The 288358-nt window shown below is 43.2% G+C and overlaps 2 protein-coding genes across 6 annotated transcripts; one reads left to right on the forward strand and one right to left on the reverse strand.

Annotated features, from left to right (window-relative positions):
• Nucleotides 1-25915: 25915 nt before the first annotated feature.
• ERICH6B (glutamate rich 6B) lies at nt 25916-235276 on the reverse strand. 3 transcript variants are annotated; one of them, XM_066582023.1, is made up of 15 exons: nt 235204-235276; nt 167052-167376; nt 146897-146942; nt 142806-142927; nt 121841-121948; nt 120446-120574; nt 111030-111106; nt 102093-102212; nt 93282-93439; nt 90899-90963; nt 86796-86944; nt 63223-63305; nt 55385-55540; nt 27511-27739; nt 25916-26490 (listed from the first exon to the last, which is right to left on the reverse strand). In XM_066582023.1, exons 2-15 carry the CDS (start codon nt 167326-167328, stop codon nt 26167-26169), a joined length of 2043 nt encoding a protein of 680 aa, XP_066438120.1. In that variant the 5' UTR covers nt 167329-167376; nt 235204-235276; the 3' UTR covers nt 25916-26166. The 3 variants fall into 3 exon arrangements, with proteins under 3 accessions (XP_066438120.1, XP_066438127.1, XP_066438132.1); XM_066582030.1 differs by lacking the exons at nt 25916-26490; nt 27511-27739; nt 55385-55540; ... (6 more) ...; nt 120446-120574; nt 121841-121948 and adding exons at nt 125602-126937; nt 127273-127417; XM_066582035.1 differs by lacking the exons at nt 25916-26490; nt 27511-27739; nt 55385-55540; ... (10 more) ...; nt 167052-167376; nt 235204-235276 and adding exons at nt 125602-126937; nt 127273-127417; nt 127938-128754.
• Nucleotides 191196-198963, forward strand: LOC136581017 (uncharacterized). 3 transcript variants are annotated; one of them, XR_010787041.1, is made up of 3 exons: nt 191196-191350; nt 191617-191878; nt 198327-198963. XR_010787041.1 is itself a non-coding variant. In XM_066582002.1 (2 exons), exons 1-2 carry the CDS (start codon nt 194439-194441, stop codon nt 198425-198427), a joined length of 1119 nt encoding a protein of 372 aa, XP_066438099.1. In that variant the 5' UTR covers nt 194096-194438; the 3' UTR covers nt 198428-198480. The 3 variants fall into 3 exon arrangements, 1 of the variants encoding a protein (XP_066438099.1); XM_066582002.1 differs by lacking the exons at nt 191196-191350; nt 191617-191878 and adding an exon at nt 194096-195456 and having other exon boundaries at nt 198327-198480; XR_010787042.1 differs by lacking the exons at nt 191196-191350; nt 191617-191878 and adding an exon at nt 197906-198060.
• Nucleotides 235277-288358: the final 53082 nt, after the last annotated feature.

Consider the following 288358-nt stretch of genomic DNA (forward strand, 5'->3'; position numbering starts at 1 on the left):
TAATCCCTCCCTAAAAAAAAAAAAAGCCCATGCCAGTTATTTGGTATTCCTCCAGCGTATGCTGTCATGATGTCGGAGGGAAAACGGGAATTTTTCTTACCGATAATTCCCTTTCTTGAAGGCATCATGACAGCATACGGGCTTTCCCCCCCCCCCCTACCAACACGGTTACCCTTGTTGGTTTAAACACATGAGGTAATGTGTATACTTATGATTTCTTTGTCTAAGGTGTGTGGTGCCAATAAAAACACACCTTCTGGTTAAGTATACTGTCACTGTGGTTATTTGGAACGCACTGGTGTTTGGTGGAGGTGCTTTTTATGTTCTGCCTCTTCCTGTCCCATCAGGTCAGCAGGTGAGCAACCTCCAGCGTATGCTGTCATGATGCCTTCAAGAAACGGAATTATCGGTAAGAAAAATTCCCGTTTTTTCCGCAACTAATCTGGATCAACTACTAAAAGCAGTTCTCATTTCCCGTAAACGCCACACTGAATTAATCCTGAATGAGTTGGATTGTGTAGATCAAGCTCCGCTAATTTCTAGAGAATTCAAGGAGCGTCTTTTATTTGCAGAAGATGAGGTGGCTATTCTTGATGAAACGACAAAAGTTGATGCAGCTATCTCCATGGTGTCTAAGAAATATGAGCTACCATTTGAAGATACGTCCCACTTAAAAGGACTCTATGGACAAAAAAGTGGACATGACCATGCATAAGGCCTGGTCCACGTCCAGTCTTATTATAAAATTTAACATTGCGGCCACTTCCGTGGCTCGCTCCATTGCGGTCTGGCTGGACCAGCTTGCATCCTTAATCGGCCGGAAAGCCTCCAGGGAAGAGATTGCGGGTGGCAGCCCTCTGCTCCAGATGGCAACGAGATTTCTGGCGGATGCCTCTATGGAGACGGTCCGCCCTACCCAACACGGCCAGAAGGGCAGTTTGGGTAAAAGAGTGGTCGGGAGACATAACCTCCAAAAACAAGCTGTGTACCCTACCCTTTTGGGGTGCACGCATCTTTGGACTGGACCTGGATCGCCTGCTGGAAAACGCAGCAGACAAAAACCAGGGACTGCCAGCCATCAGACCGCCCAAAAGACCCTTCACTCCATGTCCCTCGTCTACAACCTACGCTGGGAAGGAAAAGACCGGAAGTTGGTCTTATCCGAAGGGAGGAAGGGGTAGGAGTCTTATCCTTGTCCCTCAGCCTGCATCTTCGTGCCCGGTAAGCGGTCGACTGGCTCGTTTTTCTACTAGTGGGCGTAACATAATGGCTAATGAATGGGTTCTACACCTGGTGGCGGAGGGGTACAAGATCGAACTAGAATCTCGCCCCCCCCCCCCCCCCCCCCTGATAGATTTATTTTAACCTCAGTCCAGTCTCCAGCCCTACAGCAGGCTCTATTAAAGGTGTGCAGAACCTGCTGGATCTCGGCGCGGTATCTCGTCCCCAAAAGGGAACGGGGGGAAGGGGTTTCATTCCCCCCTTTTTCTGGTTCCCAAACCAGATGGCTCCCACCACACAATAATTATTCTCAAAGAATTGAATAAATTCATTGAGTATAAAAAATTTTAAATGGAGACTATCAGAACTGCAACTCCCCTAATTGCTAGGGATAATGTAATGGCTGCGATTGACTTAAAGGATGCTTATTTTCACACCCCAATTTACATCAACTCGCAAAGGTTCCTGAGATTTGCGCTGAGAATGTAAGGGGAAATTTGTCACTTTCAGTTTATTTGCCTCCCAATTGGAATCTCCTCTGCTCCACAGACTTTTTCCAAAGTGGTGATCGAAATGGTAGCCTTTTTCGGCAATCGCGGGATTATTATCGTTTCTGTTGGTTGCGGATTCCTCGACTATTCTGAGGTCACACTTGGGTTCCACGCTTCAGCTGTTTAAGGACCTGGGTTGGATCATTAATGATCTGAAATCCAACATGGAACTGGAAACCAGGAAAAAACTCCTGGGTGTCATTTTGGATTCTCGTCTCCAAAGTTCGTCCCTTCTTCCTCTAAGGAAATAGCTCATTTTAGAGGAATCTAGAGTAACAATAAGAGAGGCAATGAGGATCCTGGGGCTAATGACTTTGTGTATTGGTGTGGTTCCCTGGGCCCAGTTCCATAGCTGCGATCTCCAGGCACTTATCCTTCAGAATTGGGACAAGTTACAGTCCTCACTTGACCAGACAATTTCTATTTCTGCTAAAGCCAGATCTTCACTCTGCTGGTGGTTGTCATCGGACAACCTATTGAGGGCATCCAAATGGAACTTGGACCCTGCAATAATAATTACAATGGATGCCAGTGCCAAAGGGTGGGGGGCCCACTTTGAAGGGGGCCATATACAGGGTACATGGGACCCTCATGAGAGATCTGGTTCATCTAACTTTAGAGACTTTAATGCGGTGTGGAAATCACTACGCAACCGCTTTTAGGGATGAAGCATGTGAGGATCTTTTCCGATAATATGACGACAGTGTCACTCATTCGTCACCAGGGTACCACCAGGAATCCTCTACTGCAGCAGCTGGCGGGAAGGATCCTTCAGTGGGCAGAACTCACAACCAAGTCACTGTCGGCCTTCCACATAAAAGGAGCCGAGAATTCAGCTGCGGACTTTCTAAGCAGGAAGAAAGTGGACCCAAGAGAGTGGGAACTCCATCCCGAGGTGTTCAGCCTACTTGTGACAAAATGGGAGGGGGGAGGGGGGAGGGGGGGGGTGTACTCGAAATAGACCTATTTGCGTCAAGCACAAATACCAAGTGCCGGCTTTACTTTTCCAGAGGCGCGAAGAAACAAGCCTTAGGCACTCTCTCACCCCTGGGTTTGGGACTTAGCTTACGCTTTTCCCCCTTTACCATTGATTCCGCTCCCCCTAAGGAAATTATTGCGGTCAAGCCTGTCAGTAATTCTGGTAGCTCCCTATTGGCCCAAAAGTCCTTGGTTTCCTCTCCTGAGATCTCCTGTCAGTGGGAGAGCCTTTCCACCTTCCGCAAAGGCCGGACCTATTGCTACAGGGCCCTCTTCTTTACCTGGAGGTTCACAAGTTCAGGCTTACGGCCTGGATCTTGAATGGGTATAATTTTTAGGAAAGGGTCTTTCTCCTAATGTAATTTCCACTATTAGCGAGAGCCTTAAGCCCTCTACGAAAAAGATTTATTCCAAAGTCTGGAAAAAATTCTCAGAGTGGATGGGCCAGGACATCCAGCAGTTAGATCAGCCAGACATCCGTAAAGTTCTAGATTTTCTCCAGGTAGGCCTGGATAAAGGGTTGAATCCGAATACCCTCAAAGTCCAAGTGGCGGCTTTAGGGGCATTCTTTGATCTCGCGCTTGCTAAGCACAGGTGAATTAGGAGATTTCTTAGAGGGGCGAGTAGATTACATCCATTTACAAGGCTTACGGCACCACCCTGGGATCTGACCATAGTCCTTCGGGTCTTCAGCGATCCCCCGTTTAAACCTATTAGAGATCTATCCATCGCCTTGCTGACGTATAAGGTAGCCCTCCTTGTGAGGCGTGGGTGAAATCCAGGCCCTTTCACTAAGGGCCCCATATATGACTATTCACCCAGACAAAATTGTATTTTCTTTCGACCCCTCCTTCCAGCCTAAAGTCTTGTCAGATTTCCACAGAGGCCAACTAATAGTCATTCCAGCCTTTTGTCAAAATTTCAAAAACGAAAAGGAGCAGAGGCTCCATAATCTTGACGTCAAAAGAGCTGTACTAACGTACCTTGAGGCGATGGAACGTTTCAGAAAGACTGATAAGTTTTTCGTTCAATTTCAGGGGCAGGCCAAAGGAAGGGCCGTTTCTAAAGATGCGATCGCCCGGTGGCTCAGGAAAGCCATCCAGGAGGCTTACAAGGCCAAGGGCATCCCTCCTCCAGAAGGATTGAAGGCCCACTCTACGCGAGCAGTGGCATCTCACTGGGCAGAAAGTGCGGACGCCTCAATTGAGCAGATCTTTAACGCGGCCACGTGGACTTCTGGCCATACCTTTATTAAACACTATAGGCTGGACATTAAAATCTAGTGAGGATGCAACCTTCGGGAGGAAGGTGCTGCAAGCAGTAATCCCTCCCTAAAAAAGCCAATACCAGTTATTTGGTATTCCAAGCGTATGCTGTTGGAGGGAAAACTGGAATTTTTCTTACCGATAATTCCCTTTCTTGAAGGCATCATGACAGCATACGGGCTTCCCCCCCCCCCCCCCCCTACCGACATGGTTATCCTTGTTTTGCCTAACACATGAGGTAATGTGTATGCTTATGATTTCTTTGTCTGAGGTGTGTGATGCCAATAAAAACACACCTTCTGGTTAAGTATTCTGTCACTGTGGTTGTTTGGTGGAGGGGAGGTTCCTTTTATTCTCTGCCTTTTCCTGTCCCTTCAGGTCAATAGGTGAGCAACTTCCAAGTGTATGCTGTCATGATGCCTTCAAGAAAGGGAATTATCGGTAAGAAAAATTCCCCATTTTTTTTTGGTCACCTTGTCCCCAAGAAAAAATGCAATAAAAAGCAATCCAAAAACTTGTATGTATTCTAAAATTGAACCAACGCAAACTACAGGACGTCCCACACAAAATGAGCGCTTGTACAATTATGTTGCCGGAAAAATAAAAAAGCTCTTTTGCGCAAAAGATGGCGGCAGAAAAAAAAAAAAGAAATATCTTTGAAAAAAAAACACACATAGTACAGCAAGAAAAATACTGTTTGGTATTGTAGTAATCGTACTGACTCCTAGAATAAAGTTATGTCATGTTCATTGCCGTTTGTGCGTCGTAGAAACAAGACGCACCCAAAGATATCGGAATTTCATTTTTATTCCTTTTCTCTCCACTCAGAATTTTTTAAACGTTTTTCAGTTTTACATTATACGGTACATTTAAATACTACCATTGAAAAATACAACTCTTCCCTCAAAAAAATAAACCCTATAAGGCTACGTCAATAGATAAATAAAGGAGTTACAATTTTTTCAAGAGAAGGAAGGAAAAAACGAAAATAGGAAAAAACAAAAAAGCTCCATCACTAAGGGGTTAAGGAAGCCTTAAAAAAAAATTGAGACCACATAAGATCTTCAGCTTACTATATGGGATCATTTTACAGCTGCTGCCCATAAAAATCTATGGAGAAAGAATTGGCTGCAGGTTTCTCTGATCCTGGCCCTTGCAGCAGGAGTCTGGCTGTTAATCACATTGGGCACAGCTCCTGTATGTGATGGAGGCTTTATGTGAGGCAATCCATGATGTAGTCTCGCTGGTTGTGTGCAGTTTTAAACTTATTGAACTTTATTATACTGGCTCTTCGGCTATTTCTTACAACCTCCTCATATAGGCACATGTTTAAGTGTGTTCAATTGGGAGAAAGAAATAAGCAATCAAACATGCCCAATCCTATTACATAGTCAACAGTTTTTTGGCCAACTTTTATCTGTGTATGGACACCATTACATAGAGATGTAGAATTAAAATTAAAAAATGGCACAAATGGCCTGGACATCATTAAAAAAAAAATCTATTTTGCTATACTTTTGCTATATAAGTTCAACGGTACACTGGGCACTAAAATCACATACAGTTAGGGCCAGAAATATTTGGACAGTGACACAAGTTTTGTTATTTTAGCTGTTTACAAAAACATGTTCAGAAATACAATTTTATATATAATATGGGCTGAAAGTGCACACTCCCAGCTGCAATATGAGAGTTTCCACATCCAAATCGGAGAAAGGGTTTAGGAATCATACCTCTGTAATGCATAGCCTCCTCTTTTTCAAGGGACCAAAAGTAATTGGACAATGGAATCTAAGGGCTGCAATTAACTCAGAAGGCGTCTCCCTCGTTAACCTGTAATCAATTAAGTAGTTAAAAGGTCTGGGGTTGATTCCAGGCGTGTGGTTTTGGATTTGGAAGCTGTTGCTGTGACCAGACAACATGCGGTCAAAGGAACTCTCAATTGAGGTGAAGCAGAACATCCTGAGGCTGAAAAAAAAGAAAAAATCCATCAGAGAGATAGCAGACATGCTTGGAGTAGCAAAATCAACAGTCGGGTACATTCTGAGAAAAAAGGAATTCACTGGTGAGCTTGGGAACTCAAAAAGGCCTGGGCGTCCACGGAAGACAACGGTGGTGGATGATCGCCGCATACTTTCTTTGGTGAAGAAGAACCCGTTCACAACATCAACTGAAGTCCAGAACACACTCAGGGAAGTAGGTGTATCTGTCTCTAAGTCAACAGTAAAGAGAAGACTCCATGAAAGTAAATACAAAGGGTTCACATCTAGATGCAAACCATTCATCAATTCCAAAAATAGACAGGCCAGAGTTAAATTTGCCGAACAACACCTCAAGAAGCCAGCCCAGTTCTGGAAAAGTATTCTATGGACAGATGAGACAAAGATCAACCTGTACCAGAATGATGGGAAGAAAAAAGTTTGGAGAAGAAAGGGAACGGCACATGATCCAAGGCACACCACATCCTCTGTAAAACATGGTGGAGGCAACGTGATGGCATGGGCATGCATGGCTTTCAATGGCACTGGGTCACTTGTGTTTATTGATGACATAACAGCAGACAAGAGTAGCCGGATGAATTCTGAAGTGTACCGGGATATACTTTCAGCCCAGATTCAGCCAAATGCTGCAAAGTTGATCGGACGGCGCTTCACAGTACAGATGGACAATGACCCCCAAGCATACAGCCAAAGCTACCCAGGAGTTCATGAGTGCAAAAAAGTGAAACATTCTGCAATGGCCAAGTCAATCACCAGATCTTAACCCAATTGAGCATGCATTTCACTTGCTCAAATCCAGACTTCAGACGGAAAGACCCACAAACAAGCAAGACCTGAAGGCTGCGGCTGTAAAGGCCTGGCAAAGCATTAAGAAGGAGGAAACCCAGCGTTTGGTGATGTCCATGGGTTCCAGACTTAAGGCAGTGATTGCCTCCAAAGGATTCGCAACAAAATATTGAACCAAAAAATATTTTGTTTGGGTTATGTTTATTTGTCCAATTACTTTTGAGCTCCTTAAATGTGGAGTGTTTGTAAAGAAATGTGTACAATTCCTACATTTTCTATCAAATATTTTTGCTCAACCCTTTAAATTAAACGTTACAATCTGCACTTGAGTTCTGTTGTAGAGGTTTCATTTCAAATCCAATGCGGTGGCATGCAGAGCCCAACTCGCGAAAATTGTGTTACTGTCCAAATATTTCTGGCCCTAACTGTATTACATATGCAAGATCAATCATACGATCTCCTCCCTGACTTGAGTTTCACATGTGCTGCTTCTGAATCGTACTCTTAAATGGGCGATGGAAGACACAAGTCTGCTTGACAGTGTACAAGGGGGGTCAGTGAACTTATACAGCCTGATGTAAATGAATAGCTCTTGGCTGTTTTACACCACTTTCTCTTTACCCCTATGCAAGTTTAAGTTGTACTGGTGTTGTAGAAGTGTCTTGTAGTGATGACTCTTTTGTTTCTATTCTCCATATACCCGGGTTGTATTGTAGTCTCTGTTTTATTTTAGAAGAAAATGAGCAGTAGTTATTGAAGGTAGGTTGGATTCTACTGCCGAATGTCTAGAAGCCGAGGTGTTTGAGATAAATACATTTTTGTACGGTCGTTGCCATTTTTAATTAAGTATGTTTATCAGTCACTTGATAAATAATTCAGACATTTATTTACCTCAAAGTCCCCCACTACTTGCCATATTGCCAGCTGTGCGGTGTCTACCTCTCGTAGTTCTTGTATTTCTCTAGTATAATTGCTTTTTGTTTTTGCTGTCCAGATGTCTGAGCGCTGCATTTACATTTATATTAAGCAGTTTAGTAATGAGCCCAGACAAGCTTATTAAAAGCTTGCACTCATAAAGTGTGAAGGAGATTACAGGGAGTTTCTTGACAAAACGCGTGCCGTGAACTAGTCGTAGTTCATCAAGGAATTTCGTTTTATACCAAAAAAAATCTCATGTTTATTGTAAATGATGGGTCAATTTTCCTGTTATCTAGAGGAAAACATGGAGTATATTTAAGCTTGAAAAAAGACACACAGCCATGTTTAACCTATCTCAGATCAACTTGACTTAGATGGCATTAATGACCATAATTAAACATTCAACGTCTGCAGTAGTCCTATTAAATTCCGTCATTACGACCTCTTGGGTAGGGAATTCCATAGCTTGAATACTTTAACTGTAAAGAACTCTTTCCTATACTGATGTCTAAGGCTTTATTTGCACTAGTGTTCTTTTGTTTCCTTCTAGCTGTTCTATTGTAGGAGCAACTAAACAGACAAAATGATGATAAAAAAAACAAGCAAATCGATAACTTTCCAGTTGCTTCTGTTTTCCAGTGACAGCAATGTTAAGAAAGGAAAAATTAAATAAATGAATCTTATTTCTATAGCGCCAACTTATTCCGCAGTACTTTCAGGTGATTTTATTTATTACCCTTCACCAAGCTGGGTACTCCTTTTACCACCCTCGGAAGGATGGAAGGCTGAGCCAGCCTTGAGCCAGCTACATGAACCATGCAGCGACAGGGCCCACAACCTTCAGGTCGTGAGCGAGAGCATAGGAATGTATACTGCTGCCTTAACACTCTGCACCACGTGGGACTCATGCAATCCATTCTGGTTCCATTTTTTTCAACTGGGAACAAAAGCACAGCAGGCTCCACTTTTGGCTTCAGTTTAAAAAAACAGAATGGCGACTAAAAATTGACAAACCGTTTGACACTAAAGGTCTTCAGTTCCAATACTTGTCTATTGGCACAAAAAAATGAAGTGTTTTCTATTTAGCTGCTCCTACTACAGAATAGCTAGAGGGAATTAAACATGAGTGTGAACATATAAATCACATTTCCTCCACATCAATGTCCCGAGGTTCTTGGAATCCATAAATAAAGTTGTTTATATTGACCCCACTTGTATTTATACATGCAAATTAAAATCAGATTTAAAAGGAACAACATCTAAATTTTTTAACTAATTAAAAAGAAATTTAGAAGAAAAAAAAATCATTATCTGTTTCTATCTGATTTGTAGCCTTTTTTTTTTTTATTTTTTTTTTTTACTCTATTCTATTTTCTGCATTTAACTATGGGGCTGCCAGTTTGTCTACATTACTGTTAACATCTGATTTACAGCAGCTCCATGATCATAGGAACCTGTGGAAAAGAGCTGTTCTTTCATTTTTATGGGAGTGTGTTCTGAGCTGTGATCGTCACATCGTCAATGAAGGATCCTACTCTTTCTTTAAGTAGCTAATGAGGATAAAAGCACACCATTCTCCTGATACATGGCGTACCCAGAGATGGCTACAGTGGGCTAAAAGCAGTTCCTGTCCCTGTTTCTGAGCTATGTGCAACTCTTCTCTCTGACATGAAAGCTATATGTAAGCAGCCACACAGACAAGTTGATTGTGCATTCCTACATCTAAAATGTGTGGTTTTTTTTTTTTTATTTTTATTTTTTTTTTTTAAGTCAAGCTGAACAAACCTGAATTCTTTGTCTGTATCATTCAGGGACACAGAAGACCTTGGGTATAGCTGATGCCACTAGGAGGTGACACTATAAGCAAAGAAAAAGTTAGTCCCTCTTACCAGCTATACCCCTCCTGCAGGCACTGAGGTAACTCTGTTTTAGGCCTCATGTCCAAGGGGAAAATAAAATTTAAAATCCGCAGCGGATCACCTGCACGCCTTATCCATGCCCCATAGGGATACATTAGATACCTGCGGATGTCATTTTTCCCTGAGGCGCGGATTGCGTGTGCGGGAAAACACCTGCAGCATGCTCCATTTTAGTGCGGGTCTCCCGCAGGCTTCTATTGAAGCTTATGGAAGCTGTCCAGATCCGCGGCACACCCGCAGCTGAATTCCTTCTCTCTGGCGCGGGAGAACAGGAATTAAAAAAAAAAAAGAGTGCACGGCGCATGCGTGCGGCCTGCTGCCGGCGTGCCAAGCACATCCACCGGGCTGAAGAAAGAAGATCCGGTCGTGACGGAGGGCAGATCCGCAGCGTCTGGACAGGTAAGTAATTCTTCTTTTTAGGCCTCATGTCCGCGGGAAAGGAGGGACCCGCTGCGGTTTTCTGCATGAAGAATCCGCGCGCGGGCCTGATTTTCCCCGTGGACATGAGGCTTTTGCGTAGTGTTGGTAGGAGACAGACCTTCTGTCCTTTTTTAATTTTATTTTTTCTTCTTCCCTCTACCTGGGCATTGAGGATGTGCTAACTTCCCTGATGGGTCCCTAAGTGGGGAGGGCAGACAGTGCTTCACCTGACAAACTGTTACCCCCTCCTCTACGAAGACAAAGCAGAACAGAGCGGCACTAACCACTATGCTTACTGCTAGCTATGCGGTCACCTGAGGTTCCTGACGGCTTCCCCCATGATGTGGTCTCTACGGTTTCTTTAACACTTACATGGAAGGAATAACAGGGTTCCTGCTACAGTCTGCATAGCATACCTTCACAATCCCAGGAGTTGTCTCCTCACCTTCCATAAACCAGCGTTTATGGCGAAACATTCATAGCCTACCCCCAGATATCTTCATAACTATAGTGTTATGACTGGTCCTGGGCAACTTTTCTGCTCTCTGCCGAACAGGTTAGTTTATACCTGCTATACGCTGCAGGCTTCTCACAGTTAATCCACCCGACATCATCTGCCAGGACGGGGTATTTAGGTTATGATTTGTCAATACCTGCCTATTTGCTTTCCCAAGGTGGAGCATGTCTATATGCCATATTGCTGTTTCCTTTTCAGGCTGTTTTTCTTATATGATCAGTAGAAGTGCTGAGCAGTATCATATCACTCTATGCTAGATTCTAAATGTTGCAGCAACCTTTTGGGTCTTCTATCGATCCTTCATCAGGCTTAACTGAAACTGGTTTGAATGGGGCACATATATAATATACAAATGCAAAGAGGACACCCTTCTTGACTGAAATAGAAATGTTCACACACAGAGGTTTGAGACCGTTTTGCATTTTAAACTTAAAACAACAGATAAATTGAGCTGAGACATAAATACCTAATCAGTGCACTGAGCTCAGGAATGTGACCATTTTATGATGTGTCTTATCTCTCCTTCAACCTGCACATGGAAGGAGATGCAGCACCGTCTAATGGATGGCAACATTCTTACAAGTCCAGTTCTGAATTTTTATGAAGTTAAAAAAAAAAAAAAAAAAGAAATATATATATATATATATATATATATATATATATATATATATACATACACTACCGTTCAAAAGTTTGGGGTCACATTGAAATGTCCTTATTTTTGAAGGAAAAGCACTGTACTTTTCAATGAAGATAACTTTAAACTAGTCCTAACTTTAAACAAATGCACTCTATACATTGCTAATGTGGTAAATGACTATTGTAGCTGCAAATGCCTGGTTTTTTGTGCAATATCTACAAAGGTGAATAGAGGCCCATTTCCAGCAACTATCACTCCAGTGTTCTAATGGTACAATGTGTTTGCTCATTGGCTCAGAAGGCTAATTGATGATTAGAAAACCCTTGTGCAATCATGTTCACACATCTGAAAACAGTCTAGCTCATTACAGAAGCTACAAAACTGACCTTCCTGTGAGCAGATTGAGTTTCTGGAGCATCACATTTGTGGGGTCAATTAAACGCTCAAAATGGTCAGAAAAAGAGAACTTTCATCTGAAACTCGACAGTCTATTCTTGTTCTTAGAAATTAAGGCTATTCCATGCGAGAAATTGCTAAGAAATTGAAGATTTCCTACAACGGTGTGTACTACTCCCTTCAGAGGACAGCACAGACAGGCTCTAACCAGAGTAGAAAAAGAAGTGGGAGGCCGCGTTGCACAACTAAGCAAGAAGATAAGCACATTAGAGTCTCTAGTTTGAGAAACAGACGCCTCACAGGTACCCAACTGGCATCTTCATTAAATAGTACCCGCAAAACACCAGTGTCAACATCTACAGTGAAGAGGCGGCTGCGGGATTTTGGGCTTCAGGGCAGAGTGGCAAAGAAAAAGCCATATCTGAGACTGGCCAATAAAAGAAAAAGATTAAGATGGGCAAAAGAACACAGACATTGGACAGAGGAAGACTGGAAAAAAGTGTTGTGGACGGATGAATCCAAGTTTGAGGTGTTTGGATCACAAAGAAGAACGTTTGTGAGATGCAGAACAAATGAAAAGATGCTGGAAGAATGCCTGACGCCATCTGTTAAGCATGGTGGAGGTAATGTGATGGTCTGGGGTTGCTTTGGTGCTGGTAAGGTGGGAGATTTGTACAGGGTAAAAGGGATTCTGAATAAGGAAGGCTATCACTCCATTTTGCAACGCCATGCCATACCCAGTGGACAGCGCTTGATTGGAACCAATTTCATCCTACAACAGGACAATGACCCTAAACACACCTCCAAATTGTGCAAGAACTATTTACAGCAGAAGCAGGCAGCTGGTATTCTATCGGTAATGGAGTGGCCAGCGCAGTCACCAGATCTGAACCCCATTGAGCTGTTGTGGGAGCAGCTTGACCGTATGGTACGCCAGAAGTGCCCATCCAACCAATCCAACTTGTGGGAGATGCTTCTAGAAGCGTGGGGTGCAATTTCACAAGCTTATCTCAACAAATTAACAGCTAGAATGTCAAAGGTGTGCAATGCTGTAATTGCTGCAAAAGGAGGATTCTTTGACGAAAGCAAAGTTTGATGTAAAAACAATGTTATTTCAAATACAAATCATTATTTCTAACCTTGTCAATGTCTTGACTGTATTTTCTATTCATTTCACAACGCATGGTGGTGAATAAGTGTGACTTTTCATGGAAAACACAAAATTGTTTGGGTGACCCCAAACTTTTGAACGGTAGTGTGTGTGTGTGTGTGTATATATATATATATATATATATATATATATATATATATATATATATATATATATATATATATATATATATATTCATTCCATTCTTGAAGGTATCAAACATGGCCATAACTTTGCATTCCCAAATTCTTCTGTGGCGCTGTGATTTGAAATTGCCCTTCAGTATGATTACTCTCATCTGCTCTATGCCATGTACGTAACCACAAAAATGTTTTGCCACAGGTAATTTCATCTTTCCCTCTCTAATTGAGTGTCGAGATCTCATCCTAGCTCTCAGCTTTTGTCCTGTTTCCCCAATATAAAGCCAACAGGATGTTCACTGCACAGGATCAGGTACACAACATTGGACGTGGAACATGTAAATGTCCCAGGGATCTTATAGTCCTGCTGTGTGTTGGGGATCCGTATCCTGTCTGCAGTCAGTACATGTGAGCAGGTCTTGCAGCTCCTTACCTTAAAGCTTGCTTTAACATCATGTATTTTTGTTAGTCATTAAAAAAGGTATTATATCTACAAGATTACTAAAATATACCTAATGGAGGATATTAAGACACTGGTGAGCAATGAGGTCCACTCTGCCCTAAGCTCTCAAAGTGTAGCTTCCTCCTCTGCACCTACTACTCGGGCAGCTAAAAGACCTTGTAGCAGAGGGGTTCATTCTGACTCTTAGGAAGGTTTCAGGTTTTTAGAGGTTGAACAGGAGGGGGTGACCATGGATTCCTCAGAGGAAGAAGAATACAGGAGATTTCTATTTGGCCCAGAAGATATAGATGAGCTGATTATGGCTGTTAGAGGCACACTTGGTGTGGAAAAACCTAAAAAGCCCAGGTCCATTTAGGACAAGGTTTTTGGGGGCTTAGGGGAATGACAGAGATCCACCTTTCCTGTTCATGATAACATACAAAAGATGATCAGGAAGGAGTGGAATAGACCTGACATGTAGGCCAGCTACAGGGGAACTAAGAGACGCCATCCCTTTGCTGACAATATTTGTACGGTTTGGGATACCATGCCTAAAGTGAACGTGCAGGTTGCCAAGCTAGCTAAACATAAGTCCCTGCTGTTTTAGGATGCTACACACCTAAGAGATTCAATGGATTGTAAGGCTAAAAGGCTTCTTAAAAAACATGGGAGGCAGCCTCAGGTCTGCTTAGACTTGGTGTTACAGCCACGTGTGTAGCCAGAACCCTGCACATTTGGCTTGGTCAGTTGTAAATGTATGTCCAGAATAAGACGCCACATGAATAGATATTAGATTCATTGCCAATACTTAAAAAGGGTGACTAGTTTTCTAGCAGATTCTGCCGCTGAGACTGTGAAGCTGGCAGCGAGGTTAGCGGCCTTATCCAATTCTGCAAGAAGAGTGTTCGGGCTAGCAACATGGTCCGCTGATGCGATTTTTTTAAGGGCAACTTATGTCCTCTGCATTTTCATGAACAGTTTCTCTTTGGTCCTGATCTAGATAGAATTTGGAGAAGGCTTTGGATAAAAAAAAGGGGGATTTCCGGAGGGAAAACCGCAAAAGAAAAAAACTTTTTTCTTTGCCCAAAATAACAAGAGGCTTATAGGGTTAAAGGTAAAACAGGACCCTTCAGCTATCCGAACGGAGGTAAGGGGAAAAACTTTCCCTCTAATCCCAGCAAATATGAGGTTACAGGCATTTTTGGGAAGGTGGGCTATGCTTTGCAAGAATGCCTTGATCTCAAAAATTATAAAAGAAGGATACCACGTTGAGTGGCAACTATAGACCTGAAGGGCGCTTATTTTAAGATTCCCATTCACACTGAAGTGCAGAGATTTCTCAAGTTCGTGATTGTTATGGGAGGAACGTTAAGGCATTTCCAATACAGGTGCCTCCCTTTCTGGATATCTTCAGCTCCATGGATTTTTACAAAAGTGATGGCGGAGCTGGTAGCTATGCCAAGGGAAAGGTCAATTACAATTTTTCTGTATCTAGATGATATCCTAATAGTGGCCAATACCAGGGATCTTCTACTATCCCATGTCTCCATAACCATCCAGCGTCTGCAGCATCTGGGCTGGCTAATAAAGTAGAAGAAAAAAGATTCTTCACCCAAAATTTTCTGGGTGTCACGCTGGACTCTATACGTCAGCATTCATTCCTTCCCTTAGTGCGGATGTAGGACATTTCATAGTTCCTGAGTCGGAAAACCTTGTACCATCGAGGTGCCATGTCTCTGTTCAGAAAGCTAACTGCTTGTATTCCGGCTATTACCTGGGCCCAATACCATTCAAGAACATTCCAGGGGTTTGTTCTTGAGGGAAGGGATGGGAGCCAGACCTCTCTGGACAAAAAAGTGGTGATAGCAAGCACGGCAAAAAGGTCACTCCACTGGTGGCTATCAGGGGCCAACTTAGTGAGGAGCATAGATTAGTTCCCAAACCTAGTGGTATTGATCATGACAGATGCAAGTGCTCACGGATGGGTGGCTCAGGAAGATTTCCAGGGAATCTGGTTTTCAGAAGATCACGAGGCAATCATCAAACTTCAGGGAACTATATGCTATCTGGGAGACCCTTCAACAATCCCAGAATCTAACCAAGATCCGACATTTAAAAATTCTGTTGGACAATGTTACGGCTGTGGCGTATGTTCGACATCAAGGGGGGGCCAGGTATGCATCACTGCAAAGCATAGCTCGAAACATTTTCCACTGGGCAGAGCATCATGTTCGGTAAAGTTCTGTCCACGGTAGTCCCACCCTAGTTTTTTGCTGGCATGTCTCAGCTGGTGCTATCGTGGAGATGATAGGGAAAAGTTAGATTAGACTTACCGGTAATCCTTTTTGGGGGAAGTCTCCACAACAGCACCCATATATTCCCTCCCGTATTTCATTTTTTTGTTTTTCCATTGCTTCTTAAGGATAGTTATTTAGTTTCAAATTAAATTCTTACCTCCTACTGGTTCGTTAGAATTACTGGGGAAGGTGGTAAAGGGGGAAGAGTTTTAAACCTCTCGGTGTGTTCCTGTCCTATCAGGGGAAGATCATCTCAGCTAGTGCTGTCGTGAAGACTTCCCGAAAAAAAGATTAACCGTTAAATCTAATCTAACTTTCTCTTATTCAGGACATTAGTTTTCCTTCTCTTGACGGTAACGAACAAAGCACAGTACTCCCATCTTGATTTTAACTGCTCCAGAACGTCCGAAGGTCTTCTGTGTCCCCCAATGATACGGATAGGAAAACAGGATTTTTGCTACTTACCGTAAAATCCCTTTCTTTTCACATTCATTGGGGAACATGGCACCCACTCAGTTGTTTATTTTACTGGCGCTGACACTTTCTAAAGGTGTTTCTTAATCTGGCCTGACTTTTTTCCTAGAATTTTCCTATCATTCTACTTAGTCTCTATGGCTCGACTTAAGGTGTAAGGCTGGCGCCACACGGGCGACAAAATCATGCGATTTTTCACCTGCTGCGATAGTAAAAAAAAGCAGATTATGTAACCAATGATTTACAATGGTTTCATTCCCATCTGCAATGTTTTCAATGATGCGATGTTGAGGAAATAAAAAAATCGTGACATGCTGTATCTTTTTTTTATTTCCCATGTATTCCTATGGAGGATTCTTTTTATTGCATCGCAGTGCTACAAACGCGTCTCCCATCCATCTCTACGGGAGGTGTGCATGCCTAAGGAGTCAAGCTGTTGGCGTGTGCTGACTTCACAGGTGAACAGAGCTGGAATGGGGTGCCTGGTGAGTATAAAAGACACCTCCCTGAACTCCTTCTTTCCTCACCTTTGAGCTCTATAATTTAGTTTATGGGGCTCAAAAGTGATGACTATGTCCTTTTTAAAGGAAATTTATCACCAGACTGACTCTTTTTACTAAGAGCATACGTAGACTTCAGCCGTTAGCACACACATGGCTTCAGTTGTTAAAGGGGTTGTCCCGCGCCGAAGCAGGTTTTTTTTTTTCAATAACCCCCCGTTCGGCGCAAGACAAACCCGATGCAGGGATAAAAAAAAAAAAGGGTAGTACTTACCCGAACCCCCGCGCTCCGGTGACTTCTTACTTACCTTGTGAAGATGGCCGCCGGGATCTTCACCCTCGGTGGACCGCAGGTCTTCTGTGCGGTCCATTGCCGATTCCAGCCTCCTGATTGGCTGGAATTGGCACACGTGACGGGGCGGAGCTACGAGGAGCAGCTCTCTGGCACGAGCGGCCCCATTCAGAAGGGAGAAGACCGGACTGCGCAAGCGCGTCTAATTGGGCGATTAGACGCTGAAGATTAGACGGCACCATGGAGACGGTGACGCTAGCAACGGAACAGGTAAGTGAATAACTTCTGTATGGCTCATAATTAATGCACAATGTACATTACAAAGTGCATTAATATGGCCATACAGAAGTGTATAACCCCACTTTGTTTCGCGGGATAACCCCTTTAAGTGTGTGCTAAGGAGCACTTCCTAGCCTGATTGGCCAAGAGACACAAAGGCGTTGTCACTTAAATTTTTGACAATGTTCCAGTGTATACAGTTTGGCTTTTGTGGTATGCTGTGACTTGTAGTAGTTTTACAGGTTGCTGATATAAATAAATATATATAATATAAAATATGGTTGTTCAGTGTTGCCTTGCAGTGCTGAGTTCAAACCCCCCCAAGAACAATATCTGCATGGAGTGTGTATGTTCTCCCTGTGATTGCATGGGTTTCCCCTGAGTACTCTAGTTTCCCCTTACACTCTAAAAACATACCAATAAGTGAACTTAGACTGTCAGCCCCAATGGCGACATCAAGTGATATACAGCACTGTGGAAGAAGTAAAAAATTCCTTAACACTTAGTGATGTGCGGGCAAACAACTGACCGCTTCTTCCATCATGACAATGCACCTGCCCATACGGCACTGAGTCTTAACCAATTTTTGATGAAAAATGGTATGACATCCTTGCCTCATCCTTCATACTCACTCAAAAAACGGAACGAGATCAAAGCAGTGTAAAAGGAAACAAAATTTAATAGCTGCACATTGTTCGTATGAATCAACCATCACAAAATAAGAAGAAAGAAAAAACCAATTTGGGGTTAAAAAAAAATCACCGGAGGTGAATGCAATGTTCCACAACAAAATCTGCTAACATACCGCCTCAGAAAAGTTCTGCAGATCTTCATGTAGCAGCAAAAGTCTGTACTAGTAATGCACCTCTCACCAGAAGAAGATTCCCGTTTCTTTTGGGTACCCCTTGTACTTCTGCAGGAAAGTTGAAATGTAATGTAATCAAAGCTTGTCATGGGGCAAATAATTATGGAAAAAGGGCAACTGTGTTGCAATAACCAGATCTGTAATCCAAGGACAGGAGGTTATCAATATGGGCAGAAGATTTATGGTATAATTCCTTTATGCCAGTTACATCTTGGATTATTCTCGTATTAGCAAGTTTCCGAACATTGAAGGAGTAATACCATGCCTTTTGCCATCATCTTCTCTTTGCCCCTTAGGTAACAACTGTTAACACAATATTGTCCTTTTATTTATATATAATATATTTATATATGAAATGTGTTAGTATGATATTTTGTTACGAAGTTAAGCACTAAACATATATATCAAATGGACAGTTTGCCCAGTGGCTTATGTTTAGTGACTAAATGTCTTAATATTTTCCAGAGACACTAGCAAATTATATATCAAATCTATGTAGAGTAATACTGTGACATTACATCTGGCAGAATTAATCACTTAATATCAATGCTGTCTCCAGCCAACTCCATTTATAAGCATTCTGCTGAAATTGCCATTACAGCCATGACATCCAGGACACTCGGTCAATCAAATACTAACAATGGAAGTCACGAACAATGGAAATGCAGTACTGGAGGACCAGTGTTATGTTTGCTGCATACCTAGGACAATACAGATAATGACATGCAATCCTAGTTCTGCTAATCATATTTATTGGAATACTCTGCATTGGGTGGATGAGTTTAATTAGGTCTACAATATCATAAAACCGTGTATGAACTAATGAATAAGATTAATGAAGTAAGAAAATGTATTCCTGAATTAGCATTTTCATGGAGTACTGCTATACTGCGACTAGCTTGTTTCAATCAATGTATCTGTGTGTATTCACACAGGAAATAAAATCATGTCAGTTTTGTGCGTTGCGAGACACAAGAAAATGGAATCCATTATTTTCAATGGGTCTACTTATATGGGCGATTCTTCTCTCCCAGTACTGTTGCGAGATTGAAAAATAACAGCATGTTTTATTTTCATGTGAGCCTCGCACAAGGATGGAATGTGTAGATATGCGGTCTCCTCCACCTTGCACAGCACTCAGACTGAATGTCCGTGTCTAATGCGAGTATGACTCGCATAAGTGTGAATACACCATTAAAAAGAAGATTGGTGCTTTGTCTGATTTGCCCAGGACTTCTCAATCTTTTATTACTGGGGTCTCACCATTGCTAAAAAAAAAACTTGAAAGTAGTATGAGACAAAATTTACACACTATTCTGGGTTTAATATTAAAGGGGTTGTACACCAAGATTACAAGTTATTCCCTATCCACAAGATAGAGTATAACTCTCTGATTGGTCGGGGTCTCACCACTGAGACCACGCCGATCTCAAGAACAGGGGTTCCATGTTCCCCGTCCTCCTCACTGCAGAGTTACTGGACCCCTTGCAGTGGGGAATGAAGCGCTGATTGCGCAGGCCCGCTAATGCTACATTTACTTTCATTAGGACAGCAAAGATAGCAAAGCAACAAATGCTGGGGTATTTCTATCAGCCCCATTGAAATTATTGGAGCGCCAACCACGTGTGCTCGGACAGCTGTCCATTCATTCTAATGCCGTTCAGTGACCCCTACAATGACAAGCAGAGGGGAAAACAGGACACCTGTTTTCGAGAGTTATGGGGGTCTCAGTGGTGACTAGAGATGAGCGAGCGTACTCGCTAAGGCAAATTACTCGAGTGACTATTGCCTTTTGCGAGTACCTGCCCGCTCGTCTCAAAAGATTCGGGTGCTGACGGGGAGCAGCGGGGGAGAGCGGGGAGGAACGGGGGGGGGGGGGGGGGGAGATCTCTCTTCCTCTCTCTCTCTATCTCTCCCTCCCCCCCCTGCTCACTCCCACAACTCACCGCTCACCCCCACCGGCACCCGAATCTTTTGAGACGAGCGGGCAGGTACTCGCAAAAGGCAATACTCGCTCGAGTAATTTGCCTTAGCGAGTACGCTCGCTCATCTCTAGTGGTGACCAATCAGCAAGTTACCCCCCCATCCTATGGATAGGGTAAAGTCTTGGAACAACCCCTTCAATGAATCTGTCTATATGTTGTAAACCTCACATAGTTTTTTTTTCTGCCCTTTTCAAGACTGGTTCAGTGCAAAGAAAAGTTGCAACTTTTTGTGCAAAAATCGTGTGCACCATCATTTGCTATTTGTTTGAGACAGTTTACTGCCATAAAACGATTTATAAATCTGATCTGAGCCTAAGTGCTGTAATAATACGTCACAGTTCATGGGATGTAGGGGTGAACCATCGTACTATTACGGCACAGCTATGGTGCATTAATTTCAAATGTCGGTTGTGTTTTCCTGCTAGAACCCCCTTCTAATGGGCAGGATTGGAGAGCACTCCGATTCATTAAATTTAACCCTTTAAATGCCGCAGTTAGTAGCAAAGATGACTCCTAAGTGCTTCCCGCTTCTTCTATAAGCTCATCTTCATCCACTCAACACGTTTGTAGGTTGTGACAACAAGAGCTTAAAAATAGCTTTCACGTCTGTTAGGTAAGAAAGCCCAATAATCAGCCTGTTAGTGTAACACTGACAGGCATAATACATTACAACAGAGTATTGCAATGTATTATAGAAGCAAACAGGGGACTATATGTTCAAGTCCTATAGAGGGATTAAGAAAAGGTTTTTAAGAAATTCAATAGACTTTATAAAAATTATATATAAAAAAAAAATTCCCCTACAAAATTTATTATGGTTTATGGGTTGTTTGGTTAGTTTTTGAAAATTAAATATCAGGTACATTATGTGCTAAAAAAACAAATCAAGCGGCACGTACCCGTCCTCAGTCCTGACTATCAAGCTCCGCAGTCCAGCTACTTACTAGGTCTCCTTTGACTGTGGAAATCAGGTGACTGCTGCCTGCCAATCACAGGCCATCACATCACCACCCGTTCTGATTACAACACTCACATCTTGGGCACCATGATGCCAGGGGTTCTGAATAATGATGCTGCAGCCTCTGATGGGCAGGCAGCGGTTGCCTGACTACTGCTCTTAACAGAGGTTGAGGAAACAGTGGGGCTGCAGTGCTGGGTTGCTGAATATTAAGTACTGCTTGATTTATTTTAGCACATCTACACCTGACATTTAATTTTCAAAAACTAACCGAATAACACCTTTAAGGAAAAAGTAAAATTAAAATGTTATCCCACAACATGAGCGCCAGAAAACTGTAAAACACAGTGACAGAATTGCAGTATTTTTTGCTCATTTCTCCTTCCAAAAAAACAACAACGTAATCAAAAGGTCATATATAGCCTGAAGTGGTACCAATGAATACTACAACTCACATTGTAAAACATAAGCCCCTGTACAGCTTGTTTACATGGTAAATCAAATGTATGGCTTACAGATTGTAGTGACACAAAAACAAATCACCTCTCAAAAAAAGTGTGCACTGTATATTTTTATTGTGCAACAGTAGTAAAATAAAAAAACGATATAAATGTAACATTGGCCTATAATTGCAACCACATGAAAAATTAAGTCAACATGTCATATGTACTGAACTGTGACAAATTAATTAAGAGGCGCACTTCTCTTAACAATTCTACATTCAGGCTACTTCATGTGCCAGAATGTAGAACTTACAATGTTCTGGCATAAATAATAAATCCGATGGACCGTGGGAGGTCATGCCCTTTTTCTGAATCCCCCCCCCCTTTTTCAAGAAAAGTGAAGAGCATCATACAAAAAGGTCAGAAATTCGCTAGTTGACATGTACAAAAATGTGCGACTTCTCATTGTTAAATTTCTGGTGCAAATTGATAAATTTCCCATATATATATGGCAATTAAAAATACAACTCTTTCTAGAACAAACAAGCCCTCAAAACTATGTTGATAAAAAATTTTAAAAAAAGTTGAATTCCAGACTGTAGTGATGAAAAAAAACTAAGCAAAAAACTGTGTGTTCTTACCTGCACAGGGCAGGTAATTGATCATTATTGACCATCGTCTTATTATCAGGATAGCAGGCATACTAGTTGCTATGCCAAGCATCTAAGGGGACCCACCTCAGTGATCACTGCTAATGACGGAGGGGAAGAGAAAAATTGAAAAGGCAGGAGGAGGGGAGGGACAATGAATAATGAAATGTAGGGAAAAGAGAGGTCAAATATAGGAAAGGACTCATGAGATAGCATAAAGACTAGAGATGAGCGAACGTACTCGTTTCGAGTCATTACTCGACCGAGCACCGCGATTTTCGAGTACTTCAGTACTCGGGTGTAAAGAAAATTGGGGGGGCGCCGGGGGGCGGGGGGAGGCGTAGCGGCGCGGGGGGGAACAGAGGGGAGCCCTCTCTCTCTCCCTCTCCCCCCCCACTCCCCGCTGCAACCCCCCACTCACCCACGACGCCCCCCGAATCTTTTTGCCCAAGTACGGAAATACTCGAAAATCGCGGTACTCGGGCGAAAAAGGGGCATGGCCAAGTACGCTCGCTCATCTCTAATAAAGACCAAAAAACACCCCCAAACTATTTCCTGAATTCACTTGCTTCTAATTGTGGTCACAGTGGAATGGTGCCCTATGGACATTGTTATGCCCCTTTTTCCGGCAGCACAATCTGTAAATGTAACTAGCCCTTCTAGTGACATTTCTAATAGACATTGCTGGCCAATGCATGTCTTACTAGACCTTTGTACTTCTCCCCCTGCGAAAGGCATCCCGATGGAAATGAACATTAGGTCTTCATTGCACTTTTTAAGCCATTGTTTATTATGGATACAGAGGCATTTACAGCAGTTTTTCTATATATTTATTTAAAATCAGATCATTTTTATTTAAGTTGTATTTTAAGTACAATTACCCCGTAATTTGTATACATTTATACATGCATAGGAGAATAACATTACTCCACCCAAACAATATAATTAATCATAACTATATTTAAACAAATCATAATCTCCCCCCCCCCCAAAAAAAAAGTATTTATTTAGACACATACAAAAAGGAAAGAAAAAACACTAACTTCTCTCCCTCTTCTCACCTTTCTCCCTCACCCCCCCAAATCTCCTTAACCTTTCTATCGTACCTCAATGCAACCAGCACTCGATACTATCCATTATATATTAGACCATCTTCCCCTAATTTCTTCATGCTTAAACAGACTCTTTTTTTAATATATCCCCCTTTCCAAAGATATGACCTTTCTTATCTTTGCGACAAAATTTCCTACTGTAGGGGGGAAGAGAGGGGGAAAAGTAGGCAGCATCCAACGGGCAGTAATCGACTTCCAGGCCTGATACAATGCTCTCTGAATTCCCAAAAGAGTTTTCACATCAACAATACCCAATATACAAGTTCTGGGATGAAGACCAATATCAACATGATGTATATCTTTAATTATCTTTAGTACCCCATTCCAAAATGTACAGAATTGTACACAATCCCTGACCATATGTATTAAAGCTGCACCATCCATATAATGTTTTGGACATTCTGAGTTTAATCCCCATGTTAAACAACTTTAGAGGAGTGAGATTAACTTTGTGCACTAAATACAATTGTAATGCCCATTGACTTTCAGATATATAATTGGAATCATACGCAACACTACTGCCCATTTATCTTCGCAAATATGGTCTAAATCTTTTTCCCATTTTTTTACTAAAAGTAATCTATTTGAAAGTACCTTTGCCAAGATTTTAACATCAAACAGGGGTATCGAATGATAGCAATGGGGAAGAGACAAATTCTTTACCGGTTTAGGAATTAAAACAACCATAGTATCTTTCATTGATGTTCTGCATTTAAAGCTCGCTGCTGAAGGACCCTAAAGACATCCCGAGATTTAGACTTATGGATTCTAATCTTCTGTATATAATTAATGATCCTTTGTAAATTCTTTCATAACATCCCACACTACAGATATTGAGGAAGAGCCAATATTAATCTGGAAAAAATACAATAGAGCCTCTTCCATTCTAGCACTCATATCAAGCAGGTTCAACCAAAAGGAATTTAACCTCCAAACTCTATCCAAACCAAATCCCCCACTATTCATAACAACAAGTTAATTGGAGAGTGATCAGACACAAGTTGTGATAGATATTCTACACTATTAATATAAGGAAGCATAGATGGAATACCAATCGGGAGGCCTGTTCTAGAAAGCGTATTGTGTGAACTGGAATGATGACAGTATTGTGGAACCTTTTGGATTTCTCTACCTCTGCAGATCACATAAACCTAATTCTGTTGTTAAGTGTGTGAAAGTAGTTGGAAAAGGAGAAGCCACTTTAGGGCCCTTGATTAAATATTTTCAAACAGGGATCCAGATAATTAATTAAAATTGCCCACAATTAACATAAGAATGGCAGGGTTCACAAAATGAACCTACTGTACGCAATGTTTTTATAGCTGTAATACTGTTTTGACTTCTCTCTTTGCTCAGGTTGGTAGCCTGCAAGAAGGTGTTGGATTTAGAAGACATGATTTGCAGAAAGTTATTAAGAAAATGTCTAAAACAGAGACACACATTAATGAAGTGGAATTAAAAATCATTTCTATGCAGATACAATTAGTAATTGTGAGCAGTTTATCTGTACTTTGCAATATGATAAATGGACTAAGGAGAAATAATCTACGACTGTTTGCGGTTTCAGAAGAGGTGGAAGGATTGGATTCGAGAGAATTTTTGAGGGATGGCTGAAATCAAATATTGGGGAAGATACCGTGTCATCTTTCTTTGCTGTGGAAAGGGCTCATAAAGCTCCTGCTGAACCACCTGGTGCCACACTGAAAACTGTTTTGATATAGCTTATGAATTATAAAGATTAGGACATTATTTTAAAGAAAGCAAGAGAAATGAAAGAATTAATTATGGCGGTTGTCCTATAGCAGTTTTTCCAAATTATTCATGGAAAACATGCAAAAAGAAAAAAAATTGTGCAGTTTCAAAATATTAAGAGAAGGTTACAGGGTTTACAGCTATTTTGTATCCGGCATGGCTGAGAGATGTGATGCAGGGAAAGAACTTTTTCATCAATTCAAGAGGCTGGTGCCTCCTGGATCGATAAACATGAACAATAGTTATATAACAGCAATAATTCATCCTTTTATTAGTGGATTATTGGTAGAGTATTTAAGAATGCGAGGAAATCTCCAAAATGAGAATATTTGTTAGAAAGGTGGGAGATTCTTGTGTACTGCTCCTTAGGGTGCTTTTACACAGGAAGACCTTTCGGGCGCAAGATGTCTGACAGGTTGTTCCAATGATCGCTCCATTAGCTTTTACAAAACTAAAAGATATGCTGTTTTTTTTCATCTATTCGGCTATTTCAACCAGCTATTGTTTGTTTATTAGAAATACACTTAGCACAATTTTTGTACACTTGCTTGACCTTTGTTTTCATTCTCTGTACTCGAGTAGTTTGTGTGGAGTAAGTCTACTGGTTCATAAAAACATCTTTTAAGTATGTCATCTTTTATAGATTCTAGGGGCAGATTTGTTTCTTTTAAATGTATAATTGTATAAAAGAAATATTGTTTGGTGGCAATATACATCCCCACCTCCATATTCCTACAAATATATTAACCCTTTCCAATCCAATTTGTGCCCTGGTTTTCCTAGGGGCTTACTCTTTTTCTGCCATTATACAACAGAGCTATCTGCTGGCTAAAACCAGTACTGCATGAGGTGACACGTTGGATAGGCTCCAACAGCAGAGAGGCTGGCAATATACAGTAAGAGAACCCCGACGGATGTCTTTCAACATCAGAGCTGTACAGCCTTAAATCATAATGTCTTCAGAGGTCAGACAGTGGATTGGAAAGGGTTAAGAAGGTGAAGGAATTTGTGGTTATATTTCCTGCTGTTCCTATGTTAATTGGGGGTGATTTTACTGCAGTATTTCTGATCATTTTTGTACATCACATTCTGAATTCTTGCCTGAACAACGTGTACTTTTCACATATTTTATTTGTCTTTTGGATACCATTCTTAAATTGGCAGCTTTATTTTTGGCTTGTTACTACTGTTAGATGGCTCCCCCCCCACTGTTATGTTATTCAGCTTTAGAGGATAAGGTACTCCTGGGATGAGGTGAAGGTGTCTTATTCACACTGTCTTGTATTTCTTTTGTTTTGAGAACACTGGAAGTATTCTCCTGTTTGTCAGTGAGTTTAATAATGAGCTTGAAAGACTTCTGTAGCTGGTAAATGAAGTCTTGTATTATCTCTCTGTCCTTAGATATAGCTGCGACTCTCAATAGGCTGCGGATTTTATTTAAAAGACAGAAGATTTCAAGTTTTTTAGAAGAACAGTAGAACTTGATGTTGCCATTCATTACGTTCCATTTCACTTCGAAAGTTCTTTTAGGATCTTTCAACTGCAAAATCAAAATATATTACTAGTTAATATACATAGTGCTCTATTTTATACCACCACAGAAAGATTAGGCAGAGTAATAGCTAGTTTATTTCATACACGCCAAGTACATTTGACCCCTCCATTCAACATATGCAAAGTATTGTACTGAAAACAGAGTGTCTGATAACACTGTATATTATACGTACTGCATAATGAAGTTTATGTATGTTAGTGTGATGCCTATATTACAGTACTTGAGTATGGTGGATTTTGGGGAAGCAGCATTGTCTGCCATATTACAGACTTATTGACACATATAGTACCCATGGTTCTATATTAATATTTAGGCAATTGCCTGTGAATTGCTTCTGGAGCTATGAGATGTATTCTTATAAATCTACCAGGATGGTGAGAAGTCTGCAAGCCATATCCTATGAGGAACAGTTTAAGAATCATGGAATGTTTAGCTTGCAAAAAAGAAGGCTGAGAGGAGACTTAATTGCTGTCTGAAGGGCTGTCACAGTGCAGAGGGATCACCCCTATTCTCATTTGTACAAGGAAAGACTAGAAGCAATGGGAGGAAGCTGAAAGGGAGGAGACAGATTAGATATTAGAAAAAACTTTCTAACAGTGAGGGTGATCAGTGCGTGAAACAGGTTACCACGGGAGGTGGGGAGTTCTCCTTCAATGGAAGTGTTCAAACAAAGGCTGAACAGATATCTGTCTGGGATGATTTAGTGAATCCTGCACTGAGCAGGGGGTTGAACCCGATGACCCCTGGAGGTCCCTTCCAGCTCTACCATTCTAGGATTCTATGAAATCTATCAGGTATGTATTTATGATTTGCTAGTGAGGGGAGGAGAGTGTTTTATTTTAAAAGTTTGAAGTATAATAAAAGCAAATGGAATATAAAATACAAGCTTTTCAGCCCTATTGGGCCAGTTTTAATTTCTGTAACCACTCTAATATTTCTTCCAAAGTAGTAGATATCGTAAGAGACTTACTTAGGAAACACTGAGGAAAATGAGAAATGGCTTACCAGAAGTTTAGACCCAACATTGAAAGTAACTTTCTCTTTGTCTTTTGTGAAGGACAGATAGATTTGATCCTGTTTTAATATTGTAACTTCAATGTTGGAATTGAGGATAAATGTGATTGATTGGAAAGGAGGAGCATGAACGTGCTGGCTGAAATCCCACCAAGCCCAGTGTTTCTTCTGGACTCCCGTCTCATCAAGGTAAGAGCCACCCCATGGATCCAATACAGTCCTTTTTCAGAAATATCAAATGTGAATAAGAAATTAAGAAATTTAAGCACATTTTTTGTAATATTTCAATGCCTTTAGCTGATTGTTGTTGAAAAAAGGGTAAGTGTTACTGCTTTATTACATGGCTGCAGTGGTGATGTGCCTCTATACTTACATGACTGCAGCAGCCAATCAATGTTCTCAGTAGGGCATTGCATAACACTTCAGAGGCCAGTGATTGGCTGCTGTGGTCATGTGGATACATGGGCATGTCAGTGCTGCAGCCATGTAAAGAAAAAGCAAGCAGGGTGGCTGGGAACCGTGGTGATGGATGGCAATGAGATCAAACCGGTGAGTATACCCCTTTTTTATTTTATAACATTCCCTATGTTGAGAAAAAAAAATCTCAGACAATCCCTATAGATCAACTCCCCCTTAAAATGTGGACAGCAGCCACCACACTTATCAATGCCAAAAAGTGAGTCTAGTTAGGTAGCCAATCCGTTCACATAAGTAAACAATATTTTAAGAACTGAGTTGAGTGTTTAATTCACAATGTGTGATTTGTTGTATAGTTATTATATTCGTATATAGGAAGTACGAGTTAAAGTGTATCTAACTTTTCAGATAATTTTTCATGTGTATCTACATGAGAAATAAAACCAATAGATGACTTGTAGCTTGCATTTTTTCCCTCTGCAGGGTATATATCTAATTCTCAGGTCTCTCAGAACTGGTGAGAGGAGTCTCCTGTTATGCTGTCTTCTATATACTGTGCACATAGAACTATAGATTCTTCTTTCTAACTATCTAAAATCACAAACAGGCATAACCTCAACATGTAGAGCAGTGTACAGGAGTACTGAGAAGTGTAAATGTGAATAAATAGCAGTAAATAACTCACCATGAACTCTAGCAGCATGTCTGCGTGGGTCTTTGCTTCTGTCCATCCCCTACCCTCTACCCCTATGTCTTTGAAAAAGTACGAATCTTTACTCATCAGTCCACAGAATATTATCGCCAACGTCTTTGGTCATCTAGATTTGTTTTTTCTTTTTTGGTAAATGTGAGACTTGTATTCTTGTATGTGCAGGGCAGTATTATAGTAGTTATATGCTTGTACACAGGGGGTAGTATTATTGATGCTATAATAGCTAGGTTAGACTAGACTGTCAGCTGTATGAAGCCAAAAATAAGCAGTAAGAACAATTTTATTCAGCTCCTAACTAACTTTTTTAGTTTAGGAGCAAAAGACATCTAGATAATTTTTTTGTCCTGTAGCACTGTTTTGTAATGCCCATTGAAGCTGTTTTTGTAGCTACTCTCACTGGCTAATAGATAGTGTTCCAGTATAGGAGATCCACCTATAAATTAAAAATTCCCTGATAGGGTATATGAAGATGGGATTTCTGAATTGGGAAAGGAGATGTCTTAGATATCTAAAAGGAGTTGTTTAGTGAAGCAGAATCCATACCTAGACCTGCAGTGCTGGAACTTCCATTTCTGTCGCAGTTGTCGCAGAGACATGGGGTCTGGTGGTTTTTAATTATTTGTACCTATCACCTTCATTGCAGGGCGCTAGTTGTGTTGCTCATTTTAAGAAATAAGCCAGCCCCTTCTCTCTCACTTCTGAAGTAGAAATAGAAAAGGGGTTGGGTTAGTTATAAAGATGAGCCAAATCGCTAGCCTCCTCAGATGACATGATGACATTCCAGATAGAGTCCATATCACGTGACCCAGTGTCAAAAGCAGACTGGAAGTAGAGGTTCCAACACCAAAGATCCGGGTAAGGATTCTACCTCCCTAGAGGCCCCTTTAAATGATCACTAATTGATTGTAGACACTGCATGGCACGCAGTACGGACAGAATACTGCAACTGCCCATCTAAGAGAGAGGACAATGGTTCAATATCGCCAATACCTCTTATGATTTCACAGTCAAAATAATGACTGTGAGCACCAGAGCAGGCACAATCGCCATAAATCCTAGCAGAATGCAGAGAGACAGACGTAAATATGGAGGAGCTACTTTTTCTGTGCAGACTAATGTGCAGTCACTCAACCTAGCCAAGATTGGGGGAGGTGTGACTGCAATCTAACACAGTCTGCACATGTGAACTGATACCAAGGATGCCAGCCACAGATAGGTGCGCCACACCATACAGGCTTGCAACCCCTATTGGCAAAGCAGTGGATCGCCCTATATACAACAGTGGGTCACACTGGCTGCATATATGGAAAACATTGCTTTACCTCCAAAAAATGAAGCCTAAGTTTTCTAAGATTGTTTTGCACCCACTCAAAAGCCAAGTTCAAGCATCCATAGTGAGATATACAATGATAAATCCCACTCATTTGCAGCAGTAATGGGTTAATAGGAAACCCCCAGGTCTCATTAACATGCCATGATCAAACCATCACAGAAGAGTTTTTTTTTTTTTAAATGGAAGCAAAAGAGATTGCTTCCTTGTTATTATCAATGCAACGGTGACTTCCTTATCTAGTCAGGGTCAAGCTGAGATAAATATATTTTGTGGTTCCTATTCTTGGCAACATTTATGTAGTGATTTCTATCAGGAAAACAATTAAAAACGAACTTGGGGAATGGAAACCCCATATGGTTGGACTTTATATAAATAAATATAAGCAACCAATTTAGCAATGCAATTGGCTTCACTCGAAAGATTCAATTACTTTGACATTATTTTTCAATTGGATGAATAATTTAACTTCTCACACTAAAAACGCTCCTTTTTTGAGTTTTACTTACTGATGGATCTTAATTGTTTTACAAGCCTGATAAAGCCAAGTAGCGGTGTGTTTACAGATATGTATAGCTTTACAATGTTTCTGAGATTAGCAGAGCTCAACCGCAGCATTATGATGACAGATCAGTAGAAGATGCATATTGGGAGTTCATTAACTAAAGCAAATAATAGTGAAAACCACTGGATAGAGTGTGGAGCTCCAGGATGCACAGAGAATGTGTCCTTTCATTACGTAACTCGATTGTTGTAATTTCTAAAATTGAAAAACTGCTTCAATTAGCAATAAAGACTATCAGGATCTTGCACATGGGAGCCATTGTACAACATTAATGATCCGGTGAAGCGAACAGGTATTTGTTGTGTGCAGTTATGGATTATTTTCCATGAAGTAAAAAATAAAGGTTGTATGAGTCATGGATAATGTGGTGTAATGCAGTGAAATGGCACTCTTTATGACCGCATATAGTCTATGAATGGCATTTAGGTATTAGACTGTAGTAAACCAGTATATAGATGGTGATGAGTCTGTAAGGAATTTGAAATCTCCTACAGCCCTGCTTGGTATTGTCAGTAATTCCGATAAAAGTATTATACTGATATGAGGCTATAGACTAAATGCCCATTTACACTGAAAGATAAGTGCTCAAAAATCACTCAAACGACAGTTTGAAGGAGAGTGTTGAGCGATCATCTTTGCATAACTCTAAGTAGCAAATTAGCTGCTTAAGAGTTGATGCAGGCAGAGCGGGATACAGCTGCGATAGCTCCGAGAACAATGCAGCTGTTTTGTATATGCAAACAGTTGCATTGTTCTCAGAGCTTTCAGCTGGTGTGCCACTGAGAACTGCCAGCGGAATACCAGCTGAAAGAATACTATCATCCCCAACCACTGAGAAAATCAGCGTGCGGCGCTGATAAGTCATCAGTGATTTCTAGCTTGCTAGAAATCACAATGAATGAATAGTTCACGAACAGTGCATGATGGCTGCACGTTTAGACACAAGGATTATTGCTCACAAGATGGCTTTTAAACGAATTTTTCACAAGTGAGCCGCAGTTCACATGCAATAGAAAACTGTCAACATTTGCACTTATGGTAGAGATGCGGACTAAACCCCTAAGCCATGTTCTTCCTTATTACATGCAGTTGTGCCCCACTGACCGATTTTTAAAGAGGCTGTCCAAGTGCAAGACAACTTTTTAAAAATCGAACCAAATCTGTTAAAACAATAAAAGTAGTGTTACTTACCTGCCCTCTTTCCACGTGATACAGCGCTGCTGCCCTGCATTCCTCCCAGTCTTTGTTTAAAAACGGCTACAACCTGACTGCTGCAGCCAATCGGAGGCCGCAGCAGTCAGATGCCGTTCACCTGGCATCATTGTTCCCAGCATCTGAGCAATGATGTCAGGATAACGGCATGAGACCACTGCGATCTCTGACTGCAGCCGTCACGTGGTAAGCGTTCCTAAACAAAGACCGGGAGGAGTGTAGGGCAGCAGCGCTGTATCACAAGGGGAGGGGACACGTAAGTAACGCTATTTTTATTGCTTACAGATTTCGCTCAATTTTTAAAAAGTTGTCTCGCACTTAGACAGCCTCTTTTAAAAGGCTTGTCCAGTTGTAAACTACTGATGGCCTATCCTCTGTTCTTCTTCTTCTTCTTTTTTTTTTTTAAAAGATAACTTTTTTAACTTGACAATTTTTTTTCTCCCTCATAATATTTTCCCTAATATAATTGATTATAGTAATTTCAATAGGATGATAAGATAAGAGGCTACCATAAATCTCACGATTCTGGCATCTCAACAAGGCTCCTCAAGTGTCACATAACATTAAAGGTACTGCATCCCTTCTATGTAGCGGTTTAGTGTTTGCAGTGGTCTCTTGTATTGCTGTGTGCGCATGTTTAGGCTCTTGCTGCTTCAGGGTCTTAATTGTATTCTATTATATCAGAAGCATAAAATACACCACATACGTCTTTAGGATGCCCATAAAATATTATTTTTTGAATATTAGTAAACATGGATATCAAATGTAAAGAACATGTAGCGACATTTTGGACTGATTACCCTTCATCAGGCGTATGAATTAGGAAACCCATGGTTTCCTGGAACCTTCCTCCTTAATGTTGTGGTGGGTTTCTGGGAATATGGATTCCCTTCCATTATTACCCATCCTGGATAAAGGTTTCTATTATTTATCCTCTCTTATTTCCAAAGCCTGATGAAGAACAACCTAGTCTGAAACATCACTTCTAGAGATGAGCGAGCATACTCGCTAAGGACAATTACTCGATCGAGCATTGTCCTAAGCGAGTATGTCCCTGCTCAGAAGAAAAGGTTCGGCTGCCGGCGCGGGTGACAGGTGAGTTGCGGCAGTGAGCAGTGGGGAGCGGGTGGGAGAGAGGGAGAGAGAGATCTCCCCTCCATTCCTCCCCGCTCTCCCCAGCCGCTCCCCGCCCGCCGCCGGCAGCTGAATCTTTTCTTCCGAGCGGGCAGGTACTCGCTAAGGGCAATGCTTGCTCAAGTAATTGCCATTAGCGAGTATGCTCGCTAATCTCTAATCACTACATGTTGTTTACCTATGAAATCCATGTTTATAATAATAATAATCATCTTTATTTGTATAGCGCCAACTTATTGTTTTATGTGCATCCTGAAGAAGTCTGTGGTGGTCTTTCTGCTTATATAACAGAATGCTCCTATGTAGCTGAGGTGTTCTTTCAAGCAGAGCCCTTGTGTGACTTAAACATCTGCAACCCCTCTAGATGTTGGTGGACAGTAATACAGATTACATTAAGTTTTTGAACAAATGTTCATATTTTGCCTTTGGTTTTAATACACAAAAAGCCATTGTACACATGAAAGCAGTAGACCAGTAAAAACAGAAAATTTGGTATGTGTTTATGTAAAGCCAGGAAGCATGAAATGGACTTATATCCAGAAAGCTTGGCTTGCACAAGAAAGTAGCGCCCTGTCTACAAGTATGTGAGATGACTGAACACTGACAAGTGATTTTCAATGCACTAGTGAAGGTTAACCTTCCTGCAGACCTCAGTGTCTTATCTTAAATGAATTCGAACGTAAAGAAGTTATGGGCATTGATTTTTGAGTGTGCGCATTTCTGATAACATCACATGTATACAACATGATCACTGTTCATTTAGGAAAAAGAGACGCATATAAAATCTGACTTTAAAGTCTTATAAAAATAAAATAAAAACGTTTTCATAATTAAAGCCGTAAATATAGATAATAAAATATATTTGAAAACTACAGTTTTCAAAATTTTTGTAACATTCAGTTTTGCAACATGTAAACTTCTCCAGATCTGGACACACAAGTGAAGAAAGGACTACTGAAACATTATGTAATATTTTAGTAAATAAGGATGATTTTACTGATTTGCTTCTTTAACCAGGTAATAAGTGATATTGAAGAATTTCTTAATTTTTTTCTTTTAAAGAGATTTAAATATCATCATACATTTCTAAAAAAAAAACAGCAGTTTGAATACTATTTTTTATATTGTACATTTTTAAACAAATTGTATCCGTATTAGTATTGTGCTTTACGTTGCTGTAAGTGGAGGCAATTGTGTGCATTTTCCTTATAACACATCACTTGTCCTATCTGAAGAACCCCCTGTCCATATATCTCACTAAGGCACATGGACATCAGAAAAGTAGATTCCCCCACTCTGTGACCAAATAGGGATTATATCTATGTTTACAGACTGTGGGTGTCTGTGGAGCAATTCTGCTAGGCATGTGGGTTATATCTGAAAATTGTACCATGCTTTAAAATCTGGTCCATGTGTCCCCTAGAGTGGAGTAGAGGAACCATTCGGCCAGCTACATATACCAATAACTTTTATCTTATCTTTATGGCCAGATGAAAACTAAAGGGTTTTCCAGGATTGAACTATTGATGACCTATCCTCAAACACATTTGGTAATCTTTACAAATCTCCAGCATACAGTGACATTGAAGAGCACTGGAGATTGCAATGGAATGCACACTAATTGTAATGCTTGTCAAAGAATTGGATCATCATTAATATGTGAAATCTGCCGTGGCATTTTCTTATACTCAGCAGCAGGAGGAGAGAAAATGGAACATTTTGACAGTAGCAATTGGCAAATGTCTGGCATATCTCCCAACAATCCAATAAGCACTTATTGGATGTTATTTATTAATATTGGCATGTATTGCACCAGTTCTTTTTAGAACATGTTAGTCTTAAATTGTGCCAAAATTACAACAGCGGAGCACAAACTTGTAAATTTGGGACATTTAATGCCATGGCAAAATAGGAAAGATGCTCCAAAAATGTGCCAATTTATATTCCAAAATATAGTTTGCACCACAAATCAAATTCTGCTCTATGTACTAATCTAAAAAAATTAGTCAGCATTCCACGAAATGTGCCAATTCCCGCATGACACTTTTATGTGCACCTAAATTGCGCAAGTTTGAATTTAGAAATATGTTTCGTTCCAAAACTTTTATTCTGCACCTGCTAATGTAAAATAATGATGATAAAACAAAAACTGGGGGCAAAATGAAGAAAAAAAAATCTATCCATGTAGTGGGATTGGCACTAAAAATGTGCCAGAACGATCGTGCATCAAATGCCTCTTCATTTACACCAACTTTCATTAGGTTTTATCAGCGCCATTTTTGCTGAGACTTGCTTGTAATAACGCTTCATAAATATGTCGAAACATAGACAGAAGCTTGCCACCCTAACTTTCAGGAAAGAGAAAAAATGATGAGCTTGTCGGATCTCTTTCTGCTTCTTGGCGCAAGCTATTTGTAAATTTATCTAAAACTCTATGTGAGATGGATAGGGGGAGGTTGGTGCGATGAGGCCCCCAAAGGCATCTTCAAATATGTTTAACAAAAAACATACAGTGGACATAATGTGTCTGCACACCCCTGGTATAATGCCATGTTTTTATCATGCTAAAAAAATCCGACAAAGATGAATAATTTCAGATTTATTTTCACTTTCAGGGTGGCTTCACACGAGCGTGTGCGTGAGCGTACATAGGTGCGCACCCCTGTGCAGATGCCTCCTTCATCCCTGCAGGGAAAAATAATTCCCTGCTGCACCTGCCACATCTGTAACAGATGCAGCAAAGTAATTCTTCATCCCTGCAGGGAATAAAGAATTCCCTACCACAGCTGTCACAGATGACAGCTGCAGTAGGGGATCCAGTTGCTGGCCTCCTGTACTTGTTTTTCAGGGAAGGGCTTTAAATATAACCCCTCCCCTGAAAAACAAGGAGAAGTGCTGTTAAAAAAAAGAATCATACTAACTTTCCTTCAGCTGCCGGAGCTCAGCCGCGTCCTCTCAGCACTGTCCCTGCCTCTTCAAAGCAGTTCTTTCAGCAGGCGGGGATTGAAAATTGGCTGAGGCTGATTACAATTGGCTGAGGCTGTCATTTATTCAGCGAGAGCTGCCTGTGATTGGCTGAGGTGCTCAGCCAATCAGAAGCAGCTGTCTGGGAAAAAGCTCTTCCCTGAAAAACAACTACAGGGTACAAGCAGACCATTGTCTTCAATGGAGCCACTGGCAGCAGCCACAGTTCAATTGAAGACAATGCGTGCATTCCCATAGGGAATGCATTGGTTCTAATAGAAGCGTGTTTTTGTGCGTGCGTAAGCGTTTTTGCAAGGAAGAGTGGGTAAAGATTGCCAAGTCAAGATGTGCCATGCTGTTAGACACCTAACCAGAAAAACTAAAACCTGTCATGAAGTCTAAGGGTACAACAAAGTATTAGTTTTACAGTGTATATTTATACAACCACTTTAAAACCATTAAAAGGTTTCAGTTTTTTTCCCAATGGAATTGTACAGATAATGGGTCATATTGAAGGTGGAACTAAATCTGAAATGTTTCATATTTGTTGAATTTTTTAACATAAAAACATGGCATATCCACCCGGGATTGGCAGAAGGCTTGCTTGTTTACACATAAGCTGTCCATTGCAGGTGGTATAGATACCCGGCGCATTTGCATCTTATTTTCCCTTCGGTTTTGGACCCGTGTTGGTGCTGTGGGACTGACAGGGGCACAGTGATCCACCAAAACACCCCACAACTAGCATGACCCGGTATAACGGAGCTGTCTCTGCTGCAGTCACCTCTTCCAAGACCCCATCTTACCCAATTAACCACTGAAACTTTTTTCTTGGATTAAATTGGCCACAACAGTCATTTTTATTACAAACATATCAAAAATATAAACAACATTTTAACCCATTAGGAAACATGGAGAGAGATCCTTGGAGCCCCTAAAAATTCTGCCGCCTCGCCAACCAAGTATATAGTTGTAATTGCCTCCTGTTGCATACCAACCGACTTGGGAGACTCTATTTTCTGAACCAGGCCTTCTTCTTCCTGCTTCTTCCTCTCAGCTCCTGAACTGACTCCTCTTCTGGACTTTCGTGCTGATTTTCCTCCTAAACCTCCCTTCACCCCTCCTTCCCCCTCGTTACCCAGCATTCACCTAGTCAAGTTAACCCCTTCCCTCTGTTAACCCTGTCATGCCTGCCTTTACCTTATCACCCTGCGGGCTTCAGTTCCGGCATTCTTTTACTCTCTATCTTGCCAGGCTCGTAGCAGCTAAGAAAAGGGGACTGCTTAGATTTTGTCTGGCAGCTGCGAGAGTGGTGATCCTGCGACACAGGCAAACGGCCCACGTGCCTTCTATGAGTGAGTGGCAGTAGGAAATGGCACACCTATGCTGCATGGAAGAACTCTGTGCTGAACGTAATAGAGAAATTTCTAATAATATGGCAACCTTGGTTGGACTTTGTGTCCTTTGCGGAGTTTGAGATCCTGTTTTTTTATAAACTTTCATAAATTTTGATAGCCCAATATGAGGATAGTTAAGATCGAGGTAATTTATAATTCTGTAGACATGTTGGACTGACCATGGGGTGGTTATACTGTTTGTCCCTCTTCCTCCCCTCAACAACCCTTCTGTACCCTCCTAACCGTTACCAAACTGTCAAATTTCTCATGTATTCTATAATTTAATTTTATTCAAGACGTATTCTATTTTTTTTCTCCAATCTCGGATTTTGGTTCTTTATAGGTTATGCCTCTTTCATTTTTTACTTTTAGTTTTGGTTGCGGGTTGGGATTTTTTTTATGGGATATCTTATATGTTCCTACTCCCCCCACCCTGCCACCCCCATTTCCCCGTCCCTGCTTGCCTTTTTTCTTCCCCACCCGCTTTTTTTATTTTCCCTTTTTTCTTTCTTGTGCCTCCCACATTTCTTTTGGAGCTTAGACCAATACAATATATCTATGAAGTTACTCCTTGCTATAGGTTTTTGGTTTGTTTTTCTTACAGCGTTAATCATGCAACATAAATGACACAATATATTCTTTCTGCGGGCCGGTACAATTACAATGATACCAAAATTCATTTTTATTTTTTTTTTTAGGTTTTTCCACTTTTCTGCAATAAAACCCCTTTTTTGGAATATTTTTTTTTTCTAAATCGCTGCATTCAAAGTCCTGTATCTTTTCTGTTTTTCTATGGACAGAGCTCCGTGAGGGCTTATTTTTGTGAGACAAGCTGTAGTTTCTTTTGGTACCATTTTGGGGTATATACAGCTTTTTTTTTATCACTTTTATTGCGTTTTTTGGGAGGTAAAATGCTAAAAATTAGCATTTTGCCTCAGTTTTTTATCTTTTTTTTTTGCTTTTTGCTGTGCAGAATAAAAAGCATGTGCAGCTTATTGTACACATTGTTACGGACTCGACGATACCAAATATGTGGGATTTTATTTATTTTTTTACCTTTTTTTATGCCAATATGAGAAAAAGCACCTAAAGGTTTTTTTTTAACACTTTTTTTATTTTTTGTATATTATTTTTATCTTTTTTTTTACACCATTTGTGTCCCTCTGGGGGACTTTCACCATAGCACTGATGATTGCTGTGATAAGGCATTGCAGGACTTCTCACCTACAATGCCTTATCGCTTATTACAGCGATCACAGGCACTGGCAATACAGGACGCCGGTATCTGGCAACCATGGCCATGGCAACCAGCCGGGCTCTCTGCGATTATTTTGTGAGAGCCCGACGTCACAGAGGGAGTGCGCTCCCTCTGTGAACCCTTCCCATGCAGCGATTTACATCTCCGATGCACCCCGCTGTTGCAGTAAGAGGCCAGCTATCACTGACAGCCAGCTCCCGCTGCTGGATAGTGCGAGATCGCTTATGCTTTTGCGCTATCCCCATGACGTAAGTTTACACCCTGTTGTGGGAAGTATTTCGCTGCAAGGACATAAACTTATGCCCTGGAGCGGGAAGGGGTTAAATGCTGCCATCAATTCTGACAGCGGCATTTAAAGATTGCAGGTTGCCATGCGGTTGCCATAGCAGCTGAGGACCTTCTGATGCATTATTTACCCCGCACGAAGAATGTGATCAGAAAAAAAATGCCAGAATTGTGCTTTTTTTGGTCGCTCTGTCTCCAAGAAAAAATGTAATAAAAAGTGATCAAAAAATCATATGTACTCCAAGTTTACTAAACTACAGGACGTCCCACACAAAATGAGTCCTCGCACAACTATGTCGACAGAAAAATAAAAAGTTATAGATGTCAGAAGATGGCGCCAAAAAATAATCAAAGAAAATTAAATCTCTTTGGAAAAAATAAAAGTAGTACAGCAAAAAAAAAACTATATCAATTTTGTATCGTTGCAATTATACTGACCCATAGAATAACGTTATCATGTCATTTTTGTTGCAGTGTGTACACCATAGAAACAAGACGCACTCAAAGATGACGGAATTTTGTTTTTCTTCTATTTCATTCCACTTATTATGGACTGAAAAACGGACAAAAAAATTTTATGTTGCATTATATGTTACCATTGAAAAACACAACTTTGCCTGCAAAAAAACCCACCTCAGACATGTATGTTGATAGATAAAAAATGAGATTTATGATTTTTCAAGAGAGGGAAGGAAAAACCGAAAATGAAAAAAAAGGGCCACATCCTGAGAGGTTAATGTCCTGTAGCTTTTCACACCGACTACTAAGCTTAATAATAGTCTGATACTTCTTGTTCTGTAGAAAGAACTTTTCAGCAGTCATCTTATGACCACATGATTCAGTACAATGAAACGTAACACTTATATATAGATAACACACATTTCCAATAGGTAATGACCGCTTTCCCTTGGGGATCCGGCACACTGGCGAGAGTGATATTGGGATGTGATTGATACCCTGATATCACTATCGCAATCCCCTGGATGCGAGTTGTTTTTGCAGGGAAACAGCCTCTCATCCCAGCAAGGCTGAAGGAATCTCCTGCTGTGGCAATCACAGCCATGGCAGGAGATAGCGATCTTCTCCTATTGATTTCAATGGGGTCAGTGGCAGCAGCGCCAGCTCCATTGAAACCAATGGAACACGATCGCTTAAGGAATCCCCTGCTGCAGTTGTGCCTCTGCTGAGCGCTGCCTCTGATTGGTCACAGTGCTCAGCCAATCAGAAGCAGCACTTTCAGGAGGCATGGATTTTTCAATCCCCGGCTAGAAGAGAAGCTGAAGAAGAGTGCCAGGGACCTGCTAGAAGACGTGGCGGAGATGATGGCACTTCTAAGGTGATGTATTATTATTATTATTTTCTACAGTTAGGGATTATTTTTAGGGTAGGGCTTATATTTCAAGCCCCCCTAGAAAATCATTGCTGCGGGAAGTTCCCTGCCGCTGCTGTGATTTCAATGGGGCCAACACTGCTGCCGCCGGCCCCATTGGGAGCAATAGGCAAAATCGCAAAAAAAATGGACATACCGCAATGGGCCCCCCAGAGATGTAATACTTAAACTCCACTTTCACCGTACTAAGGAACAGTTGATGCACGCAGCTTGTTCATCCCACAAACTAACCTTCCAGGGTTTCGACTATCAACTATTTCCTGACCTGGCTCCATCAACCCTGTCAAAAAGAAAAGCACTAAAGCCATATCTGCAGATCTTGCAAAAAGAAAGGATCCAGTATAGATGGGGCTTCCCATTTAAATTGACTTTTTTTTACCAAGACAAAGTACACACGATTCTATCACCAGACGGAGCCCGACGATGCTTTAAGGAATTAAACATCCAGCAACCTCCACCACAACCGAACGCCACAGAATCACCACCTGTCTCTCCACCAACCTCAAGACCAACATCTGAAAATAGGAAAAAGAACACAACAGTCCCTTGAACACTAAACAGCTTCTTGAGGATGAAGCTTTGAAAGAAAGTTGAAGACATAAGAACCCCCCCCTTTCCCCCCCTTCCTATAATTTGCCCCCTAAACTCCTATTCCACTAACCTCCCAAGAGGTCCGCTTGAATTCTTTCTAACTATAAACACTCATGCCATAACCCACCTTATTCCAGGGCTAGTGTGGCGCCACCTCAGGAACCCACCTGGAAAACATGAGACTCTTTTGGCATACTGCCACCAAGGCAACTAAGCCTGCAGTTCTTAAAACTAAATCTAACAGCTGGCCACTACCTGTTTGTTCCTTCCCCCTCTCTCCCGCCCCCCCACCAACCTCCCCCCTCCCATGGGGTGGAGGATCTGAGACGGCTCTCTTTTCACATAAATTTCATCGCCCACCATGGACCTGAAAATAATATCCCATAATGTCCAAGGATTCAACTCCCCTCAGAAACGCTCAAAGGCATTTCGATATTACAAGAACAAATGGGCTGATATAATCTGCCTACAGGAAACCCACTTCTCCACAAATTCAACACCACGCTATCTATCCCCTCAATACCCTACATTTTATTCAGCAAATGCACCAACCAAAACTAAAGGAGTAACCATCTGCTTTAGCAGATCAGTCCCTTTCTCACTCTCCTCGACAATCGCAGATCCCGAAGGCCACTACCTAATAATAATGGGCACAATTCAAGATATCCGAACAACTATTGTTTCCTATTATGCCCCAAACTCGAGACAGATCCAATTTTTCACAAAACTATTTGAAATAGTTGAAAACAACAAAATAGGCACAGTAATTCTCTGCGGAGACTCAAACTACATTGTTGACCCGAGCCTGGACAGGAACTCCACCACCCTTCCAACTCATTCTCCGCTACCCCAACACTCCATCTCTCACAATTTTAAATCTCTTCTCCAACAAAACCACTTCGTAGACATCTGGCAGGAAATAAACCCAACTACAAAAGACTATACACATTTCTCAGCACCACACTCATTATATAGGAGAATAGGCCACATCCTAGTCCCCGACACCTTTGTGCCTCAAATACCGCAATCAAAAATACTATCAGTCCCATGGTCTGATCACAGCCCAATGTCCATTACTTGCAATTCCCTAATGTCCAAACCCACAAACACATCCTGGATTCTCAACGACTCCCTTATCTCAATACCCGAAGTAAAAGCCTTACTAGGACCACAAATGGAAGAATACTTCCAAATAAATAGCCCATCAGTATCCTCCCTCATTTTCCTCTGGGAAGCCCATAAAGTAGTTATCCGAGGCCACCTAATACAAATAGCAGCACGACGTAAACGAGAACGACTAGCACAACAACAAAAACTAGAACAACAAGTTACCCAATTAGAAGAAACTGCCAAAAAACACCCAACTAAAAAAACCTCCAAGCACTATCACACGCCAAAAACGAACTAGACCTTTGCCTCACCGATACAATAGAAAGAAAATTGGGCTGGTCCTGCCAACGGTTCTACGCCTTTCATAATAAACCTACTACGTCACTAGCACGTAGACTTCGTTCGCACCCAGACACAAACTCTTTCTACAAAATACGTACAAACCAAAACAGAATAACAGCTAATCCACTCACTATAACACGAGAATTTCAAAAGTTCCTAGCAAAACTATATTCCCAACAACATACCATCCCGAAAGAGGAAATTACTTCCTACCTACAAGAAATATCCCTCCCCAGATTAAAGCCAACAACCCTTGAATACCTCCGAAATCACCCAAGAAGAGGTGACAAATGCTATCAAAACACTTAAAAGCAACAAACGACCAGGCCCAGACGGCTTCTCGGCCCCTTATTATAAAAAAATTCTCCTCAATCCTCATCCCTCACCTAATAAATTACTTCAATGCAATAAAAGAAGGCAACCACATAGGCCAAACAGCACTACTGGCCTCGATAGCCATGATACCGAAGCCAGACAGAGATCCATTAGACATACAAAATTACCGCCCTATATCTTTAATAAATGTAGACGTAAAACTTCTAACCAAAATCCTTGCAACACGCTTAAACACAGCTCTCCCCTCATTAATAGGAGGAGACCAAGTAGGATTTGTCCCAGGTCGACAAGCTCCAAACAGTATCCGAAGGATAACCCACCTTACCCACCTTTGCAAGACCAGGAAAATCCCAGCAATGCTTCTATCTTTGGACATAAACAAAGCGTTTGATACCCTAAGCTGGGACTACCTATTTACAGCTCTTGACCAGTGGGGGCTCCCTGACGGGTTCCTTTCATGGATTCGGACATTATACACTAACCCTAAAGCTTCTGTACGATATCGAGGCTTCTGCTCTGACACATTCCCGGTCCGCAGGGGGACTCGTCAGGGTTGCCCATTGTCCCCGTTACTTTTCATCATGGCCATGGAACCCTTAGCCATTAAAATTCGTAACAACCCAAACATAAAAGGAGTCGAGATTGCCTCAGTCCACCACAAACTATCAATGTTCGCAGATGACCTGCTCATGCTCATAACCTCTCCTCACATCTCCTTACCCAACCTAATAGGGGAACTGTCCAGGTTCGGGTCAATATCAGGACTAACCATAAACCAAACAAAATCTAAAGCGTACAACCTTACACTACCACCTGAAACACAAAAAACACTTCAGGAAAACTTCCCCTTCCAATGGGCAACAGGCTCGCTGGGCTACCTGGGCATCCAATTAACAAACGACTATGCATCCCTATATAGCCAAAACTACTTCCCCCTCCTCCGCAAGATAAGAGTACTTCTGGAGAGCTGGAGTCGCTATCACAAATCCTGGATAGGGAGAATTAACGCACTAAAGATGACACTCCTCCCTAAACTACTATACTTTTTTCGAGCACTCCCGATCTGAGTACCTGGATAAAGACCCTCCAACAAATATCTCTCAGATTTGTGTGGAATGGAACGATCCCAAGAGTATCGAGATCCACACTATACAGACATAAACGGAGAGGGGGCTTGGGAGTTCCAAACTATCATAAATACTACCAGGCTACCCAGGTGGCTCAGCTGGCCCTCCTACATTCATCTTATAACACCCCACTCTGGGTTTCTCTAGAAGCCACCGAGGTACATCCTCTTAAGATAGATTCCTTACTATGGATCCTACCCAAACACAGACCCATAATTAATAACCCCATTATTAACCACTCTCTCCAAGTCTGGGGCTCCATAAAATACTCGGGGAAATTGATATCTCATCATCCCCCTGGCGCCACTACTGCACAACCCTATGTTTATACCAGGCAGAGAGTCGCCGCAATCATTCACAAATTGGACAAAGTCAGGTCTTACCAAATTATACCAATTATACTCAATAAATGGACCTATTTCCTTCCCCACACTACAAGAAACATTCAATCTGCCATCTTCAGAAATTTTTCAATACTTGCAAATAAAACATTTTATATCCACCCTCCTCAAAAATACGAACTCTCCGCTAACCCTTACACCATTTGAAAGACATTGCAACAAAAACCCACACGCAAGAGGCCTTATATCACAAATTTATTCAGACTTAGCACATTTCTCTTTCCGAACACAACTCCCATATGTGGAATGTTGGGAAAGAGATCTCGGTAAAACCCTCCCAGAGGAAGAATGGACCCAGATATGGGAGACTACTAACAGTAGCGCTAGAAATATATTAATGCTGGAGACATCCTTTAAGGTTCTGCTCCGCTGGTACCTAACCCCAGATTGCGTAGCTCATGCAGTCCCTGGACGATCTCCCAACTGTTTTTGCGGTTGTTCAGTCCCAGGAGACATGCTTCACATATGGTGGACATGCCCCCGGGTCAAGAGACTCTGGATTAGAATCTATTCTCTAATATATTCAGTCACAAACCACAATATCCGCAAGGACCCTTGTTAGGCTCTCCTAAATAAACATATAAACAATATCCCCCCTGACTCTAGAAAGCTGATATCTTTCTTCTTCCTAGGCACCAAGCAAGTAATCGCCAAATCGTGGCATAAAGCCTCACTAGACTTCACAGAAGTCAAACGTAGACTAGATCGGTACTTAGTAAACGAAAAACTAACCTCTATCCTAGCAGACAAACACGAAAAATTCCTAAAAATATGGTCTCCATGGCTGGACTATTCATACCCCTCACAAAACAACAGGTTCTTGACCTCTCTATAGGAGGTAGAGAAAAACACCAAACAAAAACTGCCCTACAGGAGATATGTAGGACGGAGCTGTCTCCGACGACATCCACCCCATGGGAAATCCTCAAGCTGTCTCGGACACACACCCCTCCACCCCCCCCACCTACACCCTCTATTCCTTTAATCCCCTCTACAAAACTAAATTAGGTCCTGGCCAGGCCGATTATATTGTACTCTGTTTCTTTTACCTAACAGTTTAAAGTTAAGACTGGATTGGGATACAACAAGAGAGAACCGTACAACAGGCTCCTAAGAAAGTATCCCCTTAGTCTATTTCACCTCTTTGTTGACAATGTTTATTGTACATTCATATAACAGTGCTACATTTCGGTAGAATGTTTACCATTTTATTGTAAAACCTGAAAACTTCAAATAAAATGTAAGTATTAAAAAAAAGAATGGACATACCACAATTTTGTTTTAACGCTGCATCGCAAGCATTAAATCATCGCACATTTGAATGGAGCCATTGGAAGCCATTGTCGTCATAATCTTGCGATTTCTCATAGCCTAGCAGCGCTGGGAAATCGTGAAATGTCATCGCCAGTGTAAAAGCACCCTTAGAGCGATTGTACAGGGTTGAAAACATGGCTGCTGTCTTCCAAAAATAAAGCCACACCTGTCCACAGGTTGTGAGCAGAGTTGCAGAACAACCCCATTTACTTAATTGGAGCTGAGCTGCAGTACTGGACACTACCTATGGACAGCTGTGATATTGTTTCTGAAAGAAGGCAGCAATGTTTTCCAAAGCCATTAGAACCTTTTAAATCCCTTAAGGACAGGCTGTTTTGTACCTTAAAGGGGTTGTCCCGCGAAAGCAAGTGGGGTTATACACTTCTGTATGGCCATATTAATGCACTTTGTAATGTACATCGTGCATTAATTATGAGCCATACAGAAGTTATTCACTTACCTGTTCCGTTGCTAGCGTCCTCGTCTCCATGGAGCCGTCTAATTTCAGCGTCTAATCGCCCGATTAGAATCGGCTGGAATCGGCAATGGAACGCACAGAGCCCACGGTGCACCATGGGAGAAGACCTGCGGTCTACCGTGGTTGAAGATCCTGGCGGCCATCTTCGCAAGGTAAGTAAGAAGTCACCGGAGCGCGGGGATTCGGGTATGTACTATCCGGTTTTTTTTTTTAAACCCCTGCATCGGGTTTGTCTCGCGCCGAACGGGGGGGCTATTGAAAAAAAACAAAACCCGTTTCGGCGCGGGACAACCCCTTTAAGGACCAGACACTTTTTAGGGATTTTACCCATGTGGTGGTTTTATTGCCCTATTTTGTATCCTTTAGCTACCAAAATTAGTGTATCCTTTAGCTACCAAAATTAGTTTTACTGCTTTTTTTTTCTGTGACATATAGGGCAATTTTATAAATATCTTTTTCATTGACTTTTTTTTTTTCGTTTTTTAGTTTTATTGGTGGTAAAATTCTAAAAAAAAGATTTTTTTAAATTATTTATAGTTAGTTTTTTAAATTTAGTATATTTACGCTAAAATAAAGTATGGGAACGGGTTCCTCTATTTGTTCCGGACGTTTTGATATATAATATGTATAATTTTGGTTTACAGGGCGCATACGGCGACGGTTTTGATTGGTGTCTGCTTTGGGTTACTTTCTTTCTTATGTATATATTGTTGTTTTATTCTGGAATTTTGTTTTACTGATGTAGGTAATTATGTTTCTTACTATCTATGTCCCCCAATGACGTCATATAAGACCTCTGGGGGACATTAATTTTTTTTTTAATTTGACACTTTCCCACTGTAGCTGGGGCATCCGTAGGGGAAAACAACTCCTGTAGTGACATTAGTCACTGGCAGAGCTGTCCAGGGTCTAGTAGACCCTCCAGCTCTGCTTTAGCAGGGAACCCCGGCGGTCACATGACCCCGCCCCTGACTCCCGCAGTGGAAAAAACCCTTTCACTTTCTAGTACACAGTGCCAATTGAACGCTGTGTACTCGGGGAAGGAAAAGGCAGAAAGGGTTAGAAAACCCTCCTGCCTTCTCCTCTGGGTTATCAGCTGTTACTAACAGCTGATAGCCCATCCTCCCTCTGATTGATTGCAGAGGCAGGAGGCTCAAAGTGCCACCATAATTTTACTATCGGTGGGGTTTCAACCCTTAATGGGTTAAACATCCATAACTGAATATAGACCAAAGGTCCTTTTACACATAATGAGTGTCAGGCAAACAAGAGAATTTCAAAAGGAGGACCAGCACACTGGATAACTTTACTTAGAAAATTCTTCTTTTATTCCCCAGTAAAAAAGCATAAAAAGACTGCGACGTTTCGACCTAGTATGTGAGCTCGAAACGTCGCAGTCTTTTTATGCTTTTTTACTGGGGAATAAAAGAAGAATTTTCTAAGTAAAGTTATCCAGTGTGCTGGTCCTCCTTTTGAAATTCTCCTGCTTGATCTGAGGATCTACGAGTCCGGATCCATTGTTGAGGAACGTGCACCAAGAGTATATCCACACTTCTTCACTAACAAGGTTGTGCTGCATTCCACTTTTTTCTGTTTGACTGTCAGGCAAACAAGGACCTTAAGGGACCTTACCATTGTGGGGACCCTTCATTTTATATTACCAGGCTCCAGATAGTCCAGGAAATCCCATCATCCAGCAGCTTTCCGATCTCACTTCAACCTACCACAATATATAAATAGCCCTTATCTCTATTTTATACTTATATTTAATTGCATTCAATACTTGATGCCACAGAGTACAGTATGGGCGAGTATTTGCCTTATGTTTCTGGCCAGTAATTCTTGCCACTGGTGTCCATTTTCCTAAATGACCAGAGAAAATCAGCTTAAAAAAACTAATAATGGATTATACAGGATTTGTTTGCGGTGTCTGAAATTGAATCTTTTTAATGATCAGACTTCACACATAGAGAATAATCAATGCATACAGGTAGTCTGAAAAGCGCTGCCAGTCATCTCCGGGTACTTTTATCTTCAAGCAGATTATTACTTTTCTTTTGCTATATAATGCAGCTCATTTTAGCTCACCTTTAATCTGTGCATCAAGCGTCAATCAAGTTTATTTTTAAAGGCATTGATGCACTGCACAACGCTCGGAGAACTGAGATATATTGGGACTTTTCTAATTGTATTCATTATTTAGAGTGTTCCTACACCGGCTCACCCAAGCAGAAATTGGCTCCAGAATCTAGCTAAGTCAAAACTAATTGAATTCTGGTTTATTTCATTAAAATGTCATTTGTAAGACACAGACGCACAGCACACAATTAGGTTATGCAGCATTGAAAATTGATGATATCTGTTTGTTTTCTCCATTTAAATATGGATATCGCTAGATTAACTTATTTTTGTTGCAAATTAATGGCGTAATGTGCGACTTGTTTTGTTGTTCAGGAACAGAATTTCACAAGAGATTCCTAATGTTTTCTGATAGCGGAAATACATTTGGCTTCTTTTCCTAAATCGCTCGACGAAGAGATATTTGTAAACACTCAAAAACGTGGATATAAACAACTCGATTCTCCAGGTATAACACGTTTGATATCCAAGATGCTTTAGTAACTGCAAATGTTCCTTTGTTGCATTTTTTATGGTACAAAATGGAACCGAAATTTAAGATGGATTTAAAGTGAATGTATCATCAGAAAATGGCCTATTGTATAAATCAGCTTTAATGTTCAGGTTATTTTAAGGGTTTTGTTGATATATATATTTTTTAAAATTTTCTATATCACAATCTGTATTGAAAATAAGTCTAAAATCCTGCCGTTTTCTCACTGACCACCGAATCTAATAATAGTCTGACACTTCTTTTTCTGTAGAGCAAACTTTTCAGCAGTCGTCTCACAGGCAGGATTACATTGAAAGGTGACACCTATATATCGATAATGCAGGATGCACCATTCACAATAGGAAATGGTCACTGATGATCTACTTCCCCTGCCTGCACAATGAGCTCTGCACAAGTCACAGAACATGTCTAGAACAGTATCCCATAGAAATCAATGAGTCCCCTCCTGTATGAATAAGCTATGAGTTCTGCAGTAAAGCATCTCTAAATGCTGTTAACTGCAACTCAGGAAAAATCTACAATCAAAAAAGAAAAATGGAAAATGTTTCACTATCTGGTTTTAATTAGGAAAAAATATATAGGCTATACATTCCCTTCAACCTCCTAACAGTCACATTAAAATTGCAAAAACCCTCCAGAAAATCTTACTTTTTTTTGTAGATTTTGAACTCATCTCATGTAAATATATTGGCTGCAGAATTTAGTTGTCTTAAGTGTATTTTTAACCCCTTAGTGCCATAACTTATTTTAGACTTGAAGGGCCTATGCAGAAAAAAAATCTGTGTACTTTTCAGAACTGAGACCACATTTCTGAGGAAAACAGGCCAGGCATTTCAGACAGAATTAACAACTAACCAAAGTTACACTAGCTCACTTATATATGGTGTAAGGATAGCTAAATAATGAATGACTAAAAAAAGAAGCAGTAAATCATATTCCCTTCTGTGTTCCAGCGGACATAAATTTCGTATTTTTTTACATCAACGTCACTTTGCAGGGTGAGTTTTATTTCTGATTGTGGATACATATAATGTGTTAAGCCTTTCCAATCCAATTTGTATCCTGGTTTTCCTAGGGGACTTACTCTTTTTCTGCCATTATACAATGGCGCTATATGCTGGCTAAAGCCAGTACTGCATGAGGTGACACATTGGATAGGCTCCAACAGCAGAGAGGCTGGCAATATACAGTAAGAGAACAGCCTTAAATCATAATTAGAGATGAGCGAGTATACTCGCTAAGGCACATTACTCGAGCGAGTAGTGCCTTAGCCGAGTATCTCACCGCTCGTCTCTAAAGATTCAGGGGGCCGGCGGGGAGGAACGGAGGGGTGATCTCTCTCTCCCTCTCTCCCCCCCGCAACTCATCTGTCACCCGTGCCGGTCCCCGAATCTTTAGAGACGAGCGGGGAGATACTCGGCTAAGGCACTACTCGCTCGAGTAATGTGCCTTAGCGAGTATACTCGCTCATCTCTAATCATAATGTCTTCAGACGTCAGACAGTGGATTGGAAAGGGTTAAATACCTCCTGCCATCATGACGACTAAGATGTGAGCACTGATGCCAGGAGTTCAGATGGTAGTTGCTAAAGCCTCTGATTGGCTGCAGCGGTCATCTGACTTTCGCTGGACATGCACATCGGCAGATGGATCTGAAACCACTCAGCTGTGTGCAGGGAGGGGGCTGAAACAGTTGAGCATGGGCTCTTTTATTTTAGGCCGTGCCCAGACGCTGAATCTTTTTCTTATAGTGGGAAAACCCCTTTGAATGTTTTCAATGCAGGTTTTAATCCATGCTTTTAAGACAAGTTTTTGGTACAAAAGAAAATGAAATACTTTTGTTCTTATTAGGATCAGCTCTTGGCATTGACTGAAGGATGATGGCAGACCTACTACCAGCACAGGAACATACAGAACATTCTAGGCGTATTTAGAAAATAAAGTGAGCAAAAAACCATTAAAGTGTCATGAACACTGCTGGTCTGTTCTCTGCTCAGCTACATCTCGGTCAATGAACAGTCAAGCTTTTTTATCTTGGACTCCACATATGACCAGCCTACACCTACATTAGGCCCCTATGGAAGGTGCCTAAAGGTGCTTTTACACCGAACGATTTATCATTTTTAATTAAGCGAACGATGTCAGAGTTCGCTTGTGGAACTTGTTTAGACAGGCAGATGCATCATTTGCTTGTTTACTTGCTAAATTGTTCATTCATTCACTTTCACTGTACAAGTGCATGAAAATGACTGAACGATAAGGGAATGAGCCAACACTGAAAATAAGCAAACAAATCGATCATCGTTCGATGGTTCGCTGTGGTTACACTGAACGATTATCGTTAATTTCTGCTCGTTTAAACAATTTTTTGAACAATAATCGTTCTATGTTAAAGGGTCTTTAGTATGTTGTATGTTCCTGGTTTTGACCCTTGCCTGTTCATTAGTTATTCTGACTTCTGTGATTCCTGACCTCGGTTCTGTATACTGGACTCTGCTTTTGTCTGCTGCCTGCCCTGACAGATGTAGTTGTGTCCGCAAAATATACGCGGACAATACACAGAGAATAGAATCCATTGATTTCAATGGGTTCGTTCTCATTTCCAGATTTTGCGCGCACATGCTCTATCTTTCTGCATACTTGTAGCAAAGGTCCTCATAGACGTTTATGGGAGGTGCATAAATGTGTGTGCAAATGCACAATACACTGTGCAGTTTCATCAAAGAGACAACACATCTGGATCTCATTAGGCGAAATAGCTTTTTAAATATGGGCGGTTGTTGCACACATATATGAACGGGCTCTGCATGTGCAAAACAGTACAGTACATTGCACAAACATGCACGCAAATCAACCTCATTCACTATGCAAATATGTTGCACTAAAACGTGCATAGTTGCACATACATCTGTCTGAAGCTGCCCTAACCCTGGACTTTGTTTTCACACCTGTGCCGCCAGTCCTGACCCATGCTTGTTCAGACCATCAGGTACCGTGTGTAACCATTTGGGGATCCCGCAACAAAGCTGGTATCCCATCTTGGAGGGGTTAAGTGTAGAAACCTAAGGGGTTCCCAAGGTGCTGCCACCTCAGGTAGCCCACAACAAAACTGGTGTGTGGCAATGGCGGATCCATATCCGTCTGCCTGCCTTAAAAGGGTTATCCCAGAATTGAATTTTAACACCTATGCACAAGCCAGGTATTAAAAGTCTGATTGGTAGGGTATAATGGGATAATGAAAATGGGGGTGCTCTGTTCCCCTTCTCCTCTTTTCTGTACCCTGCAGTAAGGAGCAGCTTGAATGGAGCCGCAGCTAATTATGTGCATTGCAGCACCATTTAACTCTAGGGGACAGTCCAGTCCCATTGAAATGAACTGAGTGGCAGTGTAAAAGCTCCAGTATGGACCAATGAGGTTCTATGGTTGCCATATTTGGAATCCACTGTTACTTTGTACATAGGACCTAAGTGGGCAGTATGTTAATTGTTATGTGAGCTAAAATATGATCTAGAAACTTGTCTACGTGTAATATGACGGCCCTTCGTCTGGCTGCACATTTGCTGGACTTTAGAGGCTCTACTATAAGCTGAATAAATGGAGTTTTCGCAGAAATCCATTTCACATCAAGAACTCCTGCTTGAAAGAATGAAGCACAACTTTGTGTGTTGTGTTAAATCTCTGATCAGCCGTACATCAAAAATACTTTTGTTGGTTTTCTAACAAGGTCTCTTTTGTTCTTTACCAACATAGTACTTACAAATCTCTAATTTGTATTCTCTTTCCATTGTGAATGAACACACAGGAATAGTATATGTCAGGTTAAATTTATTCTGCTAGTGCCATGTGGAATTCGATTAAGTGCAATTGGCACTTTGTGCCTTTGGGACAATTCTCAAGACATTGAGAAGCACTGCAGTTTTAGCTCAGAATGGCTTTCTATTCCAAGTTACTGATTCATATTTTCTTTATCTCATTTCACTTATTTGTTGTTATCCAGAAAACAATTCATATGCATTTGAAAGTCACAGATCATAAGAAGAAAAAGGGTTATGTTTATGACAACGCCTGCCTTGGTAGTACACCCAAGAGAGAATTAACCAGGCTTTGCAAAAATCCAATTTTCACATTGGCAATAAGTAGCACACAAGCATCCCAGCAATCCACATTGCAACATCTTCTAATCTCTTAGAATACTGTGAATGATTGAGATTATTTATGTGCTTTATCAGGTTGATGGGACTCCAGTCTAAGAATATTTCGTCATGCGTTTTTGCCTTTTTCACTATTAATGCAAGAGATCTACAATTAGGAAAGTATATTTCCCTGATTAATTCAACCATTGCATATCAGATAATAAACAGAGAAAGGCGCAGCTTTTGAGCATTAGCATCATATGTTCAGCTTTTTGGCTTCTTTTGTTCTTTGTCTCAGATATAGGCACAGCATAGGAGCTGTATATATACAGTGTGACTCCTGCATGGTGCTGCATTGCATCCATGTAAATGGAATCTGATTATGCAATAGATAACTGCAATTTGGTCTGTTAGGTTTCCTCTAATCAGTAACACTGTCAGCAGTCTTTAGGAATGTGATCCAATAGCAATGTTAGAATTATGCGGCACTTCTATTTCCAACAATGCTTTTCCTATGTGTTTTTCAACTTTGAAAAAGTCCAGCATGGCATGTATATAATGCATAGCGGCACAGTGGGCAGGCTTGTTTATCTCTACTAGCTGCAAGTAAACCCAAAAAGCCAGCCCATCAAGGCTTCTCTGGCGTAGATGACGTTGTAAGCATCATTCATAGATCCCTATAAAATCTTGCATTGCCATGATGTCGGATAGCGGTAAATGCACAGATAACCTCGGCAATTCTGCCCGCAAGCAGGATAGCACCTGTGCGTACACCAGTATCTGACATAACAGCGCACGTGAAATTTCAAAGCGATCCGTGGATAACGTTTACTATGCCATCCATGCCAGAGGAAGCTTGAGGGGCGGGCTATTAGCGATGGTCCGGTCTACCCACCGCAACGCTCTGCATCATTTACATGCTGCGTGGGACTTTTTCAAAGTTGAAATTCTCAGGTATGATTTCACACACGGATATAGGAAAAGCATTGTTGGAAAGAGAAATGCCACATAATTCTAATGTTGCAATTGGATCACTTTCCTAAAAACTGCTGACAAGTTCCCTTTTAAGAGTATAAAGTGCTATGTAATAAGACAGTGGTATTCCATAACATGAAAATAAAACCAACATTTTTTAAATCACTGGTTTTATGTGCAATACCATGACTACATTATATAGTTTAACTGTTTCCAATCCAATTTGTACCCTGGTTTTCCTAGGGGGCTTACTCTTTTTTTGCTGTTCTACAGCAGCGCTATCTGCTGGCTAAAGCCAGTACTGCATGAGGTGACACATTGGATAGGCTCCAACAGCAAGAGAGGGTGGCAATATACAGTAAGAGAACCCCGACGGACATCTTCAAACATTGGAGCTGTACAGCCTTAAATCATAATGTCTTTAGACGTCAGACAGTGGATTGGAAAGGGTTAATATTACCACTAAAGCTCCAATGCTGTTTTTTGAGCCAAAACCAAAAGTGGTTCCAGCAGGAAGGAGAAGAAAAAGTCCTTCCTTTACATTTCTAACTTTTGGCTTTGGCTGTATCAAAATGTGAAGGGGTGGCATTCTACAAAATGCTGTATGTGAAACCATCTTTACCGTGTTTTACATTCCTGGTGGTCTTGTGGCTTTTACATTTGTAACCTGCAACCCTGATGTAGTAGAGGCGTCACTCTAAACTTTTATCTTAAAGACTGCAGAAACCATATCTTTGAGCCAATGTTACCTTTGTTGAAATTATGTTATATATTCTATATATAATTTAATGTGTACATGGGCATACCAACTGGTTCCTGGCGGCAGATGATGGGCAAAAAAGATCTGAGCACACTGGATTTCAACATGCCCAATCTTTTTGCATGTCATTATTCCAGTTCCACTATTCTACTTTCATCTTTGTATTTCACGTCCCTTTAGAAGCTATCTTTATAACATTCTTGACTATGTGATATGCCTTCCATGCATTAATATATTCACAATCGGCCATAATTATTTCTTTTGTGGTCAAGCATTCTTTCCTTAATTTGTAGAGAATTTATACCTTTTCAAGGGGTCTTAGTCAGGGGTGAACTTATTGTCTCTGCTGCGTGAAGTGAACTATAGAAAAGCACCTCTGCACCATCCAGGGGCATATCTGCCAAAAGCTGAGTTGTGCCACTCACCTCAGGTGGCACCACCTGGCAGGAAGGGGGATGGCGAGGCAGCCAGAGCTTATATAAAGCAGGTGTCAGTGTCACTGTAAACTGTTGCTATGCAACTAATTAGTCACATCTACAGCATACTAAGCGCAGCATCTGGGTTGCAACAGTAGTCTTGGGCCTGTTGAAGGCACCAAAACTTGCCATGTATTTCATACTGCAATATTGTACAAGTGATCTGAATATTGCAAATTCAAGTCAACTATGTGGACTAATAAAAGTAAAAATAAGTTTCATAAAGTTTTAATAAGTATCAGAAAATATTAAAAGTAAAAAAAAAAATCACAGTATACGCATAAAAGAAACAAAACATAATTGGTTTCAATATCCCCTGCATTCATCTAGCTCCAGAAATATGATCAGCAAGTAACATTTCAGCACCTCCACTACACTAATACTGATTGCTGATACATGACAGTCTTTTAAAAAGTAACTCCAAGAATGATAGCGCAAAGATTTGCCAGTCAGTCCTGCTTGATATAAGACTCTGTGTTCTCTGGTGCCTTGCTTTAAATTGTCTTTTAATATAGCATTCAACTTACCAAAGCGTTCCGTTATGATGGTAGCAGGCTGCATGACCATTACTCATGAAAATGGCTTGAATCTGTGGTTTCTTTGCAGCATCCTCCAAGATGATAAAGATAAACTGGGTGGGTTTTGAGCATGCAATCAAGATACCAATATTTCCTGATGGATATCTGATGTGTAGTCAAGGAAGAAGGATGATATTAGCAACCCAAGAAAATAGTTTGTTGCTGGTAATCTAAAACACGAGGAATAGCAAGTATAATCTAAGGTATAGAAATAAATACAGCATATTAGTATTAAAAAGCTTAAACTTCACAAATATTGATATACCGTATATACTCGAGGATTAGCCGACCAGAGTATAAGCCGAGTTAATAAGTTTTACCACAAAAAACTGGTAAAACTTATTGACTCAAGTATAAGCCTAGCTATACTCGAGTATATACTAAGTAAAAAACAATGCAATACTCACCTCCCAGCCGGCATCTGTGTCCCCAGCGCGATGCTCACCCCGGCGGTGCAGAAAGCTGCTTGAGACTTCTCGCTGTCATCTCCCTGCTTGGCTTTCGAATTTTCTGCCATCAGCGCTGTGTAAGTAAGCGCTGTGATTGGATCGAGCGCCAGCCAATCACAGACGGTGCTCAATAAACAAATCACAGCCATTCAGTGATGTCATTCACTGAATAACTAATTATGATGTATCCAGCAGCACAAATCCCTTGATCCTAAATATGAGAGAGGTATAATATATGGAAGAAATGCCAAGCCAACCAGGGAGTTGTGAACCACCAACCCCAAAATGTAATAGAACGTAGAGAGAAGTGGCAGCATAAATGGTGTAGAGTTTCTTAAACAACAGAACTCTTTATTGTTCCATAATCAGACATATAGGCAACGTTTCGACCTATAAGGTCTTTTTCAAGCAACTATCTGATAGAACAGGAGAAGACCTCCATGTTCATCATGACAGTGGGGAGAAGTCTCAAGCAGCTTGCTGCACCACCAAGGAGACCATCGCGCCGGGGATACAGACGTCAGCAGGAAGGTGAGTATTGCGGTTTTTTTTTAACTTCACTCGAGTATAAGCCGATGGGGGCTTTTTCAGAACAAAAAAATGTCCTGAAAAACTCGGCATATACTTGAGTATATACGGTACTTAAAACAGTTCTGAAAAAAAACCAAAATAATGTGATACATAAAAGAATTATTATTATAATGGTGAATTCACATATGGGTAAAAATCTGCAACAAATTTGAATCAAAACCATATATCTTTTACTAGCTGATTTTGATACGAATTTGGATATGGATTTGCCATGAAAATACTGAAGATTCTATTCTTTGCAATGTAAAGGGCACAGCACTAGTAATAGCACATGCTTCAGATACCAACATTGACGTAAAGCTGGCTGAACAGAGAAATTGGATGGATCGGAGGCTTTCCTGAAGTGATTGGGTGGTTAAACGAACTTTCACTTGTGTTGAACTGAAAAACAATCTTAATTGTTTTTTGCAGGATCTTCTCACTGAAATTGCTAGTGTTTCTAAAATAGTTTCTCTGTAGTCCCCTAGTTTAATGAAAATGTCTCTTGTATCTGTTCACAACATATCACAGTTCTAAGGGACTCTTAAAGAGGATTTCCACACAAAATGCGGTGGAGGTGGGTGGTGATTATATTTCTCCTTGTTGAAAATGTCACAGAAGATAACACCATGACATTGTAGGGAGTCTTATAGGCCATGCAATGCTGCCTGGGAAAAAGCTATGCAAATCAGGGATGGAAAAACTCCTCCACGGTGCCACCTATTGGATAGTAGCTACCTTTTATTATTCTACTTTTTAAACAGGCATTGCAGCATGACTAGGTATGTAAGCCAAACCCCAATACTCATGTATATATAACTGTTTTAGGGTTCTTGCCACTCACCAGTGCATAGTTTTTTTTTTCCCAGGGAGCATTGTATTGCCCTCTATAAGATGCCCTTACATCCTCGTGGTGTTCTTCACAGGGATAAACATTATACTCCCAAACTCATGTTGATGGCCTCTTACCCAGCCAACCTGCACTCTCTACTGTATACTAGTAAGGGGTAAGATCCCTGAAACAGCTGTCTGTACATGAGTATTTTGGTTTGGCTTACATCTCTAGTCATGTTGCAAGGCCTGGTTAAAAAAAGTTAGATATTGACACATAGGGAAGCTACTATTCGAATAGGTATACTGTGGAGGATTATTCCTTCACTGATCTGCACTCAAAACTTAAAATTGGCCACCAGTATATTAGTAAGTCATAAGATAGAGCAGCAGCCAAAGTTTGGTAATTCTACTTTTTCTACTTAGAGATTATTTTTTATTACTTTTCTATTCTGTTGTTGAGGAAATTTTGCCAAAATTGACAATTAGAAGTGCAGCTAAATTGCTTGTCACCTTTCAATTAGTTTTGCCTCCAGTTTCTGAGAAGCTAATTGACAGCCAGTATGCAGGGATCTATTTAGAGTACCTGTACGCTAAGCATGTGTCGTTCAGATAGTCACTCAGAAAAGTCACTGAAGCGTATGAATGACAGTTGTTGGAAAGCTTTTACACAGAGCACTTATTGTTCATTAGTTGTTCGCCAGCATACCGTTCGTAGGGGGTATTTCCCTGCAAATTCTTTCACAAGTCAATCAAATACCAACAAGTGCGACTTTACACCAAACAACTTTTTATCAACCAGTGACTATTCTTTAAGTGAGTGGAAATGCAATACCTAGCAAACAGTGAGGGAGGTATCGCTTGACACCCTGTTGATGGTCATGTTTACAGAGAGCAACTATCATTTGAATTTGTTCTTTCAAGCGATAGTTGTCCCATATAAAGCCACTGGGTTCATGCTATCCCAGTAACCCCATGATGTTGTGGTGCAGCTAAAGGAAGCAGTACAACTGAACTTAAAGTAGAAGAGCTATATACATGTGATTTTGGTAAAATAACAGTGAAAGTTGCTTCGAAATTTATTTTTATGGAACGTAGCCTTTTCAGTTTTTATAGGCATTTTTAAGTAATGAGGAAACAAGTAATGGATAGGACATACTATTTTATTAAAAATCAACCTCAAACTGATTAAAAACGCGCACAATCTATTTGTAGAATATTTATGAGATTTCATCAAGTTCCTTTGACTTTCATATATACGCTAGTGTTTTCAGTCTTTTTGCCCTGCATAAAACTACACTGAAAAAAATGCAACAAAATGCCATTTGGGAATGCAGCCAGAAGCTTTTTGTTTTGTCTTAGCAGTTCGGCGCTTACTATATAATTTAACTTGCTATGGGGATACCAAATACGTTTATTTTTGGATGTTTTCTTTATTAAAACCCATTTTTAATTCAAAAACAATCCTGTATATTCTATTTGTTTTGCTTTGCAAGTTTATTTTAATATTAACAAGCCTGCAAGTCAATTAGGTGCACAAGAACCACAGCTATAGGCATAACAGTAGTGCCCCTTCACAGCAGCTGCTCTGCTTTGCAGAAAGTGAAGATATCTACCCACCACTAGCACTACTAGCATGTGTCAAGTCCCCCCAACCTTGTGATTAAGTTAAAAGGTCCCCATTCCCTTAAACCCCTCCTCAAGAAAGGTTCTTGGCTTGATTATCTCCTCCACAGTAAATAAAATGGGGAACTGGACAAGTGTCAGACACTTCATCACACTCAAATATCCCAAACTTATTTCAATACCCACCAACCCAACTAGTGAAATGCAAAGCTTCCAGGTGGCTGCTGTTTTGAACTCCCAATAAATCTGATGCTCCTGGGCTGGACTGACTCTTTTCAAACCACCCTTGAGTTATATCACAACATCCTGTGTTGGATGCTCTCAATCATCTCTCCCTCCATCAAACCCAAACCCAAAGCTCCAGGCTGTTGTTCATTCTCTCTGATCTTCTTCCCTGGAATCAAAGATCACTGGACTGCAAGAAGTGGCTTTTTTCCGGGCACCCTTTCCAAACTTGCCATACTTGTTCAGTATTTTTCAAACTGAACTGTCATTACCTTGACCATTTAATATGCTGAGGCCTTTAGAGTCTGAGATATAACTCTTGGGTTTTTACAGTTTGATTTTTGGGTGAACTCACTAGGATGCCCGCTCCTGAGAAGATTCTAATACACAATAAAGAGGTCAGCGGCACACCGTGTATCCCAACACAGTGAGGGAAGTAATATGACAACCTGTGCTAGCAGCCACTTGTGTCGAAATGTCGCATTTTTATGGAGTTACAATAAACCTGATGGATCTTCTTTTTCAAACTTAAAGTGGATTTGAGTTCCTGAGTGCCGCTCCTGTCTCTGTATATTAGTCTGTCACTGCTGGGAAGATTGTCAGCTGTCTTGAATGCTTTACACTTGAGAATAATCTTTCTCCTGTAGAAGAATTAACTAAATTATTTGGAAATGTCTTATAACCCTTTCTAGATTAATGGACAGCAACAGTTGCTCCTTTAAGATCATTGCTGATGTCTTTCCTAGTAGTTAGCATTGTGTTAACATACGCCTGAATGCTCCAGAATAGCAAATTGCCCAAACTTCTGCTATTATACAGGTGGTTACACTTGCTGATTATCAACTAATCAAGGGCATTTGATTAGCAGCAACTCCTTGCTACTTACTTTCCTAATTCCTATGGAATCAGTAAGGGTGTACCTGATTTTTCACACACTGTTTCTGCATTTTGGCTTAGTTTTTGTTAAATAATAATATGGTTTGATTGGTCATGTGTTGTTGCTCATCTGAGGTTGTATTTACCAACATTTTTAGACCTTCTAAGCACCAGATGTTTTTACTATTACGCCCTGATATGTAAAACCACAGAATTCAAGGAGGTTTTATTTAGTTTTTCTCATGACTGTATATATTTCAATTTCTCAGGAGCTGGTGGCCCTATTGTTCTGCCCTAGACATTGGGCCTCTGCTACCTAGTGTTGATTTCCTTTTGCAAAAGCGATCATTGCAACAGAAAGGAGAAATCAAAGCCTGGCACCCATCCTGCTCCTGTTCAATTACAGAAGCTAGAGCTTTAAACCCTTGTTGTACATTTAAGGTGGTGAGACTTTGAAGCCTAGAATGTGTGGCTCTTCATAGGTTAATGAAGATTTTATCTCTTTTCTTTTTAAATTGCCTTCCCATGTATGTGGCTATTTGTTATTCACTCTCCAGCAGCGAACAAATTAAGTCACAGGTCGAAAATCTTGCAGAACTCATTAATAGGATAAAACATAACTTTTATTCCATCTTGATAAAAAGCAACATGGTAAGGGGCAGAAGATAAAAACCAGAACGCTCTGGAAGACTTTCTACCTGTGACTTCAAATTTTAATTCTCCAACATAGAATACTACTAATGAGATGAAGAAAATGATCTGGCTTATATATGGTACATGTGGACAGTGTCTTTGTTAAGATGGTTTACAATTATCACCTATCAACAGGGAATCTTTTTTTTCCCATTAAAAAAGCATTTAAAACATGGATTTTAAACATGTACTTTCTATGCATTTTTTCCAATAACCAGCTGCAGCGTTTTAGCATGCAAATTAGGAAAAAAGATAATGCAAAATGTGATTTTTACAGTGAAAGTCCAACCCACAATCACTAGACCTGGGGTCCTCAGTCCCCAAACCTCCCCACGAACATATCTGTTGGGAAAAGGTTGTATGGAGAACTGGTCAAGGCCTTTGTACCTCCATGATATACGGATAGGTGATAACTGTCAATGACTAAAATACACTTAAGATTCTTGTATTTTACAGTTATACTGCTTAGAAGAATTCCTTTAATATGCTTGTCCATATTACAAGTTTTTTCTTCATTGAACAGAAGATTTAAGCATTGTTCCTCAAGTACTCCTAAGGGTCTTTTCACCCAGACAAAGTTGGTGGCGCAAAGCACCTCAAGCCACGGTAAGCTGTGACAGCTGCGGCAAATGATTGCTTCTTCCCCGAAGTGATGCAAGGCTGTTTTGCCATGAAAATGCTTTGCATACCTGGGGAATTCACATGGTGGGCAGTGCGATATATGGGTGGGATTCACAGCCCCATATCGTGCTCACCCGTGTGAAGTTAGCCTTAAGGTTCTTTCTGAGAACATGAGTTGCCACAAAAGTCAATGAACGGATTTGATCTTTCCTATTATATAACAATACTGTTATCTTGAAAGAGCTTCATTGAACTACTGTAATTATATTAAAAGCACAATAATAGGATTTCATTTCATTACATTTTTTACACCTTATGTCTCTACAAAAGAGGCGAGCATCTGTATATCAATGCACAATTCAAGTACTTTCTCATGAGGATATTTAAAATGCTTATACAGAAACCACTGATTGCAAAAAGAAAAGATGGACTTAAAAGGACATCAAAGACAAATGTCTGCACATGCGAAGGAAACGGGGTAAATATGTTTTTCTTTTCTAAAAATTTAGATAAAATGCAGAAAGTATTTTCCGGTTCTCCACAAGGCCGTTTTCACGCAAATAAATGGTTAATCCTCAGATATCAGTTATCTGTATAACATTTGAAAATGTAATATATAAAATCCACAGCTTCATTAGATAACCTGTTAGATTGATGCAGCAAGGCATGTGCAGGGATGCTTTAGGGGTGGCATGCAAAGTGCCTACAGCTATGCACTATAGAGCTGTAGGTATTGTATATCTCACTGTACACTCTTTGTATGAAACTATATTACTGAGGTATGCTTTTATAGGACAATTCCCCTGTAATGCCTCAATGGTATATGGAGGTATAGAAATCCCCACTAAACCTCTGAGCTCTATTTTGTGGCTACATACAATTTGGAAATTGTTTGCATTATCTCTAATGCTCATAACAATTTGCTGAATGGAAAAGGAGCACTGCAACCTGCTGCACCTTACTGCCTCATATCATAATGTATAGGGATAAAAAGACAGTTGCAATAAAGGGGGTGTCCCACTTCTAGCTGTTTTACTGCAGGAAGCAGACAGCTTCGTACATTGTGCAGTGGCCCAGGTTTGTACTGCAGGCTCAGAATGGGAAGTGAATTGGATTCAACCTGCAGTGCCAACCTGGGCCACTGTTAAATGGATGGAGCTGTCTGCTTTCTGCAGCAAAACAGCTAGAAGTGGGACACCCCTTTTAAATTGAAAATGATCACTTTATCAGTTATTCCCTTTCTAATAAACATAGTTATTACATAGTATTATATGGCAATTTGACAGCATCACAGCAACCAAGAAATTTGTAGATCTAAAGGATTATTTTATATCAAAGCTTTCCCTAGTAAACATGGATCATTATAATCCTAAATATCCTTCAGCATGTGGCTTGGGTGTTTCTTGTGACTGGGATCCTCATTAAAATGTGGCATGCTGAGTCAATTATATGTTCCTGTAGATGCTAAAGAGTAAAGATGTCATAAAAGAAAAAAAAATGCCTTTGCAGTTACCAAATCTATTAAATATAAAAACAAAAATAGTCTAAACTGTTTCTAAACCAACGGCCTGCTTTTGGAAAATAAGCATAAGACCAAAATGGGTCTTTCTGCAGTAATGCAATCTCGATTTTATTGCTCCTGTTGCGCAATGCTATTGCAGAAATAACACAGGTAATGAAATGGGGTCAGTGCCCTCTTGACTCCACCCTATGTTCCATTTTTGCTGAAACTGCTCCGATCTACAGAGTGGAGCATTAGAAGGAATGGGTTGTGTTTGGTTCTGTAGTCTTACACTATCGATGTCCTCCTAGAGAAGACAGAAGGGAAAGAATTCAGAGGGTTTTCTTTACTACACATTGCCTGTGAATATCACTTTATTTTTGTTAGTTGGATACAGAACTTGTCCTGTGCCATCTGGGAAGAGGGTGAGGAAATTCTGTCCAGACGTGTAACACTGCCTCACAGTCTCCGCAGGTTTCTGTGGATACAAAGACATGCAAAAACTATAATCTGCAACTGTTTTGGTTTTGTTGTATGTCTGTATACCAGACTGCAATACTTTAGAATTTTAACTGCAGTCCAATGGAAAACAAAAAAAAAATAGAATTAATACCAAATAATAAGCCTATTTTGCAAATAGCATATAAGTTCTAAAAAGGGGATTTTAACCACGGCAAAATGGGCCACCCAGTTCGCATGGAATCTTTTGTGGGTACTGTAGGACAGATTTACTTAGACTGGGCTTATCTACTCTGGTCTAAGTAAAGCTTGTGCTGGCGTGAAGTGTGCCAAATGTATTAAGAGGAACAAGCCTTTTAACAGTTGGCACATCTGCGGGCCATCCATATGCCAAATCTGAAATAAATGTTAGCTGTGAGCAGGCATAGATTTCAGGTATAATTTACGCCAGATTCTGGTATAAATTCTAGTAAATGTGATGGGTCACTAGTAGAGTTGAGCGAACATACTCTGCCGAGCTTGATGCTCGTTCGAGTATTAGTGTACTCGATGGTGCTTGTTACTCGAACGAGCATCATGCCGTGTTCGACCCCATCCCAGTTTTTGGCTCCTCCCCGCTGTGATGTGCCTGTTTTGGCCCCTCCCCACCACGACGCAGCGCGCGCCATTGGCAAATTTTTTGTCAGGCAGGGGAGAGAGCGAGAGAGAGAGAGCGAGAGAGAGACGAACCTAGAAAAAAAAAAAGCTCGGCACCCGGCGTCCCACATACAAAAATGCTCGAGTCTCCCATAGTAGTCAATGGGGTTCGTTACTCAAGTAGAGCTTTCGAATTTTACGAAAAGCTCGACTCGAATAACGCGGACTCAAGCATTTGGGTGCTCGCTCATCTTTAGTCACTAGCTGCCACATTCCTTAACACTAAACCCTGTATAAATCCTTAAAAAGTGGCTAGGCCAGTGTAAAATACCAAAAAGTCATACATTTTGAAACAAAAGATGCAACTTTTTTTACACTAGAAAACTGGTACAAAGAGTTCTGTAAATCCGCCCCTTTTTTCCTTAAATGTAAAATATGCTAACAGTACAAGGCTTTCTATGAAACAGACTGAAACATGCATGCCTGAGATAGAAAAAAGGGACTGTTCTCACCCCAGTAGTGATATCTACATATCTTGTCAAACGTCCACTTCCAACAAAGTGACAGGAACCCCACCCCTTTTATAGCTTAATAGCCTAACTCCGCCCCTTTTATAGTGTGATTGCCAGTCCCTTCCAGGACTACGTTTCACGCCCACATTAGCCTAGATGATTAATCCACCCACAACCGGACCGCCCCAAAATTAGCATAACTTAGTTCAGCTTTATAGCTCCTCTCTATGACATAATATGTCACTCCAGAGTTATCAAGCTCGCCCCACTTTTTCACCATGTTATGTGAGGTTATTTACCTCCAATGCTTATTATAGAGATTTACACATTAGACTAAGGCAAAGTTTAAAAAGGTTAATTGAACACATAGATGAATGCATAATATACATAGTAACATAGTGTGTTGGGCTAAATGAATCTAGCAAAATAAACGTATTGCAACAGTACTTCCAGAAGATCACCACTGTTATTGGGAGGCGTACATAATCATGCAAAGCTCATAGTCCAGACCTGTATAGTAGTCATAAATGCAGAATGATGAGCAGCATACCGAGTGTCTTCATAAAAGAAACTTGCATCTATGAAGATGCTTCTTTATTAAACTCTAAAAGATACATGCAGCAAGTTTCAACCCCAACCGGGGTCTTTGTCAAGCTTATAAGACCTGCAAAAACATCTTGGGGCTCATTCACAATAGTATTTTCCCTCCATTCACACTTTCCGTCTCTCTCTTGTGTTTTCAGAGCAGAAAAAAAATGAAAACAGAATTAAACGTTTCCCTTTTTTCCCCGTTGATTTCAATAGGGGTTTAAAACACAGAAAGCAAACGGAAAGCTTTGTGTTTGCTTCTATTCTGTTTGATTTACGCTTTTTAAACAAAACAAATAGTGACATTTACAAAAAAACTGGAAGATCTCCATTTTCCTTCAGTTTTTAAAACCCCATTGAAATTCTGGGGGGGAAAAATGAATCTGTTTAATTCTCTCTCCAAAAATGGAACAGAGACAGAAAGTGTGAATGGAGGGAAAAGGCTACTGTGAAACAAGCCCTTACATGTGGGACCACGGATGCTGTTTACTAGGGAAACAGTAAAATGTCATATATTTCACAGAACTACATGGGGTTCTGTTTTAACGTCTGGTTTTGCATCATGGTAAAGTTGCACGACAACTATAAGGGCCTCAACGACAGTCAGAATTCTTGCAAATCACTGTGATTTTTCTCTCCCCTAGGAAAAAAATCATGTGATGGCCACCATAAACCCATAATTTTACTGTGACATTTGCATGAACAAAAGGAGCTGTGGAGTTGTAGCGTTAAAGGAAATTCGTCACTAGGCTCATGCTGTCCGAACCACGAACGTGGGACAGGTGTGCCAATTGCCCCCGAGTATGTGGTGTTCTGAAATGCTTTGGCTTCTCAGTAAAAACATACATTGAAGTTTGACTCGCATCAGCTCTCTTCCAATGTACAAAAGGGGAGTCAGCTGTTACTCTACATCAAGGACTTGTTCACATCAGCATATTTGTGTAGCATATTACGTACACAATTTCTGTGAGTGCAATGAATATAACTAGAGTTGAGCGAACGTACTCTGCCGAGCTTGATGCTCGTTCGAGTATTAGTTACTTGAACGAGCATCACGCCATGTTCGACCCTGCCCCAGTTTTTGGCTCCTCCCCACTGTGACGTGCCTGTTTTGGCACTTGGGACTCGGCGTCCCACATACAAAAATGCTCGAGTCTCCCATTGTAGTCAATGGGGTTCGTTACTCGACTAGAGCTCTCGAATTTTACAAAAAGCTCGACTCGAATAACGTGGACCCAAACATTTGGGTGCTCGCTCATCTCTAAATATAACCCATTGATTTCAGTGGGTTTGTTTACATGAGTATATTTTTTTACGTGATGTGCAATCATGTGAAAAAATATGCGGCATGACCTATTTTGTATTATGCATCACAATAGGCCATTGAAGTGAATGGGTGAACCCAAATATAAGGAAACCTGCGTATTCACTGCGTATTTGCGCACCATTTCGCTGAGCCTGTGTGTGTTCTTGTTTATGTGTGTAAATATGCAGTGTATTTGTGCATATAACGCTCCGAGCACCCAAAAAATGTGGGCGTAAGCAATTCTTTTTCCTCATGCATATATGTAGCATATGTTTATGACTAAAATGTACTTATGCCCGTGTGAATGTGCTCTAATAGTGACCCCCATAGTGGCCACAGTAGTAATAGTGATCTCCACAGTGGCCGCAGTTGTATTCGTTCCCTCACAGTGACTCTAGTAGTGATAGTGACCCCCATAGTGGTCCCAGTAGTAATAGTGACCCCTATAGTGGCCACAGTAATAATAGTAACCCCATAGTAGTCCCAACAACACTCCTATTGGCTTCTGGCCAGGCAACATCCCTACAGACTTTATACTTACCCCGTCTGTAGTTCCAGCCCGGCGGATACAGCAGAGGAAGCCCTGTTGAGCCTGTGACCACTGACCTCTCACACTTGGGCAGACATCAGCAGAGAGAGGCCAGCGGTCACAGACTCTGCACTGCGCCACCAGACCAGAGCTACAGGCAGGGTGAGTAGATTTCCTTTAAAGGGGTTATCCCAGCAGAGACTGCTGGGATACACCAGGGTCAGAGTGAAAGTGCCGCTCTGACCCCTGTGTAGTGGCCAGTGCTTGTAATTGCAGGCGTAGCTCTTACTTAAATTAATGGGAGCTGCGCCTGCATTTACAAGCACAACTCCCATTTATTTCAATGAGACCTACGTCTGCAATTACAAGCGTGACCGCTACACAGGGGTTAGAGCAATACTTCTGCTTCAACCCTGGCAAGCGCTGCTTGGATAACCCCTTTAAGGTTAAATGTTCGACCGGATTCGGCCCATGGGCCTTGTGTTTGATATGTGTGTTCTAGATGATCTGATCAGGGACAGCTGGCACCGTGACTTGGAGCTCTGTTCCCGAGTAAAACTTCAAAGCATTCTTTTCCTAAAACACTGAAATTTTTTAGAGTAAAATAAATAAATATTGTTATTTGCATAGGGCCTACTTATTTTGCAGCGCTTTCAGGTAATTTTATTTATTACCCCCTACCAAGCTGGGTACTCATTTTACTGACCTCTGAAGAATGGAAGGCTGAGTCGACCTTGAGACGGCTACCTGAACCACACAGGGATTGAACTCACAACCTTCAAGTCGTGAGCGGGGGCAACAGACATTCACATTCTGGGTTCCTGCTGCCTATGGTTTGGGCAATAGGAAACTGGTGACAGATTCCTTTTTAAACTCTCAAAATCCCAGTAAAACACGTCAGGCATGTTGTTTCTGCTACTGGTTTCTATGTGTGCTAATAATAAGCTTCTCAACGATATGAATCTGACATTATAAAGGTATACACACGTTAGGACAGTGCTCCACTAGCCCTTAGGAATGATAATGCAGTGATAATAAATAAGGACTCACTCGGTGTCTAGTGGGGCTCCTGGGCGAAGCTCCACTAGCACCTCCACGTCCTAGTTCGCCTGTAGTAATCAATGTAGAGGTACTTCAGTCGTTCCTTAATCCCAAGAAACTCTCGGGAGCGCTGCTGGGCTGTTGTGTCTGACTCCTGGAAGGGCCCACAGTGCAAAATTGTCCAAAAAGAGAAAAAATGCCCCGCGCTCGCAAGGACAGACTCCAGCAGAAACCTCCGTAGTAAATAACTGTCTTTTTAATCTAGTGCAATGCGTTTCGTCGCAATAACACGACTTTATCAAGCATATACAAAACACGATAAACCACAATTTACATAATAAAATTACAAATGAACACTCACATCTCACGGGTACCATGTGTACCGCATCTTGCCCGGTACTCCTTCCGGGTTCGACGCTTTACCATGGGAACCCATTACGTCAGTACATTCTGAGTGGGTGATGTGTGTGCATCCTGATACAACCGTGGAACGTAGCGCACATGGTGATAACGGCGATGCGTTCTATGGAGACGCCCACACGTCATCTTGAAATCTCTCTATTCCACACAACTCAGGACATTCTTTTCTTTTATATAAAATAAAAAATGAACCTGTTTCTGATAGACATATGCATATATATTATATTAAAATGCTAAAAAATGTATTAATGTATATTAGATAAACGTATATGTATAAAATTATATAGCCTAATAAATATATATAAATAGATAAAAGTACCTCATATAATGCATGATAGGTTACATAAACACCAATAGACTATATTAAATAACAACACATACTTGAGTAAAAAAAACTCCACAATGGGTTGCATTAGATACATGATAAGAGACCAATAATACTATTATTAGAATTGCCTCCCCCAGGCCCCTGCTACCCCACAAAAATTGTATTTACAGATATATGTATATTCTATAATACAACTTTTATAACCTGGTGGGCTCAGATACAGCAGCTCAGTTCTAGTATATACGGGAATGTTCAGCTTGCAAAAAAGAAGGCTGAGAGGAAACTTAATAGCTGTCTACAAATATCTGAAGGGCTGTCACAGTGCAGAGGGATCAGCCCTATTCTCATTTGTACAAGGAAAGACTAGAAACAATGGGATGAAACTGAAAGGGAGGAGACACATTAGATATGAGAAAACTTTCTGACAGTGAGGGTGATCAATGAGTGGAACAGGTTACCATGGGAGGGTGTTAAATTTTCCTTTAATAGAGGTCTTCAAACATAGGCTGGACAGACATCTATCTGGGATGATTTCGTGAATTCTGCATTGAGCAGGAGGTTGGACCCGATGATGCTGGAGGTCCCTTCCAACTCTACCATTCACTGATTCTAAATAATGCAATCACTAATAGATACATGTTTTCATTGAGGGCAACTGCACTGTAACCACTTTCATTGTGTAGAACTAGTATCGTCTTCTCTGATTCTCTCTTGCCTGGGCACAGGCCATCTTTTATGCAGCATAAAAGATGAACAATGAAGCCCGTCGCTCTTCATTAAGTTTAAACAGCCGCCATTCCATAGCGAACGGCTGCTGTGTATCTCAATGGAGAGGGGCGGGGGAGCGAGAAGAGAGAAACCTCCTGCACTGCCCCGCTCCCCTGCTGGCCGCTCCGTGACCCAAACAGCTGTGCTAGCTCCTGTGCAGGAGCACGGGAGCGCAGAGACACAGGGACGAGTGTCAGGCATCGTTTACCCGACACTCGTCCAGTGTAAATGGGCCTTTCGGCTATACTGTGCATAGAACACAGGAAGATGACTAAGATGATCACTGCCACTGTTGAATGGAGACTGAAGTGGGGAGTGTAGGGAGATGGGGTATGACACACGCTTCCCAGAACAAAGGGGCATCCCCAAAATCCGTGACTGTCCAGCTGAATCCAGGGCAGTTTAAAGAAATTCAAGAGCTAGCATAATTTTAGAATAGATTTCCTTGTACTGAAGGTAACCCTGTCCATTTATCTAGATATTGGATATATTCCATCTAACTCTACAATAAGTTGCAATGAATAGTCTCTATGTTTTCGCTCAGCTTCAACAACACATGTAGTTTAGCAACGAAGGGAATGTGACAACAGCAAGTAGATGATGATTAGTGTAAATGATGAAATTGTGGGAACAGTTGATCCAGCTCTTAAATCTCAGAGACGTGACCTTGTGTCAGTTTCAATCATAAAACAAGATTGCTATCTTTTATCCAATTTCGCAGATCTTTTGTTCAAATGGAAAATGTGTGAATCTAATAATATGAGAAAAAGACCAGAGTTGGAAGGCCAGAATAGAGGCTGTTGGGAAAAAAAGATAATCTGTACCATCTTCACGAGAGGAATTATCACAAAGTGACACCTTAATGCACACAGCAACTGTGATGACATGGCCCTCTGTATGACTGTCTTTAATGTAAGAATTCAAATCTCTAAATAGGGTCAGCAGGTATTTTCTTATCTGTAAGGGGTTCAGGATCTAGCTCTATAATTGTATAGGTGCTATTAAGTAAAGGATCTGGAAATTGCTTATCCTTGCAAAATGCTTTCAAGATTATGTACTGGAAGCCCTGTGTCACCTCTCGCTGGGGAATGTAAGAGGTTTTAGCTGCAGTTCTTAAATGTATTAAACTGACACATTTCAGGAAATTCAGCTCCAAGTGCTACAGTGCCTGTATACTTTTATAGCATGAAGGGGTATTTACAACTTGACAACCTTGTGACCAATGTTAATGTTTATACCTTGTAAAGGATGGAAGACTCCATTAAACAGAATAGGAGGGACCATATTTCCGTGCAGTATAAAAAGTGCCGGTAATGTGAATTGATTACTACCAACGCTTTTACAATAAGAATTTTGTAGAGACTTGTGGCTGCCATTATACAGGGCTAAAGTCAGAATTCAAGTATTGATTCAGTTTCAATTTTGTTGTTCTAGGAGTGGTGAAAAGAGAAATGTTATCTTTAAAGGGGTTGTCCCGCGGCAGCAAGTGGGTCTATACACTTCTGTATGGCCATATTAATGCACTTTGTAATATACATTGTGCATTAATTATGAGCCATACAGAAGTTATAAAAAGTTTTATACTTACCTGCTCCGTTGCTGGCGTCCTCGTCTCCATGGTGCCGACTAATTTTCGGCCTCTGATGGCCAAATTAGCCGCGCTTGCGCAGTCCGGGTCTTCTGCTTTCTTCTATGGAGCCTCTCGTGCAGGATGCCGGCTCCGTGTAGCTCCGCCCTGTCACGTGCCGATTCCAGCCAATCAGGAGGCTGGAATCGGCAATGGACTGCACAGAAGAGCTGCGGTCCACGGAGGAAGAGGATCCCGGCGGCCATCTTCACCGGTAAGTATAGAAGTCACCGGAGCGCGGGGATTAAGGTAAGCGCTCCGGTAAGCTTTCTTTAGGTCCCTGCATCGGGGTTGTCTCGCGCCGAACGAGGGGGGGGGGGGGGGGGGTTTGAAAAAAAAAACAACCCGTTTCGGCGCGGGACAACCCCTTTAAGTCTCAGGTTTTCTTTAACTGGATACATTTCAGGAGTCTGTAGACACAGTTTGTACAGCACCTTAGACTCCATCCATAAAGTTGAAGTTGACAGTGAAAAAGCAGTACATTGCAATCTACGTCCCACAACATTAAGTACCCTATATAGCTTCACTTTGTTCCTTAGGGGTACTTTACATGGTATAACTATCAGGCAATTTTGTACCCAACAGTCCTCCCAACAACAGTCATTCCTGTGTTTTCAAACAAGAGCGAAAGTCGTTCAGTGTATGGAGGAGGAACGGGTTAGGGATCGTTCCAGCAAGTCCGCCTCCATTCATAGTAAACAGGCAGTCATTCATAGATGAATGACTGCCTGTTTACACAGGCCGATCTGTCATTCAGTTTTTCTGCATGCAGGAACTGAACCACAAATGAATTTATCATTCATCGTTCAGTCATGCATGCATCTAGACGGGATGATAATTATCAATTATAATTGATCGGATTCTTGCTGATCGTGGAAGTCTAAATGATTTGTCGGCCCATGTAAAAAGACCTTTACTGATGTTCTTTTCTAATTTCCATAGTACAGTGAATGCCTAATATCAATTTACTTTTCAGTGTAGTCATATGTAAAGTTTCTCTTTAGCAGGTTCCCTTCCCCTAGGACAATCTATAGGCACAGGTCTACTGTGCCCACAGATAAATCCAGCCCTGATAACCCATAGAAATACCATACTATAAAGCCAATTGTGCATATGCTTTGTGTAATTAATAAATTATGCCATTTGTATTAACTGTAATGTATGCGATTTGCATATTAATAGAATGTACGGGGTTACCTGAATGCTACATTCACATCCCCCACACTGTATTTGGATCTAATTGCAAATGTCATGTACAATGTGATCTGTGTCCATGAGTGATATAGCTTGGAAGAGATTACATGAAAATAAAGATGCTAAACACATGGCAGAAATTTATAATGCAAAGCCTCAAGGTTTATTCAGTTGACTACACCAGGGCTCAGTAAATCTGGGTCTGTTGAGTTGTAGTTTTAGATAAGACCCATCCTGGCTCAGTGACATAGAACTGAGCTTGACATCTTTTTATTACCATGTCAGGCCAGCCGTCCAAATCATTACTCAGCTCATTCATACAGATAAAACAGCCGTCATTTTACTCTCTGGAGGGATATATTATCTGGAAGCCATTGTTATTTTCAGTGCCAACACTGTCAATTAATTGTAAGGAAGGTGCTAAGGGTTACGAGACTAGTGTCACATGCTGAGCCCACATGAAGCCATAAGGTTTACAACCATATGGTCATTTAGTATTGTTGTGTTGGACGGATATCTAGATGAGAATTGAGCTTATTGAGAAACAAAGCTCACTTCAAGTCTTTGGGAAATACCGCACACGTTTGGACAAATCCTTACCGTTATTCATCAAGCATTTTGTTTATAGACGTATGTGTACTACATGTATTTTTTTGTACTATGCTACTAGTGAAATAATCAGTAAATAAGCATATGTGCACAAATGTTATGTCCTATCCTTTATAGAAAAAGTTATACACGTTACATGAGGATAGAACCTCTAGAACAGTAACATTTCACAGTCTTCATGAACGAATAGATGTGGCCTGGAAAATTGCCGTTTCTCCAAAAATAGTAAGTTTTTATTTTTTAAGAAGCAGAAATATGGTATAACCTAAACTGTCCATATGTTTTCTTCTTTTGACAAAGGCATGCAGTGTTACCGGAATGTCTTCAATCTAGGGAATTCTATACAGGAGGAAAGCAGCAAAAATGAGGCCTTTACAAACCTCCTCAGCCATCAAATGCAAGAAGTTGAGCCTGACTCTTGTTCACCCTTGTAGATGGTGGCATTGGGTTGTAGACAGAGGTGTAACTTGAAGCTCCTGGGCCCCAATGCAAAACCTGTTAGAGGGCCCCCAACTATAATGCTTTATTTATTGTACTGGGTTTCCTATATGGAGAAGAGAGGCCTTATGGGCTTCTTAAGGCTCCTGGGCCCGGGTGCAACCGCATCCCCTATAGTTACGCCAGTGGTTGTTGAGTTATCAGCTGCAATTGAGCAAAATTAAGGTGGTACAATAATTTTTAAATGTAGAAGGCAATCATGCAATAATAATTTCTTCTTCGAGGGAGGTCAAGCCCTGTACAAATTCATCTATAGGAGATCAGGGCCAACTTGAGTTGTTTGTTTTTGTTTGTTTGTTTATTTATTTATTTAATCTGTTGCCTTCATTGTTCAGCTCTGTAGAATGTTAGTTCTATATAAAGGATGGTAATAACATTTAAAGTTGCACTTTAACATTGTGGTATGTGGAAGAAGGGGAGCCATGTACGGATTCATATCACCCCTCAGTGAGTAGGATAAAGCCAACCTCCTTTTAGTCTTCCTTCCCTTAGGTACTAGGACAGCCAAGTGTGCTTAAATCACTGTCATGAACAGCTGTATTATAATTTAGCTTACTAATTCATACCCATTTTGTTGTGCATATTGGAAATACTGCAGGTCAACTTGGTCACTGTGTTCACCTGCATGAGATGGCAATGACAGGAACTTATACGGATTTGATTTATCTTATTATGGCACTGCTAAGTGAAACCCATCATTTATATGATTTCTAAAGGTAAATATAATAAATATTGTTAAACTTCTATTTTTTTAATTTCTGCCAAATGCAAATTTAATAGCTATTGCCAACTATAACATATATTCTAAAGGTGCGTGAATCCTTGAACTGCTATTTGAAGGTCATATTACGATATTGTTAACTTAGATAAGAGACCACAGGGAAATATGTCACGCCTGTGTTTTTAAGAGGTTTTATTGCCAAAATCCATGGAGGTTAAAGTATCAAATCTTTGCAAGGTCAACTACACTTTTAATCTTCTGCTGTGATATCTCTTTACAATTAAGCGATTAAAATTAAATGAATGTATTAATTATATCTGAAAGTGCTGGGAGATCTAAGTGCTCCAGCTATTAATATGAACGCCGTAGCTCGGTTAAATATGTAATCTATTTTTTTTATTCAAAGTAAATCTAAGTTTAAGAATGCCTGTTCCAATACAATGTTGCTAGAGGAAGATAATTTCCTATTGAATACATTAACAGAAAGGTCAAACCTATAAAAAAGGAGCCGTAGCATTAATTGTATTATTAATAATAATGTTGCACTTTTACAGTACTTTACACTAGAAGATTTCAAAGCAATTCAGAAACCAATTACATATGATTAAAATGACATGGTTTATGGAGTAAAAGGGCAAATGCAGAACACTGAAATTTTACAAATTATCTGAACACTTTCATAAACTAATCTAGTCAAAGGTTTGTTCCCTCTATAATGGAGGAAATTTATCAAACCTCGAACAAACAAAAAGTAGAAACTCAAATTTTTCTGGGGTTGTTTAAAATAAAAGCACTACCCTGATTGGTTGGAATTATCTATATTTGTTTTGCATTAGTTTTGATAAATCTCCCCCGATGTCTTTTGATAGGATAGGTTATACAACTTTGAGAAATGGAGGTTTGATCATTAGAATGCCTCTGAGTATGGATTAGTTTTAGTCATGTACGCTGAGGTAGAGCGTTCTTTCATATGATGATTTCAACAACTTCAATTCTAGCCTTAGTTTTATACTTTTTTTCCTAATGGTATTCCTAAGCCACTTAAGGCCTCCTGCACACTGCAGAGCTGGATTCCGCATGCGGAATTCCTCAGAGGAATCCAGCCCTGAGAGCAGCAGCGTCCGTGCATACCTGTAACTTTCATTTTTCATCTATACTGTAGATGGTCCGCATGGCGAGCTGTCAGACATGCGCGGTACAGATTTTTTAAAAACTCCTGCTTTTCCCGCGTCATTGCCTAGCGATGACACAGAATCGGCGACCTTTCCACAATGTGATTGCGGAAGGGTCTCGGATTGGATGGCTTCCATTGACTTCAATGGAAGCTATCAGTGTGGAATCTACACAAAAATGGAGCATGCTGTGATTTTTCCTCCACTTGCAGAAACTGCAATAGGTTTCCGCAAGTGTACAGTAAGGCCTCCTTCCCACGAGCGTGACGGGGTCCGCCGCGTAATATTACGCTGTGAAGCCCGTCACGGCGACCCCCAGAGCCCCTATACTTACCTGCGGGAGATAGCGTGAAATCGCTTCCCCGCCCACCGCCGCCGCGTCACCGCCCGTCACCGCCCACCGCCGCCGCGTCACCAGCCGTGTCACGTGCACGGCCGGCCGTGTCACGTGACGCGGCCGGCCGCGTCATATTGCGTCATATGACGCGCGGCGGTGGGCGGGAAAGCGTTTTTTCACGCTATCTCCCGCTGGTTACAGCGGGAGATAGCGTGAACGGACGGCTTCCATTGACTGCAATGGAAGCCGTCAGTGCGTACAGCCCGTCCTCACCCGCAGAAAATAGAGCATGCTGCGGGTGAGGACGGGAGAAATCGCGGTGCGTAATTCCGCGGTGGAATTACGCATCGTGAGCATTGTGCTATTAGGTTCAATAGAACCTAATAGCTGCGGGCAACGCAGCGGATTTTCGCCGTGAATTATGCGGCGGAAATCCGTTCGTGGGAAGGAGGCCTAAGAGTCAATTTTCTATAGCATGCTATGGGCGCTATTTGCTGCGGAATCTGCAACAAATATCCGTCCGTGGACAGGCGGACTGACAGAAGAAACTAACCATGCTACTTTAAGAGCCATGACATGAAATTCCTGGTTTGAAGAGGTGATCCCAGCAGGACACTTCTTTTCAGAGGCAACCTACCCCTGTGGTCAGCTCATCACTGCGAGTCTAGTTGCTAATACCCTCGGCAATGAGCTGACAATTAAGGGGAAGCTGTGAGTGGGTACAGCAAGGAAAATGTATTATATGGGGGTTGTACAAATACATGGTTGTGCAAAGTGCTCAAGGGAAGTTGCCATACTTTCCAGTATCTCTCAACCAAGGCAAATAGGAGCATATAGAAAGGAGATAGTGGTTGTCCATTGAAGAAATTTAAAGACAAGATGGTAAGAGTAGCCATGCATTACAGCGTGTGCAAGTGTATATTTACCATACAGACCGCTTATGAGACTGCTACGTGGTCCTTAAGAAGGGTTACCACTAGAGATGAGCGAGCATGCTCGGAAAAAGCAGTTACTCGAGTGAGCATCGCTCTTCTCGAGTAACTGCTTACTGGTCCAAGCAGGCTCGGGGGGGGGGGGGGGGGAAGAGATCTCTCTCTCTCTCCCTTCCCCCCCGCTGCACCCCGCCGCCCCCCCCCCCCCCCGAGCCTCCTTGGACCAGTAAGCAGTTACTCAAGAAGAACGATGCTCGCTCGAGTAACTGCTTTATCCGAGCGTGCTCGCTCATCTCTTGTTACCACCATGGTTTGACTTATCACTTTTTAACTTGTGCAAGGTTCCTACTACAGAAAAAGGGATTGTTAGTAAATAAAGAAGTGGTAAATTGTGCTAGTTCCCATGGAATGAGCATAGAGTGGGAAAGTAACACCATGCACATCTGTCCTGCTTGGCAAAACCTATAATAATGAGGGGTCCAATTTGATCTTTGCTATGTGGTTTTCTCTTTTATTTTCAGCTTTGAGTGTGTTTGTGTGTGAAATATTATCAGTGTGTTTGATAATTCGCTTTTAAATGTAATATCATTACTGGTAGCACAACCAGACACAATGCATTGGCACAAGGCTATGTACAACAATGGGATATAACATTGCGATGCAACATTATTGCATGACAAGTCATGTAGTTCTGGCTTCTTATCTCTCTAATAAATACCGAAGACTCCCATTGTAACCAGTGCACAGGAACGCTTTATAATAATCTTCAGTGTTAAATATTTTATATACTGCAGGAGCTCCTGGAAAGCCCTCTAGGAGAAAAGGATTAAGGAACGCTCATAAAATAAAGTGAATATACTATGCATTCATTCTTCAGAGCAGCAGAGAAGGAAATAGTACTAAAAATATTATTACCAAAGCATTTTATTTTCAGAAGCTCAGTGTGAGCCACACATTAAAAATGAAAAACTCTGGTCTAAAGGGAATGAACTAGTCTTAGTCTGTTATTTACTGCCTCCTGACCTCGGGGACATATAAAATGTGTCACTGTGACCCAATCTGTTTGATTTACTTTAAGTATGAAGGTTGTGAACAAGCAGAAGAATTCATATTTTATGTACTCAGTTAAAATATTCCTCTGCCCATAGTACAGAAATCTTTTTTATTGTCTCAATCTACAGTGATACTGACACAGGGGGCTATATGAAATATCATCAAATCAGGAAAGCGAGAAAAGAAGCACAGCCCCCAAAACAACTAGTACATCTTTCATATCTAAGTGTGGAGTGTGGCATTTGAAACAACCTTCTATAGCTCATAGAGACACTTTTTATGACATTGTGTAGAGAGCTCCACAGGTCTAAACCCATGAAGATTCTTTTCAGAAGACAGAATGCTGGGAAAGACATTTCTTCAAACCTATATCAATAGTCTACAGCAGTCACTGGTCACACCAGGCCTTATTTGAACTAGAAACTGTAGTTTCTCAGTAACTAGAAACTGGTGTGAAGTTAAGTTAGAATGATAATGTGTAAAGTTTTTACACACATTTTTTGTATATTTTTAATATAATTTAAGTAGCACCAAGACGGGCCAAAAATTTACTTCTGTGCCAATTGACTTGGATCTATTTTCTGCTATTTATGATATAAGCGATATATACATTTGGCACCCAATACTAGGCTCAGTGAATTCATATTTATACGGGTCACTTTACATGTTTACGTCTTAGGGCTCGGTTAGACGAGCATTTTTTTGCGAGCCTGTGTGCGCAAAAACTGTGTTCCACGGATGTGCAAAATGCGGGTGACCGAAGCTCTGTGCCACAAAGATCCCCTTATCATTGAACACTGTGACAGCACTGTCACAGTGGACAGTGATGATGGGGTTCCCCACCAGGAATGAAAGAATCCCCTTCCACAACTGTCATGGTTTTGGCTGAGTATCGCAATGCTATCCCATTGCTTTTAATGGGGCAGCGCTGCTGCCACCCCATTGAAAGCAATGGGATGAAGGCAACCGCTGCAGCAATGATTTTTGGGGGGTGGCTTGAAATATAAGCCCTACCCTGTAAATGTTCCCTAGCTGTTAAAAAACACCCAAAACATTTAATTGACCTAGAAGAGCGGTCTGGCTCTTCTCACCGCCCCCATCAGTCTTCATCAGTATTGTGGTGGCTGGGGATTGAAAAATCCCTGCCTCCAGAAAGTGCTGCCTCTGATTGGCTGGGAGCTGTGACTAATCAGAGACAGCGCTTGACCACTGAATGACAGCTGAGCGCTGTCTCTGATTGATCACAGTGCTCAGCCAATCAGAGGCAGCGCTTTCTGGACCGTGGCCACCAGAATACAGATGACGACTGCCGGGGATAGGGAGAAGAGCCAGACAGTGCTGAGTTAAATTTTTTATTTATTTTTTTTTCAACAGCAAGGGATGATTTTTGGGGTAGGGCTTATAACTCAAGCCACCCCCCGAAGATGATTGCTGCAGGGGTTGCCTTCATCCCATTGCTTTCAATGGGGCGGCAGCAGTGCAGGCCGAATTGAAAGCAATGGAATAACATTGAGGTCCTCTGCCACAGCTCTGACAGCTGTGGCAGGGGATTCTTCCGTGCCCGCTACAGACCCCTCACCACTGAACACTGTGAGAGTGCTGTCTCAGTGTTCATAATGTGGGGACTCCTATCATAAGATAACCAATTTGAAGGGATTGTCTGGTTTTATGTAAATGAAGTTTAACTCTTTAGCATCCACAATATCTATATATACGTCCTAATTGTATATGCACCGTGCAGCTAGGATGTATATATATATGTCCTTCACGTTACTGATAGAGCACTATACAATGAGATTTGCCACTAAATATTCGTTTGGCAAACTGAAATGACCAGTTCTTGGCTATGAAAAGTGATAAATATAGTGGTCAAATAAGTACTAGCTAATGATAGGAGATACTCAAAAATAGAAAAGGAGGATGAAATAGATTAGGGTGGTTTCACATCTGCATGGGAACTTCCTGTGTGCAGCCTTTTTCTTCTGTACAAAAGCCGGACAGTTGGGCGGAAAGGAGGCGGACCCCATTATAGTTAAGTTGCTCCCATGGAGCCAGCTGCTTAGAGTGAGGAGAATAGTTGATGAAGAGTTCGTGGACACTTGGTTAATTAAAATGAGAAGGAAATTCCTGGAGAGAGGCTATCCTAAAACCTTGATAGAGAACCTCAGTTTGAAGGCTCAGTCTAGTAGACGTAAACTTCTTCTGATTACTAAATCACAGAGGAAGGTGAATGTTCATCTCCCTTTTGTGACCACCTATTGGCCTGTCAGCGGTAAGGTTTTGCAAATTGTTAGAAAACATTGGCCCATCTTAACTCAGTGTCATCCAGAAATTGTAGAATTTAGGTAACCCCTGCTAATGGTGTACAGCAGAGTATACAATCTAAAGGACAGGGTGGTTTTCACATCCAGAAGATCCAAAGAGGGTGTTGGACAGTAGATATTCATCCCGGTTAAAGAAGGTTGTTACCTTTTGTATGGAATGTGCCTGTTGCCATAATTTACTTAAAGGCAATAGATTCACACATCCTAGATCTGGAAAAGTGTATCGTATCAAACAGAGATTTACTTGTCAGTCAACATACGTGGTCTACATGATTTGTTGCCCATGTGGACTGTTATATGTTGGCGAGACTATCACAGAGGTAAAAACTAGAATAACCAAACATAAAAGCACGATAAGGACCAAAAAAGTTGATGTTCCGGTTGCCAAACACTTTGTCGAAATGGGCCATACCGTGAGTCATGTACCAGTCGATATTAGGGGTGAAGGCAGAGAGAGAGAGAGAACTGAAATTGCTGGAGTTAAAGTGGATTTTCGAGCTTGATACTATGTACCCCAAGGGGCTTAATTTGGAGTATAACCCAGTGCCTTATCTCTGATTTGGATCTCTGTCTGATGTCCTCTTTTGCTACATAGGGTATCAAACAAGTTAATAAGCAAGTTTTCATAATGCTGATTTTACTCTTTGGTAATAATAATCTTTTGTTTTATTGTTGTTGTTTTATGTATAGCTCAAAAGGAGGATGGTCTATAGGTGTGGAATCTTGCCCAGAGTAACAATTTAGAAAGATAAGAATGTTTGAAGATGACGGATACAGCATATTTTGACTGATATCAATATTGATCTTGGTAGTTTTCCGACTGATACTCATGCACTCCCAGTCTCTACTGCTGGAATTTGATATGCTGTGCATGTTCTCTTGATCTTTGGTGAATTAGGCAAATTTGATACTGACGTGTAAGATTGGTGGTACCTTGGTTTATGCCTCCGTATAATAGTTAGGCATTACCTCAGCCAAGGGCTCTGGATCCTTTAGATAGGGCAATCCTGGTTATCTGCCGACCTTGGCTCATAGGATTGCATGGTTATTAACAAGCCAGGTATATGAGAATAGCCCCTTGGTTAACAGAGTTGGTTATGCTACATAGGAACCTTGAGGAAAATAACTATTGGAGCTACTATATGCATGATCTGCCTACATGAAGGCAGTACCTGACACATAGACACCGAATGATTGTGATGTTTTGAGACATTGAGCTTGGGTCTCCATGGTGACTGAACTCCACACGTATGCACCGGTGGGATGGTATTGACGGGCATTACACACTTACACGTGATTGGGAAATAGTCACCCTGAGTGAAGTTCATGTGCGTGATCAGGCAAAAACACACAATGTTTCATGAAATGCCAGCACATGGGCAGTGGATACACAGGACGAATGATAGATGATACCAAAGTCAATAAGAGTTGTAAATAATAGAGTCCACATGGACATTAGGGGCATTGCGATTCGCACACCTGAGACCACTCCTGAATGGCCTATTATGTACACGGTATGTGGGGGGGGGGGGGGGTGATTTCTGTCTATTTCTCATTGGTTACATAATGCTATGCAGTGTTTGCCCATGTAGTGTGCAATTGAGCTTGACAAAGACAATACAATATGGTCAAAAGTTTGTTTTTAGTGGACTGAATAAAGATGCATCTGAGGATGTGATTATATACTAAAGAAGATTCCTGCATGTGCTGCTTATAAAACGCCTGCTTTGATGAGTATTTGTGGATTCTTTGGTGTCACAGTCCGGGTGATGAGTATACACTCTTCTAGCTTCCCCATTTATTTTGGTTTAATGGTTGTGCTACTAAACACTACTGCAGTACCCTGCGGCATCCAAGGAGCAGGCACAGCCTAGGAGATGGCGGGGTCGAATTTGAGCCTTGCCCCACTGGCTCCACCGTCTCCTACCCGTAGGGTAACTTTGGCACATCCAAGGGCAGGTGGATAAAGCGGAGAACCCAATGCTGGATTACCTTCGTTCGATTTGTCACTCGTGATGCCATTGTTTCTTCTGCAGCGGAGGGAGGATTACGGGATGGTGGAGTAGACCCTCTCTCGTGCAGCCTCCGTGGGGGAATTCCCAGTTGTCAAAGTAAATTCACACACACACAGACGGGTACTGGTTAAGACACAGCCTCTGGAAACAGACGGACGACTGGTCGTTTAACTGAACTTCCAACAGAGTACAATTTAACAGCAGCTTTACCAAGTGATGTGGCAGGGAGACTTCACGGGGATGCAGGAGAAACCACAGTCTAAGTTATCTGCAGGTCCTAGCCTGGTTCCACTCTTCCTCAATACTCTCTCTTTCTCTACCGATCCACACTCACTGGTTATTTTATGCTGTATTCTCCGGAAAACATCATCTGCTCTCACAAGTGATAGGCCATCCTCTCAGCCTCCTCCATTCTGTATCTGTGGGTTGATGGTACCCACAGACAGCCGTCTTGGCCGTCTCTCGCTCACGGATGGACCAAAAACCAACAAGCCCCTCACAACTCCTCTCATACCAATAAAAAATACACGGTTACGTGACAGACAGAAGATACATTACCCATACACCAGACACTTAACCCATTCAGTGCTGCAAAGTAGGCAATACACTTTACTCACACAGCACAAAAGACACTGACAATATTATGTCGAGCATACACACTTTTTAGGAGGGGCCCCATTGTACTGGGCCACTACTGCTTGAACAGGTCTGTGCTCCTGAAGTCGTTTACCAGACTGTCGTCCCATGTAAAAGGGCCTTAACTCATATAGACATGCTCAGTCTGGGTGATATATGGTGGAACTATTTGATGTATGGCGAGCAATGCATAGCTCCAAGAAGGAATATTCCTGCTATTTATATGTTCACAACAGCTACTCGCATATCAACATGTATATAACTGATAGATTTTCTATTGCTGTCTCAGAAAGCGATATGTGAAAAAAGGAAGAGCAAAACTTTTAAATTAAATTAAAACCTTTGAAATGCAAAATAAGCAAACACAAACACCACAACAGGCAGGAACTCCGAAGCATTTTGCTCCAGAACTATGAATGGCAATTAAAAAGAGTTAAAGCCAATATTATTCGCAAAGCAATACAGATGGGAAATTGTTGGCCTCTCCCCTTAAAGCTCAACACCTTAAATTTTGGATTCCATATCTGATGCATCAGAATAATAAAGGGAAACTAATGAATCCTACAGATATAGCAAATAGCTTTAGGGACTATTACTTGGCCTTATATAATTTGAAGAAGATTCTCTTGCGTTCCCGCGTGCAGCATAGCATGTCCAAAGGTTTTTACAGAATATCCATCTACCACCCTCTCTAAGACCCGGAGAGGAACTCTTGACTCTTCGATTACAGTAGCAAAAGTGCTTGATCATATGAATTCCCTACCAGCTGGTAAATCACAAAGCCCAGATGGACTTACAAATGCTTATTGCAAAACCGTTTGGGAGATCTTATCCCCATATATTTGCAGAGCCTTCCAGTTAGTGGCCACAGAAGGCCACAGCAAGCTCTGGGAAAAAATCCAGATATTCCCCCAAAATGTTTGGCGTATTTCATTACTAAACACTAATATTAAAATTTATGCAAAAATGTTATCCTCTAGCCTGGCACCTTTACTGCCATCACTAATTAAAGAAAATCAAGTGGGATTTGTGAAAGGCTGACAGGCTCCAGATAATGCTAGAAGGATTTTACACATCACACATTTTATCGAATCTTGGAAAATGCCTGCAGTCCTGCTATCTTTAGATGCCGAAAAGGCGTTTAACTGCATAAATTGGTCATATGAATTTGCAGCCCTGGAGACAATGGGCTTTGGAGGGCTCTTCTTTCAAGGTATATCTGGTTTATATTCAAAGCCCTCGGCCTGAGTTTTTACAAATAGGACCCTGTCAGGAGAATTCAGCATCATGAAGGGCACTAGACAGGGATGTCCACTGTCTCCACTGATATTTATCTTATCTCTAGAACCCTCGGCCCAGACTATTAGAGAAAACCCTTCAATTCAAGAAGTTCAGATTGGAGACCACGCACTTTTAACCCTTTCCAATCCACTGTTTGCCGTCTAAAGACATTATGATTTAAGGCTGTACAGCTCCGATGTTGGAAGATGTCCGTCGGAGTTCTCTTACTGTATATTGCCAGCCTCTCTGCTGTCGCAGCCTGTCCAGCCTGTCACCTCATGCAGTACTGGCTTTAGCCAGCATATAGCGCCATTGTATAACAGCAGAAAAAGAGTAAGCCCCCTAGGAAAACCAGGATACAAATTGGATTGGAAAGGGTTAATATTAGAGATGAGCGAACGTGTTCGGCTCCGCCCCTTTTCACCCGAGCACCGAACTTTGCGAGCAATTCCGTGCTCGGGCGAAAAAAGTTCGGGGGTCGCCGTGGCAGCGCGGGGGGGTGCGGCGGGGAGTGGGGGGGAGAGGGAGAGAGAGAGGGCTCCCCCCTGTTCCCCGCTGCTGCCGCCCGCGCCGCCGCACCTCCCCCCGCCGCCCGGCGCCGGCCGAATACTTACGCGCGGACACTGAAGTCCTCGGATAAGCCGGTGTCTGGGTGCGTAAGTGTTCGTTAAGAACACGTTCGCTCATCTCTAGTTAATATCATAAGCGGACGATATTATCCTGACCTTCTCAGTCTATGAAAGTGGATTGCTTAACTGGTTGTATTGTGTTCTGAAATTGAAAACTTTAATAAGTACCATTGAAACAAATAAGTCCATAGATACTTAGTCACCCGATGGAGGTCAAAAGAGTGCCCTTTTAGTCTCTATCAGGCTGGTATATATCGGTATACTTTTTTCTGCTTATGGTCCTTATGGAATAGTGGAGACTACTTGAGGTATGCACTTAAAAATGTATACCACATGGTATAGTTGTTTAAGCTAGGAGTAATGTGACAGGGTGCTATGAAGACAGGCTCCCTGCACCATGGATGTGTTTTTCTAGAAAAATTGTAGTTGTATTGCCTCAATTTTGCAAACGCAACAGCAGAACAACCACCATAAGAGCAGGAGCATTGATGACATGATAGTCACATGACAAAGGAGGCTTTTGGGAAGCATTATTGGGCTGCTCTATGCAGGTTACATGAGCAGACGGAAGGCGAGGGGCTTCCACCTAATGCAGAACTATAAAAGTAAAAGTATTGGAGAGCAAATGGTAGAAGAAGATAATGAGCAGAGGGGGTCATGGGAAGCGGTCTGTTAAAGATTAGAGGGGAATGAGGAACAGTCTGAAAGGGGGAAGAGGGCGATGGGGAGTGGTCTATGAGATAGAAAGCCATGAGGAACAGTTTGTGTAAGAGGGGGTATAAGAAACTGCGAGAGAGAATAGGCATGATGAGCAATCTGCAAGGGACAGGGCGTATGGGAGCAATCTGCAAGGGACAGGGCGTATGGAAACAATCTGTGAGAGAAAAGGGGTGATAGAGAGCAGTCTGTGTGAGAGAGAGGGGGTCATATTAAGGGAACCATTTGGAACAGCCTGTAAGGACCCGAAGGTTATGGGAAGCAGTCTCAGCCATGATCTTCCATATCATGAGACCTGTGCTTCTAATAAGGAAAGACATTTGGCATATCTGGTGAACACTGGAACTTTCTTTTTTGTTGGATTACAGTTTTGATCTATGTTCTGTTTGGGCTGCTGCCAGAGATCTGGTGAGTGAAACCTTGGTGGTGTTTCGAGTTACTCTGATGGGACTTGCAGTCTAGATATATGTTTTTGGACACTGAATTTGTTTGCGTTGCTATAAATGCTGAAAATAGCTGCAGAAGTGAGGGGCGAAAGATATCTTGGCAGTAAACTCTGTAGTCATCAGAAGGTGTCATAGCAGCCTGGGCTGAATGAAGCAGAAAAAGGAAAGATAATGTCTACAATCAGAAAAGACTTCACATGTAGTCACTGGATTTAACTGTATTGTAATTATAGATGAGCGAGCACACTCGGTTAAGGCAGTTACTGGAGGGAGCATCGCTGGAGTAACTGCATACTGGTCCGAGCAGATTCGGGGGATGAGCGGCAGGGCGCCGGGGGGAGAGAGAGGAAGATCTCTCTCACTCTCCCCCCATTACCCCCGCCGCCCCGAATCTGCTCGAGTAACTGCCCTAACTGAGCGTGCTCGCTCATCTCTAATTGTAATAATATATACTGTCTGCAAAAAGCCTGTGTATAACTGGAATCAATCACTATATGGTTACTGCATGGTATTATGTACCATGTTTCCCCGATAATAAGACCTACCCCGATTTTTTCATTGACATCATTAAATGGCTGTGATTGGTTAATTGAGTGCCAGCTATCACTGGCTGACGCAGTGCTCGATTAACCAAATAGAGCATTAACTTCCTGGAGGCGGGGTATTCAAGCCCCAGTTCCAGGAAGAACTGATCTGTTTGCTTGAAGGAGGATGCGGCAGCCTGCAGTAACGATGGAGGCCATCATGAGGACCGGAATGCCGGCAGTAGGTTAGTATTATTAGACACCTCCCGAAAATAAGAGACTGTTTCTCTTTTGAGGCAAAAAGTAATATAAGACAGTGTCTTATTTTCAGGAAAACACAGTAGTACTTTACCACAGTTTCTATTTGCATAACTACAGTGTTTTTATTTTCATGGGCACCCTGTTAATTATAACACTAAATAGCTAACTCTGTCTCATAAGTCTGTTCTGCGCACACTGCTAACCCACAAATCCACTTCTAGTCCTACCTATGCTGTTAGCTGCACTGTCATTTTTTGAGGGTAGACTACATCCCTGATTGGAGCTTAGCTGTCAGAGGTATATGTTGGGAAATCCACTTGACATATACCTCCAATGAACACTACACACATAGTGTGAAAGCACCCTAACAGCTGATGTCAAGACAGTTTTAAAAATTTTACTTACTTGTATTAATTCATTGTCCATAATTGGGATAAAATAGTCATCAATATTGTGTGCTTTATCGGAAACTACATCACGTGATTGTGCATAGTTTGCAATGGTGTGATTAGCTGATGCCAGAGTAAAAGATATTTTTTCCATCAAAAACAGAGCTAAAATAAAAAATAATAAAATATATGAATTTTATGACATTTCATTTTCAGACATGAATCCTCTAGTTTGACACAGCATTGGGTAGAGAGGAAAGTATTTATACTCTAAAATGAACATTGCACTGATGCTCCTGAGCTTTCAGTTGCCTTAAGTTACAATATTTTCAACTTCCAGTCTTTCCTGGGCTCTTGTATGATAAAATCACATTGAAATGAAAATGCCACAGCCAATGCCAATGTACGGAGCATGGGATTTCCTAAAGATCCACTGAATCAGTGTGAATATTTCACTGAAAATGTATGTATGATTGGGCACAGTGCACAGGCAATTGTGTCCAATCAGCTGTATTACATGCACTAGTTAGTTCTTTCACAGCAGCTTTGTGCAGTGCTACAATGTACTGTATTACAAGCACCCTACTGCTGTCTGGCTACACTACATATATTGTACTTCTCAATACCTTAAAAGTGGTTGTCTGAGTTATTTAATTTTCACATAAATATGCTCCACGTGTAGAAACAACAGTGCCTATACTCGCTTCTCCTGGGTCCCTCGCTACTCCTGTGATGCAGCCGACGGTCTCCCTTGTGACTTATTCTTTCCAGGTTGCAGTCAGTGATCAAGTACCGCACTCTGTGATTGGCTGCAGCAGCCTGTGACTTCCCGTACGCATGCTGCCTGCAGCCTGTAAACAGTATGTCACGGGGGAGACCATTGGCTGTGGCACAGGAGTTGTTGAGCAGACAGAGGTGAATGTAGACTCTGTTATAACACATGGGAAACATAATTATTTATATAAAAATGTAATAACTTGGACAACCCCTTTAACTACACATACTGTACTTAACTGCTGTCTACCTGTACTACATGTACTGTACTGCGCTTTATCTGTATTACATGTTCTATATTGGCTGTTCTGTGTTATCCATGACTTCAGAAAAGAAGGATGTAGGGGTTCTGATTTCTGATAGCTTTAGAATCAGTTGATAGAATTATCAGGTAGCAAAGAAAGCAAGTAGGATGCTCAGCTGCAGAGCTAGAGGTATTACCAGTAGAAAGAGGGGGATTGTGATCCTGCTGTATATAGAGCTGTGGTGAGAGCACATCTGGAATACTGTGTTCAGTTCTGGAGACATCTTATGCAGAAACACATTGATAAAATAGAACAAGTTCAAAGATGGGCTACAAAATGGTGGAAGGTCTCAAGAACAAAACTTATCAGATAGGCTTATAAAATTTAATTTGTATAGCATGGAGGAAAAAAGGAAGGATGTGATCAAAACCTTTAAATATGTTAAAGGTATAAATATGGTTCAGGAGGGAAGTGTTTTTATTAAGAAGCTAGACACTAGAACAAGGGAGCACAATCTGAGATTAGTTGGGGGAAGATCAGAAGCAATATCAGAGAATAGAATTTCACAGATAGATCAGTGGATGTTTGAAAAAAACTTCAAGCAGATGTAGTTAGTAGATCAATAACAAATTAATTTAAGCATGCCTGGAATAAGCATAGATCTATTTTATGAAAGAAGCAAAAAAATAAACTATAAGGGCAGACTAAATGTACTTTGCATTAAAATATATTATACAGCTCTCTAACTATATGTCAAGTCCTAGAAAGCTCTTTATATGTAGTACATGTACTGTACTGTTCACTACAGATGTGTCTTTTCTTACCTTTCCTCTGGACTGGATAAACAAGGGACCATGAGATAACCAACTTTTAAAAACCACATGGTTTCACAATACTCTGTCGGGAGATCTCTATCCTATATGTGTCTATTTTGGACACCCAAAGGTTGTGTTGTGAATAAAAGAATTCAAGGGTTTTGCTAGCGTATTGTGATATTGTATTGAATTGGTTTCATGAAAAATTTCAGTCCATAACCAAGTAAGACTTAAAGTATGGGTGGACACATCTGTACTTGTACTACATATACAGTACTCTCTGTATGTGCAAGAGTGAGCAGCCCTTTTGAATACCAGGTTAGAGAGGCTTAATTTTCGTTGTTGCCTGTGGACTGTACAGGACTCTGAACACTATCTTGTTCTCTAAATGGTTAGTGATTTCCAGTTCCAGCAGTACTTTCTGACTTTCATACATAAGGACTTGCTTCATCTATACTGGATATGAACCCATTTTTCTTCAATCTTCATTTTCTCATCTTTTTGAGGATTTTGGAACCAATTACTGTTTTCCATAGTTGTGCTCCCTAGTTACAATATTTTCAAGTTACAATAGCTGTTTCAGAATAAATTAATATTGTAACTTAAAGGAAATTATTATTATTATTAAGCTAGTCAGCTTGAAAGATATTTTGAACTAACAATTTGATGCTCAAACCTACAGCACACTGATGAGGGGCAAACACCCTGAAACAGCTGTCTGTGTATGGTTTAATGGCTTAGTTTTCAATTTCCAATCATTGTTTTAAAGACTTGTTTAAAGTGTCTGACAATGATTTGAAGGAAAGCTACTATTCAATAGGTGGCGCTGAAGAGGTATCGCTCCATCTTCCTTATTTGCATATATTACCCAGAGGAGCATGCATGGCCTTATAAAAGTCTCCTTACTCACCTCCTAGGTGTCTCCACACACCTACTAGGTGCTCTCCGTAAGGAGAGATGATACCTCTCCCAATGCTCAAACTAACATGTATATTGAACCTAGAACCACTTGCACTGCATATTGAGAATATTAAAAGAATTCAACTAATTATGAGTGACAGCCCCCCCCCCACAGACACTGAATTGTCATCAGATTCTACCAACAGCAATATAATGGCTATGTGGACTGATTCAACAGATCTCATGTTTGTCAGAATAGCTTTTATTACAGTGCTATGGAAAACTATTTCATATCAAATTTCTCCTGTTACTGCATATTTGTCACAGTGAATGCTTTCTGAACAAAATGTAGTGGTAGACAAAAGGAAGCAATATAATCACATAAGGGTGGTTTCACATCTGCACTCGGGGTTCTGTTTTCCTGCTCCATTCAGGAAGCAGAAAAGGTGAATCCACAAGTCGAATGGCTTCATCTCAGGACGGAACTGAATAGTGCTGAACGAACTCCATTGAGTATAATGGGGTCCGTTCCGTTTCTGCTCAGCTGCCTGGCTTTTGAACAGAAGAAGGATCTGTGACAACCTCTGACCAGAGGTTCAAATATAGATGTGACACTGGCCTAACCCAGTTTTTAAATGATCTATGCATTAATAAAATTAATCAAGTAGCTTAAATACGGTATATATAACCCACTTGCTTGGAGTATTCACTGCAGAGTTTCTTAAAGAAAATTATGGTTTGCTGTGATAAATAAAAATTCCTTAGAGCATGGTATTTTTTATGCCACCTAAAGGTCTGTTTACATGCAAAGACAATCTTCCAAACAGTTGAAAGATTGACAGTTTTAGTGATCATTTTGCACAAAGTATTAATTGACACTATATCCATTAACACTATATTAGCTTCATTTGCGTGTAAAAGGGCCTCCAGGAGCTGTTTGCAGAGCCCAGCATGTGAGCAGGGCTCTGCACACCACTGCATTGTTCTCGCACAGGCTGATGGCAGAATACAGTGTAATGACCGGCACCCGCTGAGAACACAGCATGCGGTCTATGTTATCTCTCTCCAGCTGAACAATGTATTTTAAGCTCAAAAAGTGAACGATGGCCGCATTTACATGCAACGATTATCGCTCATATGCCATCGTTTGAACAAATTTTGAGCGCTAATCGTTGCGTGTAAATGGGCCTTAACAGATCTCCTGGCACACACAGAATGACCAGGGATAGCAAGTATGGATGCTGCTAAGAAAGTCAAAAGGTTAGAACAATGTATAAACCTAAAAATAAGGATAAGAACTATTTTTATATAATTGTCAGATCAATTGACAAAATTTGAGGTACTTGTGGTATTTTTATGTAGTCTACATTCAATATCATACTCACATCCATTTGTGCTCAGATGGTTTGCTAGGTAAGTAATGTACTCCTTAGTATCTATTTTCTGTATCCTGGACAAAACATTTAAAAAACTCGTATTATTAATATATTAAATACTGAAATGTGTAATCTTCATTATAATATTATTGAGGAATTGTGTATATTCTTTTTAATAGGCTAATATGCACAGTGGCATACAGCTATTTCATAGTAGCATCAATATTATTATATTGTGCATGACTATATTATTATTATTGCTATTATTATAAATACTTAATTATTGCATCTTTTTAATGGTGATCTATCTACATTAGAGAACAATTAACATGCTGTAAGAAAGACTGAATTATTACTAACATTCAGCATCTGCTATAGATAAATATTTAATCTTAACAAGTGTTGAGAAGGTTGTTTCTAATCATTTAATGCACTTCTAGTATCAAAAAAGTTTAAAGGTTTGTGTACACACTTGTATTGCAGCTCCATGAAACGTCTGAGCAGTGGTGGACCTCAGAAGTGTGTGGGGCCCTACTGCACATCTGTAAGCCTAAATTGTCATCTAGAGGCATAGTGATTTTTTTTTGTCAAAATCCATATAAACCCAATACTAAATAGACAAAAATGTTGGAATGTTCCATTGGATGTTATAATATAGGATGGTTGTTACCTAGGAACATTGGGTGGAGTTTATCATCATGGGAATTTTTGATGACATTTTTCTGGCAGTTCTCACCCACTCTCCTGATCCTGCACTGTCTGCTGGTGAAGTCCACATGCTACATAAAAATTTGATTTATTTCTCATTTCTCTGGATATGTTCTTCGATAGACCCCTATGGGAGATGTCTAGACGTTTATGGGAGAGTATGCGCAAAGCAATCTGAGAAGAGTCAGATTTTCGTGCTGCACGTGGACTTCACTGCGGCTTCAGGAGGGTGGGCAAGTATAAAAAACACATCCCCCGACTTCTCTCTAAGGCCTTAGTCAGACGGGCGTTTTTAGCCGCGATTTGCGCATGCGTCCGGCGATTTTATAAAACCATTGCTTTGCAATGGTATCGGACACATGAGCGCTTTTTATGCGCTCGTCCGATAAATTATAGAACAAAAAAAATCGCAGATCGCACCTATCTGCGATCTGCGATTCCTGTTCTCTTCTCTATATGCGCTCAATGGGGCCGGCGGCAGCAGCGCCGACCCCATTGAGAACATATAGAAGACAAATCATTCTTCTCTGCCACAGCTGTAACAGCTGTGACAGAGAAGAACGATGTTTGCCCATTGAATTCAATGGAGCCGGCAATACAGCCGCTCCATTGAAAGCAATGGGCTGCCGGCGTGCGCGGGGTGAATTGTCGGGAAGGGCTTAAATATATAAGCCCTTCCCTGCAATTCATCCTAAAATGTGTTAAAATAAAAAAAAATTGTACACTCACCTTTCCGCTGCAGCCGGAGTCCAGCCGCGGCCGCTGTCAGTTCTCCTGAACTGCTTCTAGGCACTATTCAGCCGGCGGGGCTTTAAAATCCCCGCCTGCTGAATGATCTGCCTCTGATTGGTCACAGCCCTGACCAATCAGAGGCAAGTTTCACTCACACACCCATTCATGAATTCATGAATGGGTGAGTGACTGCTGCCTCTCAGCGCTGAGCCAATCAGGGGCAGGTCTGACTCACATCCATTCATGAATTCATGAATGGGTGTGAGTGAGACATGCCTCTGATTGGCTCAGCGCTGAGCCAATCAGGGGGCAGGTCTGACTCACACCCCTTCACACCCACTGCAGGACGGCCGCGCGGAGCTCCGGCTGCCGGGAGAAGGTGAGTACATATATATTTTTTATTTTTACACATTTTAGGATGAATTGCAGGGAAGGGCTTATATATTTAAGCCCTTCCCGACAATTCATCCCGGGCTCGCCCGCAGCGCATTGCTTTCAATGGAAACGGCTGTATTGCCGTCTCCATTGAATGCAATGCGCTGGACAGCTCCGGCCCGTTTCTAATGAAACGCGGCTAGGAGCAGATTTTCGGGCGATTTGCGGGCGACTTGCGCGCACCGGTCACGCGATTTGCGGATGCGCATCCGTCATGCGATCCGCAAATCGCGCGAAAAAAAAGCCCGTCTGACTGAGGCCTAACTTCCAAAACAGCACCACAACTTAGTTTCCGGTGCTGTTTGTAGGTGACAGGTTCCCTTTAAGTCTTTTGCATTATAAGATATTATGTCTCATCTATACATATTTGCATTGTTTTTCAAATCAACCTAATAAATAAACAACAAAATATTCTCAGAGTCTCTGGAAATTCTCTAAGGATACAAATATACACATCAGGAGTCTAATTAGCAATTTTTTTCTAGATTATGTACAAGGTCCTAAATATAATACTTACTGTTCTCTGAGTTCACATAGAGCTTTCATCCCTTCAGAAATGTGAGCCGCTGTTTGTTCATCTTCAGTCTCTTCCTCCGTTTTCTCATGTGTATACGACTCGATAGTATCTATAATCATGTATTGAAAGAGTTCCTGGATTTTCACACAGCAGAATAGCTGGAGGCGAAGAAATACTAATGTTTACATTTGTAACAGCAACATATTAAAATTTACTTCATGGTAGCAAAAATATGTAATGTGTCCCATTGGGTAAAATACATTGGTGAGAACCGCACAAAAATAATTTTATCAACCCAAGTTCTCGCAAAATAAGTAATACAGACAGTCAGACGCAACTCTCAGGACAATAAAACAAGTAGTGGATGTAGATTCCTGTTCGTGAAAGATCTGCAGTGCGTTCTGTGAATTCCTTTGTGGAAGCAATAAGAAAATGCTAAATGATCCAACTAATTTAGAGCCCAGCATTTTAACAGCATGGATACAAATATATATAGATGAATCCAATAATATTGCCGGTTATATTTGTTAATTACCCTGCTTATGTCTTATTAAAATCAGTCTATGATATTCATGTATGAAAATGAATTTTGTAGCACAAATAAATAAAGAATTTAATTTATCATAATTTCCATAGTAATTTGCAGAAGAATCAAATAGTATTTGTTGCTACTTATTTTTCTACAATAACAATTATATAAACTGAAAATTATAATTAACCTAAAATCTCAGACTGTCCCTATTCAAAAGATTTATGGCATGGAGATTTTTTAAATGAGACCTAACTAGCAGTAATACTGTATATAAAATTCTTTCTAGTGTAAGCTAATATTTACCTAAGGATAATAAATAACAACATATGGGGCAAATTGCGCACCTGTCGGTATTTTGTATGTTGCCATACGATGTGTCTGTGAGGTACAGTATTTTCCAACAGAATTAAGATTACCTCCATAATGTGGTTTCTGATGGAAAATGTCACCTTTTTTTCTCACAGACTCCATATGATCGGTAATAAAATCAGGGGCACACAGAGCTTCATTGTGGGCCCTTTGTAGTCATATTAAGAAGCTGTATAACATGGTCCATTATATGGCAGTGTGTATAACATGTAGTCTCCTAGGGTATAATTTCTCCTTAAGGAGAGCACATAGAAGGTGTTTCAGGAGACTTATAAGGCCATTCATGCTCCTTATGTTCTATTTTTGTGCTTATTGCGCAAGAATATAGCACATATTAAACTAATTTAAATTAATTGCCCATTAAAATCATTGGAGCATGCTTGCGTGTTTTTTTGCGCTTGCAAATACACAACACCCATCGCACAAATACACGTGTAAATGTATTTTAAAGGGTTAACATAGTGGAGATCACTGGCAGACCTGGAGGCTATATTCAAGCCTCTGGGTGCCACGAAGACCCATCAGGACTCCCTGATCAGATTTCGGGGGGTCCGATGGTGACAGCCCTTTACATGCGGCGGTCGCACAGACTGTGGCATGTAAAGGGTTAAACAGCAGAGATCTGAGGTTTTCTCTATTCTTCGCTATAAGAGCTGGTGCCCGGCTATCATCTGACAGCCGATCACCAGCTCTCTCTGCCACAGGGACCATTGGACGGCTTCTGACAAGCCGATGGTCTCCGTGGCAATGTGTAAACAGTGCAGGAGTTCAAAAAAAGAAGCAAAAAGCTGCCGGCAGATCGGTTATATCTTCCCGCTTCTTTTTTTAAAGTCCTGCCCTGTTTCTCTGTGGGACTGTGCAGGCAGAACACAATGCCACAGTATATGGCATTGTATCCTGCATAGTCCCAAAGTGAAACATAGCCTAGAAATCTTCCAGACTATATCACTATGGGCAATGGAGCTAGTCCTGGAAAATTTCCAGGCCTGCCACTGAAGAGGTTAATAGAGCCACGTGGCGCTGCCGCCTGCAAGACATTTTGATTGCTATTTCGAGGGGTACTATGACATGTTTGTTCACTGCAAAGGGGAGGTAAGGTAACAGTATATAGGATGCTACTGGAGGCTACATTGGGATCGAGTAACAGAACATGCAAGTGAAGAAACTCACCTTTATAGTTAGTTCACTACTGTGAATATTCTCTCCAAGAAGTGGCCAGTACGTGCCGGCAACCGAATAAAGTAATCCTCATTATGATAAGCAGTATTCTTTGTAGTAAAAAGAAGCAGTAACATCACGTGGCACTCTACGGGCGATTGTAATGGCGAATGATGCCTCGAGGCTTTATGTAGTGCGGTGTACATCATGACATACTTCCTATCATTCGATACTTTAACAGCAACGTTTTACACATTTGGCAGCCATGGGCCGCATATGGGACCTGCATGCCCGCAAATCACACAATCATGGACATTTGCAGCGTGTTTTTCTTTTTCTGTCAGAGGGGGATATGTATGTAAATGCTGCCCATATACTATGTATTGTGTATAGGCAGCATATCATATGCAGCCCATAGAGGTGTATAGAGCTCACACTTCGTAGGAACGCAGGGAAATAGTGCATGCTGCAATTTATTTCTCTTGCATATTGATACACAGTGTCCACACGCCAGTGTGCATGAAAGTCCATTGATTTTCATTGACTCCATTCACTGCGTGTCATGCGTCCATGCAACGATTGAGTTTCATGGCAGAAAAACATGAAAGGTAGCTTGTTGTTTGGCAGTGTTAGTGCATGGGGCTTTTTGTATGGCTGACTTCAACTCCTTGGTCAGTTCTAGTAGACCATTATTATATCCTTCTGATAAGAAGTTATAAAGTACTAATGCATTCAGTATCTACTCTTATCAATTACCTACAAGGCCTAAGAAAGCCCTAAGCTACTTGGAACTAATGGGGCAAGGTACTGTCTGTAGGACCTGTATCCTTTCAGGTGTCTGATATTTAGATCCCTGACTTATACAGTGTCTTAGGAAAATCACACTGGGTCAAGCAACTGGAGTTTTTCCTTAGAGGCTTTACATCCCTTTCCTGCCAAAAACTTGAACTGAGAGACTGTCTCTTCTAGACATCACTGTGGGTGTCCAGCACAGAGGAGCAAGAACATAGTCTGATAGTTCTCCCCAACAGCAAAACCCAAACATATATATCGTGTAAATGAATGCAAATTAAATGTATTCACAATAGCATTCAGACATAACAAACACACATAATCATACTTTCCCTATCTTCACTAATCTATTCATTGAATAAGCTGGAAAGTTCCATAAAAAATAACCCTACTTTTATGAAACCACACACTTGTACTATACTCTGTTCTGTCACTGGTGTAGTGCAAAACTGTGAATGGAACTACAAACATTTAACATGTACAAAAACAATAAATGGACATTTCACAAACAAGGGCACTCCTATGACAAACTTTAAAAAACAATGTTTCTTTTTTAGATATGGGTTCTTCAGAAATCAAGAAGCACTGAAGAATGTAGGTTTCAGGCCTGAAAATGAATTTGTCTCGTATATGTGAAGGTCTCTGGCCTGAAGATGATTCTGTCTTGTCTACCACTTCTTGACACAGCTAAACAGGATTTTCTGGGCATACTGCTTGCAGTACAACTCAGCAAAATTTACTAATTGCATATCCTGTTTAGCTGGATTTATCATTGGAATGTGAAAACACAAATTACTGTTCAATCTAAGATAACGTCTCTAAGCAACAATGTATGTTTATGTGAAAACAAGTTTATCAGGCATAAAGCCCGCCCTGCGTCATATTACTATATAAGTTGTGACATATGTAATAAAGGTAGATTGCTTTGCACATAGACCAGTCTGTGTCACTGCTTTCTCACAGCGGCCGCCATAACCACCTCTGATTTGGAACCTCACAGCATATTGATGGAATGATTACATTTCCCTAACACCGTGGATTGATTTCAATGAGAGCCGTGCTTGCAGTTACAAGCGCCGGCCACTACACCGAGGTCGGCGTTGGAGGCTTCCACTCCGATCTCTGTTATTGCGGCACTGACAGCATCCGCCCGCACAGCTGATCGGTTGAAGTCCCGAGTGGCGAACCCTGGCCAATCAACTATCCTGAGGATAGGTCATCAATAGTATTTCCATGAAAAACCCCTTTAAGTAGTTGGGATCCAAATATTCAACAATAAAGCAAAGCTAATACTTTTTACTGTATGATAGTATTACATATGTTAATGAATGGCCATGTTCATCCTCTTTACTCGTACAAATAAAAAAGGTTGAAACAATAAAAAGAATAAAATGAAAATGACTCAGAAAAATACTATGTAGATTTACTTTGGCTATAAACCAATTTAAATTAGATAGCCATGACAACACATGTTGCTGCTGAAACAACATACAGTACCTAAAAAGAAACACAAACATAGTGGAACAACATACAATGGTAAACGCTTGAATTTTTACAGTTATTATTCATTTTGGGTTGAGTTACATGCTTTATATTTTATACAAAGCCACCCTGGCTGTTTTTAGGGTATTTGAGAGTTGGACTGAGGAATAGACAGTGATATACTCTTGGCCTGTTCTTTAAAGGGGTTAGTGGACGGCGAAGTGATAGACCTATTTAATAAATCACTGGTGACAGTCTAGGCATAGGTATAGTGTCAGACCCTGGACTTCCTGGGGCTGAGCTGTGCCTGGGTTCTCTGGTGCAGTGCCTGCACAAGAGTTAGAGATGGCCATTTAATCAATTCATAATGATCCTCCTTATTATCTGCAACACTTTGCAAGCTTGTTCGTGACCTTTAACCTCATTTGTTCTCCATTCACTTACCATTTTCTCTTATGAAGCCCTCCCATCACCATGTATCTTGTGCGCCTTCTATAGGCATCCTGCTCTTTTTAAACACTTTCTCCTTTGCCTTAAGAGCCCAGGCTCCTTCTTGTAAGCTAGCTAGATCCATAGCCATCTTGGTCTTCACTGACACCTTACTGCTCTTGGTTCTCCCTTACGACACCTACTTGTGTTGAGTTGAGTTTCAGATCCACCCCCATTCTGGCTATACCTGGGTTACCATTGTTTTCCCTTATTACACCTTCTTGTGTCAAGTTTTGGACTCACTCTAGGTAGTCAGCCTCTTAAGGTAATTTTATCTTTCAGAATTTTTAAACAGAGAGGATGAACAGTAGCACCGGTCTGATATTGAATCCAACTAGATTCCAGTCATTCCACTAACTTATAACCCTTGTCTATCACCTGATGTAGTTGATAAGTTTGGAGTGTTTTCTAGCAGCACCCCAAAATTCAGGCTATTAGAAGCACCCGACTCGTTCCTCCCACCAGGGTTCCCTTATCTGTATGGTCTAAAAGTTTACAAAAACATAAAGCCTAAATTAGATAGCAATATTGCTATAGTCGTGTTGTAATTACACCCCTATTGCTATACCTATGTTTCTGCTACATATGTTGCCAAGCCCTCCCTTTAGTTCTCTTCCTCAGAAATGCATGCTAATTACATTTCAAATAACTCTAGCCCTCTGTGGTGTTTCCTATTTTGAGTCTTTCCAATGCCACAAACTTTATCTGTGAACCCCAAAATCTACTGTTTACTATGTGGTGTCCCTAACAGTATGATAGAACACCACTACTTTGGACGTGACACAAAACAGTCCCTGTCCAGTGTTGCCTCATTTAGGTCAACAGCCAGAACTGTGGGGCCCTTTAACACAATCATGTGGACAGCTTTATAGATTGCCACTTCTCTCTGTCTCCTTGAGTGGCTACCTGATTAACCTTCCCTATCAGCATTGGGGCGCTCAGGCAATCAGTTGGACATGCCAGAAATCTGATCTCAGATTTACACTGACAAGTGAAGGATCATACCACTACCTCAATTTTGATTTCAATTATTCACTGATTCACATGCCTAAAGACTCAAGTACAAATATAGTAGCAAAGGTTGAGGACTCTGGGTTCTGGGTATCTCTGTTACTAACCTCCCAACGGAACAGGAAAGTTCTCCAGGAGCAGGGGAGAAAGAAGTAAGGCAATAGCTTACCATGCAATACAGTAAATTCTCTCCTTGCCCTTAAGATCCTCCTAGGCATCAGGCTGGTAGTTATTGAGGAACCAAGACGATCTGTTGGGAGTAGGGGTCACCCCAAACTAGAGATCTCAGGTTCCTTAGGTTAGGCATATGGCCTGAGAGCGAGGAAACACACAGCTACCTCTGTTTTCACACAAGACGGGGCTTATTTATTTATCCTATGTGAAACACAGAATGATCCGTGTTTAAACTGCCTGACAAGTGAACAAGCAGCACTGATTTTTATGCCGGCTGAAAATGAACGACAAACAAGAACCCCATGATTTTCGTTCATCGTTCAGTCATTGGCTTTTGTTTAAACTGTACGATTATCATGCGCAGTTACGTGCACAAAATACAGCATGTTGCATGTTTTTTTGTGCAAACAAAATGTGAGAGCAAAATATGCTTATATGAATGAACTAACTAAAATCAATGCGTTCTATTTTCTCCGTATTGAGTACGCAAATCTGTCCTTATGCTACTTCCTCTGAAGGTAGTTGCCATTAATATCACAATGCAGGAGCTCTGATTAGTTTATCTATAGGGACATTCCTTTGCAGGAAATAACATGGGGCATTTATGGTTAAGAGATCAGTGATGAGCAAATCAATTGTGGAAGCTCGCAAATTTTCCCCACAGATTTGATACATCTCCAACTTTGAATTCAATTAGCCATCTTTGACTTGAGGAAACTTTATAGAATACATTTGCCCATTTAATTAAAGTAACAGATTGTAACATTGATTTGCAAAGTGTAAGTCATAAAATTAAGAGAGATGATCGTGAAGAAGTAACCATAAATGTACTGTATAATAACAAATTGAATGTGAACTGTTGTACTTAATCTAATCCAGAAAGCTTGGAACATTGGTGCAAAAATCTTGACATGACCATAATAGTTGATGGTTCTAGTACTGCATAAACTAAAACTAAGCAGGTAATCTTATTACATATTATGCATTCAAGTGCTTTATTTTCATAGCAATTCAGTGGAGAGGAGCCCAATATAATTGGCAGGCTGCAAATGAACATTAATGATGAAGGTGAAAGAACCGATAAATGGTGTCTTGTATTCAGAGGAGTGAATATCTACATTTAAAAGGATGACTACTTTCGAGAAACAGTTTTACAGAAACTTAAAATGAATGACAGATTCTGAATAATCAATATATTGTTTTTATTATAGACTTCAGACGAACCTCAAGTGAATTCAGAGAAATAAAGAAAGTACGGTAAGAACTGGAGAAGGGACATGACTGGTGCCAGAATCCTGCCCCATCAGTATACTGTGCAGTGGGACATGTCAGACATGCGTAAAGCCGAAAAGGCATTGTAGCCAGCATTATCAACTATCTGGACAGTCACCAAAGAAGATAGTTGGGGAATATTCATAAAAATTGGCATAAAGGAAAGGATGTGCAGTTACCCACAGCAACCAATGAGGTTGCAGCTATCATTTTTCAAAGGGTCAGTTATAAATGAGAGCTGGAACTGATTGCTATGGGCATCTGCTCTACTTTTTACTGCAAAAATCTCCGAGTGACTATTATAGAGGTTGTTTGGGAGGGGACAACTGCTTCTCCTTGTGGAGATAAGGGAGATGGAACTATACCTTATTGTTGCAAGAATGCTGCCTTCCAATAGGTGGCCCTACAGAGGTATTGTTCCATCTTCCTTATCTGCATATTACTCAGAGGAGCATGAATGGCCTTATAAGTCAACTCACTCACCTTCTAGGTGTTCTCCCTAGGGAGAAAAGATAGCGTTCCTGATCCTTGTGGAGACTGATAGTTGGCAAAGGTATAGGCCAGGGGATGCTCCCTGGAAAACGGACATGCAAATGTCATCCTGGATGAGAACTATTTTGCATTTACTAGAGGTACACAGTATACACCCTGGATTGTTTGTAAGATGACTCAGCGAGCCTCAGAAGTTCTCACTGCCAGAATTACCAAGTCCACACAGTGGTAGAGACCTTTGCCAGTGATAAAGTATGTTAATATTTAGTGTTTTCATTTTCTAGTCGATTCTTCGGGCAGCTGAGCAGGAACTGAACAGACCCCACTATAGTCAACGGGGTCCATTCGGCACTATTCAGTTCCGTCCTGAGATGGAGCTATATGGCCATGGGGGTTCCTCTTTTCTGCTTCCCGAATGGTACAGGAAAGCAGAACTCTGGGCACAGGTGTGGAACCACCTTTAGCCAGTAATGTAATCTAAATATCGCTTCTCTGTTCTAGTATACTGTGCTGTCTCCAAGAACATGGCCTTGAGTCGGTTCATTATCAGTAGTAGCCATGCACAGTAGAGTATTCTAGCAGAAATACATATTTAACCCAGTTTGCGCATCATTCCTCTTTTTTTTACAATAACCTATGCCTACCTTACCTATCTATTATTTGTTACTTTATGTTATGATTGATGATCAACACCGGATTGTCGTTGAACGATTAGTGTTGCGTCAAATGATGCTTTAAAGTGCTCTCTCATTTTAAAAAACCATAAATAAAGGGGACTGGCCATCTCTGTTCAGACTCCACTGTGCCGATCTCTCTATATTGTGTACTCTACATTGGCCAATGTAGATATCCTGAACTCTGATCTTTTCAGTGACCTAATCTGAAGTCCGATTGAGGCTTCATGCAAAGGACTACTCCAGCACTATTTATTACAAAGGTACTGTGATGACTGCAACCTGTTACACAACAAAGAGTGAATCTAAAGGCCCATGTGGATTAAAATGCCTCATTGCCCAACCTCCGCCTACTGTTGTATTTACCATGCTGCCGGGTTCTGATGCAAGTTGTTCAACGGATGGAAGGCGTTTTTTTGGCAAGTGACAGAATTCACAAATTGAGGTGGAGGCTTCCATTTTTCCATTTTCACAACTCAGAGGATGCTAAAACAGAGGAAGTGTAGCACATAAGCATATGATAAAGAAAGATACTTAAAAATTCTTTGCATGCAATAATCTTTAAGTACATGACTTAGCTCCATTAATTCCTATAGCCATACTTGTACAGAATGATACTGATATATTGTTTTTGGGCGCTCTCTGCACATGGATAAGACTAGGGTTAAAACCGGCCATACATACAAAATAGGTAAGGGTACTTTTACATGATAACTCATTCGCCCGGGCGATCAGTTTAAACACAAAGATAAATAATTAAATTTTTTAACGGGATTGTTCAGTCGTTCAGTTCACTGTATAAGTAAATGAGAATGACTGAATGATCGGTGTTTAAACCAAACGATGAGCGAATGAGCCAACGATAACTTTAATGCTTGCATAAAATAAACAATCAATGAACAAATTGTTGTTCATCATTCGATCGGTGGCCGTGGTTACACTGAATAATTATCATTCAAATTCGAACAATCCAGTGAAATTTTTGACCGATAATCGTTTCGTGTAAAAGCACCTTAAGTGACAACTAACAATCTTGACCACCTTATGTTTATTTCAATGGGAAGTGGGAGATAAGAGGCTGTCAGATAACTTTCTTAATGCCCTAATTTCTGACTGAATTAAAGAATCGGATATAGTTGATCCTTGTTTTTTCAACATCTATGACATTGTGGGAAGCTTCCATGCATATTTGATTGTCAGCGAGTTTGTTGATTTCAACAGGATGTATTGTTATTAGAGGTGAGCGAGCATACTCGCTAAGGGCAATTACTCGATCGAGCATTGCCCTTAGCGAGTACCTGCCCGCTCGGAAGAAAAGGTTCGGCTGCTGGCAGCAGGCGGGGAGCGGCGGGGGAGAGCAGGGAGGGACGGAGGGGAGATGTCTCTCTCCCTCTCTTCCCCCTGCTCACTGCCGCAACTCACATTTCACCCGCGCCGGCAGCCAAACCTTTTCTTCCGAGCGGGCAGGTACTCGCTAAGGACAATGCTCATCTCTAATTGTTATTAATCTGATATTTAAGGGTAACTTAATGTGGAAGTTTCTCACTCTAAGTATATATTTGGGAGTCCTACTAATGGCTTCAGGCAGATATTCAGCATTAGATAGAGATGACCACTCTAGACTTGCAGGTAGATATGTAGGGCCTTCTTCTATCCTACAGAAAGTTTAATGGTGAAAGATTACAGATACCAAACTCCAGCACTGGAAAGGGAGTTTCATATACATTTCTTTAACTTTAATAACTCAACGATATATGTTTTTAGTAGAGGGGAGCGACAATTTGAGGTCTGGGTTCTGCAGGCTGCAATACTGGACCATTTCAGCATTGGAAACTTGACAGTGTCTGTACAGTATTTGCACATGGAAACTAAAAAGTAACACTGGCTATACACATAAGTTGTCAGAAGCAGATAACTTTAGCTTGACCAATCTTAAAGGGGTTGTCTCGCGAAAGCAAGTGGGGTTAAGCACTTCTGTATGGCCATATTAATGCACTTTGTAATATACATCATGCATTAAATATGAGCCATACAGAAGTTATTCACTTACCTTCCCTGCGCTGGCGTCCCCGTCTCCATGGCTCCGTCTAACTTCAGCATCTAATCGCCCGATTAGACGCGCTTGCACAGAAGGGTCTTCCGCCTTCGGCTCGGTCTGGCACGAGCGGCGTTCTGGCTCCGCCCCCTTCTACGCGTCATCGCGTAGCTCCGCCCCGTCACGCGTGCCGATTCCAGCCAATCAGGAGGCTGGAATCGGCACACGTGATGGGGCGGAGCTACGTGATGATGCGTAGAAGGGGGCGGAGCCAGAACACCGCTACTGACGGCGTTCTGTAGGAATCAAACAATATAAGTAAGACCTCATGTCCACAGCGGGTCGGATTCCGCATGCGGGAGCCTGCAGCGGAATCCGACCCTGTCCGCGGCTGGCGACCCTGCTTATCTGTCTGTGTCTTCTTTCTTCTGAACTGCAGATGTGTGCAGAAGTGCCGGCCAGCTCTCCTGCTCTTTCCGCGGAATCCAGGCCTCTGATCGGACGGCTTCCATTGACTTCAATAGAAGCCGTTCATGTGGGAACCACACTAAAATGAAGCGTGCTGCGATTTGTTTTCCGCATGCAGAATCCGGAAAACAAATCCGCATGCGGAAAACTGAAAATTGAAGTGCAGACGCCCATGCTTCCCTATGAGCAGCTTGAACTGCGGATCTCCCACAAATCCACCCATGGACATTGGTCCCTATGCAAAGTATTTACAAAAAAAAAATAAAGACTGTATATAAACCATTAAATGTTTTTTTCCTTTACAGGTTAACATATTATGGGGGTTTTCCCATGAAAATACTGTTTATACGTACAATTCCCAAAAAGTTGGAACGCTATGTAAAATGTAAATAAATGTGAGAAAAAGATCTTGAAGTCTCATATAATGTTATTCACAATAGAACATAGAGCACTTTGCCAGATTTTTCATTTCATAATGTACTAAATGTTTTCTCTTAATGAAGAGTCTGGACTGCAGGCAGGCCAATTTAGCACCCGGACTCTTCTGGGCAGCTATGCTGTTGTGATGGGTGCAGTATGTGGTTTAGCATTGTCTTGCTGAAATGTAGAAAGCCTTCACTGAAAGAAAGTTGTTGGGTTGGAAGCATATGTTGTTTTAAAAGCTCTATATATTGCTCAGCATTGAAAGTCCCTTCCAAGATATGTAAGCTGCCCATGCCATAGGCACTAATGCAACCCTATGCCATAAGAGATGTAGGCTTTTGAACTGTGCGCTAATAACAAACTGGATGGTCCCTCTCCTCTTGAGTATGCACAACACAGCATCTGTGGTTTCCAAAAATAATTTCAAATCTTGAAATTAGATCTTGATCTTGGTGAATCTCTGACCATCTTTGCTTCTGAGAGACTCTGACTCTCTAACATGCTCTTTTTATACACAGTTATGTGACTTAGTAAAAAAAGTTGACCCTCTAGCTGTTTAGTGTCACTTACTTTTACAGCCTTTTGTTAACCCTGTCCCAACCTTTTCTGTGATGTGTTGCTGCCATCAGTCTCTAAATGAGTTTTTTTTTTACTTATAACAAAATTAAAAAATGTCTCACTTTAAACTTCTGAAATGAATAAAACATGGTAATATAAGATTTCCAAATCATTTCATTTTTTTCCTAACATTTATTTACATTTTACACAGCATCCCAACATTTTTTGAATTGGGGTTGTAAGTTCAACCATAATTATAAATATTTTTGCATTTATTCTTATTAAAAAAATGTTTCTGTTCCCAGATATTCCAGGACTAATGTTAGAATAGCGCCCCCTGCTGTTTTTTTTGTGTCCTCAATAAATGTTTCAAGGTGGTCATAGGGTGGTCACAAAAAAAATCAATGTTCAATTGTTTTATGGGTGACCCTCCCAAAAGTTGCCATTTTGTAACAAAATTAGTTTCTGAAAGTTTCTGGTCAGTTGGATAACGTTAACACGTGCCTCATCAACCTTGAAGTTATGTTTTTAGAGAGATTTTGTTAAAAAAGTCACAGTTCTTCACCCATAAAATGAAAACTATTTGTCCTAGAAACCTGACCTCATTTTATTGAAAATGTTTTTGTCCACAAATATTACTTTAGCCCCTTCTTAGGTAGATGGATATTAATACATTTTCAGTGCTGGTCGTGTTCTGCATTCCCAAAATCGATATTTCCTGAAAACTTAAGTTCATGGCTACATGCCATTATCTCTGATTTTAATGTCCATGAATTTCTTTTATCATGTTTAGAATTGAAAAACAGTTAATGTAAGGCACTGTATCTGTTTTTCATTGACAATTTGGCAAACCCAAGATGAAAAAGGGTATTGTATGAGAAGAATAGAAATCTGAATAAATTACAAGAAATGTATTTCACACAAAAAAGACGATTTATTACAAGATAGAAGAATATGCATACAAAAAAGATTATTAAAGTGTATTGTACCAACTATAAAAACTAAAGAAATAATATTTACTTAAATTTTACATGATTTAAACATCAGGAAGAAGCTTATAGAGGGTGGCTTTTGCAGTATCAGGGTAAAGTTTCCTACATTCTGCTACAACTTGTAACAAGAACTGGTGAAATTTTACCTTTCAAGAAATCAGGGTTTTCAAATCAAACAACTGGATCACTTTCCAAAAATGAGGTTACAATTTTGAACCGTTTAAAAAAATCAAAAATTTGAGGAGGAATAAAAAAATCTATTTCCTTGATCAGCAGCGAATGTGCTTCAAGGCTGAATTGTGCTCTTACATTTCTGTCATCTAATTCATTTTCAACCTCCTGGTCTCGAAAAGATAATTTTAAAACCATTCTTTTCTAACCTCTTCCTTCAAAGTTGTATCAAAAAACCCAAATGCCACTTGTTCTGAATTTAGATACCACATGTGATTTATAAATTTGCCTACTGCTTTCTCTGATACCGCTTTATCATTTTTTTTTAGAATTTAAAAGCAATTTTAACAATTGCAAATCATGGTTGGGGGCCATAGCCGCCCTGGGGGATTAAACCAAGCTTTCACGTAAATATTAACAACAAACACATTGGGCCTATTCCATTCTTTTCCACATCATTCAAAGGAAACTGATCCCTAAAAAGATACATTTTTAGCAAATAAATGATTTTGGCCATCCACCTAGCACGATGAATGGCACCAGGTACCCTGGAGGAAATTTCTTCTTCAGTAGTACATCCCATAAAAAAATTAAACCTAATTTGAAAAGATCTTCATAGTCATCCCTGGGCTACTGCTGTTTTAGTTGTTCAAAAGAAAGCTTGAAATCTCTTCAGGATCATTTATTTTGTTTTTAATATATTTATCCTCAATACCCCTTTTGTATTTTCCCTTGTCTACTTTAGACCACTTAGCTTGAAACTTTTTAAAGAATATCTGGTTGAGGGCTAGTGGTAGAGCCAATTTTGCAATTGAACACTGCCTTTAACTAGACTTCTAAAATGTGGTGACAACATGCGAGGTATAAAAGATTTTTCCCAAACACTTGTTCTAACAGAACACATGTTCCTCCGATACAATCTGTGTTTACAGCAGTGATATCAAAACACCTTGCTTCGATTTTTACAACAGCCTCCCACTCTTCTACTTCAGAGAATGCAGCTTTTGCTTGAGTGATCCGCATACTATTTTCAAGCTGAGGTACTCCTATCAATTGATCTTCTTCCCCACAGCTAATAAGAATAGCTAGCCTCTCTACACTTTCTCTATTCAAAATATCTGGAAGCAATTTTCCATCCAAGTGTAAAACAACAGCCGCTAAATCCGAATTTTTAAACCTACTTTTAATTAGCTGGGCCCTTTCCTGTCGAATATGTTGTCTACGAAGTTGCACTGTACTCCCACTTAAGGCTAAAATGGCTACATTTTCACCTAACGTCCCTGTCCAAAAAATTACACCTATCCAACAATGACAACTTTTTGGTAAAAATTTCTTTACTTCCTCAAGAGTACTTCATTTTCTTTGCACTTGGCTCCTCTTCCTGATGTGTTCCTGGGATGTCCTCAAATTCATCTTGTGTCGGCTCCTTGTTTTCTGATGAGCTGCATAGAAGAAAGTCTAAGTCTACTTCTTTGTTGCCTGAAAAATAAAAAACGCAAAATAACCTATTAGTATCTCTAATAAAACGACATTCAATAAAAAATATCTCAAATACGTGTTGTTAAAGTATAGATTTAAAAGGTGGAAAGGAAATATTAAAAAAGAGAGCAAATACACCTACTTTCCAATCTGTTTTCCAATCTTGCAATCTGAGCTGATTACCTCTCTTTGTTTTTCTGCTTGCACAAATTTCAAGTCAACTCCTCCCATGCAGCCAGAACGTCCCTTTTGTCTCTGGAGTAACAAAAATGCCCTGTCTACTTCAGTAGTATTGATAAGTGTATCCTGATGAATAATTTCAAAAAGGTCAAGGGTTGACTTGAAGGCTTCCACCTTTTCATTTTGAGCTGCACTTGAATTACTGCCAGCATTTCTTTCAGTTTTCTCCACTGTTCATAAAGTTTTTCAAGCTTCGCAACACGATCTTTTAAGTGTCTTGTTGGAATTGTAGATTTTTCCGAGAAACTTAATACTGCTTGCATAGTAGGTCTTGAAGCTTCTTTGATGCTCAGTTTGACTTGGTGCATATTATAAAACAAACTTTTCAACACTTGAAAATTCGATGGTAACTTACTACCAGTAATTCTGATGAGATGCGTACCTGATCAAAAAACTTTTGATTTTATGTCCTAAATAGAGATGAGCGAGCACCAAAATGCTCGAGTGCTCGTTACTCGAGTCGAACTTTCAGTGATGCTCGAGAGTTCGTTTCGAGTAACGAATCCCATTGAAGTCAATGGGCGACTCGAGCATTTTTGTATATGACTGGTGCTCCGCTAAGGTTTTCATTTGTGAAATTGATGAATTTTCGGGAAGGGCTTAAAAATATAAGCCCTTACCTGAAAATCATCCTAAAATGTGTGAAAATAAAAAAAAAATTATGTCAGCATTAAGATCGTTCTCCTCTGCCACAGCTGTAACAGCTGTGGCAGAGAAGAACGATGTTAGCCCATTGAATTCAATGGAGCCGGCAATACAGCCGGCTCCATTGAAAGCAATGGGCTGCCGGCGAGCGCGGGATGAATTTTCGGGAAGGGCTTAAAAATATAAGCCCTTACCTGAAAAAGAAAGATTTTAGTGTAAAAAAGAATAAAAATGCAGGCATTCTCTTCAATGGAGCCGCTGCTGCTGCCGGCGACTCCATTGAAGACAATGGTCCGCTGGCACACCTGAATTCTTTTTTCAGGGAAGGGCTTTACATATAAGCCATTCCCTGGAAATGAATTAAAAGGGATTTAAAAAACAAAAAAAATAGGTACTCACCTCCCTTCAGCTGCCAGGGCACAGCTGCGTCTTCTCCTGCTGTCCCCTGCACTGTGGTGCTGAACTGCTGTCATTCAGCTGAGAGCTGCGCTGAGCCAAATCAGAGGCAGCATTCACTCACCCATTCATGAATTCATGAATGGGTGTGAGTGAGATCTGCCTCTGATTGGTCAGGCTGTGACCAATCAGAGGCAGCTCATTCAGCAGGCGGGGATTTTAAATCCCCAGCTGCTGAATACTACAGAGAGCAGTTCAGGAGAACTGCCAGCTGGCCGCAGCTGAACTCCATCTGACGGTACCAGGTGAGTATATATATATATTTTTTATTTTTACACATTTCTGGATGAATTGCAGGGAAGGGCTTATATATTTAAGCCTTCCCGAAAATTAATTGTGCGATCGCCGGCAGCCCATTTCTTTCAATGGAGCCTGCTGTATTGCCGGCTCCATTGAATTCAATGGGCTAACATCGTTCTGCCGGGACAAGGTGAGTATATATTTTTTTTTACTTTTTACACATTTTAGGATGATTTTCAGGTAAGGGCTTATATTTTTAAGCCCTTCACGAAAATTCATCCCGCGCTAGCCGGCAGCCCATTGCTTTCAATGGAGCCGGCTGTATTGCTGGCTCCATTGAATTCAATGGTCAGTGCTCGTTTAATCGAGACGAGTACCGTGTGGTGCTCGTCCCGAGTAACAAGCATCTCGAGCACCCTAATACTTGAACGAGCATCAAGCTCAGATGAGTATGCTCACTCATCTCTAGTCCTAAACTCATGCTAGCTGCCACTTTGGAATATGAAGGTTCTGAATCCATTTTCACTCAAAGTTAGAACTGAAAAAAAAAACTATACAAATTTTACCACTTGAAATTTAAATATTGACTGCGCTTCCTGCCATTCGCCACACATGTCCTTACCCCAAGAGCCGAAGGGAAGATATCTGGTAGGGATGTTCCCTTTGTCCTTTTAGAAAGGGTCCCTTCCCTAAGAACAACAAGTAGTCTGTGACAAGGAAAGTAAGACCTCAACTCACATTCAACATACCATTCATTTGAAGACCTGGAACACGCAAGGCCCTGAAAATTGCCTAATATCTTCAAATCTATGAGTCACACACAAAAAGTAATATTTGTAAGTAAGAACATTATCAATAAAATGAGACCATGATCAGGTTTCTAGGACAAATAGTTTTCATTTTATAGAAGAACTGTGAGCCGCAGCCCAGCCAATTCATAAATCCTGCCTCCATCAAGCGATAGCTGTGATTGCTTGAGCAGCACTCAAAAAACAAATCAATGCAGCGTTTGAAGAGCCAATCACAGCCATCACTTAGTGGAGGCGGAATTTATTCCTGTAACCAGGAATTGATCCTGTGTGGATGGCCGAGGACTGCGGAAACTGCGTCGGGGTTCTGGAAACCAGCGGGAAGGACCTGGACCCAACCTGCTGGGTAAGTGACTCAGCTGACCTGCATGAAAAGCGCTGTAAAAATGCAGCAATTTTACATCCCCTGAAAATAAGCCCTAATGCATCCTTTGGGGCAGAAATTTATATAAGACCCTGTCTTATTTTCAGGGGGCTGTTAGTTCCATTTAAACACACCCAACGATTGAACAATGAATGAGATTTTGTTTGCTTCTCTTCCGTCGTTTATTTTATGCAGGCATAAAAATGATCGTTTATTTGTTCGCATGGTGTTGCATGTAAACAACGATAATTTAGTCGTTCGCATTCACTGCAGCAGTGAATGTGAACGACTGAATGATATGCAAACACAATTCTGAATGTAATTGCGAACGATTCATCTGCCTCTATGAACAGGCTGTATGAGTGAACGAGTGAACTCTATCATTGTAAAGGAGCCTAAGTCATATGTTGATGACTCACTTACCTGCCTATGTGTTTTAGCCCCATCAGGTTCTAATTCTGAAGTCCCACTTTCTGCTGTATTACCACTAGTGACAGAGCCTAAAGGGCATAAAAAATAAGACAGACATAGCAGATATATCATGAATTGTAAGTTTGTAAAGACATTTTGAATATGTGTACTGGCAGTGTATATATAAAATGTTACAAGATGCTGGATGGCTGTGATCTGAGAGATGACTGGAAGCACCGATCATTAGTGGTAAGTTTTTAAGTATGCTATGTGCCCACATTCACTTTTATAGGGTTTATCAGACTGCCGAGATGTTCTAAGGCTTCAATACTGGACCAAGAGCATTTGTGCGCAGAATTCTTAATAGCAAATTAAAAATGGACATCTTCCCTAGAACATCAATCTGTAAATGTTTCAATAATGTATGTGTAGTCAGAAGGCTCGGCTGGATAGCTGGTTGGCAGCTTGCCAGGGTCTATTATAATGAATGATTCACATGATGAAGGTCAACTCAAAACTATTTCAGATTAAATGAATAGCTGAAATCACAAGTGTGCCAAGCCATTCAGTTGCTTTACCCCGCACCTGAAATGACATCTCTCTTCCCTTATAAACACTTGTATTATACTCACTACAGCTGTACACATATTTTGTGCAGAATAACTATCAGGGATTCACTGGAAATCATCTGTAGAGAAAACAGAGATTGTAGAGAATGTACTCTAATTCTCAGTTTTTACTACTATCTAACAATTACGGAAAATGTTTATCACCAGATGTTGTGCATTGACCTTCTTCTGATGAGATGGTACATGTTTGTACCCTTTTCAGGGGTACTATGTAGTTAGTGGGGAAGGCTGATGACATGTGGAAGGATGCTGGGTGCCAGGCAAGGTTTCCTCTAAGACTTTGCATTCAGTGAACCGGTCAGTTAGGGACTTGGGCACTTTTCCTACTAAGGTTGCCTTTATATGGGACAACTATCATCCAAATAGTCGCTAAAAGCAGACGCTTAAGCAGGTTGTTATTATACGAACAATTTAATGATTGCTGAAGCACACACCTGCCTCCAAAATTATTGGCTAGTCATTGAAAGACAAATGATTGCCTGTTTACACCATACAATAATTAAGCAACCACGACTATTTTTAAGTGAGCTGAAACAAAGGGACTAGTGAATGAATTTTCACTCGTCACCCGATCGGTGGCCGTGTTTACAAAGAACAACTGTTGCTTACATTCCCTCTATTGAGTGACTATTCAGACGATTATTGTCCCATGTGAAGCCACCCTGAAGGCCTATTTACACACAATGATTATCATGCAAACTATGTTTTTGAGCAATACTCATTGCGTGTAAATGCTACCATCATCTACTTTTCGGCTGAACGATGATTTTTAGGTGAGCATAAAATCCATCTTTCGGGGGTGAGCTGATAGCAGGGACCGCACTCTGTGTTTCTCCATGGGAGCACCGAATACATTGGGTTCAGCTTGCAGCCTCAAAGCAGAACAAAAGGAGCTGTATGCAGAGAACAGACCACCTGCTGTTCTCTGCATACAGCTCAGAGAGGCTCATTTACATGCAAATAAAGGTAATAAGCTGCTAATGGACATTAGTGACCATTAGGAGCTTATGCAAAACAATCACTAAAACTGTCAATCTCCCTATCTTTTGAACGAATTTTGAGCAATCATCTTTGCGTGTAAATGTGCCTTTAGGGGTAGGTTCAAATTGTGTTTGAGCACTACTATATGTTTGAGGTATGCGTGGAAAAAGCTCCTGGTGTTTAATGTTTAACATATTAATGGAGCTCCAGTGAATCAGCATGTGCCAAAAGAGTGTCCTTTAGGTATGCCTGGGGTTGGCAGAGTGCACATGCATGCCATGTGAGTGCATTCCTTTTTTTAACTCAACCAATTGAATGGGCAATTCTGGTCCAAAAATTGCAGCAGATATAGAATAGGATATGCTATAATTTATATTACATGGATCATTGGACCATGAAAAAAAGAAAAATCACATATGAATACACACATTGACTTTAATGGGTCTGAGTTGTGTCCCATTAAAACTCGGACGTTAAAATTGCTCATCTGAATAAGCCCTAAGTAGTGATGTAGAAAGGCATCAAATAAAAATTAATGTACAGAGAAGTAATACTTAGCTGATCTAAGGCAATTAAGGGGTTAATGTTAATATATCAAGTGTTGTAAAACAGTGAAGAAGTTAATGCCAGAATCTCTAGTGTTCTAGGGCAGTAAAGTGATTAATGCTAGGATTTAAGGTAGTCTAAGACAGTGAAGGAGTTACAATCAGAATCCTTGGTGGTCCAAGATAGTTAAGGTGTAAATGTAAGTGGTGTTCTAACACAGTGAAGAGATTAACGTTGAAATCCCTGGTGGTCTAGGACAGTGAATGGTTTGATATCAGTATCCCCTGGTGCACTAGAAAGTCAAGTATGTAATGTAAGGATTCCTGGTGTTCTAGGGCAGGTAGCGGTTACTGTGAGAATCCCAGGTGGTAAAAGGCAGTTCAGGGGTTAATGTTTTGATTTGTGATAGACTAGAGCAGTCAAGGAATTTAAGATCCAACAAAGAGAGCAAGATGGGCACCACCAAAGAATGACCACGGTGCCGTCAGTTGGGTATAATATAAGATGGAACGCATGGAAGAAAAAAGGCAAAACCCAAACAAGAAAACCTTACTCCCAAATAACAAAAAGATAACTACTGCTTTATTGTAAAATTATACATGTAATAAACAAAAAAGACTGACACATTAAAAACACTTTAAAAACACAAAATAGTTACCAAAATACTGGTTGTGAAACACTCAAGAATCAGCCCTAATAAAGCTTTACTGAGTGATACTAAATGCAGAACATGTATAAAAAGCCTTTATGAAAGGGAAACAGTACACAAAGCTCATCTGGAGCAAACCATAGGGAACTTAGCCCAAACACTTAGACAGTAATGATAAGGCATAACCCATCTTTGAGCAGAGCCCCAAATTGTCTGGCATCAGACAGAAAGGCAGGTCTGGCCCATGTACCAAGGATCCTGGGGGAAATGAATTTTTGGGTTTTGCCTTTTTCGGTGTTAAGGATCCTTCGTGGAGGCCAGTGAATAGGTAATTTGTACTTACCGATTGTCCATTGGGTACCCGTTTCCCCAGGCTCCAATGTTACTCAGGCTGTTGCAGGAAGCTGAACACAGACCATTCAGCTGACTGTTTCCTCCCTGCACTGATCATAGAGATGAGTGAAGCAGGAAGGGAATAGTGAGGACAGAGCAACTATAAGTGTTCAGCTATATACAGCCCTCTTTGGTCAAGCAGAGCATTTCAGGAGTGCTCTGCCTGATCATTAAGGGGAGAACTCAGGAAGTGTGCATGGGATAGAAACTTTTCATGCATGGAAAGAGATTTTAAGATGTTCCAGGCAGATTAAAGGAAACACTGGTGTCAGGGTAAGATTCGACAAGCCAATTTCTTTGGCCAAGGTATTTAGATACAGGGCTTGGATAGCGAACGGCATTTTTTGAAGGAAAGCTTAGCGATGACTTTGACTTCTTGTATGCTCACGCAAGTATGATATATTCACTTAATAAAAGAAACTCCATAGAGTTTGTCTTCACTCTGTTTCCCCCCCCCCCTGTATTACAAGAGTGCACCTACTGTGATACTAACTTATTCAGGTACTTAGCGAAGGACTTTAGCAGTAAATGATATTCACTTACGTTCCATTGCTTTTGAAGTAGACTATTTTCTGTCTGTAGCCCAGAAATCCAAGCTAGCATGAACCATATTCGGTGTAAATTATATCTTCAAAATTCATGCAGTATCCACAATATTAATTTTCTTATATTACAGCGATATCCAGCTATCATTATTACCAAACCTAATTGTGGTTTTTAGATGAGTAAGATGTTTAAAGGTCACAAGGAGCATTATACTACATCAACCGGACCAGCAATGTCAGATCTCCTTACACAGCATAATCAAATATTAAGAAATATATGATGATCCTTGATAAATGGAACAATTTCCAAGAAAAAGAGGTTGGTGGTAGAGTTGAGCGAACGTACTTTGGCGAGCTTGATGCTCATTCGAATAGTAGCATACTCGATGGTGCTCGTTACTCGAATGAGCATCACGCCATGCTCGACCATGTCCCAGTTTTTGGCTCCTCCCCGCTGTGACGTGCCTGTTTCAGCCCCTCCCTGCCGCAGCCCGTGTCAGTGGCGTCCCACATACAAAAATGATCTAGTCTCCCATTGTAGTCAATGGGGTTTGTTACTCGAGTAGAGCTCTCGAATTTTATGAAAAGCTCGACTCGAATAACGAGGACCCGAGCATTTGGGTGCTCGCTCATCTCTAGTTGGTGGTATACAACAAGAATTAAAATTAGACACTTTGAGAAACTGATATGATGGTCGAGTGACACCTCCATTCAGAGTGAAATAGATTGCATATGGAAGAGTACAACACTTGAACATGTATGTTTGTTCTATATGCATTTTAAATTACAGTATTAGGGCTCAGTCACACGGGCGCCGATGAGCCCATGTTACTGCACAAAGAAGACGGCCACACTGCAGATATGGACGAAATACAGGTATCTTTATATGGGGTGATTATCGTCCGAATAATTTGATTTTAAAATAATTTTGATAACTATGATTTTCGGCAATAGTTGTACTGTGTGCACACAGACACCAACAAGGTATTGCGCAAGAAATCATTCAGTAGCCAATAGTTGTGTTGTTTTAGCTCACTAAAATGAAGCAACCAGCGAGCAACTTCTCACTCAGGTTTCGGTCAGACGGGCGGTTTTTCGCGCAATTTGCGGATCGCATGACGGATGCGCAAATTGCGTGACCGGAGCCGGAAAAAAAAAAAAAAAAAAAAAAAAAAAAAAAAAAAAAAAAAATCGCAGGAAAAATCTGCACCTAGTCGCGTTTATCGTCGCAGCAAACCGCCCGTGTGACCTGAGTAAAATCGCAGTGCGCATCAAAATGCGCATGAATCTTAGAATGGCCGGAACTTTGTCGTCACTTTTTCGCCGTGCACATCAAAATGCGCATGAATGTCAGACTGGCCAGACCTTTTTTTTTCTGAACTTTTTCGCACCTTTTTCACCGTGCAAGTAATCATGCTGCAGCCTACAACCAGGTGTTATAAATAGCTGCTAATGAGGCCTGTTCTTCATTCTGCTTCTGGTTCTTCCTGGGTGTGCGTGACATTACTGGAGTTGGAGAGATGTCTTCGCCAGATGATATTTTCTTTACCTGGTTGATGGTGCGTCTATCTAGGCTTTCTGCTGGTCTGCCAGAGGATGTGTCTAGCTACCTTGCTAGTGACCAACCTAGGGCTAGCTATAGTCCTGGGCCGGTCAGGAGGAGGAGGAGGAGGACTAGGAGGTACTGGGTGCATCCGCTGGTGGAGCTGCGGGATCGTATTGGGATGTATCACTCCCTGTACGTGGACCTGAGGCAGTACCCGGACCGGTTCACTGCCTTTTGTCGGTCAGCATGTTCAATGAACTTCTGGAGGTGGTGCGTGCCGGGATTACGCACAGAGATACCAACATGCATGACAGTATCTCTGCTGAGGAAAGACTCCTGGTCACTCTGCGGTAATTTCTCATCTGTCTCGAGGTCACATCATCTGTCGTTATCTTTCATCCCTTCCCCGTGTAGCCTTTGTACCTTTGTCTATACATGTTAGGGCTTATTCTGACAACCGTATATCGCCTCGTGTTTTAACGCTGAGCCGATATACGTTGTCCTTGTCTGCAGGTGGAGGATGATGGAAGAGGAATAGTGGACATGCCTGGAGCACTGAGCTCCTGCCCATTCAACGCCCCTCACCACTAATAGCAATGGGAATTGCGGGACGGGGGCAGAGCTAAGCAGTGGTACTTTGAGAGCAAATAGTGGGGAGGCGTGGGCAAGGGGCAGGAGCTCAGTTCCTCATCTTGGCTCTTTCATCCTCCTCCCCCTGCAGACAAGGCCAAGGTATATCGGCCGCACCCCTTCCTGATCCATTGTTGATTATTGCAGTCCTTTGTTTTCCTCATCTTGCTGAGGGGTGTTTGCCAGCACTTGATTAGTCTGTAGCAAGGGAGTGTTGATGCAGCAGAATAATTAGTCTCACCTGTGTTCCACGGTGAGCTTCTCACAAAGTGATGGTGGATCTATCACCATTCTTCAAATCTTAGTAGTGCTTTGACGGCTTAGAAATAATGGCACAATCTTCAAGCAGTAATACAGGCGTCTATTTTTTCCTTATTTGGCCATTTTTTTTACCAACCATTGTTCTGTAGCCTTTGTTTTGGTGTTGGGGGGGGGGGGGGAGCAAGCCTTCTTGTGTTGTGTAAATACTTGATGTAGCGCTTACGTAGTTAGCCCCGAGCATGAGTTTACATTTTGCGATGGTTACTATAGCAAACATGTTTTTGGCAACAGCCAAGAGCTAGACGAAAAGGCAGCGCGCCAATGTACCATGTTTGGTATTGGTCTGAGTATTAGGCTTCCTTCACACGGGCGACACTGCATGGCTGCGAGAAAATAGCTGCGATATTGCATCGCTGCACTGTATGATTTTTTTAAGTGCTAAAAATTCGCAACGGACCCTACAAAATCACGTGACTTTGTAGCATCTGGTACTGTCAAAGCTGCACCACATCGCATGCAAGCCACATTTTTGTGCGATGCGATGCAACAGAGGAAGGCTCCATAGAGAAACATGGGCTACCAAACCTAACGTGTCATGGGCAATTTCGCCGGACCTGCGAGGTTTGTGTGTCGTTTTGTAGTATGCTACAAAACATCTCGTGTGTAGGAACCCATAGCAAACCCTGGGCTTCTAATATATGCATTTTGTAGGATTGTAGCAATGCTCCAAAAGCACGCCACTTTTTCGCCCGTGTCAAGGAGCCCTTATGTTTGCAGTATTTTTGGTAAAATGATGCATTCTATATATAGAAAGTGCATGTCATGTAGCAAAGTTCTAACCTTTTTTTTCTCCCTCTTCTCCCACAGATTTCCGGCTACTGGGAATTCCTATGCTTCGCAGCATTCGCAGTTCTTGATTGGCCACTCTACCATTGGGGGAATCGTCAGGGAGACCTGTGACGTCCTTTGGCAGTGTCTTGTACCTTTGGTGATGGCTCCTCCCTCTCGTCAAGATTGGCTGGACGTCGCCGAGGGATTTATGAGCACTGCGCAGTTCCCAAACTGCATTGGGTCATTGGACGGGAAGCACATTCGTGTCCTGAAGCCACCTAACTCGAGGTCACTATATTTTAACTATCGGCAGTTCTTTTCGGTGGTCCTCCTTGCTGTCGCTGACAGTAACTATCGATTCCTGCTGCTTGATATTGGGGCCTTTGGAAGTGCTGGGGATGCACGCATTTTCTGCACGTCCAGAATGGGTAGGAGGATGAGGGAACAGCAGCTTTCTATTCCTGCGCCTCAGGCCCTTCCTGGGTCGTCAGGTACAGCAGCCCCATTTGTCTTTGTGGCGGATGAGGCATTTGGCCTGTCTAATAATGTCATGCGGCCCTTTGCTCGCAGAAACATTGACACCAGGAGGCAGGTCTTTAATTACCGCCTCACACGTGCCCAGCGTTAAGTGGAGTGTGCATTTGGTATTCTCGCTAATCGTTGGCGAGTCTTACTAAGTACCATTCAGCTGGCTTCTGAGAACGTGTCAGCGGTAATTAGGGCCTGTGTGGTTCTACATAATTTCTGCCGGCGACATGATACAGTTTTGAATGTTCCGCAGCCTTTACCCACAGCTTTTGGGGGCGAAGTTTTGGAGGAGGCTGTGCAGCATGGTAGGCCAGCACAATCTGCTGTCCTCGTCAGGGACCTCTTCACGGAGTATTTCCTATCTCCACAGGGAGCACTTCCGTGGCAGTTGGAACATGCTCGAGGAAGCCGATGAGCTGGTTTCTCAAGATCAAATTTTTTTTTTTAAGCTGTCTGTTCCCCCCCCCCCTTTTTTGGTAGGTGATTATTGGCACATTCTCTTAGTTAGGGACTCGCAAGTAACGAGCATCCTTGACGTGGATTGCGAGCTTGGACTAACTTGCCCACCTTCAGCTCCATATAGGAAAGGGCCTTTCAAAATGAGGCACTCTTTTAAAACAGTTAGCTGAAGTAGGGCAATGTAGTAAACTAATACCTCATTTGGGGCCCTTAGCTAAGGGAACCCGTAAATGGAATTTTGTATTTTCATTTGTTGAGTGTGGTGGTGGGGGGGGGGGGGGGGGGGGCGCTTAAGGCTGCAAATGTGTTCCTGTACAGATTAGAGACTACAAACACCTAAGGGCTCAGTCACAGGGGTGCATCGGGACCCGCACCCCGGCGCCAATGCGGCCGTGTGACTGAGAAGACTTACCTGAAGATGGCCTTCTCTCTCCAGCGCAGATGAAACACATGACCGGAAATTAAGCCGGTCACAGGTTCTTTCTCCTGGTGCTGCAGAGATAGGTCTGTGTTCAGGTACGGCCGTCTACTGGCTGCAGTAACACAGGCGCCGATGCACCCGTGTGACTGAGCCCGTTAACTGTGTGTTTTCTCTAACTATTGTTGCATGTCCCACTGTGTGAAATGTGTTAGAAATGAGTATTGAGGGTTGAAATGCTGTCCGTGACATGCAAGAAAAACCACTCAATGCAGCCTGTAACCATGGATCTCTGCTGGACCCTTTGTACCGTCCAAGAGTTCCAAGTTAGAGGCATGAGTTGCCTACGAGCATACTATGTGTGTTTACTAGTCTTAAATCTTGATTACCTTGTGCATGTGACAAATAAGATTTATTATTAAAGAAATCAAAACACATGGTTGTTTGTATTTTTTCTGGAAAACTTTTACTTTGTAAAAAATGGTTTTCAGCCAACATGGCTTAAATTTGTTGAAAAGTCTTGTGACTGAGCCAACATGGCTCAAAAAAGTCATTTCGGGGACGTCGCAAAAAACACGGCTGTAGAGGTGATGGACCAGCTGACAGGATGGGCAGCCACAGACCCTTCGGCACCCCCACAAACAGGTTCAGTTTTGGGAAAGGTCCAAGGGCGATGCTGTGGATTGGGACTGTGAGGAGCTTGCTTGCCAGGGGAGCGACCTCGTTTCCCTTGTCGGGAAGTGATGCACTCCCCACTCATGGAGGTTGGCCAGCCTTTCCCGGACTCTGTCTAAGCCACGCTGCAGAAAATCTATCTGCAGGTGGCATAGACGGATTTCCTGGAAGTACCAGGCCACCCTCTCATCAGGGGGGACATCTCTCCACACTGTGACAAAAGAGAAAGACAAGCGATCAGGCATGTGTAAATGTGTTGCTTTGTCTACTAGTCTGTGTTCACAGAAAAATGTGATCATGATGTTAGTGTGTGTAGGCCCACATGTGTCGTCCTTACCTGTCACAGGGCGGTCAGGGTCCATGCTGGGTCGCTCCACCTCCACCAGTGGCTGTGGGGACATCAGGGAAGGCAGGCTCCATGGGGATCCCTCTGCTGATGTTGTTGCAGATGCAGGGGGTTCTGGAGCTGACAATGAAAAAAAAAAAAAGGTTTTTATTAAATTTGGAGGGTACATCAAAGGGTGACTACCAATGACATTTTTTTCACTCACAGCAAAAGTAGCACAATTGTGTCATTGGCAGGGGGCTATGGGACTTGTAATGTTAAAATGGAGTTAGCGCAAATTCGCAATGTAGCGCGATCTTGAGATTTAGCGCCCTTGCCATTTTAATATGACAATTCCCATAGCCCCCGGCAGAAAAGAAACCAGTGAATTTTGCATTTTTTTAAAAAAAAGGAGTGGGTATTCACTCAAAATCAGAGTTAGGTGTCACATACACTTGCAATGTTTTTGTGGGCTAACCAGATTGACAATATGACTTTTCATGTTCCCAAAATGGAACGGATGCCACAGTGTTGTTGTTGCATTGCGTTGTAAACATTAGAAAGTCCCATTGATAATCGCGTGAGGGCTTGGTCACACTAGTGTTTTTGTGTCCGATCTGCACCAGCGCTGGCCATATGCAGATCTCTAGACCCAATGCATCCCAATGGGAGCTTGCACATGTCAGTTTTTTTGGCGGATGTGCGATAAATTAGAGGACACAACGATTTGCAGAATGCGCCTATCTGCGTTCGGCAAAGCCTTTTGTTCTATATATGCGCTCAATGTGGCCGGAGGCAGCAGCGCCAACCACATTAAGAACATATACTAAAGATCGTTCTACTCTGCCACAGCTGTAAGAGCTATGGCAGAGAAGAACAATGTTTGGCCTTTGAATTCTATGGAGCCGGCAATATAGCCGGCTCCATTGAAAGCAATGGGCTGCCGGCAAGCACATGATGAATTTTCGGGGAAGGGTGTTAAATAAAAGCCCTTCCCTGAAAATCATCTGGCAAATGTATTGAATTTTGGGGAAAAAAAAAAAAAGAAGGATACTCACCTTTTTCAGGCAGCCACAGTTCAGCCGCGTCTTGCCGGCAGCCCATTGCTTTCAATGGAGGCGACTCCATTGAATTCAATGGGTGAACGTCGTTCTTCTCTGCCACAGCTGTTACAGCAGTGGATAGTGGGAACCGCTCCGTTAATTGGGGCCCTTTTGCTGAAAACGCAGCTAGGTGCAGATATTTCAGCGAATCGGCGACCCCTCATGCGATTTGTGGATACGCATCCGTTATGCGAACAACAAATCGCATTAAAAACCCTTCACGCAATTGCAAGTGTGTGTGAGCCCTATTTTGGTGGTCAAGTGAGAGCTGATAAAAGTTGCACAGAAGATTTATTTCACTTACCGACTGCCTCCTCCTGACTGGCTTCTGGTGGAGGTGGAGGTGTAGCCTCGCGGGCTGGAGAGGGCTGTTGCTCCTCTCCCGAATCCGCCCTGTGACCTTGTGTTGCATCTGTGGGGACAGTAACACAAACACTTGTTAATGTTGGAAACAAGTTTTAACAACTCGTATACAAATTAAATCCTGAACATTTATATAACCTTTAAAGGCATTCTAGAGCTATAAGCAACACCTCCTTAACCCCTTTCCTGCCCATCACGTAACGGTACCTCCTGGTAGCGGGGTACTTTCCGCAACATGACGTACCGCTACGTCATTGGGATATTGCCAGATCATAACTGAACTAGCGCTATCCAGCATCGGGAGCCGGCTGTCAGTCACAGCCGGCGTCCCAATGCAACAGCGGGGGTGCATCTGAGATGTGCCCCACCAGTGTGAAATGCTTCACTGCCGCAATATTCGTAGATCATGGCAGGGAAACAGTTCACAGATGTCCAGTACTGCCAGAGCCTATGACCGCTATAGTAAGCGCTAAGGCATTGCAGGGCCTTAGCTCTGACATGCCTTATCACAGCGATAATAAGTGCTGTGCTGCAAGTCCCTCAGAGGGACACAAGTGGGTTTTTTTTAAAAAAACAAATAAGCTTATTTAAAATATTAGCATCACCAAATGCCAAAAAAAAAAAAAAAAAAAAAAAAAGAAGGTAGTGAGTCGTCACGTAACTACGTGCCGCAAACTTTTTTTTTTTTTTTTTAAACGCCTAGAAACGTTAAAATACCCATAAACTACCGAGGAACAATGCAAATTTTTGGCATTTTGCCTCCAAACTACAATTAAAAATAAAGTTCTCCAAGAAACCGTACATTCCACCAAATGGTCAAAAGTTTAACTACATCTTTTTGTGTTAAAAATGGCCTCATAGAGCTACGTACATTGAAAATGCTAAAAAGGTATGGCTTTTCAAACATGGAGATAGAAAAGAAAAAAAACTTTGCTTGCTCCTGTATGCCAAAATAGGCCATGTCATTTAAAGGGTTACAAACACTGCCAGGAGGTTAAATAGGTGACACGTTCTGAGCACAACCCCAGACAGTGTGCTTACCTCCTTCCCGACAACGGAGGCCGCGCCTGATGGCCTCAAGCCGCTCAGGGTCTTTCGACTTGAGGTCGCTCCACTGCTTCTGCAGTTGTATCCTGCTCCTCACAGTCCCAAACTGACGCCCCATCGCCCTTCGGACCTTGCGTATGATGATTCGTTTGCGCTGCTGGGGGTGCTGGTAGAGGCCATAGTGCCCATCATAATCATGCTGGTCCATCATCCGGACCAGCAGCTGTGTCTCGCGATGTCCCAGAGGCGAACATCTGCTAGCCATCTTTCCGGCTCAAACTGTGGCCACAAAATGGCGCCGCGCAGCGAGTGCCGTGGGTAACGCTCAGGTGCAGGGCGGGGCACGCACAGATGACGCCAGACACACACTTTCACCCGCCTTGACAATACTCGGGCGAATTTTCACACAAAAAAAAAAAAAATAAAAAAAAAAAAAATAAAAAAAAAAAGCGCCACTACATCATAACGTCGTTTGTTCGTCCGAGAGCGAACAAAAGGGGAACGGCAAATTCTAAAACAATTTACCACACACACACACGAGTATTTGGCCATGGCCAAACATACATAACTATTCAAAATGGCTGGGTGGTAGTATTCACGTGACCTATTGGTATTACACGATTACAGATAGTCCCCGACTTGCGAACAGGTTCCATTCCAGGAGCCTGTTCGCAAGTCGAACAAATGCTTGTATGGAGCGGGGTCGCGGGTGGATCCCGCTCTATACAACGTCGGGTACCGGCTGTTCTTACAGCGGGCACCCGGCGGCAGCAGTTCCGACGAGCGGCGCGTCAGAACTGTTAACACTTTAAATACCGCTCTGACAGCGGTATTTAAAGTGTTAACAGTTCTGACGAGCGGCGCGGCTCGTCGGAACTGCTGCCGCCGGGTGCCCGCTGTAAGAACAGCCTGCACCTGACATTCAGGGGGCCGGTACAGCGTCTCACGATGAGATCGCGGGACGCTGTGTGGTTGCTAGGCAGCTGGGGACCTCCTGAAAGGCCCCAGGGCTGCCTATGCAGAGTGCCCATCAAGCGCACGGCTTGATAGGCGCTCTGCATAGACAGTCCTAGGGCCATTCAGAAGGCCCCCGGCTGCCTAGCAACCGCAATCTGACCGAACAGGCTTCTAGCAGGCTTGATAGAAGCCTGCCCGGTCCCTGCACAGTATGATGTAATGCCATAGCATTACATCATACGGTGCAGGACAGATAGTTCGTAACTCGAATGTTCGCAAGTCAGGGACTATCTGTATGTCTGTATTAGTGCAGTTGCTTGTGATGGGCAACTTGTGGAAGGAGTTTATAAATAAACACCTTGTTTGAAGTCAGCCTTCATCACTTCTCAGCATTCTGGATGCATCTGCTACCAAATGCACTCAGACCTTTTGGAAAGCAAAGTTTACATAGCGTGGAGTATAGTCTGGAGCTACCAAGCGCTTTCAGAGTGTTGTAACATACATTTTCCAGCAGACCTGGTACCTCTTTATTGTACTATGCTTAAACTATGGATATTAATACAAGATGAGCGGACCTGAGGCTTCTTTAGAAATGTCTACAATATGAAACCCCCACCCCAAAAAAGGGACTCACTGAAAACAACCCTGCATTAAATATTATTTAAAGGGGGCGGAGACCGAAAAGGACCACAACAGCTCCACACAAATGCAGAGCCAAGTTCAGGACTATGGGCAGATGCCAGTTGAAAGATATTTGGGAAACAAAATGAAATAAGTGGCAGCAGAGGATGATGCAAGTGCCCAAAATCCTTTTAGTGAAAGGAACATTTGTCTAGTTTCATAGATAAAGGCAACATTTCCAGCTCAATGAGGTCTTTAGGAAGCTGTGGAACATGGACAGCACACCTTGTTTGGTCGGTTATTTGGCTTGAGAAAGACCTCATGGGAGGTACAAATCTTGCCTTTGTAAAACTGAAACCAGACAAATGTTCCTTTGAGTGAAGTTTGGTCACTTGCAGCATCCTATGCTGCCACTTTTTCCCTATTTTTTTACGCCCTAGAATTGCCTACAAACAGAGAGGTTGCGTGACAAGAGAACGGCCGTTTACCATTTTAACACTGGAGTTTGTGCCTCAGTTCAGTGTTTTAAGGCCTCCTTCACACGGGGGACAAACTCACGCGATTTTGTAACATTTGTACGATGCTAACAATCGCCTGTATGAGAAGCCCATGGTTTCCCATTGGTTCCTTCACACATGAGATGTTTTGTAGCATGCTACAAAATGACACACAAACCTCGCAGGTCTGGCAATATGCCTGCGACAGGCCCGTCTTGTAGGCCATGTTTCTCCTGTGAACTTTCCTCTCTGTGCCATTGCAGTGCACTAAAGCGTGGTTTGCATGCGATACAATGCAACTTTGACAGTAGCAGATACCAAAAAGGTTGCCTCATTTTGGAAAGTCACATGCAACTTTGTAGCACTCCTATGTCCCATTATTGCTGAGAGAAAATCGCTGCGAAATTTTACGGTGCAGCGCTGCGGTATTGCTGCGATTTTCTCTCAGCGATGCATTTTGCCACGTGTGAATCAAACCTTATATTAAAAAAAGGAGTGAAAAAACAAAGCAAAGGTTTTTAAATGTATTTTTTATGTAATTAAAAAAAAAAAAAAAAAAAAAGGGTTTCTTCACCCAAATTATAACAAACAAAACAACTTATTTAAAACAGCCTTTCTTCAGCCTGCCTTGGGAGGATGCCCTCCCAGACCGTGGAGGCCGTCCCCGCCGCCTGGGGGTCCCGGCTGAGGAAACTGGACGCTCCTCCTCGGAGGGGCTGGCTCTTGGACGCCTGCTGTGGCTTGTGGGGGGGGCAGGTGGCCCGACGTCCTCAGCTGGTGTGGCCAGATCCTCTGACGGTGTGGCCAGATCCTCATATGGTACGCCCAGATCCTCAGCCGCTGGCCACTGAAACTCAGCCGGTGGTGGGGACGGATTTGGCCGGGATGGGCCCTCACCAGGCGAGACATCATCCTCAGGGAGCCAAACAGGCTCTTGTAGGGGCAGAGAACACTGTGGCTGAGAGGCAGGATCAGCGGATGGGACTTCTGGGGGAGGCTGCAAATGTGGCCCTCCCATCCTTGCAGGCGAGGCCTGCTCAGGGGAACTGCCCCCCCTACTGTCTCCAACTGGTGGTGGCGTAAAATAGTCACCTTGCGCTGCCCGCAAAACACGCGACATGCCTCTGGTATGTTGAAGCCGATCCTCAAACACAGCACGTTCTGGGTGCCTCCCCCTACCATGGAGACGCCAGTGGTCCAAAAACCAAAAAACTTCCATATCTGGACTCTCCAAGAGAGCGGCCTCAAGCACCGTCTCCATGGCAGCCCTCACCATGCCCTGTAGCCGCGTGGGCACCTGGCGCAAGGGCCAGGCGATCGAACGACCAAATGCATCAGCCCAATCCTCATCTGCCCGGGATCTCAAATACTGCAATGCAGCACGCTCAATGTCACCGGGGAGAAAAGGAGAGGGCTGTTGCGATCGCCGATGCTCAGGGGTGGCCGGAGGGGGATTCCTTTGGCCCCTTCTAGGGGTCCGCCTAGGGGGATTCTGTCGTGAGCGACGACCAGAATCCCGATGCGGTGACCTAACAGTATCCCGACTTGAAGACCGGGATTGATGCCTAGGCGGAGCCGTAGGAGGACGGCCAGAGGAATCCCGAGGGGGAATCAAAACAGGAGACCTTAGGGGAAGTCTCCTGTTTGGACTCCTTTGGGGAGGCCGACGGGGCCTGTCAGAGTCATCCCCACGGGGAGGCGAAACAGAAACCCGCCGGGGAGTCCTGCTTCGTCTTGGTGGGGGATGCCTCCTGGGGCTCCGTCTTTGAGAATCGGATCCAAGACTACCGGGCGGCCGTTGAGTCTGTCTCTCAGACAAAGGGTCCTGCCGCGCCCTAGATGAGGATGATGTCTCGTCCGATGAGGCACTTACGAAATCATCCTCGGACGTCCATCCCCCCACATTGCTGGATCCCCTAAGGACAGAAGGAAGATACCATTTAGTATGAATCCAGCAGAAACAGTTGCCACAACAGCGAAGCTATCACATTTGGTTTAGCTAGTTAACAACAAATGCTACGTACTATGTGAAAGCTAAATTTCAAGGATTAATGATGCACCTACTAAATATAGCGCTATATGATATGATTTTTGTGGCGGCAGACAAGGCATGTAGGACAAACCAATAATTTAGAAGGGCCTTTATAAACACATCCAACCATAATGTTATGACGCTTCTAAATAAGCTTTTTATGCAGGCAACATCATAGATTGGGGGGGGGGGGGCGCGGGTGAATTCCACGTTACTTACCGGGGTAGCTGCATGGATGGCAGGAGGAATCTGAGCGCTGATGAATATTTGTATCCAGGTGCCCGGGAGCCCTCCTCCAAACTCCTTCGCAGGCTCCTCTGGTGTGCATCCCTTATCGACCGCCACTTGGTCATGACGGAGCGTACTGCAAACAGGAAATACAAGTCAAAATAACGTACAAGTTTATGGCACATTTACAATTCATTTGGCTATTGCATGCAAGTCATTCAGGCCACTAATTAACACTACACACATTTTAAAAGCCACACAAAAGGCCCCCAAACATTAACCCTTTCCTATCCTATTGGTATTCTGGTTTTTCCAGGGAGCTTACTCTTTCTGCTATTCTACAATGGCACAATATGCTGCCTAAATTCAGTACTGCATGAGGTGACACATTGGATAGGCAACGACAGCAGAGAGGCTGCCAATATACAGTAAGAGTACCCCGCTGGACATCTTCCAACATAGGAGATGTATAGCCTTAAATCTTAATGTCTTTAGACATCAGACAGTGGATTGGAAAGTGTTAAAGACACAGAATGCCCTAAAGCAACGACAAAGTAGTGTTGCGAATTTTTTTCATATACAAATTTGCGCCCCAAGCGACTGAGCCATACACAATTCGCATTGTATGATCATTTGAGAATCTCAAGTATACTCACTCTTAGTCTGTTTAGTTTCTTCGCTCCAAGCCCTCCAGCTGTGGCTAAAGGTTTCCCTGCTTACAGCACGCCATAGGAGATCCTTCCCTAAGCGCCGCCTGTAGGCGCTGCAGCGAGTATCCCAGAGCGCTGGGTATTGCCTCACAGCCTCGATCATTATTCTCTTGTCCATGGCGGAATAAATGTCAGCCGTACAACACCCACGGCAACAGCAGATTTATATAAGGGCTAGAGGCGGGGAACATTGAACTATAATTAATCGCAATTAGTTGAGGAAACTTTGAATGACAGATCTTTTGGCGAATGCTATCGGTTGCATTTACATAATCATGGTCAAAGGGGAACGTCTTCATCAGGTGTGAAACACCTGAATCCAGTTCCAACATCATTACAGACGACTGCAGCATTCAGCAGGCGATGAATAGTACAAATAGTGCAGAGGGGTGGAGAAGAGGCAGAGAGGGGGCGGGAGCTCAGTTCCTGCTCCTGGCTCTTCCATCCTCCCCCCCTGCACATGAGGACGACGTATATCGGCTCGGCGTGAAAACCGAGCCGATATACGTTCGTGTGAATGCACCCTTAAAACGTAAATGTGTGTTTTTCTGTGGGGTAAATGTGTTTGGGCTGTGGTAAAAGGGACTAAGTAGCATTTGCAATTCGCACACTAGCAACTTATTACACCGTGTAGTGCGCTGCAGCATTATTACATGCACGATGAGCATTATAACTACCAAGGTTTTAGCTCAAGTTCAGACAAAGCCACCTTTTAACCCCCCCCAACCAAAAACAAAAAAGGATTGCACAATAGTTATGTTCTATTGTGCGCTAAGGCTGCATTCCCACGAACGTATATCGGCTCGGTTTTCACGCCGAGCCGATATACGTTGTCCTTGTGTGCAGGGGGGGGGGGGGGGGAATGGAAGAGCGAGGAGCAGGAACTGAGCTCCCGCCCCCTCTCTGCCTCCTCTCCGCCCCTCTGCACTGTTTGCAATGGGGAGAGGTGGGGCAGGGGTGGGGCTAATTCGCGGAACTTAGCCCCGCTCCCGTCCCGCCTCCTTTCATTGCAAATAGTGCAGAGGGGCGGAGAGGAGGCAGAGAGGGGGCGGGAGCTCAGAGTACTGCTCTTGGCTCTTCCATCCTCCCCCCCCCCCCTGCACACAAGGACAATGTATATCGGCTCGGCGTGAAAACCGAGCCGATATACGTTTGTCTGAATGCAGCCTAAAGTAGCGGAGTGAAAATTTTGTTCTTTTATAAATTACACATTGCAAAGATTTGATAAGATAACCTGTTGCCTCCATATTACGACCACCTTGTTAGCCTTTGCCATTTCATTCAAGTTCTCACTTCCTAGAAGACTATGCACTCGGCAGATGATGGTAGTACAGTGCGGCGTGCTCGCTAGCGAAAAAACGCAGCTAGCTGCAGTAAATGATTTTGGTGCGCACATTAAACGCAGATAGGCGCGATCTGCGAATCGTCGTGTCCTATAATTTATCGCATATCCGCATAAAAAGCGGACATGTGACCGATACCATAGCAAACCATTGGTTCTATATATGTGCGAATCGCATGCGCAAATCATGCAAAAAAACGCCCGTCTGACCGAGGCTTCAGTGTGAAGAGGAGTTGTTCAATCTTTAAATGACTGCCTGTTCAATGTGAATAGAGGCTGGTGCTTGAAAGGGATATCTCTTGCATTCCACCTCCATTCACTAAATGACTATCGCTGTGAACACACAGGGCTGTTAGTCGTTGGGAAGACTGTACTTATACATCCGACAATTGCCCCATGTAAAGGTATCTTACCCTAGTACAGCACAAACACCTTTTGAGGAGCACCAAACAAATACCACAGTGCAGTTTAAAATAACCCCCCAGAAACACCATATATGTATAACAATATTTTGAGTGTTACTAAGTGTTTGGCACTATTTTGGGGGCATTGTCTGTGGCCACTATGGCACTACTGTATAAATATGAACAGTATATTATTACATTATGGACATCTGCAGCGGTGGTATGACAGACTATTAGGGGCAGCAAGCTGGGGAGTGTGTTGCTGAGATATGATGCAAAAGTGAAGAGTAAATAAATTCAAAAGTGTATATTTACCCTTTAAAGTTAGTGTGTGGTGAGAAACATCTGCAAATGTAACGGCCTTTAATATGAAAAGTCCATTTGCTCTTTAAAAATGGCACACCATCATGAGATTCTGGGACTTTGTTTGTTCTGGTCCTGTAACCGGGGGCACAGCTATAGGAGATGCAGAGTCACACCTGAGCCCTGGTGCCTAAGGGGCCCCAAAGGCCTTTTGCCACAAAAAAATACACCAATATGATAAACGGCACATGGAAGGTGGAGGTGTCTTGCTAAAGATTTTTCATTGGGGTCCAGAAGCTTCAAATTACAGCTCTCAAATGTTGGTAATGATTTTATAAGGTAGTATAAATGGATATCACCAGGGTAAAGGATGTCGGGCGCGTGCCAGGGCAGCAACATTGTTTCAATAACAATGGCAAATGCAGCTTTTTAAATGTTTTTTTTTTAAAGAGTATTAAAACGTGTGGTGCCATAAATCCTTTTAACATTAAGCCATGCCTTGATCTCCACCCAATCCCACCCACTCTCCTTTGTACCCCCACATAAGAATAGTGCTGCTGTATGGCACCTCCATCTCCAGAAACATAAATATAGTACCAGAACTAAGCTCAGTACATAAATACTGTACCAGAACAAAGCTAGTAAAATAAATACAACACCAAATGCAGAATCAGAACAAAGCTCAGCACTAGAGATGAGCGAGCGTACTCGTCCGAGCTTGATGCTCGTTCGAGTATTAGGGTACTCGAGATGCTCGTTACTCGAGGCGAGCACCACGCGGTGTTCGAGTCACTTCCATTTCCTTCCCTGGGAGTTTAGCACCATTTTCTGGCCAATAGAAATGCAGGGAAGGCATTACAACTTCCTCCTGTGACGTTCCAGCCCTATCCCACCCCCCTGCAGTGAGTGCCTGGCGAGATCAAGTGACCCCCGAGTATTTAAAGTGGGGCCGCCCGCGGCTCGCCACAGTCACACACTGGGAGAGATCAGGGACAGTGCTGGTGCTGCTATAGGGAAAGTGTTAGTGTAGGATCCTGTGTACAAGAACCCCAACGGTCCTTCTTAGGGCCACATCTGACCGTGTACATTACTGTTGTGGCTGCTGGTAGCAGTTTTGCAATTTTTTTTTTTTTGTATATCGTACCGCTATAGCGTTCTCAGGCTGCAGTCTGTACTACATAGTATAGGGACAGCATTGCTGAGATAGGGAGAGTGGTAGTGTAGGATCCTGTGTACAAGAACCCCAATGGTCCTTCTTAGGGCTACCTGTGACCGTGTGCATTTTACAGGGTGTCTGGTGGGAGTTGTAGTGCATCACTGTTACATAGCTAGGCCGGTTTGCAGCCTTCCATATAATTTTTTTCTGGCTGCAGTTAGCGTTACATAACCGCTGTCAGCCTCCAACTGTACGCTAATAATTCCAAAATTTTTTACACCGCTCTGTCTCTGCCGTCAACTTCACGCACAGCGTACGGCGACAGCCCCTGATAGAGGGAAAGTCATATACACACTATATAGTCGGTATTCTTTTTCAAAATTTTTTTAAAATAAAAGCTACTTCTTATGGCTACCTGTGAGCGTGTGCATTTTACAGGTTGTCTGATGGGAGTTGTAGTCCATCACTATTGCACTTAGGCCTGTTTGCGGCCTTCCTGACTATTTTTTTCTGCCTGGAGTTTGCCTTACTAGACTGCTCTCAGCAACAAAGTCTACGCACATAATTCCAAGATTATTTACACTGGGCTGTGTCTGCAGTGAATTAGGGACGCACAGCATACGGCCATAGCGACTGATAGAGGGAAAGTGATATACACACTATATAGCCTGTATTCTTTGACCAAAAAAAACAAAAAGCTCCTCAGTTGGGCTACCTTTCACTGTTTAAATTTCACTGGGTGTCTGATGGGAGATGTAGTCCATCACTATTGCACTTAGGCCTGTTTGTGGCCTTCCTGACTATTTTTTTTCTGCCTGGAGTTTGCCTTACTATAACGCTCTCAGCGACAAAGTCTACGCACATAATTCCAAGATTATTTACACCGTCCTGTGTCTGCAGTGAATTAGATACGCACAGCATACGGCCACAGCGACTGATAGAGGGAAAGTGATATACACACTATATAGCCTGTATTCTTTGACCAAAAAACCCCAAAAAGCTCCTTCTTAGGGCTACCGCTGACCGTTTAAATTTTACTGGCTGTCTGGTGGGAGTTTTAGTCCATCACTGTTGCACTTAGGCCTGTTTGCGGCCTTCCTAACTATTTTTTTCTGCCTGGAGTTTGCCTTACTATACTGCTCTCAGCGACAAAGTCTATGCACATAATTCCAAGATTATTTACACCCGGCTGTGTCTGCAGTGAATTAGAGACGCACAGCATATGGCCACAGTGACTGATAGAGGGAAAGTGATATACACAGTATATAGCCTGTATTCTTTTACCAAAAAAAAAAGGTCCCCAGTTGGGCTACCTTTGACTGTTTAAATTTCACTGGTTGTCGGATGGGAGTTTAAGTCCATCACTATTGCACTTAGGCCTGTTTGCGGCCTTCCTGACTATTTTTTTCTGCCTGGAGTTTGCCTTACTATAACGCTCTCAGTGAAAAAGTCTACGCACATAATTCCAAGATTATTTACACCGGCCTGTGTCTGCAGTGAATTAGAGACGCACAGCGTATGGCCACACAGCCACTTATAGAGGGAATGTGATTTACACACTATACAGCCTGTATTCTTTTTTTAAAAAAAAACAAAAAGCTCCCTGGTTGGGCTACCTTTGACCATTTAAATTTTACTGGGTGTCTGGTGGGAGTTTAAGTCCATCACTATTGCACAGTTAGGCCTGTTTGCGGCCTTCCAGACAATTTTTTTCTGCCTGGAGTTAGCCTTACTATAACGCTCTCAGCGACAAAGTCTACGCACATAATTCCAAGATTATTTACACCGGTCTGTGTCTGCAGTGAATTTTATGCCCAGCGTACGGCCAACACAGGTACTTATAGAGGGAAAGTGATATACACAGTATATCGCCTGTCTTCTTTTTTAAAAAACCACCAAAAAGCTCCTTTGTTGGGCTACCTCTGACCGTCTGCATTTTACTGGGTGCCTGGTGGGAGTTTTGGTGCATCACTATTGCATTGCTAGGCCTGTTTGCGGCCTTCCTTCCATTTTTTTCTGCCTGGAGTTAGCGTTACGATTCCGCTCTCTGCGTGAACGTGTACGCATATAATTGCATAATTATTTACAGCGGTCTGTGTCTGCTCTATTTGTAATCCACCATGCTGAAGGGTAGGGGTAGGGGTCGAGGATGTGGACACGGGCGAGGATGGGGAGTTCCAAGTGAGGGTGTGGACACAGGCCGAGTTCCTGGTCCAGGTGTATCCCAGCCGGCTGCTGCGGGATTAGGAGAGAGGCAAGTTTCTGGGGTCCCCAGCTTCATATCACAATTTATGGGTCCACGTGGTAGACCTTTATTGCAAACAGAGCAGTGTGAACAGGTCCTTTCGTGGATGGCAGAAAATGCATCCAGCAGTGTATCAGGCACCCAGTCTTCTACGCAGTCCACTATTGAAACTCTGAATCCTCTGGCTGCTGCTCCTCCATCCTCACAGCCTACACTGCTGCTACAAAAATGGTACATATGCTTCTGCTACATAAATGTTACAGGGGTCTGCTGATACTCCTACTACAGAAATGTTACAGGGGTCTGTTTATACTGCTGCTAGAGAAATGTTCCTGGGGTCTGCCTATACTTCCACTACAGAAATGGTACTGGGGTCTGCCTATACTGCAGCTACAAAAATGTTACAGGGGTCTGCCTATACTGCTGCTACAGAAAAATTCCTGGGGTCTGTCTATACCCTTGCTACAGGAATGTTACAGCAGTCTGTCTATACTATGGGTGCACTAAGTCTTCCCATCGCGGTGTTTTACCTATGTGGCACAAATAATACAGTGACTGACTAGGCCAGAATTGCTGGCCGAGGCCAAGTTGCTTGGTGGGGCGAAACTCTCCCATGGTTGGGCACTTCGATTTCTTCCTGTGTAATACCATCGTTGTGCACTTACAGCATAGGCTAGGCCAAGGAACTCAAAGACTGCCCCTTCCAGTGTTGAGCTATCTATGTTGCGACACATGGATTTCCCGTTGCTATGTAACTCAGGGCACCTTGGGTCACAAAGGTGGAGGCTTGGAACCGAGCCTGACCCTGGGCCCGCTAATGTGCTTCCCACACAGACTATAGCGGGTCCTGGTCATGGTGTCTTGGGCTTGTAATGCCACCTCCTCCTCCTGCTTGGGGTCAGGGGATCAGCACTGGGCATCATGTATTTTCTCCCGTGTTACCACAGTTATCTGAGATACTGGTTTGGGCCAAAGAAGAGGAGCGTTACTGCATTGATGAGATCTTCACAGCTGTACTAGCATCAGAGTCTGCTCTATGCCCACAATTGCTGAGGGTGTGTGCAGAGGCCTATGTACTCGGCACAGTGAAAGTCTGGCATGTTTGGGCACTATCATTTCTTCATGTTTATTACTGTCTTTGGGTTCCTTCGGCTTGCCTACGCTGTGGGTACACAAAGACTTCCCATAGCGGTGATTTACCTGTCCGGCACAAAGTCACTGACTGACTTGGATAGGGTGCATAGTGCAGATGCCTTTCCCCTTGCGGTGTCGCTAGAGCTATCCGACACCTAGACAGAATGAACACTGTGTGGGCACATGGACTGCCCATTGCTATGTCAGTCGCAGCACCTTGGGTCTCACAAGGTATTTGCTGGGACCAAGCCTGGCCAAGAGCCCGCTCACATCCTTTCAACACAGGCTACAGCGGGTCCTGGTTTCTTGGTCTTGTAAGGCCACCTCCTCCTCCTGCTTGGGGTCAGGTGATCAGCAATGTGCATCATGCATTTTCTCTCATGTTACCACAGTTATATGAGAAACTTGTTTGGGCCAAAGGAGAGGAGAGTAACTGCATTAATGATACAAGGGTCTGCCTATACTTCCGCTGCAAAAATGTTACAGGGGTCTGCCTATACTTCAGCTGCAGAAATGTTACCGGGGGCTGCCTATACTTCAGCTGCAGAAATGTTACTGGGGTCTGTCTATACTGTTACTACTGAAATGTTACTGGGGTCTCCCTAGACTTCTGCAACATAACTGTTACTTGGGTCAGTTTATACCTTTGCTATATGAATATTACAGGGGTCTGTGCATACTATGGGTGCACTAAGTTTTCCCATTGCAGTGTTCTACCTATCTGGCACTTAAAAAAAACAAAAAACAGACTGACTAGGGCATGGAGTGTGGGCCGAAGCCAACATGCCTTTTCTCTCACGTTACCACAGCTATCCGGGGCACTGCATTGGGACAAACAAGGGGAGCGATACAGCGCTAATGAGACGTTCACAGCTACGCTAGCATTGGAGTCCGCTGTAGACCCGCGATTGCTGAGGGTTTGTGCAGAGGCCCATGTCCTGGGTACAGTGAAAGTCTGCCATGTTTGGGCACTCTGATTTCTTTATGTGTACTGTCTTTAAGTTCCTTGGACCCACCCATGCTGTGGGTGCACACAGACTTCCCATAGAGGTGTTTTACCTGTCTGTCCTCAAAACACTGACAGACTCAGGTAGGGTGCAGAGTACAGATGGTTTACCCCTTGCGTTGTCGATGAGGTATCCGACACCCAAACAGAATAAGTAGTGTGTGAACACATAGATTCCCCATTGCTATGTCACTCGCAGCACCTTGAGCCACACAAGGTGTTTGCTGGGACCGAGCCTGGCCAAGGGCCCGCTCACATCCTTTCAGCACAGGCTACAGCGGGTCCTGGTCCTGGTTTCTTGGCCTTCTATGGCCACCTCCTCCTCCTGCTTGGGGTCAGGGGGTCAGCATTGCGCATCATGTATTTTCTCTCGTGTTGCCACAGTTATCTGAGAAACTCGTTTGGGCCACAGGAGAGGAGCATAACTGCATTAATGAGTCCTTCACAGGTGTACTAGCATTGAAGTCTGCTTCCTGCCTACGATTGCTGAAGCTGTTAGCCGAGGCCTATGTCCCGGGGGAACTGCAACGGCGCCAGGTTGGGCCTGTGGAACTTTTTCCTGGGTAATGCAGTCTTTGGAACGGTGAAAAAAAAGTAACAGATTTACTGAGACCTTCACAGGTGTACTAGCATCGAAGTCCGCTTCCTGCCTACGATTGCGGAAGCTGTTGGCCGAGGCCTATGTCCCGGGGGAACTGCAACGGCGCCAGGTTGGGCCTGTGGAACTTTTTCCTGGGTAATGCAGTCTTTGGAGCGGTGAAAGAAAACGTAACAGATTTACTGAGACCTTCACAGGTGTACTAGCATCGAAGTCCGCTTCCTGCCTACGATTGCTGAAGCTGTTGGCCGAGGCCTATGTCCCGGGGGAACTGCAACGGCGCCAGGTTGGGCCTGTGGAACTTTTTCCTGGGTAATGCAGTCTTTGGAGCGGTGAAAAAAAACGTAACGGATTTACTGAGACCTTCACAGGTGTACTAGCATCAAAGTCTGCTTCCTGCCTACGATTGCTGAAGCTGTTGGCCGAGGCCTATGTCCCGGGGGAACTGCAGGTGTACTAGCATCAAAGTCCGCTTCCAGCCTGAAGCTGTGGCCCGAGGCCTATGTCGTCAGCGCAGTGTAAGTCTGCCATGTTTGGCCACTCTGATTTCTTTATTGTTCATGTCTTGGGTTGCATTGGACCCACCTATGCTGTTGGTGCACACAGACTTCCCATTGCAGTGTTTGACCTGTCTGGCACAAAGACACTGACTGACTTGGGTAGTGGGCAGAGTGCAGATGGCTTTCCCCTTGCGGTGTCGATTGAGCTATTTCACACCTAGACAGAATGAATACTGTGTGGGCACATGGATTTACCATAGCTATGTAACTCATGCCTACATTTGCAGCTCCTGACGGAGGTTGGCATTTTATTGGAATGAAGATCGAACGTCAATTTCTCATTGATACTCAACTGCATTGTGGGCTATTGCCCCTCCCCTTTTAAAGAGGGTCGCTGCCTGGCCCTGCCAACCCTCTGCAGTGTGTGCCTCTTGTTCCTCCTCATCGCAGACGCACTTATAAATAGACATGAGGGTAGTGTGGCTATGAAGTGAGCGTGTGGCATGAGGGCAGCTGCGGACACAGGGTCGTGCGGGGGGGAGGGGGGGGGGGGTTGGGCAGCATGTAACCCAGGAGAAGAGGCAGCGGTGTGTCCCACAGGCAGTGATTGTGCTTGGTTGGAGGTAGTGTGGTGCTTAGCTAAGGTGTGCCTTGCTAATGAGGGTTTGTCCAAAGTAACAATTGTTAGAGGGGGGGGGCCCACTCTTGCCGCTATTGTGGCTTAATAGTGGGACCTGGGAACCTGAGATGCAGCCCAGCATGTAGCCCCTCACCTGCCCTATCCGTTTCTGTGTCCTTTCCATCGCTTTCTTGGGTTTTTCAGATTTTCACAAATGAAAACCTTAGCGGAGCATGGGTCATATACAAAAATGCTTGAGTCGCCCATTGACGAAACGAACTCTCGAGCATCACGAAAAGTTCGACTTGAGCAACGAGCACCCGAGCATTTTGGTGCTCGCTCATCTCTACTCAGCACGTAAATACAGCCCCAGAACCAAGATCTTAACATATGGCATGTATGACAGTTCTTTGGTGCAAATTAAGCCAGAATGCTGATGTAGTTAGTCTCTTCCAATATTTACATTTTCAAAATAGGACGTCTTTCTAGATTTTTAAGGGTTCAATTACATCAGTGTTCGAGGATCCATTCTGAAAATCCATAACTAACTTTTGGAAAACAGGACGAATTTAGTTTGTTAAATTCTGGCAAAATGCCAAACTGTTCGCTGGAAATTGAATAGGCCCCCATTAAAGTCAATGAGGGGGTCGTTCAGTTCCATCACAAGATGGAACCGTTTGGCTAGGGGGTGCCTGAAAGGAGCAGGAAAACGTAATCCCCTAAAAACTGATGTGAACGAGCCCTAAGTTTGCTTTCTTGCATGGAAAAGTAAAACCACAATAGCAAAAATGTATCCATGAAGGATTTCTAACTGCATAACGGTAACATATTTATTGTTGCACTTTTTGCTATTTTTTTTACATCGTTAGGTCAAGACGTTGGACACCTCTGCGAGCTGAGGAAAAATCTATAGCTATGAATTAAGATTTTGCATCCTTGGAGGGTTATTGGTTTTGTAAGCTTTAAGCATCAGGGATGTCATTTTCAAAAGAGGCAACCAGCAGCAGGGAAACATCCAGGCATAAAACTATAGATCAAGAAAATATCTTCAGGTTACTTAGGTCAGCTGAACAAGCTTTCCGAGAATAGTTTGACACACGGGAAGCCAAGCATAGGTTAAGCCGTGTAACAGTATTGGGATTCAGCAGCTTATCAGCATTCCTGCACTCAACTACTGAGGTCTTGGGAAACATTTCAGTTAGGTTTCTGCAGGCGGAATCCTATCATCTTAAAAAACAACTATCATTTTATGAGACATTGTAGAAAACTAGCTCTGTTTGCTATATTTGGAGATAAGATGAGAAAATACTTTGAAGAAGATCTACTCAGAAAAAAGCCGAGCCAGCACCAAATATAATTGCACAAATGCATTATTCACTATTGCATAATAAAATAAATAAGGCTTCTTTTAAGTCTGCCTCCCAAAGGGAGTTTTTATCTGGTTGTGGTTGATGAAAATTATCGGATCAGTAAAATAGAAAGTGCATTGATCAGGTTGAGCTATGCGTAATGGTAAGAGCGTATCAATGAGGTGAGGCTTCTCACTGGAGCTCCCAGGGGAGGTCTTCCTATCCCACAGCACAAATTGCACATGACAGAAGAGGTGGAGTGATGTGATAACTGCTGATAAATGCAAAATATTTGGTACTTGCATTTGCATACTGTACAGCGAGAAGCAGACAGTAATAAAACACATTCTGGGGCAATTTCTGTATGCAAGAGGAATAATGATGACTTTACTGTTTCCTATTGAGGGATTGACTAATAGGCTATTATTATTATGTGTAACTATGTAGATGTCTCTCCTCGGTCACGCTACGTTTCTGTTAACATCAAGTTGGAGGCTTTACATTTGGCATGAAGCGAGTTTTACTGAATGTATGCCTTAGATGTATGCAACTGTATGTGTTGTATATGTCTGCTTTTGCAGGGTCCCATTGTGTTGAAAACATACTGAATACAGTTAGGATATGTTCACGTGGGGCTGCATTTGATACTGTAAATCTGTAGGGAGTTTCGCACTATTTTATGTTCAACAGTATTTTATTTACTTTCACGTAGAAAATTACAATCCGAATTGAGATATAAAATATTGAATTAAACTGTAGGAACATTTTCACAGTTCTATTTAGGATTGCTGGAACTGATATCTTCTTCCATCGCAGTCAATTTTTCATTTTCCTGTATAACCATATGTTAACAAGAATAAACATTTCAATGCTATTCTGTGCTCCGTTCAATAAACACCTTTTCAGCTAGCCGCCTAGCTACTAGGCAGTGAAGACTCCCCCAAAGAGCGTCCATCAGACACAACATTACCCCCTTTAAATTGTTCATTCTATCCATAAACATACCAAAATGTATAGAAGTAGATAAGAAGCCAAAGAGAATGAAAGAAGAGAAAAAGAAGAGCGAAACAACAAAAAAAGGGAGGGGAAGAGAAGGATTTAGAGTGGGAAGGGTACCCTGGAATCATAGACCGTATTCAGTTATGGAGGTTTCTCCAACCCTCCGCACAGAGCCACTAGGATTATTTATCAAGAGACCAATCCACTCCTCAGCCAATATGCGAGAGAGGGGGCCCATGTGGAATAGAATTTTTAGCATTCTCAAGTAGTATAGTATTCTCAAGTTTTAGTATTGTCAAGATCGCTACATTTGAGTTCCTCCATGTATTTCAAGGAGTCCATTGCCTCCAACCACACTACTCTCGGGATTACGACACTCCGTCTCCAATATCTGGGAATGTTCTGTCTCAGGGCCATAATAAAGTGCCGGAGCAGGCCATGGTTGAGCTGAGAAAGTGGACCAGGAGGAATAGACGGGAGTACCAGCACCGGTGTTAAATGAAGCGAGGATTCACTTTATGTGGCACTCTCTTCTCTTTCTTCCAAGGCAATTTTTTAAAGGGACACAATCATCAGCTTTGAGCCCCATAAACTACATTATGGAGCTCTAAGGTGAGGGAACAGGAAATTTGGGGAGCTGTTTTTTATACTCAACGGGTTTTCCATTCCAGCACTATGTCCCCATGAAGTTGGCACACACTAGCAGCTTGACTGGCTAATAAGATCCCATAGGCAATTTGATGAAAGTACATTACAACTGTGATGTGAACAGTGGCAGAGATCTGAGGTAGCATGCAGCACTTAAACTCTTCTTTCCAAGAGATCCTAGACTTCTATGGAGAGCAGATATCTGAGATTTGATGCACCAGGTACACTGGACATCCTGAGCTCATGCTTTCCTTATGGCTCAGATGTATAGGATATTAGACTGTTGAGCTGCTATGAGAGTGGGCACTAGTAATGCCTTCTGGAATAAAAAGTAATAAAAGGTGAAATAATTAAGCTTGAAATAATCTACTCCAAACTTACACAACTATGTACATAACCCAGAAGAGTCATCATTTCATCCAAGCAATTGTTGTGCGTAAACAATGCAAAGTTATGTTAAGGCCTCTTGTCCACGGGGAAAATCAGGCCTGCCGTGGATTCTTCATGCAGAATCCCGCAGCGGGTCTCTCGTTTCCCACGGACATGAGGCCTAAAAAGAAGAATTATTTACCTGTCCGGACGCTGCGGATCTGCCCTCTATCGCGGACGGATCTTCTTTTTTCAGCTGGGTGGATGTGCTCTGCGCCGTGCACTCTTTTTATTTTTGAACTTCTGCTCTCCCGCACTGGAGAGCAGGAATTCAGCCATGGGTGTGCCGCGGATCCGGACGGCTTCCATAGGCTTCAATAGAAGCCTGTGGGAGCCGTCCGTGCGGGAGACCAGCACGAAATTGGAGCATGCTGCGGGTGTTTTCCTGCACACGCAATCCGCGCCTCAAGGGAAAATGACATCCTTATGGGGCATGGATCACGTGTGCGGGTGACCCGCTGCGGATCTGTCCCCATGGACATAAGGCCTAAATCTGTCAAAAAAATGAATAATACTTAGAGCATACCCAAACTTTCATATAAGTTTTCAGAATAAGCTGTCATGAGGAATAACATTATTTCTGGCCATTGTACCTGCATTTATCACTAGTTTTCCCCTTATTAATTCTTAGTTCCGCTCGAGTTGATGGGTGCAGACTTTCAGCAATGGTATCTCCATTGCAATGTGATGTTTTCCATTGAAATCAATAGAAAACACTTGCCAATCCTCCAACATGCGTGAGATGCCGGAGGATCGGAGTTTCGCAGAAGTGATGCAAGGCGTTTTTGCATGAAAAACGCTTCGCATCCGCGGGTAAGATGCACATTGACAAGCGCAATATTGTGCAGGGTTTCTTGGCCTGATATCGCGCTCGCCTGTCCGAAGGTAGCTTTAGATTTGAAAAACCACTAAACTGATCAGTCTAAGTGACAGGCCGCTGAAATCAGCTTGTCTGTCCTCAGGCATCTTTAAGGCACACGTGGATGCAATCTGTTTTCTATGAGCATTCATTCCTGCTTCCTTGGGTCGTATGTCATTACACAGTGTATTTCGATGACATCACTGATCTTACACGATTATTTAAATCCAGTTCACTAAGCGATGTCAGTATTGATGATATTCATTCTATAATTAACACTCATGAATATTCATAGCTCATGAATATTCAATAAGTCTTTAATACTCAACAAGTATAACATATAATTAGCTATATATTTTCCTGTAGAGAAGTCTGATTCTTTTGTCATGGGTTGAAGGGTAAAAACAAGTGTCAGACAAACTTGCGTTTCGCCTATGAATACACTGAATTCTGAGTTTCAACAATCCACATAAGTAATCCACTGCTGGGGGTCCTCCTGGTGCCGATTCCCCCATACACCCTGATATCTTGTAGCGGTATAGTATCCATGTGGCTATATGATCCCTTACTTGGAGAGGCAGAGATATTGGTATGTTTCCCCCCAATTCGGAAGCCAATTGTATCAACCTGAATGCCATATCTCTTGGCCAATGGGTTGTACACTCTTGTTGGTATAGGGGTTTGGATTTCCCAAAGGAAACCATTGAATAAATTACGAGGAACTGCTGGTGCATGACAACATGCTGGCACTGCCTAAACTGCTTTGAGTCTGTAGTACCGGGCACAGCCTTCCCTTCATTGTGCTGATTGGCACAATCAAAATTGATCAAACATTGAAGGTCTATCCTAAAGATAGGCCATTAATGTTAATGTTCAGAGAACCCAATTTAATCATGTGCTCCATTCTAGCAGGTCATTTCACAGGTTCTATGGTGATGCCATCTTGGTGCCTATTAGTAGCTGCAAAATAAAAGTTTTATCTGCCATAAATAGTCTCAACCAAACAGCTAGTAAATGGCGTACATGAAAATACACTTTTAAGTAACAATGTTATGTCAGACAACTTATTTTTAGCAAGTCCCACAACGCTGAATGTAAAGTAATAGCGCCAAAGTCAGAGTGGCGTTATTAGGTAACTCTTAGATCATCAGATTTATACATTTATTATAATATAATGAAAGAAGAATGAATGGAAATGATAATTACTAGGTTTTTCTACTCACCATTTTTGATAGTGGTCACTCCATAATGGTCATTACACTCTGTCTGGGTGTGAACATTTTTGCAAGGACCTTTTTGTTTGTTTGTCAATTGCCTTTTTTCCGATTTTGAAGCTGTTTCCTCTCTTAGAAACAATAACATAATTAATAAAGAACAGTTTCCACTTGAATCACCAATATATTATGATTTAGTGCAGATTCCTTGGAGTTGTTCTCTTTCATTGTTAGCGTGCTTTGAAGGAAGTGGAATATTTTCACAATCCGCACCTACAGACGCAGCTTATCTGCTGTGGATTTCCACTCTATAGCCCACATGTATGCATGCAGATTTTCATCTGAGTTTTCCGTGTTTTTAGGTGTGGATTGAGGAAACATTTCGCTCATGTGAAAGCACCATTTAAAAATCTGTTTATTTCTTAAGGCCCTATTTCCGGGGGGTTAAAAAATTGCTCAGATTCCCACGATCAGCGAGAAAAACTATGATTCAGTCTAAATGCATGACTGATAATCAACGATACATTTCTTTGCTGAATAGCTGAATGACGTATCTGCGTAAACAGTCAGTTGAATGTTCATCTATGAACTACGGCCTGCTTGCTGTGAACAGAGGCGGGTGAACCGGAACTATCTCCAGCCCGCTCTGCCTTCATTCACTAGCGATAATAATCGTGGAACAATCATCACTGGCCTGTCGGTCATCTGCGTTGGACTGGTTGTCCCTTGTGCATGAGTGTGAGTGCTGAGGTTTTGCGGAATGAACGATACTTTTTCTGAGCGCATTGGCATATTTTTCTGTACTTTTTGCCCCCACAAGACATGTTTATTTGCGTGTGGCAAACAATCGTACCAATTGAAATGGCTAATTAGTTTCAGATGTGTTCTTTTTCCCGCGCATTTGCACAGTGGTTCATGCATTTCTTCGCGCATTGCTAGCACATATCCACACCCCTTATTGACTATTGACCTTTGGTATGCAAACAACCAGAAAAATAGAACATGTTCCAAATTGCGTGCGCAAAATACAGAAATGAGGATGAACGCGTTGATATTGTTGGGTTTTATTCTCTGTGTATTGTGCGAGTAAATTTTTCGACAAATACAGTCGTCTTAAACTGCCCTTAGTCTGATATTGGGCTGGATTCATGCACAGATGTTAGATCAGCTGTTCATGGTGTTCTATCAGCGCTATTTGGCTGGAATCACACTTGTGGAAATTGATGAATTTTTTGTCGAGGCCAGGAGTGAATACAAAAATAATCTCTTGCATTGTACATATAGATGTAATTACAATACACATTCTTAGGGCACAAACACACAGGTGTATGTGCAACTAGAGCAGGAACCAGTCAAAATTCTTTTTTTTTTAGCGGCTCAAATTCCACGCTATTGCACGCGACAGTTAAAAAAAAAAAAAAAAAAAAGCAGGAAGGTAGGTTCTGCCCTATCCTGTCTTGTGCGTAGTATTAATGCTAGTCAAAACGGGACGAAGGCACGGCCATCTGAAGAAGCCCTTATGGTTGTTTGTTCTGAACAAGTACCTGTAAGGTTGGCTTCAGATGACCATATGCACAATTGTGCATACTTCATTGCAACGCATTAGCGCAGTGAGCAAGGTTGGATGAGGGCCAGTTCAGCCTCAAACGATAATATTTACACATTTTTTGTGTGCGCAAAATTTGCCCGCCCAATACGCAAAGAATAGAAGCCATTGATTTCAATGTGTTTATTCTTCTTTCCGCATTTCTCACGAGCTCAAAAAATAGGACCTCCTCTCCCCATAGAAGCCTTGGTGCAATTGCGCAATACGCTATGCGAAAACAGAACAAATCTGGACCTCATTAGGCTAAATAGCCTTTAATATCACGGCGGGGGAGGGATGTCGCATGTGCATGTGAACAGGTCCTGCGTGCGCAAAAAGTCTAGTAATACGCATCAGCCAATAGCTTAGCAGTAGCTGCTTTTGGCTGAGCCCTCAGCCAATCTGCACAGCTCTTTCAGGAGGCGGGGATTTTTAAATCCCGGACTGCTGAAAGAGCTTAATAGCAGTGTTGGGGAGCCAGCAGGAGGACGCGGCTGAACGCAGGAGAGGTGAGTAATAATTTTTTAAATTTTTTTACACACTTATTGATGATTATCAGGGAAGGGCTTATATTTCAAGCTCTTCCCTGATAATCATTCTGCGGGGCTTGGCAGAAAGCATTGATTTCAATGGGATCCCATTGAAAGCAATGGAATAGAATGCCGCGGACTTCTGCCACAGCTGTGACAGCTGTGGCAGAGGATTCCTTCATCCTTGCGGTCCCCGCGGGGATGAAGGAAACTCCTGCCACAGCTGTGACAGCTGTGGCAGAAGTCCGCGGCATTCTCTCTATGCTTTCAGTGGGGCTAGCTGCTGCTGTAGCTGGCCCCATTGAAACCACTTGCGATATGCTGGTTTTATACCAGCCTCTTTCTTGCGCTGCGAGGTGAGAGTTTTTTCGTGCTCTCGCAGCGCAAAAGAGAAAATATCGCAAGTGTGCATCCACCCTAAGACCTATGTTCCTGCTTTTTTTTCAAACTCGCATGCAATTGCGTAGAATTTTAATAGTACGAAAAAAATCCGGGTTTATGCGCAAATGCGCTCTGTACCGGCAAGCGTATTTGCGCATGGGCCATTCTGAATCTGCTCTGGTGATGAGTTTTCTTGAAAGCGCATCTACACTGCTGGTAATGTAAAGAGCTGCAGATTTTCTTGCAGGCCATTCCATTGTGGAAAAGCTACAGCGCATCTGCTACATGAGGACATTAAGTCGCTTCCAACAGGACATACTGGATTGTGGTCAGTATTTGCATCAGTTTTAGTAAACCAAAACCAAGACTGGGTCTGTAATATGGAAAGGGTGGGAATCTTTCCATGATGCTTCTTCTATGTTTATGTTTCACTCCTGATTGTGGCTTATAAATGATGCAAAACACTGACCAAAATCTGTCCATGTGAGAGCGGCTTATACATCTGCGCTCTTCAATCACTCGTCTTTGGATCAAAAACTGAAAAGCTACATAAAAAATGCATGTGTGAATCCAGGCTTTCAGTTCCCAACAATGTAGCATCCAAATGTTTGAAGAATATGATACGTTTTGTGGCATTTTTATCCTTTTTTCTTAAAATGTCTGTTTTTCCATAGAAATTCCACCAAGAACTTTCAACTCAATGTGTGACTGTTCTAAAGAATAAAACCTTACTGTATGTGAAGAAGCCAAATCAAGAATTCAGTTTGCTACCTTTTGCTGCATGTGTTACTTGTGTTGTAGCTGTGAGCCTCCAGAGCTGCCATCCCTATAGTTACACTACTAGTTTTTTGACACTATGAGGGTGGATTCAAAATCCCGTATGCGCAACTACTCACGACGCTAAGGAGGGTAGTTGCGTATGAACGTTTTTTTTTTCTTCTTTCCGACCGATCAAACTCCGTGCCATAGTGTAGGAGTTTGAAAAAAACTGTGAGGAAAATAAGTCCTGCCTTATCTTTCCCACGTGTATTATTAGAGTGAGTGAAAACGAAACCATTGAAGTCAATGGTTTCGTTTCATCCTGTTATGCGGCTGTGATTTTGAACCACGGCGTAGGATCGTAGAGTTTCTCAATGGTAGACCTCGTATTGCATCACGTGCACCTAGGAAAACATTGCTCTTGTGTATAACCTAATTCAAATGAATGGGGCTCTTATCTGTGTATCTCACAATGCACAAATCTTGCGTGATTTTCTTGCCCGTGTGAAGGCAGGCTAAGTCTCCTCCAATAGCAGATATTAGTGGAAGAACACATTGGATATCTTGTATTTCATGTGTTTCGCAGCTGGCTTTTCGCCATGCCTCACTGAGATAAGCACGCACACGGAGCCTAGTAGGTAACTATGTTTATGGTGGCGATCAAATGGAATGGCCATGAGCCGAATGGGAGTTTGATAGACAGCTATCTTGCGTATAAATCTGCTTGGAAGCAGAAGTCAGGAGACTTTTGATGAAAAGCAGAGTTGGAAAGACACAATTGATAATGCAATAGACTTGTAGTATGATTAGACCTGGAGTAAAATGCATTGCAGTCATATACATACCTACACTGTTTGGGCAGAGATTCTAATTCTGTTTCATTTCCATCACCTGTGCAAGAAATAGAGATAAATGTGGTCATTAAGTGGAAAACAGAAGGATGCTTTGACTTAGAAGCATTATCAGAAGAGAAAAGTACTTACAGATAGTGTTAATTAGACCTAACATTAGTCAGGTGCAGTTTTGTAAGCTAGTATCTGTTAATAGCCAGCAGCGCTTTTAAAAAATGATTAGAGCGTTGGGATTGTCACGAATACAAGCCAACCGTTAATCCAAAAGGAAACCCTTTTTGCTATATGCTTGGCTATTAAGCCTTGTTTATATATGGCAGGAATAGAAAGGATTTGTATTGTTCTGTACTGCAAAACTGCTGCAATTTATAGTAGAATACTTGTAGATGAGGGATTTAAAACCAGATGTAGAGAGAAAAAAAACTGTGGAAACGCTGCGGATCTTCCAGTAAGGCTGCATGCACATGAGCGGGTTCCCCATGCGGTAGCTCGCAGCAGGATCCAACCCTGCGCCCAGCCGGCATCAATGCGTACCTGTATTGTCTTCTTCTCTGTACGGCCGATGGTCCGCATGGCTTGCCGTCAGACATGTGCGGTACAGATTTTTTTTCAAACTCCTGTTTTTCCTGCAGAATCCATGCCCAGGCCGCAATGTCCAAAGGCTTCCACGATCAGAAACTGCAATTGGTTTCCACTCGTGCATGAAGAATCATTTTTATATTGCATGCTATGAGCAGTATTTGCTGCGGCTGAGTGTGAATATTCATCCACAACACACCCTTATATAACAGCCGGGGTAATACAATAGGAAAGACAAACTTCCACAAACACTAGGGTAAAATCAACATACGATACGACACAAGAGAATTAAATCTATGACAAGGGAGGGAATATCGGGAAACAACCCAAGTAATACATAAATAAATGACAATCCACATAAATATTAAGCTGTAGGACCGACTGGGGTAGTGCAGCCAGACCATCTACGTGTCGAGATCCCTGTGCCATGACCCCTTCGCAGACCATGGACTGTAACAGTTTTTCTATCCATTCATTTTGCAAATGTCTGGCAAGTTCTCTCAATACAGACGCTGTTCCTATTTCTTGACCTGATGTCCAGTCCATCCCAAAAATGTTCAGTAGGGTTCAGGTCGGGACTCTCTGCAGGCCAGTCCAATCATGGAACAACCATATCTTCAAACCAACATAAAACAAAGTTGGATTTGTGACAAGGCGCGTTGTCTTGTTGGAAGTATTGCTGACCATTCCCAGAGTATTACCACATTGTCGGAAGCATACTACTGTCCAGAATGTCAAGGTACACCTCCACTTTCATGGTTCTTGCCGCTACAACCAATGGACCGAGACTATAATGGAACCTTCACTGTACTTAAAGGGGTATTTTGGTAACTAAACCTTTTTTCAAGTTTTCACACATCCGCTGGATAGGTGAAAATTGCTGGGACCTCCACTGATTCTGAGAATATGGAGTTCCTGTATGCCCCACTTCCATACACTGGAGGACTGCAGCTCCTACTCGATCTGAATTCAAATGCCCACCAGAAGTAGGGCAAATGGGACCTCCACATTCTCAGGATTAGTGAAGGTCCCAGTGCAGCGACCAAGAGCCAGGCCTTCAGCCTGGGAGACAGCAGAGTACAAGATGGCAATGTTTCACGGGGGCACTACCGTCTCCTCTCCTGAGAACCAAAGTACAGCCCAGCTTAGCCGCTTGCAAGGGGATAAGCTATAACAGTCCTTACTACCGAGGATTAGTTCTAGATTGTCTTCATGACACCAGTGCCCGTAGATGAGTGACAAGTCACTCGCAGTAAAATAAATGAGTCTACAACCACAATGTCTTTCAAAACCGAAGGCACTCGGTTTTCTTTTTCTCCCGTTTTCAACTCTTGATTTTTCAACTCTTTCTGCCTCATTGGTTTTTTTTGCCTTCCTCTGGATCAACAAGTGGATGATTGAAACAGGCTGAACTAGATGGACATTGTCTTCTTTCAGCCAAGCATACTATGTTACTATGTATGTAAGTGGTTTTTAATGAGAAACAAGTGCTCTTGAACAAATTAAGTACCACGTTTCTTGACACGCTTACTTCCCCTGCACACCTTTCAGGCACACGTGAAAACAGAGTCCTTTTTCTCCCCAAGGCACATACGGCCTCAGTCATAGTTATCTGATGGACACTCTCTTGGGGCAGTTACTCCTGTCTTGGAAAGAATTCTCAAACGCTCTTTCTCCTCATCTCTTACTTCCCAATACCCTGTGCTAGCTGTAGGGAATTTTGTTCCTCCCTGGGCGATGCAGTTCAGAGGGGGAGTGTGCAACAACCATACTCCAACTTCTCCCCCTGGTTGAGTCCCCTGAGCTCCAGTCCCTGGAGGGAATAAGTTTGGCATGTGAGACCGGACTGAGGCTGAATCCCGGCAGGTGCATCAGCGCCGTTGACCTCAGCACACACCACCTCCTCCACCGACTAAATCCTACTCTCTCTTTCTACTTTCTCCTAACTCCTCCCTAAGCCCTCAAACACCAATCACATCGTGCACAGCAGGTTAGGAGGGCAGACAAACAGACTTCATCAAGGTTGATGACACCAACACATACACCAAACACAGACTAACTTGCGCATAAAGATGAACAGATCACGAAGGCTGGAGAAACCCTAACTCTGGGTCACTACACTGGTGGTCTGATGAAAGTGAACTGAAGTAAAAAAGGAATGGCTCCTGAAAATCACATGTAAAAACTATAGTTACTGCTTTTAGTTGCAGTAAAGCAATTGTAGTTTCCTATAGAATCAGATAAAAAATATGCAGTGATGATTATAGCAAAAAAGTGCCAACACGGCATAAACGTAACACATTTTTACCTCTGCATTGTCTGTGTGGTTGTGGTGCTGTAATGCAAAGTTTAAACTTGCCCATAGATCTTTACCTAAATCCATGTAATAAGTACCCTCACATGTGGTGGCATGGGTCAGATGGCGTCTGAGCGGGAACTTGACTGTTGGGAATGAACAGATTCGGTACAAAGCACTGTATAATATCTTGGTGTTATATAAATAATGGGAATATAAAAAAAAAACAACAAATTATAATGCAGAATGTTGTATGTATACATCATTATTAGAGATGAGCGAGCACCAAAATGCTCGGGTGCACGTTACTCGGGACGAAAATTTCGCGATGCTCGAGGGTTTGTTTCGAGTAACGAACCCCATTGAAGTCAATGGGCGACTCGAGCATTTTTGTATTTCGCCGATGCTCGCTAAGGTTTCCATTTGTGAAAATCTGGGCAATTCAAGAAAGTGATGGGAACGACACAGCAACGGATAGGGCAGGCGAGGGGCTACATGTTGGGCTGCATCTCCCAGGTCCCACTATTAAGCCACAATAGCGGCAAGCGTGGCCCCCCCCTCCCAACAATTTTTACTTCTGAAAAGCCCTCATTAGCAATGCATACCTTAGCTAAGCACCACACTACCTCCAACAAAGCACAATCACTGCCTGCATGACACTCCGCTACCACTTCTCCTGGGTTACATGCTGCCCAACCCCCCCCCCCCCGCATGACCCAGTGTCCACAGCGCACACCAAAGTGTCCCTGCGCAGCCTTCAGCTGCCCTCACGCCACACCACCCTCATGTCTATTTATAAGTGCGTCTGCCATGAGGAGGAACCGCAGGTACACACTGCAGAGGGTTGGCACGGCCAGACAGCGACCCTCTTTAAAAGGGGCGGGGTGATAGCCCATAATGCTGTACAGAAGCAATGAGAAATCCAATCCTGTGCCACCTCCATCAGGAGCTGCACACATGGGCATAGCAATGGGGAACCCATGTGCCAATAGTGTATTCATTCTGTCAAGGTGTCTGCATGCCCCAGTCAGACCGGGGTTTTTTATAAATAGTCACAGGCAGGTAGAACTCCGCAATGGGAATTCCGTGTGCACCCACAGCATGGGTGGCTCCCTGGAACCCGCCGGCTGTACATAAATAAATCCCATTGCATTGCCCATCACAGCTGAGGTAACGTCAGGTTTAATGCAGGTGGGCTTCGACCCACACTGCATGCCCCAGTCAGACTGGGGTTCTTTAGAAGTGGACACATGCAGTTACAACTCCGTGTGGACCGACAGCATGCGTGGGTCCCAGGAAGCCACCGGCGGTACATAAATATATCCCATTGCAGTGCCCAGCACAGCTGAGGTAACGTCAGGTTTAATGCAGGTGGTCTTTGGCCCACAGTGCATGCCCCAGTCTGACCGGGGTTTTTAATACATAGACACTGGCAGGTACAAATCCCTAATGTGAAGTCCCTGTGGACCCACAGCATGGGTGGCTCCCTGGAACCCACCAGCGGTACATAAATAAATCCCATTGCAGTGCCCATAACAGCTGAGGTAACGTCAGGTTTAATGCAGGTGGGCTTCGGCCCACACTGCATGCCCCAGTCAGACTGGGGTTCTTTAGATGTGGACACATGCAGTTACAACTCCGTGTGGACCGACAGCATGGGTGGGTCCCAGGAAGCCACCGGCGGTACATAAATATATCCCATTGCATTGCCCATCACAGCTGAGGTAACGTCCGATTAAATGCAGGTGGTCTTCGTCCCACACTGCATGCCCCAGTCAGACTGGGGTTCTTTAGAAGTGGACACATGCAGTTACAACTCCGTGTGGACCGACAGCATGGGTGGCTCCCTGGAACCCACCGGCGGTATATAAATAAATCCCATTGCAGTGCCCAGCACAGCTGAGGTAACGTCAGGTTTAATGCAGGTGGTCTTCGGCCCACACTGCATGCCCCAGTCAGACTGGGGTTCCTTAAAAGTGGACACATGCAGTTACAACTCCGTGTGGACCGACAGCATGGGTGGGTCCCAGGAAGCCACCGGCGGTACATAAATATATCCCATTGCAGTGCCCATCACAGCTGAGGTAACATCAAGTTTAATGCAGGTGGGCTTCGTCCCACACTGCATGCCCCAGTCAGACTGGGGTTCTTTAGAAGTGGACACATGCAGTTACCACTCCGTGTGGACCGACAGCATGGGTGGGTCCCAGGAAGCCACCGGCGGTACATAAATATATCCCATTGCATTGCCCATCACAGCTGAGGTAACGTCGGATTAAATGCAGGTGGTCTTCGTCCCACACTGCATGCCCCAGTCAGATTGGGGTTCTTTAGAAGTGGACACATGCAGTTACAACTCCGTGTGGACCGACAGCATGGGTGGCTCCCTGGAACCCACCGGCAGTACATAAAGATATCCCATTGCAGTGCCCAGCACAGCTGAGGTAACGTCAGCTTTAATGCAGGTGGGCTAAAAATGACTAGGATTACAATGTAGGCAAGGGCCCGAAAAAATTGGTGTACCAACAGTACGAATATACTTCAGAAAAATTGCCCATGCCCAACCAAGAGGGCAGGTGAAACCCATTAATCATTTTGGTTAATATGGCTTAATTTGTAACTAGGCCTGTAGGCAGCCCAGTTAAAATAAAAATTGGTTCAGGTGCAAGTTTCAACGCTTTACTGAATTGAGAATTGAAACGTATAAACATTGTTTACAAAAGTTATATGACTGAGCCTTGTGGGCCTCAGAAAAATTGCCTGTTCGGCGTGATTACGTGAGGTTTCAGGAGGAGGAGCAGGAGGAGGAGGATGAATATAATACACAGATTGATGAAGCTAAAAGGTCCCCGGTTTTTATGGTGATAGAGAACGATACTTCCATCCGCGGGTGCAGCCTACGTATTGTTTAGGTATCGCTGCTGTCCGCTGGTGGAGAAGAGAAGTCTGGGGAAATCCAGGCTTTGTTCATCGTCGGTCGTGCGATCGGCTACGTACTCCCTCACCATCCTTTTACAGTGCTCCCGCCGACTCAGCCTTGACTGGGGAGCGGTGACATAGTCTTGCTGGGAAGCCATAAAGCTGTCAAAGGCCTTGGAGAGTGTTCCCCCGCCTGCGCTGTACATGCTGCCTGATCTCCGCGCCTGCCCTGCTACCTGGCCCTCGGAACTGTGCCTTCTGCCACTAGCACTGTCGGATGGGAATTTTACCATCAGTTTGTCCACCAGGGTCCTGTGGTATAGCATCACTCTCGAACCCCTTTCCTCTTCGGGTATGAGAGTGGAAAGGTTCTCCTTATACCGTGGGTCGAGCAGTGTGTACACCCAGTAATCCGTAGTGGCCAGAATGCGTGTAACGCGAGGGTCACGAGAAAGGCATCCTAACATGAAGTCAGCCATGTGTGCCAGGGTACCTGTACGCAACACATGGCTGTCCTCACTAGGAAGATCACTTTCAGGATCCTCCTCCTCCTCCTCCTCAGGCCATACACGCTGAAAGGATGACAGGCAAGCAGCATGGGTACCCTCAGCAGTGGGACAAGCTGTCTCTTCCCCCTCCTCCTCATGCTCCTCCCCCTCCTCCTCCTCCTCAACGCGCTGAGATATAGACAGGAGGGTGCTCTGACTATCCAGCGACATACTGTCTTCCCCCTCCTCCGTTTCCGAGCGCAAAGCGTCTGCCTTTATGCTTTGCAGGGAACTTCTCAAGAGGCATAGCAGAGGAATGGTGACGCTAATGATTGCAGCATCGCCGCTCACCACCTGGGTAGACTCCTCAAAGTTTCCAAGGACCTGGCAGATGTCTGCCAACCAGGCCCACTCTTCTGTAAAGAATTGAGGAGGCTGACTCCCACTACGCCGCCCATGTTGGAGTTGGTATTCCACTATAGCTCTACGCTGCTCATAGAGCCTGGCCAACATGTGGAGCGTAGAGTTCCACCGTGTGGGCACGTCGCACAGCAGTCGGTGCACTGGCAGATTAAACCGATGTTGCAGGGTGCGCCGGGTGGCAGCGTCCGTGTTGGACTTGCGGAAATGTGCGCTGAGTCGGCGCACCTTTCCGAGCAGGTGTGACAAGCGCGGGTAGCTTTTCAGAAAGCGCTGAACCACCAAATTAAAGACGTGGGCCAGGCATGGCACGTGCGTGAGGCTGCCGAGCTGCAGAGCCGCCACCAGGTTACGGCCGTTGTCACACACGACCATGCCCGGTTGGAGGCTCAGCGGCGAAAGCCAGCGGTCGGTCTGCTCTGTCAGACCCTGCAGCAGTTCGTGGGCCGTGTGCCTCTTCTCTCCTAAGCTGAGTAGTTTCAGCACGGCCTGCTGACGCTTGGCCACCGCTGTGCTGCCACGCAGCGCGACACCGACTGCTGGCGACGTGCTGCTGCTGACACATCTTGATTGCAAGACAGAGGTTGCGTAGGAGGAGGAGGAGGAGGGTGGTTTAGTGGAGGAAGCATACACCGCTGCAGATACCAGCATTGAGCTGGGGCCCGCAATTCTGGGGGTGGGTAGGACGTGAGCGGTCCCAGGCTCTGACTCGGTCCCAGCCTCCACTAAATTCACCCAATGTGCCGTCAGGGAGATATAGTGGCCCTGCCCGCCTGTGCTTGTCCACGTGTCCGTTGTTAAGTGGACCTTGGCAGTAACCGCGTTGGTGAGGGCGCGTACAATGTTGCGGGAGACGTGGTCGTGCAGGGCTGGGACGGCACATCGGGAAAAGTAATGGCGACTGGGAACCGAATGGCGCGGGGCCGCCGCCGCCATCATGTTTTTGAAAACCTCCGTTTCCACAAGCCTATACGGCAGCATCTCCAGGCTGATCAATTTGGCTATGTGCACGTTTAATGCTTGAGCGTGTGGGTACGTGGCGGCGTACTTGCACTTGCGCTCCAACACTTGCGCTAGCGACGGCTGGACGGTGCGCTGAGAGAGACATTGGTGGATGGGGCCGAAGACAGCGGAGGTGAGGGTGTGGGTGCAGGCCGGGAGACGGTCGTGTCTGTGTCCTGAGAGGGGGGTTGGATCTCAGTGGCAGGTTTGAGCACAGGGGGAGAGGCAGTGGTGCAAACCGGAGGCGGTGAACGGCCTTCGTCCCACCTTGTGGGGTGCTTGGCCATCATATGCCTGCGCATGCTGGTGGTGGTGAGGCTGGTGGTGGTGGCTCCCCGGCTGATCTTGGCGCGACAAAGGTTGCACACCACTGTTCGTCGGTCGTCTGCACTCTCAGTGAAAAACTGCCAGACCTTTGAGCACGTCGGCCTCTGCAGGGTGGCATGGCGCGAGGGGGTGCTTTGGGAAACAGTTGGTGGTTTATTCGGTCTGGCCCTGCCTCTACCCCTGGCCACCGCACTGCCTCTTCCAACCTGCCCTGCTGCTGCACTTGCCTCCCCCTCTGAAGACCTGTCCTCAGTAGGCTTAGCAAACCATGTGGGGTCAGTCACCTCATCGTCCTGCTGCTCTTCCTCCGAATCCTCTGTGCGCTCCTCCCTCGGACTTACTGCAATTACTACTACCTGAGTGATAGACAACTGTGTCTCATCGTCGTCGTCCTCCTCACCCACTAAAAGCTCTTGAGACAGTTGCCGGAAGTCCCCAGCCTCATCCCCCGGACCCCGGGAACTTTCCAAAGGTTGGGCTTCGGTCACGACAAACTCCTCCAGTGGGATAGGAACCATTGCTGCCCATTCTGGGCAGGGGCCCGAGAACTGTTCCTGGGAGTCTGCCTGCTCCTCAGAATGTGTCATTGTAATGGAGTAAGGAGCCTGGGAGGAAGGAGGAGCAGCAGCCAGAGGATTCAGAGTTGCAGCAGTGGACGGCGCAGAACTCTGGGTAGTCGATAGATTGCTGGATGCACTTTCTGCCATCCACGACAGGACCTGCTCACACTGCTCATTTTCTAATAAAGGTCTACCGCGTGGACCCATTAATTGTGAGATTAATCTTGGGACGCCAGAAACATGCCTCTCTCCTAATCCCGCAGCTGTCGGCTGTGATACACCTGGATCAGGAGCTCGGCCTGTGCCCACACCCTGACTTGGGCCTCCGCGTCCTCGCTCGCGTCCACGTCCTCTAGGCCTACCTCTCAGCATGGTGTATTACCAGTAGTGCAGAAACAGAACGCTGTAATTAAATATGCCGCTTATTGGCCTGTGGTTGGAGGCTGACTTCGCTTACGGAACGCACAGCAGAGCCAGGAAAGAATTTTGCGCAAGCCTGTAGTGAGACGTAGGTGCGTATGACTGAGCTAGCGGAATTCACAGCGCAGAAGCAGTCAAGTGTCCAAAGGCCACTAGTAGACCTTAAGTGTTTTGCTTCTATTTTTTTAAAGGCTGAGCTGAGACAGCAGACAGATACTGTAGGCAGCGTATATATGTATACTGTTTCCCTCTGGACGGGATGACGGCGGTGATGTAACGGGCAACGCAGAGCCAGGAAAGAATTTTGCGCAAGCCTGCTGTAACACTTAGCTGCATATTAATTAGGACTACTACCCCCAGCAGAGACGCAGTACACTCAAGACGGTCACAGGCAGCCCAAAGATAGTATTTTTCCCAAATTTGTTTGAAAAAGCCCACTGCCTATATAGACAGTATATCTCTTTCACCTTTCCCACTTTCCCTGCCTCACCACTACTGGCCCTATACTATGTAAAATTACTGCAGACTGTTTCTCTCTGGACGGGATGACGGCGGTGATGTAACGGGCAATGCAGAGCCAGGAAAGAATTTTGTGCAAGCCTGCTGTAACACTTAGCTGCGTATTTATTAGGACTACTACCCCCAGCAGAGACACAGTACACTCAAGACGGTCACAGGCAGCCCAAAGATAGTATTTTTCCCAAATTTGTTTGAAAAAGCCCACTGCCTATATTGACAGTATATCTCTTTCACCTTTCCCACTGTCCCTGCCTCACCACTACTGGCCCTATACTATGTAAAATTACTGCAGACTGTTTCTCTCTGGACGGGATGACGGCGGTGATGTAACGGGCAATGCAGAGCCAGGAAAGAATTTTGCGCAAGCCTGCTGTAACACTTAGCTGCGTATTAATTAGGACTACTACCCCCAGCAGAGACGCAGTACACTCAAGATGGTCACAGGCAGCCCAAAGATAGTATTTTTCCCAAATTTGTTTGAAAAAGCCCACTGCCTATATAGACAGTATATCTCTTTCACCTTTCCCACTGTCCCTGCCTCACCAGTACTGGCCCTATACTATGTAAAATTACTGCAGACTGAGGACGCAATGCTCTGCACACCCGATATACAAAAAAAAAAAAAAAAAGTGCAACACTGCTCACTGCAACCTTAACAGTACTGCACACGGTCAGATGTGGCCCTAAGAAGGACCATTGGGGTTCTTCAAGCCTAAAATAACTCCTAACGCTCTCCCTATAGCAGCAGCAGCATCAATAGCACTTTCCCTGATCTATGTCAGAATGCATCTGTGGCGAGCCGTGGGCGGGGCAGATTTAAATACTCGGGTGACACCTGATCTCCCCAGCCACTCACTGCAGGGGGGTGGTATAGGGCTGGAACATCACAGGAGGAAGTTGTAATGCCTTCCCTGTCTTTCTATTGGTCAGAAAAGCGCGCTAATGTCTCAGAGATGAAAGTGAAAGTAACTCGAACATCGCGTGGTGCTCGCCTCTAGTAACGAGCATCTCGAACACCCTAATACTCGAACGAGCATCAAGCTCGGACGAGTACGTTCGCTCATCTCTAATCATTATCATAATGTTATGACCCATTTCTCTAAGTCTAGATGCAGTCTATAGACTTACTGCTGCATAGGCTGATGGAAGAACGACTGGAACTCTCTCTAATGCATCTGGAACAAAGTGGTCTACGCGACTGTGAGACTGGCTTTGTATTTAGAATAATGTATTATTTTTGGAAAACATGTAGGTGTAACTAGTTATGAAGTATTCAAATGTGTATATCCTGCAGGCCTGGACATTACGAAGAACTGCAAGAGCAGATCCTTATTTGTAAAATGAAGTGGCCCCAGGGCATCTGACCTGTGAATGCTTGACAGCGCTCCCCTGGGGAAACCTGTGTTTTAACACTGCATAGTACATGAGGCACTAAGCAGTAAATTAATACTAGAGGACTAGGTCACAGCTTTGCCTTAAGGCTGGTATCACATGGCTGTTTTTTGGAACTTGCTATAGTAGTTCACTCAGTCACACAAAGTATTTAAAGGGATTCTATTTTCAACTATCGTTCCACTATGTATGTCTTCTGGTCGAACAGCACACTTATCTGACAAGTTACAGTGGTCAGGGATATGTTACATCGTGCTGCTTGTTAAAACAAAGACTTTTTCATTATATTTACTATCGACTTGTATAACTATCTATTTATACAATTTCCTTCTGATTAGTTGTTAATAGTATACACTACACAATATCTATAACTACATAGAAAATAGCACTTGCAAATATACAAAATTTCATGTGAATTAATGCATACATACACTACCGTTCAAAAGTTTGGGGTCACCCAAACAATTTTGTGTTTTCCATGAAAAGTCACACTTATTCACCACCATGCGTTGTGAAATGAATAGAAAATAGAGTCAAGACATTGACAAGGTTAGAAATAATGATTTGTATTTGAAATAACATTGTTGTTACATCAAACTTTGCTTTCGTCAAAGAATCCTCCTTTTGCAGCAATTACAGCATTGCACACCTTTGACATTCTAGCTGTTAATTTGTTGAGGTAAGCTTGAGAAATTGCACCCCACGCTTCTAGAAGCATCTCCCACAAGTTGGATTGGTTGGATGGGCACTTCTGGCGTACCATGCGGTCAAGCTGCTCCCACAACAGCTCAATGGGGTTCAGATCTGGTGACTGCGCTGGCCACTCCATTACCGATAGAATACCAGCTGCCTGCTTCTGCTGTAAATAGTTCTTGCACAATTTGGAGGTGTGTTTAGGGTCATTGTCCTGTTGTAGGATGAAATTGGTTCCAATCAAGCGCTGTCCACTGGGTATGGCATGGCGTTGCAAAATGGAGTGATAGCCTTCCTTATTCAGAATCCCTTTTACCCTGTACAAATCTCCCATCTTACCAGCACCAAAGCAACCCCAGACCATCACATTACCTCCACCATGCTTAACAGATGGCGTCAGGCATTCTTCCAGCATCTTTTCATTTGTTCTGCGTCTCACAAACGTTCTTCTTTGTGATCCAAACACCTCAAACTTGGATTCATCCGTCCACAACACTTTTTTCCAGTCTTCCTCTGTCCAATGTCTGTGTTCTTTTGCCCATCTTAATCTTTTTCTTTTATTGGCCAGTCTCAGATATGGCTTTTTCTTTGCCACTCTGCCCTGAAGCCCAAAATCCCGCAGCCGCCTCTTCACTGTAGATGTTGACACTGGTGTTTTGCGGGTACTATTTAATGAAGATGCCAGTTGGGTACCTGTGAGGCGTCTGTTTCTCAAACTAGAGACTCTAATGTGCTTATCTTCTTGCTTAGTTGTGCAACGCGGCCTCCCACTTCTTTTTCTACTCTGGTTAGAGCCTGTTTGTGCTGTCCTCTGAAGGGAGTAGTACACACCGTTGTAGGAAATCTTCAATTTCTTAGCAATTTCTCGCATGGAATAGCCTTCATTTCTAAGAACAAGAATAGACTGTCGAGTTTCAGATGACAGTTCTCTTTTTCTGGCCATTTTGAGCGTTTAATTGACCCCACAAATGTGATGCTCCAGAAACTCAATCTGCTCACAGGAAGGTCAGTTTTGTAGCTTCTGTAACGAGCTAGACTGTTTTCAGATGTGTGAACATGATTGCACAAGGGTTTTCTAATCATCAATTAGCCTTCTGAGCCAATGAGCAAACACATTGTACCATTAGAACACTGGAGTGATAGTTGCTGGAAATGGGCCTCTATACACCTTTGTAGATATTGCACAAAAAACCAGACATTTGCAGCTAGAATAGTCATTTACCACATTAGCAATGTATAGAGTGCATTTGTTTAAAGTTAGGACTAGTTTAAAGTTATCTTCATTGAAAAGTACAGTGCTTTTCCTTCAAAAATAAGGACATTTCAATGTGACCCCAAACTTTTGAACGGTAGTGTACATACGATATATATTTTAATGTAAGAAAGCTTAATAAACGCTATAACCGTAAAATGCTATAATAGTAAAGATTAATCCGATAAATCTAAGAATTGATTTGCTTGAATTGGGCTGAAATGTAGTAGCAGACACAGCCTATAGAGAAGAGTGGTGCTGATCCATTCTTCTAGTAATCTAGGCCTCTTTTAAGGCCTCTTTTGCACGAGCATTGTGTTTTTTGGCCACCTGCATCACAAGAAAAAAAAACGAAAAAACGCATGAACGAGAGAAAGCTGTGACCAAGTCAAGCTAAATCTCACGTTTCCTCACTCATTCACATGTCCGCATCCCAGAATTCCTTCGGCCAAATAAAATCCTTCAACTTGATGAATGGAGTCAGCTGACATAGTTTAGCAGCTCTAGCCGCTGTTAAACTCCCTCCCCCTCTCTTTGCTGGCAGCTCCCAGAGGCTTCTATAGGAGCTGACGACTGATTGCGGCCAAAAGATAGGGCAAAACCTATCTTTTCCGGCTGCGTCAAAACATTGACCGGCATATTTGGCCGTGATGTCTTATCTTCGCCGTGTTATTTTGACCTGGCTAAAATTTCTACAACGAATCTGCGGCTGGATTGACACAGGCGTATTCGCGTAAGTATGGGGTTTGGTATAACGAATGTACGCGCATGTGAAAGAACTCATTGAAATCAATGGGTTCCATTCTTTACATATTGTACACATGAAGCCAGCCTAATGGCGGCTTCCCATGGATGTACGAGGGGGTGTTGATAAGTCTTTGACTTTGTGTTCTTTTTTTGTTTCTATGGTAATGAATGTTACATCACATGAAAGCCTTATGTGTCTAATATAGGTTTTCAAAATTTTGTGTTTGTAGCTTATGGCAACAGTGATCTAGGCACACGGGAAAACAAAATGGCGGAGTCTAAAGCGATATTCACAGCAAATGAGAGCAGAGGAGTGATAACATTCTTGTTTCTGCAAGAAAGGCCATGAAGGATATTTATGGTGATATGTCGCAGGGGATATTGAGGGATCAATGCCCTTCATATTCTACAGTTAAGAACTGGGTTGCCAAATTTAAAACAGTCCACTTCAGCACCAATGATGAGGAACGTCTTGGACGACCGAGAGAGGTTGTTGTTCCGTAGATCGTCGATGCTGTGCACAACCTCATACTGGAGAATCGGTGAATTTCAGGTAAAGGAATAGCAGACATCAGGGGGATTTCTCGTGAATGTGTTTGTGTCATTATCCATGAACATTTGAACATGAAGAAGCTTTCTGCAAAGTGGGTCCCCAAATGTTTGACAACAGATCAGAAAAGCATGCGAGTGAAAACTTCACAGTCCATTTGTCAGCGTTCCCAGACTGATAAGAACTTACTGGATCAACTGGTCACTATGGATGAGACCTGGATTTATTTGTATGACCCTGAAACCAAGGAGCAGTCAAAAGAGTGGGGGCACAGTGGTTCTCCTCACCCAAAGAAGTTCAGGGTGCAAAAATCAGCCATGGCATCTGTGTTCTGGAATAAGTTCTTCAAAATGGTTCCACCATCAATGCAAGGTATTATATTGAACTTTTGGACCAACTGAAGGCAGCTCTGAAGGCCAAAAGGCGTGGCAAGCTGTCCAAAGGAATCTTGTTCCTGCAAGACAACGCCTCTGCTCACACTGCACAAGCGACCACGGCAAAACTGGTGGAGCTAGGCTTCCAGCTGGTTGACCACCCACCTTATTCACCAGATCTAGCTCCCTCTAACTATCATCTACATAGTAACATAGTCAGATAGTATGTTAGGCCGAATGAAGACAACGTCCATCTTGTTCAGCCTGCAATAGTTCTTACCTGTCTGTAAGACCCGGATCAACAACCCGCTGGTCACCTAAAATTTATATCCTGTAATATCCTTCCGCTCTAAAAAGACATCTAGTCCCCTCTTAAATTCCTCTATGGATTTTGCCATCACCACTTCTTCAGGCAGAGAGTTCCACAATCTCACTGCTCTTACAGTAAAGAACCCTTCATCTGCTACAGATGACAGGTTGGAGGCACTACCGAAAACCTTCTTTTTGCAAGGGTTACAGAACTTGGAATACCCATATTCCGAATACCAAAGTGTGCTGACATCAGTGGAGAGTACGTGGAATAAATGTAAAGTTTCATCTTCCTATCTCGTTTCTTTCTGGGTAAAGACAAAGACTTATCAACAGCCCCTCGTATTTGCATGCGTAATACGCAGAGAATATAATCGATTGATTTCAATGGATTCATTGTCATTCTTGTTTTAGCATGAGCATTCCGCAGACATGAAAAAATAACACAACATGCTTTATTTTAGCACCAAAGGGCCCACAGGAGTGTACTGGGGTTTCGCAAATGTGCATCAGAGACCCAAGTAATTGCACATCGCGGGGAAAAGAAAACATCTGGAACTCATTAGGCTAAATAGCCTTTTAAATCACAGGATGGGTGTGTCCCGTACAACATCACTAATTACGGGACTCCTAAATCCCACCTCCAGGAAGCAATGTTGTGATTGGTCCTTCGACTGCTGCTTAGCCAATCAATGCACTGCTGGATAGATCAATCACAGCCACTGCATTGGTTTATCCAGCGATGCATTGATTGGCTGAGCAGTGGTCAAAGAACCAATCACAGCAATCGCTTCCTGGAGGCAGAATTTATGAATCCCATAACTAGGAAGTGATGTTGTACGAGCATCTGAGGACTGCGGGACCTGTGCCAAACCGCACTGAACCTCTAGAGAGAACCGGGAGGGACCTGGTCTGAGCCTGTTAGGTAATGTATTTTTTTTTTTTTTGTAATACAGTGAAACTGGGGCTTATTTTCAGGGTAGGTATTATTTTCTTATGTCCTATGAGCAGCTGAGGATTGCGGGGAGCGAGTCGGAGCTGTGGAGAGCAGCAGGAAGGACGTGGACCAAGTCTGTTAGGTAAGTATAATAAGACATCCCCCAAAAATAAGACGTAGTGCCTCTTTTGGATCAAAAATTAATGTAAGATGGGTTCTTATTTTCGGGGAAACATGGTACTAGGGTTCAACTCCACGGCAGATCCACTACAAAAAACACTGCCTAATCAGCACCATTTAGGTACAGATTTGATCACTGCAAATTTCCTACGCATCTGCTGCGGGTTTTCCTTGGTGACTTATCAACTGGTGTGAAGATGGCCTTAGGGATTATTCCCATGCAGCTATAGTGATGCAGCAGAGCCCCATATCATGTACAGTATAGCAGACCCCATATATAGTATACTTACAAACATTTTTAGGGTTTTAATTTTACATAGAATTGTCTTTATGTAAAGCTGGAACTGAAATAATAAAAGTCCAGAATATAATAATACATATAGTAATAAAAACTACTAAGAAATATGCATTTTTTGTTATGTTTTTTTGTGCAGCTGTGATTCTTTGCCCCATGACTGCTGCATGTGAATTTGCTCTTACAGCTGGTTAGAGCTCGGTACAGTGTGTGCCTCTTTTACATCAATCTTTTGTATTTGTGACAATTATCATTAATGTTGCGCCATTTAAAAGCAGGCACTGAGTCACAGCACTCATGGTAATGGCTAATTTTACACAACATCAACCTGGGACTTGTTCTGGCGCAGTGGAAGAAGTGTCATTAATACACTGTAATTTATGGCTTTGGCATATTTATGAAAGTGTTGTTCTGCTCATGACAAATGTCTCAGTCGCACCTTCTTTAATTAAAAAGTTGCAAGCGCGACATTTCCTACTATAATATAAGTACCATTGCTATTGCAGCGTCGATTCCCTTCCAGTACTTGTTTTGATGAGCCCAAACCGAAGCACTTTTAAAGCTCTTCTCACAAACCCATACTGTGGGCTCAAGAGTCCATATAACGGCCATGACACTTACTTCCCCCAAAGGTGCTACTGAATTGAACTTATATCAGCACGGAACTCTACGGTGATGGACGTTTGGTGCAGTAGAATCTCATGGTGAGGGGTGTGGGGCTATGAGAGCACTGGTTATGGCAGTGAGGGCTTAAACACAGACGTGTACTTTTCCTGTTTTGGGGCATGCAGCTTGGGCTATTGGAAATGATATCAAGTATCATCTAATAGCTGCATTTTCTCTAGCTGTGATTTGACAGATGGCAGATATCTGAACAAATAGTATTTCTCTCGTCTATTTTTATTTATTTTTGCATGTTGCCACTTATCACTGCAAGAAGAATTGGAACTTTCTACCATAGTACATCTGGGTCATAGTCCCACGAGAAGTGCTTAGCGCAGTCCAACTCTGGACAATTTATCCATGCCCTTCAAGCAATAACATAATTTGCTGCTCTGCAATTATAGAGGGGATATCTGGGTGAGAGTTATATCTTGTTTATTCAGGTTCCTCCTAATGACTGATATATACACACATATATATATATATATATATATATATATATATATATATATATATATATATATATATATATATATATATAGCTAAGCTTCTTTAGTTGAAGCACTACCGCTATTTCCCCCTACATACTAGGGGTTATGAATAAAAACGGTTCCTGATGAACTGCATGATCCGCAAGTAAACGCGTAGAACTGTCTGAATTAGCCAACATCATAGAATCTATATAAAGGTAGTAGCTACAACTCTGTAATAGTGGGGTCATTACATCTAGACCTTTAACCATTGGGAGGGAAGGAGAGTTCTTCTTTTCTCTTTTTCCCTTCTTCTTACTTCATAGTGTGCTCCAAGACGTCCAAGTACGTGTATATTTTCTATCCTATCCATAAAAATGCTTATTCAGGATCTCTAGTCTTTTTGGCCAACTAGCGGCTTTTCAGGGATCACTGGTTAGAATTGTATATCTGGCACTCGGCATTGGGTTCCAGAACAATTGTGTGTTTTTGTTCGTCAATCAGCTCAGCGTTCACTCCAGTACTTACCTGGTCTGACGTGGAATATATGTGTGTCCAAGTGTCCGAGGGCTTATACGATTGCTATAGACTGTTCTGCCTCTGTGAACTAGCCTTACTGTAAAACTTATTTAGTACATTTCTGTAATTTTTACACAAAAATACTTTCACAGCACAAAAACATGGGAAATTCTCCACCAACATGGGCGAATCCAGAAAACATGCTGAAAAAAGGCCATGATGAATGTGCCTAGGGCTTTGTTCACCTGCCACTTATTATCATGTTGGGTTTTTTTGAACAGTGTTGCAAAATAATGCAAATGGCAGATTTTTTGTAACTGTGCTGCACCTCTGTGACAAACGTTTTATTCTTAGACATTGATAAATATCTATATGTACAAGTATCACACCAAGGTCCTGCTACAACACAGCAATGCCCTATCTGGACAACAAATACGGAAATGTTTCAAGTGTCTTAAACTTTTCTCCACTGTTAGATAAATCTGGAATATGTTTCAGTGGATAAATCTATTTTATTAGGGCCCCTTTACATGGGAAAACCTGTCGGGCGCAGATGTCCAGCAGGTTGCCCCAGCAGTAACATTCCTATGCTTCTACACAGGAGTGAGCATCGCTCAGTAAATGGAGGTGGAACGGGTTGGGCATCGTTCTGGCCCACCCGCATACATTCACAACAGAATAGTAGAAAAATGGTAACGAGGAATGAGGCCCACTTTCTAGAAGATAGTAGGCTAGGGATTCGTATAGAAATGAAGGGAGAGAGTCCCTATGCATAGTAGGTGCAGCCAACCCTAAGTCCCTATATACCCAACTGGGTCAACATTTAAACCACATGCTCCAGATTGCCCATAGAAGCTTCGGCGAAGTTTGGCGAATAACTAACTCATGTAATGTTATTACGCATGTAAGTTGCGCCTTATACCCAACATTTTTTTCTAATCTGGAGCATGTGATTCACAATAACAAAAGGCTGCTGTTCATAAGTGAACGACTGCCTGTTTACATGCAGAAACTGAATAGCAAATGAAAAGGGAACAAATTCTCATTTGTCATTCAGTCATGGCATGCATTTACACTGAATGATAATTGTTCAGAATCCTACTGGATCGCAGGAATCTAAACGATTGTTTGTCCCGTTTAAAAGGGCCATTGAAATTTTAGACCACATTCTACATACAATGCCACAGACGGTCCTGATCTGCAGCATATGTGAGTAACAGAATGATCTAGCCAATCAGCATTTTAAGCCAAATAAAGGGCAACGCAGCATATTAGCGCATAAAGGAGGCTTGAAGAGGACCCTAGTTAGCGTGTTGCGCTCATTACTGTAATTTTTGCGCACCCAAGGCTAGTTCACACATGAGTGCGACACACCCTTTCTGTGGAATTTAATGGCTATTTAAGGCTGGCTGCACACGGCCGTCACGGCGCCCCCCAGAGACCCCCAAACTTACCTGTGGATGACAGGTGACACGCCGGCCACGTCACATGACACACCCACCGTGTCACATGATGTGGCCGGCCGTGTCATATGACGCGCTGGCGGTAGGCGGAGAGGCGATTTCACGCTATCTTCCGCTGTGCTACAGCGGAAGATAGCGTGAATGGACGGCTTCCCTTAACTGCAATGGAAGCCGTCCGCACGTACACCCGCGGCAAATAGAGCATGCCGCGGGTGAGGACGGGTGATTTCACGGTGCGGAATTCCGCACCATGAGCCCTGAGCTATTAGGTTCAATAGAAATTAATAGCTGCGGGCACAGCAGCGGATTTCCGCTGTGGGAAGGAGCCCTAAGCCTAATAAGATCCAACTGCCTTCTTTTTCCTGTGTTTTGTTTGCTACGCAAATGCAGGAAAATAGTACAGGACCTATTTTTTGTTCGTGCAGGAAATGCCCATGCAAAACATGCTTATAAGAACAAACCCATTGAAATTATTAGGTTCTATTATGTGTTTAGTGGGTACAGATTTTGTGTGCGTAAATACCTGCACAAACAAGGTCGTGTGATGGAGCCCTAAGGCCTACTCTCAGGCTTATTGCAAGACATATCTTTCCCTTGACATCAGATGACTATCACGCAGCCCCATACTGTCGGCTTTGCCAACATTTATCTAATGTATACAGACATTTTTAAAGGCTACTATCAAAATGAAGTGGAAAATAAAATTTTGTGGACTTACAACAAAAATTCACTAATTCTCCATATTTTGAAAGAGAAGTATTAAAATGTAACACACCATATCTACAAGGGTCCTCAACTGTTATGTTAGTGCCTCTTTTCACCAAATTCGACTCTTCGGGAGGAGAGAATCCTGCACTCTTCTTTAGTTCCTCTAACTTCTGGTTCTTCCTGATGTAGTCTTCTACTTTGTGTCTTTCACCATCAAAAGAATTGTATTCCAGCTCTAATTTGGTGACATTTTCCACAGTTAGATTACTGAGGGATGGTCCTTTTTCTTCCGTTGGTCCATTTGATCTGTTTGCCATTTGATTGTTCTTGTTGACACCACTCATAGTATATTCTTAGGAGCTCAGCAAAACTTTGCATTGTCCATACACAGTCTGCAATCATAAAACAGTGAATGCATTAATATTTAAATAGTCTGGATCTAAACATAGAGAAATCTTGGCTAAGCAACCATCAAAGCATATAATTTCTGTGAAGGTATGCCAAGCCGTTCCTAAAGAACAGGTGCAAACACCCATGCCAGAAACCATATGTACGCTAAATTACAAGTAAAGAAAATACATGTTAGAATAAACATTAGATGCAATGAGAAATGTTGGCAAAGTGAAGTTTTTCTTCTCTGGGATAGAGGCCAATTCTTTTCTTTTTTTTATGTATTTTCCTAACTAATTATAACATGGTGAAACAAAAAGCTATATCATACAGTTTATTAAAGTTTAAGGTGAGGTAAAAGCAGCATTTTGGGTTCTTCTACCATAATCTTACAGTAATATTAGAAATGAGCGAGCACTGAAATGCTTGGGTGCTCGTTGCTCGAGTCGCACTTTTCGTAATGCTCGAGAGCTCGTTTCGAGTAACGAACCCCATTGAAATCAATTGGGGACTCGAGCATTTTTGTATGGGACCGATGCTCCGCATAGCTGATGACTTGTCAAACACCAGAAAACATCAGAAAGTCATGGAAACACCACAGAAACGGATAGGGAACAGGGGCAGCATGCATGGCTGCATCTGAGGCTCCCAGGTCCCACTATTAAGCCAAAATGGGGGCAAGAGTCTGGCGTCACCCCCCTAACAATTTACTTGGGACAAACCCTTATTAGCAAGGCACTCGCGCTGGCATCTTAGCTAAGCACCACACTACCTGCAACCAAGGACAATCACTGCCTGCAGGTGACACCGCTGCCTCTTTTCCTGGGTTACATGCTGGCATTGCTGTCAAACCCTCCGCACCACCCTGCGTCCACAGTGCACCCAAAAGTTTCCCTGCGCAGCGTTCAGCTGCCCTCATGCCACACGCTCGCTTCATAGCCACACAACCCTCATGTCTATTTATAAGTGCGTACTGGATGAGGAGACACCGAAGGCACACACTACAGAGGGTTGGCAGAGCTAGGCAGCGACCCTCTTTGAAAGTGTGGGCGATAGCCCACAATGCTGTTAAGAATTGATGACAAATTGACGTACGATCATCATTCCAATCCAGTGCCACCTCGGTCAAAAAATTGTCAGGAGCCACAAAACCTGGGCATAAAGGGGACTCAGGTGCCAGCACTTCTACACATCTTCACAATGCAGCAATACTCTGTGTGGGAAGCACATGAGCGGGCCCAGGGTTGGGCTCAGTCCCAGCCTCCACCTTGTGTGACCCAAGGTGCTGCGAGTTACATAGCAATGGGAAATTCATTCTGTGTAGGTGTCAGATAGCTCAAAACCGCAATGGGAAGTCTTTGAGTTCCTTGGGCTCGCCTATGCTGTCGGTGCACAAAGATGGTATTACACAGGAAGAAATCAGAGTGCCCAAACATGGCAGAGTTTTCCCCTTGCCAAGGACCTCGGTCTCAGCCCACATTTCTACCCTAGTCAGTCAGTGTATTTGTGCCAGACAGGTAAAACAACGCAATGGGAAGTCTATGTGCACCCACAGAATAGGCCAAGGAACTGAAAGATGGTATTACACATGAGGAAAACAGAGTACCCAAGCATGGCAGAGTTTCACCCCGCCAAGGGCCTCGGCCCACATTTCTGCCCTAGTCAGTCAGCGTATTTGTGCCAGTCTTTGTGCACCCACAGCATAAGCGAGCCCAAGGAACTCAAACATGGTATTACACATGAGGAAATCAGAGTGCCCAAACATGGCAGAGTTTCACCCCACCAAGGGCCTCGGTCCAGATTTCTACCCTAGTCAGTCAGTGTATTTGTGCCACCACACGAAGTAAGAGTGACAGCATATCTGGCAAGCCCAATCCAATATAGCTTTATTCCTCCATTAATGCTACGTTTCGACCCTCTTGGGGTCTTTGTCAAGCATGGGATGGGATGCATGTGGGGGACTGTACATATGACTCATGGGCTCTGACCTCTTCAAGTGACGTGCATTAGAGACCTGAAGGGTCGATTGCCTGTATTGATGCCCGAAGGAGTGCCACGGATTTACCTTATTATTATATATTCCGGAGTGTATTTGTGCCAGACAGGTAAAACACCGCAATGGGAAGTCTTTGTGCACCCACAGCATAGGCGAGCATTATATTACACATGAGGAAAACAGAGTGCCCAAACATGGCAGAGTTTCACCCCGCCTAGGGCCTTGGCCCACATTTCTACCCTAGTCATTCAGTGTATTTGTGCCAGACAGGTAAAACATCGCAATAGGAAGTCCTTGTGCACCCACAGCAGAGGCGAGCCCATGAAACTCAAAGACAGTATTACACCTAAAGAAATCAGAGTGCCCAAACGGCAGTTTCACCCTGCCCAGGACCTCGGCCTACACTTCTGTCCTAGTCATTCAGTGTATTTGTGCCAGATAGGTAAAATGTGCAGTTGTGAACATCTCATTAATGCAGTAACGCTCCTTTTGTTTGACCCAAACCACTGTCTCAGTTAATTATGGTAATCCCGAGACCCCAAGCAGGAGGAGGAGGAGGCATAATATGGCCGAGAAACCATGACCGAGGTAGCGCCCGCAATACTCTGTGTGAGAAAAACGTGAGCGGGCCCTGGGTCAGGCTCGGTCCCAGCCTCCAGCTTGTGTGACCGAAGGTGCCGTGAGTTAAATAGCTATGGGAAATCCATGTGTCCCCACACACTTCATTCTGTGTATGTGTCAGGCAGCTGAACACCGCAATGGGAAACCTTTGTGCACCCACAGTATAGGTGGACCCCAGTAACATTTCAGTAGCAAGTGTATAGGCGGACCCCAGTAACATTTCTGTAGCAAGAGTATAGGCGGACCCCAATACCATTTATGTAGCAAGAGTATAGGCGGACCCCAATACCATTTCTGTAGCAAGAGTATAGGCGGACCCCAGTAACATTTCTGTAGCAAGAGTATAGGCGGACCCCAGTAACATTTCTGTAGCAAGAGTATAGGCGGACCACAGTAACATTTATGTAGCAAGAGTATAGGCCGACCCCTGTAACATTTATGTAGCAAGAGTATAGGCGGACCGCAGTAACATTTATGTAGCAAGAGTATAGGCGGACTGCAGTAACATTTATGTAGCAAGAGTATAGGCGGACCCCAATAACATTTATGTAGAAAGAGTATAGGCAGACCCCAGTAACATTTCTGTAGCAAGAGTATAGGCGAACCCCTGTAACATTTCTGTAGCAAGAGTATAGGCAGACCCCAGTAACATTTATGTAGTAAGAGTATAGTTGGACCCCTGCAACATTTCTGTAGCAAGAGTATTCAGTACCAAGTGTATAGGCGGACCCCTGTAACATTTCTGTAGCAAGAGTATAGGCGAACAACTGAAAAAATTTGGTTAAAAGAGTGTAGGCGAGGGCTGGAAAAATTAGTTAAATAACAGTACAGGCAAGGGCCTGAAAAATTGGTGTACCAAGAGTACAAGTGCACCCCTGAAAAATTACTCAACCGCGAGGGCAGGTGAAACCCATAAACATTTTTTAAAGATAGAGCTCGCTGTTGCTTAATTTGTAACAGAGCCTGGAGGCAGCTCTTTGAAAAAAAATTGGTTTCTGTTAAAGTATAAATAGTTTTGAAACTCTGAAAACTTTTAAATAGAGGCTTTTGGGCCGCAGAAAAGTTGGCAGTTCAGCGTGAGGCCATGCTGTTTAAGGAGGAGTAGTAGTAGGAGGAGTAATAATATCCAAGAGTGATTGGCGAAGCCAATTCCCCCTTTTTTGTGGTGATAGAGGATGCATTTTTCTCCTGTTGCAGCGAATAGAATCATTAGGTTCCGCTGCTTTCTGCTGGTGGAGCAGAGAAGTTTGGGGAAATCCAGCCTTTGTTCATCATTATGAGTGTAAGCATGTCGGCACTGGCAGTTGACAGGTGGGTACGCTTATCCGTGATGAGTCCCCCAGCTGCACTAAACACCCTCTCTGACAAGACGCTAGCGGCAGGGCAAGCCAGTACCTCCAGGGCGTACAGCGCACGTTCGTGCCACGTGTCCAGCTTTGACACCCAATAGTTGTATGGAGCAGAGGCATCACGGAGGACGGTGGTACAATCAGCTACATACTCCCTTACCATCTTTTTACAGTGCTCCCTTGGACTCAGCCTTGACTGGGGAGTGATGACACAGTCTTGCTGGGGAGCCATAAAGCTGGCAAAGGCCTTGGAGAGTGTTCCTCTGCCTGCGCTGCCTGATCCCAATGCCTCCCCTGCAACTTGGCCCTCAGAACTGCGTCTTCTGCCACTAGCACTGTCAGATGGGAACTTTAGCACCTTGCCGAGCAGGTCAGACAAGTGGGGGTAGTTTTTCAGAAACTGCTGAACAACCAGATTGAAGATGTGGTCCAGGCATGGCACGTGTGTGAGGCTGCCGAGCTGCAGAGCCACCACCAGGTTATGGCCGTTATCACACACGACCATGCCCAGTTGAAGGCTCAGCGGCGAAAGCCAGAGGTCGGTCTGCTCTGTCACTCTGCAACAGCTCGGGGGGCCATGTGCCTCTTGTCACCTAAGCTGATTAGTTTCAGCACGGCTTGCTGCCGCTTGCCCACCACGGAGCTGCCGCGCGCTACCGATTGCTGGCGACATGCTCACACTTCTTAATTGAGAGGTAGATGTGGCGGAGGAGGAGGGGGAGGGTTTGGAGGAGGTGGCATAAAATGCCGCAGATATCAGCACCGAGGTAGAACCCGCTATTCTGGGTGTGGGTAGGACGTGAGCGGTCCCAGGCTCTGACTCGGTCCCAGCCTCCACCAAATTCACCCAATGTGCCATCAGGGAGATATAGTGGCCCTGCCCGCCAGTACTTGTCCATGTGTCCGTGGTTAAGTGGACCTTCCAAGTAACTGCGTTGGTGAGGGCACGATTTATGTTGCGGGAGAGGTGCTGGTGTAGTGCGGGGATGGCACACTGGGAAAAATAGTGGCGACTGGGGACCAAGTAGCATGGGACCGCAGCCATCATCATGTTTTTGAAAGCCTCCTTTTCCACAAGCCTGTACGGCAGCATCTCCAGGCTGATTAATTTGGCAGTGCGCATGTTTAAAGCTTGTGCATGCGGGTGGTTGGCAGCGTATTTCCGTTTTCACTCCAACGCTTGTGTTAGCGACAGCTGAACGCTGTGCTGAGAGACATTGCTGAATGGAGTGTAGGATGGTGGAGGTGAGGGTGTGAGTGCAGGCCGGGAGGTGCTCGTGTGCCAGGTTGTGGCAGAGGGGGAGAGGCAGTGGTCTGACCCAGAGGCGGTGAATGTCCTTTGTCCCACCTTGTGGGGTGCTTGGCCATCATATGCCTGCTCATGCTGGTGGTGGTCAGGCTGGTAGTGGTGGCTCCTCGGCTGATCTTGGTGCGACACATGTTGCACACCACTGTTCGTCGGTCATCCGCGCTCTCACTAAAAAACATCTACACCTTTGAACACCTAGCCCTCTGGACGGAGGCTTTCCGTGAGGAGGTGCTTTGGGAAACAGTTGGGGGATTCTTCGCTCTGGCCCTGCCTCTACCCCTGGCCACTCCACTGCCTCTTTCAACCTGTCCTGCTGCTGCACTTGCCTTCCCCACTGAAGCCCTGTCCTCAGTAGGCTTAGCAAACCAGGTGGGGTCAGTCACCTCATCGTCCAGCAGCTCTTCCTCCGAATCCCTCGGACTTACTGCCATTACTACTACCTCACTGACAGACAACTGTGTCTCATCATCCTGATCCACAAAAAGCTCTTGAGACAGTTGCCGGAAGTCCCCAGCCTCATCACCCGGACTCTGGGAACTTTCCAAAGGTTGGGCATCGGTCACGATAAACTCCTCAGGTGAGAGAGGAACCGTTTTTTGCCACCCATGGCAGGGACCCAAGAACAGTTCCTAGGAGTCTGCCTGCTCGGAATTCGTCATTTTCTTGGAGTGAGGAGGCTGAAAGGAAGGAGGAGCAGCAGCCAGAGGATTCAGAGTTGCAGTCCCTAGGCCGGGAGTAGTGGACTGCGTAGAAGACTGGGTGGTCGATACATTGTAGTAGAAATGATGATTAGTTAGCGTAAAATGTCTATTGATTTGTAATAAACTAGATGTATTACGCAGCTGTAGTGATTTAACTCTGTAGAGGCAAATGGCTGCATAATCTCATTATGGTAATTGCTGGACAATGGCATGGTGAAAGATGTGTGTTTTATAACTTCAGCCTAATACAAAGTTCCACTGCAGCCTCTAAGAGTTAAATCACAATACTATATGTATACTTGTATTCATTATTGGGTGTTTCCCCAGCTCTACCTCCCCCACACCAAAACTCCCCCCCCCCCACACTGAAACTTTTCAAACAAAGACTGCCACGTACACTGGAATTCCTTTAGCTCGACCGCATCCTGAGAGGACAAAGTCCACAGGTACACTGGACTTGAGAGAAGGTGGGGAGGGAGGCTGGGAATTCTATATGACCCAGCGAATAAGAATATGTATACGTTACTGATGTAATCTGTTGCACGCCCATAAAGGGCAGGTATTATGTGTTTCAATAAATTAGGGCTCTGGGGGATTGTAACTCCAGAGAGCTGGTTGAGATTCAAGGCTGATGACTTGTGTCTGATTGGTTTCTTTCATTCTGTGTGCACACTATACAATCAGGAAGCTACAGAATACCCTGAAACCTGCTGGAGAAAAATATGATCCAGTACAATTGGCGTTCCTGTGTGGGCGTGTGTATGTGTGATTTTTTTATTCTGGAAAGGTACAGAGACTGGCAGATAACACGCAGAACTCAAGGGCCCGAAAATCTACGGAACACAGTAAGATTGCTTTATATTAATCTACCTGTGTGATGACTTCTGTCGGTTTATCTGTCTGCCTCTACAGCCAGAGTAATAAATCACTGAAAGGCAGGTAATATAGTTCTGTCTACCCGATTATCACCGTGTAACCTGTCTAGGGGTATTCTGTATGCTGTGAATGTTGTGTCTGAGACGGTTAAAGATTGTGTATACAAGACCAAGAGACAGATTCTGTGAGGGTTAATGTGTCAGAAGGGCGGACTTGGCTGTATAAGCCTGAGGGAGCGCGCCCAGGGTGCACTCTCCCATGTAAAAATGCACGGTTTGCTCCAATACACTTGGAGAGCGAGGCCAGGAAAATTTAAAATAGGCATATGCACTTGTATGATCGAGCACGGTATATGCTCTCATACGTAAGGGGGATACGCAGTGATTAAAATAGGCATATTTACCTGTATGATCGAGCGTGTTATGTTCTCATATGTAGAAAGGGATACACGGAGAATTATAGCTGTGTTGTGTGTCGGCTGAAGGCTCCAGACACTGTTTGTCTTCATCACTGAATATAATCGTCAGTCTTTGTGTATAGTCAAAGGTCTTGCTTACAGAAAGTGCAGTGTTTGTTATTGGGGGGTTTTACTAATAAGAGAGTGGGCTGATGTTAAGCCACTGAGCATTTCCCAGTTAACCCGTTTGTTCCTTTTGTTTTGTGTTTATAGTGTTAATGTGCATTGGGATTTGCGAGGGATATAAGAAGAGATAGGTGGAATTTGGTAAAGGAGTTTTACTGTGTCCAGAAATTTTAAATAGGATAGAATAAGCAGGCAGAATAGAATACGGGATAGATCTAGGTTGTTTAGAGAATGGCGGGGGAAAAAAAGGAAGCAAAGATAAGGATCAGGAAAGTTGTTGAAAGAAAGGAATGTCGGGTTGTAGACAGACTGCAGAAAGTTTTCAGAAGATAAGCAGGAGGCCCAGCAGACAGAAAAGGTGCTTTAGATTGCTGGGAGGTTGTATAATGTAGGAAAGGGATTGCCTGTATCATGAACAATGTAATGCCTTTGTTTTGACTATAGCCCATCCCTATAATGGCGGCCGCACTTGCAATGTTTTAAAACCCCCACATAGTGTGACTCTGCAGCAAGTGTGGTGAGCCCTGCCCCCATCCTGAAATTACTTCCCCGCATGTGCTCACTTTCAGGGTGTGTGACGTTACTTCCGGCCATTCCAATCCGAGATAGGACTAAGCCCCGCCCCTTACTCCTCCAGCAGCCATCTTGCCTCACCTGGGAGATTTGTAGCCCCACCCCTTTCTGCCTCTGGCGGCCATCTTGCTGCACTCGGGAGGCCTACATTCCTCAATGCCACTGTATCCAGTGCTAACATCATGATTGTCTGAAGTAAGGTCCTGTTTGACCAGACTTTGTTACACTCCAAAATGTGGCCACCTTGGATGTGTGATAAGTTCAGGGAAACAAACCTTTGTTCTTTGTGAAGATGCAGCTTAGGACATAATAGATGACTAAGCTGGTTCATAGTGTATAGAAGATTGGAGTTGATACATGGAGGACAGAGGACAGGGACCCATAAGCAGGGGACGCCCTCTCATGGTGTGTTCCCAGGGGCTCTGTTTTCCGCTGCCTGCCTCTCCAATGGATGTTCAGACAGATGATGTTAAGGAAGGCTCCTACAGGCGGAATAATTTCCCTACAGTCACCCTGCAAACTTTTTCACGCAGTAGTCCTAGTTTTTATGTGAGAAAGAGGGACTTAATTGCTCAGAGTAGGATGTCAATTCATCAGAATTCTTTTTAGTTTTTTTTCCTTATGTCTTTGTATATTCTAGTGTCAGTCTACACTGAAGCTATAATTATATTCTGACAGGAGTGTGAAAGTTAAACGGTGAAATTCCCTGGATACTATTTCACTGGGTGACTGTACTTTTTGCTTGTGTTGCGCCCCATTGTGTTAGAAATGCTAATTGCGACCTGAAAAAAGAAAAAAAGATCTAAAGGATATTTTCGCTCAGATTTTGCTGCATACAATGTCACCTTGACCTACAAAGTGGTTGTTTTTGTGCCTCTTGGTTTCCTTTTTCAACGTTGTGCTAGTTTGAATGCGACTACTTCTTTTTCAATTGAGTATTCCGGTTCAAAAAGGGGGAGGCATAGGTGATCTAGGTGTTGTAGATCAGCTATTGGGTTTTTAAAAAAATAAATAAACTAAAATAAAAAGGAAATAAATGATTTTGTGCTACAAGATTCTGATCCATGTGAAATAGAACATCAACACAATTATTTAGTACTGATACAGCAAGAAACTGCAGGTATGCAAACAGTTACTGGAACCTCTGTTGACAATGCATATGTTGAGCTTTTTGCAGATGGTACCAGGGTGAGGATTGATGACTCCACATCGGATATGCAGTGGTCACACAACAAGATGTCCTAGAAGCAGAATTTCTGCCTCCGCATGTCTCAGCACAAGAAGCGGAACTGAAGGCCCTCACTGAGGCGTGTAGAGTGGCGAAAGGTAAGACGGCAACCATTTACACTGATTCCTGGTATGCATTTGGCATAGCTCATAATTATGGCCCAATATGGAAGGGCAGACAGTTTTTTACCTTAGCAAGACAACCAATTGAGAATGGTGCAGCGGTGCAGAGTCTCATGGATGCCCTACTACTACCTGGCACCGATTCCTACACTGGAGAAGCGAGAGATGACACCCTTGCCGACAGCACAGAAAAGGCAGTGGCCCTCAAGCCGTGGAACAAAGAAGAAAAGATACTGACAGCATGAGTCAGAGGCTAAAACTTTGGACATTGACAGAATTTGGACTTTGATATGCTAAAGACTTTACAGTTACAAGCCAGCAAGGAAGGAAAGGATAAATGGACTAAAATGGGAGCAGCAGAAACAGGACCGTGTATGGTGAACAGTCAACAGCACTTGCCCACCACAGTTCCTGTATCCCATGATGGCCCAGCTGATGCACGGAAAGACCCACCTAGTAAAGCAGGAATGACGTCGACGCTTGAAAGAGGACGGGCGACTCCTGGGTTCTCTGTAGCTGCTGCATCATTTGTCCAGTTTAGCATGATCTATGCCATAGGTGAGACAGGGCAGAAGTAAATTTGCCACATTACACTTGCCGGGACCACTCTACCGATTTCAGGGATTGTAAATTGACTACATTCAGCTCCCACTTGTTGGGAAGTATGAATATGTGCTCGTTGATGATGATGTCTTTGCAGGTTGGAGGCCGACCCTGTTACCAAGGCAAACAACTAGGTAACCGCAAAGAAGCTCATGAACGAGGCAAACTGTGAATATGGGGTACCAGAAGTGATTCAGAGTCAGACAGAGGTACAGACTTCGCAGGTAAATGTAACATGTCATGTCTGCTCTGGGTGTATCCCAGGCCTTTTACACACTCTACCACCCTTAGAGAAGTGGAAAAGTGGAGAGACTTAGTGGCATGCTAAAAAGCAAGATTCTTAAAATGACTCAGAAAATGGGGCTACTTTGGAAAGACTGTCATCCAATAGCCCTATTCAGTGTTAGATATGAACCCAGGGGGGATCATGCATTATCTCCCTACAAGATTGTTTGGGCTAGCCCCAAGGCTAGGTTGCTACTATCCTCAGCAGTTACAATTGCAATCTGATGTGTTGACTAGGTATGTGATTTCCGTTGTTAAAGCACTAACCAAAGCCTATGCACAGGTGTTCTCTTCCAGACTCAGAGGCAGACACTGGGACACATATCTTGCAGCCTGGGGATTGGGTGTGTGTCAAGAAGTTCCTCAGGTAGCACCCTCTTGAGCCCCGATTTGATGGTCCCTACCAGGTGCTTCTGACTACTGCAACAGCTGTGAAACTAGCCGAAAGACTTACATAGATCCACGCTTCATACTGTAAGAAAGCCTCAGATCCGGGAGACCAGTCTTTCCTAATCCCTCTGCATCCAGCTGTGATTCACCACGCCCAGGAACTCGGCCTGTGCCCAAACCCTCACTTGGATGCCAGCATCCGCGTCAACGTCCTCGACCCTTACCCCTACTCCTCATCATGGCAGATTAAGAATAAAGCAGGGCCCAAATAAATTACTCCACTGTACAGCGCTGACAACTGTGGCTAATTCACCGCACACAGAGACTTCTATATAGCGGAGGCTCTATGCTGTGACTTGGAAAAAGTAACCCGCTGTCTTGCGCTAATATGTAGGTGTAATTTACCGCTCACAGAGACTTGTAGATAAGAGAGGCTGTATGGAGTGGGAGAAGACTCTAAAGCCAGTAAATAGTGCTGGTAACTGCGGCTATCTCAACGCCACCAAGGAAAGGGTATTGTGAGACGCTCTGCACAGTGGCAGAGCTGAAATACTTTGCAGTGGCCTAGAAAATATTAGAGTACTGTTTCACGGTGAGACCTCTGTCTAATGCACTGCAGACACAGAATGGTATAACTGAAAGGCTGGGAAGAGGCCTAGATGCGTAATACAAAAGTTGGTGCACTACTGCTCCCAGCCAGCCACAACTATAATGTACACGGTGAGATGTAGCCCTAAGAAGGACCGTTGGAGTTCTTGCACAGAGGATCAGGAGGACTATAAAACTTTCCCTATATAGGCAGCACTGTCCCTAAACTCTGCGTAATGCACTGCAGACTGAGAACGCTATAGCTGAAATACTTTGCAGTAGCCTAGGAAATTTTAGAGTGCAGTTTAAAGGTGGGAGCTCGTTGTAAGACACTTCAGGCTGAGAACACTATAAATGAAAGGCTGGGAACAGGCCTAGATGCGTAATACAAATGTTGGTGCACTACTGCTCCCAGCCAGCTACAACTATAATGCACATGGTGAGATGTAGCCCTAAGAAGGACCGTTGGAGTTCTTGCACAGAGGATCAGGAGGACTATAAAACCTTCCCTATATATGCAGCTCTGTCCCTAAAGTCTGCGTAATACACTGCAGACTGAGAACGCTATAGCTGAACTGGCCTGCACAGCCCGAGATGCTTAAAAAAATTATTGGTGCACTACTGCTCCCAGCCAGCCACAACCATAATGCACACGATGAGGAGTAGCCCTAAGAAGGACCGTTGGGGCTCTTAAAGACAGGATCGTATGCTAACACTATCCCTGTATGAGCAGCAGCACTTTCCCTAACCTTTGCCAGCATGCGTCTAAGGCGAGCCGCGGACGGGACCAGTTTAAGTACTCGGTGGTCACATGCTCAGCCCAGCCACTCACTGCTGTGGGGTGGTACTGCTGGCACGTCACAGCAGGAAGTGGTTATTCCTTCCCCGCATGTTTACTGGCTAGAAAATGGCGCTAAACATGCTGGTAAGGGAAATGCAATTGACTCGAGTATCGCGTGGTGCTCTTCTCAAGTAAGGAGCATCTCGAGTACCCCAATACTTGAACAAGCATCAAGCTCGGACGAGTACTCTCGCTAATCTCTAAGTAATATGAATTTTGTGCATGATTTTGTCCCAATCTTCAAAACTATCTTATAGTTGCATGAGATATGTCTTTTTTTATGATGTCAAATTTCACAACCAGCATATATCTTGCATCTCATTCAAAACTGTACGATATTTTAAAGGGGCTTTCCAGGACTCCAGTATTGATGACCAATGTTTAGGACAGGCCATCAATATCTTATTGGTGGGGGTCAGCCACTTGGGACCCCTGTTGAGACACTAAGGCCTCATGTCCACGGGGAAAATAAGAATTAAAATCTGCAGCGTTTTTCCCGCAGCGGATCCGCGCCTCATAGGAATGCATTGACCACCCGCGGGTAGATAAATACTCGCGGATGGTATTTAAAAGTGAATTAAAAAATTTCTGCAGCATGAAAAAAAATGGACATGCTCTATTTTAGTGATCACTCGTGCGGGAGCTCATAGAGCACATAGAGCTCAATTGATCTCCTGCATGAAAAATAAAAGACAATTAAAGTGCATCCGCACTGCATCCGCAGCCCAAATCCGCGTTACAAATCCGCAGCGGATCTGATTTTCCCCGTGGACATGAGGCCTAATGCTATGAGATACACAGCATTGTGCCTGGTATGCAGTGAAACCTATTTACTGAAAAAGCATGACATTTTTATTTTACCATCAGTGCTGGAGTCTACCATTGCTACGCCATACAACTTTTTGATCCCTTTTTATTAAATTTTTCAGAGTGACCAAAAAAGCCCAATTTTTTTATGACAATGTTCATAATGTGTTACTTTGATAGATCAGACTTTTATGGATGCAGCGATAGCAAATATGTTTTGTTTGTTTTTTAATTTAGATTTTTTTTAATTATAAGTATAGCAAAATGCTTTTTTCAAAACGTTACCTTTTATTTTTTTAAATAATTATTAACTTTTTTTTTAAAACTACTATATTTTTATTAAGTCCCCAGAGGGGACAAGAACTTGTGATGGTTTAATCCCTACTGCGGTATGATGTAATGTCATAGCATTACATTATACTGCGATCTGACAAGCAATATATCAAGCCACGCAACAAATCTCAAACCTACAGAACGTAAATGTACATCCTGTAGTGTTTAGGGGTCAAAGAAATATTATGGACCTCTTATTTTGTTGCATTTAATTTGTGCTATTCAACATAGCTCAGATGATTACACCGAGTATGCTTTCTGATGTAGATTATGTTCTTTTAAGGGTTTTTTCACACTGGCGTATGAACAATTATGGAGCATAGTTGTGCATAAACAAGGTAAAAATTTGTTGTTTTTTTTATATTTCAAAGTCCGCACTACGTGCGAGAAAGATAGGGCAAGTCTTAACGGCCATGAATACCACTAGTGAAAGCGAAACCATTGAAATCAATGGTTCGTTTTGTCTCGTTATGCGACCGTGATTATCACCACGGCCGCATAACGTGACTAAATCACGCCCATCTGTTTAAGCCTTAAGGTTATATTACCATGGGTGGTTTTTTTTTTATCCTGAATAGAGATGAGCGAGCACCAAAATGCTCGGGTGCTTGTTACTCGAGACGAACTTCCCGCGATGCTCAAGGGTTCATTTCGAGTAAGGAACCCCATTGAAGTCAATGGGCGACCCGAGCATTTTTGTATGGGACCTATGTGCTCCGCTAAGGTTTTCATTTGTGAAAATCTGGGAAATTCAAGAAAGTGATGGGAACGACACAGAAATGGATAGGGCAGGCGAGGGGCTACATGTTGGGCTGCATCTCAAGTTCCCAGGTCCCACTATTAAGCCCCAATAGCGGCAAGAGTGCCCCCCCCCAACAATTTTTACTTCTGAAAAACCCTCATTAGCAAGGCATACCTTAGCTAAGCACCACACCACCTCCAACAAAGCACAATCACTGCCTGCATGACACTTTGCTGCCACTTCTCCTGGGTAACATGCTGCCCAACCGCCCATTTCAGTAATAGTAGCAGTCAAGACAGGCCACAGTAACAATTCCAAAGCAGCAGTATAGGGGGGGCACAGTATTAGTTCCATTTCAGTAGTAGTAGCAGTCTAAACAGGCCCCAGTAACATATCACTAGCAGCAGTATAGGGGGAGTACAGTATAGGGGGATCATGTAATGGACACAGCAGAGCCAGTAAACAATTATGCGCAAGCCTGTAGTCAGACCTAGGTGCGTATGACTGAGCTACTGGAATTCACAGGGCAGAACCAGTCAAGTGGCCAAAGGCCAGTGGTAGGCCTTAAGTATTTTGCTTCAATTTTTTAAAATGGTGAGGTGAAAAACCAGACACCGTATGCAGTGTATATATGTATACTCTTTCCCTCTGGCGGGATGACGGCGATCATGTAACGGACATAGCAGAGCCAGGAAACAATTATGCACAAGCCTGTAGTGAGACCTAGGTGCGTATAACTGAGCTACTGGAATTCACAGCGAAGAACCAGTCAAGTGGCCAAAGGCCAGTGGTAGGCCTTAAGTATTTTGCTTCAATTTTTTAAAATGGTGAGGTGAAAAACCAGACAGACACCGTATGCAGCGTATATATGTATACTCTTTCCCTCTGGCGGGATGACAGCGATCATGTAACAGACACAGCAGAGCCAGGAAACAATTATGCGCAAGCCTGCTGTAACACTTAGCTGGGTAATAATGAGCGACTACTACCCCCAGCAGACACGCAGTAAACTGTACACGGTCACAGGCTTGGCTGGGTAATAATGAGCGACTACTACCCCCAGCAGACACGCAGTAAAGTGAAGACGGTCACAGGCAGCCCAAATATAGTATTTTTTTTCCAATTTTTGGGAAAAAGCCCACTGCCTATATAGCCTGTATATGGATTTCCCTGTTGGAGGATGACTGTGGTTATTGAAAGCACAGTGCAGCCAGAAAAAATTATGCGCAAGGCTGGGTATTAATGAGCGACTACTACCCCCAGCAGACACGCAGTAAACTGAACATGGTCACAGGCAGCCCAAAGATTTTTTTTTCCAATTTTTTTGCAAAAGCCCACTGCCTATATAGCCAGTATATCTCTTTCCCTGTACCACTGTCCCTGCCTCACCAGTACTGCCCCTATACTCAGTAAAATGACTGCAGACTGAGGACGCTATGGTCTGCACGCCCGATATACAAAAAAAAAAAATGTGCAAAACTGCTAAAAGCAGCCTCAACAGTACTGCACACGGTCAGATGTGGCCCTAAGAAGGACCGTTGGGGTTCTTGAAGACGAAGATAACAGCCTAACACTCTCCCTATAGCAGCTACAGCAGGACGGCACTTTCCCTAATGTCTCTCAGTGTGCATCTGTGGCGAGCCGCGGCTGGCCCCAGTTTAAATATTTGGGTCACACCTGATCTCCCCAGCCACTCACTGCAGGGGGGTGGGATAGGGCTGGAACTTCACAGGAGGAAGTTGTAATGCCTTCCCTGTGTTTCTATTGGCCAGAAAATGACGCAAAATTTTCTGGGAAGAAAATGGAAGTGACTCGAACACCGCGTGGTGCTCGTCTCGAGTAACGAGCATCTCGAGTACCCTAATACTCAAATGAGCATCAAGCTTGGACGAGTACGCTCGCTCATCTCTAGTCCTGAAGTATCGGAACAACTTTTTTTTTCAACTGTGATTTTCAAGTGATTTTTTTTGCTTCTTTGTGATTTTTTTCTTCCATCCGTTTTGCATCTACTTTTTACATGCATAAAAAGGAAACGCCTCATTGGCCAAATTATGTAATTAAAGACTCTGCATGTCTTTTTTATGGTCATATGTGATATAAACAGATCGCAATCACATCAAATGAGTGCAATACGTTTTTTTTAAACTAACCCACAGGCTTGAATAAATAGGACATGCTGCAATTGTTTTTAGTCAGACTATTCCTCCAAGTAAAAAGAAGCCAATGTGAATACCTTTAAATAAATGTGTTCTACTTTCATCCAATTTAGGACCAATTCTTTTGTGTGAATGTGCCCTTCAGCTAAATTTTTACCATGTTATCATCAGTCCTAACATGCGTATGTCTTAGTAGTTATTCCTAAAAGTAATGCTTCTAAGATGGCTGAGCGTTGTCCCATTTTGCGGCCATAAAAATCATGGTGACATAACGGGTAGAGTTGAGCGAACATACTCTGCCAAGCTTGATGCTCCTTCGAGTATTAGCGTACTCGATAGTGCTCGTTACTCGAACGAGCATCAAGCTTCGGGGTGCACACCTGCATTGACATCAATGGAGGCTGCCCACGCATTACGCTGTAAATTAGAGATTTTTTTTGCACTTGCGGAATACACAATTCGTATCCACGAGTGTGAAGGAAAATTCGAAAGTGCATGCCTATCATTGCTCATGTTTTACCGCAGATCGTCCGTGTGGATGCCGATCATGGGTTCCGCAATTCATATCCGGTCGTGTGAGACCGGCCTAAGACTATTGTGAACAGGGACGGTTTGGCGGCACATATGCCCGAACTACAGTACATATATAAATAGGAACTAATACCTACCAAGCAGATGTGGGCTTCTGTTCAACTGCAGGTTAAAAACCTGACCATTTTAGCAGTTGTTACAGGCAATGTCACCAATGTCATTTGTTTTTTGCCTAAATTCTAGAAATCCTCTGAAATGACAGATCCTGTTTTATTACCTTGCATGTAAAAGTTTTGGTTGTAGATTAGATCCAATGCTGAGAATAAACACTGAAGGAGAAAAATAGCGTTTATACACAGAAGAATTCCTCTGTCGACAGGCAGCATTACTCACTGTCAGGTAACCCCATACTAATAATACAAACTGATGGGCTCTTTATCTCCCTGTTGTCTGGGGGTCAAGGTCTATTTCAAAACAGATTTTGGGTGGTAGAAGAAGAGTGTCAAAAGTAGACTTAGCAAAAATGGAAATGGAAATAAAAACTAAAGTGTGTGGTGCTAAAGACAGAATAAAGTAAGGGGAAATGAAACCTTACAGGTCCCTCATAAAATATTAGTAGAAAGCGTCCAGAAATCCATAAATATCCACGTTCAGGAAAATTATTCAATGGAATTAGTAATAAAGCTAGTTTCACACAGCCAAACGCGGTATCGGCTCATGAAACGAGGTAGGATATCACCGCGCTCGGGCATATGTAATGTACCAGCGGATGTGAGGCTTTTTTCTTCAAAAACGCCGCCCATGGCTTCAGTACAGCTGCAATCATCAGCGCGGCTTTCAACTGTGGCGGTTGATCGGCAAGTGTTTCCCATTGTTTTCAAGGGGAAACCTCGCATCAGACTCGTGTGCACATTGCATGCTGTGTAATGTGTTTTCTGGCCCCATTGAAAACAATGGGTGAGGCGTTCTGGGGGATCGCTAACAGATAGGACAGGCCGTAATTTTTTCCCACACTGCAATGCAATGCAAGAAAACAATTACTCATGTATATGACCACATTTAAAGGTAAGGGGCTCATATTCGTGCAAGATTTGTGCGTCTCGCAGTGCACAAATCCCGCACGATTTTTTCACATGGCGTAATAGATACAATGTCAACTATTTTATATACACAACATACTCAGACCAAACCAACGTGGAGGTCCTTTGCGTGTTGTCTCACTGGTCTAATTTTGTAGACATTGGTGGAATTTTTCGAAAGTTTCGAAAGGATTTTCTGGTAATTGTAGCGCATTTTATGAAAATTAGTGCGGCACCAACCTCTTATGATAGCGATCTAAAAGAAAATCTGTCTTTATTGCTCATAGCAAGCAATCGCAGCACAGCTTTCATTTTACCTCAGCAGTATAAGAAATGAAAGCTTTGTTATGATTGGTTGTTATGTAAAATTTTGACACAAAATCTGATGTAAACTAAGCCAACAGCAATCTTAACCCTTTACTGTCCAAGCCTGTTTGCACCTTAATGACCAAGCCAAATTTTGGAAATCTGACATGTGTCACTTTGACATAGAATAACACCGTAAAGGTTTTGCATATCCAAGTGATTCTGACATTGTTTTTTCGCCACATATTGTACTTCACTTAGATAGTAAAAATAGACCGATAGACTTTATGTATATTTATTAAAAGCGCCAACATTGGGAAAATCTTTTAAAAATGATCATTTTTCACATTTTTAATTGCAATATCTCAAATATGTGCAAACATAATGTAGAACTTTTTGATTAGATACATATTTCCATCGGTTTACTTTATTCTGGATGCACATTGGAAAAAATGTGTTTTTTTTTAACCATTTAAGAGACCTAAAAATGTAACATTACTTATTAACATTTTGAGGAATATTTTGTTTTTCTACACCAAGCCAAGATTGCAAAGGCTCATAGGTGTCAGAATGATAGATACCCCCACAAATGACCCCATTTTAAAAACTACACCTCCTAATGTATTCACTGAGGGGTGTCAGGAGTATTTTGACTCCACAGTTTTTTTTCAGAAATTAATGCAAATATGTCATTTTAAAGGCAGATTTTTTTCTATAGTACACATGAAAATGAGGATTTACATCCCAAAATGGATACCTCTGTTTGTCCTATATTCAAAAACAAACCTATTGCTCCCCTATTCTTATATCTCTATGCACAACGGGGCCCAAACCGAAAAGAGCAACCGATGGCTTTCAGAACAGAAATTAAGCTTGAAGGTGTTTTAGAACCCATTGCCCACTTGTAGAGCCCTTGAGCGGCCAAAACAATAGAGAACCCGCATTTTGAAAACAAGACCCCTTAACGATTTCATCTAGGGGTGTACTGCGTATTTTGACCCCACTATTTTTGAATAAATCTAAGCAAAGCAGAAGGAAAAAAATAACGATTTTCATTTTTTGGGCTATCTCGTTAATTTTAAAACATTTTTTTTGTATAGCACACATATAAATGAGGACTTGCGCCCCATTTGTCCTGTGTTCAGAAACATACCTATTGTGGCCACAATCTACTTATAGGACACATGGCTAGGCCTGTAATGGAGGGAACACCCATTTGATTTCAGGATACAACTGAATGAATTCCAGGCCCAATTGCTCACTTAGGGCGAGCACCCACTGGCGTTTGCGTTTCCCGCGGGAAAAAAACGCAGCGTTTTCGCCGCGTGTCCCGTGTTTTTTCCGCGCGTTTTCCGCGGCGTTTTTCACGGCGTTTTCGCGGCGTTTTCGCGGCTTTGCCATTAATTTCCATGGAGAAAAATAAGGACACATATGCAACTGACAGTTCCTATGTTAAAAACGCAAACGCAATGCAAAAAAAACGCCAGTGGACAGGAACACATGTTATCTCTATGCCTGTGCAGGAAAAACGCAAAACGCAAAACGCAGGTAAAAAAACGCCAGTGGGTGCTCGCCCTTATGCAGAAAAAAATATAGGCTTCATAAAAATAACCCCCCCCCTCGCCCTTTTTGGCATTCCCTAAATCTTTGATAAAGGTAATAATAAAAACTGCATGGTATTTCTGAAAACAGGGGTAATTACAGAGGTCCAGTTGGGATTGGCATATGGGGCAATAAAATCGTGTATCCCTCCTCTTCCAATGCTTGCTGCAAACACAACACTTTTTTGGGTGGTATTTCTTGACCTCAGCAGCAGGGATGGGGTGTAAAAAGTGGCGATCTGTGAGGCTTCATAATCTTGCTGAAGTGCAGCGGTCTCAAACATAAGGCATTCAACAAGCTGCTCCTGAAACTGCAGGAAGGTGAGCGTTCCCAGGGGCTTCTTGTAAATTACGTCGGCATTACAGGTAGCCATCTGAATAATGCTTGGTTTACATGGCCGTATGTGGAACCCTGCGTATGGCTGCGTAATGTACTACGCATAACTGTGTACTCACACTGGCAGTCATGCGCAGCACACTTTTTTCGTAAGTATTTCCCGCGCCGTCGCTTAGCGATGACGTGGGTACCCGCAGCCCGTAGACAATGAAGTTGTGTATGGGCTGCGGCTATATCCATGACCATGGAGCAATGGGTTCTATGTTGCAGATATCGGCGGTAAAATACAACATGCTGTGTTCTGTTTTCTCCGAGTGGTTTACATAATTCTGACCCGCTAATGTGAGCGGAATTGTGTAATCTAATACATTTGATTGCTCCGCGTATTACTGCGGATCAAACGCATGCAGAATCCACAATTTCTTGGCTACCTCTGGGAACCGACAATCTGGAGCTGTCACGTCCACAGCCTGCAGGGCTTCATTCCCTCGAGGGAGCATGTTTTTACGTTCCTGGGGATTAAAGCCCACTTAGGCAAGACGTAAAAACGCTATTGCTTGGTAACTAAAGGGGTTAAACTATCCAGCACTCCTAAATTACATTAAAATTCAGTACTTAATGGGTCCTTTAAAAATCAACTGTAGACACCATGACAAGTTCTTACGCATTTCAGACCTTTTTTTTGTGGTCCTTACTCATGGCTAACCTTTGTCTGAATCAAACCACCTCTTAAAACAAACCATACTTTTATTTCCTATTAGTTACAACACTTGAATTTGTAGGCTGAAAGCTAACTAGCCATCTTATACATTGTATCTAAAACTCATACTTTGATAACTGACTTTCTGCCCTGATTAGCATGAGACAGCTGTGATTAACAAATGTCAGACTCGGGTGTCAGAGTCAGATGTAAAAGTCCGATGTTAGTCTGGTATCAGACTCAGATGATAGAGCAAGGTGTCAGAGTCAGGTATTAAAGTTAAAAATTTGTCTCAAACTTTAATTAACATGCTTGCTGACTCTGACATCCGAGGATGTCCTTATATACAATGTCCATATTAATCTGAATGCTAACTAGCTAGCTACCTAATTCTCATGCTGATCTTGACCATTAAGGACACACAATTGTCAGATGTCCTTGTCTGATGTCAGACTTTGGTGTCAGAGTCCAATGTTAGAGTCCAGTATGAGAGTTAGGCTGGTGACAAATACGCATATTCTAACTGCATTTATGAGTCCGTAATAAGTGTCTCGGTCCAACCGCTGGCAACCTGACCCAAACTTTGAGCATCATAGATCTGTCACGGGCCTAGGATATTATAATTAGATGTCAGATTCAAGTTTCACAATTAGGTGTCAAAATTAGATATTTGTCTCAAACTTTCATTAAAATATTGTTTGGCTCTGACATCTTAGAGCATCCTAGCATGGACACTGAACACTGTAATTTAGGATCACCTCCTGCTTTTGGCTAGACAATACCCAAATAAACACTGGAGCAGAACTTTCCTGTGTGAACATACAGTATACTATGCATACATCTGTACTACAGTTAATTATTTATACCTATCATTCTAAAGGTATTCATTGAAAAACTGACTTAAAAATATCACAGAAGTCATGGAAAGTTCTGCCTAAGGGCTCATGCCCACAGCCGTGACAGACTCGGTCAGAGGAATATCGCAGCAAAGTCCGCCATGGCGCCCCCCCCAAAACCCTCATATTTACCCCTCCGGATCCTCCGTACATGTCCCGTACATGTAGGCTGGCACGCATGCACAGTACAGCGCGTGACGCGCCAGCAGTGTCCGATGACGTGACGACCGGCTTCCATTAACTACAACATGCCGTAGTTTATTTCACGCTGCGGAATTCCGCGGTGGAATTCCATAGAGTGAACATTGAGCTATTAGGTTCAATAGAACCTAATAGCTGCGGGGCAACGTTGCGTATTTCCGCAGCATAAAACGCAGTAGAAATCTGGCCATGGGCATTTGCCCTAAAATATGAACAACAGTTAACTAGTCATGCACTGCCTGACAGCAACATGTTGATTACCCCTAAGGGAATTTTCACATGGGACAGTAACGGAATTCCACAACAAACTCCACAGGTCTAACTTTTGATGTGGAATGTACCAAGGCTTGCGGTGTGTTATGTGGCCTTCTCTGTCCCGTGTGAAAGATCCCGAAAAAAAATACAAGAATAATATGAAGTTGGGCACATTTGTAGAAAGTAATAGTTTTGCTTAAAAAAACACAACAATCTTCCCAACTCCTACACCTTGCTGGTGAGAACAATACCACATGTTGATTTGAAACATGAAGCAATTTATCATTTGAACTCAATTACTTTTCTTCCCCACTCTGAGGCTTGTCTCAGATGAAGGGCTGACTGCCCTATGGCTGTTGTAATATTAAAAAAACAGTGCACATTATCAGCCTGTTTTGTTCCGCTGATATTAAAGGGGTTGTCTCGCGGCAGCAAGTGGGGTCATACACTTCTGTATGGCCATATTAATGCACTTTGTAATATACATCGTGCATTAATTATGAGCCATACAGAAGTTATTCACTTACCTGCTCCGTTGCTAGCGTCCCCGTCGCCATGGATCCGTCTAAATTCGCTGTCTTCTGGCGTTTTTAGACGCGCTTGCGCAGTCCGGTCTTCTGCCTTGTGAATGGGGCCGCTCGTGCCGGAGAGCTGGTCCCGCGTCGTCATCGTAGCTCCGCCCCGTCACGTGTGCCGATTCCAGCCAATCAGGAGGCTGGAATCGGCAATGGACCGCACAGAGCCCACGGTGCACCATGGGAGAAGACCCGCGGTGCATCGTGGGTGAAGATCCCGGTGGCCATCTTGGAGAAGGAAGAAAGAAGTCGTCGCAGAGCGGGGATTCGGGTAAGTAATATATATATATTTTTTTAACCCATCCTTTGGGTTTGTCTCGCCCCGAACGGGGGGCCTATTGAAAAAAATATATAAATTCGGCGCGAGACAACCACTTTAATGTCTTGGGCCAGAAGTGTTGTTTAGCTCTGCAGAAAATGCTACAAATTGAAGAGGTTACCTATTTGTTGAAAGCAAGTTGTTGTGATTTTTCTCTCGAATATTTTCTAATTCGAAGAATTAATGATGTGCATTAGAGACTAGTGTGTGTTCACCGTGTATCAATACACAGGAGAAATAAATCGCAGCATGCTCTATTTCTCTGCATACGTACACAGTGTGAGCCCTGTACACTTGTTTGGGCTGCATATGATAGGGTGACCATACGTAATACATTGGGTATGGGCAGTGATTCCATAAGCATCCCCGCTTTGAACAGAGTGGGGTATTTAAACAAAAAAAATCACACTCAATTGGACTCGCTGTGCCTAAGACTTTGGCGCCCATGTCTCCCTGTTTTTTCCAGGGTCAACAGTTGACTACCATGGCTTCTTCTCTAGGAGGTTTCCTTTAGTTGCCAAGGCCTCCCCCTCTGCCTAGGCATCCTTTTTTGAAGTTGCCTCTTTCTTTGACATGGTATTAAGAACTTCCAGTGCTGCCATCTCCTCCACAAGGTCTTGATGATCAACCCAGTATCACATGCCTGCAATGTTTTTGCCTGGGCCTTGTGACAGATTCAGCCAACTATGCCAGGGTTGTAGCACAAAGAATGACAGAGGAGTGAGGCAACTTGGAAATGTAGTTCTATACAGAATGTGGAAAACACCCACACTGTCATGCCTTTGGCAGTCTCTGTTCAGTAAAATTGTCTGTACTGTATAAGGTATATGATATTGCTTTATTTCTGGCATTATTAGATGGACTTTCTGTTAGGGCTCCATCTAGTGTGCATTCATATACTGAGCCTCAGTGTATTTTGTCCTCTGAGAGGTGCCGTACCTTTTACCCATGACCTCAGTGACATCATCAGCTCAGCCCACAGTAGCCATTTTCTGGCACATTCCCTCCATGTCTGGACTGCTCTAGAGACCCTCTGCAAACCTTTATTATCCAGGCTCACAGTGGCATCGTCGGTATGTCTGAACTTCTACCTGATGTCCTACTCTTAGCATCCTGTGTATATATGTTTCCAGTTCCATGATTATACCACTTCTATAGTTTCTAGTCCTATGTGTGTTATTCAGATAGCATAGCATGTGTCCTAGTGTATGCGCATGCACACTTATCATCCCTCATGGCTGTATTACATGCTTCCTGTCTTCTCACATGTATGTAATGTATTCTATGTACTGCTATGTTAGTGTACATTGCTAAGTGCATCATTTTCTTTGTTCTACAGTTTTACCTCTACCTTGCAATAAAGTTGAAAGCGGACATTGCTCCATCGTCATTGTGTTGCAGGGAAGGTTATCTGCCTGTCTACTTATGCTCCACTCATAGGGAGGACAGAACAGTAAAACGACGGCCCCTTCGCAGGCTGGATAGAGAAACAGGGACTTCTCACAGGCTGGACACAGGGCACCAGCAGTCTAGACAGCAGGATACTAAACCACGTTTTGTGCTATACGCAGAGATACTGCTACAGGACGCCCACTACAGCGGTAAGCACGCAAGCTCGTCTGGAGCGTCACCATGTCAACGTTAGAGACTGGACTGTATGAGACAAGGTCTCACATCTCAGCTAGCTCCAGAAGCTCAAAAGGGTCAGTGAGTAGCTCTACAGTAGCCATTGCTCGTGCAAAAGCGGAAGCCGCCAAAATGCGAGTGCATTATGCTGAGCAAGAAAGGCAATTAAAAGTAGAGAAAGCACGCATGGAAGCAGCACTGGAAAAACTATCAGTAGAGAAAGAAGCTGCAGCTGCTGTGGCTGAAGCAGAGGCTTTGGAAGAAGCAGCGATCTACGCAAGTGAAAGATTCAGCAACATGTCTAGGCGCAGTTCTGGTCACCAGGACAATCTCCAGCGTACTTCAGACTATGTTCAGCTACATGCCAACTCGGGTGACGACTCGTGCTCAGATCCGGGAGAGGAGTCAAACCTCCAAAAAGAGCTCCGCCAGCAACCGGTAACACAGCAAGTGACCTCAGCACACCAAATGCCCAACATCAAATTAGATAGCAGTTTGATATTCAGTCGGCCCTCAGTACAACCTAAGCTTGAACCAACAAATGTTTGGAGTACCACGGTCGCCACCAATAAGAATGAACCTTTAGACTGTGACTATTATCATAGCAGCATGTCAAAGAATCGCTGTAACTCAATAGGACCTGCACAAAGCAACTTACCTTCAGATCTACCATGCAGAGATCAAGGTATGACAGACCTCGTCAAATTCTTTGCACGACGTGAGCTAATAACTAAAGGACTCACAAAGTTTAATGACAGACCTGAAGGCTATAGAGCATGGCGTTCGTCATTCAGAAATATGATCAAAGATCTCGACCTGTCTGTAAGTGAAGAAGTTGACCTCCTAGTCAAATGGTTAGGCAACGAGTCAGCAGAACATGCAAAGCGAATTAGAGACATCAACATTAACTACCCAAGCAGAGGACTAAAAATGATATGGGAAAGACTGGAGGAGTGTTATGGCTCACCAGAAGTGATAGAAAATGCACTCTTCAAAAGGATTGAGGATTTTCCTAAGATTCCCAATAAAGGATTTCAGAAGCTGAGAGAATTAAGTGACCTGCTGATGGAACTCGAAGTTGCTAAAGGTGAGGGAGACTTGCAAGGTCTCGCATTTTTAGACACAGCACGTGGTGTCAACCCCATTGTACAGAAATTACCTTACAGTCTACAAGAAAAGTGGATTACTCAAGGCTCCAAGTACAAACAACAGCACAACGTCTCATTCCCTCCATTCTCCTTTTTTGTGGATTTCATAAGCCAACAATCAAAGACTAGGAACGACCCAAGTTTTGACTTCTCAACATTTGAAACCACTTACATCAGAACTAACAAACCTGCTTCACTTCGTAACCTGAAAGCTACACCTGTTGCAGTACACAAAACCAGCATATCTGCTGTGCATCCCTCAACAAGAGACCCTTGCAAAGACTGCCCTCTACATAAGAAGCCTCACCCATTGCAGAAATGTAGAGGATTCAGGGAAAAAACTCTTAAGGACCGGAAAGCCTTTCTCAAGGAAAACCAGATTTGCTACAAGTGTTGTGCCTCAACATCTCATAGGGCGAAGGACTGTACAGCAAACATCGAGTGTTCAGAATGTCATAGTAAGGAGCATACCACGGCCTTACATCCTGAGCCCGCTCCATGGACTCTCACGCCTTCAGACCAGGCTACAGAGCATGGCGGGGAGGAGAAAGTCACAGTACTTCCTGAAGTGTCACCCCAGTGTACCCAAGTCTGTGGAGAGGGCCTCAAAGGTAAATCCTGCTCTAAGATTTGTCTTGTTAAAGTTTATCCAATTGGACACAAAGAAATGGCTGTAAGGTTGTATACCATTCTTGACGATCAAAGCAACAGGTCCCTTGCCAGCTCTACTTTCTTCGACATCTTCGACATTGAAGGACATAGCTCTCCATATTCACTTAAGACTTGCACAGGTGTGACTGAAGAAGCCGGAAGAAGAGCTACTGGTTTTCAAATAGAATCCATGGATGGTGAAACATCCCTGCCTCTACCTAAACTGATAGAATGTAATCAAATTCCAAACAACAGAGAGGAGATTCCAACGCCTGAAGCAGCATTACCACATAAGCACTTGAAGACCATGGCCCATCTCATCCCTGCCTTAGATCCTAAGGCTCAAATAGTGCTTCTGCTTGAAAGGGACATCATAAGAGTCCACAAGGTCAGAAAACAGGTAAATGGCCCTCACAATTCTCCATTTGCACAGAAACTAGACCTAGGATGGGTCATTGTAGGTGACGTCTGCCTAGGAAATGTCCACAAACCATCCACGGTAAACTCCTATTGCACTAATACACTGGAAAATGGACGTCCATCCTTCTTCCAGCCTTGTCCTAACAGGTTCCTTATAAGAGACACACCTAGCAGTATTTCATACTCTGACTCTACGGAAATCGGGACCCATTTCTGTGACGAAGACAGAGACCACTTAGGGTGCACAGTGTTCCAGAGGACAAAGGACGACCACAAAATCGCCCCCTCTATTGAAGACGAAGCCTTCTTGGACATAATGGAACAAGGCTTTTTCAAAGATGAAGCAAACAATTGGGTGGCACCACTTCCTTTCAAAACTCAGAGACGCCATCTCCCCGACAACAGAGATCAAGCACTGAAGCGCTTTTTCTCACTCAGACGCAACCTTCTAAGAAGGCCAGATATGAGTGAACATTTCTTCACATTCATGGGGAAGATATTTGGAAACGGTCATGCGGAAGTTGCTCCACCTCTAAGAGAAAAGGAGGAACACTGGTACCTGCCAATCTTTGGTGTCTACCACCCTAAGAAGCCAGGACAGATCCGGGTAGTATTTGACTCCAGTTCACAGTATGAAGGAGTCTCCCTCAATGATGCTCTCATGACCGGACCAGACCTCAATAACACACTATTAGGAGTGCTCATTAGGTTCCGTAAAGGATTAATTTCCATTGTTGCCGACATACAGCAGATGTTTCATTGTTTTCTAGTGAAAGAAGAACATAGGAACTTCTTGAGATTCTTCTGGTTTAAAGACAACGACCAAACCAAAGACATAATGGAATACCGAATGAAAGTACATGTTTTTGGCAACAGCCCATCTCCTGCAGTCGCCATCTATGGACTCAAAAGGTCTGCCCGAGAAGGTGAAGAAGAATATGGACAAGATGTCAGGCAGTTTGTAGAAAGAGACTTTTATGTGGACGATGGCCTGAAATCACTTCCATCACCAGATGCAGCAATCGACCTACTCAAAAGAACCCAAAGTATGCTTGCTTGTTCGAACCTCAAACTCCATAAGATAGCTTCAAACAGCAAGGCTGTCATGAAAGCCTTTCCCACTCAAGATCACGCCAATGACCTGAAGGATCTAGACTTGGCAACGGCCACAATACCCTTGCAGCGCAGCCTAGGGCTCAACTGGGACCTCAACAACGACACCTTTACCTTTCAGGTGGATCAAAGGCCAAAACCATTCACACGACGCGGTGTCCTATCTACGATCAACAGCATCTACGACCCGCTTGGGTTTGCAGCTCCCGTGACCATTCAAGGTAAGATGCTGCTCAGAGATTTGACTGCAGATACATGCGATTGGGACTCCCCACTTTCCCCAGAGAAGGAGACATTGTGGGTAAAGTGGAGAGACTCCCTGGTAGCATTATCCGACCTACACGTTCCTAGGCCGTATGCACACGTACCTATTGCAGAGGTCAAGTCTAAAGAGCTGTGTGTATTTTGTGATGCCTCAGTGAAAGCAATTGCTGCAGTTGCCTACCTCAAAACGATTGACATTAAGGGCCAGACACATATTGGGTTTGTGATTGGAAAGGCAAAACTGGCACCATCTCCTGAGCCTACCATACCGAGGCTGGAGCTTTGTGCTGCCGTTCTGGCAGTAGAACTAGCTGAACTCATTGTGACAGAAATAGATATGACACTTGATGACACAGAATTTCATACAGATAGCAAAGTAGTGTTGGGCTACATTTACAATGAGTCTAGGAGATTCTATGTGTATGTGCATAACAGAGTCCACAGGATTAGAAAGTCATCAAAACCTACTCAGTGGCACTATGTACCGACTGATCACAACCCAGCAGATCATGCTACAAGAGCTGTACCAGCACCACTCCTTAAAGATACCACATGGCTCACAGGGCCAACTTTCCTTTATAAACCAGTACTGGATACTCACAAGAAAAGCACCTATGAACTGCTAGACCCAGATTCCGATGCAGAGGTTCGCCCTCAAGTTTCCACGCTCATTACGACACTTTCTAGCAAACAGCTGGGATCTAAACGTTTTAACAGGTTCTCAACTTGGAAGTCACTAAACCGCGCTGTAAGTTGCTTAATTCATATCGCCAGAACCTTCAGAGCCACGCCAGCAAGATCAAGTCATTGCAGAGGTTGGCACCGCTGTCCAAAGGGCTATACAGTGGATGAACTTACACAGGCCAAGGACGTTGTCATCCATTGTGTGCAACAAGAGATTTACGCAAGAGAACTAGAATCACTCCAAAATCAAAAGAATGTGCCTAAAGATAGTTCCCTCAGGAAACTTGACCCATATATAGATGCTAATGGACTGTTGAGAGTTGGAGGACGTGTCTCAAATGCACAGCTTGATAGTAACGAGTGCCATCCTGTAATACTCCCTAACGATCATGTTGCGTCTCTACTTGTGCGGCATTACCATGAACAGACTAAACACCAGGGACGTTTGTTCACTGAGGGAGCTCTATGTACAGCTGGATTTTGGATAGTTGGAGCCAAAAGACTTGTGAGTAATGTCATTTTCAGATGTGTTACATGCCGGAAACTCCGTGGTACGTTTCAGTCGCAGAAAATGGCTAGCCTCCCTGCTGACCGACTCAGCACTGAACCAGCGTTCACAAATGTTGGGCTCGACGTGTTTGGCCCATGGTCCGTCACCACGTGGCGCACTAGAGGAGGCGAAGCAAACAGCAAACGCTGGGCTGTCCTATTCACTTGTATGAGCATCAGGGCAGTGCACATAGAAGTTATTGAGTCTTTGGACACATCCAGCTTCATAAATGCATTAAGACGCTTCATTTCTATAAGAGGTCCAGTCAAGCAAATCCGTTCTGATAGAGGTACCAATTTCATTGGAGCGTGTAAAGAGTTGAATATTCCCTCAAACATTGACAGCGACCATGTAAGAAGATATCTTGCGAACCAAGGTTGCACATGGTCATTTAACCCTCCACATTCTTCTCACATGGGCGGCTCATGGGAGCGTATGATCGGCATAGCACGTAGGATCCTTGATTCGATATTCCTCCACGAGGGCACTTCAAGACTCACCCATGAGACCCTCACAACTCTTATGGCTGAAGTAGTAGCTATCATAAATGCGAGACCATTAATGCCAATATCCAGAGATCCAGATGACCCTCCTTTGCTAACTCCTTCTACTCTACTCACGCAAAAGTTCGATGCAATTACAGCTCCTGCTGGTGAGTTTGATTCTAAAGACTTGTACAAGTGTCAATGGAGACGGGTACAAAGCTTGGCAAATGTGTTTTGGGAAAAGTGGAGGAAACAATACATCTCAACTTTACAGACTAGGAATAAGTGGCATTCCAGTAAACCCAACATGGAAGTTGGCAATGTTGTTCTTGTCAAGGACTCTCAGTCAAAAAGAAACGAATGGCCTATGGGACTCACAACCAAGGTTTTTCCTAGTGAAGACGGGAAAGTCAGAAAGGTGGAAGTCAAATTGTGCAAACAAAATGAGCCTAAACTCTTCTTCAGACCTGTTACAGAACTAATTTTATTACTCACAACGAAGAGGTCTTAATGTGGTAACCTTGGGTTACCAGACGGGGAGTGTCATGCCTTTGGCAGTCTCTGTTCAGTAAAATTGTCTGTACTGTATAAGGTATATGATATTGCTTTATTTCTGGCATTATTAGATGGACTTTCTGTTAGGGCTCCATCTAGTGTGCATTCATATACTGAGCCTCAGTGTATTTTGTCCTCTGAGAGGTGCCGTACCTTTTACCCATGACCTCAGTGACATCATCAGCTCAGCCCACAGTAGCCATTTTCTGGCACATTCCCTCCATGTCTGGACTGCTCTAGAGACCCTCTGCAAACCTTTATTATCCAGGCTCACAGTGGCATCGTCGGTATGTCTGAACTTCTACCTGATGTCCTACTCTTAGCATCCTGTGTATATATGTTTCCAGTTCCATGATTATACCACTTCTATAGTTTCTAGTCCTATGTGTGTTATTCAGATAGCATAGCATGTGTCCTAGTGTATGCGCATGCACACTTATCATCCCTCATGGCTGTATTACATGCTTCCTGTCTTCTCACATGTATGTAATGTATTCTATGTACTGCTATGTTAGTGTACATTGCTAAGTGCATCATTTTCTTTGTTCTACAGTTTTACCTCTACCTTGCAATAAAGTTGAAAGCGGACATTGCTCCATCGTCATTGTGTTGCAGGGAAGGTTATCTGCCTGTCTACTTATGCTCCACTCATAGGGAGGACAGAACACAGTGAAGCATAGTCATAAAAGTTACAATGCCGATAAAGGGCAAACTCATTAGTGGTGGTATCTTTACTGGGAATAACTGTGCAATGATCTTTGATTCTAGCAAAGTGGACTGATGTGGATGTTTGGTACCCTTATGTCGCTCCCTCTCTGCTTGCACTCTGAACCCTGGGCTCTGCTGGAGCTCCACCTGTGCATGTATCTGTATCAGGACTGGCACCTGAAGCCCAGCTCACAGAACACTGTACTCCCCTGCATCACCATCCCTCCAGACTCTTGCAGCAACCTAACTCTTCATGTCACAAACTTGCTCCCAATCAATGACGGGGAGAATAGAAATCTCAATTTGTATGAATCTCCAATGACTCCTGAAGTATGCAGTGCTCTTTGGTAACCGCACTGATCTGTCATCTTGGAATCTCCTTTTGTTCCAATGTCAACTGGGCTGTACCTTCTCATGTGTACTGCAAGATACTATCTGTGAGAGAAGCCATAATGTTCTCTTATACACCATCTTGCCTTTGTCTTATTATGAGTCTTTTTATGTTTATGTTTTTTTATGAATCTTATTATGTTTTCTATACTTTGTTCTGTATCTCCTAAAGCATATACCCAGAAGGGTTGGCTAACAAAGAGAGGAATCCACCAAGTTCTCCTACAAAACGATAAACTGCAGCTGAACCACCCCTCTTATCCCCAGCAAGAAAGGGGGGCTGGGGTGAAGGACGAGGGAGCAGAAACTGTACTTCATTCAAGAAAATATGAATAATTAAGCTGTTTTATACAATAGATTTATTCTATTTTTATATAGATTGATACGTATGCCTCTCTTTCTCTCTCTCTATATAGTTATATGTATAGCTTACATATGTATTATAAGCTGTGTATAGCTCATAATGCATAGATCAATGTATTTCTATATATATAAAACACATATGAATTTACATCCTTCAAGTAAGCCTTAACTGACTAATAATTGCCAAACACTGCCAAATATAAGTTTTTGAATTTGAAAAGTTGTGTGTGTGTTTGTGTATGTATGTAGGTATGTATGTGTATATATATATATATATATATAAAATTATTTCTTTTCAACAAATAACGACACCAAAGGTAGTTAATAGAGATGAGCGAATGCGTTCGTCCGAGCTTGATATTCGTGCGAATATTAGGGTGTTCGGGATGTTCGTTATTCGTAACGAACACCATGCGGTGTTCTGGTTACTTTCACTTCCTTCCCTGAGACGTTAGCGCGCTTTTCTGGCCAATTGAAAGACAGGGAAGGCATTACAACTTCCCCCTGCAACGTTTAAGCCCTATACCACCCCCCTGCTGTGAGTGGCTGGCGAGATCAGGTGTTCGCCTAATATAAAAGTCGGCCCCTCCCGCGGCTCGCCTCAGATGCGGTGTGAGTTAGATGAGGGACAGTGCTGTTTATACCGGAGCTGCTGTAGGGAAAGAATTGGTAGTTAGTGTAGGCTTCAAGACCCCCCAAAGGTCCTTAATAGGGCCACTGATAGCTGTGTGTTGGCTGCTGTTAGCAGTGGCATTTTTTTTCTTCTCAAAATCGGCTCTGCAGAGCGTTGCACCTGGCATTAGGGACAGAAGTGCTGCATAGGCAGGGAGAGTGTTAGGAGTGAGTGTAGCCTTCAAGAACCTCAACGGTCCTTTCTAGGGCCATATTTATCCGTGTGCAGTACTGTCCAGGCTGCTGTTAGCTGTGCTGCATTTTTTTTGGGCTTCTCAAAATCGCCTCTGCAGAGCATTCCACCCTCCATTGATACTGCAGGGAAAGAATTGTATAGGCAGGGCCACAACACAGTTATTATTCATAGAATATACGCAGTGCTGCCTTTTGGTGGAAAAACAAGTGGAAACAAATCTATTTGTCCAGCCTCTGTCCGTCCTTACGGGCGGTGGACACGTGTGAGCTGCGTGAAAAACATTGCTAAATCATACGCACCCAGCTACGCTTTACTGCTGGCTTCGCCATTTGCTTTCCTTAATTGGGAAAAAAAATACCTGCTCTGCCAGAGTTATAATAACTCTGCTACCCTCACGTTCTGTGACACATTAGCAGGGACACAGCACAGTTATTAAACTTCTCATGTTCATTGAATATACGCAGTGCTGCCTTTTGGTGGAAAAACAAGTGGAAACAAATCTATTTGTCCAGCCTCTGTCCGTCCTTACGGGCGGTGGAGACGTGTGAGCTGCGTGAAAAACATTGCTAAATCATACGCACCCAGCTACGCTTTACTGCTGGCTTCGCCATTTGCTTTCCTTAATTGGGAAAAAAAATACCTGCTCTGCCAGAGTTATAATAACTCTGCTACCCTCACGTTCTGTGACACATTAGCAGGGACACAGCACAGTTATTAAACTTCTCATGTTCATTGAATATACGCAGTGCTGCCTTTTGGTGGAAAAACAAGTGGAAACAAATCTATTTGTCCAGCCTCTGTCCGTCCTTACGGGCGGTGGACACGTGTGAGCTGCGTGAAAAACATTGCTAAATCATACGCACCCAGCTACGCTTTACTGCTGGCTTCGCCATTTGCTTTCCTTAATTGGGAAAAAAAATACCTGCTCTGCCAGAGTTATAATAACTCTGCTACCCTCACGTTCTGTGACACATTAGCAGGGACACAGCACAGTTATTAAACTTCTCATGTTCATTGAATATACGCAGTGCTGCCTTTTGGTGGAAAAACAAGTGGAAACAAATCTATTTGTCCAGCCTCTGTCCGTCCTTACGGGCGGTGGACACGTGTGAGCTACGTGAAAAACATTGCTAAATCATACGCACCCAGCTACGCTTTACTGCTGGCTTCGCCATTTGCTTTCCTTAATTGGGAAAAAAAATACCTGCTCTGCCAGAGTTATAATAACTCTGCTACCCTCACGTTCTGTGACACATTAGCAGGGACACAGCACAGTTATTACACTTCTCATGTTCATTGAATATACGCAGTGCTGCCTTTTGGTGGAAAAACAAGTGGAAACAAATCTATTTGTCCAGCCTCTGTCCGTCCTTACGGGCGGTGGACACGTGTGAGCTGCGTGAAAAACATTGCTAAATCATACGCACCCAGCTACGCTTTACTGCTGGCTTCGCCATTTGCTTTCCTTAATTGGGAAAAAAAATACCTGCTCTGCCAGAGTTATAATAACTCTGCTACCCTCACGTTCTGTGACACATTAGCAGGGACACAGCACAGTTATTAAACTTCTCATGTTCATTGAATATACGCAGTGCTGCCTTTTGGTGGAAAAACAAGTGGAAACAAATCTATTTGTCCAGCCTCTGTCCGTCCTTACGGGCGGTGGACACGTGTGAGCTGCGTGAAAAACATTGCTAAATCATACGCACCCAGCTACGCTTTACTGCTGGCTTCGCCATTTGCTTTCCTTAATTGGGAAAAAAAATACCTGCTCTGCCAGAGTTATAATAACTCTGCTACCCTCACGTTCTGTGACACATTAGCAGGGACACAGCACAGTTATTAAACTTCTCATGTTCATTGAATATACGCAGTGCTGCCTTTTGGTGGAAAAACAAGTGGAAACAAATCTATTTGTCCAGCCTCTGTCCGTCCTTACGGGCGGTGGACACGTGTGAGCTGCGTGAAAAACATTGCTAAATCATACGCACCCAGCTACGCTTTACTGCTGGCTTCGCCATTTGCTTTCCTTAATTGGGAAAAAAAATACCTGCTCTGCCAGAGTTATAATAACTCTGCTACCCTCACGTTCTGTGACACATTAGCAGGGACACAGCACAGTTATTAAACTTCTCATGTTCATTGAATATACGCAGTGCTGCCTTTTGGTGGAAAAACAAGTGGAAACAAATCTATTTGTCCAGCCTCTGTCCGTCCTTACGGGCGGTGGACACGTGTGAGCTACGTGAAAAACATTGCTAAATCATACGCACCCAGCTACGCTTTACTGCTGGCTTCGCCATTTGCTTTCCTTAATTGGGAAAAAAAATACCTGCTCTGCCAGAGTTATAATAACTCTGCTACCCTCACGTTCTGTGACACATTAGCAGGGACACAGCACAGTTATTACACTTCTCATGTTCATTGAATATACGCAGTGCTGCCTTTTGGTGGAAAAACAAGTGGAAACAAATCTATTTGTCCAGCCTCTGTCCGTCCTTACGGGCGGTGGAGACGTGTGAGCTGCGTGAAAAACATTGCTAAATCATACGCACCCAGCTACGCTTTACTGCTGGCTTCGCCATTTGCTTTCCTTAATTGGGAAAAAAAATACCTGCTCTGCCAGAGTTATAATAACTCTGCTACCCTCACGTTCTGTGACACATTAGCAGGGACACAGCACAGTTATTAAACTTCTCATGTTCATTGAATATACGCAGTGCTGCCTTTTGGTGGAAAAACAAGTGGAAACAAATCTATTTGTCCAGCCTCTGTCCGTCCTTACGGGCGGTGGACACGTGTGAGCTGCGTGAAAAACATTGCTAAATCATACGCACCCAGCTACGCTTTACTGCTGGCTTCGCCATTTGCTTTCCTTAATTGGGAAAAAAAATACCTGCTCTGCCAGAGTTATAATAACTCTGCTACCCTCCCGTTCTGTGACACATTAGCAGGGACACAGCACAGTTATTAAACTTCTCATGTTCATTGAATATACGCAGTGCTGCCTTTTGGTGGAAAAACAAGTGGAAACAAATCTATTTGTCCAGCCTCTGTCCGTCCTTACGGGCGGTGGACATGTGTGAGCTGCGTGAAAAACATTGCTAAATCATACGCACCCAGCTACGCTTTACTGCTGGCTTCGCCATTTGCTTTCCTTAATTGGGAAAAAAATACCTGCTCTGCCAGAGTTATAATAACTCTGCTACCCTCACGTTCTGTGACACATTAGCAGGGACACAGCACAGTTATTAAACTTCTCATGTTCATTGAATATACGCAGTGCTGCCTTTTGGTGGAAAAACAAGTGGAAACAAATCTATTTGTCCAGCCTCTGTCCGTCCTTACGGGCGGTGGACACGTGTGAGCTACGTGAAAAACATTGCTAAATCATACGCACCCAGCTACGCTTTACTGCTGGCTTCGCCATTTGCTTTCCTTAATTGGGAAAAAAAATACCTGCTCTGCCAGAGTTATAATAACTCTGCTACCCTCACGTTCTGTGACACATTAGCAGGGACACAGCACAGTTATTAAACTTCTCATGTTCATTGAATATACGCAGTGCTGCCTTTTGGTGGAAAAACAAGTGGAAACAAATCTATTTGTCCAGCCTCTGTCCGTCCTTACGGGCGGTGGACACGTGTGAGCTGCGTGAAAAACATTGCTAAATCATACGCACCCAGCTACGCTTTACTGCTGGCTTCGCCATTTGCTTTCCTTAATTGGGAAAAAAAATACCTGCTCTGCCAGAGTTATAATAACTCTGCTACCCTCCCGTTCTGTGACACATTAGCAGGGACACAGCACAGTTATTAAACTTCTCATGTTCATTGAATATACGCAGTGCTGCCTTTTGGTGGAAAAACAAGTGGAAACAAATCTATTTGTCCAGCCTCTGTCCGTCCTTACGGGCGGTGGACACGTGTGAGCTGCGTGAAAAACATTGCTAAATCATACGCACCCAGCTACGCTTTACTGCTGGCTTCGCCATTTGCTTTCCTTAATTGGGAAAAAAAATACCTGCTCTGCCAGAGTTATAATAACTCTGCTACCCTCACGTTCTGTGACACATTAGCAGGGACACAGCACAGTTATTAAACTTAGATTATTCATTCACTAGAGGCAGTGGGGCCTTTCGTTTTCCAAAAAGGGAAAAAATTATATTTGGCCTGCAGTCTTGCGCCAATTTGTTTCCTGCCTGTGAAATCAAATCACTGGTAATACAGCATGCTGAGGGGTAGGGGTAGGCCTAGAGGACGTGGACGCGGCCGAGGACGCGGAGGGCCAAGTCAGGGTGTGGGCACAGGCCGAGCTCCTGATCCCGGTGTGTCGCAGCCGACTGCTGCGCGATTAGGAGAGAGGCACGTTTCTGGCGTCCCCACATTCATCGCCCAATTAATGGGTCCACGCGGGAGACGGTTATTAGAAAATGAGCAGTGTGAGCAGGTCCTGTCCTGGATGGCAGAAAGTGCTTCGAGCAACCTATCGTCAACACGCAGTTCTGCGCCGTCCACTGCTGCAAATCCGAATCCTCTGTCTGCTGCTCCTCCTTCCTCCCAGCCTCCTCACTCCACTACAATGACACCTGCTCAGGAGCGGGAACACTCCCAGGAACTGTTCTCGGGCCCCTGCTTAGATTGGGCAGCAGCGGTTCCTCTCCCACCAGAGGAGTTTATCGTCACTGATGCCCAACCATTCGAAAGTTCCCGGGGTCCGAGGGAAGAGGCTGGGGACTTCCGCCAACTGTCTCAACAACTTTCTGTGGGTGAGGAGGACGATGACGATCAGACACAGTTGTCTTGCAGTGAGGTAGTAGTAAGGGCAGTAAGTCCAAGGGAGCAGCGCACAGAGGATTCGGAGGAAGAGCAGCAGGACGATGAGGTGACTGACCCCACCTGGTGTGCAACGCTTACTCAGGAGGACAGGTCTTCAGAGGGGGAGTCAAGGGCATCAGCAGGGCAGGTTGCAAGAGGCAGTGCGGTGGCCAGGGCCAGGGGTAGAGGCAGGGCCAGACCGAATAATCCACCAAGTGTTTCCCAAAGCGCCCCCTCGCGCCATGCCACCCTGCAGAGGCCGAGGTGCTCTAAGGTCTGGCAGTTTTTCACAGAGACGCCTGACGACCGACGAACAGTGGTGTGCAACCTTTGTTGCGCAAAGCTCAGCCGGGGAGCCAACACCAACAGCCTCACCACCACCACCATGCGCAGACATATGATGGCCAAGCACCCCACAAGGTGGGACGAAGGCCGTTCACCGCCTTCGGTTTGCACCCCTGCCTCTCCCCCTGTGCCCCAACCTGCCACTGAGATGAAACCCCCCTCTCAGGACACAGGCACTACCGCCTCATGGCCTGCACCCACACCCTCATCTCCGCTGTCCTCGGCCCCATCCAGCAGTGTAGTTCAGCGCACCGTTCAGCCGTCGCTTGCGCAAGTGTTCGAGCTTTCGAAGTGTTCGAAACTGAGTCCTTCAAAAGTATCATGGAGGCGGCGGCCCCGCGCTACTCAGTTCCCAGTCGCCACTACTTTTCCCGATGTGCCGTCCCAGCCCTGCACGACCACGTCTCCCGCAACATTGTGCGCGCCCTCACCAACGCGGTTACTGCCACGGTCCACTTAACTACGGACACGTGGACAAGCACAGGCGGGCAGGGCCACTACATCTCCCTGACGGCACATTGGGTGAATTTAGTGGAGGCTGGGACAGAGTCAGAGCCTGGGACCGCTCACGTCCTACCCACCCCCAGAATTGCGGGCCCCAGCTCGGTGGTGGTATCTGCGGAGGTGTATGCTTCCTCCACTAAAGCACCCTCCTCCTCCTCCTCCTCCTCTGTCTCGCAATCAAGATGTGTTAGCAGCAGCATGTCGCCAGCAGTCGGTGTCGCGCGGTGTGGCAGCACAGCGGTGGGCAAGCGTCAGCAGGCCGTGCTGAAACTACTCAGCTTAGTCGATAAGAGGCACACGGCCCACGAACTGCTGCAGGGTCTGACAGAGCAGACCGACCGCTGGCTTGCGCCGCTGAGCCTCCAACCGGGCATGGTCGTGTGTGACAACGGGCGTAACCTGGTGGCGGCTCTGCAGCTTGGCAGCCTCACGCACGTGCCATGCCTGGCCCACGTCTTTAATTTGGTGGTTCAGCGCTTTCTGAAAAGCTACCCACGCTTGTCAGACCTGCTCGTAAAGGCGCGCCGGCTCTGCGCACATTTCCGCAAGTCCCACACGGACGCTGCCACCCTGCGCACCCTGCAACATCACTTTAAGCTGCCAGTGCACCGACTGCTGTGCGACGTGCCCACACGGTGGAACTCTACGCTCCACATGTTGGCCAGGCTCTATGAACAACGTAGAGCTATAGTCGAATACCAACTCCAACATGGGCGGCGCAGTGGGAGTCAGCCTCCTCAATTCCTTTCAGAAGAGTGGGCCTGGTTGGCAGACATCTGCCATGTCCTTGGTAATTTTGAGGAGTCTACCCAGGTGGTGAGCGGCGATGCTACAATCATTAGCGTCACCATTCCTCTGCTATGCATCTTGAGAAATTCCCTGCAAACCATAAAGGCAGCTGCTTTGCGCTCGGAAACGGGGGCGGGGGAAGACAGTATGCCGCTGGATAGTCAGGGCACCCTCCTGTCTATTTCTCAGCGCGTACAGGAGGAGGAGGAGGAGCATGAGGAGGATGAGGAGGAGGGGGAAGAGACAGCTTGGCCCGCTGCTGACGGTACACCGGCTGATTGCCTGTCATCCTTTCAGCGTGTATGGCCTGAGGAGGAGGAGGAGGAGGAGGAGGAGGATCCTGAAAGTGATCTTCCTAGTGAAGACAGCCATGTGTTGCGTACAGGTACCCTGGCACACATGGCTGACTTCATGTTAGGATGCCTTTCTCGTGACCCTCGCGTTGCACGCATTCTGGCCACTACGGATTACTGGGTGTACACACTGCTCAATCCACGGTATAAGGAGAACCTGCCCACTCTGATTCCCGAAGAGGAAAGGGGTTCGAGAGTGTTGCTATACCACAGGACCCTTGCGGACAAGCTGATGGTAAAATTCCCAGCCGACAGCGCTAGTGGCAGAAGGCGCAGTACCGAGGGCAAGGTAGCAGGGGATGTGCGTAGATCGAGCAGCATGTACATCCCAGGCAGTGCAACAGTCTTTAAGGGCCTGGCCAGCTTTATGGCTCCCCACCAAGACTGTGTCACCGCTCCCCAGTCACGGCTGAGTCGGCGGGAGCACTGTAAAAGGATGGTGAGGGAGTACGTAGCGGATCGCACGACCATCCTTGGTGACGCCTCTGCCCCCTACAACTACTGGGTGTCGAAGCTGGACATGTGGCCTGAACTAGCGCTGTATGCCCTGGAGGTGCTTGCTTGTCCTGCGGCTAGCGTGTTGTCGGAGAGGGTGTTTAGTGCGGCTGGGGGAATCATCACAGATAAGCGTAGCCGCTTGTCAACCGACAGTGCCGACAGGCTAACACTCATCAAGATGAACAAAGGCTGGATTTCCCCAGACTTCTGTTCTCCACCAGCGGACAGCAGCGATACGTAAGCAATACGTAGGCTGCACCCGCGGATGGAAGCTACGTTCTCTCTCACCATCCAAAACGGGGACATTTCTGCTTCATCAATCTGTGTCTAATATTCCTCCTGCTCCTCCTCCTGAAACCTCACGTAATCACGCTGAACGGGCAATTTTTCTTAGGGCCACAAGGCTCACTCAAATAATTTTTCAGAACAATTTTTATAAGTTTCAATGCGCTTAAAAGCATTGGAACTTTAACTTGAACCAATTTTTCGTTACACTGGGCTGCCTCCAGGCCTAGTTACCACTTAAGCCACATTAACCAAAGCGATTAATGGGTTTCACCTGCCCTCTTGGCTGGCCATGGCCAATTTTTGGGATGTACATTAGTACTGTTGATACAGCAATTTTTGTGGGCCCTCGCCTACAGTGTAATCAAATTAATTTTTAGCCCACCTGCATTACAGCTGACGTTACCTCAGCTGTGTTGGGCAATGCAATGGGATATTTTTATGTACCGCCGGTGGGTTCCAGGGAGCCACCCATGCTGTAGGTGCACACTGAGTTTTTAATACATCTGTACACTTCTAAAGAACCCGTCTGACTGGGGCATGCAGTGTGGGCCGAAGCCCACCTGTATTACGCACGACATTACTACCTCAGCTGTGTTGGGCAATGCAATGGGATATTTCTATGTACCGCCGGTGGCTTCCTGGCACCCACCCAGGCAGTGGGTCCACAGGGAGTTTAACCTACATGTGTCCACTTGTAAAGAACCCCAGTCTGACTGGGGCATGCAGTGTGGGCCGAAGCCCACCTGCATTAAGCACGACATTACTACCTCAGCTGTGTTGGGCAATGCAATGGGATATTTTTGTGTACCGCCGGTGGGTTCCAGGGAGCCACCCATGCTGTAGGTGCACACTGAGTTTTTAATACATCTGTACACTTCTAAAGAACCCGTCTGACTGGGGCATGCAGTGTGGGCCGAAGCCCACCTGTATTACGCATGACATTACTACCTCAGCTGTGTTGGGCAATGCAATGGGATATTTCTATGTACCGCCGGTGGCTTCCTGGCACCCACCCAGGCAGTGGGTCCACAGGGAGTTTAACCTACATGTGTCCACTTGTAAAGAACCCCAGTCTGACTGGGGCATGCAGTGTGGGCCGAAACCCACCTGCATTAACCCTTTCCAGTCCACTGTGTGACCTGTGAAGACATTAGGGTTTAAGGCTGTACAGCTCCGTTGTTGGTAGACGTCCGTCGGGGTTCTCTTACTGTATATTGCCAGCCTCTCTGCTGTCGGAGCCTATCCTACGTGTCAGCTCATGCAGTACTGGCTTTAGCCAGCATATAGCGCCATTGTATAACGGCAGAAAAAGAGTAAGCCCCCTAGGAAAACCATATACAAATTGGATTGGAAAGGGTTAAGCACAACATTACTACCTCAGCTGTGTTGGGCAATGCAATGGGATATTTCTATGTACCGCCGGTGGCTTCCTGGCACCCACCCATGCTGTAGGTGCACACGGAGTTTTTACTACATCTGTACACTTATAAAGAACCCCAGTCAGACTGGGGCATGCAGTGTGGGCCGAAGCCCACCTGCATTAAGCACGACATTACTACCTCAGCTGTGTTGGGCAATGCAATGGGATATTTCTGTGTACCGCCGGTTCCAGGGAGCCACCCATGCTGTGGGTCGACAGGGACTTCACAATAGGGAGTTGTACCTGCCTGTGTCTATGAATTAAAAAGCCCGGTCTGACTGGGGCATGCAGACACCTTGACAGAATGAATAGTGTGTGGCACATAGGTTCCCCATTGCTATGCCCACGTGTGCAGCTCCTGATGGCGGTGGCACAGGATTCTATTTCTCATTGCTTCTGTACAGCATTGTGGGCTATTGCTCCGCCACTTTTAAAGAGGGTCGCTGCCTAGCCGTGCCAACCTCTGCAGTGTGTGCCTGCGGTCCCTCGTCATGGCAGACGCACTTCTAAATAGACATGAGTGTGGCGTGGCATGAGGGCAGCTGAAGGCTGCCCAGGGACACTTTGGTGTGCGCTGTGGGGGGGGAGGGGGGGCGGTTGGGCAGCATGTAACCCAGGAGAAGTGTCAGTGGAGTGTCATGCAGGCAGTGATTGTGCTTTGTTGGAGGTAGTGTGGTGCTTAGCAAAGGTATGCCATGCTAATGAGGGCTTTTCAGAAGTAAAAGTTGTTGGGAGGGGGGGGGGGGGCCCACTCTTGCCGGTATTGTGGCTTAATAGTGGAACCTGTGAACTTGAGATGCAGCCCAACACGTAGCCCCTCGCCTGCCCTATCCGTCACTGTGTCATTCCCCTCACTTTCCTGAATTGCCCAGATTTTCACACATGAAAACCTTAGCGAGCATCGGCGAAATACAAAAATGTTCTGGTCGCCCATTGACTTCAATGGGGTTCGTTGTTCGAAACGAACCCTCGAGCATCACGGGAAGTTCGTTCCGAATAACGAACACCCGAACATTTTGGTGTTCGCTCATCTCTAGTAGTTAACTCAAGACTAACTAGCTAACATGCAGGCAGGGTGTGACCTGGTAAAAATTCTGCGTAGAAATTGACCAATGATAAAAAAAATTATTATAATAAGCTATGCCTATGTATAAGTAGCCAACCAGAAACAACCATCACAGGAAGATTTTGGCTTGGTGAAAGAAATGAAGCTGCTGATCGCCTGGTACAGTTCTGCCAAGAACATCGGCTCAGGATAGAAAACTCATGATTTATGTAACCCAGACACCAACTGTACACGTGGAAATTTCCCAATGGCCTCCATCAAAATCAGATTGATTACATCCTGTGTAATCATCACTGGTGAAGTTCAGTCATTGCAATAAAAACCTTTCCTGCCGCCGACTGCAGCACTGATTATGAGCTCCTTGCAGCTAAGATCAAGATCAAATTTTGTAGCATTAAGAAAGACCCTCCACTGAGAAAAATCGACATCTCTAAAATCCCCAAATCATACACTATTAAGGTAGCAAACCGATATGAAATGCTTGACACATCAGAAAGGTATCCAGAGGAACTATGGCACAATATACAGTCCACAGTTATGGAAACAGCCAGTAAGCACCTCACCTATAAGAAGCAGGAAAAATGATGCTATTGGTTGTCCGAGCAAACCCTCAGGATAGCTGATAAAAGAAAAGCAGCACAGACGGTCGGCAACAGAGACAAAGTTGGGCAACTAAATGCCGATTTTCAGCGAGCGGCAAGGAAAGATAACGAAATGGACTGGAATGAGCGTTGCAAACAGCTCGAAGCAGAAGCCATGAAAGGCCATATGTGAGGCCTATTCTCACAGGTCAAGATGGCCCGAAAACTATTCTTGGCACGCAACAGCACAATCAAAGGCAAAAATGGGAAGGAACTGAATGACAAACAGAGAATCAAGGGAATACTCAGAGGAACTATATGCCTGCAACCATATACCTGGACCATTGCATGAGGTGGAGCCTGTGGACTTGGAGCCCTCCATTATGGAGTTAGAAGGGGTTATGGCAATGAAACAACTAGCCAAAAATAAAGCACTGGGCATAGATAACATACCAGAAGATCTATTGCTGCTAGTATCAGTGAAAACCATCACAGCGGTGTTATAGGCAGTATGGGCATCCACACAATGGCCACAGGACAGGAAAAGATCATCCCTCTAGCAAAGAAAGGTGACTCCCAGAATTGCTCCAACTACCGAACAATAGCCTTCACTCCACATGCAAGCAAAATCCTTCTCAAAATTATACAGGAAAGACTGTGATCAGTAGTTGAAGTGGCACTCCCTGATGTGAAGGCAGGATTCCAGTGAGGACGCGGCACCCACAACCATATTGCAAACCTGTGATGGACCATGGAAAAAGCTTGAGAATACCAAAAAAATATCTACATATGCTTCATCGACTACATCAAGGCCTTTGACTGTGTCGACCATGACAAGCTATGGCGGCCCTACAAGAGCTGGGCGTATCGGCACATCTAGTTAGGCTGATAAAATCACTTTATATCAATAAAGAAGCCACTGTGAGAACACAGTATGGGGACACAGATTGGTTTGGGATTGGCAGAGGCGTCTGACAGAGCTGCATCCTTTCACCCTTGTTTAACTTATATGTGGAAGTGATCATGCGGAAAATGGACCTAGACGAATTGGGAGTCGGGGTGAAAATAGGTGGAAGAAACATCAACAATCTCCATTATGCGGATGACACAACTCTGCTTGCAGAAACAGAAGCAGGTCTGAAGCAGCTGATATGGAAGATTAAAACTGAAAATGAAAAAATGGGCCTCTACCTGAATTTAAAGAAGACTAAAATTATGACAGCTGCAAAAAAATGGCCGAATTCAAATCGAAATTGACAATAAGGCCATAGAATGCGTGCGAGACTTCATCTTCCTTGGCTAAAACCAGGCTGGTGAATTTATGATATGGAGATAAAATGTAGGATAGCATTGGGGCGAAGCAAAATGCTGAACATGGACAAAATCTGGAAAAGTATGGATATCGGCATAGCAACTAAATGCAGGATAGGACACCGATGAGACAGCCACTCACACAATCTCCTATATATGGGGTGGGGTGGGGGTGGGGGTAGCTGTTTGGTGTATACTCCTGCACAGAGTAGATACAAAGTGTCAGACCATTCTGATACATGTAGTGCACCATGCAAACAAGCAACCTATTAATGACGCCATAATAGTTGGGCGGGCTGCCCTGCATCTTAAAAAGTGAACCACATTGGTACTGCCGCCCTGGACTCCCCAGGCGTTTAAAGCCGCACTGCATGTGAATAATACATACTAAATGCAAGGTATTAGTTAGATTTTGGCTCAGGGTGCACTACATGTATCAGAAGGTCTGGCACTTTGTATCTACACTGTGCAGGAGTATACACCAAGCAGCCAGCGCCCCTGGAGGTTGTGTGAGTGGCTGTCTCATCAGTGTCCTTCACAGGTGTAATTGGCTCCCTCATTTGGCATATGGCTGCCTGCTTGCTGAGGTTGGTGCACGTTTGCCCTCCTGTGTCAGTAAGTATATGGCTGTTTTCAGTGATTGTTTGTAATGCAGAAATTGGTTTAAAATCAAAAGTATCCCAATGGAGGATGCCTTACAAGTATACTATGTTGACAATGATGTTACATGTGACAGCTTTCTGTTCCTTATATATTTTCCTCACACATTAAAAGTACAGCTACAGGGGAGCTACAACTGAATTTACTCATGATATGGAAGATGTGATTCAACAAACTTCGAATGTCTTCATTTCAATTTGAAATGTAAATGAATCATTGGTGCTGGAGATACTTATAATTGCTGCCGTTCTCATGAGAACTTCTTTTCTATCTTGGGCTGCTTAAAAATGAAATGTGATAAATTAAACTGATTGATGAATAAATGCCAATATAGAAAAATCCTGGGAGACAATTATAATTGAGAGTATGGAAATATGACGGATTCCCAGAAGACGTCAAACAGCGGATCGAAGAAGTCTGTGGAAATGAGTTAGATAAAATATCACGTTATCTTTTTTTAAGTAGTAGCCATATAACAACATAAAATGATTAAAAACTAAGGATCCTCTTAAGGCTGGTTTCCCACCCGGCGGAAATCTCGTGGTCTGGCCACAGCAAAAAATTGCAAGATTTCAACCCAGAAAGTGCTACTTCAAAACCCACGGCACTTAGCTGTGGGTTTTGGAGCGGCTTGGCCGCACGCTTTTCCGTTGTGGCTGGCGCTCACATAAAGGAGAGCGCGTCCGCAATGGAAAAAAAATGGACATGCTACGGCTGGCGAATCCGCGCTGATTTTATTTAATTTTGCTTTCATTCTGTCTGGTTTCTGACTTTGAGGCGAAAAAAAAAGACTGACCTGCAGGAGTTTTCCTTTCAGCCAAAAACATGGAAGCTGGAAGAAATGGACCTTTCCATTTTTTTTTTTACATTGTACTAAATGGTGAACGGACACACACAGAGGCTATTTGGTTTGTATTCCATTTAACGGATTTCTCTAGGGCCGCCTGTCCACCGGCGTTGCGGTATCCCGCCGCCGCCCGGGAGCAGGAGCCGCAGACGAATCTCGGCTTGTCAGCCTAATCTGATAGATAGGCTGACCGCGAAAATAGGGGAAACTCGGAGCATGCAAACCAGACAGAATGAAAGCAAAATTAAATAAAATCAGTCCTAATAATATCAATGGGGATTTTACTAAATCATTTTTTTTCTTTTTTCTGCTCCTTGGATGGAACAGAAACCTAAACACTGAGGGACCTTTCACACGGGACAGAATTAGTCCGCAATTTCTGTGTCACAATGTTATCCCTATGGGGCTTGAATTGTGCACCTGTTAAAATCCGCACAACCTTAATTCAAAACCGCAACATTAAATTCTGCAACGGAATCACTTTCTGCTGCAGAATTAAGGATGTCTTGCGGAATTGTTGTTGCGGATTTCTAACATACAGGAGAGCCGCTGTGGCCGGTAAATCCGCTGCAGCGCGGATTCGCCATTTTCCCATTGCGGCCGCAGTTTCCTTTATGGAAGCGCCAGTCGCAACAGAAAAGCGTGCGGCCAAGCCGCTCCAAAACCCACAGCTAAGTGCATGTTGCGAATTGCAGGCCGCACGCGGAGAATCGCAATGATTCTCTGCTCGTGGACACGGGCCGGAGCTTTCCATAGCAGTGCTATGGAAAGCTTCAGACGGCGTGATTTACTGCCGGCGAGATCACTGCCGTGGACAGGGGGCCTAATAGAATAGCTCTACATTTCACACAACAAACAGATCCATCAACAACTGGTCATAATTGATGTGTAACTGATACAAATGAAAACTGTTTTCTTTACAGATCTGTTTGTATCAGTTAGTTGCGGCTTCATATGTGCAGATACGCTCGCCTCAGCGCAACTTATTGCCAGTTCACACGCGCGTGCAACACACCCTTTAATCCAAGGTTTAAAAGGCTGTTAATACTAATGAGATCCAGATGTGTTCTTTTTTTCACGGAATAGCGCAGCGTATTGCACATTTGCAAGCATTGTGATACATAATACAGCATTGTGCATGAGGCCCTTTTCAGACCACCATAACAGAGGGAAATTTTACAGTCCCTATCAAGTTCTACCTAACTGAACATAGGGGGCAACTTTTTAACATTGGCGTTTCATATGCCGGTCTTAAACGACAATCATTTGACAGTAAATTGTGCCAAACCTATTAAGAGGGTGCTCTCCAAGGGGTCTGAGACTGTGTTAGCTGAGCGAGACAGGGCCGGGAGTAGCAGGATTAAAGAGGTCAGCACTTAAGGCCTGATGCACACAGGTGTATTTACACTGTGGGATCCAGAGCTCCAGATCCCGCAGCAAATACAGCCCATAGGATATGCGTTGAAAAATGCATTTCCATGCCCACATGCAGAAATCAACTGCAATATTCCGCTCGCGGGGTGGAAATCATGGCATGTCCTATTTCAGTGCGAGCCTTGCAGAGGCGCACACGGCCGCGTCATTGCCGGTTCTACATTGCGTATGTGCGGCTGTGCGCCAGCCAGCCGGAACATCCACAGCGCAGAGTGAAGACGCCGGACAGGTAAGCCGGAGGTCACTGCAGGTGCACAGGGTCACATCCCGCTGCGAGAATCTCACAGTCGGAGTCTGACCTGGCCGTCTGCATTCAGCCTTAAGGAAGAAAATGGGATTTCAACCACTTTTTAGAATAGTGAAAGGAGTGAAAATTAGCAAATTTTAGCAAAAATATGGTGTGTTTTAAAATCGTAACTTGAACACCCAAGTGCTGACGCAAACATGTCTATTAGTTCCACCATAGATATTTAGGGCTTGAAGAGATGAATGTGACTTTATGTTTAGCGGCTGTGACGAAACAAAACCATTGATGTCAATGGTTTTGTTTTTGACTAGTGGGATTCTCGCGCATAGTATTAAAGATATTAGTGTAGTTGCCCAACGGGTCCTACAGAACAATCACGCACACTTATCCTGTCTCACCTGTCTGTATGCCGACCCTGGATCCAGAAGGTGCCGTCTGTGGGAGAGACCCTGTGTCTCCCCTTCTTCTCTAAGTGTAGAGCTCAAGCTTGATGTCAGCTGGTCTCTCATTGGCTAACAGTCAGGTTTAATCTTACTGGTGCAGAGCCCAAGGACGAGGAAGCAGCTATATAAATCCCTATGCAGGAGGAGTCCAGAAAGTGCGGGAAGTGAGAGAGGTTATAAAAGTGACACAGGGCAGTTAGTCAGACTCAGCCAGGAGTGAGTAAGAAGAGGTTGCAGTTCCATGGTCGAAAAGGAGGAGTAGTTCAGCGAGTTATTGTTACCCGAGGTAGAGTGTGGTGAACAACCCACTCCTTTGGCATCCCGCAGCACAGACATAGAAGGTCCTTTTCGGAGGTACATCTTCATCTGACAATGAGTTAGAGCTACCCAGTGAAGTTAAAGCCAGGATTAGCAATACAGCCACTTGTCCCTCTGCTTCATCAAATCTAACTTAATTGTTTAATCTAAATCCACTAGTGGAGAAATTGTCTAGTAAATCAATTTTCAGGAAAATAAGAGAGACAGAGAGCGTTGAAGTCAGAGTGTCATCAAGTCAATACTGCTATATCTAGCCTGCTTAGTACCTCATCCTTGTATACCTGGTATAAATACGTCTACAGAGAATTGTGAAGTTAACCTTTGTTGCAAATACAAAAGTTAGTAAATCTGCTCACTCTCAGATTGCTAAACTAAACTGGACTCGTCTCTGTTATTTCTGCGACCTATCATCCAGTGTCCAATTAGAGTGTAGCATCACAAGGACTAGGCCTCCGGCTGTACCTACAGTAACTTCAAGGGGGGGTTACATTAGAGGAAGGACTTGCCTTTTTTTTCTCTCACAAAGTTTTTCTATAGATATAAAATAGAGAGAGCAGGATTTATCTCCCTGCTTTTTTTCTACAGTTAAAGACAGTTTAGACAGTTAAAAAAAGAATTTTGATGTGTTCATGCACAAATACACTGCATAACGGCGAGTGTATTAGCACATGTGCCCATCTGCTTAAGCCCTGAGAGACCTTTCACACGTGCAGAATATTTTTGCAAGACACACTTAAGACGCAGCTTAGAACTCCTTCATACAGGCGATTTTGTGCTCGCTTAGCGCATGCAAAATCGCTTGCGCAAACCACCTAAATCAATTGAAATCAATTGATTTCAATGGGTTCTCTCACATTCAGCGTATTTGCGCCCGCATTTCTGTTGGGTGAAAAAATATGTGACATACGCTATTTTGGGGCGCATTTGCACACCCAAGGCACAACAGGAGTCTATGGGGTTGCACAGATTTCTGTATGAAATCTCATACATAACTGTGTGATTTTGCTGTGTTAATTGATAGCACCAGGGACTAAGTAAGCTGCTCGGCTGGTTCAAAAATGGCATGGGTATGTCCTGTGCCTATGTGAACGGGAAACAAGCACAAACAAATACAGTAAGCAGTGCAGAAACGCTAGTGAGAACACACGATAAGGCTCCATTCGGAGCGCAATCACATCATGCTCTCGCCAGCATATATACGCATACACTCATTTGCAGGAGCCCTTAATCTACTGCTGCAGATTTCTGCTCCATAGGTCAGTTTCAGACTAGTGTATTGTAACAACTCCTCATACGGATTCCTATTACACACGTGTTACAGATGATATTGCAACTGCATGTCATCAGTATTTTGTCACTATTTGATGTTTTTGCTTACATATATTATCTTTTACTGGGTAAATATGGATCCGTATTTGCCCAATAGAAAATAATAGTAATTTGGAACAAAAACGTTAAAAAATAAGTCATGCTATTTTTAAAAACGGACGTGTAAAATACATCCTTGTGAATAGATACATAGATTTACATTAGTTGCGTATTATGGTCTGCAAAACACGGTCCAGATACAGAGCTAAAATGCACTTGTATGACAGCAGCCATAACCTGCATTTTATACGTAACCGTGCAAATTTATACATGCAGAATTTTCAGCATTTTTAGGGCTTCTTCAGATGGACATATTTGCGCTACATATTGCAAGCGTGGAATTAGTGCGTGCAGTATGCAGAGAATAGAAGCAATGGGTTTGTTCTCATTAATGATTTTTTTGTGTGAATTTCATGCACATGCAAAAAAATTGGACCTGCTTTGTATTGGACCTGGTTCTGTGTATTTGTGCAGCAAAGCTCCCCATAGAAGTTTATGGGAGTCGTGCGACTGCATAAGCAATTGCACAATACGCTGCGCAATTCTGTGAAAAACAGAACATATTTGGACATCATTAGGCTTAATAGGCTTTTAAATCAGGGCAGGGGGTTGTTGCGCGAGCATATGAACATGCCTTACATGCGTAAAAATTTACAGTACTATGCGCAGAAATGCACGCAAATCAACCTAGTTCACTGCGCAAATACTTGCACATACGCTCATCTGATGAAGCCCGTAGGTGCATCTTGCAGAAATATTTCGCACATCCCTGAAATTGGTCTTAATGTACATTTCAGGAACATAGAAATCGAGCTGCCAAAGAAGATGTGTATTTTGCACATCCCTAATTATGGAGTCATCAAATAAATAAGCTGAGTTCAGTTTTTACTGTTTTGCAACACTGTTACAATTTCTTGGCAAAGATATAAAGCAGTGTTATGAGAGGTACTGGAGAATGACATCTGCTGAGCAAATTGACTATTAATTACAGGTATAAAATGCATAAATTACAGGTGCATCAGCATCACTCTGTTTACAAGCCTAAAACTGCTGAGTATGAAAAGTTGCATATTTATTTCCATATCAGTGAAATTAATTGTTCACGACTTTGAAAAGAAATTTCAGTTTTACATGTGTCCTCACTAGGAGGAAGGATTCTAACATGCTTCTTCACAATACGCTAGTCCATTAGTCCTAGCACACTGCATCTGAGATTTCTGTGCCACTTTAACTTCAGCGCCATCACAGGAGAAATGAAGCATTCTCCGCTATCAACTTAAAATTCTCTAATGCAGTATATAAAAATGAGATTTCTAAACTACACAACCCCATAAAGAAATATTTCCCTTTTCCTTTGTACTAGGATCCTACTTTTGCTGAACAAGTACTGGAGAGCAGATCTCCTGTGGTGTGTGGGCAGCCACACAGGTAGTGCTGCTCACTAAAAGGAACATTCCAATGGGGGTATATTATCATCAAGAGAATTTTTGATACCACTTTTGTTTCCTTCTCCCGTCTAAAGTGCAACAAATTTTATCCAATTTCTTACAATCTGAGGGCTCTTTCACACGGGCCTACGATTTTGCGGTCGAAAATCGCATGTGCAGGAGAAAGCTGCGACCAAGTCGTGGCTAAATCTCCCGTTTTCTTGTCCATTCATATGCCCAGGCTGCAGTGTACATACACCGCAGCCCGGAATTCCGTGGGCCCGGGAGCATCGCTAAGGTCTCTCCCTCTTCCCTTGCCGGTTGATAGAAGCCTATGGGCGCTGCCAGCAAAGAGAGGAGAGGGACTTTAGCAGCACTTGTCATGCTAAATTTCCTCCCACTCCTTTCCCAGCCTATGGGAGTTGCCAGAAAGAAAGGGGGAGGGACTTTAGCAGCACAAGCTGCTGCTAAACTCTGCCCCCCTTTCCTTTTCTCATGGCTGTCATAGGCACCCATAGGAGTCCATGGAAATGGCTGGCATATTCTGGCAAAAGATAGGACGTCATATCTTTCCCGGCTGGTGTAAAAGCGTCCGGCCAGAATGCGCACCGTATGCGCTATTTTTTTCCCAGATGACCAATTTTGTGCACTGAAAAATCGACCATCTGAACAAATGCATTGAAATCCGTGATTTTCAGCCGGCGTTTTTTCGTGGCAAAATCGCGCATATGTTATAGCGTTTGACCGTGTATTTAATGCATCGAATCATTGAGATGGGTGAAGATGTGTTAAAAAGTGCTGGAATGCACAAAAATAAAGCAGACAGTGCTCGAAAAACATGGCATTAGAAACACCGCATTCGAGAGCTGGTCTGGTGAAATCAATGGGAGCGTTGTACCGCGGTTAGTGCGGCATATCAAACGCTGTGCTAATTGCGGTAAAAAAAGCAGCCTGTGTGAAAGTAGCCTAAATTGTTTTAATTCCACATCAAGATCCACAGAGCCTGCAGCTTTTGGACTTTAATTTACCGCAGCCTGCAATGCGTTATGAAGCCTCTTCCGTCCTGGGTAAAAGGGTTCCTTAGGGTAGAAGAATCACTGCAATTTGCTTAGGTGGGCAGAGCTGGAAAGCAGATAAAACATTTCCACTAAAACAAATTAGAGTTGTGTTGGAAAGCAAATGGTAACCACGATTCTCCCCTTGTTACTATGCTATTCCCCACCACAGTCTTGTATCCAGGACATATCTGTACCTCTGGCTTTTGATATTGCATAAATAACATCATACTCAACTTCTTCTAAGCAGCATAGATGCCCCAGACCACAATATAGTCTGTATTTTATAAAACACCAGCTAGATACTACCAATTATATAATTCACCATCAAGTGCTGGGCAAAGTATAAAATTTGGGCTCTAGTTAATTATGCACTGAATGTATCACATACAAAAAAGTTAAAGGCGTTGTCCAGTTGTAAATTGATGACCTATTCCCAAGAGAGGTTGTCCAGTAGTAAATTGGTGGGGTTTCTTACATGGCCTCTGATAAATTGTTCTCTGGACGCGTTTGCTTGTGCACTAAGCTGATTTCTGCAGGATGAAGACAGCTCTGTTCTCAGTGCAGTGGACAAACTTGGTATTACAGGACACGTTCCCATTGATTTCAATGCCGGCAATACCTAGTCTGGCCACTGCAGTGAGAATGGAGCTGTTTGCTTCCTGCAGAAATTAGCTTAGTGAACCAAGCCAAAAAAGGGTGATTAGCTGAGGTCTTGCTGCTGGACCCACACTGATTCACTATTGATGATCTATCTTGAGGATTAGCCATTAGTAGTTTACAACTGGATAACCTCTTTAATAATACTGTACATACAGTAGATTTAGGTCACACATATATTTCATCTTTACAGCATAGCATGAACCATGAATCAATTATTCCTAACATCCATCATTTTTTAATATCACGGGCATACAGTACACCAACTAGTAATATGATGTGAATTTTATTTTTGGCTAAACAATTTTCATAAGGGCTGTTTAGCAGTATGTGTGTACACGGCAGTCATAAGATACTGGGTATGTCTGCACCATGCAACGTAAATGCTGTGTGCTGCTACGTTGGAGCAGTTTCTCAATGTACTTAAGCCAAGTAACCTCTACTCTAATAAACTGCATCAAATGGCATGCAGGTCAATAATTATACCCGGTGCTGCCTACTAAAACACAGCATGATCACAGTGAGATTATCCCCTAGAGGTAGACGTATTACAGGTTAGGAACTGGGTATAGCGAAAGTGATGTTGCCCCTCCTTATGTTCTTTAATAACAGCATGATCCCCTGACAACAGGACAGTCTGGTGCTTGTCTGCCTTCTTACCCAGTTAGCGTACCTTCAAGCAAGCCATAAACACTGCGAGCAACTGAAAGCTCACAGCAATTCGACTGTAAATTCGCATTTGAAAAATCTGCACTTAAATTATGTGAGTTTAGCTCCGTTTTTAATTGTGGATCAGCTGCAGAATTGAACCCTTGCATTTCAAGGGTTGAATTCCGCAGAATCAATTTGTAGCATAAACAGACATGCTGTGGATTCAGAATTCACAGTGTTTTAAGGAGCCTCTGCGGATTCATTGTGGAAGTTTTCACACCATGTGAAGTAGATTTCTGAAATCTTCTCGATGTGACTGTTCCCAGAAGAGAAGCCAAGTCATCTTGTAGATATGATACATTTTAACGGCTAACAAAAATACATGATGCTATTGCAAGCTTTCGAACTTCTCAAGGTGCTTCCTCAGGCATAATGAAATAGATCTGAAAAGGCATGCATTAGGCATGCATATACTAGCGTACCCGTTGTGCGTTTCTGCAACCTCAGAAGAAAAGAAATTCAAGGAAACTCGTTATGATAACATTGAATTTACATTGTGTCATTTTTTTGAAACTTAAAAGTGTCGTTTTAATTCTATGTATTTATTCGACTGTTTGTGGATACATGATATTTTTTGTGTTTCCGTCTGGTGCGTACAGGAATAAATCATAAGGTTTTCCGACGCGTGAGCTGGCCACATACAGTTGTCCATGTGAGAAGTACAGATTCTCCAAATCTAGCCCACACACTTGCAGTGATTGTCCTTGTGCTTTGTTGATGGTTATTGGAAAAGCGAGTCGCACCGGAAACTGTAAACGTTTGAATTCAAATGGCATATCTGTGGGGATCATTGGAATACGTGGCAACAGTACATCTTCCTCCTTGAATTTCCCATTCAAAATTGTAGCTTCGATGACATTGTTCATCATCTTTTTCACCCAAAGTCTTGTACCGTTGCAAAGTTGTGGACTATGCCAGAAACCTTTGCGGGAGTGTACTCAACAACTTCCCAAAGTTTCATGGCTATCGGATGAATGGTGTAGTAATGCATAAAGTACAAACAGACAGACATACGTTCATTTATATATATATCTATATATATATATATATATATATATATATAGATATATAGATATATATATATATACTTATGACAAGGCACAGACATGATGTGATTAATTTGTACTTTTAGGGATACTACAATAGGATGGCTAGAGATACTTAAAGAGTCCACTGATACAAATGTGAAGGTTTTATGATCCCTGAATTAGTGTTAGGGGGTCACCAGGCCAGCAGTGTTATCTGTGCTATAGATGTCTCATACTTCCCAGTCACGCTCAAATCTTCTTGAAGAATTTAGGCTTCTGTTGAAAGTGTCAAAAGTTGTTTTAAATTTATACTCCCAAATTCTTCTGTGACATTGTGATTTGAAATTGCCTTTAGTATAACTTTCATGTGGTCTATGTAATGTCCGTGACTAGAGAAATGCTTGGCCACAGGTAATTCTGTCTTTTTCTCTTTAACAGTATAGAGATGAGATCTCATGCTTGCTTTCAGTTTTTTTCCTGCTGCTTCAATATAAAGCTCCCCAACAGGACACTTACTACACCGGATCAGGTACACAACATTGGATGTGGAACATGTGAATGTCCCTGGGATCTTATAGTCCTGTTGTTGGGGATTTGTATCCTGTCAGTGGTCAGTACATGTGAACAGGTCTTGCAGCTCCTTACAGGAATAAGTTCCTTTTCGTGTGTCAGAGGGCAATGCACTCCTGATTATAAAGTTCCTCAAACTTGGTGATTGCCTGTAACACAGAAGGGGAGGTTCTGGGAATATGGTTTTCAGACAGTCATCCTTGTATTGGGCATGATGGAGTTTCTTTGCAGTTTTCTTTAGTACCTCTAGCTGTGAAATGTAGGTCACTACTAGAGGTGCACGATTATTTCCTTCCTTCTCTGTGTATTGGAGTCGTTGATTTCTGTGTATCCTGGTGGATCTGGTGATTTGGTCATCACTTGAGATGAGATAGTAGCCCTGATTTAATGTCCTTTTAACATGGTATAGATGTTCCTCTCTGTCTGTTGGGTTGGAGCAAATCTGTTTGTATCTGATGGCCTGGCTGTAGATAATGGACTTTTTGATGTGTTTAGGATTGGAACTGTCCCATCTGAGGTATGTGGGCCGATCAATTGATTTTTGGTATAGGGATGTCTGTATTGAGTTGTTTGAAATTTTTATGGTGGTGTCCAAAAAGTTGATTTTAGTATATGAGTAGCTCAATGTCAGGTTTATGGTGGGGTGGAATGCATTGAATCTTATGGAGTTTTATTAGTTCTTCTTCGGTGTTGGTCCAGATGATTATGATGTCATCAATGAAGCGGAAGTAAGCCAATGGTTTGCTGGAGTAGGAGGCCAGAAAGACCTGACTCAAAAATATGTGAGGGAATTGAGAAGAGTCGTCAGTAGAGATGAGCGAACCTACTCGTTAAGGGCGATTTTGCAATCGAGCATCGCTATTTTTGAGTACCTGGCTACTCGGGTGAAAAGATTCGGGGGGCGCCGGGGGTGCCGGGGGGTTGCAGAGGGGAGTGGGGGGGGGGGGGGAGGAGAAAGAGAGAGAGCTCCCCCCTGTTCCCCACTGCTACCCCCTGCTCCACCACGCCCCCCCTGGCACCCCCCGAATCTTTTCACTCGAGTAGCCAGGTACTCGAAAATAGCAATGCTCGATTGCTAAATCGCCCTTAATGAGTACGTTCGCTCATCTCTAGTCGTCAGAAGTCTATCTGTGGACTTGATACTGAGAGCCCCAGGGTTGGAACATTTTACATGCTTCCATAACTATACAAAGCTGGCAGCCCAGGGAGGCCAATGTTAAGATCCAGGTTCTGTCCTCCATTCTTGTCTCCTGTCAGCCATCTTATGTACGTTAACTGCTCATCTCCTATTAGCCATCTTATGAACTTTAGCCTAATTTTTCTTGTAAGCCCAGATCAGGATTTTCTGGGCTTGCAATCAGCATCGCCAGCACAGCAATTCTCATGAAACATATCTTGAGTTGGTGTGGAAATGGACTGTTTATCAGTTTCTCATGAGATGCTTATTATCATTTGTCTCCTCGCTATTTCTCAAAACAACTGTATACAGCTTTGGCATAAAGCCACTCCCTTTCTCTCTCCATAAAGGTCTATGTTTGTAGAATAAACATTAGTATTTTTTGAAACGCAGCAACTTGTCTGTGTGTCACTGATTTCTCCAGGCCTGAAATGACTTCTAGTAATTTGGAACTCAGCAACATATCATTGGGGTTCCTGGAATATCCCTAACACCAATTATCTCAAGTGTGGGAACCCTCACTGAAGGAAGGGCTCTGACAGGTTCTAAAGCTCGCAATAACATCATGTATTTTTGTTAGCCATTAAAAGGTATCATATCTACAAGATTACTTGGTTTCTCTTACTGAGAACAATTACATTTTGCTCTACTGGCTAACATGGTACCAAACTTCTTTCATGAAATCTTCTCCTTGTATTGTAAATGCTGTGGAATTTCTGCAGCGATTCCTCTAGTGAATATTGGGCCGCCTTCACACAGTGAGTAAATGCTGCGGAAGCAGTTTTGGCTATCTCTATACTATGTACATGCTTATGTGGTATAGCCATAGCCTTTATAATTGCCCTACTCTTTTTATTGTAAACTATGAACTTAATACCGTGCTAATACTCCTCGGTGGAAAAAACTAACACCTACACAGTGTATGAGATCTCAGGGAATGCTACATTGTATTATTGCATAATGGGAACATCATTATACTGCATGTACTGCAGAGGGCTATTTAAATAAGAGACTTGGCATGCTGTTTTACTGCTCCGTCCTATTTGTCTATGCTTCATTCATACAGTATTTGTTTCTTTTGTGTTTCTTTTAATCCTGGAGGATTTGTAAGAATCACTTGCTGTGATTAACCCTTAGTTATGCATATGGTAGATTAGGTTGCTCAATAGGACAAGCTTTACATAATGGAAGCAAGGATTTTCTTTACAGTGAGGTGTACAAGGTTTTAATACAGGGAGAATGCAAGCTGAAAATTCCTGACTTACCATATACAACTGAATAGATACATTTTACTAATGTACTAATAACTAAAAGACCAGATCTTTAACCCCTTAAGGACATGGCCTATTTTGGCGTTGAGGACCAAACAATTTTTGGTATTTTTTTAATCTCCATTTTTCAAAAGCCATAACTTTTTTATTTTTCCGTCGATGAGACCATATAAGGGTTTGTTTTTTGCGTGGTGAACTGTAGTTTTTATTGTTACCATTTGTGGTTACATTGACTATATTGTAAAACTTTTATAACTTTTTTTTATGATCGTAGGGATAGAAAACGCATCAATTGTGACATAGATTTTTGATTTTTTTTTTTAAAGTGTTAATTATTAGAAATGAGCGAGCACCAAAGTGCTCGGGTGATCGTTACTCGAGACAAAATTTTCGCGATGCTCGAGGGTTCGTTTCAAGTAACGAACCCCATTGAAGTCAATGGGTGACTCGAGCATTTTTGTATATCGCCGATGCTCACTAAGGTTTTCATTTGTGAAAATCTGGGAAATTCAAGAAAGTGATGGGAACGACACAGCAACGGATAGGGCAGACGAGGGGCTACATTTTGGGCTGCATCTCAAGTTCCCAGGTCCAACTATTAAGCCACAATAGCGGCAAGAGTGGGCCACCCCCTCCCAACAATTTTTACTTCTGAAAAATCCTCATTAGCAAGGCATACCTTAGCTAAGCACCACACTACCTCCAACAAAGCACAATCACTGCCTGCATGACACTCCGCTGCCACTTCTCCTGGGTTACATGCTGGCCAACCTCCCCGCACGACCCAGTGTCCACAGCGCACACCAAAGTGTCCCTGCGCAGCCTTCAGCTGCCCTCATGCCACACGCTGGCCTCATAGCCACACCACCCTCATGTCTATTTAGAAGTGCGTCTGCCATGAGGAGGAACCACAGGCACACACTGCAGAGGGTTGGCACGGCCAGGCAGCGACCCTCTTTAAAAGGGGTGGGGCGATAGCCCATAATTCTGTACAGAAGCAATGAGAAATCCAATCCTGTGCCACCTCCATCAGGAGCTGCACACGTGGGCATAGCAATGGGGAACCCATGTGCCACACACTATTCATTCTGTCAAGGTGTCTGCATGCCCCAGTCAGACCGGGGTTTTTTATAAATAGTCACAGGCAGGTACAACTCCGCAATGGGAATTCCGTGTGCACCCACAGCATGGGTGGCTCCCTGGAACCCACCGGCTGTACATAAATATATCCCATTGCAGTGCCCAGCACAGCTGAGGTGACGTCAGGTTTAATGCAGGTGGGCGTCGGCCCACACTGCATGCCCCAGTCAGACTGGGGTTCTTCAGAAGTGGACACATGCAGTTACAACTCCGTGTGGACCGACAGCATGGGTGGGTCCCAGGAAGCCACCGGCGGTACATAAATATATCCCATTGCAGTGCCCAGCACAGCTGAGGTAGCGTCAGGTTTAATGCAGGTGGGCTTCGGCCCACACTGCATGCCCCAGTCAGACTGGGGTTCTTTAGAAGTGGACACATGCAGTTACAACTCCGTGTGGACCGACCGCATGGGTGGGTCTCAGGAAGCCACCAGTGGTACATAAATATATCCCATTGCAGTGCCCAGCACAGCTGAGGTAACGTCAGGTTTAATGCAGGTGGGCTTCGGCCCACACTGCATGCGCCAGTCAGACTGGGGTTCTTTAGAAGTGGACACATGCAGTTACAACTCTGTGTGGACCGACAGCATGGGTGGCTCCCTGGAACCCACCAGCGGTACATAAATATATCCCATTGCAGTGCCCAGCACAGCTGAGGTAACGTCAGCTTTAATACAGGTGGGCTAAAAATTACTAGGATTACAATGTAGGCAAGGGCCCCAAAAAATTGGTGTACCAACAGTACAAATGTACCTCAGAAAAATTGCCCATGCCCAACCAAGAGGGCAGGTGAAACCCATTAATCGCTTTGGTTAATGTGGCTTAATTTGTAACTAGGCCTGGAGGCAGCCCAGTTAAAATAAAAATTGGTTCAGGTGCAAGTTTCAATGCTTTATTGAATTGAGAATTGAAACGTATAAACATTGTTTACAAAAATTATAAGACTAAGCCTTGTGGGCCTAAGAAAAATTGCCCGTTCGGCGTGATTACGTGAGGTTTCAGGAGGAGGAGCAGGAGGAGGATGAATAGAATACACAGATTGGTGAAGCTAAAAGGTCCCCGTTTTTTATGGTGATAGAGAACAATGCTTCCATCCGCGGGTGCAGCCTACGTATTGTTTAGGTATCACTGCTGTCCGCTGGTGGAGAAGAGAACTCTGGGGAAATCCGGGCTTTGTTCATCTTTATGATTGTAAGCCTGTCGGCACTGTCGGTTGGCAGGCGGGTACGCTTATCCGTGATGATTCCCCCAGCCGCACTAAACACCCTCTTTGACAAGACGCTAGCCGCAGGACAAGCAAGCACCTCCAGGGCATACAGCGCGAGTTCAGGCCACGTGTCCAGCTTCGACACCCAGTAGTTGTAGGGGGCAGAGGCGTCACGGAGGACGGTCGTGCGATCGGCTACGTACTCCCTCACCATCCTTTTACAGTGCTCCCGCCGACTCAGCCTTGACTGGGGAGCGATGACACAGTCTTGCTGGGGAGCCATAAAGCTGTCAAAGGCCTTGGAGAGTGTTCCCCCGCCTGCGCTGTACATGCTGCCTGATCTCCGCCCCTGCCCTGCTACCTGGCCCTCGGAACTGCGCCTTCTGCCACTAGCGCTGTTGGATGGGAATTTTACCATCAGTTTGTCCGCCAGGGTCCTGTGGTATAGCATCACTCTCGAACCCCTTTCCTCTTCGGGTATGAGAGTGGAAAGGTTCTCCTTATACCGTGGGTTGAGCAGTGTGTACACCCAGTAATTCGTGATGGCCAAAATGCGTGTAACGCGAGGGTCACGAGAAAGGCATCCTAACATGAAGTCAGCCACATTTGCCAGGGTACCTGGACGCAACACATGGCTATCCTCACTAGGAAGATCACTTTCAGGATCCTCCTCCTCCTCAGGCCATACACGCTGAAAGGATGACAGGCAAGCAGCATGGGTACCCTCAGCAGTGGACCCATCTGTCTTTTCCCCCTCCTCCTCATGCTCCTCCCCCTCCAAAACACGCTGAGATATAGACATGAGGGTGCTCTGACTATCCAGCGACATACTGTCTTCCCTCGCCTCCGTTTCCGAGCGCAAAGCGTCTGCCTTTATGCTTTGCAGGGAACTTCTCAAGAGGCATAGCAGAGGAATGGTGACGCTAATGATTGCAGCATCGCCGCTTACCATCTGGGTAGACTCCTCAAAGTTTCCAAGGACCTGGCAGATGTCTGCCAACCAGGCCCACTCTTCTGTAAAGAATTGAGGAGGCTGACTCCCACTACGCCGCCCTTGTTGGAGTTGATATTCCACTATAGCTCTACGCTGCTCATAGAGCCTGGCCAACATGTGGCGCGTAGAGTTCCACCGTGTGGGCACATCGCACAGCAGTCAGTGCACTGGTAGATGAAACCGATGTTGCAGGGAGCGCAGGGTGGCAGCGTCCGTATTGGACTTGCGGAAATGTGCGCTGAGCCGGCGCACCTTTCCGAGCAGGTCTGACAAGCATGGGTAGCTTTTCAGAAAGCGCTGAACCACCAAATTAAAGACGTGGGCCAGGCATGGCACGTGTGTGAGGCTGCCGAGCTGCAGAGCCGCCACCAGGTTACGGCCGTTGTCACACACGACCATGCCCGGTTGGAGGCTCAGCGGCGAAAGCCAGCGGTCGGTCTGCTCTGTCAGACCCTGCAGCAGTTCGTGGGCCGTGTGCCTCTTCTCTCCTAAGCTGAGTAGTTGCAGCATGGCCTGCTGACGCTTGCCCACCACTGTGCTGCCACGCTGCGCGACACCGACTGCTGGCGACGTGCTGCTGCTGACACATCTTGATTGCAAGACAGAGGTTGCGTAGGAGGAGGAGGAGGAGGGTGGTTTAGTGGAGGAAGCATACACCGCCGCAGATACCAGCACCGAGCTGGGGCCCGCAATTCTGGGGGTGGGTAGGACGTGAGCGGTCCCAGGCTCTGACTCGGTCCCAGCCTCCACTAAATTCACCCAATGTGCCGTCAGGGAGATATAGTGGCCCTGCCCGCCTGTGCTTGTCCACGTGTCCGTTGTTAAGTGGACCTTGGCAGTAACCGCGTTGGTGAGGGCGCGTACAATGTTGCGGGAGACGTAGTCGTGCAGGGCTGGGACGGCACATCGGGAAAAGTAGTGGCGACTGGGAACTTAGTAGCGCGGGGCCGCCGCCGCCATCATGCTTTTGAAAGCCTCCGTTTCCACAAGCCTATACGGCAGCATCTCCAGGCTGATCAATTTGGCTATGTGCATGTTTAACGCTTGAGCGTGCGGGTGCGTGGCTGCGTACTTGCGCTTGCGCTCCAACACTTGCGCTAGCGATGGCTGGACGGTGCGCTGAGAGACATTGCTGGATGGGGCCGAGGACAGCGGAGGTGAGGGTGTGGGTGCAGGCCGGGAGACGGTAGTGCCTGTGTCCTGAGAGGGGGGTTGGATCTCAGTGGCACGTTGGGGCACAGGGGGAGAGGCAGTGGTGCAAACCGGAGGCGGTGAACGTCCTTCGTCCGACTTTGTGGGGTGCTTGGCCATCATATGTCTGCACATGCTGCTGGTGGTGAGGCTGATCTTGGCGCGAAAAAACCTTGCACACCACAGTTCGTCGGTCGTCTGCACTCTCAGTGAAAAACTGCCAGACCTTTGAGCACCTCGGCCTCTGCAGGGTGGCATGGCACGAGGGGGCGCTTTGGGAAACAGTTGGTGGATTATTCGGTCTGGCCCTGCCTCTACCCCTGGCCACCGCACTGCCTCTTCCAACCTGCCCTGCTGCTGCACTTGCCTCCCCCTCTGAAGACCTGTCCTCAGTAGGCTTAGCAAACCAGGTGGGGTCAGTCACTTCATCGTCCAGCTGCTCTTCCTCCGAATCCTCTGTGCGCTCCTCCCTCGGACTTACTGCAATTACTACTACCTGAGTGATAGACAACTGTGTCTCATCGTCATCGTCACCCTTACCCACTGAAAGCTCTTGAGACAGTTGCCGGAAGTCCCCAGCCTCATCCCCCGGACCCCGGGAACTTTCCAAAGGTTGGGCATCGGTCACGACAAACTCCTCTGGTGGGAGAGGAACCATTGCTGCCCATTCTGGGCAGGGGCCCGAGAACAGTTCCTGGGAGTCTGCCTGCTCCTCAGAATGTGTCATTGTAATGGAGTGAGGAGGCTGGGAGGAAGGAGGAGCAGCAGCCAGAGGATTCAGAGTTGCAGCAGTGGACGGCGTAGAACTCTGGGTGGTCGATAGATTGCTGGATGCACTTTCTGCCATCCACGACAGGACCTGCTCACACTGCTCATTTTCTAATAAAGGTCTACCGTGTGGACCCATTAATTGTGAGATGATTCTGGGGACGCCAGAAACGTGCCTCTCTCCTAATCCAACAGCAGTCGGCTGCGATACACCTGGATCAGGTGCTCGGCCTGTGGCCACACCCTGACTTGGGCCTCCGCATCCTCGCCCGCGTCCACGTCCTCTAGGCCTACCCCTACCCCTCAGCATGGTGTATTACGAGTAGAGCAGAAACAGAACGCTGTAATTAAATGTGCTGCTTATTGGCCTGTGGTTGGAGGCTGACTTCCCTTACGGAACGCACAGCAGAGGCAGGAAACAATTTTGCGCACGGCTGTAGTGAGACATAGGTTTGTATGACTAGGCTAGTGGAATTCACAGCGCAGAAGCAGTCAAGTGGCCAAAGGCCAGTAGTAGGCCTTAAGTGTTTTGATTCTATTTTTTTAAATGCTGAGCTGATACAGCAGATAGATACTGTAGGCAGCGTATAATATTATGTATACTGTTTCCCTCTGGCGGGATGGCGGCGGTGATGTAACGGAGACAGCAGAGCCAGGAAACAATTTTGCGCAAGCCTGCTGTAATGCTTAGCTGCGTATTAATTAGGACTACTACCCCCAACAGACAGATACTGTAGGCAGCGTATAATATTATGTATACTGTTTCCCTCTGGCGGGATGACGGCGGTGATGTAACGGAGACAGCAGAGCCAGGAAACAATTTTGCGCAAGCCTGCTGTAACGCCTAGCTGCGTATTAATTAGGACTACTACCCCCAGCAGACACGCAGTAAACTGTACACGGTCACAGGCAGCCCAAATATAGTATTTTTCCCCAATTTTTTTGAAAAAGCCCACTGCTTATATAGCCTGTATATTTCTTTCCCTGCCTCACCAGTACTGGCCCTATACTCTGTACAATGACTGCAGACTGAGGACGCAATGCTCTGCACGCCCTATATAAAAAATAAAAAAAATAGTGCAACACTGCTAAAAGCAGCCTCAACAGTACTGCACACGGTCAGATGTGGCCCTAAGAAGGACCGTTGGGGTTCTTCAAGCTTAAAATAACACCTAACGCTCTCCCTATAGCAGCAGCATCAGCAGCACTGTCCCTGATCTCTGTCAGAATGCATCTGTGGCGAGCCACGGGCGGGGCAGATTTAAATACTCGGGTGTCACCTGATCTCCCCAGCCACTCACTGCAGGGGGTTGGTATAGGGCTGGAACATCACAGGAGGAAGTTGTAATGCCTTCCATGTCTTTCTATTGGCCAGAAAAGCGCTCAAATGTCTCAGAGATGAAAGTGAAAGTAACCCGAACATCGCGTGGTGCTCGTCTCGAGTAACGAGCATCTCGAACACCCTAATACTCGAACGAGTATCAAGTTTGGACGAGTACGCTCGCTCATCTCTATTAATTATGCAGCATAAATGACATACTACATTTTTTTCTGCGGGTCGGTACGGTTACAACGATACCAAAATTCTTATATTTATTTTAGGTTTTTCCACTTTTCCAGAATAAAACCTAAACTCACTGCATTCAAAGTGCTATAACTTTTTTATTTTTTCATGGACGGAGCTCTTTGAGGGCTTATTTTTTGCGAGATGAGCTGTAGTTTTTATTGGTACCATTTTGGGGTACACACGTTTTTTGGGAGGCAAAATGCTAAAAATTAGCATTTTGCTTCAGTTTTTTAGCATTTTTTTAAACGCTTTTTGCCGTGCAGGATAAAAAGCATGTTCAATTTATTGTACACGTCGTTACGGACGTGTTGATACCAAATATGTGTGATTTTTAATTTTTAAAAACTTTTTATGCTAATATGAGAAAAAGCATTAAAAAAAGTTTTTTTTAACATTTTTTTTACATTTTTATTTATTGTACTTTATTTTTCTCTTCCTTTTACACAATCTGTGTCCCTCTGAGGGACTTACACAGCAGGACTGCAGATCGCTACGATAAGGCATGGCAGGACTTCTCTCCTGCCATGCCTTATCGCTTTACTATAGCGATCGCAGGCTAGGGCAATACAGGACGCCGGTATCTGGCCATAGAAACCAGCTGGGCTCTCGCGATGTTATCGCGGCAGGGAAGGGGTTAACAGCGGGGGGGGGGGGTCGCATCTCCGATGCCCCTCGCTGTCGCAGTGGGACGCCGGCTACTAGTGAAAGCCGGCTCCCGCAGCGGGATAGCGCGAGATCTGCTACAATCTCGCGCTATCCCTAAGACTGTAAGGGTACTTAATTTTGCGGGAAGTACCCCGCTCCCATGACGTACCCTTACGTCAGGGGGCGGGAAGGGGTTATCATTATCAATCAACATAGGAAAAGTAAAAAGCTAGTTTATAGACATTGGCGCAGACTTACTAATCCTGTCTAACAGTTAGGATACATTCAGAAGAGTGCGAAACTTGTGTGAGTTGTGTGTGTTGCGAGACGCACAAAACTCACACGGACATGAACACCATTCTCTTGAATGGAGTCATACGCATGAGCAATGCTGCGAGTGGAGAAATCGCCACATGTCTTGTTTTTTCACGTTCCTCGGAACGCTTCGCCTATTGTTTTCAGTGGGACCTTAAAGACATTGCATGACATTTGCATGCTGTGCGATGTGCATGCGAGTACGATGGGATGTTTCCCATTAAAATCAATAGGAAACTTTTTTGATCCTCTGTCACGCATGCAACAAGCAGCGGAGGATTGGATTTTCACAGAAGCGATGCGAGGCATTTTTTCATGAAAAACACCTCGCATTCGCTCATAAAGCAAGCATTGGCAAGCGCTATATCGGGCTCACCCGTGTGAATGTAGCCCTAGAAGGGTTTTCCAGTAATTAAGAAAAAATACATGCTCGCCTGCTCCAGTGGAATCTCATCCAATACTGGAGTCCTGGTATCCTTTGCTTCGGTGGGCAGTCAAGTGCCATACATTTTGTAACTGTTCAGCCAATCACAGATATCAGCATTAATCAGCACGAACGAGAATCTATTTTTTTCTAATTTGTCGTTTATTTTCTGCATGCAGAAATCTGATTGACAGATCGGCCTGGGTAAACAGGAAGCCAATCGTCTATGGATGACTGCCTGTTTACTGTGAATGGAGGCGGGTGGGCTGGAACACAATCAGCGATACTTGTTGCTGTGTAAAAGCATAGGAATAATTATCGCTGGGACAGCCTGTGGGGCATTTGTGCCTGACAAGTCATCCCATGTAAATGGCCCTTAGGCTACATTGAGACTTTTTATAGTTCTAGCTGAAGTTCATAAAATGGTAGTTTCCCGTAGACCAATGTGCAGGGTCCGTGTACAGTATATCACACCACACATGCACAAGTGTCCGTGTTTTGTCTGATAGGAGTTGTGCTCAGGTTACTGAGGTGCTACTCATATATGGCTTTATATAGCCCTAATCTTGCATTATCCAGAAAAGAAAAGAAATTCCAGTGCTTCAGGCGTATGCAAGGGAGATAAGAACAGAGGGCCAAATAAGTAAAGGGCACATCAATGGGGGGTTCAGGGATAACCTGAAACCCCCTTTAACATCCAGGTCCACCAATCGGAATAATTAACAATACACTTTGAAAGGTCCACCTCATAGAGAATACACAATATATTATAGATAAATGTACAGGTACAGGTATGACGCGTTTCAGAGAGCACTTATAAACTACTTCATCAAGCAGTCACCCAGCTTTGACTACACCTGGAGTGCTGGAATGTATTTTCTTTTCCGGTTATTGCCTTTATGACCAAGTTATTATATCCTCCTGGGCCATTGCATTGACACTCTCCTTTTTGGATGTCCTGTGTGGCAAGGCGTTTGTTGGCGTACCCGCAGTGTTTGCGGGCGCAGGAGGATTCCAGGTGTGATGGTCTGTCTCCGACAAGAGGTTCCACCAGGTGAGTCTTATATTTTCCTGGTCTTTTTATCCATCTTCCTGGAGCCCTGTGCTTTTCTAATTGTTAACCTTGCATTACATCACAGGTATATAAGGACAGCCATGTATCCTTAGCTTGCAATGTCTATGTAAAAAATGGGTACTTGTGGGCTATCTGTCACCACTTTTTATCCCACCTGAATAATATTATAAATAGTTATGTTTTAGAGAAATAAAAAGAATTTAAGAAATAAATAAATATATATATATTTTTTTTTTACATATATGTATTGGTGAAGCATTTGTGAAATTAATTTAAAAAGTGGTGACAGATAACCCAGAAGTACAAAAAAATATTACAGACAAATTAGTGATTTTTATGGCTGTGCCATGCATGTAATTGCTGCATTGGCCATGACATGTTCCCACTGACAAGTCTCTTCCTGTAACTATTTGTAAGCGGGTGAACAGATTGTTCTAAGCTAGTTGTAAGCCAGTTCCAAATAATCATAAAAGGTAAATCTGCACAGTGTCTTGTTCATAACCATACCCATTAGCGGCTCCGCCGTCACCCTACAAATGCTCTCATTTGATGCACAGTAATGGAATATGAACAGTAAATCACTTTCACCTGAGTTGACTCTCGTCAGTATTCTTGGACTCCGCACCCTTCCTCTGCTGGTAGAAGTTTTCTTTAAGGCTTATTATCCAAGTGTGTTCTGGCTTCTCAGCTAGTGTTGTGTGTGCTGTCCCCATGGCAACCAAGGCACTCTCCAGATTACTGTGTCGTTCTATGGCAGAGCTGTCTGTCTAGCAGTAACGCCACACAATGCTGTTAACTCTTGAGTTTGCTTCTATGCAGTGAAAGAATATTCAAGTATTTCTTATTGTAACGTCAGATCACCTAGAAAATAGGATTTACAATGGTTGCAGAGCTGAAATGATTTTAAAGGGGTTATCAAGTTTATAAAGAAAATTAATTGAAACACCATATGTGGCTTCAGCTTGTAATGTACAGTACTATGTATAGCAGAGCTGCACATAATATACAATATTCGACTTATCGCATAACATGCCTTGTATGAGATTACAGAGCAAAATCACATGCAATAAGCACATTGCGATTTAATGCAACTCTATAAGAAAACATTGCACACAATACTGCAGTAATACAATCTCATCCGTGCGATAATAGTACGCAATTTATATCCCTAGAGGTCCGCGCTTGGGGGACATTCACACACATCCTGAAGATTTTCACAGCATTTTACGGTACAAGCAATATGGATGGGATATCTAGACCCTACAGAAAAAAAACCCATATAAAATAGGGTGGCTTCAGACGACTTTAGCGCAACATATTTTTCACACGCGCAAAAAAATAGGACCTGCACTATTTTCCTGTGTATTGGCACACCAAGGGCCCCATAGAAGTCTATGAGAGGTACATAAAACACAGGAACATGTGCGAAACACTGCACAATTCCGTAAAAAAGAGAACACATCTGGACCTTATTAGGCTATATAGCCTTTTAAATCGGGGTGAGGGGTGTCATGTACGCATATGAACTGGGTCTGCGTGCGCAAAAATGTACAATACAATGCGCCAATATACAGGCAAATCAACTAGTTCACTGCGCAAACTCATTACGCTGTATTTGCTTATGCAGTCACCTGAAGCCACCCTAGATTACCTGTGCTACGCATTTTAAATCTGCAGCTCGTCAATTTATGCTGGGGATTTGCACTGTAGATTTCATCCTTTCAAATGTGGGAGTGAAAACCGTGGCGAATCTGCAGCAAAATTCACAACAAAATCCCCATTTGGTGAAGATTTATTTGCTTATTGGTGTGTTTTAGATCCATTATGCGGGATTTTAATGGTGTCATTTCAACTATCGGAATTGTCGCGCATTAATAGTACGTGCAAGAAAAGATAGAACTTGCCCCATCTTTCTCGTACATAGTTAATATTACGTGCGAAAAAGTTTGGGCAGGACCTATCCTCCTGCTTTTTTTTAAACTCATGCAATGGCACAGAACTTGAATAGTCCGAAAAAAACCTCTGGTTCATGAGCTAATACACTCCATAGCAGCAAATGTATTAGCACATACACTCGTGTTTTTGCCCGCACTGTGATTTTTTTCTGCAGTGGTCCGACATGTCTGAAATATCCTAAAAGTTAAAGGGGCCCGAATAAAAATAAAAGTGTGGAATTTACTTACAGCCATTATGGCAGTGTAGAATGCCCCAGAGTGAAGGGCACCAAGGTTATTAAAAGGAGCACGCCTCTTAATAACCTTGGCGCATGTTGCTCCTGTTCTGTGTGCCAGACAGAAATCTATGCCAGCTACGAATTTATGTAGATTTCAGCTATAATTTATGCAAGTTTCTTTTCTAAATTATAGTAAATCCGATGGACTTGTAAGGTCCTGCTCCTTTTTTGTCAAGTCCTACCCATTATTCGAATATTGGTGAACGGGTTGCAAAAAAGGCCAAAAGTCGCAAATCACTTTTGTAAATTTCCCCCAAAGCGTTTCATTTTGAGTGATAGTAGCCTGTTTTGCATTAGTATTCATTTTTAGGCTTCCTACCCTTGTGGTAGCTCCTCATGTTGTAGCATTTCTGCTGTGGAATATCTGCTGTCAAAATGAGCACGTGTGGATCTAGACACAGTTATTGGTGTGGATTAACCAGATATTACACGAATTAATTTGCAGGTGTGAAGTCCATGATGGAAATCCACAGACTACATTGACATGCTGCAGATTTAGGGCTCCTTCAGACAACCGTATACACAATTTTGCACGCTTTAGCACAATGTATTTGCGCGCATATCAATGCATGGTACTGTACCTTTTGCAAATGCAGGACATGTTCACATGCGCACCTGACACCCCACCCACCATAATTTAAAAGGCTTTTTTGCCTTATCAGATCCAGATGAATTCTTCTTTTTCATTAAATTGCTCAGCGTATTGCACATTTGTGCACCTCCCATAGACTTCTATGGGGTACTTGGTGCACAATTAGGGCTTAGTCAGAAAGGCGTTTTTTCGCGCGATTTGCGCATGCATCCGGCGATTTTATAAAACCATTGCTTTGCAATGGTATCGGACACATGAGCGCTTTTGATGCGCTCGTCCGATAAATTATAGAACAGAAATCGCAGATCGCACCTATCTGCGATCTGCGATTCCTGTTCTCTTCTCTATATGCACTCAAATCATTCTGTAACAGCTGTGACAGAGAAGAATGATGTTTGCCCATTGAATTCAATGGAGCCGGCAATACAGCCGGCTCCATTGAAAGCAATGGGCTGCCGGCGAGCGCGGGATGAATTGTCGGGAAGGGCTTAAATATATAAGCCCTTCCCTGCAATTCATCCAGAAAATGTGTAAAAATAAAAAAAATATATATACTCACCTTGTCCCGGCAGACGGAGTTCAGCGCGGCCAGCCGGCAGTTCTCCTGAACTGCTCTCTGTAGTATACAGCAGCCGGGGATTTAAAATCCCCGCCTGCTGAATGGTCAGGCTGTGACCAATCAGAGGCAGTTCATTCAGAGGCAGCTCTCACTCACACCCATTCATGAATTCATGAATGGGTGAGGGAGTGCTGCCTCTAATTGGCTCAGCGCAGGGACCAATCAGGGGCAGCTCTCACTCACACCCATTCATGAATTCATGAATGGGTGTGATTGAGAGCTGCCTCTGATTGGTCAGGCTGTGACCAATCAGAGGCAGTTCATTCAGCAGGCGGGGACAACCGTATACACAATTTTGCACGCTTTAGCACAATGTATTTGCGCGCATATCAATGCATGGTACTGTACCTTTTGCAAATGCAGGACATGTTCACATGCGCACGTGACACCCCACCCACCATAATTTAAAAGGCTTTTTTGCCTTATCAGATCCAGATGAATTCTTCTTTTTCATTAAATTGCTCAGCGTATTGCACATTTGTGCACCTCCCATAGACTTCTATGGGGTACTTGGTGCACAATTAGGGCTTAGTCAGAAAGGCGTTTTTTCGCACGATTTGCGCATGCATCCGGCGATTTTATAAAACCATTGCTTTGCAATGGTATCGGACACATGAGCGCTTTTGATGCGCTCGTCCGATAAATTATAGAACAGAAATCGCAGATCGCACCTATCTGCGATCTGCGATTCCTGTTCTCTTCTCTATATGCGCTCAAATCATTCTGTAACAGCTGTGGCAGAGAAGAATGATGTTTGCCCATTGAATTCAATGGAGCCGGCAATACAGCCGGCTCCATTGAAAGCAATGGGCTGCCGGCGAGCGCGGGATGAATTGTCGGGAAGGGCTTAAATATATAAGCCCTTCCCTGCAATTCATCCAGAAATGTGTAAAAATAAAAAAAATATATATACTCACCTTGTCCCGGCAGACGGAGTTCAGCGCGGCCGGCTGGCAGTTCTCCTGAACTGCTCTCTGTAGTATACAGCAGCCGGGGATTTAAAATCCCCGCCTGCTGAATGGTCAGGCTGTGACCAATCAGAGGCAGTTCATTCAGAGGCAGCTCTCACTCACACCCATTCATGAATTCATGAATGGGTGAGGGAGTGCTGCCTCTGATTGGCTCAGCGCAGGGACCAATCAGGGGCAGCTCTCACTCACACCCATTCATGAATTCATGAATGGGTGTGATTGAGAGCCTCCTCTGATTGGTCAGGCTGTGACCAATCAGAGGCAGTTCATTCAGCAGGCGGGGATTTTAAATCCCTGGCTGCTGAATACTACAGAGAGCAGTTCAGGAGAACTGCCGGCCGGCCGCGCTGAACTCCGTCTGCCGGGACAAGGTGAGTATATATATTTTTTTTATTTTTACACATTTCTGGATGAATTGCAGGGAAGGGCTTATATATTTAAGCCCTTCTCGACAATTCATCGTGAGATCGCCCGCAGCGCATTACTTTCAATGGAGCCGGCTCCATTAAATTCAATGCGCTGGACAGCTCCGGCCCGTTTCTATTGAAACGCGGCTAGGAGCAGTTTTTTCGGGCGATTTTTTGGCCCCGGTCACGCGATTTGCGGATGCGCATCCATCATGCGATCCGCAAATCGCGGCAAAAAACGCCCGTGTGACTAAGGCCTTAGAGAGCATGCCCTATTTTTTTCCACACATGCAAAATGCACATGCAAAACATATTTAATGGGTTCTCATCTCTGCACAAAATATACGTGAATTTGGTCGTCTGAGGGAGCCCTTAGGCTGGTTTCAGACGAACATATTTTAGTTCCATATTTGCGAAGCATAATATGGAGCTAATATAAATCTACGTATCTATACACATGCCCATATTTTTCACAGGTGGTTTTTTTTGCATTTCTGCCTTTCTCTATTGGGAAAATATGGATCAGTATTTGCCCAGTAGAAAATAAAAACCATACTGAGGCAGATACTGGTGACATGCTCTTATAATGTCATATCTAATACGCATCTGTATTATGGACATATTTAAATATGCTCGTCTGAAACCAGACTAAGGGCTTATTCACAGGAGCGTTTATTGGCCGCCGTTTTCACGGCCGGACTATATACGCTACCATCTGAGCTGCCTTCCCTCAGATGGTAGCGTATATCGGCCGGCTGTGAAAACAGCAGCCGATATATGCTCCTGTGAATAAGCCCCTAAAGTCAACACTACAGGTTAATTCACGTTGCCGTTTTTTCTCCGGTGTGCATGAGACGTCTTGAAATCTTAACAACACGACCGGTGCTACACAACACAGCGGATTTTCTACAGCCATTTCAGTTGAAGAAAATTTGCAGCACATTTTTTTATTTTTTAATCCCTTTTCTGTGATTGACCTCGAATGACAGATTAAAGACATTTTGCTAAACACTCATATACATCCATATAGACATATTTATAGAGATTTGTAGAATTCTGCTTGGAAGCGGTATGGCATGAGGACTTTTCACAAAATGTAGAACATGTAAAAATGAAAGCTGTTATCATCGTAGCTGCAGGTCTTTCAGTGCCACGCTAGAGGAGGTCCATTACCCAGAGAAACAGCGGCTGGCTGATCTAACTAAAAGTTTATGTGGTGAGACAAATTCTCTTAATTGATTTTCTTACACAGACCTCTGAACTGTACGAGGATTGAGCAAAATTAGTGTTATCAATTATTTGAAAGGCATGACGGTAACAATTGTGGTATATTACCAAGATTTAAAGCAAAAGTCACACATATCCAGCTAGCTTTTTCAAAGTCATTTGCTTATGTTCCCATAATGCTATATAAAGGAGAACCACTAGTACGTAACACTTGTGCCACGTAAACTAGAAATACATAAATATTAATCTTAAGATTCAAATCATACATATACTATACTAATCTTGTTCTGGCCGAATTACCAAACAGAATTGTCTAAAAATTGTCCAAAAGTTTGATGATTATTGTCAGGCATGCGGATGCAGATCCACCTTGCCACATCCCGGTTTGGCTCTGGGCTAACCATGGTGGCAGCAGCTGGAGAACCCCAATATTTATGTTTAACCCCTCCAAGTGGGGTTCCAGCTTTGCTACTGGGTCTCCAGGCCAATGCACACAAAGATAAATTGGAATCAAGACTGGTAGCAGGGAAACACAAAGGAGCGACAAGCAGCAGCTTAGCAATATCCAGGATACAGAACCAAAGTCCAGAAGCACAAAGGTCAGGACAGTCAAATACAGGCAGAAGGTCAGAACCAGGAACACAAACAAGGGTTTTTACAAAACTGGCAGGAATGTGACCAAATTGCTTAGGCATCCACCCTAGGGGAATTGTATTAGAGGGGAATGAGTAAAGAAAGCATGCACTGGCCCTTTAAGAGGGTGAGCAGGAGCATGTATGAGCCCTACAGGCAGAATTCAGAGATACAGAGGAGAAAACAGCAGCACTGCAGCGCCCCCTTGTGGGAAGCCGCAATGGAAGTGCACTGTTACAATTCTACATTATTTTTTAACCCCTTAAGGACATGGCCTATTTTGGCTGTAAAGATGCAACGATTGCATTCTATGTGGAGCGCTGAGTGGGAAGCGTTTACACTCAGCGAGAAGCCTGCAATCCAGCAACAAATTTTTTTGATGACTGACAGTCAGCAATAACAAAAAGTGAACGAATAATAAAACATTTTTTTGCATTTACATAGAACACTTATTACTCATTTTTGTTTGTTTAAACAAATTTTGAGTGATAATCGTCCCATGTGAATGGCCTTTAACACCCAACAAGAATTATTGAGCTGCTTAGATAGATCCGCTTGTCTCTGAGAGAACCGTCATAGTGGTTACATGCAGATTAGTGTAATTGCTGGCTTGCTATAGCCAATTGTGATAGGTTAGCTAAAATTAGGGATTACATAAGAAAACATAGTCTCCCAATCAGTCAAAGAGGCTAAGGCTGCATTGGAATAAGATTTCAGCACACAAGAACTAGTGTTCGCCATCGAATAAATTGAAACCAGGAAAAGCCCTGGTGGGTTTATGGCCCATTTTTCAAAAAATTTTTTTACCTTTCTGTCCTTGCCAATGCTTAAATCCTTCAACGCCATTGCAAGTGGACCCACATTGCTGTGATCCCAAAAACTGGTTACGATCCCGCAATTTGTAGCAGTTTGATCAATATTGACCTTAAACTTTACTTTAAGATCATAGCTTTATGTCTTTGTGACTCCCTAATATAATTTACTTCATTCAGGCTGGATTCACTGCCCACAAAGAGGCTAGGTGTAATACCATAAAATCAATTTCTTTAATCTCCCATGCACATCTCACAAAGACTCCATTAGGCCTTTTGCTGATTGACCTGGAAAAGGCTTTCAACAGGGTCAAATTGAACTTCTTGCAGGAAACATTGGAGGGGATTGGTTAGGTTTTGCGATGCTTTTGCAGATTATGGCCATTTACAAAACTCCAACAGCTTATGTCCATATCAACGTAATGCTATCGAACCCTTTCCTATTCTTAATGGCATCAGATAGGGCTACCCTTTGTCCCCATTGTTATATGTATTAACGATGGAGCACTTGGCAATTGTCATTCAAAAGAACCCATCTATTTCGAATATAGTCCTGGAAATCCGTAGGTGTAAACTCTCTCTATATGCAGATGATCTGCTCTTATATATTACATCTGCCCTTATCTTGATCCCGGCTATCCTGGTAGAACTTGAGGAGCTTGGGTCTGTCAGCAATTTTTAAGTCAACACTTCCAAGTTGGAACTTCTAAACATCACTTTCTCGTCTCATACTATGCAGACCACTAAGACAAACCTCGCCTACTACATCCTATGGAAAAAGATCTCATCGTTTGGAATCCTCTTTTTTTTCTGTCCTGGTTTGGACAAATGTCAACCATCAAAATGGACATTCTCCCTAGGGTATTATACTTTACCTATTAAACTTCCCAGAACCTTTTTTACCAAACTTAAATCACTAATAACAAACTTCATTTTGAAGGGCCAATGCCCCAGGCTTAAATGTGATATTCTGATCTGGACTAAATTCTCTGGAGGTATAGGGCTCCCTGATTTTAACATGTATCATGAAGCCACAGTTGGTTCTTGTATATTAGATCTTTTCCACAATGCTAAACATTAGCAACCGGTGACCTTGTAAACCATTGCCTTCCCAATTCACCCCACTGCCCTGTTATGGACAGAACCCCCCATACCAATTGTCTCCATCTGGGACTTCTTTTTGGTCTAAAACATTGGTACTTTTGTTGGATGCCGGTTTCCTATACTCTTTATAGGAAACCCACAATTTGGCTTGGGTATGGGGTGCTCCTCTTAGTTTGACTCTTTCCAATCTCCCTATGTGAGAGTCAAGTACGTCATGTTTTCTTTGGCTTTGTGGCCTTTTTTTTACTTCTCAGAAACTGGCTTCTATATACCCAACTTCAACATGTTATTTTCACATTGACTCCTTGCTCTCACACATGCCATTACTTGGTTTGAATAACCGTGTCTTCACTTTTCAACCCTGAGTCTATGCACTGTTGGGGGGTGGGGGGATGAGTTTAGTTATTTGGGACCCTCCTTTCATTTCCAAATTGGAAGCAGATCTTCACAGGAACCTTTCTTCTGATAAAAAATGCTAATTTTCCTCTTAACCTATAAATCTATGATGTCTGGCTCGTATCTTGATCCTGAGATATTGGAAATCTCACTGCGTGCCTTCCAGAATGGAATTTGCAGACTGTCTTAATTATATCATGCACATGAAAAAGCTGACGACTATAGATAAAGACTGGTATGCTCCATTTGTAAATACATAGTATTACTGTTTTACCTTCAGATCTAGTACAGCTATGTAGAACTGAATACAAGGCAGTGACTTCTGAGCATCTGGACTACAAGTCCTATATTAGTTTTTTCCTCTTTCCTCCTCCCCACCCCTCTTCCTCTTTTTCCTTGCTGTTCAGTTTCACCTGTTTTCTTTAACTTTATTGAGGTACATGTCCCCTAGAGCCTATATATGACAATTTACGATATATTAATAAAAATTGTACTGCAGGATCTTATTGGTTGTTTGCTCCACGGTATGTCTTTCATCTACATTTGAGTGTACCATTCCCATGCTTTATATTTTACTCTATTATTGATAATAAAAACTAATTTACCAGAAAAAGTAGTAGTTTGTTGGTGCACTCATTGGCGATCTTAAATGTCTGAGGTCACAGATATTTTTAAGAGGTCTACTTCCTGTCATAGACATCCAAGTGAAGTATGAGCGAGTACAATTAAAAATAAGTGCACCTAATTGAAGAACTGGTACCAAGAACTAGGCCACCATAGGCTAGTGTTCTATGCAATGAAAATACTTCTATTGCACTTGAGGCCCCTAAGTGCTGTCTACTCTTGCAGTCACTACAAATTAGGCTGCTTATAAAGGGCTGTCAACATACACTCTATAAAGAAACTGAAAACACAGTTTACCATATTACCTTAAAGGGAGCTTGTCAGCACCTTTGAGCTGTATAAATTATGCCATGGTGCTCAAAACTGAGGCAACAAGGAGTCCGGAGAAGTATGTTTATGCTCTCTCGGTCTCCCATTCCTATGCTAAAGCCGTGCAGACTTGGCACATGCACAAAGTGTGACTCTTTTCAGATAGCTCTGTGCATGTGCTCCCCCATTCATCTCTGCAGGAAATCACGCTCACAGAGCCATCTGGACCAGGTGAATATTAAACATACCTCCCTGGAATCCCCATTCCTTCACCTTTGAGCACCTTAGCATAGTTTACACTGCTCAAAGGTGCTGAGAGAGGCCCTTTAATGCTCCCAGACAGAGCAAATTTATTGTACCCTTCCTTGGGGATAGGAAAAACTCCCTTAGAAATACCACTGTACACATAGCAAACACTACAGAATTTTACAGCATATCCTACAGAACAGACTGTACATTATGTATATATTATGTTTATGGATCATAAAGAGAATAATCCTAACTACATCATTGTATATATGTCTACTTAGAGAAAGGCATACACTGGAAAACTCAATAATGAAGATTGTATACAGATCTAGATAACCATTATCCAGATTGCATACAGCTGCTGAAGACAGCGCTATCGATTTTCGGAATGCTACAGCAGCAATAAACTTTTAGTATCCCCCTGTTCAGTTTCCTAAAAATAGCTCCTTCCACCCACTTGCAGTAGCTGTGAAAAATACATGTTTTTACTGTAGTTAAAAATGAGCAATGGCAAGTTTTTTCCATGTCATCATTTTGCCGGCCAGGCTGTGACAGTTTAATGCAGTTCTTGCAATCGGTGCTTGAAGGAGATGTACAGTATACGGTTTTATTAGCCCTAGACTTGCTCTGCCTTCTGGTTGATATTTTAATTTCTTAAAAGCTTTTTTTTCTTGTCTTTTCAGCATGTGTAGTCATCTTCTTTGCTGCTGAATCAATCTAACTCAATTAGCTCTGAACTCCTGAGATATCACTGCCCGCATAAATTGAGGATGCCAGGCAGGAATTTTAATTCAATAGGAGTGAAGTTCAAAAGGGGTCCAAATCTGAAACTGTTGAGCTGTAATTGAATGAAATGTTTAATTCCGGGAAAAAACATACAATGGCGGTAATATGATGAGCTGAAAACGACCTTGAAACTTGGACCATTTTATTCCTTTCCTTTCAAATGTTTGTGGATAAGCCCAGGAAATTAGATTCTAAAAATGGAAGATATTTCTTTATGTTTTCTTCAGGTATAACCATTTCGTCTTCAAGGGTAATAAAATGTTCAAATTATAGCTGCTGAAGGTCTCATAATATTTCCATGATTGAAATAACCTGTGGAACAGAATACTTACTTGGTGTACCAGGTTTTCAAGTATAATAAAACATGTTTCTGAATAATTCATGGAAGCTTCTCTTAAGAACCTCTATGCGACTAAGGATGCAGCTCCGGATACTTTTGAATAAACAGACTTATTTCGTTTAATTTAGTGTTGGTGTAAAGAGTTTTAGAAGACTCTTTTTCTTTTAAATATCTTGAGCAACCGTGGCTATCCTGATATACCCTTGAATTTATATTCAAGGATACGTTGCATATGAGTAAAGATAAATTACAGGCTACTTTTCACGGCTCTTATTTGATGATCTTCATTTTATTAGGTAGACCGCAGTAAAGCCTTCCCTGCTAAAGGTGTTCCAGCAATCATAGCTCTATGGTATGCCATTTCGTAAGTAGTAGCAACTGACTTCCCCTTCATATTAGCATAAAATATCAACAGGTTCCTGAATGATTTTTCAAATTTTAATTGATCAAATTAAAATGTATAAGTCGAATTTTCACTTTTCAACACAATGTCATTTTTGGGTCCCATATTCTATAAGAATACTCTATTAATTTCTTAAGATAGCTTTATAGCAGTCGGAGCTCCAGTTTTGTGACATGTAGCTCTGAATCTTCGTAGATTTAAATATGAAAAATATTTACTGATTGATGTCAATTGTAGAGGAAAGCTTAAGAGCCTATCACTTACTATTTATACACTAAAATCAATAGTACAGCAGTATGCAGTAAGCTTCTACTAGTGGTGGTTACAGTCGGACAGATCTTTATCATTTAACTAAATATCTCCAAAACGTTTCCCAAGCTGCATTAGTTCTCTGGAATGTGCTACCCCAGACAATCAGGGTAATTCCTAACATCCACAGCTTTAAATGTGCCCTACAAACATATCTTTTTTAAGGAGGCGTATCATATTCCCCAATCTAACTCCTCTCCATTTATACTGCTTCTCTATCCCCCTTTGGAAACCTGACCTCCATTACCCCCCAGGACTTCTCCCACACCCCATACACCCTAATGCACTTCATATCTATATATGCACAGATGCTGTATGGTGCCCAGTTCATACCCTATTTATTTAAAAGATGGCTGGACTATTGTACAGAACAAGCGCTACTAACTCTTGTGTCACCCCTATTTCTTTATAGTCTGTAAGCCCTTGTGAGCAGGGCATTTTTTAATACTGTCTGTGGTTTTAATGTTCTATGCTACGGCTTAGTTTGCAAAGTGTTGCATAATATGTTGGCACTGTATAAATATTATAATTATGATATCTATGCAGGGGATTTGGAATTCTTTGTCAATACAACACAACTCTACTTTAAAGATATATTAATTAAGAAGTTCTTATTAAAATTAATTTTGGATTTATATCAATTTTAAAAAATTTAATTGGGGTCAAAAGAAGATAATCAGTCTAAGCTAGTGAAGCAGTGTAAAAAACAATACCAAAGAATCTATGTGGCTTACTTCAGATGGTCAACTATGGCATATTATATTCTATTATGACCTTGAGAAATTTAATGTAACAAATATTATTTGTTCTCTTTAGATTGCATGGAACGCTTGACTGACTTAAATGCAATGACCGACAAACATGTTCCTCCCCCAAGTCTATTTTATTCCAGTTCAGGCACATAGTAATTCATATCTTAGGATTTCTATAAGGTAAGTACCGAGGACATGATCTAGCTGTACGCTAAAAATTTTAATCCTCTCATATTGAGACACTTTATAGGCAGCATATATCAAGATATTGAATATAAAACTGATAAATGACCAATAACCTATAGAGATTTATTCATCTAGCCTGTATTAGATCATTTCATCTTAGAATGATCTAGAGAGAAATGTCACAGGATGGAATAGATGGGCTTTGTTTCATTAGAGAATGGGGATGTCAGGAGAGTAGAGTGTAGAATTAATGGTGACAATCAGGATTGCTTAAAGTTCATGGATAAAGTATAGTTACAGTATTTCACTCTCATACATTTCAGAAGAAATAGTGTAAAAGTTAATAACCACCTCTAAAGATCATAACCGCAACAGTTTACTATACACTGTAACTACTACCTGACATAACCTTCTTACTTAAAGGGCATCTCTCAGCTACTTTGAGCCCTATAAGCTAAGCTCATGTGCTCGAAGTGGATGACAAGCTGAGTCCAGGGATATGAGTTTTATTTTTTTTTTCCTGGCCGTTCCCCATTGTCAGCACTCAAACCTGATGCTGCAGTGCACTGAAGCAAACTCTAAATAGTTCTTCCATTCTACACAGAAAATTGGGAGGACTTCTTAGTGCACCTAAATTTCTTGCAGTGGTGGGTTTGAGTGCTGACAATAGGTAAGGTAAGTATCCCTTTGTATGCCTATGTGCGCAAAAAAAAAGCACGTCTGATAGAACTATTAGTTTCCTATGGTGTGTTCACATGTCCGTCTTTTACAGGCGCAAAATACTCACACCTGCAAAAAAGATAGGACATCCGTGCGCCAAGAAGGTCCGTGCTGTGCGGAAAGATTCCCCATGGGGAGTCCCCTTATCACTGAATGCTGTGACAGCACTGTCACAGTATTCAGTGACAAGGGGACTCCCGGTGGGGATGAAAGAATCCCCTGCCACAACTGTGACAGCTGTGGCGAAGGACCGCAATGCCATCCCATTGCTTTCAATGGGGCCGATGCTACTGAATTCAATGAATGGCTGAGAGCTGCCTCTGATTGGCTGAGCGCTTTGACCAATCACAGGCAATGCTCAGCTGTCATTCAATGAATGGCTGAGTGCTGCCTGTGATTGGCTGAGCACTCCGCCAATCAGATGCAGCCCTTTCAGGAGGCAGAGATTTTTAAATCCCTGGCAGGAGAAGAAGCTGCAGAATAGTGTCTGGGGAAGCCAGCGAAAAGATGCACCGGAGCACAGACAGTAGCAGGAGGTGATGTATTTAGTTTTTTCACAGCAGCTAGGGATCACTGCGGGGATTGCCTGCATCTCATTGCTTTCAATGGGGCCAGCTGCAGTAGCGCCGGCCCTATTGAAAGCAATGGCATAAAGCTTCGGTCACGCGCATTTTTAAAAACAACGCTTATCTGACTGACCCTTTATGGAGTGAAATCAGCTAACTATATTTTGATAAGTAGAGTTTTTTTTTTAATAAAAAAACAATGTGCTGCTTTTGCCTGTCCATGAGTCCTGTGCCATAATGCACCATCAACCTGTTTGTTACATTTGTGTGGGTCCAATCTGCATCAGGACAGGGCACAGATACAGACCTATACGTATGACTAAAATTACATTGTCAAATGCCACCCAAGAACCCCTAATATCATGTTACTCATCTGCATTGCTTGCTTGTATAAATGCATAGAGTACTGGGCAGTGACAGAGAAATACAAGAATAAACCTTCATATAGTCACCAAATAATGTCACCTGCAATCTGTTACAATGGAAAGTTCCTTGCTTTATCTGTTTTACTCTTTATTCATATAAATATCTCTTTTCCTGAACATTTTTAGAACATGTACATGTTGCATTTGTCATTCTTCCTATTTATTTTTACTTAGTAAAGAAAAGGAAAGTCCTAGAGACAGGAGTCTATTTCTGGTAATTGTCTTACACAATAATGCCCTTAATTCTCAAGTGTTATATACAGAAGTCCTCCATGTAGAGTAACAAAGGAGTATTCTCAGAGTGAGAGCTAATATATCTTCATGAAAGACAATCATGCACTATAATTAGAGATGAGCGAACACCAAAATGTTCGGGTGTTCGTTATTCGGAACGAACTTCCCGCGATGCTCGAGGGTTCGTTTCGAACAACGAACCCCATTGAAGTCAATGGGCGACCAGAGCATTTTTGTATTTCGCCGATGCTCGCTAAGGTTTTCATGTGTGAAAATCTGGGCAATTCAAGAAAGTGATGGGAATGACACAGAAACGGATAGGGCAGGCGAGGGGCTACATGTTGGGCTGCATCTCAAGTTCACAGGTCCCACTATTAAGCCACAATACCGGCAAGAGTGGGCCCCCCCCCCTCCCAACAACTTTTACTTCTGAAAAGCCCTCATTAGCATGGCATACCTTTGCTAAGCACCACACTAGCTACAACAAAGCACAATCACTGCCAGGATGACACTCCGCTGCCACTTCTCCTGGGTTACATGCTGACCAACCGCCCCCCCTCCCCCCCACAGCGCACACCAAAGTGTCCCTGCGCAGCCTTCAGCTGCCCTCATGCCACACCACCCTCATGTCTATTTAGAAGTGCGTCTGCCATGAGGAGGAACCGCAGGCACACACTGCAGAGGGTTGGCACGGCTAGGCAGCGACCCTCTTTAAAAGTGGCGGGGCGATAGCCCACAATGCTGTACAGAAGCAATGAGAAATAGAATCCTGTGCCACCGCCATCAGGAGCTGCACACGTAGGCATAGCAATGGGGAACCTATGTGCCACACACTATTCATTCTGTCAAGGTGTCTGCATGCCCCAGTTAGACCGGGCTTTTTAATTCATAGACACAGGCAGGTACAACTCCCTATTGTGAAGTCCCTGTGGACCGACAGCATGGGTGGGTGCCAGGAAGCCACCGGCGGTACATAGAAATATCCCATTGCATTGCCCAACACAGCTGAGGTAGTAATGTCGTGCGTAATACAGGTGGGCTTCGGCCCACACTGCATGCCCCAGTCAGACTGGTGTTCTTTAGAAGTGGACACATGTAGGTTAAACTCCCTGTGGACCCACTGCCTGGGTGGGTGCCAGGAAGCCACCGGCAGTACATAGAAATATCCCATTGCATTGCCCAACACAGCTGAGGTAGTAATGTCGTGCGTAATACAGGTGGGCTTCGGCCCACACTGCATGCCCCAGTCAGACTGGGGTTCTTTACAAGTGTACAGATGTGTTAAAAACTCCGTGTGCACCTACAGCATGGGTGGCTCTCTGGAACCCACCGGCGGTACACAAAAATATCCCATTGCATTGCCCAACACAACTGAGGTAGTAATGTCGTGCATAATGCAGGTGGGCTTCGGCCCACACTGCATGCCCCAGTCAGACTGGGGTTCTTTAGAAGTGGACACATGTAGGTTAAACTCCCTGTGGACCCACTGCCTGGGTGGGTGCCAGGAAGCCACCGGCGGTACATAGAAATATCCCATTGCATTGCCCAACACAGCTGAGGTAGTAATGTCGTGCGTAATACAGGTGGGCTTCGGCCCACACTGCATGCCCCAGTCAGACTGGGGTTCTTTACAAGTGTACAGATGTGTTAAAAACTCCGTGTGCACCTACAGCATGGGTGGCTCCCTGGAACCCACCGGCGGTACACAAAAATATCCCATTGCATTGCCCAACACAGCTGAGGTAGTAATGTCGTGCATAATGCAGGTGGGCTTCGGCCCACACTGCATGCCCCAGTCAGACTGGGGTTCTTTAGAAGTGGACAGATGTATTAAAAACTCCGTGTGCACCTACAGCATGGGTGGCTCCCTGGAACCCACCAGCGGTACATAAAAATATCCCATTGCATTGCCCAACACAGCTGAGGTAACGTCAGCTGTAATGCAGGTGGGCTAAAAATTAATTTGATTACACTGTAGGCGAGGGCCCACAAAAATTGCTGTATCAACAGTACTAATGTACATCCCAAAAATTGGCCATGGCCAGCCAAGAGGGCAGGTGAAACCCATTAATCGCTTTGGTTAATGTGGCTTAAGTGGTAACTAGGCCTGGAGGCAGCCCAGTGTAACGAAAAATTGGTTCAAGTTAAAGTTCCAACGCTTTTAAGCGCATTGAAACTTATAAAAATTGTTCAGAAAAATTATTTGAGTGAGCCTTGTGGCCCTAAGAAAAATTGCCCGTTCAGCGTGATTACGTGAGGTTTCAGGAGGAGGAGCAGGAGGAGGAGGAGGAGGAATATTAGACACAGATTGATGAAGCAGAAATGTCCCCGTTTTGGATGGTGAGAGAGAACGTAGCTTCCATCCGCGGGTGCAGCCTACGTATTGCTTACGTATCGCTGCTGTCCGCTGGTGGAGAACAGAAGTCTGGCGAAATCCAGCCTTTGTTCATCTTGATGAGTGTTAGCCTGTCGGCACTGTCGGTTGACAAGCGGCTACGCTTATCTGTGATGATTCCCCCAGCCGCACTAAACACCCTCTCCGACAAGACGCTAGCCGCAGGACAAGCAAGCACCTCCAGGGCATACAGCGCTAGTTCAGGCCACGTGTCCAGCTTCGACACCCAGTAGTTGTAGGGGGCAGAGGCGTCACCAAGGATGGTCGTGCGATCCGCTACGTACTCCCTCACCATGCTTTTACAGTGCTCCCGCCGACTCAGCCGTGACTGGGGAGCGGTGACACAGTCTTGGTGGGGAGCCATAAAGCTGGCCAGGCCCTTAAAGACTGTTGCACTGCCTGGGATGTACATGCTGCTCGATCTACGCACATCCCCTGCTACCTTGCCCTCGGTACTGCGCCTTCTGCCACTAGCGCTGTCGGCTGGGAATTTTACCATCAGCTTGTCCGCAAGGGTCCTGTGGTATAGCAACACTCTTGAACCCCTTTCCTCTTCGGGAATCAGAGTGGGCAGGTTCTCCTTATACCGTGGATCGAGCAGTGTGTACACCCAGTAATCCATCGTGGCCAGAATGCGTGCAACGCGAGGGTCACGAGAAAGGCATCCTAACATGAAGTCAGCCATGTGTGCCAGGGTACCTGTACGCAACACATGGCTGTCTTCACTAGGAAGATCACTTTCAGGATCCTCCTCCTCCTCCTCCTCCTCAGGCCATACACGCTGAAAGGATGACAGGCAATCAGCCGGTGTACCGTCAGCAGCGGCCCAAGCTGTCTCTTCCCCCTCCTCCTTATCCTCCTCATGCTCCTCCTCCTCCTCCTGTACGCGCTGAGAAATAGACAGGAGGGTGCCCTGACTATCCAGCGGCATACTGTCTTCCCCCGCCCCCGTTTCCGAGTGCAAAGCAGCTGCCTTTATGGTTTGCAGGGAATTTCTCAAGATGCATAGCAGAGGAATGGTGACGCTAATGATTGTAGCATCGCCGCTCACCACCTGGGTAGACTCCTCAAAATTACCAAGGACATGGCAGATGTCTGCCAACCAGGCCCACTCTTCTGAAAGGAATTGAGGAGGCTGACTCCCACTGCGCCGCCCATGTTGGAGTTGGTATTCGACTATAGCTCTACGTTGTTCATAGAGCCTGGCCAACATGTGGAGCGTAGAGTTCCACCATGTGGGCACGTCGCACAGCAGTCGGTGCACTGGCAGCTTAAAGTGATGTTGCAGGGTGCGCAGGGTGGCAGCGTCCGTGTGGGACTTGCGAAAATGTGCGCAGAGCCGGCGCGCCTTTACGAGCAGGTCTGACAAGCGTGGGTAGCTTTTCAGAAACCGCTGAACCACCAAATTAAAGACGTGGGCCAGGCATGGCACGTGCGTGAGGCTGCCGAGCTGCAGAGCCGCCACCAGGTTACGGCCGTTGTCACACACGACCATGCCCGGTTGGAGGCTCAGCGGCGCAAGCCAGCGGTCGGTCTGCTGTGTCAGACCCTGCAGCAGTTCGTGGGCCGTGTGCCTCTTATCGCCTAAGCTGAGTAGTTTCAGCACAGCCTGCTGACGCTTGCCCACCGCTGTGCTGCCACACCGCGCGACACCGACTGCTGGCGACATGCTGCTGCTAACACATCTTGATTGCGAGACAGAGGAGGAGGAGGAGGAGGAGGAGGAGGGTGCTTTAGTGGAGGAAGCATACACCTCCGCAGATACCACCACCGAGCTGGGGCCCGCAATTCTGGGGGTGGGTAGGACATGAGCGGTCCCAGGCTCTGACTCTGTCCCAGCCTCCACTAAATTCACCCAATGTGCCGTCAGGGAGATGTAGTGGCCCTGCCCGCCTGTGCTTGTCCACGTGTCCGTAGTTAAGTGGACCGTGGCAGTAACCGCGTTGGTGAGGGCGCGTACAATGTTGCGGGAGACGTGGTCGTGCAGGGCTGGGACGGCACATCGGGAAAAGTAGTGGCGACTGGGAACTGAGTAGCGCGGGGCCGCCGCCTCCATGATACTTTTGAAGGACTCCGTTTCCACAACCCTATACGGCAGCATCTCAAGGCTGATGAATTTTGCTATGCGGACGGTTAACCTTTGAGCGTGCGGGTGCGTGGCGGCGTACTTGCGCTTGCGCTCCAACAGTTGCGCAAGCGGCGGCTGGACGGTGCGCTGAACTATACTGCTGGATGGGGCCGAGGACAGCGGAGGTGAGGGTGTGGGTGCAGGCCAGGAGACGGTAGTGCCTGTGTCCTGAGAGGGGGGTTGCATCTCAGTGGCAGGTTGGGGCACAGGGGGAGAGGCAGGGGTGCAAACCGGAGGCGCTGAACGGCCTTCGTCCCACCTTGCGGGGTGCTTGGCCATCATATGTCTGCGCATGGTGGTGGTGGTGAGGCTGTTGGTGTTGGCTCCCCGGCTGAGCTTTGCGCGACAAAGGTTGCACACCACTGTTCGTCGGTCGTCAGGCGTCTCTGTGAAAAACTGCCAGACCTTAGAGCACCTCGGCCTCTGCAGGGTGGCATGGCGCGAGGGGGCGCTTTGGGAAACACTTGGTGGATTATTCGGTCTGGCCCTGCCTCTACCCCTGGCCACCGCACTGCCTCTTGCAACCTGCCCTGCTGATGCCCTTGACTCCCCCTCTGAAGACCTGTCCTCCTGAGTAAGCGTTGCACACCAGGTGGGGTCAGTCACCTCATCGTCCTGCTGCTCTTCCTCCGAATCCTCTGTGCGCTGCTCCCTCGGACTTACTGCCCTTACTACTACCTCACTGCAAGACAACTGTGTCTGATCGTCATCGTCCTCCTCACCCACAGAAAGTTGTTGAGACAGTTGGCGGAAGTCCCCAGCCTCTTCCCCCGGACCCCGGGAACTTTCGAATGGTTGGGCATCAGTGACGATAATCTCCTCTGGTGGGAGAGGAACCGCTGCTGCCCAATCTAAGCAGGGGCCCGAGAACAGTTCCTGGGAGTGTTCCCGCTCCTGAGCAGGTGTTATTGTAGTGGAGTGAGGAGGCTGGGAGGAAGGAGGAGCAGCAGACAGAGGATTCGGATTGGCAGCAGTGGACGGCGCAGAACTGCGGGTAGACGATAGGTTGCTCGAAGCACTTTCTGCCATCCAGGACAGGACCTGCTCACACTGCTCATTTTCTAATAACCGTCTCCCGCGTGGACCCATTAATTGGGCGATGAATGTGGGGACACCAGAAACGTGCTTCTCTCCTAATCGCGCAGCAGTCGGCTGCGACACACCTGGATCAGGAGCTTGGCCTGTGCCCACACCCTGACTTGGCCCTCCGCGTCCTCGGCCGCGTCCACGTCCTCTAGGCCTACCCCTACCCCTCAGCATGCTGTATTACCAGTGATTTGATTTCACAGGCAGCTAATAAATTGGCGCAAGACTGCAGGCCAAATATAATTTTTTCCCTTTTATGAAAACGAAAGGCCCCACTGCCTCTAGTGAATGAATAATCTAAGTTTAATAACTGTGCTGTTTTCCTGCTAATGTGTCACAGAACGTGAGGGTAGCAGAGTTATTAACTGTGGCAGAGCAGGTATTTTTTTCCCAATTAAGGAAAGCAAATGGCGAAGTCAGGAGTAAAACGTAGCTGGGTGCGTATGATTTTTACAGGTTGCACACGCAGCCGACACGTGTCCACCGGCGTTAGTACGGACAGAGGCAGGACAAATAGAATTATTTTCCGTTTTTTTGCACCAAAAGGCAGCACTGCGTATATTCTATGAACATGAGAAGTTTAATAACTGTGCTGTTTTCCTGCTAATGTGTCACAGAACGTGAGGGTAGCAGAGTTATTAACTGTGGCAGAGCAGGTATTTTTTTTCCCAATTAAGGAAAGCAAATGGCGAAGCCAGGAGTAAAACGTAGCTGGGTGCGTATGATTTTTACAGGTTGCACACGCAGCCGACACGTGTCCACCGGCGTTAGTACGGACAGAGGCAGGACAAATAGAATTATTTTCCGTTTTTTTGCACCAAAAGGCAGCACTGCGTATATTCTATGAACATGAGAAGTTTAATAACTGTGCTGTTTTCCTGCTAATGTGTCACAGAACGTGAGGGTAGCAGAGTTATTAACTGTGGCAGAGCAGGTATTTTTTTTCCCAATTAAGGAAAGCAAATGGCGAAGCCAGGAGTAAAACGTAGCTGGGTGCGTATGATTTTTACAGGTTGCACACGCAGCCGACACGTGTCCACCGGCGTTAGTACGGACAGAGGCAGGACAAATAGAATTATTTTCTGTTTTTTTGCACCAAAAGGCAGCACTGCGTATATTCTATGAACATGAGAAGTTTAATAACTGTGCTGTTTTCCTGCTAATGTGTCACAGAACGTGAGGGTAGCAGAGTTATTAACTGTGGCAGAGCAGGTATTTTTTTTCCCAATTAAGGAAAGCAAATGGCGAAGCCAGGAGTAAAACGTAGCTGGGTGCGTATGATTTTTACAGGTTGCACACGCAGCCGACACGTGTCCACCGGCGTTAGTACGGACAGAGGCAGGACAAATAGAATTATTTTCCGTTTTTTTGCACCAAAAGGCAGCACTGTGTATATTCTATGAACATGAGAAGTTTAATAACTGTGCTGTTTTCCTGCTAATGTGTCACAGAACGTGAGGGTAGCAGAGTTATTAACTGTGGCAGAGCAGGTATTTTTTTTCCCAATTAAGGAAAGCAAATGGCGAAGCCAGGAGTAAAACGTAGCTGGGTGCGTATGATTTTTACAGGTTGCACACGCAGCCGACACGTGTCCACCGGCGTTAGTACGGACAGAGGCAGGACAAATAGAATTATTTTCCGTTTTTTTGCACCAAAAGGCAGCACTGCGTATATTCTATGAACATGAGAAGTTTAATAACTGTGCTGTTTTCCTGCTAATGTGTCACAGAACGTGAGGGTAGCAGAGTTATTAACTGTGGCAGAGCAGGTATTTTTTTTCCCAATTAAGGAAAGCAAATGGCGAAGCCAGGAGTAAAACGTAGCTGGGTGCGTATGATTTTTACAGGTTGCACACGCAGCCGACACGTGTCCACCGGCGTTAGTACGGACAGAGGCAGGACAAATAGAATTATTTTCCGTTTTTTTGCACCAAAAGGCAGCACTGCGTATATTCTATGAACATGAGAAGTTTAATAACTGTGCTGTTTTCCTGCTAATGTGTCACAGAACGTGAGGGTAGCAGAGTTATTAACTGTGGCAGAGCAGGTATTTTTTTTCCCAATTAAGGAAAGCAAATGGCGAAGCCAGGAGTAAAACGTAGCTGGGTGCGTATGATTTTTACAGGTTGCACACGCAGCCGACACGTGTCCACCGGCGTTAGTACGGACAGAGGCAGGACAAATAGAATTATTTTCTGTTTTTTTGCACCAAAAGGCAGCACTGCGTATATTCTATGAACATGAGAAGTTTAATAACTGTGCTGTTTTCCTGCTAATGTGTCACAGAACGTGAGGGTAGCAGAGTTATTAACTGTGGCAGAGCAGGTATTTTTTTTCCCAATTAAGGAAAGCAAATGGCGAAGCCAGGAGTAAAACGTAGCTGGGTGCGTATGATTTTTACAGGTTGCACACGCAGCCGACACGTGTCCACCGGCGTTAGGACGGACAGAGGCAGGACAAATAGAATTATTTTCACTTGTTTTACAAGCAAAAGGCAGCACTGCGTATATTCAATGAATAATAACTGTGTTGTGGCCCTGCCTATACAATTCTTTCCCTGCAGTATCAATGGAGGGTGGAATGCTCTGCAGTGGCGATTTTGAGAAGCAAAAAAAAATGCAGCACAGCTAACAGCAGCCTGGACAGTACTGCACACGGATAAATATGGCCCTAGAAAGGACCGTTGAGGTTCTTGAAGGCTACACTCACTCCTAACACTCTCCCTGCCTATGCAGCACTTCTGTCCCTAATGCCGGGTGCAACGCTCTGCAGAGCCGATTTTGAGAAAAAAAAAAAATGGCACTGCTAACAGCAGCCAACACACAGCTATCAGTGGCCCTAATAAGGACCTTTGGGGGGTCTTGAAGCCTACACTAACTACCAATTCTTTCCCTACAGCAGCTCCGGTATAAACAGCACTGTCCCTCACTAACTCACACGGCATCTGAGCCGAACCGCGGGAGGGGCCGACTTTTATGTTCGGGTGACACCTGATCTTCCCAGCCACTCACAGCAGGGGGGTGGTATAGGGCTTGAACGTCACAGGGGGAAGTTGTAATGCCTTCCCTGTCTTTCAATTGGCCAAAAAAAGTGCGCTAACGTCTCAGGGAAGGAAGTGAAAGTAACCAGAACACCGCATGGTGTTCGTTACGAATAACGAACATCCCGAACACCCTAATATTCGCACGAATATCAAGCTCGGACGAACACGTTCGCTCATCTCTAACTATAATCTATGGGAATACTTATAGATTCCAGAATGTAACTCCTTGGGTTTCTCTAGGATAGGCACATTAGATGATATATTTGGGAGGTTGCAGTCTCTTACATTATAACTGGACCTGTATGTAGTCTTGCAGGCCTGTGGGATATGGAAACTATCCATTTTCTATCAGCTCAGATGCAATGCTGTAAATATATAAAAGTGTTAGTGCAAGTATTAGTGGAGTTTTGATTCTTGCCATCATTCTCCTCTTAAAAACTAAATAAAAGTTAATCAATAAATCTTATGCGCCCTAAATTGGTGCAATTAAGAAAACAAAACTTGTCTTACAGTAAATAAATACATCTTCATACAGTTATATTGATTAAAAAAGAATGTAATGCCTTTTGGAATATGGAGATAAAAAAGGACAAAAACGCTGCATCGGCAGTGGGGCAGTTGCATAGTAACAAACTAAAAGACAGCAGATGATAATATAGTGGGAGAATTCCTGCTGATCGTAACAATCTGCCAGTTCCATCTCGGAATGATAGAACTGTGTATTGGTCTCTTGAAGCATTCCATAGAGTCAAGTGGGAGTTTCTTTTTGAGATTTTGCCATGCTTTTACCCAAATCCTGGATTTATGAAAGGGATTTTGGTACTATATAAATGTCCTTTTGGGAGGACTAGGGGTTGCTGTGGATAGGACCAGAACATCATAACTTAAATTAGGAAAAGGGCAAAACACGGGTGTCCTCTGTCTTCATTAGTTTTCGCCTTAATTGAACCATTAACAATGCTAATCCGTCAAATTCCTAATATTGTGGGCTTTCATTGGAAGGGTTATTCTGAAAATTGTCTGCTGTAAACTGATGACCTGCTGCTATTCCTGGATGATACCTCTGACTTCTTGAACAATGTGATTGGCATAGTTTGAAAATTTTTTACTTCTTTTTGTGCTTTGATATTTTTGGAAATCAAATGAGCATTGTGTGGTGCAGAGTGTGAGCTCTCGCCTACGACCTGAAGGTTGCAAGTTTGATCCCCGCGTGAGTCAGGTAGCCGGCTCAAGGTTGACTCAGCCTTCCATCCTTCTGAGGTCAGTAAAATGAGAACCCAGCTTGGTGGGGGGTAATAAGTAATAATTACCTGAAAGCGCTGCCGAATAAGTTGGCGCTATACAAATACCAAGATTTATTTATTTATTTTTATTTAATATTTGCCACTAATTGTTCATTCCTTGTACTTGAACATAGTGTCCTTAATTCATAATTTGGATTTAGCATTCTCTCCCACCATTGCAGTTTATCAAATTAATTTGCTAATTTTTATTAATAAATTGAAGCATAGGATTACATTTCAGAATAATTTTTCCTCTCTTCATGTTATGAGTTCTGAATGTGTGAAATGATTGTGTTACCACAACTTCTTTATTATCTTAATAATTCCACAATTAGATCAAGGTCTCTGGTTCAAAATAAAAAATCTCAGTGAAGTTTATACGGCTTAAGAGAAGAGTGAGATTAAAAATAGATGAGACATATCACAAGAATAAAGGATGTGCATTGGGGGTACCACATTTAACCCCTTGAGTGGCACGCCCGGAAATTTTCCAGGACGAGCTCCACTGCTCATAGTGACATAGCCCGGAGGATTTCCGGGCTATGTATCACTATGGGAGCTGCAGAGCACAATGCCACAAGCTGTGACAGTGTGCTCTGCCTGCACAGACCCACACAGAGCAGTGCAGGACTTTGAAAAACCAGCAGAAGATATTGCCGATATGTCGGCAACCTCCTGCTTTGTTTACAGGTTGCCATAGAGACCATCGGCTTGTCAGAAGCAAGCCGATGGTCTCTGTGGCAGGGAGAGCTTGCTGCTTGGCTGTCAGAGGACAGCTAGGTACTAGCTCTTACAGCAGAGATCAGAGAAAACCTCCGATCTCTGCTGTGTTAACCCTTTACATGCTGCAGTCTATGTGACTGCAGCATGTAAAGGGTTGTCACTGCAGCATGTAAAGGGCTGTCACCATCGGACCCCTGGAATGTGATTAGGGGTCCTGATGGGTCCCTGTGGAAGTCCCCTAAAGGGACAAAAAAAAAATATATAAAAAAAAAAAAAAAAAAAAAAAAGGTAAAAAATTATAAAAAAAAAAATAAAAACACTTGTCTCCCTTTACTTTGTAAAAAAATCAAAAATACAATCACACATGTGGTATCCACGCGTCGTAATGACCCAGAGAAGGAAGTTAATACATTATTTAACCCCTTAATGACATGGCCCCTTTTTTTCTTTTTTCCCCATTTCTTTTTTTCCTCCTCCCTGTTTAAAAAAATCACAACTTGTCCCGCAAAAAACAAGCCCTTATATGGCCATGTCAATGGAAAAATGACAAAGTTATGGCTCTTGAGACGCAACTGCAAAATTAGTTGAAATTCAATGATTAGACCATTTTAAAAAACCTGCCCTGGTGGGCACGACAGGGTGGTAGGAAACCCGCCACTCAAGGGGTTAAGGTGTTACGTGATTTCTTCCCAGATACATCAAATTGTCACTCACAAGAAGCATACAGTATTAAAGGAGGAGTCTGAGATATATTTGTTATTGGGGGGTAACAGGTGGAATGAGACATTAGAGGCTAAGAGTCTTACTAACAATTGCACATGTTTTGGCACAAAAACATGAGAGAAAATGAGGAAAATTACATCCTTGAAGAGATATTCTGTTTTTCTCTATTTTTTGATACTTTCAAATATGATATAGGAGAAATTCAAAAATGATCTGCATTTCACAATTGCCCTTTCACAATTATGAAAGTAGACATGTGACCCGAGAGTGCAGCATAAAATCAAGTCAGCAAGGTTTCTATGGGTCAGTTTTAGTGTGAAACCACATTAGGATGGTAAGATTGAGTGATCTGAGTGACTTTGAATGAGACATGGTCATCAGTGCTAAACGAGCTAGAGCTAGTTTTTGAAAAACTGCCAACCTCATAGTATTAAGTGTATACCCCAAATGGTGTGATGGAGAAAAAATATCCAGTGAATATGGATCCTGTGGATGTAAACCACTAGTCTATGAAAGACTTTGGAGGTGTATTTCAAGAATTGTTCTGATGAACAGGTATTGCACAGTCAAAGAATTTGACGCTGGTGTTTCTTAGTATAGACAACCACTTTTAGGGCAATTGTTGTCTTACGGCTCATTCACACAGGCATATTTCAGTCCATAGTATACGCATACTTTTTATGTGTGCAATACGGAAAGCATAAATCCCACTGATTTTTATGTGCATAAAAAAAATTACAACATGTCCTATTTTAGACTGTATCACAGACCAAAATTGCCCATTTAACTCTATGGGGTCGCATAAAAACGCAGCAAATACAAACTTGCATACATATAAGGACTCCTTCACATGGACCTATTTACACAAGTATTTGCGTACACAAAATTTGTGTGCATAGTACTCAGAGAATAGGAACCATTGATTTCAATGGGTTCGTTCATATCTCCTTTTTTGGAGCACACATTTTGTGCGTGCAGAAAAAAAACAAATCTGCTCCACTTTTGTAGTCTGTGGGGGGTGCGCAAATATGCGCACATAATACACAACAGGATGTGCAGTATGCTGTGCAGTTTCACGGGGAAAATTAGGAATTCATTATAGCCATTTAAATTGGGGAGTGGTTGTGCGCAAAAAAAAAAAACATGCCTTGCGGGCGCAAAATGTACAGTAAAATACATTGCACTGAGGCTTGCACAAAAACACATACGCCCATATGAAGGACCCCCTTAACTGCATTTTAAGGCAGTAAAAAGTGGTTAATTAAAAAGGGACATCAGTTGGGCCTTCTTGACCTTTGAAATTGCATGTTTAATAATATAATTACTGTAATACTGTCAACTATGTGGAGAAATATATATACTATAATACTGCTCTCTTATTACAAGAATATAACTAGTATAATATTGCCCCCTATGTACATGAATATAACTACTATACTACTGCCCCCTATGCTCGCTTCTTGTACATCATCACTTCCTGGTAACAGGATTCATAAATCCCACCTCCAGGGTGCACTGGCTGTGATTGGTTCTCGAGCATTGCGGCTCCGTCAATCAATGCAGCGGTCGATGAACCAATCACAGCCATCACGTTGGTTCATCCAGCACTGCATTGATTGGCTAAGCTGTGGCGCTCGAAGAACCAATCAACAGCCATCACGTGAAAGTGAGATTTATGAATTGGCTAGCCGCGGCTCACTTAATGTGTGTATTTTGTACTTTGGACCATTCTATGCAAGAGTTTCAAAGCTTATTAAAACCTGTTAATTTCTCTGAGCTAATATGTCAGTTTTTTGAACAGAATGAAATGAATAATGGAATCTTTCCAGATAAAAGAGTATTCTGTGTGCAGCCAAATGTTTCCATGTACACAATATAATTACTCTTCTCAAGTCACATAGTTCCAGTTCAGGCTACAGATTTATCTCAAAAAGACTGTAGGTAAATTACTACTAAGGATTTTTTTTTAATATTGATGTAGCTTCCATGAACGCTACAGCATATGTCTGCACACCATCTATGACCCTCATCTTTTTTTCCAAAAATGTATCTTATCCCCTTTATTTATATAGCGCATGCAGATTACACAGCACTTTACATCACTTGATATTGGGTTCTGTCCCCATTGGGCCTCATAATCTATAGTCACTTATCTGTAGGTTTTTGGAGTTTGAGAGGAAAACAAACACAATTTTATATGAAATATTCAGGGTTTATTGACTTCTACCTTATGGGTTTCTTTACCTTCCTCTGGATCATCATTGTACTATAATAGTCTGAACTGGATGGATGTTTGTTTTTTCTTCCTCTTCACAGAAGATAACGCCCTAAAAATAAATAGTATTATCATTGATTAAAATATGGGGTTACATAATAAGCAAGATACATATAGATCAAGTTACCAAATGGGCACACAAGCCAATCAACACTTAATGTGATGGAGTGTAGAAACCCTACATCGAGTCACTTTAGAAAACACAAAAAGTTTGTTCAGGTCTCATCTAGGTGGTTTCATAGCCCTATGGGGACATCTTTTTTGTAATTTTGATTCCCCCTCTGCCGCAGTGATTTGATGTCTTTTTTTCAGCCTTACAAACTACGTAACTATCTAAAATAAACTGTTCAAAATATAAATCGGAATTGCATTTTCTGCTAAGTTAAAACATCATTAGTATTTCAGTTGCAAATATTGGAAATATCTGTTATTTGTCAAATTGATTTGTTTTTAACGGTGCAGTCACAGAAGCGTTTTTTTCACGGATGTATAGGTCCGGGAAAACTAAACGCATGTATAAAAAACACGTGACCAAAGCGGCAGACGCGTTTTTTATTACCACTTGTTGTGCGGTCACATGATGGTAAAATTTGCACATAAAAGTGCGGTCCCATCGCTATCTCCTGCTGTGGCTGTGACAGCTGCAAGGGGGGGGATTCCTTGGATGTGAAACCCCTGGATGCTGTCACATCCATGCTTCACATTGTTGTCAATAGGGCCGGCGGTTAACATGGGGAGAAGTTCGCGGTCCTCTGCCACAGCTGTAGAAAAAAAATAAATAAGAATCTTAACTCACCTAGAAGCACTTTCTGGCTCTTCTTCCCGGTCCCCAGCAGTCATCTTCTGTATTTCTGAAGGCCTCCAGGAAGCGCTGTCTCTGATTGCTCACAGTGCTCAGCCAATCAGAGGCAGCACATTCTGGAGGCGGGAATTTTTCAATCCCCGGCCATCAGAAATACAGAAGGAGGCTGCCGGGGACTGGGAAGAAGAGCTGGACAGCGCTTCTAGGTGAGTTAAGTTTTTTTTCCTGCAGCTAGGGATGATTTTTGGGGTAGGGCTCAAGCCCCCCCTGCCCCTTTAAAAATCTTCGCTGCAGGGGTTACCTTCATCCCATTGTTTTCAATGGGACAGCAGCATCGCCGGCCCCATTGAAAGAAATAGGATAGCATTGCGGTCCACTGCCACAGGGAGTCCCCTCATCACTGAACACTGTGACAGTGATGAGGAGCTGTTCTCCCATTGCTTTCAATGGAGCCGGCCAGAAGAACATGATGAAGAGTGCCAGGGACCCGAGGAGAACATGCGCCGGAGCCCAACAGCACTTTTTTAGCTGCCGCTAGGGCTTATTTAAGGGCTTTGGCAGTAGCATTTCCTACTGTCAAAGTTACATCGATTCACACGAAAACTGCGTTTTGTGCGAATTGAAAACCGCTGTCCTATTGTTTCCAGAAGCAAATTTTTACCGCATGTAAAAATCAGACATGTGTCTGCTTTCATTGGAAAGCATTGGTTCTATTAAAAGACGTTTTTAAATCGTGTCTATACATGCGTGAAACAATCTCGTGTGACTGTACCCTAAATGCTAGAAACATTGTTTTATCCCTAAAGATGTTATAACTTGGTAGATACACTAAATGACCACTTTATTAGATAGCCTCATCTAGTAGTACTTTGAATCTCCTTTGGCCTTCTGAAAACAATTTGTTGTGACATAGATTTCACTAGGTGCTGAAATTGTTCTGCAGGAATATGGACCCATGTGGACAGGATAACCTCTTGCCATAGCAAGACATAATATATATATAGATATATGAATAAATATAATAAATGCAAATTAATATCCACTATGTAAGATAAAGAGATGAATAAAGTGTCCCCCCAGCTGTCCAGTATCAAAAAGCTGCCATTCAGGACACTAGCTAAGCTGAGTTGACATCCTTCCCCTTTGACTTTGCCCTTACTAGATAAGGTGGTAGATGGATAGATATAAGACAGGTAGATAGATACCAGAGAGATAGATATATACATAAGATAAATAGATATTGAAAAGACGTAGCCTGACAGACACTCTGTATGTGTCTCAGCATCCATTATTATGTTAGCCCATGCAGGATGATGTGGCTACCTTAGTCCCACATGGTTTGGCAAACTGCTGTGTAGCTTGTAGGTGGAAGTCAAATGCTTTTCAGCATCCATGAAAGCTGAGTGCCGAAATACCTTTGAAGTAGTCTTCAACAAAAACTGTTACACTCCCCCCATCCCCCAGGGGGTCTCTAATGTCCTACAGCCCTGCTGAAGACAGAGCTAACAGATGTTTATATTAGAAGATAAACACAGGAATTGGACCAATAAGTTCTCCTCCCACTAGTCCAGAAACCTGGAGCCAAAAGTTAACAAAGGACGTTCACTTGAGACAAAGAAAAGCTGTAATTTGGAAATTATGGCTTACCTGAGCGTTGTAGCCCACTGGCGAGGATATTTTGCAAAAAAAGATGTTGGGACTCCCCTTTTGGGGGGAGGCTCAGAAACCGAGAATCGTGTATCTCGAACAGGATACACCCGAAGCTACTCATGTGTGGACTCAGGGCATAGGTAAAATCATGACTAAAAATAAGCTGGGCCTAGATTCCCGATCAGCTAACCACGTGTGAAGATATGACTGAAAATAGGGAATTATGATTTTTCTGATTTCCTAAAAATCCAACCCTCCCTGCTATGTGGGACCTCAGAAGGGGCAGGGAAAAGGTGTGTACTGAGGGATCTTTTAAAAGTGGGAGCCCATGGGCCCCAGGGGTCAGTCACTTGGAGGTCACTATACGTGAAGACCGGTCTGATGTTCTGTGTGAGACTCCACGCCAAAGAGTGGTAACACTCTTAATTAATCCTTGTTATTTTACTGTCTGTGATATCATATGTAAGTCTCTTGCTGAGTATCTTGTACCATCATTTTTATATTTTTCTGTAAATAAGCACAGCTTTTTTTGAGAATTAAACTTTAAATTAATTAGTGAGCCTCGTCCATGTTAACACAAAACCATATTTTCCGAAGATTGTATTCATAAATTACATTCCAATTTACTGTTAAGAAATTGGTGGTGGCAGCTGTATGCATATTGTAGAGCTCTGAACTGCGTTAGAACGGATCAGGTGGGTGATTTGAGCTTTTGCTTCGCATGCGTGCAGGAGCCTGGGAAAGCTGGATACAAATCAGCCTGTCTTCTAACGACTGCCAGCTTGCAATACTGCAGAGTGTTTGAGGACAGAGGTGGGATTGCTAGGTATCGTCCCTTCCCCTCTCTTCTCTTGTCCAGTGCGGGACAAGTTGGTTTACAGTGCAGGACCAAGCGGATTGTTGTAGAGTTGTAGCTGTAGATGATGGTCACTTGTCGGGTCGACGTCCAGAGTTTCGGAAAGTTGGGTACCAGTCACTCCACAATCTAAGGCCTTCCCTCCTTCCCCTCACCCTGCCATGAGACACATTGTATCAAGAAAGTAAATGCCTTTAAATCGCAAACATGTTTCCCCAGTCACCTGGTTCATCTGGGGGTAATAAAGCATAAATAATCAAGCAATAAGATGATAAGAATACAGTACCAATCCAAAAGTGCATTACTGAGAAATTCAAACTACACATACCCCTATAATTAGTAAATTAATGATGTTATATTCATACTTTATGAGATATAGATGTGTCTTTATAAACACAATAAATTATTAAAGTGCCCATTAAATAATAAGGTACAAATGCTCATAAAGTGCAATTGGCAACCATATACAGTATATTGATAGAACCAAACATTCTCATGAACTGTGAATATGGTATTGCTCATTTATTAATTAATTATAGCGTTATAGTCATCATATTTCAAACACTGGCATTTGTATCTTTTAGTAATGTATTTTGTGGATCAGTACTGCATGTTTCTACTGGATGTACCAATTATGGTTTTATGATTATGCACATTCACTTTATTATTACTACACACTGTCCCTTTTAGTTTACAAATGCACTGGCATATTGTTGTTGTGCCCTTGGAGGCTGTGCATAGACTGTGTTTCATTGATTTGATTTGGATCTCTAATGTATGGAATGCATTTTATTCTATAAACTGGCATAGGCACTTTAGCATTAGTATACGTATATGGTTGCCAGTTGCACTTTATGAGCATTTAGACTTTACTGTATAATGGAGGCTTTAAACATCTGTTGTCCTCAAAAAGACATCTATATCTAATGAACTATGACTATAACATCATTCATTTGCTAATTATAGGTGTATGAGTTTGTATTTCTCAGTAATGCAGTTTTTGGATCAGTACTGTACTTTTGTCCTATTGATTGATGCATTTCTGCTGTTTATTAGCCCCTGATGAACCAGCTGACTGGGGAAACACATTGGGGATTTAAGTGAATATTAAAGGACGTTTGACTTTCTTGGTATGGTGGGTATTATTCAGTGTTATCTAGGTATTTATTTTATCTGTTTACCTAGGACATACTGCTTTGTGGTTGCTATTAACTAGCCTTTTGGGAAATTGCTTTTTGGTGGCAGAGTGGCCAACCTGATTTCTTTTGTCTTTTTTCTGGACAACCTATCCAAAATCACGGACTGTCGATATTTTTTATGGGAACATTAGAAAACCATAATAAATCATAAAGATTCTAAATGATACATGCTTACAGCATTAAAAACACTTCAAAAAAGTCATGGATACATCTGTTACGGCTGTCCGGGACAGGTGGAAATGGGGTCCCAACGCCAGCCCTCTCCCGTGTCCCTACCTACTTGCCCCCCTGGGCAACGGTCCCTGCGCTGCACTAGGGAACGTGACCCCAAGGAAAGAGGGACAAAGAGACCAGCAGGTGGGTACCACGTAGCAGGCAAGACGTAAACAACTAAGCAAACAGAGGGAAATCGGGAAACAGTCCGGGTCAAACCAGAAAGGCATGTGCGCAGAACAGGAGGACAAACCAAAAACAGAGTCAGAATAGAAGCCGAAGTCAGAACACAAGTAGTCAGGTCAATAATGCAGATGTAGGCAGACGGAGTCGGAACCAAACACTTGAAACCAGTGTCTAGCTCAGCTAGGTATATAGGCAGAACCCCCCGCCCAGAGGTGCGGGGAGAAGTCACATGACACCAGGGGGAATCACAAGGTCGCCTCCCCCGGAGGCGCGCATTGACCGAAGCGCTGCACGGCCAACCGGCGGACAGGTGTGCCCGCACATGATGCTGGGCACTCTGCTGACTGCCCCGACCAAGCACCAGAGCGGGGGAACCTGGCAGCGGTACTAACTTTGATAGCGTACTAGAAACGGAAAGCAAGAAGTGGTAACCGTGATTCCACGGGAAATATTAAGCAGGCGGTACTATCAATACAGGACCTAATCATTAATAATGTCCTGATGAAGTACAAAATCCTGCTGCTTTATTATTTTATTGTGACAATTTAGATACACGAATGAATGGGTGACAATCACCCGTGCTCCTGAGGAACTGCCCTTTACCAGGACAGGGAAACGCGTCGAGCTTTTTTGTTCAGCATCATTGGCGTGCAATGAGCCCATGTACCTAGCACTTCCTCATGTGTGAAACAACACTGTGCTACAACTGGGTATTCATAGAAAATTGTTTCAGCATCTCCAATATGCAAAACAATATCGTGTTATGAATGGGTATCAATTTTCGTACCGCACCAGTATTTAAAACATCTATCCTGTAGACCTGAACACAAAAATTCTGTGAAATACAGGATCTCTATCTCTCATTCATATCTATGAGCGGTACCTATCTCCCTAATCTATCTGGGAGACGTGCTAACCTACACGATCCCTAACTAGGGTTGATCCTTTACATATGTGTTACTTGTCTCTTTGTGTATCGTTTGTAAGTGTTATATGTGAGCCCACGTTTTTAGAATTTACGAATAAAAGTCATTAAATTTTAATTTCTATATCTGTGAAGGGTCTTTGAGAAGAGTATATAGAATTCTATACCACTGTGACTTCGATGGAGTGGCACAGGGGCTCAATTATTTTGTGGGATCAAAGAGGGGGCTCCTTTAGTTGTAGAGGGCATCAAGGGGGCTTCATTACTTGGTGAGGGCACAGAGAGGGCTCCATCATTTGATTAAGACATAGAAAAGGCTCCATTACTTGGTGGGGACACAGAGGGAACTTCATTACTGCTATTTATTATATACTGATCCTGAGTTATGTCCTGTATTGTATTCCAGAGCTGCACTCACTATTCTGCTGGTGGAGTCACTGTGTACATACATTGCATTATTGATTCTGCACTGATCTTGAGTTACATTCTGTATTATACTCCAGAGTTGAACTTTATTCTGCTGGTGGAGTCACTGTATACATACATTACATATCCTGCTACGTTGCATCAAGCATTATACTCCAGAGCTGCGCTCATTTGCACTTGTACTTCTGTTCTTAGGCTATGTCCTTGGAACGGAGCAATGTAAATACCAGACAGACCCCATTGACTTAAGTGAGGTACTTTCATCTTTCGGAGGCTGCTAGAAATAGGACATGCCACGATTTGTTAACCGCACGAGTTTTCACGAGGTCAAATCGCTGCTGTCTGCATAGGATTGCATTATCTAATGCATTCCTATGGCAGTGGGCACGGGTGGAAATTCTGCAAGAAATTCCGCTGTGGAATTTCCGCCCGTGTGCAGGGGGCCTAAGGGTAGAAATAAATGGAAACTTTTACAGCTATAAGATTTATTTTGACATTTGATCTGAAATAAACACATGATAAAACTGCAATGGTTTTCACAAGCCATAACCATTTTATTTTTCTGTTGACATGGCCATATGAGAACTTGTTTTTTGCTGTAGTTTTTATTGCTACCATTCTGGGTACATATAATGCATTGTATAACTTTTATTACATTTTTTTGGAGGAAGGGAGAAAAAACACGTTTACAGCATTAGGCCTTAGTCAGACGGGCGATTTTTCGCGCGATTTGCGGATCGCATGACGGATGCGCATCCGCAAATCGCGTGACCGGTGCGCGCAAGTCGCCCGCAAATCGCCCGAAAATCTGCTCCTAGCTGCGTTTCATTAGAAACGGGCCAGAGCTGTCCAGCACATTGCAATACAGCCGTCTCCATTGAAAGCAATGCGCTGCGGGCGAGCCCGGGATGAATTGTCGGTAAGGGCTTAAATATATAAGCCCTTCCCTGCAATCCATCCTAAAATGTGTTAAAATAAAAAAAAATTGTATACTCACCTTCTCCCGGCAGCCGGAGCTCCGCGTGGCCGTCCTGCAGTGGGTGTGAAGGGGGTGTGAGTCAGACCTGCCCCCTGATTGGCTCAGCGCTGAGCCAATCAGAGGCATGCCTCACTCACACCCATTCATGAATTCATGAATGGATGTGAGTCAGACCTGCCCCTGATTGGCTCAGCGCTGAGAGGCAGCAGTCACTCACCCATTCATGAATTCATGAATGGGTGTGTGAGTGTTTTCAGCCTCTGATTGGTCAGGGCTGTGACCAATCAGAGGCAGATCATTCAGCAGACGGGGATTTTAAAGCCCCGCCGGCTGAATAGTGCCAAGAAGCAGTTCAGGAGAACTGACAGCGGCCGCGGCTGGACTCCGGCTGCAGCGGAAAGGTGAGTATACAATTTTTTTTTATTTTACACATTTTAGAATGAATTGCAGGGAAGGGTTTATATATTTAACCCCTTCCCGACAATTCACCCCGTGCACGCCGGCAGCCCATTGCTTTCAATGGAGCGGCTGTATTGCCGCTCCATTGAATTCAATGGGCAAACATCGTTCTTCTCTGTTACAGCTGTGGCAGAGAAGAATGATTTGTCTTCTATATGTTCTCAATGGGGTCGGCGCTGCTGCCGCCGGCCCCATTGAGCGCATATAGAGAAAAGAACAGGAATCGCAGATCGCAGATAGGTGCGATCTGCGATTTTTTGTTCTATAATTTATCGGACGAGCGCATAAAAAGCGCTCATGTGTCCGATACCATTGCAAAGCAATGGTTTTATAAAATCGCCGGACGCATGCGCATGCGCAAATCGCACGAAAAATCGCCCGTCTGACTAAGGCCTTACTCATGCAACATAAATGGCATGATAATTTTTCTTGCATGTTGGTATGATTACGATAATACCAAAATTGTATCTAGATCACAATCATGTGATCACTATGGTAATACATTACAGTACATCTGTACAGCATTGTATTATCACTATTGCTAGCGATCATACGCAATGGCGATCATACGCCATGGCAGACCCAGATACTAGGAAATGGTACCCGGTTGTGATGGAAATATCTGGGCCCTCCGCAGTAACATAACGGTGGGGGGTGACATCACAGAGGGATCGCGCTTCCTCTGTGAACCAATTACATGCTGCGATCAACATTGATTGTGGCATGTAAGAGGTTAACAGCGGGAATCTGTATTTTCACCAATCCCTGCTGGTGCAGTGGGAGGCCGGCTATCAGTGACAGACGGCTACCAATGCAGCTGGCATGGGTTGTACAGGACATAAGGTTACGTCCTGTTGCCTTAAGTACCAGGAAGTGAGAATGAAAACTTACATCCTGTGGCGGTAAGGGGCTAAAGGGCTGGGTCAGCAGAGTCATTTCATTATCATTGGAGGCCAGGGGCAGCGATGATTTCAACAGTCATTATCATTAGAGGGCGGGGTCAGCAGAGTCATATTATTATTATTAGAGGGAGGGGATAGATGTTACTAACTAAGGGAGATGTTTATTGTCACCATAGAGCCTTGTGTGGCATAGAAGGGCCTTGTTTGATGCAGAGTGTTAGGGCAGCAGTATGCAGTCCTAAGCTCTCGCTCACAACCTGAAGGTTCAATCCCTGCATGGTTCAGGTAGCCAGCTCAAAGTTGACTCAGCCTTCCATCCTTCCGAGGTCAGTAATATGACTACCCAAGAAAATGATGTGACATTACCCTAGGAGTCAGTCATGGCTCGGTGCTTGCACCAGGGGACTTTACCTATTATCACCATAATGGAGCTAACCTATAACAAAAATGTATTAAAGCCAAATGTAAAAATAGTCAAATAAAATAGTATTTGAGATACTCATTGTATAACATTAAATAACATTATTAATTCTATGTCTTTATTATATAATAGTATCTCAATCTCATAATACCGCTGTTGGGTAGACTGTATATATTGTTAATATCAACGTGGAACAACACTGTTAAATATGTAAAAGATACAGAAGAGAAAATTATAAAAAAGTTAAATTCTTCAGTTCTCCCCTACCGTGAGCAATTTACTTTTAGATATAGAAATATATCTCTGATGCACAACCTACACAAACACATCACGGCCAAGGATGGAGTTCAAAGTTATTATTGATTTTCACAAAAAAAGAGAAGAAAATTGGGAAGCAAAAATTGCATATACTTCTATTACATTGTACAGATGGTTTCTTAAGGTGTATAGCAGTTATGCTAATGAAGCACCACACTTCTATTCATAGTATGTGGCATTAAACTTACCTAAAGCTAAAGTAATAAAATTAGCAAAATAATGGTTTGGCTTCTCACTAGCTCCTCATTAACACTTATACGGTATAACAATGAGAAATGTGATCTCGAAATACATTGGAAATGTTGACATGGATAAAAATGTATTCTCTCCTCATCTGACACTTAAAATAAATGACACATTCACCTATTCCTCCTGCTCTCGGCCTCATGTATTTTTGCAATCAGATTTTTCCCCTTACCCATCACAGGTGAGCTATTTTATGGATCACGAATCTTGTATCCAAGTTACAAATCACAATTTATGCCTGATATGCATACAGCTAAAATTGATTCAAAAGGTGAGAAAGGCTTTCGCTATGCACCACAGATTAAGCAATCTTAAAGGATGTATAATTTATTTCACTTCTGCCTGGCATTTACTTTACCATTACAATCTGGAACAATAGCGCACCTGAAAAATAGAATTTTTCTGATCATACTTAATGGTCAGGCACCAGTAAAATGTAAATGGCAATGTTAAGTTTTAGTCTCACACATTTCTTCTGTGGCAGTTTTAAAGCTGAATCACCAGGTTCAATAAGTTAAAAAAGTAATTATGTGTTCTTTAATGCTCACTAAATCATTGTATTTTATATTCAATACAATAAGCCCCTTATTACCCCTCCATGTTCTTATTCAGGCATGCAGGCGTTGTTGACACTCCCCAATGGTTAGGTCATTTCTTACATTTACTCTACGGCTTTAGTACAGATGTAGACAGGTGACAAATATTTCCAGTGGGGAAAATATATGCTTACAGTTTTTCCTTTATTAAGTAGTGTTCTGTTATTATAAGAAATTTCTTGTATTTAGCTGAGGAATCATCTGGAGGCAATCTCGTAAGAGCAATAAGTGCCCTATAAATATAGGAGAGATGCATACACTATAAATATAGGGGAGATGCATTAGGGTGGCCCAAAAAACTCAACTTTCAACTACAAAGAAAGACACCCTCTAATTTGTTTTTACTTTTAAAAAACCTTTATTTGGGGGAAAGTTTCAAGTTCTTATGTCTACAACAAGGTTGTGCTCAAAGACCATGAATTTTCAGGCTTTCACCGAAACTTGTCTTCTTTTCAGGTGCATCTCTTAGGTTATACTTATTTATTTTATTTCAGGACTTATTCCATTCAGTATGGCATCAACGCGCCAAAGTAGGGAGGTCTCGGGAACTCATAACTTGGAAGTATATTTGGTTGGAACAGCACAAATGTGTAGATTGTCAGGACAAATATTATTAGTACATGACAAATGCTATTGTCACTACTTAATGTTTTAAGCCCTTTGTGACCACTCATACTTGTTTTCAAGTCCCGGGTGTCTGGGCTTTAATCTACAGGGCCATAAAAACACACTGACTGTGTAGACTAAAGCCACAGGGTCTGTGCATGTGACAGCTCCCTGCTAATGGCTGCCGATCGCCGTTATCCAATAAAAGTTAAAAAAATGTTTTAAAAAGTTAAAATTTCATCTCTCCTCACAGATCGGATCCGTGACTGGAGCTGAAAGAACTCACCTCCAGTCTCCATGATGTCCTGCAGTGCTCTGGTCCTGCAAGGACCTGACATCACCTACTGTGCATGCGCACCAGGCATCAAAATATAGAGCGCATACGCAGAATGCTGCAGGGCCCAGGAAATTTAAAATTTTACTGCTCCTGGCTGCCAAATTAGCCAAGAGCAGAGAGATATGATCGAGGGCATAACTAAAGGCTCAGGGGCCCAGGTGCAAACATTCAGATTGGACCTTCCCCTTCCACCTGGACCCATACCTAAATCGGGATGCATACAGCTGCAAAACTAATTTATATACACTACCGTTCAAAAGTTTGGGGTCACCCAAACAATTTTGTGTTTTCCATGAAAAGTCACACTTATTCACCACCATGCGTTGTGAAATGAATAGAAAATAGAGTCAAGACATTGACAAGGTTAGAAATAATGATTTGTATTTGAAATAACATTGTTTTTACATCAAACTTTGCTTTCGTCAAAGAATCCTCCTTTTGCAGCAATTACAGCATTGCACACCTTTGACATTCTAGCTGTTAATTTGTTGAGGTAAGCTTGTGAAATTGCACCCCACGCTTCTAGAAGCATCTCCCACAAGTTGGATTGGTTGGATGGGCACTTCTGGCGTACCATACGGTCAAGCTGCTCCCACAACAGCTCAATGGGGTTCAGATCTGGTGACTGCGCTGGCCACTCCATTACCGATAGAATACCAGCTGCCTGCTTCTGCTGTAAATAGTTCTTGCACAATTTGGAGGTGTGTTTAGGGTCATTGTCCTGTTGTAGGATGAAATTGGTTCCAATCAAGCGCTGTCCACTGGGTATGGCATGGCGTTGCAAAATGGAGTGATAGCCTTCCTTATTCAGAATCCCTTTTACCCTGTACAAATCTCCCACCTTACCAGCACCAAAGCAACCCCAGACCATCACATTACCTCCACCATGCTTAACAGATGGCGTCAGGCATTCTTCCAGCATCTTTTCATTTGTTCTGCGTCTCACAAACGTTCTTCTTTGTGATCCAAACACCTCAAACTTGGATTCATCCGTCCACAACACTTTTTTCCAGTCTTCCTCTGTCCAATGTCTGTGTTCTTTTGCCCATCTTAATCTTTTTCTTTTATTGGCCAGTCTCAGATATGGCTTTTTCTTTGCCACTCTGCCCTGAAGCCCAAAATCCCGCAGCCGCCTCTTCACTGTAGATGTTGACACTGGTGTTTTGTGGGTACTATTTAATGAAGATGCCAGTTGGGTACCTGTGAGGCGTCTGTTTCTCAAACTAGAGACTCTAATGTGCTTATCTTCTTGCTTAGTTGTGCAACGCGGCCTCCCACTTCTTTTTCTACTCTGGTTAGAGCCTGTTTGTTCTGTCCTCTGAAGGGAGTAGTACACACCGTTGTAGGAAATCTTCAATTTCTTAGCAATTTCTCGCATGGAGTAGCCTTCATTTCTAAGAACAAGAATAGACTGTCGAGTTTCAGATGAAAGTTCTCTTTTTCTGGCCATTTTGAGCGTTTAATTGACCCCACAAATGTGATGCTCCAGAAACTCAATCTGCTCACAGGAAGGTCAGTTTTGTAGCTTCTGTAACGAGCTAGACTGTTTTCAGATGTGTGAACATGATTGCACAAGGGTTTTCTAATCATCAATTAGCCTTCTGAGCCAATGAGCAAACACATTGTACCATTAGAACACTGGAGTGATAGTTGCTGGAAATGGGCCTCTATTCACCTTTGTAGATTTTGCACAAAAAACCAGGCATTTGCAGCTAGAATAGTCATTTACCACATTAGCAATGTATAGAGTGCATTTGTTTAAAGTTAGGACTAGTTTAAAGTTATCTTCATTGAAAAGTACAGTGCTTTTCCTTCAAAAATAAGGACATTTCAATGTGACCCCAAACTTTTGAACGGTAGTGTACATGAACTAGCCCCTTGGCGTAATCTTTCCAAACATGACTCATTTCCTGCACTACATGAAAATTTGTTTGAAACTCCTTAGGCCAGTCTGACACACACACATCGCTTTTTACTGCTATTAGCGTGGCATTCCAAGCGGTGTGCTAACTGCAGTACAACGCTCCCATTGATTTTAACAGGGATACTCAGACATGTGCTCGAATGTGATGTTTCTAATGGCGCGATGTTCGAGAGCTGTCTGTTCTGTTTTTGTGCTTTTGTCTTTTTTAATGCACCTCCTGTGAGGGGGAGAATTCAAATGGGCTCCTATGTGATGTGTCCAGCAGTAGATCACTAGTTACCCTTTTTTGAAGCATGTCTGCTTTATGAACAGTTAAAAATGATCATAGAGACTGTCTGATGGTGTTTCACCCAATATACCTGTAAGTTGGCTGGTGAGAGACGTTTTCTTGCCATATACCAAGTTTATTCTACGTATTAAAGCATCTACAAAAAAAGAGAATGTGGCTACATCCTTCTTGCAGCAACTCAGAGTTCAAAGAGCTGCTGTTCTTGCAACTGAAGAGCATTCGCTGCAAGCCAGTACCCTCCAACGCTCCATACCGATGCTAGTGAGTGGCTGCCACCCGCTTCGATAGCGCCCGATTTATATAAAAGACCTAAACTGAAGTCCAGGCTAGTCCATAACTGTTAAACATACAACCATGATAACTTTTTCATGTTTTATATATATATATATATATAATAATTATTATTATTATTATATATATATAATTTTTTTTTTTAAATGAAAGACACCAAGAAGGCCCCCACATCGTATAATCAATAATGAGATGAAAAGATCTCCCAGGAAGTCAATTAGGGTGTCATCTCTAAAGAGGAAAATATTTTTAATATTCAACATGATTAGTAGGTAAATGAATAGAATGTAATAAATAACAGGTTTTCCAAAAAGCACATGACTTATAGAAGAAAACCATTTCCACTATTAGCAATATGGCTATTTTCTTAAAATGCATACACAGAGCATACAATGGGAATGTACTTACTTTAGGAGCTGTTATATAGTGTCTGCATATGGCATCAAGTTGTGGAGGTATTTTCTCCAAGAATAATTCCATAATTCAGTATTTGATATATCATGCTACAATTTTGTTTTATGTCAGATAGCAAATATGTGACTAAGAAAAAAACTAAGAGAATAAGAGGCATATGGAAGAACAGAATGGTCCCATAGACTATGAAAACCACATTACAGCTCCATACAACTCAGAACTTGTACAGTACCAGAACACAGACGTGTAAGATAGACCTACAGCTCAATTATGAGGTATATTCCCAATCCTGAAAATAAGGGTCAGCAAGTCTAGCTTTTATCAGCTGACAAACATGTTAACATGCTTATCTTCTGCTGACAATAAAAACGACTTCTTACAGCGATGACATAAGGAGCCATTTGCATAGAAAGCGCCAATCCATCTTATTAACGGTTCTGAGATTAAACCTTCTAGTTTGGTGCATGCAGACTTTTACATAGTGTGGCGTCTGCCGCCATAACACTTTCTCCCTTGAGGTTTTTATAATTATAGTTATTTATAAATGCATATTAGGCATTTTTATGGAGAGAAAACTATTTAAATTTTATGCAGCTGATAGATCTTGCAGCAAAACTACAAAGGAGGAATGGCATGTTCTCTATATGAATCGATCTTCAATACTCAGAGAGACAAAATCTGTTTGTTGTGGATTGGCAGCAGAGCTCTAATACATAGAACCACGTATGACTCTAAGCAATTTGCGTCCTCTACAGTGTGTGTCATTATGTTTTCTTATTCAGATACACAGTTTAAAGATTGTCCAATAGCACAAGTAAACATATGGGTGATTTTCCATCATTCTTCTATATCTATGAGATTTATTTAGTTATTTTTTACTAGGGGCCTATTGATGGCTTATTAGGTGTTTGTGGCCCCTTTTATATGGTGGTAGCAGTGCTATTTTACATATACAGTAACTCAATTTGCTCAACACACATTGCAAATTAAGCTTATTTGTCAAATTTACAAACTTTCAGCTGTTTGTAAAACAACGACCAAATAAGAACAATTAAAATTGCTGAACACAATTAATATAACAACTGGTTTCTCCAAATTCAACATAAAATTACACTTTAATGACTGCTGTAGTCTCAGAATTATTCAACCACCTGAATCCTTCAAAAGAGCACACATTTGCAAATCGGATGTTGTTTTAAGCACACCTGGTGTAGCCAATCAATAGCTTCATTCATTGCAGCAGGTGTGCTTGAAGCACCTCAAATACTTGGACTGACTAGGGCTTTGCTGACTGTGGTGTTTGACTACATGATAGAAATATGGCTAAAGGTCTGTTTAGACTTGAGGATTTCTCGTTTGAATGAGCAAACAACAAAACAATGTCAAAGTTTTCTTCGGCAGCCTGTTTATACAGGCAGGTACATCCTTGGCTTGTTCAAGCAAGAAATCGTTCAGTTATTCACATCCAGTGAACGAGGCAACAATGATTTTTATGCCTACATAAAAAACGCTTTATTGCTTGTCATTTGATTGTTGGCTGCGTTTACACTGAACTATTATTGTACATTTTTGCTCATTTGAACATTTTTGAACGATAATCATTCCGTGTAAAAGGTGGAAAAGGTCCTTAAATCAAGCAAGTAGTTCAAAAATTTAAAAGGTCATTGCCGTGCAAGGAAAAGAATACAAAAGATAGCAAAGGCACTGTTAGAAACATAATTCCCAAGTACAAAGTTTCTGGAACACTGGTTACACTAACTAGATGTAGCTGAAAGAGGAAGCTATCAACAGCTGCCAGGTGGTCAAAAACCCAAGTGAGGGTTTACATGGAGAGATATAGGCAGACTAGGTCAGAGATGTATGGAAGGTCTTGTATGTCATTGGTAATAACTCAGACTGGATCCTCTGGGTAATAAGCAGCCTGTGAAGGGATTAGTAGAGGGAAGAGGCAGGGGAGTAACGGGAAAACAGGTGGATAAGCCAGGCAGAGCAATTAAGGATCGACTGGAGGGGAGCAAAGGCATTGAAAGGGAGGCCACAGAGAAGGATGTTGCAATAGTCTAGATGGGAGATGATGAGGGCATGCACTAGCATTTTTGTAGACTCGGGGTTGAGGAATGATCATATACGAGAAATATTTTTCAGCTGGAAGTGTCAGGTGGTGATGAGGGCTTGTATATATCATTTGAAGGAGAAGGCAGAGTCAAATGTAACATCAAAACAGAAGACTTGTGGAATTGGTGAGAGTATTGAGCCTTTAATAATGATTGATAGGTCTGGTGGAAATGTAGAATGAGGTTGAGGAAAGATGGTGAGTTTAGTTTTTTATGCACATTTTTGGAAACTGGAAGAGAAGGAGGAAATAGAAGAACAATACTCTGGGATTCTGGATGCAGAGAGGTAGATTTGATTGTCATCAGCATAAAGATGGTATTGAAAGTCATGGAATTCTATGAACTGTCCTAGATCATGGTTGTAGATGGCAAAGAGTGGGGGTCATAATGCAGAACCTTGAGGGACTCCAACAGAGAGAGGGAAAGGTAAGGATGTGGTATGTAAGTGGGAGACCCTAAATGTTCAGTTCGTAAGCAGATCTAGTAGAGGACCAAGTTTGTGATGCCTAGGGAGGAGAGAGTTTATAGCAGGAGGGAGTGGTCAATTGCGTCAAAGGCAAAGGACCGGTCTAGGAGGCGCATGGAGCAATGCTTTGAGGCTTTTGTGGTCAGCAAATTGTTAGCAACTTTGGTTAGATTGGTTTTGGTAGAGTTGTGGGGTTGGAAACTAGATTGAAGTTGGTCAACCAGCAAGTTAGAGGAAAGGTAGGAGAGCAATTCAAGGTGATCATGTTGTTACAGGAGTTTTGGCACTAAAGGGAGCAGCATTATAGGTGGTAGTTGGACAGAGAAAAAGGATCAAGGGATGATTCTTTGGGGATAGCTGCAATGGCTACATATTTGAGGGATAAAGGGAATGTGCCAGTAGTCAGATAAAGGTTGAACATGTGGATTAGGGCTGAGATGAACATGAATGTGAACATAAGGTTTGAAAAAAAATTGAGATTGGGACAAGCACAGAAGTAGTAAAGTACAATTTGGAGAGTAGAGTGGACAGCTTGTCCTCGGTAATGGGAAGCAGGATAGTGTAGCTGTGTAGAAGGGTTGTGGGGACTGTCATCCTCAACAGAGGTAAGAGAGGTGGGGGTTGCATCGAGGAATGGGGGAAGGAGTTGGACATGTTAAATAGTTACCTGGGGCTGTGGGAGAGAGAGAATTTGAGACTAATGAAGTAGTGCTGTTTGGCAGAGGTGAGTGCTGTTTTGAAGTTGAGAATGGCCTATTTGTACATTGGGAAGTTTTCTTGGGAGTAGATATTCTTCCAATGCCTTTCTGCAACCCTGGAGGCTCACATCAGATTTTTTTGTTAGGTCAGTGTGCCAAGGTTATCAATTGGTTAGCCAGGTCCTTTTGCATGTGAAAGGAGTGGCAGAGTCTAGGACAGATATAACTGTGGTATTATAGAAGGCAGTGATTATGTTTGCATTTTTGGAGTGGTGACATGGTAAAGAGAGGTAGGAGGGAATAAGAGAGCATGTGACTGTCAAGATGCTTGAGGTTCCTATGGCCAGTGCTAGTTCCTGGAAAGTGAGAACAGTTGAGGAGAAGAGGGAGGTGAAGATAAGTAATCTATGGACAGATATCAAGAGAGGTGAGTTAGAGACATTGGACAGAGAGCATAGGCGAGTGAAGATGACGTCAAGTGTGTGTCCATCTTTCTGAGTGGGATCAGAAGACCATTACAAGAGGCCAAATGAATTAGTCAACAATAGGAGTTTGAAGGCAGCTGAGTGGGGTGTGTCAATAGGGATGTTGAAGTCAGCCATAATGGTAGTTGGGATGTCAATGGAAAAGAACTATAAGAGCCAGGTGGCAAAGTGGTAAAGGAAGTCTGTGGCGGGGCCTGGTGGTCAGTAGATGAGCACCTAGGCCTGTTTTTGTTGGACAACGTAGTTTTTATTGGTACCATTTTGAGTTATATACAAATTATTGTTTATTCCTGTTTAAGAGAAATTAGATAATCACAAAATAGCTATTTTGGATTTTTTAAACATTTTTTTAGGGAATTTTCTGTGCTTGATATATAATGTCATATTTCGTAGTATGGATTGTTATATGTGTGGTGATACCAATTATGTGTGTTTTTTTGTTCTTTTCATTTTTCAATATTTAAAGCCTTGTGTAAGGCTTTAAAATTTTAAATTGTAAGAATTTTTTCTTTAATTAAAAATGTTGAGATGCCACAGTCAGCAATGACTGCAGGATCTGCGGGATTAAACGTTTCAGAGGAGTGGTTCGATGAGAAAGCTCACATCATTTCACTCTCTTTCTGGGAACAACCCCATATGTGACAATCAGAGAGAAAATATACTTTCTGATTGATGAAGGATAACATGAACAAAAATTTATGTCACCACTCCAGTGGGAGAGAGAGAGATACACAGAAGAATCACAAATCTTCTGTGCTGCTACTGGTCTTCCCTCCCCCTTCGTCTCTCCTCTGCACACTCACTAAAAAATGACAGCTGTAAATTCAGTATTCTCAACTCTGCTTCAAATGACTGTAACTATGGTCCTGTAAGGGCTACAAACATGCTTTGTAATAGTCATTTTAAAGCCAAGAATCTTAGTTGCTATCCTGGATAGAGTGAGAGTTTCAAACGTTTAAAGTAGAATGAGTTCTGTTTGTCCTAATGGCTTAGTCACACAGGTGCATCCGGGCGCCGATGCGCCCATCTTCCTGCACAAAGAAGACAGCCGTACCTGCAGTGCGGACGACTCTCTGCAGTGCCGGAAGAAAGAACACATGACCGGCAATGGCGGTGTGGAGAATCGTCCGTACCTGCAGTGTGGCCGTCTTCTTCGTGCAGGAAGACGGGCGCATCAGCGCCCGGATGCACCTGTGTGACTAAGCCCTAAACTGTAATGTTGACACTTGAAAACTTATCCTCTGCTTTGTTATTTACATGTCATAAAATAGCTTGAAAATTTAAATGTAGAAATAGGATAAAGGGAACGAAACAAATGCACACAATATATTATTTTTGCCTGCACATAATTACTACTAACTTTCTTGTCATAAGGAAGGACATATTTCTTTGTGTTATATTGAATACATATATTTTTGTTCGGTAGCAGAATGTCTTTTGCCAGTTTTAATACTTATCTTTTATAGCTAAGTTTGTAATTTCCTGAGTTTTAGGAAAATTGTGGCTTCTACTAAATAATGTTCAGTGAGGTGAATCTAAAAGAGACAAAATGGTAAGGAGCTGTTCCAAACATTTATATGAGACATATTAAAGATAGACAATAGGTTTGGGATTAATAACCTTGTGCAAATGGACACCAATAATCATTTTCTATTTTCAGAAATAGGAATGGACTAAAACGAAGCTGCACTTTAGCAATGAAAGAGAAAATATATTATTTCTGAGTGAAAATTTGGCTGTTCCTCAATGAGCACCACTTGAACAATAAAGATGATTTTGCGACTGAGTACACATATTGTTAGCAGTTTTTCTCCACATTCCCCTGTATTAATTTTACCATTATGTAAAGACAGATAGAAAAACGTGTCAATGCAATTGGAAATCTGGATGAATAATAATTTTCATTCTTCAATACCTGGCAAGCCTTGAACTGTACTAACTGCTCAGCTAATTATTGTAGAAGACTAATCAGCATGTCAAGAACATTGTGGAAAGGGCTGGAGAAAAGAACGCTGGAACAATTAGGGTTTTAGATGTCATGTGTTTTGTCTTGAGAACAGGTCCTGTTTTTTCTACATTACCTCCCTACCTCCTTATAGTTGGAATAAATTTAAAAATCTTCTAAGCGGAATGATTATCTACATTGGATTCTTTCTCGAAGTAGCTTAGTTACTGTTAGTTTCTAATACATATTAATGTGTGAATGGGTATGCATATAATTACGAGTCGAAGATAAACAAACAGCTCAGAGAGCAAGTTACATTGTGCCATATATTCTTCATCTTTCATTCAAAGCTGTGACCTTGAATAAATTTGACACATTAGCAATTTGTCTTCTTATTCAATGATCATCATTAAGAGGATTGAAAAGCTGTGAATATGGTTCAATTTGTTCTATTGTACTGCTAATCTAGAACATCCTGAATTCAGAAAGAAAGGGAGTGACATCCTCCATCGACTGAAGATTGTTACTGTTACACAATTGCACATTAACATTACACAATTATATAGAGAAACAATTATGCTGCAGGAGAATGGTTTTTTTTCACCAGTTCCTGACTGCCCATAAACTATAAACTTCCAGGTAGGAAATGGTTAAAGGGGTGGTATGACTTAATTTTTAAAAAATAGTTTTGGGCCTCCCAAGCCCAAAAGTATATTTTTAACAATGCACTCACGGTGGTGCCAGAGTGCCGCTTCGGCTCTCTTGCACCATAGTATTTTACAGGTGACATTTACCCGCTCTTTTGTCCTGGTGATATCCCATAAACCTATCATGTAGGCTTCTAATGTAAGGGGATTAAAGAGGTTGTCTAACTTAATTTTTTTAATATAGTTTTGAGCCTCCCATGGCCAAAAACATATTTTTAACAGCACACTTACCATGGTGCCAGAGTGCCGCTTTGGCGCTCTGGCACCATAGTATGTTACAGGTGACATCACCGGGTCTTCTGGCCTGGTAACATCTCATAAACTTGCCATGTAGACTTCTAATGTAGAAGCCCTGGCAGGTTTAAGGGACATCACTGATGATGTTCCTGTTGACTACCTATTGGCTGCAGTGGTCACATGGTTAAAAAATTACATAACCACCGCAGCCAAATTAAAGAGAAGATTGGAGAACTTTAGCAGCAGTGGGGAGATGAGTATTGTAGTTTTTGTATGTGATTCATCTCCTAACTGCCATCAATGTACTTATTATTTGGAAAACCCTTTTATCCCCTAAATGACTGCCCATATGCCTTTTAATGACGTCCGTTGAAGGGCATTATTCTGATGCAATTGCTATTTTACAGCACTGCATCAGAAGCCTGGCATGAGTCTCCTGTGCTAGGGGGAGCAGGTGCTTGGCTGTTGGATAACAGCCTGGCACTTGCTTAAACAGCGGGGATTAGAGAAACCGTTGATCCCCACTGTTTAACCCTTCACAAGCTGTGGTCAATGGGATCACAGCATATAAAAGGCTGACAGAGGGAGGGGCTCCCCCTTGAATATGGCCTCTGGGTCTGACAGCCGTGGTGGCCTATAACGTTCAGCCTCTGGCCTTATAATGCACTGCTATACTGAAGTATGATAAAAGATGTCCCCTTGGACATCCCTTAATGGATAACAGCGATCATGTAATGTAAAATTCAAAAACTGTGAAGTCAAAATACGCAGTACACCCCTAGATGAATACATTAAGGGGTCTAGTTTTCAAAATGGAGTCATTTGTTAGAGTTCCCCCTCGTTTTGGCCGCTTAAGTGCTCTACAAGTGTGCTATGGGACTAAAATACCCTTAAGCAAAACTTCTGTTCTGAAAACCACCGGCTGCTCCTTTCACATAAGATTAGGGCCAACATGGGTATGTTTCTGAATACAGGCCAAACATGGGTATCCAGAGGCTTAACTTGAAGCTCCTGGGCCCCAATGCAAAACCTGTAACAGGGCCCCCAACTATAATGCTTTATTCATAGTACTTAGCTCTCTATACGGAGAAGAGTGTGCTTATGGCCCCTTATGGCTCCTGAGCCCTGGTGAAACTGCGTCCCCTGCATCCCCTATAGTTATGCCAGTGGGGGTATCCATTTTGGGGGGTGGGGGCAAATCCTCATTTTCATGTGCACTAGAGAAAAAAAATATGTCTTTAAAACAACATATTTGCAAAAATATGATATTTTATTTTTTCTTCTCCAAATGGCATTCCTAAAAAAAACCTGTGGGGTCAAAATACTCGTGACACCCCTCATTAAAAAAATTATGGGGTATAGTTTTTAAAATGGGGTAATTTGTGGGGGTATCTATCAGTTTGATGCCTCTGAACCTTTGCAGTCTTGGCTTCGTGTAGGAAAACAAAATATTCCTCAAAATGTTGATTATTAATGTAAAATTTGTACATCTCCTATGTGGTTATAAAAAAACTAAAGTTTTTCAAATGTGCAACCAGAATAAAGTAAACAGATGGAAATATATATCTTATCAAAAATGTTTACAGTATATTTGCACATATTTGAGATATTGTAGTTGAAAATATGAATAAAAAAATCAAAATGTTCCCAATTTTGGCATTTTTAATAAATATACACAAATTTTATCGGTCTATTTTTACCACCTAAATGAAGTACAATATGTGGCGAAAAAACAATGTCAGAATTACTTGGATATGCAAAACCTTCACAGAGTTATTCTGTGCTCAAGTTTATGTCAGAGTTTCAAAATTTGGCCTGGTCATTAAGGCGTAAACAGGCTCGGTCACTAAAGGGTTAAGTATGGGATCTGTTCATAAATTTCTTCTTTGTATAGGGCATTTATATGAATGAAACCAAAGAAATGATCCTTTCCTTCTTATTCTCTAAAAAGGAACAATGCAAAGCTGAGGTAGGCTTAATGGAGTCCACTAGCAACTGCATCCTTCAAGGTAGACACCTTCCTGTACTGGTTAGATGTCATGGGGTAACTCCCACCATACAGTTCATGGATGTTGGTAAAAGTAAAATTGCTGTTTTAGACTCAGAAATGGAGGTCATATTGTACCTTGATATGCAGTTATATTTGTCATGTATTTTTTTTGTGATTACCATTTAAAGTCTTCCATATCTGTTATTTCATTTTACATTTATATCATGTGAATAATATTGAAAATGAATATTGCTTCAGCAACTTTTCGTTTCCATCGCCATCAGTTTTTTTTTCTATCTCGTCAATCATATATAAACTCAATCAATCAAGCTTTCTTATGACATTAATCAAACTATTAATGAACATCTCTGACTTTCTTAGTCAAGATGAACCCTCAAAAAATGGACATTTTCATGCATGATCAACCAAGCCTCCAAAATACATTGTTCGCCATGTACGGAAAATGTTATTTGCTGCAAAGGAGGAAATTATTTTTCTTAGTCACTAGAAATCCATCAGATCAGATGAATCATTCATGTTTGGTTCTAAAATTCATGCATACTAATATATAATTTTATTTTGATGTTTTTCCTTTGTATAATACACAGCATTTCTATGTCTTCTTACTTCTGAATATTTATTCACAATTGCTGTTCTATTCAGCATTGTGCTTACTCTTAGAATAATGTATGAAAAGTTAAAGTTATCCTACTATTTAAGGTAGTAGTGTTACATACTGAATGTAGATAATATATATCTGTAATTACTGTATATTTGTGAAGTTTTGATAATTGATATAGCTAATGCAACATAGACTTCATAGACATGGTAAAGAAATAGGCATGGAGAGGACAATAGAGCCATAGGAACTACGATGCACCATATTACTGAGCTATTCTGCCCTAGAAACAATGCTTGTAGAAGAGCATGACTCTGTAGCAGGCTACCGCTATCCTCCTGTAAGGAGTAGGATGTTTTATTATTCTATTGAAACAAAAATACTGTAACTTTAAATATGCAGAAGGTAAGGTCTCTACCTGTGATGTGTCCTTTCACTATAAGGGCTCATGCCCATGACTGTATTTTTACCACATATTACGGTGTACCCACAAACCAAGGTAAGATCCTGTTAGGTACACTGTTCAGACACAATCTTCTGCTTCTGTGTCTGGCAAATATGGGCGTTGGCCCATTCCTTCTGTTCCCTGATCTTATATTCACTCTCTTCCAGCACTTCTAGTGTTAATAGCTTCTGGTCTCCTGTTCAGCTGATGCTCCTTTTCTAATCACCATCCTATATAGCTGCCCTGGGCCTTTTAGATCTTGCTGCAGTGTTGTTGAGAGTTTGTTCCCATCACGTCCTGTTCAGCCGCTGCTTCGGCAGTTACCTTGCTACCTTGCTGTCTGCTTATGTTCTGTGTTCTTCGATCGTGTACTCTGTGGACTGTTATTCCCATTGTCCGCTTTTCTGTTTATCCTTGTCCACTTGTTCCTCCTTTGTTTCCTTACTCCCCGATGTTGTTCTACCTTTGTCTAATAGGTGTTCTGGCCCGCCAGGGTAAGTCAGCGCCTAGAGGAAGACCGTGGAGTCGTCCTTATCGGGACGAGTGCTCCGCTTGTAGGCAGGGGTCTTCCTCTAGTGGTTATTAGTTCAGGGCAAGATACCTTCTCTAGTTTACATCTATATATGGGGCTGTTCATCTGGTATCTTACCTCCCACGCTAGGGCTGGCTGTCAGCCATGCTGGATCAGATCTTCACCTACCCGGTAGGTTGACACGGTGGTTCCACATCCACAGTCCTTACAGATCCTGTGCCTTGTGTTGCCCCTGCTACCATCCTCTCACTGCCAGTCTATCCCCAGACTTCAACTCCGTAATATAGTTCACCTCCGTCATATAGTTTCAAAAGCAGCATGTCCCAATCTGTGCAGTATAAATTGTAAATAGGGGAGGTAACATTTTAGCCATATTAGGGGTCTTTAATATGGTGATCAATTTTAAGATAGGTAGAGTACAGAAACTGGAGGACAAAAAGATTGCTTTGACATCAATGGCTGGCTATTTTGCTAGAATGATTTACCTGGACAGATATATGGAGCACAAGTGCTGCTCGTGATAGGATTTTTTCTGATACATATATCGAGGTCTCACTGTGCTAAGTCTAGAATTAACTTGATACTCGAAAATGATTTACTGTTAGCTAAAAATTAAGATAAAAATATAAATATTGCAGTCCCTCCGTGCATTCACTCATCATTGTAACACTTTTTATTCTGGTAACCTCCAGTCCTTTATTTTGTTAGAAAAAATTCTGAACTTCTCAAATTTTGAGAATATAGTAGAGGCTTTTTTCATGATAGTATAGGCTCTGTTAAGGGACATATTGTATTGGAGCCTTTTAATGTATTTGCAAGGAAGTTACAGTATTTACAAATGAGAAAGGGAATGCTCATTGTAGGCTAAGGCTGTGGAGGATTTATATATTAGGAGACCAACAGAGGATAACAGA

The sequence above is a fragment of the Eleutherodactylus coqui genome, chromosome 1 (assembly GCF_035609145.1).
Source record: "Eleutherodactylus coqui strain aEleCoq1 chromosome 1, aEleCoq1.hap1, whole genome shotgun sequence".
NCBI classification, from domain to species: Eukaryota; Metazoa; Chordata; class Amphibia; order Anura; family Eleutherodactylidae; genus Eleutherodactylus; species Eleutherodactylus coqui.

Excerpts from the sequence above, each read along its gene's own strand:
- ERICH6B (XM_066582023.1), bottom strand. The coding sequence starts at position 167,328 with ATGAGTGGTGTCAACAAGAACAATCAAATGGCAAACAGATCAAATGGA. Across the intron at positions 121,949-142,805 it reads AGTGACCACTATCAAAAATG|ATGCAACACAAGGTCACAGG; the intron begins GTGAGTAGAAAA and ends CTGTCCCCACAG. Across the intron at positions 55,541-63,222 it reads GATGGCACAGGACAAGTTCT|ATATCCATCAGGAAATATTG; the intron begins GTATCCAACTAA and ends ACTACACATCAG.
- LOC136581017 (XM_066582002.1), top strand. The coding sequence starts at position 194,439 with ATGGAACAAGGCTTTTTCAAAGATGAAGCAAACAATTGGGTGGCACCA. Across the intron at positions 195,457-198,326 it reads AGCTCCCGTGACCATTCAAG|TTTTACCTCTACCTTGCAAT; the intron begins GTAAGATGCTGC and ends TTTGTTCTACAG.